Genomic DNA, 288,358 nt, shown 5'->3' on the forward strand with positions numbered 1-288,358 from the left:
AAAAAAAAACTTAGAATGGAACCACCATTTGACCCAGCTATCCCACTCCTTGGTCTATACTCAAAGGATTTATAATCAGCATACTATAATGACACAGCCACACCAATGTTTATAGCAGCTCAGTTCACAATAGCTAAACTGTGGAAGCAACCTAGATGCCCTTCAATAGACGAATGGATAAAGAAACTGTGGTATATACACTCAATGGAATATTACTGAGCTTTAAAAGAGAATAAAAATTATGGCATTTGCAGGTAAATGGATGGAGTTGGAGAATATCATGCTAAGTGAAGTAAGCCAATCTGAAAAAAACAAAGACCAAATAGTCTCCATGATAAGTGGATGCTGATCCATAATGGGGAGGAGAATGGGAAGAATGGAAGAACTTTGATTGGCCAAAGAGGAGGGAGGGGTGGGGAGGGGACATGAGGGTGGGAAAGATGGTGAAATGAGATGGATATCATTACCCTAGGTACATGTATGACTGAACATATGGTGCAACTCTACATCGTATACTACCAGAGAAATAAAAAGCTGTGCTCCATTTATGTACAATGAACCAAAATGCATTCTGCTGTCAGGTGTAACCAATGAGAACACATAAAAATAAATAAATAAATAAATATTTGTGCATAAATGAGTGAATAAGTAAATGAATTGCCAAGATCTTGCAGTGGTATTGGACTGATAAATTGTGTGCTCATGAGGAAGTAATTACAATATTACAAATTCAGGTTACTGATAACATAGTTGGGAAAATCAATATTTTGTAGCTCTACCATCAAGGATGTATAGAAGTGAAAAAAATTAAGGAAGACATTTCAGAATAATAAATGAATGAATGAATTTAGCATCTACAATGTACAAGATATCACATCAGGGCCTGAAAGTATAAGAGTGAATAATATCAACAGTCCTGCCCCTTGTTTACAGTAATTACATGAAGAAAATTGTTGCATTATTACAAAGGAAAATACAGTGTACAATGAGGTTGTATATAAGGTGATATAAGTGAGGGGACCTATATTAGTGTGATATTTAGCCAGGAACTTCCAGAGTGAATTAAAGATATCCAGTTGAATTAACTTCTAGTGTTATCACAATAAATTGCCACAAATTGGTGGCTTGAAACAACATAAATGTTTTCTCTTATAGTTTTGGAATCTGGAAGTCCAAAAATCAAGGTGTTGACAAAGACATATTTTCTCTGAATACACAAGGGGTAAATCTTTCCTGGTCTTTTCCAGCTTTTGATGGCTCCTGGAGTTCCTTGGCTTTTGGGCAGCATTGCTTGCATCTCTGCCTCTATCTTCATATGGACTTCTTCTCCTTCAGGTCTTCTCCTTTTTGTTTGTCTCAAATCTCCCTCTCCTTTCTCTTAGAAGAATACCAGTCTGGATAATCTCAAGATCCTTAATGACATCTGCAAAGATTTCTTCCAAATAAGATCACATGTCACAAGTACTGAGAGTTAAGAACTTGGATGCATTTTTTTTGTCATCCTCTTGCTTTGGCCTTCTGGTTCAGTGTGAGGTTTTTTAACAGGCAGAATAGGCATATTGTAGGGTATCTGGCAAAGCTGACTCAATTTGTGTTTTAAGTATTTGTCCAGAAGAGAATGGAGCTATCCATTGATGCTATTTATTTTCTTTTTTTTTTAAGTTGTAGATGAACAGAATGCCTTTATTTTATTTGTTTATTTTTATGTGTGCTGAGGATCAAACTCAGTGCCTCACACATGCTAGGCAAGCACTCTACCACTGAGCTACAGCCCCAGCCCCAGCCCCTGCTGCCTCTATCTTAAGGGATTATTTCCACTTGTGGGGTAGGTAATTTTTTTTCCCCTAAACACAATCTTGGTTAAGATAACTCTGGTTATTACTTCCTCATGAGCACACCTTATATACAACCTCATTGTACAATCTTGATTAAGATAACCTTTCTCAGGGTCTCTCTTTCCTAAAGGGCCCTACTCACTTTTAGTATATCTCTAGCAGAGTAGGCTCTATTTTATTTTCCTGGGAGGCACTTGCAATTGAATTTGTTGCTTTTGGATAAGAATGTTGAAGGATATGAAAAATATCCATGGGGATCAACAACCCCCAAGGAGAAAGGAGGACAATGGGACCCAGGGGGAGAAGGTACATAATGGGCTCTGGACTGAAGAGTTATGGAAAATAGTTTTACTACAAAATAGCCCTCAAAGAAAAGCAGAGACACAATGGAGGTGAAGGAGGAGAAACTAGTCAAGCATTAAAATTCCAGTAAACCTTTTCCTGATAACAATGGTCCCTGAAGAAAGTAGATGAATGCCAAAACTCTGGGAGACAATAAGTTCCAGAAAAAGAAATACCCATCCCATACAATCTGGACTCCTATCTCTCCAAGTAACAGTAAGTCTCAACTTTTTACATCTACTCTCTTGAGTTAAAAGTTTTAATCTTTATAACTAACCCCTGACAGTCCAAACGGCACACCCACAAGTTCCAATGATGAAATCACCCTAATTGTACCCTATAAAACCAAAAATCCTCTCTGTAATCAATCACCATTTTTGCATCCAGAAATGAGTTCTCACACTGCCTAAGTTTGAGAAGAACAATAAATGGCTTCCCTGAATCTGTTGAGGTCTGCACCCATAATTTTACACTTACATCTTGGTTCCCTGACCAGGAAATGGGTGTAAGGTAAAATTTGCCCTCCCCATTTCCCTAAAACCCATTCCCTTTCCCCACAGTTAAATGGCTGATAAGGCCTGGAGAGTGACTGATGAGATATACAGCACCCCCAAGGATCTCTGAGGTCGGGGGAACCCCCAGCCAAGGCTCATGCAGCTACAGCTGAATCCCCAAACTGACTGTGAAAGGACACTCTCAGAGTCCATGCAAAGTCCAAAGACCACAGCACACACTGGAATCTCATGCAAGAGTTTGCAGCATGAGGCAAACTGACAAGGCTGTCCCTCCGAGGAGAGCAGCCTGCACAGTTCAACCCTTCTAAGAGAGGAAACAGCAAGTCTGAAGTCCCTGCTATAGAAATAACACAAAACTTTTATTCAAGAAATCAAAAGGAGGACTTTCATCTTGGAGAACACTGAACAGGTGCATTTATAACTTCTTACCAAGCTCTTACTTTAAATGAACTTGAAATGTATAGATTCACAAAGGCAAAAGAGGAAAAGAAAAGAGAGAAAAACAAAAAACCACAGAGATAATAAAGGATTAGTGAGGCCACACATTTTTGGAAACTAGTAAGCAGTGGGAGGAGTTTTAATTAAATTTAATAGAGCAGAAAAAGTTGAAACCTATATTCTTATACTGGAGTATTATAAGAAGGAGAAAACTCATTTCCCAGGAGCACTGGAAGCTAAGAGTAAGTGTTGGGGCTGAATGAGATGGTTAGCCAGAAATCTGTATGTAAAACAGATTCCGAGGTCCCATTCTTTGTGTTTCATAGCTAATCACAATCTTTCCTCTAGCGCCTGAAGGACACCAGAGGTTTACACTCAGGAGAAATTGAATTAAGGAAGTGGTACCTTGAGGACATCAGACAGAGTGGAGGGCAGTCAGTCAGTACATATAGAAGGCAGAGTAGGTAAGAATCTTCATTCTGAAAGGCAGAGACCCTCACCCAGATGGTTACCTTTTCCTTTTTGCTTCTCAGAATGGTAGCAACCAAGCTTATATCTTCCAGTCAATGACAAAGGGTACTTCTGCCCTGACCCCTGCCTCTTTTTGTCATGCTGGATATTGAACCAAGGGTCTCATGTATACTAAGCAAGCACTGTACACTGAGCTATACCCCCAAGCCCTGAGAGGGCACTTCTCTAGGGAAACAAAAAGATTCCAAAGGAAAAAATAAAGTTATACTGAAAGGGTGATCAAGGCTTGCCGTCGGAGAAAATGCCTGTTTATTGAGGAACAGCTCTGCATATTTATAGAGCCGGGGGTGGTTTGACAGTTGGCATGGGGTGCTTTTTGATTGGTGGGCAAGGATCAGGTGAGCCAGCAGGGCTAGTCTGATTCATGGGTAAAGATCATGTGAGCCAGCAGGGCTCACCATTGGATGGCAGGACCATGTGAGCCAGCAGGGCTCACCATTGGACGGCTCTTCTTGGGAGATGGAGAAGTTAGTCTTTGGAGCTGGGGTGACTCCCAACATTCCCCCCATTTCCTGCTGAAATGGGGCAGTGTGGGAGAAAGAGAGGAGGGAAGTAAGGAGCCTCCACAGGAAGGCAGAGAAGACAGGTATCAACGAAGGTTCCTTGCCACCACAGATCCATGATGATGTCAGTCCATTTGGCATAGGTCTCGACTGGAGGTATCATCAGTAGCCAGGAGTTGGTAATTCCTGAGGAAAAGCTGGTAAAATCTTGATTAGAAATTTTTTACCCACCTGAGTCTGAATGAACTTTATGATAAAGGGAAGGAACAGGCACAGGGAGTTTTTATAGCCCAAATCTAATGCGGTCTCTGGGTCTGCAAGCTGCCTTGTTGGCACAAGGGGGGTTAAGTGTTCAGCCTTGAGTGGGGGCTTGAGCGTTTGGGCTTGAAGCAAATAGGTGATAAAGAACCAGACAGAGGGTTTGAGAAGCCAGTCATCCTGCAGCTAACTTTGTTTGGCATGACCTGCAGACCAGCCTGTCCTGCACCTAACACTCTCAATTCCACTCTTCATTCCTAGTCCAATCTGGCTCCCTCCCCTCTCTATTAAGGCTGCTCTTCAAATTTTCTCCTAACTGGGTGTACCAGCTTGCTTCTCTCTTTGCCTTTCTCGAAGGCGGCCAAGGGAGGACAGTGGCCCATTGGTACCATATTTCCCTTTAAGAGCAGTCAGCTCTCTCCAGGTCTTATATAAAACACCTCAACTTTAAATACTGTTACTTGGGCTGGAGATGTGGCTCAAGCGGTAGTGCGCTTGCCTGGCGTGCGTGCGGCCCGGTTCGATCCTCAGCACCACATACAAACATAGATGTTGTGTCCGCTGAGGACTAAAAAAATAAATATTTTTTAAAAAAACTCTCTCTCTCTCCCTCTCTCACTCTCACTCTCTCTTTAAAAATAAATAAATAAATAAATACATACTGATACTTGAAATTCTTACGAAACTGGGAGGTAAACAAAACACACATGTTCCTCCTTAGGCCCAAAAAGCAACTGGTAAAGTGCTCTATTATGATCACACGTATTCAGGGGTCACCATGCTCTGGACACCTAAGTGGTTTGTCAGAAGGACAACACACAACAGTCCCACTACCGGTCAGATCCAAGCAAGTAGGGGGTCTGTAAGGAAGAGAAGGGGGTCTGGCTGAAGGGGGCCCTTAGGGTCACTTGCCTTGAATATAGAGCAAAGAGAGGACCCAAGAGGGGCCAGAAATGAGGGGGAGTATTGACAAGAGTACTTAATGACAGGTGACGATCGTTGGCTCTTCTGATGAAGGTATAGGAGTGCTGGGCTTAAGCCTGGAAATATGAATCCATGGGGTGAGTTGGTTATTAGGTAGTTTTGAGTTTGGCCGCTGAGGGTGTGCACATAATTACCTGAGCAGGGCCCTTCCATTTTGGTTCTAGAGGGGGCTTTTCCCCCGGTGGGCAATAGGAAACAAGTTGACCAGGTGTTAAGGAGGTAGGGTTTTGAGAGAGACTGGGGTCAGGAAGGAGCCAGTCTTGATAGCGCCAGAGTTCAGAGCATAGATGGAAGAGGAGGGCAGGGTATAGGTTTCGGAGATGGGTAGTGGTTCTGTAGGCAATCCGGGAGGAACGAGGAGACGGCCATACATGACTTCAAAAGGTGAGAGATTAGAAGGCTTTTTTGGCAGGGCCCTAATGCGCAACAAAGCCAAGGGGAGCACCTTTACCCAGTCCAGGCTTAATTCCATGGTGAGCTTGGTGAGGGTCTCTTTAAGGGACCGATTGGTCCTTTCAACCTTTCCAGAAGCCTGGGGGTGGTAAGGGCAATGGAAATGCCAAGGGAGTGATAGCGTGTGAGCCAGTCCCTGAGTTATCTGCGAGGTGAATTCTGGACCATTGACTGATTGGATAGAAGTGTGCATCCCGAAACGGGGGATTATGTGAGTCAACTACCGTAGAGGCCTGCTTGTTAGAAGTGGGAAAGGCTTGTTTTTTACTCGGGGCATGTTGGTGAAATCAGTCTGCAGCTGGGGTATGACCACGGGCCTGATGAGAAGGAAAAGGTTTAGGTTTTAATGGAGTATTGGTATTGGTTCTCAGGCAGATCTGACAAGCGGAAGTGATCTGTTGTAGGAGGGTCTTATCACATGGGGAAAGGGTGAAAAAGGAGTGAAGGAAAGTAGTGAGACTCTGTGGACTAGAATGGAATAGAGAGTGAAGAAACTGGAAGAGTTGCTGGGGATCTTTGGGCCGATCCCTGGTGGTAATGAAGAGTAGAGGGGAGGAGATAAAGTTTTGTAGGGCTGCTGATCAAGCCGCTTCATCAGCGTTGGAATTCCCCATAGTAGTAAGGGAGGAGTCAGTTTGGTGAGCCTTGCAATGGATTATTCCCAGTTGGGAAGGCAGCCTGAAGGCTCATAGTAGGCCAGATATAAGTGTGGAATTAATGACTGCCGTTCCTCTGGTGGTCAATAGCCCCCTTTCTTTCCAAATAGCTGCGTGGGAGATCAGGATATGAAGATGTATTTGGAATATGTATATAGGGAGAAGGCTTTTCCCTCTGCTAGCTCGCATGCCCTTGTGGCAGCTATGAGTTCAGCTTGTTGGTTGGTGGTATTGGGTGGGAGAGGTTTTGCCTCTGTGATGGATGAGAGGGAAATGACAGCATACCCCACTACTTTAACCCCTTCGTGTATAAAGGAGCTACCATCTGAGAACCAGACGAGGTCCTAGAACCCATTTCTAGGGCAGGGGTCCCTAGAAATGGTGGTAGGGCAGGGTAAAATCCTCTCTAATACCTCCAGGCATTGTGGATGGGATCTTGTGAGTGAGAAGATGGGAGGAGGGAGGCAGGGTTTAATGGAGAGCAGGACAGAAAAGAGATGGAGGGATTTTCAAGGAGAGACAGTAGAGCGCTCGCCTAGCATGTGCAAGACCCTGGGTTTGGATCCTCAGCACCAAATAAAAAAATAAATAAATAAAATAAAGGTATTGTGTCCAACTACAACTAAAAATATTTTAAAAATTATAGAAATATGTAACTATAACTATGATAAATTATGATAACCAGTAGACATGCAGGGCATACAGTAGTGAGGCTGTGATCTATCTGGGTGATACAGAAGATTTTCCTTTCAAGGAAACAAAGCCAATCAGGATACTCATAGCAGAGGTGGAAGAGGCAGGTTGCACATGATGAGAAAGAAGAGTTAAGGAAAAGCCAGATCATGCAAGGCTATGAGGGATGTAATCAGGATGCCATCTTTTTTGTAACAAAAATGGGAAATATTGAATAGTTTTACACTAGAAAGTTGTGAGATCAGATTTCTATTTTTAAAAGATAACTTGATCTCTGTTACTTTAAATAAATATATACATATATGCTCTCAACAAACTAGAAATAGAGGGGAACTTCCTTGATGTTCTTGATATAGAACAATTATACCTGGTAACACACACCTGTAATCCCAGCAACTTGGAGGCTGAGGTAGGAGGATCACAAGTTTGAGGCCAACTCCAGCAATTTAATGAGATCCTGTCTCAAAAAGTAAAAGGAGCTGGGAATGTAGTTCAGTGTAGTTCACCCCTGGGTTCAATCCTCAGTACCAAAATAAATAAATAAATTTATAAAACAAACTAGCTAACATCATATTTAATGATAAGTGTTATAGGCTGAATTGTGTTCCCGCTACCAAATTCATATATTGAAGTTTAATGGCTGATAGTTCTGAATGTAACTATACATGGGATGGATTCTTTAAAGAGATAATTAAGTTAAAACAAGGTCATTAGAGTGGACTCTAATTCAATATGATTGGTGTCATAAGGAGAAGAACTTAGGACACAGATGGCAAGAGAAGGAGGACATATGAAGGCAAAAGGAGAAGGCAGCCACCTGTAAATGAAGGAAAGAAGCCTCAGAAGAAACCAACACAGCTGACACCTTGAGGTCAGACTTCTGGGCTCCAGCTTATGAGATGGTGGATTTCTGTTATTTAAGCCTCCGGTCTGTGGCGCTTTGTTATGGCATGTCTATAAGCTAATACAGTGAGAAACTAAGTGCTTTTCTGCTAAGATCAGGGCCAAGGCAAGGATGTCCCCCTCACCATGCCTATGCAACATCTCACCAAAAGTCCTAGCAAATTCAGTAATCCAAGAAAAGGAACAAAATATATACAGATATGGAAAGAAAAAAAAACTATCTTTGCTTGCAGGTGACAGGATTATATATGTAGAAAATTCCAAATAATCAACAATAACAACAACAACCCCCCCCACACACACACCCCTGGCAATCCTCCTGGAGCTAATAAGTGGTTATAACAAGGTTTCAGGATATAAGGTTAATATACAAAAGTTAATTTCTTTCTTATATACCAGCAATGAATAATTAGAATTTGAAATTTAAATTACAATGTATTTACATTGGCACTAAAAAGTGAAACACTCAGGTATAAATCTAACAAAATATGTACATGGTCTATATGAGAAAAACTACAAAATTCCTGAGAGAAACCAGAGATGCAAATGTCCTATGTACATAGTTAGGAAGATTGCCTCAATATTGTCAAGATGCCACTTCTTTCTCAACTGAATCAATTTCCAACTGTTAATTTATCATTGATTTACAGATTCAAAACAATCCCAGTCAAATCCTAGCTAGTTATTTTATGGATATACAGATATGCTTTTCCATTCATGTAGATTTCATTTAGAAATATCATTATAAACTACTAACAGGGATTGACTCTGGAGTGAGGGGCAGAGCATCTGGGGAGAGACCTGCTTTTATAAATTTTGAATTTTATGCCAGGTGCATATATGTAGATGAAAAAATTAGACTAGAAAAGAATTTATACTAGATCAAACAGATACAGCATAAAAGAGAGATCAAGTCCAGATTTGAACCACAGCTGAATGAAAGTTCATGAGAGAAGGGGGTTTCTCTTTGTGCAGAATATTAAGAGAGGGGGATGGAAAGAGCATTATGGTCAGAAGAGAAATGTACAAGGTACAATGTTGGCTAAGCAGGGTGGATGCTGTTCTGTAAAGCAGGGAAAGTTGCCCAAGTTTTTTTTTTTTTTTTTTTTTTTAAATATTTATTTATTTTTTTAGTTCTCGGTGGACACAACATCTTTGTTTGTATGTGGTGCTGAGGATCGAACCCGGGCCGCACGCATGACAGGCGAGTGCGCTACCGCTTGAGCCACATCCCCAGCCCCTGCCCAAGTTTTATATAGTGGGAAATAATAGTGAGGGCATTATTCTTATTATCCTGTTTTTTTTTTTTTTTTTTTTTTTTGAGGCCTACTCCTTTTTGACCAGACCATCCATTTAGTCATACTTCAAAGGGGTGAATTAGAAAAGTGAGGTGTCTTAGTCTGTTTGAGCTACTATAACAAATACCACAGACTGGATAATTTATGAACAACAGAAATGTATTTCATAGTTCAGGAGGCTAGGATGTACAACATTAAGGGCAAGCAGATTAGTCAACAGATTTTGTGTCTAGTTGAGGGCTCTCTGCTTCCAAGATGGCACCTTGTTGCTGTATCCTCACAGGTTGGAAGGGATAAGGGAGGTTATCAAGAAGAAATGGAGGGCCGACTTGATCAGAAGCTAAGGAGACAGCATATGCACAACCATTGAACAATTGGGAGAGAGGGAGGAAAGGTTATGGAAAAGCAGATGGAGCAACTTTCTCCTTCCTGGCTACCCTCTATACTGATTGCTTTTTTTCCTGGACAAAAGATTGAGGAAGCCAGTGTTCAAATTAAAATTACTTCTCAGTGTTATGAAATAATCTAGGATCTAAAAGTCATTGCATTTTTACATGTAAGCCCAGCTGTAATACAATAATTTGCATTTATATAGCAACATTCATCTAAAGCAGAAATGTGCTTCCCTAGCATTAACTCATTAATCCTTACAATGTCCTTGTGAAGGAGCTGGCCAGCATGATTATCCCCCTTTCACAAATAAGAAAAATGGAACCACTAAGAGGGTAAGTGATTTGGGTGAGAATAGGTTGAGTCTATGTAGGGAATTAATGCTAGTATTAATTCAAGTTTCCTGGAAATGAGTTATAAATGATCTGCTCAACAGAGTTTGGTGTTCAGATTCCTCAAAAATTTTTAGTATATAAATATCTTACTTTGGCTTTATAACCAACAGAATCTGATTATTATTCAGGTTTTATTCACCCTGAAGGATGAAGAACAAAATTTGTGTCATGGGATTTCAAGTCACATACCTCCCTGACTAATAACTTTAAAACCCAGGAATCATAAACTCTATGAAAGAAATTTCAAGAAGAGGGTAATAATAAGAGAAAAAAATCTTGGTTTAAATAGGTTATTAGCAATTTGGTTTTTGTTTTGTTTTGTTTTTAATTTTTTTTAAAAAAAATTTTTAGTTGTAGTTGGACACAATACCTTTATTTTATTTATTTATTTTTATGTGGTGCTAAGGATCCGACCCAGGGGCTCGCACATGCTAGGTGAGTGCTTTGCCACTGAGCCACATCCAGCCCTTGTTTTGGTTTTTAAACTCCCCAATAGCCAACTTTAAAATAAAAATTTGGGCCAACCACAGTGGCACACACCTGTCTCTAGTCCCAGCTATGTGTGAGGCTGGGACAGGATGATCATTTGATCCAGCCTGGGTAATCTCTTTAACTATGTTTCCTTTTTTTTTTTTCCCCTATAATGGGCTATTTGAGAAGCCTGTCTACATGGCTTCCGTTTCTTCTTCTCTCTTAAATTGACTTACTAATATACCTTCTTGTCTCTTATTAACTACTTTGCCTGTTTTTTTTTTCTTTTTAACTTGATTCTCCTTTGCAAAAATCTTTCCAATGACTGTGAGCTTATGTGGGGTTTTATTTCCCTAAATCCAGTGCCCTCAAAATGACTGTCCAACCCTGACAATTTCTGGTCTCATTTATGATTTACCAATATTGCTCTATAGTCCTGAAATTTTATGCTCTTTTCTGACTTCTGAGGTGAAGTGAGGTGAAGTTTTCCTTGGGTTAACAGGTCTTTCATGGGAAAAGACTAGTCTTTGCCTATTATATCTTATAAATGCATCCCTGGAAATATTTATGTATTTCAGACACAACTCACAGAAGCCAGTCTTTTCATTCCTGACCATTGTTGGGCCTAATGGAATAATGATGACAGGATTCTTATTTGAACATGGAGGCAATGGGGATTTGCTTCAAGACATAGAGCATATTTTGGTGTGGCAATTAAATCACATGGACATTTATAAAGATGTGGAGTAAAGTAATTTGGGGTAGCAAGGAGAATTCAAGTCATACCTCTGTTAACTATGTGATTAGTGTCTGGTCACTCTTACGTAACTCTGTTGGGCATGCACATGCTTTCTGATCAGGGCCAGACATTAAGAAGTGTGTGTGTGTGTGTGTGTGTGTGTGTTTCAGTTATATTTGTATAAGATATAGAAAACCCCAAGATAGTGTGGCCTGGGAAGAGGGGGTAAGGAAAAAGGCAACTCATTGATAACATTGATTCTTTCCCATTACATCCTTTCCCGGTGAGAGGACAATCCCTGGGAAGGAACCAAACATCACCCAGTGACAAGACAATCCCTGAGAAAGAGATATTCACCAAACCTAAAATGGCAGTCTCTAGGAGGAAGCCAAAGCATTGACCCTTCCCCAAATAAATACTTTCCCAGTGACAGTACAATGGAACCCTGAAGGGAAAGAGATATGCACTGAACACTGACCCCAGGCCCTCCAGTCTTCCCCAAATGAAAACATTGCCCAGTAAAAAAAAAAAAAAAAAAAAATTTCAAATCTTCACAACCTTTTTCCTGAGTGCCCAAACTGACATGCTCTGTCAATAACTAAGTCACCTCCCAGTGTAGCATATAAAAGCACAGATTCCTCCTTTGGCCAGCGGCTCATTTTCCATCAGGACAGTGTGTCCACCAGATACATGACTCCACTGTTGAATAAAGGCTTTGTTGATCCATGAAGTTTGCACCTAGCTCAGTCATTTTGTGCTGACAATTTGTCTTTGAAGTGTGTTAGCCATCTTGCATTATTATTGCTATTGCTATGTTTAGGAACTCCAAATTCCAAGAGTTCATGCTGAATTTGGCTTGGTGATCTTCCTCTAAGGTAACCAGTGAGAGACAACTTGCTCTTTCACCTATGGAAACAGTCTGAGGAGGTGATGAAGTATGGAGTCAAAGACATAGACTCGACCTATAACTCGTGCTGAATATTCTCATTTTGGCAGTATTTGTTAGCCCATTCTGTTAGCTGTTGGGCCTGGGGGAAGGAAGAGGGAATGGACATGAGGTCTTTTTATCACTTCAGAAAAATAATAGAAATTATTATTTCAGAAAATAAGTGGAAATTACAAGGGTATATTACTCTTCCAAAAATCTTAGCAAAATAAGAAAGGAAAAAGAGTGGTAGCTATAAAGGAATGCAGAGTCAAAAAACTAGCAAGCAAGCAAGCACAGCCCCCACCCCATCCTACTGACATTTTACCAAATAAAGTTAGGATATTTTATTTCTGTCTTCAGTTTCTAAATATTTCCTTTGATTTCCAATTATTGGCAAAAATATCACAGTCTCTATGCTGTATCACACACACAGTCCAAGTGGATTAATGGGGCTGAGTCTGTCCCTTTACTGTAGAAGTGAGAATAAATCCCATGCTAAGGTAAGCAGAGTATTACCCCTAGTCCCAGTAATTGGCTCAGGAATTGACCTGATCCAAGCCAAGCCAATGAAATCAGCTTCAGAATTTTTATGGGAACTATTGGAAGAGAGTTGCTATCTTTCTGATGTGGTTGCTAAGGTGATAGGAGGTTACCTTAGATTAGCTAGAGCTGCAGGTAGTCATTTTTACATCCTCTGGGGGATAACCTGCATAAGAATGAAATTAACATAAAGTACAACCAATATAGACAGAAGTTACAATTAAATTGAATATTTACATCCAGTCTTGTCAAAATAAAAAATTTATTCCTTGACTTTTCTGTTATATGAGCCAGTACATTCTTTTTTTTTGTATAAACAAATTTGAGTTGTATTTTTTGTGCCTGAGAACCAAATAGTTCTGACTAATATTACTTTTTATTGATTAATGGCTTTCTATTTCCATTGATTTGTTTGACTTGTCTCTGTGTTTTTTATATAAGCTCAACCTTTTTTATTGTGATAAAATATACATAACATAAAATTCACCATCCTAGCACTTTTTAAGTGTACAATCTAGTGGCATTAAGTACACTCACAATGTTGTACAACTACCACCATCATCCATTTAGCTCAGCCTTTCTGAAAGGGCAATATCTCAAGTTAAATTTTCTTTTTTATAATCTGCTTCCTAAGAGGTCTAGTCAATTACAGTAATGCTGGATCAAAACCATTACATGAAATTAACCTACAAAAGCAACACTGGTAAGGGCAAAGACATAATCCATCCACAGGTCACAGAGGAGGTATTTCTCCCAGATACATATTGAATAGACACAGTCTTGTTGTACCCTGAATACCTTTTGGTTTAATATTAGTTTTATAGAAGGGCCCAGTACAAGGAATGCCTTATTAAGTAATGAAGCTAGTTTAAGACTCAAAATTAGAGACACAAATGGATGTACAAACACCACTGGATCCCCCCTTGGCAAGTCAAATAAATCACTCCAAGTCCTGCTCCCTATTGTTGAAAATATCAGGAATCCTGGGAACCCCAGGAGTCAAAATAAACACTCGGAGACTAATCAGCTCTCCCAGGAAGGCAAGAATTTTACTTCTACACACAAACAATTTTACTTCTACACAAATTTTACTTCAACAATTTTACTTCTACACACACTACGCACTGCAATCAAAACTGAAAACAGGCACCTGGAGCAGACAGTTTGCTGGGCTTTTTCATCCCTGATGCAAGATCCCTCCCCCAGTTCCTCTTTGGCTGGATACTGTGGGGGTACACAACCTTCCTGAACATCATCTAAGTTTTAGTGTCTACTATTGGGATGTTTAAAGTAATATACCTTTAGTTGTCTTTACCTCCCTTTGTTCTCTTCTGGTGGGAAAGTCCCCTTGGGTTGAGTGCCTTTTGGCATGTGCACAGGTACTGAGAAGTGGAGACTGAGGAAGTACAGATTTAGAAAGGCTAGCAGCCATTGTAGGAAAATCGTAATCAGGCGGTGAGGGGGTTAAAATGGAGTTTGTGACTCAGCAGTAGAATGCTGGCCTAGCAGGTGTGAGGCCCAGGGTTCGGTCCTCAGCACCGCATAAAAATAAGTAAAATAAAGGAATTGTGTTCAACTACAAATAAAAAATAAATATTAAAAAAATGGAGTTTCTCTGGTTTGACAGAAAAGACTGAAAAGTCTTGTTTTCTCTATGATTTGCAGCACTTTCAACCTTCATAGTTCTTAAAAACTATTTTGAAAGCATTTTAAAACTTGGAGTGATGAAGAATACAAGACAGTTAAGTGAATTGTTGGTAGGACACACATAATAGAATGCAATAAGATGGCCTCTTGGAGAATGTGTGAGTCTGGTGGAAGGGCTGGACAGCATTCAGAGAAAGCTGATAAGGATGCTAGCTCAGGTTACACTGGAGACATGAGTGGAGGTTTCCATTTAGAATCCTAAGGGAATTATTGGAGGTGGTACTTTTTTAAAAAATATTTTTTTAGCTGTCAATGGACCTTTATTTTATGTATTTATATGTGGTGCTGAGAATCAAACCCAGTGACTCACACATGCTAGGCAAGTGCTCTACCACTGAGCCACAACCCCAGCCCTGGAGGTGTTGTCTTTAGCTTCCTAATATTTATTATTTATTTAATATTTATTATTTAATATTTATCATTTTATAATTATTATTTAATGTTTAATATTTATTATTATTTTCTTCTTCTTTTGTCCCTCTCCTTGTATTTCTTAACAGGTTTTCCTTCTCATATGTCCCCCTTTTTCTCTCTTCCTTTTCTTTGCCTCAGTCCTGCACTCAGTCCCACAGACAGCAGCAGAACCACTTAAACATGTCCCAAAATATCTTTAGAACTCCAGAATGAATCCATTTCTGGCCAGGAATCACCCTGATTTCCCAAAGAAACTCCATTTGCCCTGTTCTCTTGGCTAACCATGAGGGATTTTAGAAGTCACATTTCCTCTTATGTGCATGAAATTTTTTGTAGATGTTGGGTTATTGTGATTTTAAGAGTTCTGATACTTCAAGTTCTCAAACATCCTCCAATGGAAAATGCACAAGAAATTATAATGGTCCTAGCCAAGAGTTCTTATCAAGAGCAAATATAATGTAAATATAATTTTTTCAAGTCTTATATGAGGAACTGCTTATCAAAGGTAATTCAGAGAAATTTACAATGATTAAAACATTATATTGCTTGCTTCTCTTCATATAACTTGTGATCTTGAGCTTATTGTGTTGAATTTTGATTTACTAATATGTTGTACTTGTTGGGGATTACTACTTGCCTGTGAGAAGAAGTCATTTATCCAGCTGGCCTTAATTCAGTACATCCAACCTTAGAAAATCTATCAGGATGCTTGCTTGTGTCCCATTGGAGATTCTTTCTTTTCAGGAAAAGATTTTAAAGGGTTTTTAGGGAGACAAATGTCTGAGTGTAGACAACTTGGAAATAGATATGAAGCTCACATCTGCAGGAAATTTGACATTAATTACTTTCCTATCTAGGATGCTTTTTTCCAGAGATTGTTCTGCTCACAGAATACCATGTTCTGTCCCAGAAAATATCATGTGATCCATCCTTTCCCAGCACAGCTCATAGGACAAGTTGTAGATAACTAATACTAGATGGATCAATTTGCTTTTTACTTTAGGTAAGTTGGAATTGCAACAACTAGAGTTAGATGATTATGTGTACTTAACTAAAAGATGATTTACAGTCAGGACTGGAGTTGATTTCAGGGAAGAGCAAGTTCATGTTACAACAAAATTATAGGAAACCTATAAAGCTGGTCTTCAAAGACAAAGGGGAGAATGGCATAGCAATACAGGCAAAAAGAGATTAGAGATCATATATTACCCCTTATTGGTTAGGGGAAGTAATGCTAGCTGTTAGAATAGACAAAATCCAGTGGCTTAACTGATACCTGTTAATGTATCAGTTACATAATAGTTTATTTGTAGCTATATATAAGATGCTCTGTGCTGTATAATGTGCAAATTGAGTCCTTTAGACTGCTGGGTGGTATTGTACTTAATCATCCAATGTCCTATGGTCCTTTCCTCTTGCTCTGGCCTCCTCTAGGGGTTCATAATTATATTTTTATACCAATTACTATATTAGTTAAATAGTGCTCTGTAATAGATAAATTGCCAAGCCCAAAATAGTCTTGACAAAATAGTCATTTACTACTGCTCACATAAAGAAATTCGAGATTTAGTTGGAGAAAAGTCATCCATGTGATCATTCTGGGACTAGCATCCTTCTATCTGTGGCTCCACTTTCCCCTCCCATCAAGGATTTGGAATAGAATGCTACCATTAAGTGACCAAATGGGAAAAGAGAAGAGGATTATGTATAGGTGCTTTCTTGTTTTGTTTGTTTTTGTGGTGATAGGAATTGAACCCAGAACCAGGCAAACCCTCTACCATGGAGTCCTCTACTATCCCCAGCCCATGTATAGGTGCTTTTATGGATTAGATTTACAAAAGGGAATGTCATGTCTACTTACATTCCCTGTTAAAGAGTTCAGTCTGGCTGGCGTGGTGGCACTTGACTATAATCTCAGTGGCTCAGGTGGCAGTTAGAGACCAGAGGATTGCCAGCCTCAAAGCCAGCCTCAGCAAAAGCAAGGCCCTAAGCAACTCAGTGAGACTCTGCCTCTCAATAAAATACAAAATAGGGCTGGGGATGTGGCTCAGTGGTTGAGTGCCCCTTAGTTCAATCCCTGGTACTGCCCACCATCCCCTAAACCCCCAATCTCAGTATTTCAGCTCCAGCTAACTACAAGGAGAGACTGAGGAACATAGTTTAGCTGTCTCCCCAGGAGGTAGAGGAAGATGGGCTTGGGAACAACTGGGTGATCTTTATCACAAAACCACTATGATATTTTCTACTTCATTTTCTTTATTTTTCTTGTATAACACCCAAGACTGTAAAATGTACTTCACTTATTTATTTTATTGCCTATTTCTGATGTCAAATTTGCAATCCCCCCTTTTTTTTAATCAAATTCTTTGATTTAAAAAAAGGGGTTTATTCAGCCTGGCATAGTGGTGCCATACTAATGGGATTTGTTGTAATCCTAGCTATTTGAGAGGCTGAGGCAGGGGGATTGCAAATTTGACATCAGTCTTGGCAAGTTAGTGAGACCCTGTCTCAACATAAAATATATATTTTAAAAGGGGCTGCATCATTTAGAATATAGCATAAATGACATTCAGTAAATATTTACTGAATGAATGAATAACACTCAGAACTTTTTCCCCCCATTCCTATGCAGTTCAATCATCTCTGCTTTGTTTCCTGTCTGTGAAAATGGGGCTTCTTCTTGTTGTTTTGTGGAGCATGGGATTAAACTCAGGGCCTTGTGCATGCCAGGCAAGCACTCTACCACTGAGGTATATCCCTAGCCTTTATGTAAATGTTTTTGGTTGCTTGTATCCTTCCCAAATATGTCTTTTTACGTGAGCTAATTCTACTGTGGTTCTTTTTTTTTTTTCTTCTGGCAACTATAAAAACCCTGAATTAAGATAGTATCTGCCTCATGAAATAGACTAGGAGGTGGGAGGAGAATGGCCTGAAGGCTTCAACAAATAAACATTATCTCAAGGATGATTTTACAGCATATTAGGCATTCCTTTTCTGTTTTGTTGTTACAGTATTCCAGCCATGTGTTAGGTTTATTTACTAATATTAAGAGTGATGTATATAAATTTGGAGTAATGGGGCTCAGTGGTAGAGTGCTCACCTAGCATGTGTGAGGCACTGGGTTTGAACCTCAGCACCACATAAAAATAAATAAATAAAATAAATAATTGTGTCCATCTACAACTAAAAAATTTGTTTTTAAATTTGGGGTAATATGACAGAGACTACTAACTGTCCAACAAAATCTATTCTCTCCTTCTATAGTAATAGAATCATGGTCTTCCATAGCTCTACATTTCCCAGCTTCCCTTGCAGTTAAGTATGACCATGTAACTAATGTGTTCCCAGTGGAAAGAGCAAAAATGGTCTGTGCAGCTTTCTCCTCATTTGTTTCTAAGGGTATCCCCAGGTTGAGTAATCCCTTTTTTTTTTCCTACCAGTTGCCTGGAAATGATAAAAACAGAAGCCACACAAGGAGACCACATGTCAGCTCTCAGTTTGAGACCCTGAGGAATCATGTATATAGATTTTCCCCACTAACCTGGAATAACATTCTGTACTATCATGAGCAACAGAAATAAACTTAAAAATGCTATATATTTTTTATTTTTTAAAATTATTATTTTTCCCCACATTTTTTATTGGTGCATTATAGTTGTATATAATGATGGGCTATATTGTTACATATTTGTACATGTACATCATGCACAATATAACAATATAGCTTGGCTAATATCATTCCCTAGCACTTCCCTTCTTTCTCCTCTGTTCTCTGCTTTAGTCACTTTCCTCTACTAATCACCCTTTGCTTTTCATGAGATCGACTGCCCTTTCTTTTCCTTTTTCCTCTCTAGCTTCTGAATATATAAGAAAACACAAGACCCTTAACCTTCTGAGGTTGACTTATTTTGCTTAACATAATGGTCTCTAGTTCCATCCCTTTTTCCTGTGAATGACATAATTCATTTTTCTTTATGACTGATTAAACCCCATTGTGTTTATATACCACATTTTCTTTATCCATTCATCTGTTGATACCTAGGCCAGTTGCATGGTTTGGCTATTGTGAATTGTGCTGCTGTAAACATGGATGTGCATGTATCACTATTGTAAGATGACTTTAATTCTTTAGGATAAATCCTGAGGAGTATAACTGGGTTGCATGGTTGTTTCATGACTTGTCTTTTGAGGAAGCTCCGTACTGATTTCCATATGGGTTGTACTAATTTACAACCATGTCAGCAGTGTAAGTGTTCCTTTTCCTCTGCATCTTTTCCAGCATTTATTATTATTTGCATTCTTTTTTAAAATTTTTATTGTTGGTTTTCAAAACATTACATAGTTCTTGATATATCATATTTCATACTTTGATTCAAGTGGGTTCTGAACTCCCATTTTTACCCCGTATACAGATTGCAGAATCACATCAGTTACACATCCATTGATTTACATATTGCCATACTAGTGTCTGTTGTATTCTGCTGCCTTTCCTATCCTCTATTATCCCCCCTCCCCTCCCCTCCCCTCCCCTCTTCTCTCTCTACCCCCTCTACTGTCATTCATTTCTCCCCCTTGTATTATTTTTCCCTTTCCCCTCACTTCCTCTTGTATGTAATTTTGTATAACCCTGAGGGTCTCCTTCCATTTCCATGCAATTTCCCTTCTCTCTCCCTTTCCCTCCCACCTCTCATCCCTGTTTAATGTTAATCTTCTTCTCATGCTCTTCGTCCCTACTCTGTTCTTAGTTACTCTCCTTATATCAAAGAAGACATTTGGCATTTGTTTTTTAGGGATTGGCTAGCTTCACTTAGCATAATCTGCTCTAATGCCATCCATTTCCCTGTAAATTCTATGATTTTGTCATTTTTTAATGCAGAGTAATACTCCATTGTGTATAAATGCCACATTTTTTTTATCCATTCGTCTGTTGAAGGGCATCTAGGTTGGTTCCACAGTCTTGCTATTGTGAATTGTGCTGCTATGAACATCGATGTAGCAGTGTCCCTGTAGCATGCTCTTTTTAGGTCTTTAGGGAATAGACCGAGAAGGGGAATAGCTGGGTCAAATGGTGGTTCCATTCCCAGCTTTCCAAGAAATCTCCATACTGCTTTCCAAATTGGCTGCACCAATTTGCAGTCCCACTAGCAATGTATAAGTGTACCCTTTTTCCCACATCCTCGCCAGCACTTGTTGTTGTTTGACTTCATAATGGCTGCCAATCTTACTGGAGTGAGATGGTATCTTAGGGTGGTTTTGATTTGCATTTCTCTGACTGCTAGAGATGGTGAGCATTTTTTCATGTACTTGTTGATTGATTGTGTGTCCTCCTCTGAGAAGTGTCTGTTCAGGTCCTTGGCCCATTTGTTGATTGGGTTATTTGTTATCTTATTGTCTAATTTTTTGAGTTCTTTGTATACTCTGGATATTAGGGCTCTATCTGAAGTGTGAGGAGTAAAGATTTGTTCCCAGGATGTAGGCTCCCTATTTACCTCTCTTATTGTTTCTTTTGCTGAGATTCTTGATGACTGCCGTTCTGATTGGTGTGAGATGAAATCTCTGTGTAGTTTAGGTTTGCATTTCTCTAATTGCTAATGACATTGAAACTTTTTTTCATATACTTGTTGGCTATTTGTATTTCTTCTTCTAAGAATTATCTGTTGTATTCATTTGCTCAATTATTAAGTGGGTTATTTGCTTTTTTGGTGTGAAGTTTTTTTAAGTTCTTTATATATTCTAGATATTAATATTCTGTCAGAAAAGCAGCTATTGAAGAGGTTTCCCATTCTGTAGATTCTCTCTTCACTATTCTCATTGTTTCTTGTGCTGGGCAGGAAAAATGCTACATTATTTCTTGATGTCTGGTAACAACAGACTAATGAGAGATACCACAAAAGAGTGTCTTGGAGGTCCAAATCAGAACCATGAGGTCTAATTGGTCCTTTCTCCATTTCTGTGTGTTGATTACAATCGTAATCATTAGGCTGGGTTTGACTGGTGTATGTCTGTAATCCCAGCGATTCAGGAGGCTGAGTCAGGAAGATTGGAAGTTCAAGGCCAGCCTTGGCAGATTAGCAAGACTCTGTCTCAAAATAAAAAACGAGTTGGGATGTAACTCAGTATAGAGTGCTCCTAAGTTAAATACCCATTACCACACATACACACAAATAAATAAATAAAATAAAATCATAGGCATTGGGGTCAAACAACCTGGATTTGAACCCTGATTTTTCCATTTACTGGTTCAAATTTACAAGTAAACTGTGCATCTTATTTTGTCTTTTGTCAGATAACACTTTATCAGCAGGTTATTGTAAGTGTTTAAGAAACCGTTGTGATTACAATGTTTATTCTAAGAATCCCTCCTCCATTACTATCTTTGGGGTACAAAGATTTGGGCTTATAGAAAGTGGACTGCCTATATGCATTAAAATGCACAAATCTTAGGCATGTAGATCAACGAGCTTTGAACAACATATACCTATCATAAACAACACCCCAGTCAAGCTATTGAACATTTTATTCCATCATCCCAGAAAGGGCCTTTATCGCCTTTACAGTAAATTTAATTCCCTGCGGCAACTATAATCCTAATTTCTATCATCGTAACTTAGTTTTGCCTGTTCCAGAATTTTATATAAATGGAATCATACAGTGTCTGGCTTTTTTTTTTCACTCAATTTAATGTTCTGACATTCATCCACACTATTGTGTATCCTGTCAAAAACAAAACTAAGTATGAGACAAAATTAACAAAGGCTGTTTATTAATAAACGTGTGGCAAGGGAAACTATCTAGTTGCCCAGTTGTGTCAGCAGGGTTTTGTAGGTGTTAAAAAGGAAAGCAAGTTTATAGAGCTAAAGGCAGAAATCTTTTTTTTAAATATTTTTAGTTGTAGTTGGACACAACACCTTTATTTTATTTATTTTTATATGGTACTGAGGAACCCAGGGTCTCACACATGCTAGGCAAGCACTCTACCACTGAGCCACAACCCCAACCCCAAGGCAGAAACCTTGACAGTTTTTGATTGGTTAGTTTCTGTTAAAATGGGAGTTTGGAAGTAAGGGAGACTGAACTGATTGTTGTTGAGGTGCATTTGGCAGCCCTTGGTTGACTGCAATGAGGCAAGCAAGGATTTTGAGAATATTTCAATAGAGGAAGGAGTGTTCAATGTAAGGAACAGAGAGTTTTCTGGAGTCAGCCATTTCCTGAAATAAGTGGAGGTCAAATGGAGTGCTATTTTGTGTTGCTTTTTTTGTGGTCAGACTGTTATAATTGTCCTTTGGTGGGATGGTTACTGTGGCAGGCAGTTTCTCACACAGTAGTTTGGTCCTTTTTATTTCTGAATAAAATAAATATAGCATAATATACCATTCCATACTAAACTGCAATTTATTTATCCATTGATGAATCCTCTTGTAAGAAAATTCAATATGCAATTAATAAATTTGTCAAACTATTAAGTTAGGAGGATATTATTCATATTACAAAAGTATTCTTCAATTTAAAGTTTTTCTCCCTAAGGCCCTTGCTGCAGTCTGGCTGGGCACAATCAGGAGCCACTTGTCAAAAGAAACTAACTTTATTTTTAGAACCACACACGCCAAACAAAACAGCCTCTCAGGAAAAACCCTCAGAGCCCCAACTGCCACCACCGGCTTCCCACAAGTCTCTCTCTCCCCCCACAAGCCTCTCTCCACCTCCCACAATCCTCCTGCTCTTGAGGCCAATTGGCTGGGTCACGTGGGCGGAGCCAAAAAAGTCCCCCAATGAGCAGCTCTGTGGTCTGAAAGGGCAGGGAAACAGCCCAATGAGCATCACCGCAGAGGAGCCAATCAGCTAGATGTTGCTGGGGCCGCTGTGAGCCAATCATCAGCTGGCAGCTGGAAGTTTGCTGGCAGCTGGAAGTTTGCTGGGGCCCCTTGGGCTCTGGCTCTCAACAGGCCCTATCTTTAACTAGGAATAATTCTAGCAGCACTTAAATTATAGATTTATTTACAGAAAGTAGATTCACATTTTTTTTCTTTCCTTCTTTATTTGGCAACAATGGGGATAGAACCTATGGCTTTGTACATTCCAGGCAAGTGCTCTACCACTGAACTACATCCCCAGCCCTGTTTATGCTTTTTCAATTTTTAATTAATTTATTTGGTACTGGGGATTAAACCCAGGGGCACTTAACAACTGAGCCACATTCCAACCCTTTTTCATTTTTTATTTTGAGACAGGATCTCACTTAGTTGCTGAGTGCCTTGCTAAGTTTCTGAGGTTGGCTTTGAACTTGTGATCCTCCTGCTCAGCCTCCTAAGTCACTGGTATTACAGGCATGTATATGCTTTTTATAATGTAAAAAATTTATACTTAGGGCTAAGATTGTGACTCAGTGGTAGAGTGTTTGCCTAGCATGCGTGAGGCACTGGGTTTGATCCTCAGCACCACATAAAAATGAAATAAAGGTATTGTGTGACCACCTACAACTAAAAAGTAAATATTTAAAAAAAAATTATACTTATACTTTTTAGGGTTCTAGTCTAAAAGATTCTTGGTAAAATTCCTTTTTATGGCCCCAGAGCTTACTGATATGCATCATGCATTTAGTGATGTTTTTTCATCCTCTCTTGGGGAAAAGAAGTGGAACAATGAAACTGTTAACTAGTTTTCTCAGGAATCCCCAGGATCCAACTGCACTTTTCTTTGGGAAAACAAAACAAAACAAAACAAAACTCACATTATCATCACAAATGAAACATTTATAAAGTTCCCATGAGAAACTGCTGAACAGATGTTAGTATCAATGGTTGTACTAATATTAACATTGTACTAATATTGGAACTAATTTGAATACTAGTAATAGTACTAAGGAATAGAGAGAAACCTATTCATTGACTCCTTCTTAACTGAGGTAACAGAACTATGATTAGATGGCCTCCTTGTTGTTCTTTTCTTCATCAGAATAGTTTAAGAAGGGATCAGAATGCTTTAGCCCTTTGAGGTAGAGGAAACTACGGCATCTAAGAACTACTGTGTTCCTTTTTTAGGTAGAAAGTAGGGGGTGAGAGAGTGCATCTAATTAAACAGATTAGGCTAAAAATGGTGGGATAATACTTGATTATTGTTTAATTTTGTTTTGTAGAGAGTAAATAGGCGTTCAAAAGAATTTTTACTGACCTCTCAGTCTTTTGGCATTTTAAAACTTTTTCTTATAATTTATTTAAAATGAACAAATTAGATGTAACCTCCCTCAAAAGGAGTGATCTCTTATTTTAGCAAATATTTAGCATAATTCCTAATCAGTTTTTCTTATGGATGTCTGTAATAACTCATCACTTTTCCTTAGCAAGTAGAGGAATGATAATTTTGCAAGATTCTATTATCTGCTTACAAGTACTCATGTGATTTGAAATCTTTTTGATTAAATGCCCACACCCTATCTTTCTTCTAAAAATAATAGATCGTTTGGCATTATCATTTTAATATAACAAACACATGCTAGGTGTCAAGGATGTAATAGTGAACCATCAGCAACCTTATCCTGAAAGCAGGTTAAAAATACTGTCAATGAGCAGTTTGTCAAACTGAGATTTTCCTTTTGGGGAAAAGATGCAGAGAAGTGAGAAACAAAGAAAAAGACCTGAAGTGAGATTTCTTTGTCTTTTTTTTTTTCTTTTAAAGCAAAATTTCTTTTTTTTTTTTTAAAAAAACATTTTTTATAGTAGATGGACACAATACCTTTATTTTATTTTTATGTGGTGCTGAGGATCAAACCCAGTGCCTCACATGTGCTAAGCAAGCATTCTACCAAGTGAGCCCCAGCCCTAAGCAAGACTTCTTAAGGAATGGTGTCACCCTTATTGTCTTTCCCTCTATGAGCTTGGAAAGACAGGAAGCTTTGTACTCCAGAGGCGGAAGCTTGGGATTAAAATCATCATCATTTAGAAGGATCCCTAGTCCCTTGCTCTAAAATAGAACATTGTAAGGTGCAACACAAAAAGAATGGCATTCTTTAAGAGAGATGGAAGATGTAGCATGGGTTTTATGGAAGAAATCAATAGACATACAGATCAAAGAGCAAAACAAGTTTGCTTTATCTTTATACAAAAAGTGAATTTTTGTTTTGAAATTATCCTTTCGAGGGAAAAATGGGAAGAAATTTAACCTTGAATATTTTTTAAAGAATGAATGAATTATTTTCAACAGCTTTCTACTGTTTAGTGATGAGGGGTGGGGATGGTTGGGAGCGGGGAAGGACACCAGAGAAAGAGCGTACTAGAGAGAGAGAAAGAAAATCTCAAATGCAAACACTAAACCCCCACACTGACCTGTTTCCACTGCTACCTAATCAGCGGGCCAATAATGTTCAGAACTGGAGTGGATTGCCCCTGAAAGACAAGAGCCATCCCTTGCTGTTTGAGTGACTGTTCATGCTGGCAGCAATTTTCACAGAGAGAGAAAGAAGGGATCAGAATGCTTTAGCCCTTTGAGGTAGAGGAAACTATGGCATTTTCCATTTTCTGTTCCTCTACAATACCAAAAATAATCTGCTGACAAGTTGGGGGTGGGGAAAACTAACAGATGACTGTGTATTTAATTTTTATTTTATTTTATTTTATTTTTTTAACATCAGGTCTCAGCCAGGAGCTTCCTTCCCCCAGTAAGTTCTGATCAGAAACTGGGAGTCAGATAACCATGTTATCTGAGCTCACAACATCCTCTACTCCCCATTTCATGGTGCACAGTACTCCCATACTGGCCACATTTCACTGATTCACAGATGTCCTTTGTTTTACATTTGGTTTTCCTCCAAGGCAGGATATCTTACAATGACTCTTGCACAATTAGCAGTTGTGGAGTAGTTATCAGAGTCTGTACAAGGGCCAATGTGCAATGTACCAGGGATCAAAACTTGTAAAATAGGTGCCAGTGACATGCAAGAAAGCCCCTGAGACACGAGTGGAGCTCTCTTAAGCCCTGGGAACCCAAGGGTTGTGGAGTTGAGATGGAGGGGATGGTAAAAACAACCACTCCAAAATGGGTGTCAAAAGCCAGCTTAAAAGCCCAGCCCCAGTGGCTTCTAGCTTTCATGGATTCTTCTAAGAAATGCTGCATGGCTCACACTCTTCGTGTCATAGAGGACATCAGTGTGTGTGAATCTTCTAAAAAGGAGATTTGGAAGAGAAGGGCTCTAAATGTACAAATGTTTTAGGAATATATTAACCAACTTATTTTTCATCACCAATTTTCCTTCATATGTATTCTCAAGAATATATACAATCCATATTTAATTAAGTCTAAATTCTTTCAACAAGCATAAAAAACTCTAAAGGATAAGAAAGATTTGTATCATCATATAACTTTTTTTCTTTTCTTTTCTTTCTTAGGGGTGCCTGAAACAATGGTGCATTAACTATGATACAATAGCTATTTAGTGTCTAGATTTTTAGGCCACAGGAGAAGGACCAGATGTGCTTCCTTTACCTCTGGATCCTCAGCAGCTCTCACTGAACTGGGACAGAGTAGGCACTAAGTACCTTTCTAATGTAGTGACCTGAAGTAGAGTCCCTGACAGGAAAAGCCAAGGGTAGGACCACATCAAAAAAAAAAGCCAAGGGTAGGACCACAGTGCTCAGGCCAGATGTGGAAATCTGAAAGCCAGCTTGCTGCTTCTGGCATTTGACTCTGTTGGTCTTTCATTTGATAGTAATACCACTCGGCAGTGTTTTCTGGTATTGCTGTGTAAAATTAGAAACCCTGCCCTGACAGCCTCACAAACAGCCTGACCCTTCTCTCCTCCCTCTGCTTACCTCTGCTTTGGCATAGGAACTGGCTATTCTGACTGTATGAGTAAATGGAAGGAAGTGGAAGTGTGTCAGGTCAACTAAATAAATGGTGCTATGTTAGAAGGCTACAGAAACTGTATGTGTAAACCTTTCCTCACTGTGACCAAAATACCTGATTTAAACAACCTAAAGGGGGAAAATTTCATTTTGGCTCATGGTTTCAGTCTGTGGTTGACTGGCTCCATTCTTCTGGGCCTCAGATGAGGCAGAATATCGTGGTGAAAGGAAATAGCAGAGGGAGCTCAGCTCTAGGCAGCTGGAGAGAGACTGAAGGGGAAGGAAGGGACGAGAAATACTGTTTCAGGCAAGTCCCTGTGACCATAACTTCCTCTAACCATAACTCACCTTCTGCAGTTTACACTGCCCTAAACTTTTTAAAAAATGAATTGATTATAGTGAATAATTGTTTTGCATTGAGTAGAATAATGATTTAAGATTTAACAAGTAAGAGACTTGGCTGGCCCAGTGATGATCTGGTGGTGGTTATGAGTATTCACAATGTGTCTGACATTACTCCTTATATTATCTGATTTCACAATATTCTATTGAACTAGGCACATTATTTTTTGTTGTATAATGAGGAAATGAGGCAGGGGTAAATTCTTTATCCAAACTTATACACCATCTATGCAAGCAGAACTGAAATGAGCCTAGGCTGGTAAGCTTCAAAACCCCATGTAAAACATGCTGTAGAAGAGCTCAGCCTAGTTAAAATTTGAATTTTCAAATGCCTAGGAAAATTTGAGACCTAGTGAACATTTGAGTTAGGTAAATTTTGAAAATATTAGACACATGATTATTTTATCATTTCTTATTTTTCGGCAGCCCTGATTGCCTAAACCAAGGGGTTCATGTGCCTGTTGCTGTGGACCGAATGCTTGTGTCCCCTCAACTTCACATGCTGAATTGAATTGCCAATGTGATGGTATTGGAAAGTGAGTCCTTTGGGTGGAGCCCTTACAAATAGGATTAGTTCCCTTGTAGGAGGACATAAAAACGCTAGCTAGCTCTTTTTCCACTGTGTGAGGATGGATGCAATGAAGGGTCAAAAATGGCAACCCAGAAAAGGATTTTCACCACAACTTGACATTGTTGGCAGCCTGATCTTGGATTTCCAGTCTCCATAACTGTAAGAAATTACTTTCTGTTCTTTATAAGCTGCCCAATTTATGGTAGTTTGCTATAGCAGTTTGGATCAAGATACCTATCCTATAACCCAGCAAAGTCCATAAATATCCTGTTGTCACTTTAGGCTTCTGGAGAAAAGTCACTAATGTACCTTGCATTGTCTTTCTCCATGCAAGATGCATGTGAGAATAAGAGAGCAGTTTAATGACAGGGAGAGAAGGCAATCAAAAATCAAAGGAAGGACCCACTTGAATCAAAGTGTGAAATATGATATATCAAGAACTATGTAATGTTTTGAACAACCAACAATAAAAAATTTAAAAAAAAATCAAAGGAAGGTAAGAACAAAGAACTGTGAAGGGACCTATGAAAAATAGAGACAAGAATGATATCACTGCCTGACGCCCTAAGGGAAGCTGACAATTGGCACGATATTTTTCGTGCCTTTTAACACAATGGAAAAAACATGACCTTGTTTTATTTATGAAGCAACTGAATATTCTCACTCTAAAATGAGGTTTCAAGACCCTTGTTTGTATTAGATTAGAGGAAAGCAATCTTTTCATAAGTTTTTAAGTACTCAATGTTTTTAGCCATTCAGATTTTTCTTTGCGAATGTATTAAAACTATTAACTTTCCATGACACCCATGAATTTGCAGAAATGGAGAAATATATCACCCAATTTAAGGTATGAAATATATCCCACTTCCTTTAGTCTTTCTTTTTAATTATCTTTTTCTGAACTTAAATTATATAGCTGTCTATCATAGTGTGCAAATAAAAATTCCTACCGTGACACAATCAAAATAAGATATTTGGGTACATAACTAAATTGCATGTTTATCTTGAATATATCTGATTCATTGCCTTACAAAGGACTTATTTAATTTTTGGATATAAAAAAAGCACTGATTTCATGCTGCTTTGGTGAGCACTGATTCCAAGTACATGAAAAAATGTTCAGAATAGGCCAAAGTATAGACAGAAGATTTGTGGCTCCTTAGGGCTGAGAAGTAAGGAGTTGGGAGAAATGGGGATTGACAGCTCATTGGTAAGGGATGAAAAGTTTCTAAAATAAAATTGTAGCAATGCTGGTGAACCATTCCTTTTTCACTTCCCTTTAAAGCCCAGCAGATTTACACATGGCAGTACCTGTAAGTATTGGCATAGCAAGCTCACACGTTTGCATTCAGTTATAGTGGTGAGACCTGCTATTGTTTATATCTTCTGTTTTGCAAAGTTGGAATGTGGCCAGTGATTTCAAATGCATACACAAAGTGAAACGTTTTCTGGTGTAATTAACAAGTGAGAATGTAAATGACTGGTGCTCTGTATCTAATTTTAGCTCAACCGTCAAATCATCTTTTAAAACTAGGAACTACAACATAAAGAAGGAACTTATATTTAAATAACAATGCTCCATCTGTAGAAAATCAAACCCAATTACAGTAACCCTTTATTTTCTCCATGTCCTCATTTTTGAAAGTCAAGAGGATAATGACTTACCATCTTTTTTTCTCCTGCTTGCAGTTGTGCAATGAATAAGTAAATGCACACACACAAAAAGATACACTAAAGAAGATCACACATGTGAGGGAAAATAACAGTGTGTCTAGCATGTGGTGGGTATGTGATAAATAAATGATACAGTAGTTTCTTAATAAATAGAAGGGGGTTGTTTCCTGCTAAATAGAAAGCAGGCTTCAGCTTGAAGCTTTTCACTAATGCATAATTACTATTTCATTATATGAGCTATTCAGGATATAATTAGTGATTTTCAGTAGTTAGACCTTTGCATATTGAGGTAATGGCTGGAGGACAGAATGTAAAAAGGAGATGATCTATTCTTTGTTAGGATTCTCACTTTGTTAACATTCATGGGTAAAGGAATATTCCATCTATTTGGTGGGTGTTGGTGTTTTTCACCTTTCACTCTGATCTCCTTTGAGAACTGTCAGGAAATTTTTTAAATTTTCACTTTTCTCCTTTGAGATCCACAAATCAAGTTGTAGAAGTAGTGTCCTGGGAGACAAAGACACTTTTCAACTTAGCAACACCGCCTTCAAGCTGATTTGAGAGAGGTGTTGAGGGCCCAGATACCATGCCAAATTGCTTTGACCTGCAATAGTAATGGTACACAGAGAGATTAGAGAATTCAGAGAAAACATGAAGCACAGCAAGCCATTCCTGCAATTTCATTAAATGTCCCCGTAGTGGGAAAGCATCTAACAATACACTCCTCCAGTTAGGAGTAAGGAAAATCCAAATCACCTTTAGGGGAGCCTTGAAGACAGACACAAGGTCAGTAGCCTTCCTAAAATCAGATAATGGTGGCCTTGTTGGATGCATTAGAAGATACGAGCTGACCTCTTTTGGGTGAGACGTATCATTCGTTCATTCACAAATTTTATTCTTCCATTTAGCTTAATAAACTGTGAGTGTTAATTATGTGCCAGACTCTGTGTAGATAGTGGAGATAGAGATGGAGATGCTGAAGTAGAGATGGAGAAGGAGAAAAGAAAATATTGAGTTATTGTTATTTCTAATCATCCCCCACCTCCTAAGAATCAGCAGCCTAGGTTGTTATTGGCCAAAGTTAATAGTGAGAAGGGTCAAAGTTGCAATAAACAGAGAACAAGGAGAAATAGTGGGAATATATCAGAAAAAAAGCTTTATTGGAAAATGAAAAAGAATAGCCTTGGGAAAGGGAAGTAGTGAGGGAGAGAGAAAAGCTTGTATAAACTGAATCTCCTGGAAACTAATTTTAAAGATCCCAGTGAGGGCTTTTGTGATTACTTCTGCAACTGTGAAATTAGAAAAAGAAAGCCTGAGAGGGGAAAAACTGACAAAGAGTTTGAATTAGTGACTCCTTCTTTTTGAATTTTCTTTTTGGTTAAATTTATTTATTTTAATATTTGTTTTTTAGTTATAGTTGGACATAATACCTTTATTTTATTTATTTATATATGATGCTGAGTATCGAACCCAGTGCCTCACACATGCTAGGCAAGCGCTCTACCACTGAGCCATAACCCCAACCCCTTAAATTTATTTTTTAATTGGCAAAAGCATTAAGACAAAGTAAGAGTGTACACAGTAAAAACATCTCTTTCCTAATCTATCACATAGTTCCTCTTCCTTAAGGTACCTATTGTTTTTTGTTTGTCGTTTCAGGGGTATTTTGTGCAATTAAAAGCAAATATAGGGGCTGTGGTTGTGGAGCACTCGCCTAGCACACTTGAGGCACTGGGTTTTATCCTCAGCACCACATAAAAAATAAACAAATAAAGGTATTTTTAGAAAGCAAATATAAATATATAATATTCCCTTTCTTTTTATGCAAAGACATATAGAGGAAAGACATTGAAAATCTTCTGAGATTAGAATTACAATTTTGTGGGAAATGCTTGGTTTGACACTGAATATAATCAGATAAATATTCAAAGTTAGGGGCTGGGGATACTGTAGCTCAGTGGTGGAGCTTACTGAACACATGCAAGGCCCTGGGTTTAATTCCTAGCACAGAAGAGGAAGAGGAGGAGGAGGAGGAGATTTTTTTAAAAAAAATATTCTAATTTGTTAATTTGTTATATATGACAGCAGAAGGGAGGAGATTTTTTAAAATTTATTTTGAGACAGAGTTGCTAAATTGCAAAGGCTGGACTTAAAATTGTAATCCTCTTGCCTTAGCCTCTTGAGTTGCTGGAATTATAGACATGCACCACCCTGCCACCTCCTCTATTGAGTATTAACAAGAAACACAAATCTTTCACACATTGTTGCTACTCTTATTTGTCCACCCACACAACTCTTCCTCAGACCTCCTTGTCCCTGTGTTCTACTCCTTCTTGTTTTCAGCTGTTGACCAAACAGCCCAACCATTTGCCACTGTCTATGAGACTGCATAGTCTTACCTTAGCCCACCTTTCTTTGGCACAAATTAGATGACCAGGCAACAGCAACCAAAGCCCTGTTCATTGGGAAAATTTCTCTTCACACTGGTGGTCAGAGTCTTCTCTGGTCAATAATATGATGTTATCAATACAGTGGACCAAGGTGTTATTCTATAGAATGTCTAGAAAATTAAGTTCCCTCTGGGTTATATTTTGACATACTGTACAATAGTTAACAATACTACTGTGGCAAGACAGTAAATGTATAGTCTGGCCCAAGTGAATCTTTCTCATCTGTCTTACTGATAGAGATGGAAAATAGGGCATGTTACAGCTCATTGGCCACACCACTTCATATACCAGAGGCATTATTAATCAGATCTAACAAAGATACAATACCTGTCACTGCAGGTGCAATTTGGGCTACAATTTGGGATAGTTTTTGTTGCCATATTCCAAGATATAATTTTTGTAGGAGAATTGGAAAGTTAAAGGAATTGGACCATTAATCCCTGTATCCTCCAGGTCTTTAAGAATACAATGAAATCTCTTTCATTCCTCTCTGGGATATAATATAAATCATAATTAATTATAATTATGATTAAAGTCACATCATTGGGGAAGAAGAAGCTACTGCTTTCCCTTTACCATTTTTTATAAAGTATAAAGTTTACCCTACAAACCAAGTAACTAAGGTAGGTATTTTGCCAACTATTAAGTATATGTGATCCAACAATATATTCATACATAAATACATGTACATATTTGCAAGACACAAAAACAAATTAATTATATACAAAATACACAAAGAATGGGATGGGGTTGTGGCTCAGCGGTAGAGCGCTCGCCTTGCACATGCGAGACCCTGGGTTCAATCCTCAGCACCACATAAAAAAAAAATAAGTGAAATAAAGGTGTTGTGTCCAACTGCAACTAAAAAAAATACACAAAGAATGAATTATGTTTTTTATACACTAGGATGGACAATAAGCAATACGAAGTACTGGGGGCTGGGTTGTGAGTCAGCGGTAGAGCATTTGCCTACCTTGTTCGATTGTGAGGCACTGGGTTCGATTCTCAGCACTGCATATAAATAAATAAAATAAAGGTCCATTGAAAACTAAAATATCATTTTTTTTTAAAAAAAGAAAAGGAATATCAAGTACTGGCAAGGACATGGAAGAATTGCTGGTGGAAACATAAAATGAAACAACTACTTTGGAGAGCAATTTGGTAGTTTCTTAAAGAGTTAAACATATACTTTCTATATGATTTAGTCATTTTATTTCCAGATATTTATCTAAGAAAAATGAAAGAAAATGTACATACAATACTTGAACACAATAGTTTTCCTTTTTTTTCTGTGCTGGGGATTAAACCCTGGGCCTCGCATGGGCTCGGCAAAGTGTCTGCCATACCACTGAGCCATATCCCCAGCCTTAGTAACCTTATTTTTATAGTCAAAGACTGGATACAACCTAATTGACCACCAATAGATGAAAAAATGAATGAATTTAGTAAGTTCATACACTGGAATACTATTTAACAATAAGGACTGGATTATTGATGCACATGACAATATAGATGAATTTCAAAAGAATTATGCTGATTAAAAATAGCCACATGAAAAAAGAGTACATAGTTTTTGTATTAACTTTTATATGAAATTCTAGAAAATGCAAACTTACCTATAAGTGAAAAATTGTCCAGTGATTGAGAATGGGAGAGAGTATAAGGATGGTTATCAGAGAGGAAGAAAACTTTTTCAGGGGGTGGATACATTTATTGTTTTGCCTGTAGTAAAAGTTTGGTGGTTATATACATAATCAAAACTTATCACATTGTACACTTAATATAGGTACAGTTTTTTGAATGTTACTTATGTATCAACAAAATAATTAAAACCTGCATGTCTTTTGACTAAGAAACTTCAGTGGGTAATATATGTGTAAAATACATTTATTATAGATAGCATGGTTGACATTGTGAAAGCTGAAAACAATGCAATGTCCATTATAAGAGATTAGTTGAATAAAATTTTGATGTCATCATAAAATGGAGCACTAAAGTCATTAAAAATAATTTCTACAGAGAAAGACTTGTAAGATACTTTAAATATAAATAGTAACTTGTTTGCTGGTGAGGATATAAAATGGTGTGTCGACTGTGAATAATGGTTTGGCAGTCCCTCAAAAAATTTAAACTCTTAGGTATTTACCTAAGAGAACTGAAAATATATGTCCTTGCAAAAACTTGAACATGAATATTCATAGCAGCATTATTCATAGTAACAAAAAAAGTGGAAACAACTCAAATGATAAATGGATAAACAAAAAAATGTATTCATAAAATGGATTATCATTCATTCAGGCATAAAAAGGGATGAAGTACTGGTGCATTCTGGTTAATGTACATTAACCAAGAAACATTATGCTGCATGAAGGAAGCTAGACATAGAAGGCCATATTTTGTATGACTCCATTGATATGAAATGTTCAGAATAGGAAAATCCTAAAGATGGAAAATAAATTAGTGGCTTACATAGTTTGGGGGAAAGGAGGAATTGGGACTAACTACCAATAGGTACAGGGTTTCATTTGGGTGGGATAAAAATATTCTGCATAATGTGGTGATGTTTGTACAACTTAATGAACTTGAGTGTACACTTTCAAATAGTGAATTATATATTATGTGCAGTATGTTTCAATTTTTTTAAAAAGTTATTTAAAAAAAAAACCTGTGGGTAGTAAAAGGTGTAAAGATTTAAAAAGTAATTAGGATATAGAATAAATGGGTGTGATAGAATACTATTTTGTTTAAAAATCATATGCATACATTAATATGTATTCACAGTGAACAGTCTTCCAAATTTATTTACATGCATGTTCATGTAAATAAATGCATATGCATGTAAATAAATTTGGAAGACTGTTCACTGAACTGAGGAGTGAGTAGGAGAAACTGAGGCATGAGATAAGGAGAAACCTTATTTTATAAATAATACATTTTAGTGCTACTTGAATTTATTTATTTATTTTTTAAAAATTTTAATTAATTTTTATATATACAGTGAAATGCATTACAATTCTTATTACATCTACAGAGCACAATTTTTCATATCTCTGGTTGTATACAAAGTATATTCACACCAATTCCTGTCTTCATATATGTATTTGAATTTTTTAAACAAGCATATTTTGTAATGAAGTAAAATTAATGACTTTTAAATGATTTAAGAAATGTATTAAAAGAGTTCACTATTAAATATGTTGCATAGAAAATCTTTTTAAAATCCTTTAAAGTGAAAATCACTATTTTTTATAAAAATTTCTCCGATATAAGGGGGGTGACTCAAAATGGGATAGGGAGGAAGAGCATGAGAAGAAGACTACCATAAATAGGGAAGAGAGGTGGGAGGGAAAAAGAGGGAGAAGGGGAGTTGCACGGAAGATGGAAGGAGAACCTCATTGTTATACGGAATACATATATGATGTTGTAATGAGAAAAAGAAAAAAAAAGTGTGTCACATTAGATTGGATAGAGAGAAAGGATGGGAGAGGAGGGGAGGAGTAGTGAGGATAGGAAGGGCAGCAGAATAGAGTAGACAATATGATTGATGTATGTACATTCCATGTATGTATTATATGTCAAAATGCATTCTACTGTCATGTATGACTAAAATAAATAAATAAATAAATAAATAAATAAATAAAGACAACTAATAGCCAGAGAAAAAAATTTGGGTTTTTGTACATTGAAAGAAATAATTTTTCCCTTAATATATAGGATGTATATAATAGGTAGGAGATATTTGTATACTGATTTTTTAAAATAATAGGCTCAAATATTGTTAATTGAAACAATCTATTTTTCATTTTACAGAAAAATCTGAAGTCTGAATCATAAGTTAACAGTATAGGGCTCATAATATGTCCATCTCAACAATGGGTTCTGGGAATTAAGGATCCACACAAATTCAGGTAAGAAGTTTATTTTTGTTTTTGGTACTAGGGATTAAACTGAGTTCTATCCTCAGTCCTTTTTATTTTTTTATTTTGCAACATGGTCTTGCCAAGTTGCTTAGGGTCACCTGATCCTCCTGTCTCAGATTCCTGAGTTGCTGGGATTATAGGTGTGGGCCACTGCACAGGTAGGACCCAGGTAGGAGTTTGGAATTTTTTAAAACATATTTTTAGTTGTAGATGGACACAATACCTTTATTTTATTTGTATGTGGTGCCGGGGATCAAACCCAGTGCCTCGTGCATGCTAGGCAAGTGGTCTACCACTGAGCCACAACCTCAGCCCCAGGAGTTTGGAATTTTGAGGGAAGAAGGGACATGGTAGGAATAGCTCAACTTTTCTCAAAGAAAAGGTGGTAGAGCATGCAGAGTCCCTAAAAGCTGTACAAATGGGCTTCTAACACAAACACTGTACTATAAGCTCTTGGGAAAGGTTCAGGAAAAGGACATTGATAAATAAGAGGACAATTTAACTTTTTAAGTTTATTTTAGTTGATATATAAAAATATAAAAATTATGCCTATTAAAGGGGTACCATGTAATGTTTCAATACATGTGTACATTGTATAATATTTAGGTTAAACATGTCAATCTTCTCAAACACATATTTCTTTTGGGAAAACTTTCAACAACTGCTTTTGCTGGATTTCTGAAATGTATAGTACATTCTTGTTAACTATGATCACTCTACTGTGAAGTAGCATACCAGAACTCTTGTTCCTATCTAACTGTAACTTAATTCCCGTTGACCAGCTTTCCTCCATTCCCTGGCCTGCACATTCTCCCTGGCCTCTGGTAACTGATACTACTCTCAACTTCTATGAGATCTACTTTTTTAGGTTCTGCATATGAGTGACATCATGTAGCACTTTTCTGTGCCTGGCTTATTTCACTTAATGATTTCCACTTCTATTCATGTTCTTTAAATGATAGGATTTTGTCCTTTTCTTATGGCTGAGTAGTGTTCCATTGTGTTGAGGGGGCATTTTCCTGTGGCAGAGGATGAGGAGGGAAGCTTACTATTTGAATGACACCAACCCTAGGACCTGATATTCAGAAGAGACCATGTTCAATCTTGAATCATTACCCTGTTCAAAAAGAGATGCCAGGGAAGGGGGAAGGAAAAAAAGAGAGAGAGAGAGAGAGAGAGAGAGAGAGAGAGAGATGCAAGTACCTGTGGGATAGACCTTGAAGATATGCTGGTCATTCCTGAGCCTCTGTTCTATGCCCTGTAGCATGTTGGTGGCAGGAAAGGGTGGGCAGGTCAGAGGCTTATCGGCTGTGAAAGTAAAGAGTTTAGTTCACATTAAGCACTGATAAAACCACATGACTGAGAAAGATCACAATCAGACAGAACTGCTGAAATAAGTCTGTTTTAGACAGCTTTTGGGTCACTCTGACCAAAAGACCTGGCAAGAACAATTAAAGGAGGAAAAGTTTATTTCAGCTCATGGTTTCAGAAGTCTCAGTCCACCATCAGATGACTCCCTGCCTCGGGTCTTGAGATGAAGCAGAACCTCATGGTGAAAGAGTATAACAGAGGAAAACAGCTCAGACATGGCAACCAGGAAGCAGGGAGAGCTCCATACACCAGGGACAAAATATAAACCCCAAAGGCATGCCCCCAATGACCTACTACCTATAGCCACACTCTTCCTGCCTGTAGTTATCACTTAGTTAATCCATATCAGTAGATTAATCCACTGATTAGTTTACAGCTATCATAGTCTAACCATTTCATCTCTGAAAATTCTTGCATTAACTCACATGAGTTCTGGGGGGACTCCTCATATGTAAACCATAGCAAAGTGTCTAGTAGGGACTAAGAGGGAAGGTCCACAGCATCCTCAGCTTGAGGTATAGTTAATATGGAAAGTCTGAAATAAGGTTAGTATTAAAGTGGTAGAAAATAGAGCACTCCAAGACCTTAATTTTAATGGGATGATTTTTAAAAGAGAACTCAAAGACTGGGTGCCAGTCACAACAAATGTCATGCTTTGATTATCTAGTAGCATTACAAAATTGCTGAAGCATGTTAACCTAACAAATAGGTCTTTCGAGAAGGTATTTGTGTGGATGGGAGAGGGTCACAAGGCTTGGCACAGCTGACAATTCAATACGATTCCCATGGGAACAGGGACAGAGTCCTGTCTTCTGTTTTTCTGAGCCCTGTAAAGCAGAAGCAAAATCTCTAGATTGTAGATTCCCTGCAACCTGCTTTAACCCAGGGAAAGAGGAGCAGTTGCTCATAATAGAGAAGGTACGAGGCCAATCCTAATCCACAACACATGTATCAGGCCTACTCATCCTACAGTTGATGAGCAACTTATACCAGGAAGGGGAATGGAACTGGTTCCAACTTTTATTGTTTTGGTATTGGGAATTGAATCCAGGGGTACTTAACCACTGAGTTACATTCCCAGCTAAATTGCTGAGGCTGGTTTTGAACTTGCAATCCTCAGATATAACTTTATTTTAAGTCTTTAAAGGCCCCCTGAAACAAGAACAAAAGTATATTTTTTATTTTAGCATTCTTGTTTTCTGGTAGTCATTTTCTCCCCAGTCTTCATTTTTTACCTTGGTTTAGAGTCCATACACATCATCAGACCATCTGTGCTTGTGGATTTGGGCTTCTCTAAAGGGAGACCTAGGACTTGACTCCAGATGAACTATCAGGTACACCTAGAGCCTGTGACACCCCATCAGGATCATGTATGTGTTCATCTTTATCAGACCATGGTACTAGAGTAGTTTCCACTCTGAGTATCTACATCAGGCAAAGGATTCTTGGTCTTGCCCTGATATAAAAGGAAATTGGACACAATTTTGTACAGTTGAACAATCAGCTTGAATATGGCAATGTTAGGCAGATGTTTCACAGCAAACTTTTGTTGACAGGTAAATCATGGATTTGTCTTTGCTAGCACTGCATGGCCGTAGCTTGGTACAATCAGTCCTGAGTGGGGTATGTTCCAAGAGTTGTCTTGGGACTTTTCGTCTCCTGTATTTTTGCTCACTGCCTTCTGTAATTGTTAGCCAGGCAAGCACTTCCTGATTTGCCTGTCCATGTTGAGGCCCTATCTGCCTATTCATGGCGGCTGCAAAAAAAACAGTTAAAGGTCTAAAAGGGCACTGCTCACAAAATGACTGTTATGGGTGCTTCCATTGCTGGTCACTATGGGTGGTGAGGTGAACTGAGCATAAGTGTAGCCTAACATCTTGGTGAATTTGTGGGATCAGGCCAGCTGAGAGCCAATAGCCCAATACTGCAATGCTCCTGGTAGAGATTTCAGTAGATCTTTGTTGTAGCACACAAGGTAGCTTCGTGACCAGATCCATTAAATCTTAAAAACCCAGCTCCAAGTACTTGGCTTGGTTGATCCCTTCTACATATGTTTAGGCAAGATTACCCTTACAATTGCAGACTGTAATGGCTGTACAGAGCTGAGACACAAGGTATAAGTTGTTAGGAAAGTTGCTAGCATGGTGACCACATGAGAAGGCAGAGCTGCCCTCTTTGCCACTCTTAAAAACAAAACAAAAACAACTTTTCTTTTTGAGATGAGGTCTTGTTATGTTTCCCAGGCCATCCTTCAACTTTCTATCCTCCCGTCACAGTTTCCTGAGTAGATGAGATTACCACACTCAGCTTTGCCCACTCTTTTGAGAGCAAAGATAAATGTTCCTCTGTTGGGATCTGTCCAGTTATCATCAGCCAAAATAAGCACGCTGGCAGGGGTTCTTTCCACCCTTATCCCTGGGCAAAGTTTCTGGCATTGGAAATGTGTCCTCATAAGGATCAAGAACTGATGTTTCATAGGTCAGTCCCTTTATGCTTACCCTGCCACCTTACACCATGTGCACAGTGAGTTGGCCCAGCCCTGTTGCTGCCTGAAGGTCTTAATTCTGGCCTGATCCTTAGGTATCAGGTGAGCCAATATGTCTTTCACATTTGTTTAGGAAGCACTGGCATACCAGGCACTCAGAACAAAGGCAGAATGCATTTTTGGTTTCCAAGAGCTGGGAGTCTAGAGTGAGTGAGCCATGGTGGATGACCTCTGGCATCTGGTGAAGAGGGAAGGAGGAGGAAGAACTGTGGTAGAAATGACAACCACACTAACAGGTGGATAGGGTTCTTGAAATATTTTTAAAGTTTGAAAGTATTTTTTTTCAATACAAACCAGACTATTGAGGTTAAGAGAGTCACTAATATTTTAATGTAACTTTTAAAAAAGCTTATTTCTCATGATCTGTTCAGACTCTACTTAAGGGGCTTCTTTTTTTTGAATTATGAGTTATAATCACAATTTGATCTTTATAGATTTAAAATTATCCCCCTCTCAAACTGAGCAAAATAAACACCAACATTTCATCAATAGCTGAGCTTTGCTGTTTTTGATTACAGATGCCTCCATATGATGGCATGGCAGCCATGAGATTTACTTCCCTCTCTCTCAGATCTACTCCTTTAGGAATGATAACTAACTGCTTTGCCCATTTCCATCACTGTGTTCAAACCACCGCCCTGCTTCCCCTGGACTGTTCCCATTGACTTCTCATGGCAGAATACTAAGGCAGGCTAATTTGTGGATGTCACAAGGCTTCTCTGGAGGACAGCTTTGTCTGAGGACTCAGGCCTTGTTGGAACTTCCTTAGAATAAAGCTGATGACTAAGGTCTCCCTTCTCTCCTTTCATAGGAGTCAAATCAGCATTGTCTCAGCTCTCCATTTCCTCTCATCAGTATTTGTCTCAATAAATCTCTTGAACATCTAATTCTATCTTAGCTTTTGCATCTCAGATGACTTAGTAGAATGACTCAAGAAAATAGATGGTAAGGTGATGATTTGGGACTGATCCATTAATCATCCAGTAGGTAAAAGGGATCTCAGCTTGATTATAGATGGGACATAGATTGTCCCTAGGATAAGATAATGAGTTAAATGCAGAAGATTTCATTGATGGTGACCTGGGAAAATGTTCTGGCAGAGAAGAAAGATGTAGATGTGATGTCTGAAGCATTTGAAAGCTATGGAGAGAAAAATGTCTTCAAAGACAGCAGAGTTGGATGACTACTATTAAGTTGAATTGATGCCAGTAGAGAATATTGAGAACAGTTAAAAAATTAGCTCATAGCTAACTGTGTGAGGCTTACAAAGAGTTCCCTCCTCCTCCCCCTCCCCCTCCCCTCCCCTCCCCCTCTCCTCCTCCTCCTCCTCCTCCTCCTCCTCCTCCTCCTCCTCCTCCTCCTTCTTCTTCTTCTTCTTCTTCTTCTTCTTCTTCTTCTTCTTCTTCTTTCTCCTTTCTCTCTCTCTCTCTCTCTCTCTCTCTCTCTCTCTCTCTCTCTCTCTCTGCTAGGGATGGAACTCAGGGCCTTTTGCATGCTAGCAAAACAGTCTACCACTGAGCTACACTCCCAGACACTCCTCTTCTAATCTTTAGGGCTTGCAAAAGTGTCTTATCATTCCTGTTAGGGCTAGCACTTCTATTGTGCAAGAACATGCTGAAGAGGCCTCTCCCTTACAAGGTGACATGTGCTCTTCTCAGTAGCTGCTTTCTTTTCTAGAATCATCTGATCACCAAGGTTCAGTCCCAGCATAACCTGGGTCTGTATATGCTAGGATGGATTAAGAAGAAAGGAGGCTGTATACCAGATGAGTTTCAAGAATTAGTTAGTATATACTGACAGGAGTCAGAGGAGTATTTTGAGAGTGCTTGAATAAGGGATTTGGCATTTACTTTCTTAGAACCTGAGATAGGACAAACCACCACTGTACTTGTGGTGGTTCTTTGAAATCATGAAAAAGCAATGACCAAAAAAACCCTCAGTAAAGTAGAAGTTTCAGAGTTTCCCTCAATAGGAAAGAATTTTGCAACAGGTGTCAATTGCAGTGCAAGCAACAGTGATTAGATGAAGGAATAAAGATGCTGAGGGAAGGGGAGTGGCTCTAGGATGTACCTCACAAGCATTCACTCTCCTGCCATTTCAGTGAAGTTTTCCACGGGCTCAATAGTCAGGAGCATTCTAGGACATCTTCTCCAAAGTACAAGACAAATAGGTGCATCTTGCATCATTACTAGGTAAAAGAAGTTGAACATTTGGGTAAGCCTCCTTTGGGTTTGAATGACACTTTATTCCACAGGTAAGAATATTGCTCTGGCCCATAAACTATGTGATCTAGGTAACTACCAGTTTTGAATAGATCTCAGAGCATGAAAGGGCTCTGTAACATGTACATCAGCCCTGGTATTTGATCCATGTGATCAAACAGACCCTATTGCTTTGGAAGTGTCAGTAAAGGGAAAAGATGAAGTGAGAATGAATGGAGCTTATGGCAAGTTTCAGGGAGAGAATTAGCTCCCCTAATGCAGTCCCTGCGATCCTTGAATAAGGTTATGCCAATCACTGAAGGAATAAACACCTTTCAAGAAATAGCAATTAAAGTGTCTGGTGGAAATATTCTAGACTATGGGTACAGAATTGCCCATTATGACTTGGGTTCTATGGAACTCTTCAAGTCATAAAGTTGAATAGGCCCTGTAATCCATGATCATATCTTGGTACATCCAAGATCAAGACTGAGCAGGACCAGAATCCATGAGTTCAGGGTATGGATAGGCTGCCCAAACTGCCAGCAACCCTCTGTCATCTCATATGGATAGCCATGTGGAAGTTCCCATATGATCAACTGAAGGAAGAAGGAAAATCCTGGGCTTGGTTTATGGATGGAGTAGCTCAGTATATGAGTGCCGGCTGAAAATGGGTAGGATGACCTTGAAAAACAGTACAGAGTGAGAATCTTCTCAATGGGGAGAGGATAAGCACTGCACCAGTATGGAAGTACTGCACCTGGTATGGAAGCACTGAACCACTTTGTATGGAAGAGGTGTCTTGAGATTAAAAAAAAAAAAAATCTCTAGTTCCTGGGTAGTGATTAATGACCTTCCCATCTAGTCAGGAGCCTGAAAGAAAAAGGATGGAAAGATCAAGACAAACAGGTGTGAGGTAGAGGCTTGTGGGTGGACCTATGGGAATGGGTACAAACTGTGAATATTAATATTCATCAAGGAAGAGACACTGAACAACCAAGACACTGAACAGCCAGTGGACATGACTCTTACTGCCATTGGCCATCTCAGAATTAGCATAATGGATATATGAACAGAGTAGACAGGGTAGCAGAGACAATGCATAACTAGGGGATCCACTTCACAGCAAAGGATGTAGATGGTATAGGCCTTCAAACACAAATACTACATTACCTAGAAGCCAGTCTCACAAAATGCAAAAACAATCTGTGGGTCAATAGAAAGAGTAGGAAATATAAGAAATATTTTTATAGCCACCACAAGTTCCAGTTTGCACTGTACAGATCCACATCTCCACCTAATTGACCCACTGACCCAGCCTCTGAGCTCTGAAATCTATCACTGCCTTTACACTGAGGGTGTGCTTCTTTTAGACTGCTCCTCATCAATGACTGTAAGAGGAATACCAAGTAGGCCTGTACCTGCAAGATGCTGGCCTTCTCTAAAGGGCTAGTATGGCTCAAGCACTCCCCATAGGCCTGGCTGAAACTTGCTTAGAACAGCACTTGGTCTAGAAATAACTTCTTTATTCCCTTCTTGCTTTCTTTTCTCCCTCTGTAGCTTCCTTTCTTCTTCACAGGGGCAGAACTGCATCATAGTCTGATGGCACCTCCATTAACCCCTTGTTCATTTTCCCTCTCTAGTATTTCCTTTCATAAATCACTTGCACATCTAATCCCATCTTGGCATCTGTTTCTAAGAGGACCTAGACTAACACAGGTGGCTTGAATATGTGCTGGTGGACATCTAAGATAGAATGGCAAATATGCCAATCTTGCCATGCTAAGTATAGCCAACTGGTAATGGCTGCCAGGAAAATGCTGGGTTAATACTCTAGCGCCATATCTGTTCCATTGTAATGAATGTCATTGTCTGGTGGAAAGGTCCGCCATGAGGGCAAAGGAATAGGGTCTTGGCCTTTCATTAATCACAACTGATGAAATTTCTATCAAGAAGGGTTATGGTCAGAGAGCTATTGTATGTTAAACTCTTTTTGATGATGACTGGCATCCATAATGATAGTACATGGTTAATGATAATGATGGTTAATGATTAATAATGATGGTTATGAAATAATTATGGAATTGTACAATATGATTATATAATCATATGTAATTAATAATAATATTTAATGATGAATGATAATTATGAAATGGTATTATATCATTGAGAATTCTAAAGTGATACTAAATATAAGAAAATTTGTGGCTTAATTATTTAAAAAATAGATTTCACACTGAATCATATGGAATCTAGAGAAAAAGATTGAAAGCATAAGGTTTTGTTAGTGTTTTCATCTCTGGCTTGGGGTGACTGTGCTCTGATGAGCTGAAGTGAATATTCTTCTTTCTTGGCAGGTCTACATCATGAAGCCCATCATAACAGGAGGCTAGTCATGAGTATTACTCATTTCCTTTCTGATTTTATACTTTCCAAGCAACATTCTGATGTTAATCAAGCTTTAGAAGTTGGTTTCCTACTGAAAACAGAATATGCTGACTAGTTTTCTGGTGTTTTTAGTTTTTCTAGTATTATTTTTTCTTCTACAAAGTCATCTTTAAAATTATAAAATAATACATGTTTACCATAAATAAAAATTAACAAGTATAAAATCAAAATTCTAAGTCCACTTCTTACACATAGCTTCTTTCCATAGCTTTGTTTAAGCTTTGTTTAGCTATGTGTAAGAAGCTTCTTACATATAGCTTCTTTCCATAGCTTTGTTTTTTGTTCTTAATTAATTGGTTTCTTCATTGGATATCCAGTACTCAAGATTTTTGTTTTATGATCTTGTTTTAAAAAAGAATCTCTTGTGAATTGTCCAGAATTAATTAGTAAAACTGAGTTTCTAAATACAGAAAACTGAGAGTCAACCCTTTCATTCATTCGTGAGCTAGTCTTTTGTTGCCTTTTATGATAGCCAACAGTATACTTTGCAAGAAGTATAAACATTATTTATCATTCACAGAATATAAGAGACTAGTTTAGGAGAATATGTGTAGTGCTGAGCTCACTGCATTTTATGATTTATTTAGCCCTATGAACTACTACTCACTTTTTTGTATGTGAATTGTATCACTACTTTTTTTCAAGGAGTCTTTTCACATCCACCCACACTCAAGGATAGAGTGAGAAAAATAACTTTAGTCCAAGTGTGAATCACTATGCACCCGCTTCAACAGCTTTTTAAAAAAGAACACAGGAAGACAAAATTGAAATTATATAGATGGGCTATTTTTTGTTTCTTAAGATTATTGTTATATTGGTTGTTTCAAACTCAAAGCAGCTCCTAATGAGAAAAATTAGTTCCCTAAGATGAGTAAGGTTAGTATTTCAGTTTTCATATAATTTATTTTGAAATATTTTACTCAGTAGAGAACACATGGATTTTTTTAAAATGCTTTCCTTACTAGGATTCAGGGAAATCATCTTGAACTTAAGATCCCTAAGGGAAATTATTGTTTTTAAGATCAGAAAAGACAACTTATCAAAATAACATTGATAAAATTATAAAGACAGATAATTGCATAACTTAAAAAACTTAAATCATGGTTTTATAAAGAAAGAGGGATTGAATTATTTGCATAAATGAACCAAAGTTACAGAGTGTACTCATTTAAAGCTGATGAGTTTTAAAAATAATTTCAAAAATCTGATAAAATTAATTTTTTTTTAGTTGTAGATGGACATAATACCTTTTATTGATTTATTTTTATATGGTACTGAGGATCAAACCCAGTGCCTCACACATGCCAGGCACATGGTCTACCACTGAGCCATAATCCAGCCCTGATAAAATTTTTTGAGAATAACTTTTTAGATGGCACAGTCAATATAGTGAACATTAATACAGAAATCTGGTTGATTATGGAGTTAAATTTAGACATCTTTTCCTGTAGATTAAAAAGATTTTCTCCCAAAAGCAACTCATTTACTCTCTCACACTTTCATCAAATTAGAATTTTTATTTCTATTTTATAGCACAGAAATAAAAATTCTCTAAAATATTAATAAACTTACCCACTTTATCTTTTTCATTAAAGAAAATGTGGAATTATTTTGTATTACATTTATTATTCACCAGTTTTCATAAAATGTAATGCTGTAAATGTAGTTACCAAAATATACTGTAGAAATATCTTTGTGAGAAGCTATGGTTTAGTAAATATTGCATTTGTTCAAGATGGTGTCAGGGAAGCAAGCCTACTGTTCATAGGCTTTATTCGCTAATCTTCATTTTCTGATGTTAGAAGTCAGACATGATTTAATAACATTTTGAGGCAAAATTTATGTGCCTTAAAATCTTGTTACAACAAAGAGCCATAGTAGTGTGGCAATGTCCTTTCAGTTATCAGACCCAGTGGGTTAGACTGAAAAGTTTGATCATCTTCTTTTTAAGGTCAATGATTGTTGCTTGAGGAGCTTTGATACATTTGTTTCCATTTTTTCTTTTCTTTTAAAATTTTAATGTTGCCTTCGGGTTAGTCAAGATATCAAGGTCCGAATGCAAATTTGCATACTGCCTTAATACTGAATTTATCTCTGGCTTGGGAGAAACTGCTCTTTGCCCTCATGAAGTTGTTCTTAGTTTCATGTGCCCTACTGCTGTGATTCTTAATATAGATGCTGAAGTTTAGAATCCCATAAAACCATTGCCATGACTATCTATTACACTGACTCATGAAGCCAGTTTGTTCTGGAACATTCCAAATTTATTTTTTGTCCTTATTTTCATACATGAGGAATGAAACTTACTTTATTTTAAAATTGTATCTTATTTTTTTGCTGTGCTGGGAATCAAACCAGGGCATCCTGCATTCTAGGGAGATAACTCTACTACTGAGCTACTCCCCAGCCTCCAAACTTTGTCTTTAAATATGAACCTATGTGAATGGCCTTTTCAGTGTCATCTGAGTTGAAATAAAGGTTTTGAAAGCATACTTGCTTTCATGCAAATGTTATCTTCCAGTTCAACCAGATGACAAATTATTAATAAAGCAATAAATAGACACTCTTTTGTCACATTCTCAACTTACTTAATTCCGTCTTGTAGGACTAGTTTTTATAAGTCTTACCTAAATATGATTTTAGAAGCCAGAGAAACTGGATTTAAATTCCTAAAGATACAACAGATTTGAGGGCACAAATGAAATAACAGAATAAACCCATGGTAAGATCAACATTTAGGGCCCAGTAGAACTCAAATTATTTCTGAAAAATAAGAATCCAGAATAATTACACATATAAACCAGTTTATTAGATTGTCAATGATACTTTGAGACAAATTCAAGTTATTTTATTTTACTTCATATAAACAGAGGAAGGGAGGAAAGTTTTAAACTTCAAGCTTTGTTCAGCATGTGTGCAGTTAGCATCCACAAAAGCACCATTGGATATGGAAGAATTAGCACCACAGAATTTTAGGACCTAACTGTTAACATGCATCACTGAAAAACTTGGAACATGGAAACCAAAGTATTACATGGTATGGTCTATTATAAACAATACAAGGCAATTTATGATTTCTTTTTATACAGTACGATACGATCACAATCAATGAGAACCTTTTAAGTACAATACAAGACAAAAAACACTTTGTACCCTGTTAACACTACAGCAGTTACAGATTTTAAAAAAATGTTTCTTGTAAGAGGCATTGGGTTGAATGATCCCTCCCCCTCAATTTTTAAATTCAGAGTTGTATAGTTACATGATCTCTTGAGAAAGTATTTTCAAATCTACGTGTCTTGTACCTCAATGCTGACAAATGGTGGTTTGAAAATGGAAAGGCTGGATGAATTAAACAAGAAACCAAAAATCTGGAAAGAGTCAAGAAGTACTCCACTGTGGTGGAAGGTTTTCCACATAAGATCAGTTTGAAAATGATGCCAATGGTGTTGATACTTGTCTTCCTTTCCGTGGAGGAATGCCAAGTATAGAAGCCTTGGATTCATGATGAACTTCGGTTCATTTCTTTCACCAAATGTCTTTATTCTGGAGTGTAACATTAGAGATTTTATTCCTTACTCCTCAACTGTTTTTGTAGTATCATTGGGCTGTTCCTTATGCTTGGTTTGACAACAGTGAAAAGGGTTGATATTCTCTCTGGATTTAGGGCAATTTGTGAGCTAAAGAAAAAATATTAATTTAAATTTAGCAAATAGGAAATTTTAAAGGGAGTTCCACTATTTTTACAGTATAAACCCATTATATTATTGAAAACCTTTCTGTTAGAAAGCATGTAACAAACCCTTAATTTTAGTTGTGCCTAGGTCAATTTTGGCATATGAGAAGATACTGTATAAGAAATGTGCAGTAAGAATAGATACAGGTATATTCAGATCTCAATGCATTGATGCCAAGGAAAATATATTTTTACTCACCAAGAGAAGAATATACCTTGAAGCATCTATGCAGACACATGAATCAATCATGTATCTGCCCAACTTCTAATTCTGGAATAGTGATAACAGGGTCATTTAGGAAAAGTACTCAATTACAGTACAGCAGCAATTTTATGTTGTCTATATTTAACAGTGAAACATTTTTGAAAATAGAATCAGTACTATACGGTAAGTTTACAATTCACCATATCTATACTTGTAATACATGCGGTTATTTGTTTTCCAAATTTTTAAAAATCCCACTAGGACCAACATCTTTCAGAACAACAATCTAACATTAAACAAAACTTTCTAAGGAAAATATTTAGCATCACAGATATTTGAGAAAAGTCTGTTATTCAGCATCACAAAATACTCAATCGATCTACATTTAAGATTGTTCATGCCTTGACATTAACACACCTTTGGGTTAATATATCTTATTTTAAAATGAAAACAAACAAACCAAACAACTGACATGGAATTTGTCTTTAGTCTTTCTTTGATAAGGACAGACCTGATAAACTTGACTTCTTTCTATACCATGTAATGATGACTTCATCTAAGGAACTGCATTTACATTTAGTAAAAAACATTTCAAACTAGAGATAGAAAAATGGCTACACAAAGAAAGAATTAAAGATAAGTAACCTTATAGAAAAATGTTTTGATTTTTTAAAATATTTTGTTCTCAAACAAAAAAGAAAGCAAAGTTTGTTCACTTTGAAATATTCTGTTGAAAAACATTCTGAATGAAAAGTTAGCCTATCTTAATAAATGTCAGGAAGATGTTAAGTTTAACTTGAGAGGGTAGAACCCTTTTGAAAAAATATCTTGCTTTTCTTGCTGAACTACATCCATTCTATAAATCTACCCATTTCCTGAAGAAGAAACACCGCACATAGCAGTATATTTATGTGACTGATTTAAATTTGATAATTTACCAGGTATGACTGACTTGAGCAAAGAAGAAACGAAACTGATTTACATTAAAAAATTCAGCTAAAATAAAACTGAGCTGTGATAGGCTAGCTGAATAATTTTGATTGCCCTTATATTTGATCAACATTTCAATTAAGGTAGTAAAAATTTAAAAAAGAAATTTAAAAATAAAAACTGTCCAAAAATTGTTCAATGATAAAGTCTTCAAATTTTACAATATTTTAACTGCAAATGATTGTAGACTAACTTAGACAGTTTTGCCATTATCACATATACTTTTGTTACTCTTAAGTTTTATTTCTGTATTGCTCATTGGCTATATTATGTAACATACTGTTCTGTTAAATTAAAATAGTTTGATTTATTACATTATACTCTAAGTGGCTTTAGAAAAACATATAAATAGGATAAATTTATAAAAGGATAAAGAATATTTTAAGAGATTTTAGACATATTCTATACAGACAAATAGCTAGTTCAAGGTAATAAAGTGCCTTCTTTTCCAGGTAATTAATTTTTCACTAAAATATTTTAAGGCTTATAGCTCTTATATTATTTAATCTTTAAATCCATATAGTAATCTTTAATAACTAGCAGCTTAAAATTATAAATTTAAATTATCAATTCTGAATCCATCTTGTGGGGAAAGGAAAATATGTATAATTTCTAAATGCTGGGACTTTTACATAAGACTCTCATGTTGCTTGTGAACAATCAGGTTTACGTCATAATCTACAGCAGCCAATGTCCCTCAAAAAATTCAACAGAATATTTAATCATATGGCAAATGGGGCCATTATTTTGTTCATTTATTCATATATTCTGTTTTATTTACATTTAAAATGATTGTGCAACCTAAAATGAAAAAGGCCAGAAAAAACTAACAGGGAATTCTTCAGATACAGGCATAATGAATACCTTTTATTGCAACAGACTGTGCATAACCTGTATTGATGCCAACAGTTAATATCGAGCATTTATATTCTTTTTGCTTCTACTATCCATGGGTATATCATAGTAAAATACTGGTATCCTAATAAGAGTGTATCTATATGATATCAATAAGCATACGGAATTCTATTTATTATATATTTAATTATTTCTCTTTGGGGATATATATGTTTTAAGTACATCTGTATACTCAGTTATTTAGACAGGTCCAGATTTTAGGAAAAAATATGACAACATACATATCAACTGCTCAGTAGCTCTTAACCATTAAAACTCAATTAAAATATTTGAATATTCATTTTCGGGAATTTAGCTATTTTGAAAAGATTACTGAAATGAGGTACAAGATTAAATGGCCAGGATACCTAAAATGCTTTTCTGATTGCCACTGGGTTAATTAAAAATGTTCCTTAAGTTAAAGGTTTTGCAGTCAGGATAGAGAAGGTAAGTGAATACTCATTGAAAAGAATGGTTTAAGTTAATGTTCCATATTATTAGAAAAACAGGAATTACCAGTAGGGGAAATGCTAGTCTTAGAATTGGGTTTGGCTTTGAATCTAAAGCCTAGTGAGAGTAATTCCAGGGTTTAAAAAATTAAAGTGGCATAAACCTTTATAATTGCACATTCTTTTACCAAAGTGCCACGTTACCATATATTTATCTAAAATGCACGATTCTATTTTTCAAAATCTAAATACATAAACAGTTTTACCCTTCCCATACTAGTATAGTACAATTTCACAAACTTAGCAGAAATATAACTAGGAAGATGAATTATAAGTTTCTAAAAACGATATAGTTTGTGTGTTAAAGAAAAATAACTGTTAAGAGCCTTTGTCATTATGAAGACTCAAGTCCAAGTATAGACAAAGCATTCCATGAAACTTGAAAACATCATGAGAGCTTGTTTAGGCAAATTTTAATAATACTGTGCCAGGCAACACACAGATGTCATATGTTTAACAGAAAACAAATTGGTTTAGTTATCCTGTTTTTTATCTATTTGACTACATATTATACTTACTCTCTTCAATCACTGAAGCAATAATATTATCTAGAAACCCAAGTTTTGAAAACAGTAGTAAATACTGAGGTTTCTAGCCTTAACTGGTCATTCCTCTGTAGTACAGCAAAAATGTCTGATGAGTGGGTTATTGATTTTCATGCTTCTGTCTCTTTATTCTAAATAGAAGCACTAAGTAGAAGTATACAGAGATAAAATAACGAGGACAAAAGCACAAATATATAAATATAAAGAGACCAAAGCACAAATATACAGAACGAATAAAATAGTAAGTCACTGTATGAAAGTTCTGTGTATGACTGAATTTGGTCAATCAGGAAAAGAGAATTAAAAATGGAGATTTCCTTATCATGTAATAATTGTATGAATATATATTTTTATAAATAAATGGCATGCACATAAATTTAAATTTTGAATGTTTTTGTTATTTCTGAATGTAATTAAATTAAACCAGGGTGTTGTCTCATTATAAACCAAGGTCAAAATTTTATATTGTTCAGGAGAAAGAGAGAATGTAGGGTCATGATTCTCAATGGCAGGTTATTTGGATTCTGTTATAATACAAACTAAACACTGTGGTATATTGCTCCTTTCAATTAGAGTGAAAATGCTGGTGTTGGATATGGTGGTGCATGCCTGTCAATTTCTAGCTACTGGGGAGACTGAGACAGGAAGATCTGGTCAAGAGGATAACATACTTGAAAACCACCATGGGCAATTTAGTGGGACCCTATCTCAAGATAAATAAAAATAAAAAGGTCTGGAGATCTAGCTTAGAGGAACAAGGCTCCTGGTCTCAATCCTCAGAACAACCCTCCCTCCCCATCCCATCCCCTCCCCCCTAAAAAAAAAGAAAGAAAAGGCTAGTAAAAATATAAAAATACTAATTTTTTAAAATTGGGAGTAAATCATAGTCACAGAACATTAATGTCTACCAAAAAAGATTCCTGTCCTTTTCCTCCATTTTGAGAATGTATAAGAATGTATAAGAATGACTGTATAAAAGCTACATCCCTGGCCTGGGGATATAGCTCAGTGGTAGAGTGCTGGCCTGACATTTGCAAGGCCCTGAGTTGGATCTCCAGCACTACAATTTAAAAAAAAAATTTTTTTTTTTCAAAAGAAGAATTTGAGCCAGTTTGCATGGGCCACACCTGTAATCCAGCTGCTTGGGAGCCTGAGGCAGGAAGATTGCAAGTTTGAGGCCACCCTGGACAATTTAGAGATATCATGTCTCAAAATAAGAAATAAAAAGGGCTGGGGGTATACTATCAGTAGTATAGTGTCCCTGGGTTTAATCCCCAGTGGTGGTGGTGATGGAAAGCATCTGAAAAACAAAAACGAATTATATAAACTTGTCTTTTGTCTAAGATGTAGGATGGGATAAAAATGTCCCAGTCTTCTGAGAAAATTAACAAACTTTAAAAATGTAAGTAAAATCAGGGCTGGGGTTGTGGCTCAGTAGTAGAGCACTCACCTAGCAAGTGTGAGGCTCTGGGTTCGATCCTCAGCACCACATACAAATAAATAAATAAAGGTATTATGTTCAACTACAACTAAAAAATAAAAAAAATGTAATTAAAATCAGTAACCATGATAAATCACTGATAACAATTTCCACAAACCCAATATAATGACAGATTTAATCACAGAATGAATATTCACCTATAGAATCTTCTCAGTTTCTGAGTTATAAAAACATAATACCTTGTTGGTAAATAATAGGCTTTGATAGTTTTAGTAATTAAAATTTGTTACATAAATACTGCAAATAAACATTGAAATGCAGAAGATTCTAGAGCGTGTATATATGTGGTGCTAGGGATTGAACCCAGGGCCTCACCCTTTCTACACAAGTGCTGTACCACTGAGCCACATCCTTAGCCCCAGATTTGCAAAAGAAGTTGCTGACATGTGGGAACTTCACAGTATATGAAATATTCCAACTGTATTTAGCACATATAACACCCAAATAATGTAAGACTCTACAATCTTTCTTGCTAATATACCCAGATATTTTCTTGACTTTGCAAAAGCTGGGTAGGCCATTGTGTTTACTTAAAATAAGTTCTCCCTGGTAGCAGTCCTGTAGTGGTGACATGAAAGATTGGACATATATATGAGAACCGTTCCTACTATATTATTTAATCTGGTTTTTTTTTCTAATATTCATCTCTTTTTATAGCACTCTCATTTACAAAATGCCTCACAATACTACAGTAGTTATTTCTCACAGTATACTGATGAGGAAGGCAAAGTTAATAACTTGCCTGTGCAGTGATGAAGCTGCAGGAAACTTGTAGAAGTCTCATGTAGTTTCTCTTCTGTAGGCAATAACCTGGCATTGCTCAATGCTGAGCACAATATATGCTCTTTGAGGCCAAATACTGGATCTCATCTTCTGCTGTAATATCTTGATCTACTGCTTAGCTCACGTGGTATGCACAATAAATATTGCCCATCTCTGACTCCTTGAGAAAAGCTGTGCAGGCCTCCTTTTGCTTCTCCACTACAGTAGGGTAGGTAGCATTATGGTCTTAAATAATAGGGGTAGTATTACTCATTCTTGAGTCTTTATGACACAGCCTACCAATGACACAATTACTCCTAAAACTTTGAATTATTCATCTGTACTTTTGCCAGGCATTTGAGTTAAAAGTTGTGCTGTGTGTATGGTAGATGGTTCTTTTGTAAGCTAATCCAAACATAATAAATCAAGGAAATAATCTTCACAGCTACAATCATCAGCATGAGTATGGAGCATACCAGAAAGAGATGAAAGGATGGTTACACATGTACAGCAATGGGGATCGGAGGACTAGTGGTTCTTCAATTTTTTGGCAATCAGAATAGGAAAGCCAAGACCCTTGAGGAGATAGTGATTTTATTGAACTGGGTGAATGCTGAAAAGGTTGGATGATGACAAGACTTTTCTAGTTTTAAAATTCTTTATTTTGTTGTTCAGTGCTCAAAAGTCTTTCTTAAGAAAACATAATAGTTAAAACCCCAAAGTTTTATGTTTTGAAACTCTAGAGCAACTGCTAAGTATCAAATGTTTCCTTTTTTAATTCCTTTTTTGGTGAATAGTTTATAAAATATTGAATAAATGTATTAAAATTGCATTGATACAGTGTGGACATTTATAATACTTTATATGTCTGCAAAATTAGTATCTGGGAGTTTGTTCCTACTCCCACTACTTTATATAAACTTGTTGCCTTGAGAATAGGTTGGTTTCACTAATGATGTACAATTCATAGTCTCAATTCCCATTTCAGTGAGTGAAATGTGAAATTATTTCTTGTAAAGATTGGTTATGGTTTTAAATTATCAGTGAAAAAATATATAGATTTGATATTAAATGTGGATCTATATATGTAAATAAAAACACTTCTAATTACAACATTTTGATTGAGAAGCAATGAAAATGTAAGTCAGAAACTAGAAAGTAAAAACCAATTTTTTTTTTTTGGTGTTGGGGATTGAACCAGGGACCTTAAACATGCTAAGCACATACTCTACCACTGAGCTACTTCTCTTACCTCCTAAAAACCTATTTTTTATTAGCTAGAACAATAAGTAGATGGGAGGAAGACAGGTGATTTACAATAAACTTTAACTTCTGATCGGCTAGGACTTCCTTTCAAGCAGAGTGCCCTCACTGAGAAATGAGGTTTATAATTCTTTAACTCTAAGATCTCTTTGCCTTTCTTACATTAAGCTGATATCATTTCTCATATTCAAATGGGAACAAGAGCCATATCCTCATTTTTTCATCTGGTAAGAAACATTATTGGCACTTACTTAAAATTAATTACTACAATTAAGATGATGGACTGTTTAGAGAGTTCAACTTACATATACTACTGAAAATAAGGTATCAGTCTTTAGAGTTGGGAACATATATCCTTGAAGCTTAGTGTGTCAGCACTATTGGTTCTCCTCATGAGTTAAATTGTCCTAATGAGGTTTTCATGGTAATTCAAATGTAACTGCCTTTTATAAGAAGTAAAACATAAGTATCTCAATAGAAAAATAATTTGACAAAATATTGCATTCATTCATGTTCAAAACACTAGAAAAACTAGGGTAATAGGAACATACCTCAACATTGTAAAAGCTATATATGCTAAGTCCATTCTAAATAGAAAAAAAGTGAAAGCATTCCCTCTGAAAACCGGAAAAAGACAGGATGCCCTCTTTCACCAATCCTATTCAATATCGTTCTTGAAACCCTAGCCAGAGCAATTAAACAAAAGAAAGAAATTAAAGGGATATGATTAGGAAAAGAAGAGCTCAAACTATCCCTATTTGCCTATGACACGATTCTATATTTAGCAACCCCCAAAACTCCACCAAAAGCTTCTTGAACTCATAAATGAATTCAGCAAAGTAGCAGGATATAAAATTAACACTCATACAGCAATCAATGACAAATCAGCTGAAAGAGAAATCAGGAAAACTATCCCATTCACAATACCTCAAAAACAAAAACAAAGTAAAAAAACTTGGGAATCAATCTAACAAAGTAATAAAAAGACCTCAACAATAAAAACTACAGAACACTAAAGAAAGAAATTGAAGAAGACCTAAGAAAATGGAAAGATGTCTCATGTTCTTGATAGGCAGAATTAAAGTTGTCCAAATGGTAATACTACCAAAAGCACTATACAGATCCAATGCAATTCCCATTAAAATCCCAATGATGTTCTTCATAGAAATAGAAATAACAGTCACAAAATTCATTTGAAAAAATAAGAGGCCCAGAATAGCCAAAACAATAAGTGAGAAAAGTAATGCAGGAGGCATCACAATACCAGACTTTAAATTATACTACAGAACTATAGTAACAAAAATGGCATGGTATTGTCAAAAATAGAATTGAAGACCAATGGAACTGAATAGAAGATAGAGACATAACCATATAAGTATAGTTATCTCCTACTAGACAAAGGTGCCATAAACATACATTGGAGAAAAGATAGCCTCTTTAACAAGTGGTGCTGGAAATCCATATGTAGTAGATTGAAATTGAATCCCTATATCTCATCCCACACAAAACTTAACTCAATGTGGATAAAGGATCTTGGCATTAGATCACAGACACTGCTGCACCTATAAGAAGAAAAAGTAGACCCAACTCTCCACCATGTCGGCTTAGGAACTGACTTCCTCAAGAGCAAGAAATAAAATCAAGAATCAATAAGTGGGATGGTATGAATATGAATACACAACCAGTGTAATTCCACATAAATCTAAAAAGCTTATTCACAGCAAAATAAACAACGAAGAACATGAACAGTGAGATTACAGAATGGGAGACAATCTTTACCACCTGCACCTCAGATACAGCATTAGTCTCTAGGATATACAAAGACTCAAAAAACTTAATACCAAAACCCCCCAAATAACCCAGTCAAAAATGGGAAAAGGAAATTAACAGACACTTCACAGAAGAAATATGAATAGTCAAAAATATATGAAAAAATGTTCAACATCTCTGGTGGTTAGAGAAATGCATATTAAAATTACACTGAGATTCCTTTTCGCTCCAGTCAGAATGGCAATTATCAAGAATACCAAGTCACAATAAATGTTGGCAAGGATGTGGGGGAAAAGATTCAGTCATACATTGCTGGTAGGACTGCAAATTGGTGCACCCACTCTGGAAATCAGCATCCAGATTCCTCAGAAAACTTGGAATGGAACCACCATTTGATCTAGTTATCTCACTCCTCAGTTTATACCCAAAGGACTTAAAATTAGCATACTACAGTGACGCAGCCACATCAATGTTTATAGCAGCTCAATTCACACTAGCCAAGCTATGGAACCAACTGAGGTGCCCTTCAACAAATGAATGGATAAATAAACTGTGGCATGTATACACAATGGGGTATTACTCAGCCATAAAGAAGAATAAAACTATGGCATTTGTCAGGAAATGGATGGAACTGGAGATGATCATGCTAAGTGAAATAAGCCAGTCCCAAAAAATCAAAGCCCAAATGTTCTGATATGTGGTTGCTAACCCATAACAAAGGTAGGGAGAAGTACAGAAGTTTATAGAAGTTCATTGGATTAGACAAAGGGAAATGAAGGGAAAGGAGAGGGGATGGGAATAGGAAAGAGTAGAATGAATCGGACATAACTTTCCTATGTTCATATATGAATACACAAACAGTGTAATTCCACATCATGTTCAACCATAAGAATTGTAATGGGTTAACTCCATGTATGTATAATAAGTCAATATACACCCTACTGTCATGGATATTAAAAAAAGATAGGGCAAATTCTACATTAAAGTAGGTCATATTAAAGAGAAGTGCTTCATGTTAGTTTTTTTTTGAATGATATCAGAATTAAATACAAGCATAGTAAAACAATTTAGAAACCAGAAGGAGGAAAAAATAGTATGAGAGGGCAGAAGGAAAGTAGATGCATAGAGATAGGCAGGAAGTGAAAGAAATGGGAAAACAATGAATAAGAGTTTCAGAGAATTAAAATAATTAGAAACTTTATTAATATCCACTTAATACTCTGGCTGCATTTCTTATTTCATTTGGGTACTTTTCCCATAAAACTAATGTAAGCACTCAAGCACTATATGGCTGTCCTTTTTCTTACTCATGGATTACATGCTATTGAAACCAATACCCATAAAAGCAAGAAAATGGCTGTGTGTATGCTATCAGTCTGTGACAGTGTTCTGAGATGCTTTTGTGTTCCTGTAGAATCTTGAAAGTGGAGATGGTTAAGGATGTGGGTGGACTAGCCAAAGATAGTTCAATCCTCTCCTTTATTTAGTTATGTCAAATTCAGCCATCTCCTTGTTAAGAACAGAATTCTCTTGAAAATGACAATAGAGGGCAAAAATTCACCCTTTACCTCTATTAGAACTCATTTTATAGTATTATGGCTCCCAAGAATCACAGTATACTCTTTGCTTAAATGTATTCCTGCTCCCCTGGACCTCAATGAATCTTTGCATAAAATAGCAAAACTTAGCTATGTATAATTAGGACTTTCAGCAAAACAAAAATGTAACCTGGATGTTGCTCTTTTTGTTATCTACTCTTCTTCCATTTATATAAGCTTTACCAGGAACTTTAGATTAAAGTGAGTTTCTAACAATAAAACTGAACTTATCAGGTCCACATTATGTCATTTTGAAACTGGTATTAAGGTATCACCATATTGATAAACATTGAAAGCATTCTTTCCAGCATGTTTTAATAATAGAGATACTAAAAGAATTAGCTCCTTACCTGGGATTATTTTTCACATTTACTTTCTGAAGTCAAAATAGGAGGACATAAGAATTCTATAGCCATCTCTATTGCTAAAGTGTACCCACCCATGTTTCTATTTTTAGTAGCATAATTTAGAATCTCCCAAAAGAGTGTATCTTATTCATATAACACTAAGGTGGGAGAGTTGTTTGAATGTAGGTGTATTATCACTTAATATTAGAGTGCATTTCTACCCCCTGAATGGTTATTATTAATTTGCTGCCATGATTTTAGCAGTAGTTATGTGTCACTTCAGACACTTCATGAAGATCTGCTTGTTTCTTGCCTGTTTTAAGCAAGTTTCATCAGCAAAAAAAAGAAACTGTTGACTGATGAACTCAACAATATGGATGGTCTCAAACCTACTAGGCATAATGAAACAGACAAAATACGAAAAAAATACATGTTAATTTATGTGAAATTCTAGAATAGGCAGGTATAAGCTGTGGTGATAAAAATCAGATTCGTGGTTGCTTTTGGAAGCTGGGATGGTTTGGGGTCTGTTGATGTTGACTGGGAAGTTAGGTGTTACTTGGGAACTTTCTGGGATGAGAGAGGTATTCTGTGTCTCCATGTTTGTCAAAACTGATTGAATGGTATATTAACATTGGAGCATTTCACTCTATGTAAATTATATCTTAATAAAAATGTTATAAAATATTACAACTAAACACAATATTTTTGCAGAAGCGCCAGAGGATGGTTGGCGTTTTGTTTTTTCATTTCAAACTTCTCCCTTCAAAGTATCTCATAGACAGAAGCATACCCTGGAGTGAAATCCAGGACCTATACTCTACAGGCATTTATATCAAGGATTACTTGTGGAGCAGTAGGACACTACTAGTGTAGAAAGGAAACTAATTTGTCTAAAACTTCTAGGTGGGAATAAAAGAAAATGTTAACTTATACTTCTTGGTACATAATCATGTGTACATGGGATTTCACATTTCAAAACCATTTTGAATTTCAGTGATTGGGACCTAATTTATAATGATTACCTTATCAGTTCAAATGTGAGGGGACATGTGTTTATCAGTTTTAAAGAGGTTACCTTGAAAGGCAAATATCCAATGAATTAGTGTAATCTTATTATAATACTTGATAATCCTAAGTAAGTGAGAAATTGTGTTAGTTTTGAGAAGAATAGGAATATCCTGAACAGAATTTATCCACAAGTGATGCCAAATATGCGTTTGCAAAATTAAAATTGTAATCAAAAGTCAGATAATTATTCTCCAATATATTTTTTTGTAATTTTTCCAAATATACCAAAGATTTAAGCTGTTCCAAGTCCATGTTATACAAAGACATTAGAATATGTAATTTTACTATTCATTATCATTTTCACGTGATACTAGATGAAAAAGTAAACAATTTCCTTGAATAATACCTGACTATGGGACAAAAACAATAAGTACTTGTTGAATAAATAAATGAAGAGTCTTATTTACCTGTAATTGCCATTTCTTACCTCACATAGTGGCTTCTTACCCTAAAAAAATCAGATTTATTAAAAAGTGAAAGTTTAGGTATATGCTTATTTAGAAAACAAAAACAAATAAGTTTTAAAATCCCTAAGCCAGACATTATTATTTTTATTGCTTTGTTAACATAAAAACTGCATAAATTTAAATTGGGGCAATTTAAAAAACAAATTGATACAGGGTAACATGGATCCTCACTATAAAATTTTCCCTTTAAAAACTCAATGACACTAAGGACATTGTTTGCCTCTCTAGGGTGAACAATAAAAACTTATGCAATCAATAGAATGGATAATGATGAGATGTTTCAGTTAACATTTCTGAGAGTTGAGAGGTTTAAAGGTCCAAAAGTACCAAAAGAAAACAGAGTTTCAGTGCAAGAAGATAGAAAAAATACTGTTCAAATATGAAAGCGGAAAAGCTAAGTGTCAAGACTATGGTCTGGGGGGTTGGGGTTGTGGCTCAGTGGTAGAGCACTTGCCTAACGTGTGAGGCACTGGGTTTGACCTCAGCACCACATAAAAAAAATAAATAAACAAAATAAAGGTATTGTGTTCATCCACAACTAAAATAAATAAATAAATAGATAGATAGATAAATAAATAAAAAGATTGTGGTCTGGGGGTTGGGGTTGTGGCTCAGTGGTAGCGCACTTGCCTGCATGTGTGAGGCACTGGGTTCAATTCTCAGCACCGAATATAAATAAATAAAATAAAGGTCTATCAACAACTAAAAAAATATTTAAAAAAAAGACTATGGTCTGTATGATCCTCTTTATGACAGGGCCTAAATTATAATAGTTTCTTACTATCCTGAAACCAAGGGTTAAAGTATGCATTCACTTTCAAAACCTATTTTTTTAAGAGTCAAATGGGTTAAAACATCATCTTATAACAATGTTTTCAATTTAAGAAAAAAAACAGGTGAGAAAACTTTCAGTTGAGAGATGAAAACAAAAATATTCTGATGAAGCCCACATATGTCCACTGATTTTGAAGCTAAGTAGTGAAGAAGCAGACAGTGGGTAATGGAAGAACCATTTAATAATATCTAGTTCATATTCTATAGTGAACACTTAAATGATTTTTGAACACAACATTTTTAGGATTTTCCCCATCTGTTATGAATGAGGATGAAGAAGACTCCTTCAGGAAAAAAAGTTGATGACAGATTTAGACAAGAAAATATCAGGTTGTCAAGTCACTATGGATACCCACACCAATACTAGAAAATAGGTGAATGGAATTCTTTTGGCACTGGGGAAAATGACTCCTAAATCCTGCAAACTGCCTAATAATGATCATCTATTTAAAAATAGAAACAAAGCAGTTATGATTTCCTCCAGGAATAAATGATGGTTTGATATTCCCTAGTCTGTAGCTAGGCCCTGGGTTTGATCCCCAAAACCACAAAAAGAAAAAAGGAAAAAAAAAGCTTTTCTTCTTCAAAAGAATTTGGTTGACCACAGGTCCTATAAGGTCAAGAAGCCTGTTTTGTTTTGTTATTGATACAATTCCACAGGATCTAGAATATTGTCCAGCATATAGCAGGTGATCAATAAGTATAAATTGAGTGCTGTATGAGTACAATTTTGGAACAAAAATGTAAAATTAAGTTAATTGTAAGTGCAAAATTAAGTAAAATGTAGAATTAAGCAAATTGACCTAAATTACACAAATGAGAGAGTTTGGGCTTGAACTTAGAACCGGCGGACCCCAAAATCTGTGCTATTTACTAGTTTATAGTACGCCACAGAGGGCCAGATAATTCTGTAGGGAGATAGTAACTGAAAATACAGTTGAAATTATTGCTATTGCTATTGATTAAGGGGGTGGATGGAGGAAGTAGGTTATAATAATTATTGTTTTATATCTGCCATAGCAAAGGCAAATGTAGAACTTTTATGAAGCTTCTCCTTGATAATCTCAGCATATTGATCTTTTTATATTTACAAATATATAATTTATAAACACATGATAAATCATAACAGATTAGGCTAATCTGTGAGTACAACTTTTAGGGCTTAAAATATTGAATCAGAATAATTCAATCTGCATGCCAGAATTGAGAATTCAGCCTGCTGATTCCCCAGTGATACTACAAAAACATGGCTAACTGGAAAAGCCAGTGAGCAAGGTCATTTATTTAATGAAATTTCCTATTTAAGAGTTTTAATCGCAATGCTGTTAACCCTGTTGAAATGGAAACATTTCTAATATGTGCTATTTTGATTTTCTGCTCTAATAAATACAACATAATGAACATGATTGAATTTGTGTGCATGAATGGGAATATTGTAGTGCTCTAGTCTTCATCAACAACTTTAATTGCCATATAATGATGGAAAGGAAGTTAATGTGGGTTCTTGAGTTAATTTGATAAAAACCTGGAATATTCCTTCCAAATAGTTTTTTGAAAAAGCCTGCTTCCTACTTATTATGTGGTCATTTATCTCTTGCTTATAGGAGTATAGGAAAAAGATTCACGAGTTGAATCCAGAACCTTAAATATGGTAGGCAAGTGCTCTACCACTGAGCTACATCCACAGCCTCACTAGATTATTTTTAATTGATAAACTTCACAAATGAAGTAAATTCTCTGAGTAGTAAAATTTTTTCTGGGCTACTCTGCAATGCAGAGACTAGATACTAAGACAGGAAGAGATCAGGTTCTGAAACACTAGCTAAGGAGGAAAGCTCAGGCAGGGAGATTAAAGCACGTAGGGTCAAAGACTCAAGAATTTAAGGCAGAGGCTGATATGTATATAGTTAAAATCCAGCAAATGATTTATGTACAGACATGTGCACCAATGTAACAAATACTGTGCCTTCTATTAGGGAATGAGCAGTGTGAATTCTGGGCAGAAGTGAGCCTAAAGATGAGATAAAAATAAGAAAATGCCTAGAATACATTTAAAAGAACATTTTAAATTAGCTATAACAACATGCATAATTTTTACCAAACCCTGAAATTTTATTAGGTAGTCAGGTGATTACAACAAATAATTTCACCTGCCAGAGCCTCAGTTTCTTCATCTATGATGTGGGGATAGTGATATGGGACTAAAATAATTTAAATTAGTATTTTCATTGAGATAAAATGAGATAGAATATGTGAAATATGAAAATAATTTTAAATTAGATGTAAATTATTATAATTTAAAGTTTAATATTATTTTTACCTTTAATTTAATTACAAAATATTTCAGGCCAGGCATGGGAGCACATTCCTGTAATCCCAGTGTTTTGGGAGCCTGAGGCAGGAGGATCACAAGTTCAAAGCCATTCTCAGGAACTTAGTGAGACCCTGAGCAACTCAGTGAGACCTTGTCTCGAAATAAACAATACAAAGAGGTAGGGATGTGGCCCAGTGGTTAAGGGCCCCTGGGTTCAATCCCTGGTACAATAAAAAGAAAGAAAGAAACTATTTCATAGTTAATGACTAATTATGAGAAAACTTTTACGACAAATCAATCTTTTGTACCTATAATTCAGGTCTCTACTAATGGTCTTCAGCTCTATAGTGAAAATTATTACAACCGCTGATTTACTAACATAGCCAATGTAGAATGGGGCTTATAATATTTGGCTAAGACATTGGTGAGATAGTCACCATAGTTGAGAACAACACTGATGGAGTTTTGTAAATTCAGCTGTGAAGAAAAAAGGAATCTGAAGCCATGCATGGGGGCACAATCCTGCAATCCCAGTGATTTGGTAGGCTGAGGCAGGATGATTGAGAACCTGTTTTTAAAAAAAAAAGGCTGGGGATGTGGGTCAGTGGTAAAGCACTCTTAGGTTCAATCCCCTATACCCCCACTCCCAAAAAAGTCCTTCATGATGAGCCTGAATGGGGCTATAAAAGTGATGATTATAAAATCATTTCCAAATTAGGCGCTCATTACCACTTGAACACAGAAGGCACATGAGAACATGAGATGAAACAGAAGTGTTATTTTCATCTGAGGACATAAAGAGAGATTTGGAATGGGAAAGACAAAATTATTTTTTGAAATAGTTATCATTGTATTTTTCTAAATCTGCACTATTATACTTTGAGCATTATGACAATATACAGATAATTAATAATATTCAAAGGATAAATTGTTAAAAGGAAAATAAAATGCAGCTTTTTATAATAGATAGCTTCAAACATTCTCATATATACAAACACACTGCCTGGCATGGAGGAAAAGTGGAATATCTGTTGAATGAAAAATATATCAGTTTTATTAGGTTCCAAAGGCTGCTTTTAATCAAATAACTTTGGACATGCCATACTTAAACTTAATAGCAGTGAAATATCTATCTTTTGCAAATAATTGTATGCCTAGTCCTAATGTTCACTGAATGAATAGAAGAACAGCATCACTTATTAAGTAAATGAAACAAACACATTTCTGAAGTAAATTTCAGGATGTGCGGAAACAAAAGACTCCATATTAAACTGTACCTTAGTTTATATTAACTTCAAAACAAAAATGACTAGTACTTCTTATCGGGTTTTTAAATGGTCACTTTTATTTCTATTTGTTCCCACTTAGATTTGTCTGTTGAATACTGTGATTTCAAAGGCAGAATAGGAAGAGGAAAAGGAACCATGGGGATTAAATTAACAGGGATGATTTAAGGAATTAGTCCAGTGTTAGGTATAGAGGGGTATGAAAAGGAGAAAAAAACAGTCTCTGGTTTTAAATTTAAATTCAAGTTAAGAAGATAGGGTTTTCATATGGGAAACTAAATTTAAAAATATATTTAACAAGATTTAGGTTGCATATCTAAATAAATCTTTTGGAACTGATAGAACAGCCAATTTAAAGCTCTTGTATACAAAGTCAAAGGATAAGTCTTACTGACTGTATGTATATCATGCTCAACTAGTCTTTATGTTAGTTCCAAGAGATTGGTGTACACACACACACACACACACATACACACACAAATGGAGTGTAACAAGGAGCTGGATAAATTATAGAAACAGTACACTGAAACTCTGTAAAATGGATATAACTAAATATGAAGGGTGCCAAGAAGGATAGGATGGTTAATAACTGTCAGGTGAAACAAAAATTTGGAGAAAAATGAGAAAAAGCCACATAAAGAAATTGAAGATATCTTAGGGGAAGTTTTGCTGCCTCTAGGGATAACAGAAATTGACAGGTTTCTGAGAAATCAACTATTCTGGGCTAATCTCCTCAACTGACAGATAAGCTAGTCAGGATCCACAGAAGTTCAATGACTTGTCCCAGGATCAGTCCCAAGCACAGATCTGGGGCTTCACAAGGGTAACATAGGGTCCTACAGACCTCCAAACTACACTGCTGCACACTATGAGGTCAAAGGCAAGATGAAAAGGGTTTTCTAAAATTCCATGAATGCTTGAAATCATAACCCAAATAATAAACAACTAAACTTTTGGCTTTATTAATTGTAGTATAAACCTGGTACTTCAGGATTCACACTCAATTTGTAGTTACCTTTAACAAATTTACTAATTTGTCATTTAGAGTTATTAAAAACCAGTTTAAAAATCAAGTTCTGGGTTACCTAAGACTGATATTTTTCCATGTAAAACATTTCTATCAAATAATAGGTAGATTTTATGTAATATATCTCAAATCAGATTCAAATTACCTTAATGGAAGGTACTGCATGAATTATAGCTAGCTTGGTATGTCTTCTTCCTTCCTCCTCCTTCTTTTTATTCTTTTTTAACTAGTGAGGGAGGTGTGTTGCTATGTTGCTCATGTGGGTCTCAAACTTGGGGCTCAAGCTATCCTCTTGCCATGGCCTTCCAAGTGTCTGGGACAACAGATACCTCCCCTGCTACCACCACCACAAAACCTGGCTAAATAACAGCTTGGCCTGTCTTTAAATGTAGTATTTGGATCTTTAAAGGAGTCAAGCCAGATGTGATGGTGCACAGCTGTAATCCCAGTGGATTGGGAGGCTGAGGCAGGAGGATTGCAAGTTCAAAGCCAGTCTCAGCAATTTATCGAGGCTCTAAGAAACTTATTGAAACCCTGTCTCAAAAATAAGTGGGGTGCAGTGGCGCATGCCTATAATCCCAGTGGCTTGGGAGGCTGAGACAGGAGGATCACGAGTTCAAAGCCACCCTCAGCAAAAGTGAGGCACTAAGCAACTCAGTGAAATCCTGTCTCTAAATAAAATACAAAATAGGGCTGAGGATGTGGCTCAGTGGTCAAATGCCTCTGAGTTTATTCCCTGGTATCCACCACCCCAAAATAAATAAAAAATAAAATAGGTTGGAGATGTGGCTCAGTGGTTAATTGCTTCTGAATTTAATCCTTAGTACCAAAAAAAAAAAAAAAAAAAGTCAAACAATCAATGGTGATTAAAAAAACCAAATCACACAGATACTGAATGACCCAAAGACTCTATTAAATACTAGTACTGTTTAATAATCCTTTAAGAACAATAATTCAAACTAACTTTAATTATTATAAACTGTGCAGGCATTCCTCATTCTAAGTAATCAAATATTTTTTTATAAGTGACAAAGTAGGTAAAAATTTATGAAACAAAGGCTCAGAATTTGGGGAAACTTTTCAGGCTGGAATGCACAATATTTTATAAAGTTTCCTATTGGTAAAATATTAGTGCCTACCTTTTGTTAGAGACTAGAAATAGAGGGAAGATTTAAGTTCTGGGTCCTGGCATCATGTGCTCTAATGAGTGAAGGACACTAAATGAATTTCTGTGATTTAAGGGTGATGTGGAGACAATGAAGAAAGATAGTGAGGGGAGCACTGAAAAGAAGAAGAGTAATTGACTAGTATGTCACTGCACCCACAACTTCTACACTAAATCTCTTCAACTTATGGGATTTCCACCCTCTTCCTTACTAAGAAAACATTTCTAATTTTTAAATGAAAATCAAAGGAATAATACAGAATTCTCTTTAAAGTAACCAGCAGTGTTAAAAGAAAAATTTGAGTATTACAAAAATCATGGAAATATTCAAAATAATTCTACTATGGTTCCCTTTGCCTGAAAACTCATAAGATAACATTGATATTATAAGTTATTAAATTCATAAAATGAAGAATCAGTTATTATTATTAAAGGGTCATGATCAACGAGTTTTTGCAGTAGTTCCAAAGTAATTAAGGTCAAGAAAAGGTAGATTTTTTTTCCTGTGGCAAGATGGTATGCAGTATACTCATAATGATAGCATTTTTGGGTATTTAGATGTATATTGCTTGCAGAATTTTAAAATTTATTGATTTCTTTGAAAAATTTTAATAATAAGAAGAAAATGTTTTGAAGAAAAACTTTTGAAAAATAAGTTTAAAATGTTTTTGGTGTTTTTTCTCACTGACAATGATTTTGAAAATAGTATTTGAAACAGTTCATGTGCAGAAAAATATTTTTATTTTATAACTATTTCCTTCCAAATTATGCATCTAATATATCTATTTAAAGCTAAACAGTTTGATTCTGAATTAAGCAAAGATTTTGAAATCATCTAGTGAACACTAATATTGTCAAATTCTAGAAAAATGTCCAGTCTACAGCATAAATTATGTGTTATGGGAAAACTAGAATGTACATAGGAAAAAGTCACAGAAATTCTAGCATTTAAACTTACTTGCTCTGGTAACTCTAATCTCAAACCTTCAACAAACAAATAAATGAGCAAGAAAGTATAAATGTTCATTTGGAGTCCTCCAGATCTCAGGAAAATAGGGGCTTATTTTCCCCTTAAGTCAACAGAAAGCTTTCAGGATAAAATATCCTTCACTTACAATCACAAAGTTTATAAGGATCTTTTATCTGAATATAAGTACAATTGCTTTGTAATTGTAAAAATATTTTTTACCTGTAAGAATTATAACAGTACAGGAGATAAGATTTATATAAGAGTGAAATGACAATAACCAGAAAAACTATTATTGAGAGGATAAGGGTTAAGAAACCATTTTGCATATTTTAAAAAAGGTTGATTATGTTTTGTATTTTTGGCCACAATTAAAAAAAATTAACAGCACTAGAAGTGAGGCATTCAAAAATTGATTAAGGATATTTTTTTACTTCTAATAAATTACAGGTTTATATCTAAAGAAATAAAAATTTTATAATAAAAGATTGAGAAAAATCATTATTTAATATTTAAAGGGTCAACTCATAAAAGACTGAAAGAACAATCACTTGATTCAGGCTGGAGAAATTTCAGAAAGTTTGTGTTGTGAAATAAAGGGAGATGTAACCAGTGGTTATACGGCAAATAAGAACAGTTTGAATTTCAGCTTGAGTTGGGGAGAAACTGGCATTCTCAGTAATCATTAGAAAGCTAGCCAATACAATAGTATAAAATCTTGGGTTAAATACTTGGACTTATGTCTTTAGCCTCTCTAAAGTGAGACATAAACATTGTTAATACAGGAACCTCTTCCCCTCCCCCTGCCAAGGGAAAAAAAAAACAACCACCCATGGTGTCATGGAGACAGTATTAAAACTTAAGCAATTTCAGTTGGAAAAATGATATGTAAGTCAAAGTTCCACATTTATATCAAAATGAGCAAGACAATTAAAATGCCAATTTCTGAACCCCATGTCAGTACCCAACAAATAAGAATCTCTGGTAACAGGGACCAGAACCTACATTTTGTAATGTCTGAGTGTCATTAGACTAAATTTTAAGGCGAGAAAATGCTGTCCTTTTATTAGTTAATGTCATTTAATGGTGAGAACTCATTAGAAGCAAATATAAAGTTTAATGATTAAAGGTATCCTTGATGACATCATCATGGTCATGATTCTTTGATTCTTCAGAGGCATAATAGAGATTCTGTGCTGTATAAAGGAGGGACTGTCAAGTTAAAACAATCTCTGAAGTATTAGAAGAGACACTTTTCTAGGTGGGTCACATGGTAGTTTGCGCTGTTGAGTATAGCAGCTCTTTGGCTAAACTTGAAATTTTTAGAGCTACAACAAGAACTTTAAGAGCTTTAAAGCAGGGATGATAAATATCAAATGTCTGGCATGAATGCTGTTTTCTCTCTCCCTATAGATGCAGAGTTAAATTCTCTACACAGCACTTTAAGACTGCTAATTCACCGTAGTAACAACTATGGTGAAACCAATTTGCCATTACTTCTTCAGGGCAAGAAAGTGGGGACAGGACAAGGCTTTCTTTATACTTTATGTAAAAATCATACAGATAAGGATTAGGTATATAATATTTGAGTGGAGGAGTACAATTTTTATTTAATCATTTGCCCACTTGAAATGTATCACACAAAGGAATGAATGTTGAAAGAAATGACAAGGAAACACAGTGGACATTGTCATGGAAAATTAAATTTTATACTGGATCAGACTACATCCTGGATTTAGATTTTACTGTTACCTTTTTGCCCTTTACAAAGCCTTGGAACTCACAAGGAGAGCATCACATGCATTATTTGCCAAAATAATTAATTTACTTGGAAACTTGTTTGCTAAATATTATAGATGCTTTGACCTTCGAACAGAATTTAATATGGATTTTTATAAATAAAAACTAAGTTTAGGGGTTGAGGTTGTAGCTCAGTGGTAGAGCACTTGCCTGGCATGTGTGAAGAACTGGATTTGATCCTCAGCACCACATAAAAATAAATAAAATAAAGTTATTGTGTGTGTTTACAACTAAAAATTTGTTTTAAAAAACTAAGTTTAACAATATCCAATAATTTGATTTTCCAATCTGTCTTTTTAAACAAACCTATATGCAGAAACTTTTGAAATAGCAACATAAATACTAAATTTATTTCTTCACATAATCCTTTTTTAATATTCATTTTTTTAGTTGTAGTTGGACATAATACCTTTCTTTTCTTTCTTTTTCTTTAATGTGGTGCTGAGGATCGAACTCAGGGCCTTACATGTACTAGGCGAGTGCTCTACCACTGAGCCATAATTCCAACCCCTTCACATAGTCCTTTCTGAAAAAATATTAATAGTGAAAAATTTCTTCAAAAAAAGTAAAAAATTTCAGGGCAAATTGCATGAAGATACTTTTAACTACTTAATTTAATTAGTAAATTTCATGGAAATTTGTAAACAAGTTCTTCTATTATTTTGCACTAACAAGGAGTAGGAAAAAAGGGTTTTTTTTGGCAATGTTTCCATATTAATACTAAAAAATTTGAAATCTTCTTTATTCAAAGTCATAAATTCATAGACCCGAATGCAAAAGTTCCAAGTACTATTCCTAATAAATTCTGAGTCTGAGTTGAAAAAAATATTTGAGGTAGTAACAATTCTTTTTTGAATTATTAATTACCTTATATACCCTATATTAATTTCATACCTAGTCTCTGCCTTAAATAATTCCAGAAACAGGGAAGTCTTATTCTTGAAGCATGCCCTCATGTTGAGCTGAAATTTACTATAAATCTGTATTCTGACACCAACTCAAAATTCTAAAACTTAAAAATTGTAATCTAAATTTATATCATAGCTTCCATGCAAACAGACTAGTGAATTAAAAAAAAAAGTTACAAATGATCCTTTTGAGTTCATGACTATTTCTATGTCAGCAGTTAATCTTTACTTAAGAATGCTTCAGTGTTCTGCAGTACTAATCAGTAGTAACTAGAAGGGTATTAACGAGAGAGAGAGAGAGAGAGAGAGAGAGAGAGAGAGAGAGAGAGAGAGATATCAATGAACTTGGAGAACGACAAATTTGTATGTATTCATATAATATTTCCAAAGGGGTGTGATCCCCTTTTAGAATAAAAGCTATTAAGAGGCTTATATATTTATTATATAGATTTATATATAAAATATGGTTTTATTCATTTTGATTAACACAAATATATAATATCTACAAGGCTGACAAACATATTTTTTAAGCGATATGTTTTCAAAAATATGCTCAATGAATCCTCAGGAGAAATATCTCTAAATTTAAACCAGTGGGTCCAGCTGTTGATCTAAGAAAGTACCATATCTACAGTGTAGTATATAGTTCCTCCATCCTACAAAGGAAGGATATAGGAAGATGGTGAAAATACTATGTGCTTTGAAGCTATATATTTCTCATAACTTGTCTTGAGATAATTAGCATTTTAAGCATTCTTTAAATTTTGTTTACTTGCCCTGAAATAAATTTCAGATTCTATTTTTACACTATTCTAGTAATTTCTGAATCATTTGAGCTATAGATTATGTGTCACAAAATGTAAATGGGCTAAAGTAATTCCAAGGTCTCTTCAAGTTCTAATAGTTAATATTCACTAAACTTGGTTAACAATTCATTTTCCTTTACTAAGATTTACTAAAATCATTCACTTTCCTTTACAAAGATTTATATGCCAAAATTACTTAAATTAAAAATATGCTTGTCTCCATACATTTAAAATGTAAGTTTTTCACGTAAGTTTTCATAATTAAATGCTACCAGATTTTTCTCAAGATAGCTGTAGAAAAGTGAGGGGAAATCAGAAAGTTAAATATGATGAAAGGATGAAAAGGGAAGAAAAACTCTAGTCAATGTATTAAAAAAAAAGTTGCTTAAGATTTGTAAAATTCTCAAGGCAGAATAAGTAACAGAATCTTTTACCAAGATACTACAGTTGTTTTGACTAAAAAATTTTCCTTTTTTGTCTTTTGTAACTCATCAGCCTAGAACAGTGGCTCTTAAAGTATGGTCCTCAGATCAGCAGCATCCACTCTCTAGGGGATGTGTCAGAAATGCAAATTCTTGGTTCTCTCCCCACCCTACCAATCTTACTGAACAGAAACTCTGGAGCTGAGGGCTAGCAATCTATGGTTAAACATACCCTAGAAGTGCTCTTATTCACACTAATGTCCTGTCCTGGAGTAATGCAGAAAAATACATATCTGTAAGTAAAGCAGTTATCCCAGTTTATTTTGGAGTTGAGAAAGAGGAGGAAACTTGGTAATTAAATATGAAAAGGAACAGAATGACATAGGAAGCCATGGCAGGAAGGTTGTGAGAAATCAATAAGATGGCAGGAAAAAGTTGTGTGAAATAAACATAACTCTCAATAATCTTGATAAAATTTATTTCCAATAATTTAACATAGCCATTTGTATCATAGACCCACAACGAATAGTAATTTGTCTCTTCCTTGCCCTTACAAATAAAATTGAAATGATTCATCTGCAGTCTTATCATCTGATCCCTTTTAAAAATGACTGACATTTATTTGGAAGTTGATCAGGATTACAGATTCAATCTGTAAACTATATTAAAGATCAAATAAGTTGTATTTATTAGCAGCAACTTTAAACAGTTGAATAAATTCTTATATAAGCAAATGTCTCTTGGTGAGACAGTCCCGTGCATAGGGAGTAGTTTTGATAAAATAATTCCCAGTAATCTGAGGCAGATTTATTTAGAATGACAATGGGGGGGGGTTTAGATTGTACTTTATTAGAGTTGGGGGGGAATCATTTTCACAGTAAGTCTTAAAAGGCAGCCCGGCTTAACTGAATAAGCATAATCTTTGGCTTCGGTGTTTATTTTGGTTAGAACATATTAGTTCTGAAACAGTGAACCTGTTTCTAAGCCTCTGGAAATTACATAAAAATGGGAGTGATAATGGGGTTGTTATGAGGATTAGAAATAGTAGATAAAAGGGGCCCAGAAATGCCTAGTACAAAGTATTCAATAACACTTATTAACAAATCTTAATTGGTTTTTCTTTTTATTACCCTCTTCTCTTTAAAATGCTCATGATAGCCAGATGCAGTGGCATGTCTGTAATCCCAGCTGCTTGAGAGGTTGAGACCAGTCTTGTTTAAGACCAGTGTTGGCAACTTAGGGAAAGCCTGTTTCAAAACAAAAAATAAAAGAAAGGGAGCTGGGGATCTAACTTATTGGTAAAGCGCCCTGGGTTCAATCCCTATTACAAAAAAAAAAAAAAAAAAAAAAGCAAATCATGGAGCAACTTTTCATTTCCGAAATTACCTGTCAATCATGATAGTAAAAATAATTTTCTGAAGATCAATTGTGTACTGAAAAGTGGGGAATAACTGAACTTCCAATTCCTATCATTCCAAGTGAAATCTGTTTTTTACTTATTCATCTTAAATTATTATATAGAAATATGATAAGAGTGTTGAGATTAGTTAAGTAGCAGGATGTCTTTCTTATATTCTATGGATTTTGAAATTTTGAAAATGAGCTCTGGTCTTTTTAAAAAAAAAATTAAAATATTTTTTTAGTTGTCAATGGACCTTTATTTTTATTTATTTATATGTGGTGCTGAGAATCGAATCCAGTGTCTCACATATGCTAGGTAAGCACTCTACCATGAAGCCACAACACCAGCCCTCCAGTCTTTATTATGTGCCAATTGTTATCTGAGAAAGAAATATGATGAAATGGGGCTCTGGTGGTGGTGAGAGAAATTAAACCACTTTCCAATAGGGTACAGTGTATGGGAGGGAAAAAGAGATTATTAGACTGATGGAAATTTCAGATTCTATATTTACACCTGACTATAGCATGTCATAGCCCATTTGGAGTATATACTAAGCAATAATAGATTTTTTTTCCTACTGGAATTCAAACATTTGGCATAAATCACACTGCTAGTCTGTAGAATCTAGAAATGAAATGCAGTGATGTCTGAAGTAAGTCAGTAAATTATAAAGTTATGTTCTGAATCTAGGTGTCTGAACTTATTCTTTTTTTTAATTGGTTTTTCAAAACATTACAAAGCTCATAACATATCATCTTTCATACATTTGATTCAAGTGGGTTATGAACTCCCATTTTTGCCCCAAATACAAGTTGGTCTGAACTTATTCTTATCCTTACTCCTAAATTGTCTTCTGGTTCTGTAGTTTCAACTAGCTGGGTAGTTTTTGCATTTAGATAACATTCTTTTGGTAAAGTTGTTTGGAATGTTTGACAGGAAGCTGAAGAAAATCTCTGCAAAACAGCAACTGCCAAACTAAACTATTCTTTCATATCCCACTTAGATTTCAAATAGCAGTAAAGAGAAGCAATCAAGAACATAAAATGTATCTGCTATTTTAAGAAGAGGGAAAAGAGAAAAAATAATCTACCTCAGCCAATTCATTCTATAGAATTTGTTGAAAACAGACCAATCAAATTGCTGTTGTCAATACTACTAGCCAAAGATTATTTGTCTTATGGAATATTTCAGTAATGGGATTTTATGTATATACTTGTTTTTGAAATAATAAAAATACATGTGCATATCCATTTCAAATACACTTTGATTACTCTTAAAAACTGTTTGATAAACAAGTAGACACCAAAAAAGAGGTCTGGGGAGAAAGGTGCCATTTTTTTTTTTTTATTACTTTCTACAGACAGTGATGGTAGCATCGTATAGCAGAGGACTGGGGTACCTAAATAAATGCCTCCATCACAAAAACCTGTGTGTTGTTTCTCTTTCTCAATCATCAGCCTTTGTTGTTTTCCCACACTAAACAATTAAGCATTAGAATGTTTAATTTTTGCAAACCCTAGTAGTTACAGGTCCTTCTAAACAGAACGACATTTCACAGATCAGTGTCTTTCCTGTTGTTCTTTGTTAAACATCATTTTAAAGGTATGCTATTCAATATGGTCACAGAAAAAAGGACCAAATGCAGTACTTAATTTTTAGGGACCACCACAATGACAGTTGTAGTTTACTGTTTAGCAGTGTAAATCATGGTTATTTCAGTAACACAGTATTCCAAGAATGAGACTTTGTATAGATAATAAAATACTTCTTTTAAAAAATAAAGTATATGTTAGATTTTTAGTTAGTACACAATAACTTGGTGTTGGGTAAAGAGATCCATAATGTTAAGAACTACATTGCTGTGTTAATCCTTTGGGTATCATCACAGTTTTCAGCTTTATTAGAGTTGCTTTTAATATATAAAGAGAATCTCTTATACTTTCCAATTGTGATATACTTCATCTAATTTTTTTTCACACTCTAATGATTCAGAATTTTAAAAGTTTTAGAGTAAGAGGGATCCTTAGCTTCTAGCCCAATGTTGTTCCTTCTTCATGTAAGGAAACCACCCAACAGAAGTTAAATGACTTACTCAGAGTCAGTCCAATATTGGTGGAATTAGGTCTTACTGCTTTTTCTGAGACTCTCTTTTAAAGGTGAAATAAATATTTAGTTTTGAGAATGACTCTTTTCCTCTCATTTCTGTTAGATTAATATATTATACACAAACAAAATCATCAGCCACTACTTGTTTTTTCTTTTCTATTTGCTCCTTCTGTGTAACAACTTCATCAAATCCATAACAAATAATTCTCATCAAATCCATAACAAATAATAAGTAAAATCCTGAAGAAGAGTATTATCCTGCAGAACTATTTTCCCTAAAAAAAATAAAATGCTAAATATTTCTGAATATAGTAACTTGAAATACTATAGGAATTCTGATTTGAAACAGATTAAAATCAGATTTATACCATTAGTCCAATAAACACAAAAATCAGCAGAAGCCTTTTCCCCTCTTTGAGCAACTCTAACTTTTAGATATTTCTTAGGGTTTATTTTCCTTTTTCTTTACCCTGCTACTTCCTAGATAAATGAAAACTGTGAATAAAACAGCTCTTTCAGAAATTAAGTATAAGAAGCTGAGAAGGTGGACAATTGCTATTCAATCTTAGAAATAAGTAAAAAAATATTAAGGAAGAAACTATATATTCCATTTAAAATGAGTTATTTTCTTCATATAACAAAGTAACTTTGATGCAGCAGCACTAGTTCATTATGCCTTAATTTACTGGTGAATATCACTGGCCTCAAGAATAAGCAATTTTTCACAAGGGATACTTAAAAAAAGATAAAATATGGAAAACATAATTTACCAGAAAACACAAATATGGAAAACTCGTAACTAGGGATGGGGGAATTGGTAACTTTTTTGGCTTAAATTCAAGCAAAATTCATTCTTTTAAAATTTTTTTTGCAGTATAGGGGATTATACCCAGTGCTTTGCTCATGCTAGGTAAGTACTCTATCACTAAGCTACATCCCCAGCCCTTTTTATTTTGAAACAGGGTCTAAGTTGTCCAGGCTGACCTCAAACTTGTTGGTTTCCTGACTCAGCCTCCCCCTTAACCTTCCTGGGATCACACGTGTGTACCACCATGCCTGGCCAAAATTCATTCTCGAAAGTGAATTTACCTTCCTTTTTGACCCCTTCTTTAAATAAGGAGAAATATACAAACACAGCATTTTTAAGTTTAAACAAATAAATGCCTGGATATTTTTTAAGTCAACCCTACAGATTCTGTAAAGGATAATCAATGATTATGATGATCAAGATGAATGAGTTATCCATAATCAAAAGAACAATTCTAAGTGAAATAAGCCAGACTCAAAAAGCCAAGGATCAAGTATTTTCTCTTACATATGGAAACTACAGGGGTGGGGGATAAAAGGGGATCTCAAGAAAATAGAAGGGATATCAACAGAGAAGAGGAAGGGAATTGAGAGGGAGGGAAAAGGGAAGGGCATGGGGAAGTAGTAGAGGGGAAATGAAATATACCAAATTATGATATATTCATGTATGAATATACAAAAAATGAATGCTACACTTTTGTATATAATTATAGTGCACTAATTAAAAATAATAGAAGAGAGATGAGAGTAGTAGATTATGGTGATTAGGGGGAGGAAGGGGAGAGAAAGAAGAGAGATACTAGGGAATGAGATTAATTAAATTATGTTTTGGGCATGTAGGAATATGGCATAATGAATCCCACTATTATGAATAATTATCATGCACCAATAAAAAATAAGAAAAGAAACTCTTATGCATTTAAAGTATGTTTATGAGCATCCTGTCCTCTAATAATACCTTTCTCATTTGATAAACAGAAAATAATGCCATCAATCATGGAAAAATTATTATAAAGGTTAAATCATTGCCTTAAAAATTTCCACCTTATAGTATTTTTATAAAATTTACAGATACCAATCCATTAAAATATTCTTTCTTAATCCACATTAAAAAATTTTTCTAATCGTATTTTTTTTTTTTTTTTGTACTTAGGTGCTTACCACTGAGCCACATCCCCAGGCCTTTTTTATACTTTTGAGACAGGATCTCACTAAGTTGCTTAGGGCCTCACTAAATTGCTGAGACTGGCCTCAAACTTGCATTCCTCCTGCCTTCAGTCTCCTGAGTCACTGGGATTTTAGGTGTGAGCTGCCACATCTGCTGGCTTGTATTTTTTACTCTGGCTACTTTAATTTATAAGATTGAAGGGGTCAAGTATGGGATCTTTAATTTTTCATTTAATATTTTTTTTCATGGTCAATATAAAAGTGATCTTAATATGCATACTTGAGGGTTGGCGGTGTAGTTTAGTGGTATAGCACTTGCCTAGCATGCATGAGGTCCTGGGTATTAGACCCCAGGATAGTAATGGGGTAGGGAAGCCAGATCAAAATAAAATGATATGGCAGGGGGAGGGGTAGTTCAGGAAATTATTAAAGTAATTTTGCTTTTATTTTCAGGTTTAGTAATAATGCTAACTTCATTTTAATACAATTACATTATTAATTTAATATTCTTCCAGCAGAGAATGGAGAAGGTAATTTTAACTCTCAAATTCTCCATTTTTACTCTTTTCCAAATCATCACCTTCTGATCCCAAGGATTTCTGACAGATACTGGGTTCTTCAATTAAAAAAAAAAAAAAATAATGTTTTAAACAATTAGGACCAATGTTATTTCTTTGCATATACTTGGATTTGATGCAGTCATTTATACCCTTCATATTATTATGATAAAGGCTTTATATTAATAATCAAATGATTTCAAAAGTCATAATCTTTCAATATAGTTCTAATACTCATTGGCTCTTACAATGGCAAGGTATTTGGATTAAAAAATAATAGTAACAGGATTAGTAAAAACTGAAAATTACAATTTGTTAAAGCTTTTAATATGAGTGTTTCTCATTATAGAATGTAGTTAACTTAAAATAACACTTGGTTACATCATTTAATATCTTGCTACTCCTAAACTGTGTTACTTTAGGAAAAAAGACCAAAAATTTCTTTTTGAGGAAAGAAAAGGGGGAATATAGAAAGGCAAGATGGTTAAGAATAGGGTAGAGAATATTTGTAAATTTTAAAAATTAAAAAACATATATATATATTTGTATTTTAAGTAATTACCAAAGGAATTTATTCAAAATTTCCTTGACATTCTGTTGGTGTAATAATATAATGTAAATTAAATGACATGTTAACTAGGTCAAGTATGATATTTAAATAAATTTAAATAAAAACAATCCCTTAAATGCCAGATCTAAAGTAATACCACGAGGTATGGGAAAGTATATGTTTTAATTTGTATGTTTAAGAATAATTTATGTATATAAACATTTGTATATGCAGAGTAACTCTAGAAAGATACACAAGAAATTGAATAACATTGGTTACTACTTTTCATTGTCTACCCATCTGTAGCATTTAAATTTTGTACTATATGCATATTTTTCCCTATTACAAAAATATTAGAATCCACTACTAAAATAAATTTAAATGATTTAAAATGTAATGTCAAAGTAAGAACATGGGCTGATATTTTCCATCATACAAGAAAATATACTATTATTTTTCTAAAACCTACCTAACATAAATTTGGGTATATTTTCTTTATGACAGATTTACTGTGATCTAAAACCACAATATTCACTTGATGTTAAATTGGGAAACACATTTTTCCTGTACTTCATTGCTATAGTGTTGTGGACTATGGATTGTCTCAACAGCATGCTAGTATCTTTATTCCCTCTCTCATGGGCTAGCCAACAGCCATCATTTCTCTATGAAAGTCAAGAAATCTTTAAGGAATCTTCAGAAAGATTTTAAGAATCTTATCTGGCAGTGATAAATATCATACCTGCATTATTTTATAGGCATAGAATCAGTGTCAACTTCTCTTTGTTAAATATTCTGCCAAAGGTGTTTGGTATTTTGGTAAAGACGATTTCAAACTAAGTGGTGACTAAGCAAAGCTCTCACATAAAGCTTGGAATAAGATTTCATAGTTTCAATGAAAGACATTTGGAAATAAGCAGGACAAAAATATCTCACACATGAAAAAATTATTTTTAGAAAACCACTCAAAAATTCAAGTTAAATCTTACTCATTTAAATATTAAAATAACTATAAAACAAAATTTAAAGGAATGACAATACATACATCAGCTTTCAATGGTAGCTGCTTATTAAAAATGAGTATCTGAGGGTGTATTTCAATTTCATCCTCTTCAAACTGTGCAGCTGAGATAAATGTTTATTTTACTGAAAATATTTGCAAAATTACAATATAAATACATGATTATATTAAGATAGGATGACTATATATAATGTATTCTTATCTATAGATATAAAATGAATGCAGTAAATATAGCACACTTTTGATGAATTGTTAGTACACAGTGTTTTCAGTAAAGTACATACAACCTATTATTAAGCAACAATTATCTACTTTTCACATGTACATCTTAGGAAGTTTTTAGGAGGGAAAGATACACTAATTCCTCCAGTACCCTTTTTAGTTGGCGAAGGGTTAGTACTTCTGCAAATTTTGATTTGTTGTATTTATTTTAGTAACTTATTAGGCTCTTTGCACTTCTTTAACTTGAAACATTATTTCTTTAGTCTGAGTGTTTAAAAAATACCAGCTAACCCATACTTGTAACTTTAGTATAGAATCACGTTCTTATTATCAGTTACTTGAATCAGAATAAAACAGAATCATTAAAATTTTTTTTAATTTGGAAAAATTCCCAGAATTAACTTTCAGAGTATTATGGAGGGTGTGTCTTCAAATAGATACAGCCTGAACTGCAATACTAATCTGGACTAGAAATAGTCTTTAAGAATACAAATATGAACTCTACTTTAAAATTCTTTGTTAAATGTATTGGGATTTATTTCAAAAGCATCTTCTACCCTTCTCCATTACACTGATATAATGGAAACCTGTTACAACAACAGTTCCAACACAAACATATGCATGCAAGAGATCACCCTACAGATTCTAACTACGTAGTTACTGGAACACATCCCACCTGTCAAGTGGCATAAATGTACATCTTCTATATACAAAAGGTAAAGTGCATTATTAAATTAGTGAACTGACAGATTGTCTGCCTGGACCATATAGCTTTCAAATAGACAAATGTGAAATTCTCTTATTAGAACCAACTTTTTCAAGAGGTTCCAACTAGCTTTTCCACCCTGTCATTTTTTTTTTTTTTTTTTTTGGCCATGCTCTTTAGTGCAAATATGCTTGTGTTTGACTCAAGTTTAAGGGACATGGCAGTTTGGGGCTTTAATAAGGAAAATTATAAAATGTGGCAGAACTTTAATACCTTTATAATACATTGCATCTTTTGCATATAAGCAACAAATTAGTGCTGCTTTCAATTGCTAGGAGCACACTGCCAACAATTATGAGGACCCGTTTCCAAATTTCATACTATTAGCTTATACTATTACAGTTTGAGTCCGTACCACATTATGCTTGGATTATTATGTGCAAACATCATCAGTGTTTTAGCATTATGCAGTGAACAAGTAATTTTGGTTACTAACTTCAATGCTCATTTTTTACTTCAACGTCCAGTTGCCTTAAGAGTTTAATGTCTTCAAGGCAAAGATCCTATTGTTTTGAGGAATACCATGTATACTTGCAGCTCCATTTATGTTACAAATGACAATAAAATATATATTGCACAGATAAGACTAGTAGCTTATTTAATAAGATACATGGCATTACATGTCCTAATACCAGAGTTTTGAACTGGATCATGCTTAATTATGGCTAATGAATTCTTGGGATATTTTAGTATCAAAAATCATAGCATTATTTTCATTTCTCAATGAATATGTTAACTATGAAAAAGTGAAACAAAAGGACTGGTAGAAGCCTTAATGATTCTAAGAGTATATTCAATTGCCGGTATATATCCATCTATCCAATTTGCAGCTTTGAGATGGTAAAAACTTTGAAGTATACATACAAGGCAGAAAATTTGGCTGCTTAACTAATTCCTTACTTAAATAATTAATGCAAAATTAAACTAATAATTTTATATACAATGAATTAAAATATTTAAGTCTGACATAGTATTGTGTATATATACATATATATGTATACGTACACACACATACTCAAATCTTATCAGACCAAAAAAGAAATCATTTAATCCTAATGGATATAAATATTTTTAAAATGAAGGTTTTAAGAGAGAGCATACACTCATAGCAATAGTGATAGGAATAATCAAATTTTGTAATATTCACAGCTCCAGTTTGCCAAAATCTGACAGGTTGATTATTAATAGGCACTATGATGGGCAGCAATAACAATCAGTAGTACAGTAATTCAAGTGCACATCACTCCTTCATAAACGAAAAACTATTTTTTTAGCAAGCCTACAAAGTTATGTTATTTTACAGTTTAAAAATCCTTGCTACTTTTATTGTCTCAACACCCACCATGTGCTATTAACTTTAGTTATTAACATCATCTTCTAACCTTCAGTTGTTCCATAGTGATCCAGATGATCCACAATTATAATAAACTGAGATTCCTCATACTACTTGAGGAAATGTGAAATATAATCTGCAAACCAATACCAGTATATATGTCTGAGTTACTGATCGCTTGTTCTTATGTGACATAAACCAATAAAATTAATTTTCTCAATTCATACCTTAAAGTTTTCTTAGAAACTTAAATGCATTTGCAGACAAAGTCTGAAGGAAAAAACTTAAATAATTTTGAGTTATAGCTTATCAAAGAGCTACATTCTGACCTCAATCCATGCAGCCAGCTCTCATCAATGAGAGCTATATTTGGGGGTTGAAATCAGTGTTCTGGCTCTTAGAACATGATTATATGAACTTACTATGTGGGAGGTGAATAAAGCCAAGATAAAAGACAATTTCATTCAGAATAAAGTGCAGCTTAACAGATGAAATTTCAGTTAATACAGGTTGGGTTGGTACACGTATACACTATATCCACTTGTTTAAAAATTGCTTAGGTGTTGAAAAATTGATGTGGCACTTTCTGGAAAGTAATTTTTAATACAGATAAAGGGATGAGTCTTGTGTAAAGTAAACCTCTTTTAAGTACCTTAAAGAGCACCTTGGAAAATGCCTGAATTTTCCTTTCAAATATGTTTACAACGAATCTAATTTTCAAATAATATTTTCCCAGGAAAAAAAAATTGTATTCTAAAGTCTTTTTAGGAAGAATATTTTTACTTCCCCTTTTGGAATTAAAACACCTGTAAAAGTCTGGTTTATACTGAAAGCTTGATGTGGTTTTAAGGGTGGCAACTGCAAAAGCACTACTAAAGTATATTATTACAGATATAGTTTTATATTAGGTAACTGGTGACCTGAAGTAGTTAAACAAAACTCATAAAATATAATACCTTGAATTCATGACATATTTTAGGGATAAACCTATCACAATCTTCAAACTAGCACGAAATGCTAAAACACCAAAATTTCCATAGCAAAGCCACTGGATGAAGCCTCCCACTCAATTGTAATGTAAATGAAATTCCTGAACTGTTAGAAAATCAATACAACTATATGGTGCAACAAACAGAAGTGAAGATAAGATTTTAACTAGCTTAGGATACCCAATTAAAATGCTCCCATGGCTTTGATATGGCAACTGTAAACTGTAGGGTTACCACAAAATTTGAAAATTATAGAATACTCTAGTTAATTCTTAAGGAATATTAAAGGTTTAATTATCTAATAAGATTTGATCCTTTAATGGTACTGTTCAATATTATTATCCAATGGACAATATATTTCTATTTTTTCTTTTATAAATAAATATAATGATGATACTTGATATAAAGTTTCTGTTTCTGTGGTAACTGTCCTACAGGTAAGCTTAGCAGTTTTTAATAATATAGGAATGGAATACTGTTTTGGAAATTTGTTAAATAGAAATTCACACTTCCATAATAAGTATATGTATCTTTTTTTCAGGATTATGTCATAGTGCAATATAAATCTTAGTTATGATATTTAGAAGGTCAGAATGTCACATTTTGTGCTGATTTGCATACTTCAATAGTCTGGAGCAGTTGAAGCAGCTAAACTATTTAGCTCTGGGAAGGTTAGAATTCCCATAAGAATTATAGTGATCTATGTATAACATAACATGAAAATCAGACTTCTTGAAGTATAAACTACTAGAGGTATTACTAATAACAAAGGGCCAAAAAAGAGGAAAAACTTCTTCAAATGATTATGGATCAGTACTTTTAGCCAATTTATGATTTTAAATTTTGCCTGATGGAGTTCAATTTCACTCTAGTCGAGGCATTCTTGTTCTTCACCACTGGCCCTTCTGCCATCCATTCTCTTTTCTTTATGGCTGTTGCAAATTTTCCTCATCTCTTCTTCATACTTGATAAAATTCTCCCCAAACCTTGTCCAAGCTTTGAATGGAACAGTAATAGTATTACGGTAAGGTGGCCTCACCTCACTTACCTTCAGGAAAATTCCATATTTATTAGAGCCCACATCAAAGTAGAACCTTTTATTGTCCACTCTGAAAGAAGTCCCCTCTGGGAGTTCAAGTGGGTCATCATCTCCACCTCTTCGTTCTTCTATGTCCCCTTCGCCATAGTCTTCAATCAGCTGAACCAAGGCATCACGAAACTCAATCATTCCTTGTGCTGGGAGGACAATAGTCTGTTCTTGGCCCAAACTGTGGCCAAAATAACCTATCATGCCAGTTCCCCGCATCATGGTTTGTCTAATTCTTAGGAAGCGACCCCGCTGATTTTCCTTTAGGTCTAGGTAATATTTCCTATTGTCTCTCTCTATATAGTCTGTTTTGAGGACACTGTGAGTATGCTCTTCAGACCCAACGGAGACTGGCGGGGAGGGTGCTGAGTGCTTCTGCCTCCTCCTGGAACCTTGCTCTTTGCTGTGGCCATGCTCTTGCCTGTGGCCTTTCAGGCCCAGGTGGGCGTAATGCTCGATGAAGTCCCCTAAACAGTCCTTCAGCTCCGCTGCTACAGACAAGGATAGGGTCAGTTTACTCTTTCTGATATTGTCCTGCCGGCCTCTCCCTATCCAGACTTCGGCTATCTTTAGGAACCGGCCCCGGGAGCTTTGCTTCACGTCTAGGTAAAATCTCTTTTTTTGGATGTCCACTCGTTTGGAGGCCAGCTCCTGGATTTCGGTTGTGCCCCCAGCCTGATTAGGGGTGGCTGAAGCAGCGTAGTGGGGGTAGTGAGAGTGTTGGGCCTGGGGATACAGTCTACTCTTGCTTAGGCCAGAGCCCCCTATATTCTTGCCTCCACGGCCGCGGCCGCCGCCGCCTCCCCTCCGCCTGGCTCTTTCCATCTTCAGCTGCAAGTGACAAACAGACACACGGGGTGGGGTGGGGGAGGGGTGTTGAGAACAATCGCAGACGCCCCTCAGCCTGCAGTGCTCCCGCCCGGGACCCTCACATCCGCTAGGAGCCTATGGCTCTGGCCTGTGCCCGACAGTCGTCGTCGTCGGCGGCGACGGCGGCTCCCGGCTCTGCACAGGGTACACAGCATCCCTCCGCCACCCTCGGGCCTCCTATTCCCGCACGCAGCCGGGCCGCCCACCTCAGGCTCCGCAGCCCTGGGGTCCCCAGTCAGCAGGCACTCACATCATCTCTGCCATCATCGCCGCCGCCGATGCCCTTCACGACCGCCGCCGCCGCCGCCAGCTCTCGGCCCCTCTGCTGCAGCCGCCGCAGCCGCCGCCCCCCGCCTCCTCCCCCGCCGCTGCCCGCACTGCCCCCCGCCGGAGCAGCGGGGCAGGGGCATCGCCTGCGGCGCCCACCGCCGCCGCCGCCCCTTCTGCGGCCGCTGCCTCTATTCGGGCACCGGCCCGACACCAGTGGGGAGGGGAGGGAGGGGGCGGGGAGGCTGACGGCGGGGGGCGGGGGGTGGACCCCGCCTCCCCGGTACAGCCAGCTGAAGGGACGAAGGGGTCTGGAGCCGTCCCTCGGGACGCGCCCTGACAGAAGCCCAGCGCGTGGGGATGGAGCGTGCGTGTGAGGTGACTAGACAGGTGTGAAGATGGGAATAAGGATAGGGTGGTAGGAGTGCTCAGACTTCCACGGATTCCGCCGGGATGTAGGACTCTGGCGGCTCACCGGCACCTGCACAGTGACTACACTTCCCGACGTGCTCAGCGGCACCCAACATTTGCGCATGCGTGCCACGGCGCGCCAGCCCCAGCGGAAAGGATTGTGGTGGGAGGGCTACAACGCCGCGCGAGCTCTGTCATTCGGGGGCGGGGCCAGGGAAAAGACGGTCTCCCAGAGCTGATGTGTACAGTGCGCGCCAGTGAAACTCCCTTGTGTACTCTGCAGCGCCGGAGTAAATTTGGTTGATTTGGTGCCTAGCCTGGATGCCCGGGTTACAGGCCTTGGTGTTGTGTCGTTCCACAAAACTTCCAGCTGGAGAATTCCCGTTGAACTGGCTCTTCTCAGGGTAACGTACCCTCGCCACTCCTGCTTCCCTTAGCTTCCCACCCCGGGGGATGCCATTTTAAGCTTTTCCGACGCTTGGAGGTGTTCAGACCTATGGTGCAGGTCCCTGCGCTGTTTGGGAGATTCGTAGAAATGGACTGTCTCTTTTTCCTGTTCCCTCCGGGAAGAGGACCACAGACCGCGGGTAGGCCTTCTCGGAGTTTTATCAGTCTGTAGCTGTGCTTCCACGCCCCTTCCGCCCCCTGCGTGTGTGACTGGTTGTCTATTGGTTGGAACTAGCTTTCATTTCTGATCTTTTGCTATTCCTATAATCGAGACACTCCATGTTTACCGAACAAAAGTCTAGGGAAAAAACCTGGTATCTGTGGTTTAGCAAGTTGTGTTGGGTTTCTTCAGTCTATATTCAGTTTTCTTCTGGTTGGGTCTGACTTGTTCTCTGGATAGATTTGATATGTAAAGATATTACTTCCTGTTAGAGATGGCAATAAAATTTTTAGGGTGTTAGTTTAGACTTCGTATGGTTTACTGACCATATAAAGGATGTTGGAGGTCCAGATGGGTAGGGCAGTTCAGATTTCCCTGACATAGTTGTCTCCATTTATTTAACTTTCCGTGCTGGGGATTGAACCCAGGGTCTCCCACTGAAGTATATCCCCAGCCCTGTTGGTTTTTGCGATGATTGGGAGTCGAACCTAGGACACTGCCCATGCTAGGCAAGTCCTCTACCACTGAGCTGTATCACCAGCCGTCCCTGTGTTAATGCAACAAATACTTAACAGAGATACCAACAATGTATAAAGCAGAAAAATCTCTTTGCTATTAGTGCTTACGTTTTAGTGCAAAGAGATATGCAAAAAGTAAAATGTGTAGTATGCTGGAAGGTGAAAATCCTATGGAGAATAATATAAGAAAGGAATGACGAGTATGGGTGGGATCTGTAATTTTACAATAATTGGTCTGGGAAAAACCTCACTGAGAAGCTAATTGAGTAAAGAGCTGAAAGAATTGAGAGATTGATTACCTTGTGACTATCTTATTTCCTGTGGAATTTTGACCCAGTGGACAAGTGGGGGATAGGACATAGATATAAATGGTTGTGATATTGATAGTTATGGTGATGATGGAAGTCCATAAATATCCAACTCAAATACCTTTAATTGATTTCTGTTTAACTCTGGAAAGTTAGATATTGAATTATATGTGGTTATATTACAACTCATAATTAACCCATAGGCCCTTTATGGATTTGTTTTTATCAAAGTATTGTTGTCGGAGTAGTAAGTAACTTAAACCATCTTTTTCTTTCTGTCTTCCTTTTTTTTCTTAACAGAATCTCACTATGTTGCCTAGGCTGGTCATGAACTCTTGTGCTCAAGTGATCCTCCTATTTTAGGCATGTGCTACTAATGCCTTGTTTTTTAATATCTTTGCTTGTCAGTTCAAAATCCTTCACTAAGGGTTTATTCTAATCCAGCTAGTGTAAAGTTTTTTTCCTGATTTTCTGTGCAGTCTGCTTCTTGGGCTGGTTTTTCCTTTTGGGGTTAATGGACTATTGTGAATAATGCATTCATGAGAAGTCAGGCAGAGAAGCAGGAGTACTCTATGACCTTGTAGTTTCATATCTAGGAACCTTTAGAAATAATAATAATAATAATAATAATAATAATGATGTCTAGAAACCCCCACATATGTACATGGTGTTCATTGAGGATTATTTATGGTAATTTTTTCAAGTATCCTGTCATCAGTAAGGAATAGTTAAATAAGTCATCATAGCTAAAGATAATGGAATTCTTAAAATTAAATTATTTATTCTAATTTGTTATTCATGATGGCAGAATGCAATTCATATTACATATATAGAGCACAAGTTTTCAAGTCACTGATTGTACACAAAGTATTTTCACACCATTCGTGTCTTCATATATGTACTTAGGTTGATGATGTCTAACTCATTCTACAATCATTCCTTCCCCTTTACCCCCTCCTTCCCCTTTGCACTATCTAAAGTTCCATTCCTCCCATGCTCCCCCCTCCCCCCATCACCATTATGAGTCAGCATCCTCATATCAAAGAAAACATTAGGCCTTTGGTTTTGTGGGATTGGCTTGCTTCACTTAGCATTATATTCTCCAACTTCATCCAGTTACCTGCAAATGCCATGATTTTATTCTCTTTTATGCTGAGTAATGTTCCATTGTGTATATATGCCACATTTTTTAATCCATTCATCCACTGAAGGGCATCTAGGTTGGTTCCATAATTTAGCTATTGATATGGCTGTGTCCCTATACTATGCTGTTTTTAAGTCCTTTGGGTATACACCGAGGAGTGGGATAGCTGGGTCAAATGGTGGTTCCGTTCCAAGTTTTCTAAGGAATCTCCATACTGCTTTACATATTGGCTGCACCAATTTGCAGTCCCAACAGCAATGTATGATTGTGCCTTTTCCCCCATATCCTCGCCAACACTTATTATTGTTTGTATTCTTTTTTTTAATATTTATTTTTTAGGTGTAGATGGACACAACACAATGCCTTTATTTTTATGTGGAGCTAAGGATTGAACCCAGGTCCCGCCCGTGCTAGGTGAGTGCTCTACTGCTGAGCCACAATCCCAGCCCTATTGTTTGTATTCTTGATAGCTCCCCTTCTGACTAGAGTGAGATGAAATCTTAGAGTACTCTGTTTATCATAGCTAAAGATAATGGAATTTTATATTGTCTTAAGAGATCAGATTAAGAGGAGGTGTTAGGGCCAGGATGTATGTAGCTCAGTGATAGAAGCCCTGGGTTTTATCCCCAACATGGTTAAAAAAAATTGGTATTAGGTTTTAGGTTTTAGTTATCTTATCCTGTTAACAAACATGCTTTCATTGGAAAAACCAAAGTCAAGCTGACTTTAGCAATAAGAGGTTATTTGTTGGACTGAGGGTGTAGTAGCTCAGTGACAGACTGTTTGCCTACACATGTGAGGCGTTGGGTTTAATCCTTAGCACCACATAAAAAATAAACAAATAAAATAAAGGCATATTGTCCATCTACAACTACTAAAAAACAAATTTAAAAAAGAGGTTATTTGTTGACGTCTTTAATAGATACATCCTGAGGTAGAGTGGCTTTCTGACAATTTTCTGGCCCTGTGCATTGACTTCTATGAAACCACCTTCAGGGTGGTTTCTTGTATAGCTATAATAAGATGGCTAGCTTCATCAAACATATATATATATATATATATATATATATATATATATATATATATATATACACACACATACATACATATACACACACACATATACATCTATATGTATGTATACACACATATACACATACATATATACACATATATACGTATATATATGTGTGTGTGTATATATCTATATATCTATATATCCTTCATATCTAGCAGGAGCAAAAGCATCCTTTCCCTCATTATAGAAGTAGTGTCCTGAGTTATTGTAATTGGGCTATCTTGGAATCAATAATTAAAACCAGGAGATGGATTCCAGAGAACTGAGACTTGGGTTATAGTTTCTTATCTCTGAATTGATTGTATGATGTTGAGAATGGAATTTTCCTGTTGGACTTAAGACAATTAGATTTCACCTCTGGTATTGGTGGTGAGGTCTGTTTCAACCAAAAAGCTTTACTATTACACATGGTGGGGTATGGAATAGATTGCTCTTAAAACATACTGCACACAATGGGCCTGTAACCCTCTTCTTTCCTAGTGTGTATATATATATATTTTTGGTATTGGGGATTGAACCTAGAGCCTCTAGCATGCTAGGCAAATGCCCCACCACTGAATTATTTCCTTGTCCCCTTCTTTTATAGTATTAAGGTAACTAGCCTCTTTTTCCTCCATGCATTCCTGTTTTTATTAAAACCATAAGACATGTATATTCTCAGGATTCTAAGTTGAAAAAGTGTGTTTACACTGCTTATTATTTATAGAGGCCTTTCATATTACTCCTCAGATTGCAAGAAAGATGTAGATGGAGGAGAGAGGGTGGAAAGGGAGAGGGGAAAGAGAGGGTGGGGAGGGAAAGGGAAATAATATGGGGACAGAGAATGGGAATGAGAGAATGAATTTTGTGCATGTTGAGAGAAGCAAATGAACTTTAGAATATTGTACCCCACTCTTAACATATCTGACCTCAGTGCTATTCTGTTCCCTGTAGGGGCCCTTATTAACTGATATGTATCCTCCTGGATTGTTTTTTACATTTACATATACAGTCAGCCCTCTGAATCCATGGGTTATCATCATCATCAGTAGATTCAGCCTATCTTGGATCAAAAATATTCAGAAAAAAATTGTGTCTGTACTGAGCCATTTTTTTCCTGTCATTATTTCCTTAACAATATAGTATAACAACTACGTGGCATTTACATCGTATTAGGTATTATAAGTCATCTAGAGATATAATATATATAGGCTATATTGCAAATACACCACCATTTTATATGGGACTTGAGTATCTACTCATTTTGGTATGTGGGGGGTGGTCCTGGAACTAATCGCCCATAAGTTCTGAGGGGCAACTATACACAGAATTTCATCTTATATTAAAATTTAAATGGTAACTGTTGCTGACAGTTTTTCCCTTTTCACTTAGCACATATCATAGAGAACTTGTTAATACATAGTTCTGTTTTCTTTTACTGTCTGCTTAGTTTGCTATATGTGGATGTGTCATTGTTTAGCTATTAATTTACTAATTGCTTTCAGTATTTTTGCTATTATAAATAGTAATGAGCAACCTTTACTTTTTTGTGTATATATGCCAATATTTCCTAGCGTAGATGTAGTTGCTAATTTGAAGGTTATGCAGATTTAACTTTTGGTGTCTTCTACAAAACATCTCTCAAAATGGTAGGACTAGTTTTTTGCTCTCTTGCAAACACTGTATATGATCAGTTTTTTAAATTTTTGCCAATAATGGGATAGCTAGTTGTGTTGACCCCATTTATTGAACAGTTTGAACAGTGATTAGAATCCTTCCTTTATCCTATGTCAAGATTCCATATTTACCAGATCTATTTCTGGAGATGGTATGGTATGTTGTATTTATTTATTTAGTACGTATTTTTAAGGTATACAATATTAAGTTTTGAAATACGTGGAATGAAATGATTACTAATGGTTAAGCAAACTAATATCCATCAGCTTCTGCAGTTACCTTTTATTTTCTTTATTTGGTAAGAGCATCTAAAATCTACTCACTTCATAAAACTTCAGTGTACTATGTAATGTACATGAAAACTGTAGTTTTCATGTTATATCTTAGATCTTTAGACTTATTTATTTTTTGTAACTAAGTTTGTACCCTTTGACCTTCCTTCTTCTCTTTTCCTTCCTCTCCTTACTCTAGTAGTCAGGGTCTAATGTTTGTTTCTAAGTATTTGAACTTTCTAAAGATTCTATATTTAAGTGAGATCATGCCATGTTTTTCCTTTTGATTCTGACTTATTTCTTACTTATGTTAAATAGTATTCTCCAGGTATATACATATTGTTACAAATGGCAGTATTTCTATCTTATTGAAGTCTGAATAATATTCTATTTTGTGTGTGTGTGTGTGTGTGTGTGTATCACAATTTCTTTATCCATTCATTCCTTGATGGACACTTAGATTACTTCCATACCTTAGCTATTGTGAATAATGCTGCAGAATGTGGAAGCTGAGATATCTCTATGAAGTGCTGATTTTTTTGGGGGGGAGTAGGCACTAGGATTGAACCCAGTGGTGCTTAACCATTGAACCACATCCCCAGCCCTTTTTATATTTTATTTAGAGAAAGGGTCTCACTGAATTGCTTAGTTCCTCACTAAGATGCTGAGGCTGGTTTTGACTTTGCGATTCTCCTGCCTTAGCCTCCTGTGCTGCTGGGTCATCGTGGTTTTGATTTGCATTTCCCTGATGATTACTGATGCTGAGCACCTTTTCATATACTGTTTGGTCATTTTTGTATCTGATTTGGAAAAATCTATATTCCAAGTTCTTTGCCCATTTTTAAATTGTTATTTGCTTGTGAGTTTATGAGTTTCTAATATATTTTGGATACTAATTATTTATTATATATATGATTTGAAAAATTTTTTTCATTCTCTAGGCTTTCTTTTTATTTTGTTGATTGTTGCCTTGCTATTCAGAAGCCTTTTAACTTGATGTAGTCTTACTTGTTTATTTTTACTTTTATTGCCTGAACTTTTGATGTGATATTCAAAACATTGTGGCCAAGACCAGTTATCAAGGAACTTTTCTTTTTTTTCTTTTAGTTTTAGGTCTTTAATCCATTTTGTGTTGATTTTTATGTATGGTATAATATAAGCATTCAGTTTATTATTTGTGTTTGTGTGGTGGTAGGGGTTGAACCCAGGGTCTTAAACGTGCAAGGCAGGTGCCCTACCTCCTATGTCCCCAGCCCTAGGTTTATTCTTTTGGATGTGGATATCTACTTTCTTTCTTTCTTTTTTTTTTTTTTTTAATATTTATTTATTTATTTTTTGTAGCTGTACACAATAACTTTTATTTATTTTTATGTGGTGCTGAGGATCAAACCCAGGGCCTTGCACATGCGAGGCGAGTGCTCTACCACTGAGCCATAACCCAGCCCCATGGATATCTACTTTCTAAGTACCATTTCTTTATTTATTTAACTTTTTTTTTTTTTAATTGTTGTACTAGGAATTGAACCCAGGGCTTCAAACATGCTAGAGAAGCTAGAGAAGTGCTCTACCACTGAGCTGCACTCCCCAGCCCTTTATTCATTTTATTTTGAGACAAGGCCTTGCCCAGGCTGGCCTTGAACTTTCGGTCCTCCTCCCTCAGGATTCTAAGTAACTGGAATTGCAGGTGTTTACCACTAGGCCTAGCTCCCAACATTTATTGAAGAGGTTATTGAAGTGTCTTCTTGGAAACCTTTTTCAAAATTAATTTACTGTGTATGCTTTAGTTTATTTCTGACTTCTCTGTTGTGTTCCATTGGTCTTTGTGTCTGTTTTTATGCTAATGCCATACTGTTTTTATCACTATAGCTTAGTAATATAATTTGAAATCAGGAAGTTGAGATACCTCCAGCTTCATTTTTCCTTCTCTTTTTAATTTTCTGGGAATGTAGCTCAGTGGTAGGGGGTTTGCCTACCATGTGTGAGGCTCTGGCTTCTATCCCCAGCTTGGGGTGGGAAAGAATGTTTTGATTCTTTCAAAGCTTTTGTTCCATACCAATTTTGGAATTGATTTTTTTTTTTTTTTTTTTAAATTCTGTGAGAAATGCCACTGGGATTTAAAAAAAAATACTTATTTTTTAAAAATGTAGTTGGACACAATACCTTTGTTTTATTTATTTATTTTTATGTGGTACTGAGGATCAAACCCAGGGCCTCACACGCGCTAGGTGAGTGCTCTACCACTGAGCCACAACCACAGCCCTGCCACTGGGATTTTGACAGGAATTGTGTTCACTTTGTATATCTCTTTAGGTTTTAACAATATTCATTCTCCTAATTCATGAACATGTGGTATCTTTTTTGGATCATCTTCAGTTTCTTTCATCATTATTTTATATTTTATAGTTTCATTTTGCAGGTTATTTGCTTACTTGATTAAATTTATTAAGTTCCTGAGTATGTTATGCTTTTTGATGTATCAAAAAACATCACAAATGATATGTTTTTCTCTTTTTGATAGAAGATTTTTGGTGTAAGGAAATACAACTGATTTTTTTGTGTATTGATTTTGTATTCTACTTAACTGAATTCATTTATTAGTTCTTTCTTTTTTAAAAATATTTACTTTTTAGTTTTTTTTTTTTAAGGTGGACACAATATCTTTATTTTATTTTTATGTGGTGCTGAGGATCGAACCCAGAGCCTCATGCATGCCAGGCAATTGCGCTACCACTTGAGCCACATCCCCAACCCTTAGTTCTTTTTTTTAATGGAGTCTTTAGGATTTTCTACATAAAGAATTGACTCAATATGTTTTGTTCCATTGATTTATTTCTCTATTTTTACATCAGTTCTACTATTTTGATTACTGTAGTTATGTAGCATTTCATATTTGATAGTGTTTTCCCTTATTTGTGTTATTTTTCAAAAAAAAATTACTTCTCTTGAGCTTTTTCTCTGTGAGCTTTTTCGTTTTTTTTTTTTTTGTTTGTTTGTTTTTGTTTTTGTTTGTTTTGTGGTGCTGAGATGTAGTGAAGTATAGGTTTTTTTGTCTCATTAAGAGTGAGACCCAAGGACAGAATTTAGTTTTTAAACAGGAAGAGCTCTCACAAAGGAGGGGTTCCAAATGAGTTGCCCTTCCCTGTGAACTTTAATATAAACTATGTGGTTCTGTGAAAAAATCCTGCTGACAATTTTTTTCTTGGTATTATTTGTTTTGTATTTGGAATTGCACCCAGGGACACTTAATCACTGAACCATCCTCAGTCCTTTTAAATATTTTTATTTTGAGACATTGTCTCATGAAGTTGTTTAGAACCTCCTAAATTGCTGAAGCTGCCCTTGAATTTGTGATCCTCCTGCCTCAATCTCCTGAGTCACTGGGATTACAGGTAAGTGCCATCCCCTGGCCTTGGTATTACTTTTTGAGTCTATTGATTTAATTAGTATAGTTACAGTTCCTAATCTAGCCATCTAGGAAATCTTTGTCTTTTCTGGTCATTTACGTTTTTTGGTACTAGGGATTAAATGCAAGAGGCACTTTGCCACTGAGCTGTATTCCTAGTCTTTAAGTTTTATTTTGAGACGGTCTCAGCAAATTGCTGAGAACCATGCTAAATTGCTGAGGCTGGTCTTGAACCTGTGGTGCTCCTCCCTCGAACTCCTGAGTCTCTGGGTTATAGGCACACAATATCATGTTCAGCCTCCAGTCCTTTTTAGATGTCAGTAGTTGTCTTTAAAATTTTCTAGTTGTCTTTAAAATGGCCCTTATATTTTTTGTTGTTTATTCTAGGTAGGTGGTCATTTTTTTGCTGTTATTGATTTTAGGTATAAATTTTGGATATAATTTGTGTAATTTAGATTTGGATATATTTGAATTTGATTTTGTGTATATATAGAAACTGCTTAATTTGCATATGAATGAAATTTGGTCACCTGTTAAATGAATAGGTAGAATTACCTTAAAGAGGTACTGGGGAATTTTTAAAATTTTTATTTTAGGAGACTTTAGTTCTTTGATAAAAGTTAAGGTGATCTTCCCCTTTGGCAAAATGCTTTTTTTTTTTTAAAAATTTGATTTTTATTTTTATTTATTTTTTTTTTTTATTTTATTTTTTTTTATTGTTGGTTGTTCAAAACATTACATAGTTCTTGATATATCATCTTTCACACTTTGCTTCAAGTGAGTTATGAACTCCCATTTTTAGCCCATATACAGATTGCAGAATCACATCAATTACACATCCATTGATTTACATATTGCCATACTTGTGACTGTCATGTTCTGCTACCTTTCCTATCCTCTACTATCCCCCCTCCCCTCCCCTCCCCACCCTTCTTCTCTCTCTACCCCCCCTATTGACCTTCATTTCTCCCCCTTGTATTATTTTTCCCTTTCCCCTCATTTCCTCTTGTATGTTCTTTTGTATAACCCTGAGGGTCTCCTTCCATTTCCATGCAATTTCCCTTTTCTCTCCCTTTCCCTCCCACCTCTCATCTCTGTTTAATGTTAATCTTCTTCTCATGCTCTTCGTCCCTACTCTGTTCTTAGTTACTCTCCTTATATCAAAGGAGACATTTGGCATTTGCTTTTTAGGGATTGGCTAGCTTCACTTAGCATAATCTGCTCTAGTGCCATCCATTTCCCTGCAAATTCTATGATTTTGTCATTTTTTAATGCAGAGTAATACTCCATTGTGTATAAATGCCACATTTTTTTAATCCATTCGTCTATTGAAGGGCATCTGGGTTGGTTCCAAAGTCTTGCTATTGTGAATTGAGCTGCTATGAACATCGATGTAGCAGTGTCCCTGTAGCATGCTCTTTTTAGGTCTTTAGGGAATAGACCAAGAAGGGGAATAGCTGGGTCAAATGGTGGCTCCATTCCCAGCTTTCCAAGAAATCTCCATACTGCTTTCCAAATTGGCTGCACCAATTTGCAGTCCCACCAGCAATGTACAAGTGTACCCTTTTCCCCACATCCTCGCCAGCACTTGTTGTTGTTTGACTTCATGATGGCTGCCAATCTTACTGGAGTGAGATGGTATCTTAGGGTGGTTTTGATTTGCATTTCTCTGACTGCTAGAGATGGTGAGCAAAATGCTTAATATGAGGAAAGATTAAGACAGAAGATACTTTTTGGACAATTTCTTCATGGAGAAATAAGAAATTAGGATGATTTCATATTCTTTTCTTTATGCCTTTGTTTCTGTCTGATTCTAGTGTTCTTGTCTCTGCATTCTTATAATCCCTTCTCCAGTTAGTTTTGTAGGTTAGCTATCAAGAGGATAGCAGAAATTCATCTTCTCTTTAGCTCTCTTTGAAGCTCAGATGCTGGAGGTATGGGACTTTCCTAGTCTGTAGTAGGAATAATAGAAGCCATCAGAAAAAATACCTCCTCCTGTAAATTTTGATGTGAAGCATGAGAAATCACCTCTTGATACCAGATCTCTCTCTCTCTCTCTCTCTCTCTCTCTCTCTCTTTTTGGCAGAGGATGGTGGTGGGGTATCAGGGATTGAACTCAGGGACACTCGACCACAGAGCTACATTCCCAGCCCTATTTTGTATTTTTGGTCTCACTGAGTTGTTTAGTGCCTCGCTTTTGCTGAGGCTGGCTTGAACTTGTGATCCTTCTGCCTTAGCCTCCCTGGCTACTATGATATAGATATGAGGCAGTACCCGTCCCACCCAGATCTATTTTTGCTGTTAATTCATAAACCAGAATCACTGAACTACAGGGGAATGGTAATTGGTCTGGAAAAAGAACTTTTTTCCTTGTAGGAGGTACACAAAAGGGCTGGGGTTGTGGCTCAGGGGTAAAGTGCTCCTGGGTTCAATCCCTGGTACCAAAACCAACCAACCAAAAAACAAAAAAATTACCAAATTGTGTTCCTGGTTTATGGGCAGTGTGGCTGGCTTTTCACTATGTTATAGCAGAGAGACAGAAGCTTTTATCTTTTCTCCTGTGCTACCATTTTAGTGGCATTTCATTTCATTCGTCCCATTTACACTTTATTTCACTTGGCTTTATTAATACAGAATTGTGCTTTAGATAATATTTGACATTTATGAAAATTTGTTAGGTACCTAGAAGAGCTAAATATCTCAAAACATCCTACTACTTTTTATAATTACTATAGCTGACTCAATGCTAATAGATAGCTTTATTTAGTTTTTCTGATTGACTTGCTTGAGTTTTTTTTTTTAATATTTTATTTTTTAGTTTTCGGCAGACACAACATCTTTGTTTATATGTGGTGCTGAGGATCGAACCCGGGCCGCAAGCACGCTAGGCGAGCACGCTACCGCTTGAGCCACATCCCCAGCCCTTGCTTGAGTTTTTGGGAGAGAAGTTAAGATTATCAGAAATATAATAATAGATTGATCAAAAAGTCTTTTTAAAGGATTTAATGAAGAACTTTGTTAGAGATTCTTTAGTTTATCGCCATCTATCCTAGTTGGCGACCTAATGCTGGGTTCACAAGATCTGACTATTCCAGTAACTTAAGAAAACAACAGAGAAAGCACGCACACACACAGAAGTACCTTTTCAATAATCTGGGGACAGCTCTGGGACCTTACGGGTCTGTGGAAAAAGAGAGAGCCACTGGAATTCTTTATACTTATATAGGGGACATACAAGGGGAGGTTCCATGGAACATTCTATCCCAAAAAGGGCAAAGGGGTAGGATTACAAAGGAATAGGTAAGTGTAACTCAACCCCCCTCAGGTGATGCCTATACCTGGAGCCACGCCTTGTTATCTGAGCTGGGGTAATGCCCAAGTTACTATGTGCCAGACTGTAGGCAGTAATTGTTCAGAACCTGGTGCATCAGGACTTAAAGGCGTGTTCATCCAGGGCAGCTCCCAACATTAGTTCATCTATTTTCTTCCATCCTTTCTTATTTTTGGAATAAGTTCATAGAAAATTAAAAAAGGAATTCTTTTTTCTAAAAATATTTTTAATTGTAGATGGACATAATACCTTTATTTTATTTTTAAGTGGTGCTAGGATTCTACAAGTGCCTCATTACATGTGAGGCAGGCACTTAACCACTGCGCTACAACCCCAGCCCCTAAAAAGGAATTAAAAACAATTTTTTTCCCAGCTATCATTGGACATAATATCTTTGCTTAATTGTTTATGTGGTGCTGCGAATTGAACCCAGTGCCTCACACATGCTAGGCAAGTGCTCTACTGCAGAGTCACAACCCCAACCCTAAAAAGGAATTCTTAAAAGCAGTAGAGGGGACTGAGGTTGTGGCTCAGTGGTAGAGCCCTCGCCTAGTGCGTGGGAAACCCTGAGTTTGATCCTCAGCACCACATATAAATAAACAGAATAAAAGTATTGTGTCCACTTAAAAAGCAATACAAGACACAGGCTGGGGAATATAGCTCAGTTGATAGAGTGCTTGCCTCACATGCACAAGGCCCTGGGTTCCATCCCTGAACCACACACACAAAAAAGCAATACAGGACAATACCTTGTAAACAATTCCTTTTACAATAAAGATATAAATGATATACACATTAAGATGTGTAGGTATGTATATGCGTGTGTATAGACATATATAAAGTAGTTGCTAGTATATTGTTAAGTATGTATAATATGCGTGGTTACATTTTCTGAAAATAATATAATAAATTAAAAGAAATCAGATCCAGCTTTTTTTTAAATGGGTACTGGGGATTGAACCCAGGGACACTTTTGTTTTGAGACAGAGTCTCATTAAGTTGTTTAGGGCCTCGCTAATTTGCTGAGGTTTGTAATCCTTCTGCTTTATCCTCTGGAGTTGGGATTACAGGCATGCTCTACCATGCCCAACCCAGGCCCAGACTTTTTAAAATTCATTGCATCATTGATTAAATTTGAAAGTTTTTTTTGACTGGAAGTTGCCTCTCAATAAGAATAATATAATTATGTAGGTGAAATCCAAACCGTCTTAACCAAAAATAGGACATTGATAATAAAATTGAATTGCTAAAATATTTAGGTTGCTTTGATTTTATAAGCTTTCTGTGTTAGATTATTTTAAAATGCTTATTAATCTGGTCTTATAACTTTATTAGTTACTTATTTTTTTTTTTTAGATGGACACAGTATCTTTATTTATTTTTATGTGGTGCTGAGGATTGAACCCAGTGCCTTACAGGTGCAAAGCAACCGCTCTACCACTGAGCTACAGCCCCAGCCCACTTTATCAGTTATTGAAGTTTCTTTTTCTGCATTTCTTTCTACCCATATCAAAAGCTGGGTGAGTACATGAATATTAGGTTATAGTTGGAAATTCCTAAATACGTTTTGTGAAGTATAGTTAAACAGAAAGTACATTAATGTTTAAATTCATTACTCCTTGAGTCAGGCCTGATGGGTAACAATGAAGTATTGTATTGGATAAATGAATGTATTTTTCTCTTTTCAGCTTGAATTTATCATTTAAAAGAACCTCTACTTGTTAAGCACTTAAATGGTTAATTAACTGTTAATTTATATACCTTGTCTAATTTGTGTGGTTTGTATCTATTTGTACCCGCAGATTCACAGATTTTTGATCCCTCTTAAGGGATTCCAGTATACTATAGGGGATGTGGTATAATAATGGTAAAGACCTATCAGTACTCCTACCAGTATTCCAACTCATAACTACAGTTTGAAAAATGTGACATCATGTTTATCATTGCTTATCTTCACATTAGCCCCATAGTCAACAAGATAAGTAACATAAATATATAAAAATAACATTATCATAAGTAAAGTATTATAGTAATGGGAATATAACCCCATTTTCCAGATGAGGAAAATTTAGAAAAGCAAAGTGACTTACTCAAGTGGATGCTAAGTGATCAAGTGTCAAACATCATTTTCAAAAAAATTTAAAGACAGATTTAGTTTTTGTACTTAGGATTGAATCTGGGGGTGCTTAACCATTATCCACATCCCCAATTTGTTTTTGTTTTTATTCTTATTTTGAGACAGGGTCTCACTAAGTGGCTTGGGCCCTCACTAAGTTGCTGAGGCTGGCTTTGAACTTGCCATCATCCTGCCTCAGCCTCTCAAGCTGCTGGGATTATAAGCATGCACCACTGTGCCTGCCTATGACACATTCTTATACAAATATAGATAGAACACATTGTAGGATTCATTTTATTAATGAGGGAACTGGCAGCATGATAAAGTTGTTTCAAAGAGCAACAAAAATTATATGGATATTGGAGAAAGAAGTTTAGAATGAGTTTGCTAGTAAAACTAACCTTTGAGGTTATCTTTTCTACTGGATAGAATTCAGCTACATCTTTATTAGACAAAAACTTATGAGTTAAAATGAAACATATTGTCTGAATAATCAGTACATAACCAATTAAAAAATATTTTCTAATGAAATGATCTTTGGATGGCCTTGTGCTCTTAAGACATCGAAAGGAAATATAGTCTGTTTTACTTCTGAGTTTTCTGACACAAGCAGCACTGGGGCCTGGGTTTTCTGATTCCCAGTCCAGATTTCATTCTACTCTGCTTTTCTGCTTCTTTTTAGTATGATTTGTAATAATAGAGCAATCTACTAATTTTTGCAAAGTCAGCTAGCTATTCTTTGTTATTAATTTCCCTTTGTGCATAGTGGTGGTAATTCAACTTTGTTCCTTAGAAAATCACTGTGAAACTTAATGAATGTTTGTAAAATTTGCATAAATGCCAAAGTGAGAAATTGAAATTATAGATTAAGTATTGTGACTTCTGTCTTATGTTAGCAAATTTCAGAGTAGTTGTAAACATTCTTACCTTATGATTACGAAATCAGTACTTATAAAACCGTTTATTCCAAATATGTAAAGTTAGCCTTACATATTTGGAACCAAGTAGAATGGAACCATTTAAGGTAATAAGTGAAAAATTTGTCCACATGAAAAAATAAAACTGTGTATCAGAATTAAGCATTGAGTTATTTATTTAATTTTGTTCTGGACTTGAAATGGTCATCTAGATTGTGCCATTTAACTCTAACAGTGGCTTTTTAATTTTTTTTTAATTTTAATGCTTTTAAAAAGAGAGTGGGGTACCTTATTCAGATTAGCCTGCAAGCAATTAGGCAAGCCAGTTACCATGGTAGTAGTAGGTATTAATTTCCTTACCTTAGTTAAAGGTTTAATAACCAAAGAAATGTCTAAGCTCATCCACTGAAACCCAACTTTTCTTTTGAGACTGGCATTAAGTATGTCCATTCTCTAGAAGTTGACTCTAAGTACAAAAATGTGTTTTTGAGATGAATCTACTCTGTCAGAGTGAGTTAGAGTGTGGTTTAAAAACTAATGAAAAAACTTCTCTCAGCTAATTTGTAATGTGATTGGTCTTAATGTTTCAAAATTTGGTCTAACTTAAATCTGAAAAAAAATATGAAATATTAGTAGTGTGATTTCCATTGACATAAACTAGAAATAACTTGTCCTACTATCACATTGCTGTCAAATTGAATCACTTAAGATGATTTTTCCAAGACATAATTCATAATTTCAACAGATAACCCCTCAATATTTAATTGGCTAATATCAGCCCTGTACAAAAGGTCTACTCATTTAGTTATCATGAAGCATGTTTTGCAATTAATTTATCAGAAAGTCTTTACCAAGAAGTTGCTTTCTTATTAGATATTTTATGGATTGTTACAGAGTTAAAAACTAGCTATAGTACACTATTAATAACACTATCATTGGACTGTTTCCTTCTATTCTTTGAGCATGTGGTCTATGTTATACACTAGGAATTGGAAACTGGACACTGGGCCACATTTGACCTGATGCTTGTTTTTGTGCTCATTTTGCTAAAATTTTAAGTGGTTGAAAAAGACAACAAAAGAAGAATAATATTTTTTAAAATTGGTATAAATTTAGCTTTCAATGTTCATAAAGTTTATTGTTATAATTGTGCTTATTTGACTGAATGTTTTTGATGGCTTTTGTGTTTTAATTTATTCTAATTAGTTACACAGGACAGTAGAATGCATTTTGATATATTGTACGCAAATGGAGCACAACTTCTCATTCTTCTGGCTCTACATAGTACAGACTCATTCCAGTAGTGTAATCATACATGTATATAGGGTAATAAAGTCTGTCACATTCTACCATCCTTCCCATCCCCACAGCCCCACCCCTCTTCTCATACCCCTCTACACAAACCAAAGTTACTTCATTCTTCCCTATCTCCCCTGTCCCACTGGATTAGCATCTGCTTATCAGAGAAAACATTTGGCTTTGGTTTTCTGGGATAAGCTTACTTTGCTTAGCATGATATTCTCTAGTTCCATTCATTCACCTGCAAATGCCATAATTTCATTCTATATATATATATATATATATATATATATATATATATATATATATATTTGTAGTTGTACACAATAACTTTATTTATTTATTTTTATGTGGTGCTGAGGATCGAACTCAGGGCTTGCATGTGCGAGGTGAGTGCTCTATGGCTGAGCCATAACCCCAGCCCCAATTTCATTCTTTTAAGGCTGAGTAATATTCCATTGTGTATATGTACCACATTTTCTTTATCCATTCATTCTTTAGAAGGGTATCTAAGTTGGTTTCATAGTTTAGCTATTGTGAATTGAGCTGCTATAAACATTGATGTGGCTGTGTCACTCTAGTATGCTGACTTTTAAGTCATTTTGGTATAAGCTGAGGAGTGGGATAGCTGGGTCAAATGGTGGTTCCATTCCAATTTTTTTTGAGGAATCTCCATATGGCTTTTCATAGTTATTGCACCAGTTTGCAATGTATGACTGTACCTTTTCCCCCCATATCCTTATCAACATTTGTTATTACTTGTATTCTTGATAATTACCATTCTGACTAGAGTGAGATGAAATCTTATAGAGTAGTTTTGATTTGCATTTCTCTAATTACTAGAGATCTTGAACTTTTTTCATGTACTTGTTGATTGATCATACATCTTCTTCTGTCAAGTGTCTGTTCAGCTTGTTAGCTCATTTATTGATTGGGTTGTTTGATTTTTGGTGTTAAGTTTTTTGAGTTCTTTATATATCCTGGAGATTAGTGCTCTATCTGATGTGGGTGTGGCAAAAATTTGCTTCTCAAATGTAGGCTCTCTTTTTATGTTACTAATTGTTTCCTTTGCTGAGAAGAAGCTTTTTAGTTTGAATCCATCTCATTTATTGATTCTTGATTTTATTTCTTGTACTTTAGGAGTTTTGTTAAGGAAGTCAAGTCCTAAGCCAACACGATAAAGATTTGGGCCTACTTTTTCTTCTGTTAGGTGCAGGGTCTCTGGTCTAGTGTCTAAGTCTTTGATCCATTTTGAGTTGATTTTTGTGCAGGATGAGAGAGAGAGAGAGAGGTTTTATTTCATTTTGCTACATATGGATTTCCAGTTTTCCCAGTACCATTTGTTGAAGAGGCTATCTTTTCTCCAGTGTATGTTTTTGGGTTTGTCTTTGTGTCTTCTATTTTGTTCCATTAGTCTACGTGTTTATTTTGGTGCCAATACTATGCCATATTTGTTACTATTGCTGTGTAGTATAGTTTAATGTCTGGTATTGTGATGCCTCCTGCTTCACTCTTCTTGCCGAGGATTTCTTTGGCTATTCTGGGTCTCTTATTTTCCCAAATGAATTTCATGATTGCTTTTTCTAGTTCTATAAGAATGTCATTGAGATTTTAAGAGGAATTGCATTAAATATGTATAAGGCTTTTGTGTTATAATGGCAGACTTGAGTAGTTGTGACAAAAGTCCAGCTGGCTCACAAATCCTAGAATATTTATTGTCTGGCCCTTTAGAGAAAAAAGTTTGCTAATTCTTGTTCTTTAATATGAAAAATAGTCCGAGAAGGGCAATAGCTGGGTCAAATGGTGGTTCCATTCCCAGCTTTCCCAGGAATCTCCATACTGCTTTCCAAATTGGCTGCACCAATTTGCAGTCCCACCAGCAATGTACAAGTGTACCCTTTTCCTTGAAGACCTTAAAAGAGCGTACTATAGGGATACTGCTACATCGATGTTCATAGCAGCACAATTCATAATAGCTAGACTGTAGAACCAACTTAGATGCCCTTCAATAGATGAATGGATTAAAAAATGTGGCATTTATACACAATGGAGTATTACTCAGCACTAAAAAATGACAAAATCATGGAATTTGCAGGGAAATGGATGGCATTAGAGCAGATTATGCTAAGTGAAGCTAGCCAATCCCTAAAAAACAAATGCCAAATGTCTTCTTTGATATAAGGAGAGTAACTAAGAACAGAGTAGGGAGGAAGAGCATGAGAAGAAGACTAACATTAAACAGGGACGAGAGGTGGGAGGGAAAGGGAGAGAGAAAGGAAATTGCATGGAAATGGAAGGAGACCCTCATGGTTATACAAAATTACATACAAGAGGAAGTGAGGGGGAAAGGGAAAAAAAAAACAAGGGGGAGAAATGAATTACAGTAGATGGGGTAGAGAGAGAAGATGGGAGGGGAGGGGAAAGGGGGATAGTAGAGGATAGGAAAGGCAACAGAATACAACAGACACTAGTATGGCAATATGTAAATCAGTGGATGTGTAACCGATGTGATTCTGCAATCTGTATACGGGATAAAAATGGGAGTTCATAACCCACTTGAATCAAAGTGTGAAATATGATATGTCAAGAGCTTTGTAATGTTTTGAACAACCAATAAAATAAAAAAAATAATGTGAAAAATAATTGTAGCCTTGATTGTTCATTTTATAAACCTTTTCCTCTTTTATTGGCATCCACCTTTTTTGGCCCCCTAATTAATAAAGGGAATGCATGTTCTATATTATAGAAGTTTGGAATATATAAGAAAGTACAGAGCAGAAACTTAAACACCATCTACAATTACTAAGATAACTAATAATATTTTGGTATACATTGTTCCACACTGTGTCTCTCTTTCTCTCATGCACATACATAAAATTAGAAAACTGTTTTTGAAGACTGCATTTTTTGTGTTTTATGGATGTACTGTAATTTTTTTATATAACTGTAATAATTGATTAAAGTCACTATGAGATTGAGCATAAGAAGCTAGTTAATAGGTTGCACAGTTAACATATTCCTGATGGCATACTATTTTCCAAATCAACTCTTTTTTTCTTGCTTGTATGAAACACTATGATAACGGATTAGTGAGAAGATTGTTTAATCAAAAAGGTGTTCATTTCAGACATGCATCCATAATTATTGATAGGGTCCTCAGAAGACTATAAAATCCTTAAAAAAAAAATCTGGAAGACATTATTTTCTTGGCAAAGAAGTTCTGAAACTAACTGGGGATGAACTCTTCAATGTAATAAATGAATACCTTAAAAACATACAAGATATGGTGCGGGGGCTGTGGCTCAGCGATAGAATGCTCACCTGGCATGTGCGAGGCTTTGGGTTCGATCCTCAGCACCACATAAAAATAAATAAATAAATAAACAAATAAATAAAGATATTGTGTCCAACTACAACTAAAAAAATATTTTAAAAAAACCCTACAAGATACATGAAACAGATAGGAAGTTACAAAGGTTTTTCATTAAGTTCTATCTAAAAATACATTACAAGTAATAAGTTGTCTATTCACAGAGATGTGATTATATATTAAACTTACCTTTATTTTATTTTTCAACATTTTCAATTGGCATATTATAGCTATAAACACTGATGGGATTTATTGTTGCATATTTATCCATGTACACAGTATAACAATATAATTTGGCTAATATCATTCTCCAGTACTTCCACACTCTCTCTGTCTCATACCTCTGGGTCCTTTTCCTGTAACTGATCTCCCTTCGATTTTTAGGAAGTCTGCTCACATCTTTGTTGTCCTTTTTCCTCTCTAGCTGAGCATATGATAGAAAACATATAACCCTTAACCTTCTAAGGTTGACTTATTTTGCTTAACATGATGCTCTCTAGTTCCATCCATTTTTCTGCAGATGACAATTTCATTTTTCTTTATGGAAGAATAAAACTTCATTATGTTTTTATATCACAGTTTCTTTATCTATTTATCTGTTGATGATACATAGGCTGATTATATATGTCATCATGATTCAGTTTGGGCAGATCATATGTTTCTAGAAATTTGTTGGTGTCATTGAGATTTTCTATTTTACTGGAGTGTAAATGTTCAAAATAGTTTCTGATTGCTAGAAATGATGAGCATTTTTTCATATGTCTTTTGATTGATTGTATATCCTCTTCTGAGAAATGTCTGTTCAGGTTCTTGGCCCATTTGTTGATTGGGTTATTTATTTATTTATTTTTTGGTGCTTAGTTTTTAGAGATTAGTGCTCTATCTGATGTGTGAGGGGTAAAAATTTGCTCCCAGGATGTAGGCTCTCTGTTCACCTCACAGATTGTTTCTTTTGCTGTGAAGAAGCTTTTTAGTTTGATTCCATCCCATTTATTGATTCTTCGTTTTAATTCTTGTGCTATAGGAGTCTTATTAAGGAAGTTGAAGCCTAATCCCACATGATGAAGATTAGGGCCTACCTTTTCTTCTATTAGACTAAAAGAGAAATGCAAGTCAAAACTACTCTAAGACATCATCTCACTCCAGTCAGAATGGCAGCTATTATGAAGACAAACAACAATAAGTGTTGGCAAGGATTTGGGAAAAAAGGTACCCTCATACATTGCTGGTGGGACTGCAAATTGGTGGAGCCAATCTGGAAAGTAGTATAGAGATTCCTTGGAAAACTGGGAATGGAACCACTGTTTTGATCCAGCTATCCCACTTGTCAGATTATACCCAAAGGACTTAAAAACAGCATATTACAGGGACACAACCACATCAATATTTATAGCAGCACAATTCACAATAGCTAAACTGTGGAATAGATGCCCTTCAGTAGATAAATGGTAAAAAAAAGTGGCATATATACATAATGCAATATTACTCAAATGCAAATTATGGCATTTGCAGGTAAATGGATGAAGTTGGAGAAGATAATGCTAAGTGAAGTTAGCCAATCCCTAAAAAACAAACGGTGAATGTTTTCTCTGTTATAAGGAGGCTGACTCATAGTGGGTAGGGAAGGGGGAGCATGGGATGAATAGAGGAACTCTAGATAGGGCAGAGGGGTGGGAGGGGAAGAGAGGGGGCAGGGAGTTAGCAAGGAGGGTGGAATGTGATGGACATCATTATCCAGAGTACATGTATGAAGACACAAATTGGTGTGAACATACTTTATATACAACCAGAGATATGAAAAATTGTGCTGTATATGTGTAATAAGAATTGTAATGCATTCTGCTGTCATTTATTTTTTAAAAATCAATTAAAAATTAAATAAATTAATAAACAAAAAATAGTTTCTAATTATCTTCTGTATTTTAATAGTATCTGTTGTGATGTTTCCTCTTTCATCATGAATTTTTATAATTTGAGTTTTCTCTCCTTTTGGTTAGGGTGGCTAAGGGTTTTTCAATTTTATTTATTTTTTTCAAAGAACCAGCTTTTTGTTTTGTCAATTTTTTTCAATTGTTTCTTTTGTATATTTGATGTCCCGTAAGCCTGTTATATTGATTTTCCAATTCATTCTTCAGGTTTGGGAAATTTTCTGATATTATTTCATTGAAAAGATGTGCATTCCTTTGATTTGAATTTCTGTGCCTTCCTCTATCCCAATAAATCTTAAATTGTTCTTTTCATGCTATCCCATAATTCTTGGGTGTTTTGTTCATGGTTTCTGTGTGGTCAACATTATTTTCAAGATTATGTTTTGTCTTCATTGTCTGAGGTTCTGTCCTCCAAGTGATATAGTCTGTTGGTGATGCTTTCTACTGAATTTTTAATTTGGTTTACTGTTAACTTCATTTCAAGGATTTATGTTTGGTTATTTTTCAGAATCTCTCTTTCTTGAAGTAATCTTTTGTTACCTGTATTTGTTCTCTTATCTTTTTATTGGAGTGATTATTTGTTGCCTGTATTTGCTCTCTTATCTCACTCTTTACTTTGCAGGTCATTTTATTTATGTACATTTCGAACTCCTTCTGACATTTCTACTGTGCTATCAATGGATTCTATTATTGTATCATCTTGGTTTGTTTGGGGCACTTTCTTCTCTTGTCTTTTCATGCTTTCTGTGTGTCTTCTCCTCTAGTAGTGCAGATCCAAGGTGTTACAGTTTCTACCTTATAATCTTATAGTGCCCCTGCAAGTTTCTAATGTCTTGCCTTTAAGGGGGAGATCAATATTAATAGCACCCAAGGCAAACAGTATACCTCCTTAAACCAAATAGTTACTGTTTAGATGATTACAGTTTTGTCACAATAAACAGAAATGGTGTGTTCAGTTATTATCTGCAATATAAACAGGAGATTTGCAAAGGGTTCTAAAGTTTCTACTAGTGGACAAAGAAGTGGGGTGTGTGTGTGTGGGATGTGATATTTATGAGTTAGGATGTGAGAATATAGAGGTATTAGATCATAGGAAGGGTGAAAGAGGAATCAAAAGAAGTTGGCTGTTAACAGGAGAAAGAGAGAAAGATGTGACCCCATGCAAGGCTCTTTCCTACCTCTGTAACAAGATGGTGGCTATTAGCATACCTAGCAGGGGTACTTCTGGTGTAACCAAGCCTGAAGGGACCTTGTTGATGATCTTTTGGGTCCTGGCTGTTGTCCCTAAATAGAAGCAGCCACGTCCCTAGATGGTAGTGGTGCTAGCATTAAATCTGTAAGTACCTTGGTGTTGGGCTTCCAGTCCCTGGCTGGTGTCCCAAGTGGAAGCTGTACCACTAAAGATGGTGGTGGCGGCCGCATAGGTAACCCGAGATGGTGGTGGAGGTAGTCTAAGATGGAGGTGACCACTTTCAGAGATGAGGCTGAAAGGGGCCCTGCAATGGCCTTGGGTGGCCTGCTCGGAGATGCAGTGCTGTGGTGTCTGGTTCAGTGGTGGGCAGCTGCCACCAGGCCCTGTCCGTTGTCCCAAGATTGAGGCTACTATATGGGGAAGGCTATGGTGATGGCTGCAGTGTTCCAAGATGGAGGCAGGCCTGGGTGGCTATGTGTTGGTAAATGGGGAGCTACAGGATGGTCCTCTGCACTGGTCGGCAGTCTTTTGTGCAGGTAGGTGGTCCTGTCATGGTCCTGCATGGGCTGCATGTGGGTCATTGGTCCTCACGTCCCCAGATTTCTTAGTCTCTACAGCAGTCTGACTGTCCAGTATTGAATTTTGGTGAAATACCTCTTTTACCCACCTTGCAGAGAAACAGTGTACCACCGCTTGAATCCCAAGCCACAGAGTGACTAGGAATGCATCCTTCCTCTAGCCCGCCATCTTGAATCCCCCTTGCCTTTAGTTTTGAGTTCTTCATTAAGTGATGTAATAAAAATAGTGGGCCTAGTGAAATTGAAGCTCCTACATAACCCCTTCTTCAGCTTCAGGTGAAGAATGCAATTAACTATTTCATTACTGAAATGTGTTGACAACACAAAGGAAGGTTTTAAGCTAAGAACAAATCATAAATTATTCCTCATTAATGTTTCTTACTTTGTAGATTTATTGAAGTAGTTATTGGCTCCAAAAAATGGGACATTAACTAACATTATGAGTACTTAAATTATTAAATCAAAAATGCAGTGATCCTATGGAAAACTTATTAATCGGTACTGACAGTTTATGAATTCAGAGCAAAAATTCAGCTTTAGAAAAGTGAAGTAGAAGTGATGTTTAATTAGTGTTATTTGAATCCCAAAGAAGACTTAATAGTACTAATAGAGCAAAGTCAATGTGTATATGAGACAAAGTTTTATTATTTTGAAACATTTGGTATAAAAATTCAATTGAATTAAAACATCAGAAGAAATTAGAATATTTCTTACAGAAAAAGAATGTATTAGATTTAAAGAATTTTTTTCTGGAGAGTAATTTAAGGAGATTAAGTTGCTGGAATACTGATTAATGGTGAAAATAGAGATTTTGGTCTGTTGAGGCAAAAGCTTCTCTTTTGCCATTTGCTGCCACTTGTGCTTTTTTGGTGATGGTTGCTATGTAGATTTTGAAGAAAATAGCATCTTGTTCAGAAGTGAAGTGTAGCGTAAAACCTAATATAGTTGAACATTTATGATGGGAAAGGGATGAATTTGCTAAGTCAGAAAAAGTAGAAAAAAGGAATCTGAAGAAAATAAGATGAATACTAGTTTAGTCCAAGTACAGTAAAAAGGGAAAAGTCATGCTGCCTATGAACAAGATTAATTTCCCTGCTGAAAGACAAATCTGTTTAAATTGGGCTATTAAAAATGGAAAACTAAAAATAAACAGTAGCAAAAATATTTGAAAGCCTTAAAAATAGTGATAAAGGTTGAAAAGTTGTAGATAGTAGTAAATGGATAGGCAAAAAGATTTCAGGACACCAGTAAAGTCCAAAACAAATCAAAATATAATTTATTTCAAAGGTGTATATAAAGTATTTTAATGACAAAATATGAAGCATTAAGAAATGTTAAAAGACATGATTTTGGAAAATGATGGGTCAAAGTTGCTCATATGTAACAGCATTAGCAACTAAACATGCATACAAAATTCTTTTTATTGTGAGATTTTGATCCCTTTCAACAATAACCTTTGTTTGATGAAGAATTTAAATCCTCATGTATATTAAAAGATTTCCTATTGCAAATTATTCTACAACTTTAATTTTCTGTGTTTTTTATGCCCCAAGATCTAAGTAAGCTTGACAAAAATGTTGGATTTGTAAACAAATTTACTTTTCAAATTCTTTACCTGGAAATATCTAGATCAAATTTTGTGTGTAAAAGAGGCTGGTTTATATTAGATATAAATTAGATAATTCAAATTAAAATGATGTTAGTCTTATACTTAGTCATAGGTAAGAGTTTTTAAGATTTATTTTTGTTTTGAGAGTGTAAATGAGTTACTCAAAATATCAAGATTATTGATTGTTCTTATAGTGTTTGCATTATTTTCTGAAACCTAGTTTACTTGTCATTTTGCCAGTGATCTACTCGTTTTTTTTTTTAAGAGAGGGAGAGAGAGAATTTTTTAATATTTATTTTTTAATTTTCGGCAGACACAACATCTTTGTTTGTATGTGGTGCTGAGGATCGAACCGGGCCACACGCATGCCAGGCGAGGGCGCTACCGCTTGAGCCACGTCCCCAGCCCCAGTGATCTACTCTTGAGTATAGCAGAAACTAGTTTTCCAGCCTTATAAGCATATATATGAAGATTAAGAAGAGATCATATATATACAATTTGGGATAAACTTGACTTCTTCAAGGGTTTTGAATTTGTGAAAGTAGGATCTTATCAACCACTAACATTTGTAAAATGCTTTACGGTGTACAAAGCATATATATTTTGCACATTTTATGCTACTGCTTATTGTGAATATGGTAACATCAAGAGTTGAGTTGTCTGTTCTGATTCAGTGAATCATAGATCTTACCAATCCCAAACTTTCCTAAGAATGTTGTTTTTTTTGAAGGAGTCTCAAATAGTGAGAAACAGATTTGAAAAATGTCCCTTTCTTCTGTATTAGGAGATGTCATGGTTTTGAATTAACAGAGAAGTTTTGAGTATTATGTGTAAAATCATTGCCCAAAGGCAGTTTTTTTTTGAATTCTGATTTTATATTCTCATAATTACACAGCTTTTTTCATTACCCTTCGTTTTCCAGTTATATATTTAGAATCTGTAATTCCAGCCTTATTTACAATAAGCAGTTTAGATGGTTGAGCTCTTCCTTGCTAATCACATTTTCTAAATGGGGACTCCTTAGTTTTCTTCTAATAAATACTCTTAACAGGTTAAAAGTACCATTTGACTTGAGGTGATTATCATGTTTACTAGGACCCCTGGTTGAGCTCTTTTTATTCTTCCTCCTCTTTCTTTATAAGCCTGAGTTACAAGCCTGTAGTTAATTCTTTCCATCCCAATGCATAAGAGTGATGGATTTTGTTTTGTGTGGAAAATTTAAATTTGGTAAAGTAATTGTTTTAAGTTGTTTTGTTCCATACATTGTCAGTATTCTCAGTTTTTAGTTCATACTTTGGGAAAGGGTCAATTAGGGCTAGGGATTGTGTTACTAAATAGTCTCAAATATAACAGGCTATCCCTAAATTCTAAGTAGTTATTGATTGTTTAATATCATGTTTCATCATGAGAATTTTTAGGAGTATGTTTAAAACTACTACCCCTTTATTAGAAAGTGGAGTTAATATGAAGTAAAGTTGCGATTTGTTGCTGAGAACATAAGCCTTCTTCAGTTTATTGTAAGTCACATCAGGGTATGGATCCATTAGCAAAAAGAACATGTTATGGTTCTCTTTTTTCTCATTCACAGCTCTTCTTTTTTATTTTTGGTATCAGGGATTGAACCCCTGGTGCTTAAACACTGAGCCACATTCCCAGCTCTTTTTAAATTTTTTATTTTGAGACTGGGTCTCCCTTAAGTCTTTGTTAAATTGCTGAGGCTGGCTTTGAGTTTGCAGGCTCCTCATCCCCTGGGATTACAAGGTGTAGTGCCCTGCTTCATCACTGTTTACTTTAACCATACTTAAGTTTTGTTTACATTGTAGAGAGCCCTCAAAACTAGTAACACATTTAAAAAAAATTCTCTAAGAATCTCTTAGTTTTAGGGTAACGTACACTTTCTAGGAAAGGACATTAAAAAAAAAAAAAAAAAAAAAACAACCTTAATATAGAAGAGCTGTTCTGTGTTTTAAAAGGAAGATTTTCAAGTATACTTGTGAATAAATCTAATGGTCTGGCTTAATTTACTTTGACTGTAGATAATAATTGTACAGAAAATTAAAGATAATTTTTTTTTGTTATTGTTGTTGTACTGGGGATTGAACTCAGGGACACTCTACTACTGTTTACATCCCCAATCCATTTTATTTTTTATTTTGAGACAGGGTTTCAGTAAGTTGCCAAAGCTGGTCTCCAATTTGAGATTCTCCTGTCTCAGCCTCCTTAGTCTCTTGGATTTTAGGCATTGTGCCACAGCATCTGGCTGAAAAAATTTTAATATTTCATATACCCAAGAATTCTCTTTGTTAATGATGTAAACGTTATTTGAAAGGATTAAAGTCATAGAATCATAGAATTTTGAAATTGCCAGAACTTTAGAACTCAAAATGACCCACTTGCTTTAAAAGAAAGAGATACTTAATGTATAGTTAATAGAAACTATTATATTTATATATTATACTTGGGCCTAGATGTGATAATTTAATTATGTACGTTCAGTTTTATCTCATTGACAGGACTCTTTCTTGAGTTTTCTTTCAAGGATTTGCATTTATTCACCAAGTCATTGTTTTTTTTTTTTCTTTTTGCAACTAGGGATTTTAAAAATGAATGAAAAAGAGCTGGAAACAAACCCACAGCAGCGGAAATTTCCTAAATGGATGACAGTGCAGAATAAAAAATGTGCTGTAGAAGAAAGAAAGGTATATTATTTATTGATTATTCTTTCAGATGGGGAATTTAATTTAAATTTGGCTGTAGAATGAGTCAACCCTCACTTGTAAACTTCAGGTAATTATTTAGGTTAGTGTTTCTGATGTGTGAATGAACCAGCATCTAGTTCTAGAATGGGTGAATAGTAATAAATTTTGGGTTTACAAATGAGAACTTCTTGGGTTTTACAAAATGAGAACTTTGCTGTATATTCCCCCTTTATGTCAGTTTACATTGTTGGCCTTAGTAGTTTATTTGAATGCAGATAATTTAGAAACACTAACACTGGTGAATTTTGGGGGGAAAGCAGTTTAAGACCTTCTAGAATTAAGTTCTGACAACCAGTTATCAGCATTTTTAAAAAATATTTTTTAGTTGTAGATTGACAAAATACCTTTATTTATTTATATATATGTGGTGCTGAGGATCGAACCCAGTGTCTCACTTATGCTGGGCGAGTGTTCTACCACTCAGTGGACTTTATTATTTTGGTGAACATTTATTATTTAATATGAACTTTACTTGTATTTGTGTTGAATTTTATTTTTCTCAAGGCATGTATTCTGAAGAGTGTTTTTGAAGATGACCTTCCCTTCTTAGAATTCACAGGATCTATTATATATAGCTATGAAGCTAGTGATTGCTCTTTCCTGTCAGAAGATATTTGGTAAGAGATTTGAATTTCATTGATTTTTGCATCCTTAGAAGATAATAACTATTTAGTTAATATTTGTGAGTATAGTGAGTTTTATAGTTGAGATGTGTTCCAGAGGAAATTAATTCTACAATATAGAGTATTAGTAAGTTCTAGTCTACTTTTTAAATAAAAATAAAATCATTATGAAAATTAAATTTGTAATATCTGTTCATTCATAAGCAATTTAGAAAAAAGGCAAAAATTATTCAACCTCTAAATGTTGAGTAATATAATATAAAACCTTATTTAAAATATCAACATAGTAATATTGAATAATGGCTATGATTGGTTCTCTTATTTGCTTAGTGACAGTATCACCAAGTGGTCCTTAAAAAGAACATTAGAAATGACTGCTGGTACTGTTAATAGTTGCTGTAACAAAATTATCACAGGCTGGGTAAATTATAAAATTATTTCTCACAGTTTTGAAGGCTGAGAAGTCAAAAATCCTGGCACTGGCATTTTGTAGGGGCCTCTGTACTGTGTCATAAGATGGTAGAAGAACAAGTGAACAGAGAAAGGAAAAGAGCATAAGGAGCTAAACTTAAATCAAATCTGCTCTCTTGATAACCTATCCATTCATGTGATAACATTATCAATCCATTCAGGAGGGCAGAGTACTCTTATTAGCCACCTCTACTAACATTGTTGCACTGAGGTTTAAATTTCCATATGAGTTTTGGAGGTGATATTTATTTATTTATTTATTTTAAATTTTTATTGTTGGTTGTTCAAAACATTACATAGTTCTTGACATATCATATTTCACACTTTGATTCAAGTGGGTTATGAACTCCCATTTTTACCCCGTATACAGATTGCAGAATCACATCGGTTACACATCCACTGATTTACATATTGCCATACTAGTGTCTGTTGTATTCTGTTGCCTTTCCTATCCTCTACTATCCCCCTTTCCCCTCCCCTCCCATCTTCTCTCTCTACCCCATCTACTGTAATTCATTTCTCCCCCTTGTTTTTTTTTCCCTTTCCCCTCACTTCCTCTTGTATGTAATTTTGTATAACCATGAGGGTCTCCTTCCATTTCCATGCAATTTCCTTTCTCTCTCCCTTTCCCTCCCACCTCTCGTCCCTGTTTAATGTTAGTCTTCTTCTCATGCTCTTCCTCCCTACTCTGTTCTTAGTTACTCTCCTTATATCAAAGAAGACATTTGGCATTTGTTTTTTAGGGATTGGCTAGCTTCACTTAGCATAATCTGCTCTAAAGCCATCCATTTCCCTGCAAATTCCATGATTTTGTCATTTTTTAATGCAGAGTAATACTCCATTGTGTATAAATGCCACATTTTTTAATCCATTCATCTATTGAAGGGCATCTAGGTTGGTTCCACAGTCTTGCTATTGTGAATTGTGCTGCTATGAACATCGATGTAGCAGTGTCTGGAGGTGATATTTAAACCAAAGCAAATTGGAACTGTAATCTTTCAGTCTAAACCTCTTGAAACATTTTATAAGCAGAAGTAGTAAGGAAGTAAATCAGATCTGCTTTCTTTTTCTTTTTTTTAATTGTGCATCATAATTTTACATAATAATGGATTCATCCTGCCATATTTGCACATGCACCTAATTTGCTCAGTCTCCTTTTCTATCTTCCTTTTCCCTTCCTTTTTTCTTCCATCTTCTTTGAAGTTGTTACACCTGTCTTTTTAAAAAAACAAAAAAAACAAAAAAAACCCAAACAAACCTGTTACATGTTGGGTTAAAAAAAAGAAATAAATTAAGCTATTTATTAATGTTCTGGTGATAGATGTAATCTAGAAATAGTATTCAGTTGTCCTCACTTCCACTCCAGTCCTTTGGGTTTTATTGTATTGAATTAAATTAGACTCACAGAGAGGGTAAATTCTTTATATATTAACTTCACTAGCTACCTTTGATATAGCTATAGTATATCATATCTAAAATCAAAACATATAAATGATTTGAAGAATTAGGGTGTTGATGAATTGTATTTGCTTTATAAGAGACAGGCAGAATTTTTTTTTTTTTTTATCCCCTGTTCTGTGGTCACTTTTAAGATTTATACCATCTATCAAACTAAAAAGCTTCTTCACAGCAAAGGAAACAATCAAGAATGTGAAGAAAGCCTATAGAATGGGAGAAAATCTTTGCCACCTGTGCCTCAGACAGAGCATTAATCTCCAGTATATATAAAAGAACTCAATGTGGCTGAGGTTGTGTCTCAGTGGTAGAGCGCTTGCCTAGCATATGTGAGGCCCTGGGTTCGATTCTCAGCACCACATACGAGTAAACAAAATTAAAATCCATTGGTAACTAAAAAAAAAAACTCAAAAAACTTTAACACCAAAAAACTCAGATAACCCAATTAATAAATGAGCAAAGGACCTGAACAAGCACTTCACAGAAGAAATATGATCTGTCAACAAGTGTATGAAAAAGTGTTCAACATCTCTAGCAGTTAGAGAAATACAAATTAAAATTATACTGAGATTCCATCTTACTCCAGTCAGAATGGCAATTATCAAGTATACCAATTAACAATAAATGTTGGTGAGGGTGTGGGGGAAAATATTCAGTTACGCATTGTTGGTGGGATTGCAAATTGGTGTAGCTGCTCTGGAAATCAGTATCCAGATTCCTCAGAAAAACTTGGAATGGAACCACCATTTGACCTAGTTTTCCCACTCTTTGGCATATACCCAAAGGACTTAAAATCAGCATACTACAATGATGCAGCCACCTCAATGATTATAGCAGCTCAATTCACAATAGTTAAACTTTGGAACCAATCTAGGTTCCCTTCAACAGATGAATAGATAACGAAACTGTGGCATATACATACAATGGAATACTACTCAGCCATAAAAAGAAATGAAATTATGACATTTGCTGGTAAATAGATGGAGTTAGAGACTATCATGTTAAGTGAAATAAGGCAATCCCAAAAAACCAAAGTTGGTGTGTTCTCTCTGATACGTGGATGCTAACTCACAATAAGGGGTGTGGGTAGGGAAGAATGGAAGTACATTGGATTAGACAAGGGAAATGAATGGAAGGGTGTGGGGAATGGGAATAGGAAAGATAATAGAATGAATCAGACATTACTCTCCTATGTGCACATATGAATATAATGACCAATGTAATTCTACATCAGGTACAACCAGAAGAGTGGGAAGTTGTACTCTATATATGTATAACATGTCAAAATACATTCTACTGTCATGTATAGCTAATGAGAACAAATAATAAATATAGTTGTTAAAAAAAAAAAGATTTATACCATTACAGGTTTCCCCCAATTTATGATGTGTCTTTGTATAGTGTGGTTTGTATTTATCCTGCTTTGGATTCATTGAGTTTTTGTTTGTTTGTTTGTTTGTTTTTTGGGGGGGGGGAATTTGTGGGTTTATTGCTTTTATCATACTTGAAAATTTGCTTCAAATATTTTTTCCTTGCATCCTGATACACAAGTTAGAGTGCTTAATTCTGTTTCTATTTTCTCTTTTGATTTTTTCCTCTTTGTGCTTCATTTTGAATAGTTTCTTTTGCTTTCTTTTAAGTTCACGACTTTTTTCTTCTGTAGTATCTCATCTGTTTATCTCATAAATTTTTTATTGTGGTTATATTTTTCATTTCAAGAAATTCCATTTAAAAATATATATCTACCATTTTGGGTCTCATATTCATGCCTTTAAAATATTCTTGAACATAATTTACTTGTCTCAATTTCATTATTTTAGGCCTTTTTTTTCCCTTCTTTTATTGAGTTGTTGTTCTCCTGGTTATGACAACATTTTCCTGTTCTCATGACTTCTAATTTTTTTTTTTGATTAGGCATTGTGATTTTTATCTTGTTTGATTTTGTTGTCTTTCAAAGAAAGGAGTTTTGATTGTCAGATAGTTAAGTAACTTAAAGATCAACTTTATATTTTAAGTTATATTTTTAAGCCCTTAACTCTTATGGGTACTTTAAGCCATTTAAAGGTGTGATTCTTTTGGAATCTTTTAACTCTTAATACCTAGGAATTATTCAATTTATAGTCTACTAGTAGTTCTTTGCTTAGACTCATAGAATTTCAGTCTGTGCATGCTTGTCTTAGTATTTTACAAAGTCTCAAGGATAGCCTAGGAAGACTTATGGAGCTCTTTTCCTGCCTAATGCCCTTCTCTCCAAAAATATGCCTTACAACTTCCAATTGATTTAGTTTCTGAGTTTAGTGTTATTTAATCAATTCACAAGGTACATCACTTTTACTAATAATCTGTAACACTCAAGTCACACATTCTACTTCACATAATGATATACATAGGTTAAAGTAAAGCTAAGAAAGGGTTAAGACAGCCAAGGAAGCCACAGGGTTTCAAGGAGGCAGTGCCAAGAGAAAGATAGGATACAGATACAAAATTGTTATGTGGTCAGATAAGGGAACCAGTTTAGGAGAGTTGAGTCAGGGTACAGTTTATAGTGCCCTTTGAGATAACATCTGTTATGAGCTCAGTGGTCAGCATTTCCTCGATAGTTTTTATACTACTTTAGTGTTTTATATTCTCAAATATATATTATTTTGTCCATTTGAAAACATTTAAAAATGTTGTCAAACTGTATGTATACTATGTATTTGTATTTTTTCAGTCAACATTATGTTTTTGAGGGCTTTTCATATTGATCTGTGTAGTTCCATTTTGACTTTTATATGATGTTTATATGATATTTCATTGTTTTAGTATGCTACAATATGTGCATTCTCTGATCGACAGAACTTTAGTTTCCAATTTTTTGCCAGTAGGAACAATGTTGCAATTAACATACTTAAACATGTTTGTCTCTTTGTATATGTGTAAGAATTTCATATATTTGTAACAAAAAATTCCCAAGTCATAGTGTTTATACATTTTCAATTAGAAACTGTGAAAGTTTTTTTCCAAAAGAATTTTACCAATTTATATTTTCATCAGTATCAGTAATGAGCAGTCTCACACATATTTGTTTGTCTTAGCATTTGATACTGTGAACCTTTAAATTTTGCCAATTGGATACATGTGAAAGAGTGTAGAGAAAATTGGTATCTTCATATAGTTATTTAGGTTTATTGGCCATTTGAATTTCCTTTTGGGAATTGACTATTGCTGTTTTCCTACATTCTTCTGCTGGATTATTTATCTTATATGTCTTTTCATTCCCTCCATCCCTCCTTCTTTCCCAGAGGTGTTTTACTGCTGAACTACACCAGCACCTTTTATTTTTTGTTTTGAGACAACCTTTCATAAGTTGCTTAGGGTGTTACTAAGTTACTGAGGCTGGATTCCAATTTGTGATCCTCCTGTTTCAGCCTTCTGAATTGCTGGGATATAGGGTGTGCCACCATGCCTGGCTTCTTAATAATATTTTGAGGAACTTTTAATATTTTCTGGTTATTATCAGTTTTATGTATCACAGCTATCTTCTCCCATTATATGGTTTGTCTTTTAGATTTTGTTTGTCATTTAGTTTTAAAATGATGTCTTTAGTTCTGCAATTGTTTAAAATTTTAATGCAATTAACTTACACTATTCTTCCGGTCAAAACCCCCCACCCCCCAGCATGAATCTGTCTGATGGAGATGTGATAGGATTTGATATGGAATGGCCGCCAGTATACAGTAAAGGGAAACTAAGCAGAGTTGCACTAATTCAATTGTGCGTGTCTGAAAGCAAATGTTACTTGTTTCACATTTCATCAATGGCAGGTTGGTTATCTCTTTTTCTTTGTTTCATTTTTATATTGCTGATAATTGTAATATGTTAACTTTATCCCTGTAAAATTAAACTCTTTCATTACCTGGTACTTCTTTCATCATCTTACATTTATTTAACTATTTAGTTTCCATCTGATTCACTCATATTCATGTTTAATTTTCATAGCACCCTGTGAAGCATTGATATTTTTTCTGTTTTAAAGAAGAGAGAAATTAACTTTTGAGGATCTGGATGGAACTTTAGAGGATCTGGATGACCAGTAATACACTGTTGGTTCTAGCAGAGTACTCACACTCATTTTTTCTTACCATTTATTAATCAGGAGTTTTTGATTTAGGCAAGAAAAGAAATACTTGAGGTGAATGTGTTTCCGAATTTAAACTTAACATAAGCAATTTAAAAAATACAAATGGCATGTGTAAGAAATAGAGAATAAATCCATTATACTTAACAGAACTTATGGAAATAACAAAATGTTATAGTTTTTCCCCAGGGATTAAAAATGTTGCTTGAAAATAAAGCAATTAAAAAAGCAGGTGTAGGAATTGAAGGAGATCAGTGGAAACTTCTACGTGACTTTGACATCAAATTGAAGAGTTTTGTGGAGTTGACAGATGTTGCCAATGAAAAGGTAGAAATAACAAGTGTATTATTTTCATAAACAAGGCGATACTGTGGTTTTTCTCTGTGGATGGTATCTTGTTTTTTAAAAAAAATAATTTAAGCTATGTACTGTTTTGTATGAGTACAAAGGTTCTGAGTGAATGTACCATAATGAACCCTTCAATTTTAATCCATCATTTTGGCAGTACTTAGTTTCTTTAGGTTTCCTGTCTTTCTTATCCCCAATTCTTGGTATTGTTTGACTTTATTTTCTATTGCAAATTTAAATATTTATTTTAAGTTTTTTTATAAAGTATTTGTACCAATAACTTTTTTTTAAAGAGAGAATATAAAGTAGCTATTGTGATATAATTCTCTGAGTGGAAGTTTGACCATTAATTCCACTTCCTATATTTCACATATTTTATTAATGAAGTCATTAAATTCTCATATATGGCTGGGCCGTGGAAAGCATACTAAACTATTGGGCTTTTCCCCCCATGAACAATACTTGTAAAGTCCAAGAATTTTAATACCTACATTGGCAAAATTCCAGAGTTAAATTCTTATACTGTAGACTACAAATGAGATTTTTAGTGACAGAAAATTTACTGAGGGTTGTTTATTTGTGGCCTGGTCATGTGGTGGTATTCAGGAATATCTGATAATAGAAGAAAGTAATTTTTGCTATGTTGCTTTCTTATTACTTCTAGCTGAAATGTATAGAGACCTGGAGCCTCAATGGTCTGGTTAAACATCTCTTAGGTAAACAGCTTCTGAAAGACAAATCAATCCGCTGTAGCAATTGGAGTAATTTTCCTCTCACTGAGGACCAGAAACTATATGCAGCCACTGATGCTTATGTACGTACTTAAAGATTTTTAGGTTGTTACGTATTTTTTAAACCTTAGCATAAATTACTTTAGAATAACTTTATTGTGGAAGAGGCATAAACTCTACCAAGATAATTAATATCAGTTTGGCAGCAAGAAATGCTTTCATGAATTGAAACTTAAGTCTTGATATTAATTAGCAAGTATCAGTCAAAACATTGCTCAGTACTAGTTATTTTCATTGTCATGAAGCCAAAATAATGTGTAATTTGTATATAGAAAAAATGTGAAACTTGCTGAAATCATGAAAGACTAATAAGCTCAGGCTTGGAACGCACAAATGGTATTGATGATGTATTCAATAATTGCTTATAGCAATTCAGAATAAGAATAGTTGCAAGACATTTTCTATATTGAAACTGGCCTTATTTCTTATTTTTAAACTGTGGCAAAAATTTAGAAAAATTGCCTCCAAATTTAACTTGCTGCTTCTGTTAGATATATTTTTATTAGTACAAGTTTATATATAGTCAAATCTCAGCTTATCTTTACAGATAGCATTATTTGTATATATGTATTTAATATGAGGAATATATTTTGTTCCACAGTTAATTTCTTTTTCCCTAATTCATAATTTCATTTGTTGATGAATTTATTGTTTCCCATTTTGCATCTATTTTTAGGAATGTAAGCTTAATTTGTAACCAGAAAAATAATTTGTTTTTTCTTGGTAGGGTAATAGGGTGATACTTTTCCTTTAAAAAAAATTAAAAAACTTTTCAAACTATCAAAAGTTCTGTAGCACCTTCATTTGTGAAAAATCATTTAACTTGACTATTCCTGTTAACCATGCTTAGAAGGAGAACTGCTCATACACTAACATTCTCAGCTGATTTATTGAAATGGAAGGAAGTAGATATCTGTAATCAAAGCAGATTCTCTCACTATAATGTATTTTGTTAAATTGTATTTATAAGTCATATGATACCTGCTCATATATTGAGTGTTTATAAACGAAAACATATTTTAAGGCTGAGGCAGGTTACTTTCTCCATTCTTACAAATGGAATGGTGATTAAATGAAGATATTTGTGTACCATAGTAGGTTAAATTCAGTATTCTGGGTGCTTTGGAAATCATACTTTTGGATTTATCTAAAGCTGAGATGTATACCTTTATTTTGGTTATCTTTAACCTGCACCTATTTTTCTGTTTTCCTGTAGGCTGGTCTCATTATTTATCGAAAATTAGAAATTTTGGATAGTGCTATGCACATGTTTGCTCCAAATAAAGGTATGTTATGATCTAAAAAGATAAAAGGTGAATTTTCTTTTTTTTTGTGAGATTTATTTAAAAAAACCCCCAATATTCAGATATTTGTAAAAGTATTTTTCAATATTAGAACTTCTCAAATGTCTGAGCAGTGTTGATGTGAAGGTGAGATTTATCAAGATCAAAGATTAGAGTTTTAGGTATGTTACTTGTGGTAGAGCAGCATTTATCACTTTTGTAGCATTACTACAAAACAAAATTTTTTGGAATTTTGTTGGAAATTTGTTGGAATTGGGGCTTGTAGGTTTGATAATATCACCAAAGCAAAAAACTTTCCTCCAGGCTAGAGATTATGCATCCTTGCTATAACTATTTAAAATGCTTTATATGTATAATGCTTTAAAATGTTTAAGATGCTTTATATTTTTCTAGTTTAAATTGTCATATTCTTTCTGCTGTGTTTCTTCACTCAACTTCAGTGCCCTTGTTAGATGTTGTGATGGATCAGTGACTGCATAAAGAGTTATGTGGAGTGGATGAGCATGCTTTTGTGTTATGTAGACCAGAGGTGGAATCCCAGTCGTGTGACCTGGGGTATATCTCTTTCCCTATGTTTGGAATGTGGATAATAGTACAATATCTATCTATATGCAGCTGTAGAGAGAGTTTTTAATACAGCTTGAGCTTCTCTAATCTGAAATATGGAAGGCTTTGAAATCCAGAACTTTTTGAGTGTCAACATGATGAACATATTTTGAGGTATTCAATAATATTTCCTAGAGAAAGTGATGTTTTAGGCAAGACCTTAAATATGAGCAGGCATTAGCTACCTGAAGAGAAAGGGAAAAGTGTTGTAGACCCAGGAAAGGCCAGATGCAGAGTGTTAGAGATCAGAGATATGATGCTGGTTGTGAGCAATTGAAATATATTGAGTCTAATGGGGTAATATAGGAGAAGCAGAAAAGGGAAAGAAGACAGGCTGTGTTAAGAAGTTCACGTTTCCTCCCAAGAGCAATTGAAGATTTTAAACACAGGAGTGAAAAAACATTATATTTCAAAACAAAACAGATCAAAACAAAATTTGAACTATAGAGTACAAAGTGTAGGAGGGCAAAAGTCAAAGTGTGAATTCCCTTTGGGAGACTATGATAGTAAACCCAAATAAGAAGTAATGTTAACTTACCAGTTCTTTGTATTGAGTGATGTGGCTATGTCAAACTACATGTAGTAGATTGGTATTATCAACAGAATTTGAGATATGGATGAGAGGCCATGATTTTTTTTTATCCATTCATCCACTGAAGGGCATCTGGGTTAGCTCAGAGACCATTTTAATAGTCCAGATAACAGATGATAATTGTTTGGATTAGGCTAGTAGCAAAGAGAGGTGGTGAGAAGTGGTGGATTCTGTAGATTTTTGAATATTTAGTGAAGTATTTGTAGATGAATTCTAAGAGTCAAGACTGAAAGAACAATCAAGATATTTTGGTTGAATCAGTTGAAAAATGGAAAGGTCAGTTATAGTGGAAGAATTTGAGAAGAACAAATTTTGGTGAAAAACATTTAGATTTCAATGTCGGACTTGATAAATTTTAAATGGCTTTGATACTTATATGATATTTTAGTTGGAAATGCAATTTTGGAGTTCAGGGAAAAGGTTGAGGTTGGAGATGTAACTTATGAAACTGGATGAGAATAGGGAATGAATGAGGGCTGAGGCTGTGGCTCAGTGGCAGAGCACTTGCCTAGCATGTGTGAGGCACTTGGTTTGATCCTTAGCACCACATAAAAATAAACAAATAAAATAAATGAATTTTGTTCATCTACATCTATGATTTTTTTTAAGGGAATTAATGAAATAAAGAAGAGAAGAGGTATTGACATCAAAGGGCACTCCAACACTTAGGTGAGGAAGATAAGAGCAGCAAAGAGGACCGAGAAGGGGAATTAATGAAGCAGGAAGTATCAGATTGTGGTGTTCAGGGGCCAGGTGAAACTGTTTTAAGTAGGAGGAAGTTTTCAGCTGTTTTAAATTTCTGAGTTTGAGCGAGATGAGGATTCAGGGTTAACAATTAGGTTTAGTAAAGTAGAGGCCATTAGTAACATTTCCAGAGGCAGCTTTACTTTACTGATAGGGGTGAAAGATTAGTTGGAGTTAGTTTAGACGAAAATTGAGAAATTTGAGACAGTGAGTGTGGACAATTCTTTTAAGGGTATTTGTTGTAAATGAAAATAAAGATATGAATACAGATCAATATGTGGTTTGGAGAGTAGGAGGATAAAGTAGTCCTCTTATTGTTTCTATTTTCTTAGTGAAATTAGAGGTGAAACTATTTCTTGAGTAAAAGGAAGGATAAGCGGGTGTTGGAGGCTCAAAGAGAAAGGAAAAGTTGTCAAATAGTCATCTTTCCAGTGGGAACTATAGATCTGTGCCAGGAATTTAAAGTGAACTGAGTGATTCTCTTTGTGTTTTATTTTCATCTATATTCTTCTGCTTGGGTGTAGGTAAAAAAGCTGGATTTCATTAGAATAGGGGTTTTGCCAAATAAGTACCATTGAGGAGGAGAGCAAAGATGTTGAGAGTCTATGTATCAGATGAATGACTACTAAAATGGGAGTAAGAAAAGAAAGACAATGGAGTGGGACTAGGAGAATAATGAAAAAGGTGGTAGGTTCAATAGATTTGGTTCTGAAAGTGTCAAATAATTGTATGGAAAGAAAGTCATGCTGGTGCTCATGGGGAATACTTATAATTGAATTTTTTCTTCTTTTTTATATTTTTTAATTGATGTGTACTTGGACTATTGAAGTGATGATTTTATTGGCAATTACAAGGTCAAAGATATATTTAAGGGAATAGGTGGCTGAAGTCAGCTGAAGAAAAATTATTGGAAATGGAGATGTCAAGGAATGGAAAAGGCCACATTTTTGGATGGACCATGTCTGTGAATGCTGAAATCACAAGGAATGATCACAGGAATAATTGTAGAGGGAAAGATAGTTAATGAACAAGGTGTTAAAATCAACACGTAAAGGCATGTGATTTTGAGATGACAAGAGAATTGTAGCAATCAGGAATAACAGGTTTTATGGCCCAATGTCAGATGCTTTAGAGCTAGACTTTTTAAAGGACAAGGGAAGTTGTGATGAAAAAATGCTAAGAAAGGAAAGGTTTGGGGAAAGGAGAACAGATTTTGTGCTGTTGATGGAAAATGAGATATAATGAAATTGATAATTTGGAAAATGATTACTGATTAGAAAGTCTTGCATTTGATTTTGGTTTTGACTGGTAATGAGGGCAATGAAGAATGACTGTTAGAAGAGATTATATTTACCAAACTGTATCAGCCCTCATGTTACTGTATTGATTTCTAATTTAGAAATAGTGCAGATGAGTGAAGCAAAGTGATATGATTTGGAGATGAATAGTCTTTTTTGTTGGAATTCAGTTTAAGGAAAGAATATACAAATCTGAGCCCTAATACTAGTTAATGAAGTAGCTGAATAAATATTTCTGTTTTGTAGTTTGAAAATGAATATTGATTTTTATTTTTCCCTAGAGGAGAAAATCTCACCTGGTGAAGTAAAGAAACAGTTGACTTCAATCTCTGAGGAGATGATGTATTTGGCTAAGCATTTTCCTGACAGTTGCAGAAAATTGGAAAATTCACAGAGGTTAAATATGTTTTTATCAATTACATTTATTCTCATTCCTATATATGAAGAATTGACTGTTCATAAAGGTGGATTTATATATAGATTCGTACATCCAGACGTCTAAGGATTTTCTGTCTTCTTTATAGGCTATTTTATGAACAAATTATGTTTTTGAAATTACTTTCGTATTTTTGTTAAAGCAAAATAAAATAAGCACATATTAAGGAAAATACTTGATGCAAAGTTGTCTTTCTGGTTATGAGCATCTTTCATTTAATTATAATTTGATCACTTGAAATCTTTAAATAAAATAGGTTATCATCTGGTTATTATTTAAGACTCTTATCTAGTTGGCAGACTATTAAAATAGAGGGTATACAAAGTTTAAAAATTGTTTTATGGTGAAACCACTAAATAACTTGAGATACTTGGATTGAATGTTCTACACAGATTAATAGACCTTAGACTCCAGGTGCTATGTAGCTAAATCTTTTTGGAACCAAACCTTGCTTTGGTCTTAATTGCTGAATGACTTTTTTCTTAAGTCTTTAAAAGCAGGAATGTTCTTGAATAGTGAACAATGTAATAATGTATTTTGTGGGCAAAGATATTTGTTAGAAATGTGAAGCGGTTAGCTGAAATAGAAAATATTTGACTCTGGGAAAGTTCAGTGTTAATGTATTCTTTTTTGGATAAGATTTGTGATAGGTTTTGATTAAGAGATTAAAGAATGTAGCATAGAAATTCAAATTTCTAAGTCATTTTTTCCCTTACGAAGAAGTTGTTTTGGTGGTTTTTAGGTAACTGAGAATTTTGAAAAAATATAACTTTTAAATGGGTAAAAGGTACTAGTAAATCCATTTCTTTGTCATTTTTACATTTTTCTATAAAATTAGAAAAATCTTCTTTTATCTGATTTTTATATACCTTTCAGATTTTTGTACTGGCAGTGAAAATATCTACTTAAGATAAATTGCATATGTTTAATGCTTTTCTTCGTAACACCAAAGCTAAATAGATTTTCTTGAAACTTAACAATGAGAAATATTGGGTCTCATAAAATTTTAGTGTCAAAACAATAACTAATCAAATCTCTTATTTCATGTTCTTTGTTATACATCTTCAGTAAAACATAACTTATTCAGATTATACTTCAGAACTAGGAGGGAGCAAAAAAGGCCTTTTAGTAGCCAAAATACCTGCCATAAGCATGCAGTTGGACTCACTTTCTGCATTTCCAGTGGAGTGAATAGGCTGCATTCAGAGTACATTTGCTTTTTGTTTATAGATTGAGTCTGACAGGCTTGGATTTCTAGTTAAAATGACAGTGATATGAATAAAGAATGATATGTGCATGACAGCAGCTAGAACTGATAGCTAGTAGTCTATGAAGGAGTAGCCAAATTTTAATAAATTTGAAATAAAACTCTTAAAGAAGTTTGAAGTTTATTGCATAAGGGAACATATGTTTCAGTAGAACCTGGAAGTTCACTGAATATAGTATTGCAGAGTTATTGATTTAAATTTAATACATTATTTGTTTTATTGTTGTTGTATTTGATATTCTGCTGGATGCCAAGACTGTCCACAGGCAACTAATGCATGATAACAATCCCAAGAAAGAAGGGTGTATATTATGTCCTATTAAAGAAGGCAGAATGGCCTTTGGTATTTGTTAGAGTAAATATTAAATTACTTTGTATGAAATATTTTTGAGATTAGTGCAGGATAAATGAGCCAATCTTGTTGGTTGATCTGTGCCACTTTTGCTATATTTATATTACAGCATCCTGTACATTTAATAATTAAGCTGTATCACGTAACTGTTCCTACTAAATTACTTATAGACAGTTCTTCAATTTGGATAGCTGTGTATAATGCTAAATATTCTTCTCTCTCTCTCTCTCTCTATATATATATATATATATATATATACACACACACACACACACACACACATATATATATATATATATATTAGTTGTTGATGGACCTTTATTTTATTTATTTATATGTGGTGCTGAGAATCGAACCCAGTGCCTCATACATGCTAGGCATACGCGTTACCACTGAGCCACAACTGCAGACCTAAATATTTTTTATAGTTGTATATAATGCTAAATATTCTTTATAAGATTTAGAGAATTTTATAATTTTAAAATCAATGTTTTGGGGCTGGGGTTGTGCCTCAGAGGTAGAGCGCTCACCTAGCATGTGCAAGGCCTTGGGTTCGATCCTCAGCCCTACATAAAAATAAATAAAATAAAGGTATTGTGTCCAACTACAACTAAAAAATAAATATTAAAAAATGTTTTTAGTTTTTGGATTTAATTTTGCTGTTGATTTTGTTTGTGTTAATGTAGAGTTTGCTTAGAAGCTTAGGCCCACTTTGAAGTGCTATTAATGATACAATTTTCAGTATAGAAATAATTCCTGGTGGGAAATTTTTCTTCTATATTTCAAAGGATATGTGTACAGTTTTGATAATTTTGAAGATGCAAAAAGTATCATTTTTAAATTGTAGCATAAGCACTATTATGATTTGCATTTGGGACTAGTAATTAATTGATCAGTGAGTTGAAAAAGTTAGCTATAAAAAGAGATCATAAAAGTTTGCTTTTAACTTAACATATTAATATATTTGTTCCCAATTTTTTGGTATGTACCAAGGGTTTTTTGTTTGTTCTTGTTGTTTGTTTTTAATTATAGGCCTGCTGTTTGTAGTTCTTCAGGGTCTTTCTTGTTCAGACTATACTCAAAATATATTATCTACATTTTCTCATTTCAGTTTCTTTAAAATGGAGAGAAAAATTAAGATGCTTGAAGCCATCTGAGTGCACAGTCCTAGGAATTTTCCTTCAGATTTTAATTTTTGACTATAGTTTATCAAATAACTTTTTTCTTTTTAAAAGAAATTTGCTAGGTCTTTCGATGTGTTCAACCCAGAATTTAATGAAATAGTTTTTCTTTTATGTGGTCATGTATCATTGACTTACTTTATAGTTAATTGAATTAGTTACCGTGCCCCCCCTCCAAATAAGTAAAGCTGGCATAAATAAGTTGATTATCAAACACTGTTTACTCTTAGCATACAAGTCAGTTGTTAGATGCAAAAGTACCTTGCTGTGCTAGAGAGTGCCTACTACCTATCCTTACATGGGCACGAGGGACTAGGGGATGAAAAGCAACTTTATCCAGTGGGTTTTCTAGCAGGTCAGTTCAAAAGCTTTAAAGCTTGCTAGTATAGTTAATGCAATTGAATTGAATAATCTTTCTTTAAAAATTTTTTAGGGTTTCTATAATTTTGAAGAATATTTCAGAAAATCTATGTTCACTGAAGAAGATTATATTTGGTTCTTCTAACACCGAGACTGAACTGAGCCCCAGCAGTAACTTTGACTTATTATCATTGGAAGAATCAACTGTTGGTAGACATCAACAGAAACAAATTAGAGAACATAAAATTTTAACTAAAGATGAGCCATGGGATATAACACTTGATAATTTAGTTAAACATGATGGAAAAGATGTACTTGGAAATGAAGTAAAGCAAGAAGATGGATTTAAAGATGGAATAGAAGACAATAAATTGAAAGAAAATACGGAAAGAACTTGTTTGATGTCATTAGATATTACAGATCAAGAACTTGAAATTTTGGAACAACAGGCTCAGGAAGAATCTCCTCTTAATGATGTTTCTTACCTTTCTGCTGAGGTACTAAATAAGGAGGAAACACTTTGTTTATTAATTAGTAGGGATTGTCTTTTTTTTTTTTAAATGGACACATAGTAAATATTTTACACTTTATGAAACATACAGATACTCACTTCTTCCATAGAGACAATTCTGTAGTGTGACCCTAGCCACAGACAAATGTAAACAAACATGCCTTCTGTTTTTTAATAAAACTTTACATATAAACAGTGGGCTGTATTTGGTTTGTGAGCCACAGCTGTTGCCCTGGACTTAGTATAATAAATAGCACTGTATAGTGGAAAAAATTTATAGTATCAATAGACATTTGTTGTAATTTTCTATTTTATAATTTCTTATGCTTTTTTTCTTTTTTGTATAATAAGTATCTGTTTTTTGTGTATTCTTTACATATCTTCTAGTGTTTACTCTTCTAAACTTGACTTTTAGGTAGTTTTTATTTCATACAAAGTTTGTTTACCTGCTAGGTAAAGTTTTTAGTAAATACCTCATGTTTTTGCTTGACATGTCTTACTATCATCTTTAAAAGTCAGGTACTTGGGGCTGGGGTTGTGGCTCAGCAGTTGATTGCTTGCCTCACACTTGCGAGACCCTGGGTTCGATCCTCAGCACCAAATAAAAATACATAAGTAAAATGTTTCCCCCCCCTTAATTTCTCATTTGTTTTTATTAGTTAAGAAGTCCATATTCTCTGGAATTTTATACATTTTTTGTAATAAGATTTTAGATTTTGAAAGCTTGCTAATAGGATTATGGCCTCATTTTTCTAATGGAAATGAAATTGGAGAAATTCTCTGCTTTGATCACTATATTAATAATCATTTTTATTATGTAGATATATTTTATTTTAAAATTGCTTTTCAGCAATCATTTGTGCAGAAAGCAGTTTCTTCCTTTGGGAAATACCATTTTTTGCTAGCATCTGTATTACTCTTTAATTTTCTAGACATTTATTTTTAGATATATACTTTAAAGTGATATTTTTCGTATATAGAATTATGATAATATTTCTTGACTATTTTTAAACCAGTTATAATTTTTATTGTATAATTATTAGCATTTTTTCTTATTCATTCATACATTCATTCAAGTTTTTCAATTATTTATTCAAGACCTTATTTAAAAAGTAAAAGAGGGCTGGGGTTTTGGCTCAATGGTAGAGCACTTACCTAGTGCATGTGAGGCAGTGGGTTCAGTCCCCAGCACCACATTTTAAAAAGTAAAAGAATTTTTATCTCCTAGTAAAATACTTCCTTTAAAGACCTTTTTTTTTTTTTAAAGCTTAAAACTGGCAGGTCAATTAAGGCTATACTTATCCCACTTCTAGCTTAAATATGCATTTTGGAGGCAGATTCTCTGTCTTCCTTCCTCCCTTCCTCCCTCCCTCCCTCCCTCTCTCCCTCTTTCTTTCTTTCTTTTCTTTTCTTTTCTTTCTTTTTATTCTTTTCTTTCTTTCTTTTCATTCTTTTCTTTCTTTCCTTCCTTCCTTCCTTCCTTCCTTCCTTCCTTCCTTCCTTCCTTCCTTCTTTCCTTCCCTCCCCCCCCCCCCCCCCCCCCCCCCCTCTCTCTCTCTTTCTTTCTTTGGATTGAACTCAGGGCCACTCAACCACTGAGCCACATCTCCAGCCCTATTTTGTATTTTATTTACAGACAAGTTCTCAAGGAGTTGCTTAATGCCTTGTTTTTGCTGAGGCTGGCTTTGAAATCACAATCCTCCTGCCGCAGCCTCCTGAGCTGCTGGGATTACAGGTGTGCACAAGTGCACCAGGCTTTTTAAAATTTCTTTTGTGAGTTTTTTATCACTTGATGTACTGGGATTGCCAAATTATTATAAAGATTCCTCATATTCAAACTTCAGCAGCAGACCAAGTAAATAACAGGACACCTTTTCAAACATATATAGATTTTCTTGGAAAATTGCTGATTTATTTAGAGATACCACAGTCATAGTGTATTAGCTTTCATATCCTTTTTTTAAAAATATTTTACTTTTTAGTTGTAGTTGGACACAATACCTTTATTTTATTTATTTTTATGTGGTGCAGAGGATCCAACCCAGGGTCTTGCACGTGCTAGGTGAGCGCTCTACCGCTGAGCTACAACCCCAGCCCCAGATTTTGTATCTTTTTAAAAAAATCAGTAGATTTAATAAAAGAATAATTACTGTTCTTGGCTTATATGGTTTTTTAGCCCTGTGAAGAGTTTCTTGTACTTAAAATGTTTGGGAAACACAGTTTGATGTTGTTTAACCACAGTTGAACTTTGTACTCTTATTTAGAGCAGGAATTTTATGTATGTTTATCTAACTTGTCTATCTTGCTGTATTTCTTTTTTTCCTTTTATTTATTTATCCTTCTTCCTCTCCCTTTATTTTAGATATTTATTTTTTTAGTTGTAGTTGGATACAATACCTGTATTTTGTTTACACTTTTTTATGTGGTGCTGAGATTCGAACCCAAGGCAAGGCCTTGCACGTGCTAGGCAAGTGTTCTACCACTGAGTCACAACCCCAGCCCACCTTCTCCCCTTTTTAATACATTTGTTGAATAGAGAAGAGGAAGATATCTACAGTTATCTAGCATATGGAAATTTTATTTTGTAGGAAAGAGGATATAGAATTGATTATACTGGAAATTAATGTTTGAAATACTTTCTTTTAAAGCATTTGTCTCCCAATGATAATGAAAAAGATTCATCTTGCTTAATTGAAAGTGATGAAGATTTAGAAATGGAGATGCTTAAGGTATGTTTAAAATTTTGGAAAAGTTACCTATTCTTTCCAAAGGACACTTAATTAAGTAAACTATTACCTGATTCTAAACCAGTTTCCACAGTAATGAAGTTGCTACCAATTATGTAACATTCTAAGTACAAGAAACTCTTCACAGGACTAAAAAACTATACAAGCCAAGAACAGATTTAGTGTTTTTCAATTCATACTTCTGTGTATGTTTATATGGTCTATAAATAAAGTCCTTTAGTTAAAATTATAAAAAATAATAATAAATGGAAGTTTTAATGGTTTCATGAAATCTTCCATATCACTTCTTTGTAAAAAGTTTCATAGATGAAATAATTTTGAAATAGATAATCCTAATATTGTGGAACCAGAATAAAGCCAAATAATTTTTTTCACATACATAATATTCTTTCCTAAAATTATTTCCATCTTGTTTTTTGTTTCAATAATTGCAAAAACATTTTCATTGTTTGCTTATGGTTTAAATCTTATCCTTATTCAGTAAGAATGACTGACATATGATATGGAGAAACTTATTACAAAAATAGCATTGGAATCTATATTTATCAATTTGGAATTGCAAACATTTAAATACAAGAAAGAAAAAAATGTTTAAAATTATCCAGATTCAAAATTTATGATAGATTTCCCCAGGGGCAGTTTATTCTATGCTATTAATGAACCTTGTTTATGCTGGATGTATTCCATCTTTGGCCTTGTGCCTTGGAAACCATTCTTAAGCACATATTTATAGAGAAGCACACATGTTCTTTTGTGGTATTGCTTGCACATCTGCCAGCTTTGAACAAAATCGTAGGCTCTGTTAATAATACTTCTTTGTGCTTGATGAAAAAGATTTGATACTGTCAGTGGTTTTGCTTTTAAATTTTCTTTTAAACTTTCAGTCTTTAGAAAATCTAAATAGTGGCATGGTAGAACCAATTCATTCTAAATGCTTAGAAATGGAAAGAAATCTGAGACTTTCTACTGAAGAAGATGATGATGATAAAAATGAAGCTATTGAAGAGGAAGAAGAAGATGAGGGTAAGCACTGAAGTGTGTTTTATTTAACTCTCTTGATCCGCACCACTGTCTTTAATTTAGAGTACATGTGTTCTGGAGGTCAGGGACTTTGTGACATATAATTATTAGTTCCTTTAAACTTGCTATGAAATTCCTTAGTGCTCTTGTCTCCATAAAGCGGAGTCTTACTATTTATAAAAATGTGTAATAGAAGTGTTGTGTCATTCAGTGGATGTGGTGAATTATATATTCACTTTTTTCATACTGAATTATATATTTTATCTGGATCTTAATGATGGTCAAAATCATTTGCCAATTACTTATATTAAAGATCATTGTTAGTGACATGTATGGATATGTAGCATTATTCTTCAGGATCTTATTATTTAAATAAGTAGGACAATAAAAAGGAACAAAATGGACTTATTTTTAGACAGTATGTTAACAAAGAATTTATTAAATGAACTTTCTGTGTAAGTGCAAATAAGCATATTATGGAAAGTTTGGGTTATTCTCATAAAGTAGCACTCTTACTAAACTCAGACTTCATCATTGACAAATGAAAATTTTAAAGCCATTTTATAGGTGGAAAGTATATATGAATATGTTGATAGATGTTTTCCTCTTTGTTTTCTTACAATTTGTCCAAATATGTTTGGTTTTCTCTCTACAGTTGTTAAAGTTGAGAAGTAAAATAATTAATTTGTTTAGTAAAAAATTATCTTGATTTTTTTGTTTTGACCTTTCTTGGTCTCACATGAACCTTTAAGCCAAATAATAAACAGTGGAAATCACTTGGGTAGAACTAACATAACTTCATTGTACTGTGCAGTTAGAATTTTAATCAGATAGATACATAAATTTACCTAAAAATCGGTTTTAGATAACTAAATTAGATGTAGGTAACTAAATTCAGGTAATAGATTGAGTTTTAAAATTAAGATTTTATTTTATCTGTAGACTTCACTTATGACACTGGTATAATTTCTGATTACCATTAATTAGTTATATTATAAATTATGGATTGTTATATTGCTTATTATGGTGGATTCTAGATGTTAGATCTTAAAAACTTAGCTGATTTCCAAAACATTAGTTTTTTGCAGTGCTGGTAAAGTCTGAACCACAACAAAATTTTAATACTTTAGTAAAATCAAGGTATTTACCTGAAGTCATTACTTATACTCTGAGAACAAAATTAAGTTGGAATTAAAACAGTAACCTCTGAAACCTACCACTATATTTATTCTTTAAAAAAAGCCAATGAAATAAACTCCTTCCTCCTCTTATTTAGTGTATTTCTATTTGAACAGAAATGCCTATTTTGTTTTATTTTAAGATCTTTTATTGCCAGAACCCAATGAAAAGCATATTGTTTGCCTCAAGACCTACTTTGGCCACAACAATTTTAAACCGTGAGTATAATTTCAGTTAATAAAATAAAATACTTAGTGTTTTCTTCACAAAGAACAAAAAGGTAAATAACCCATTTTTTAACAGTAGCATACAACTTCTTTGTAATCATGCATGCCACACTGTATTTCTTATGTGTGACTATAAAATTATTTCTGAAAATTTTTTTTATCAGTAAGGAAAAATGATTTTCATTTTAATTGAATGCTTCTGTTTAGAAATATTAAAAAATGAATTTTTATTTAATGCTGATTTTTTTTCCATTAAGTATCTATGTGCTTTTTTTTGTGCATCATATTTTCCATAGTATGCTAAGAAGTTCATAAGGCAATAGTTGAAAGAATAGTGGTAATTTTATCTGTTTTAATATACTCAAATGTATTCACATTTAACAGGCACATATATACATAAAAAGGATGAATAAAAATGAGAAGAACAAGAAGTAAATTTGAATAAAACTGTTAAGAATGTAGACTGTTTTCCAGCTTTTCGAACTTGCAGAAGAATATATTGAAGCATTTTTTCTGTTTTAAGATATTTTTATTTAAATATATCCTACATACAGAAAAATATACATATGATACAGATCAATGAATTTTGATGAACTGAGCACTCTGTGTAACCAGCACTTAGATAAGAATAGGTCATTATCAGCATAGCAGAAGATCACCTTTCCAATTGATTTTACCTTGACATTTTATTAAGAAAAATTTCTAAGATACAATAAATTGAAAGGATTACTACTACTACTACTGCTGTGGACTTGGGCTTATTCACCACCTACATTCTATTATTAACACTTTATTTTACTTGTTTTATCACATCCATTTATACATATCTCTATCCATCCATTACTACAGTTTTTGGTATAAAATTTGCATATTAGGAAGAGTACAAACCTTAAATGTATGTTTGCAAATCTCAAGTGTACACACACACATCTATATAACCTAAGTCTTCATCAAGATATAGAACATTATCACCACAAAGTTCTGTTATTTTTTTTTTCATTTTTTAAAATTTTAATTTGTTATATATGACTCCAGAATGCATTACAATTTCTATTACACATATAGAGCACAATTTTTCATATCTCTGATTGTACACAAAGTACAGTCAAACCATTCGTGTCTTCATACATGTACTTAGGGTAATGATGTCCATCTCATTCCACTGTGTTTCCTATTGCCATTTCCCCTCTCTTCACCTCCCTCCCCCTTTCCCCTGTGTCTTATCATCTAATCCTCCCATGCCGTGCCCCCCACCACCATTATGAATCAGCAGCCTTAAATCAGAGAAAACATTTGGCATTGTTTTTTGGGATTAGCTAACTTTACTTAGCATTGTATTCTCCATCTCCATCCATTTACCTGCAAATGCCATGATTTTATTCTCTTTTATTGCTGAATAATATTCCATTGTGTACATGTATCACATTTTCTTTATCCATTCATTTACTGAAGGGCATCTAGGTTGGTTCCACAGGTTAGCTATTGTGAATTGTGCTGCTATAAACATCGATGTTGGCTGTGTCCCTGTAGTATGCTGTTTTTAAGTCCTTTGGGTATTGACTGAGGAGAAGGATAGCTGGGTCAAATGGTGGTTCCATTTCATGTTTTCCAAGGATTCTCCATACTGCTTTCCATATTGGCTGCACCAATTTGCAGTCCCACCAGCAGTGTATGAGTGTGCCTCCCCCCCCCACATCCTCGCCAACACTTATTTGTATTCTTAATAGTTGCCATTCTAACTAAGTGAGATGAAATCTTAGAGTAGTTTTGATTTGCATTTCTCTATTTCCTATGGATGTTGAACACTTTTTCGTATATTTGTTGACTGATTGTATGTCTTCTTCTGAGAGGTGTCTGTTCAGTTCCTTGGCCCATTTATTGTTTGGGTTATTTGTTTTTTTGAGTTGATTTTTGAGTTCTTTATATATCCTAGAGATTAGAGCTCTATCTGGTGTGTGAGGGGTAAAAAATAACTCCTATTTTGTAAGCTCTCTATTCACCTCACTGTTTCTTTTGCGGAGAAGAAGCTTTTTAGTTTGAATTCATCCCATTTATTGATTCTTGATATAGGATTCTTAGTAAGGAGGTTGGGGCCTAATCCAACATGATGGAGATTTGGGTCTACTTTTTCTAATAGATGCAGTATCTTTAGTTTAATTCCTAGGTCTCTGGGAATTAAACTTTGAGTTGAATTTTGTGCATGTGAGAGATAGGGCTAATTTTGTGCATGGTGAGAGAGAGATAATTTCATTTTGTCGCCTATGGATTTCCAGTTTTCCCAGCACCATTTGTTGAAGAGATTATCTTTTCTCCAATGTACATTTTTGGTGCTTTTGCCTAATATACGATAATTGTAATTATGTGGGTTAGTCTCTGTGTCCTCTATTCTGTACCATTGGTCTACAAGTCTGTTTTGGTGCCAATACCATGTTGTTTTTGTTACTATTTCTCTGTATATAGTAGTATAGTTTAATGTCTGGCATAGTGATGCTACTTGCTTCATTCTTCTTGCTAAGGATGCTTTAGCTATTCTGGTTTTTCCAGATGAATTTTATAACTGGTTTTTCTATCTATGAGGAATGTCAATGGGATTTTGATTGGAATTGTATTAAATCTGTATAATGCTTTTGGTAGTGTGGTCATTTTGACAATATTAAGTCTGCCTATCCAAGAACAAGGTAGATCTTTTCATCTTCTAAGGTCTTTTAAAATTTCTTCCTTTAGCATTCTGTAGTTATCATTGTAGGCATCTTTCACCTCTTTCATTAAGTTGATTCCCAAGTATTTTATTTTATTTTGGCTGTTGTAAATGGGTAGTTTTCCTTGTTTCCCTTTCAGAGGATTTGTCACTAACATACAGAAATTCCTTTGATTTATGGGTATTGATTTTGTATCCTGTTACTTTGCTGAAGTCATTTATTAGTTCTAGAAGTTTTCTGGTGAAATTTTTTGGGTCTTCTATGTATAGAGTCATATTGTTGGCAGATAGTGCTAAGTTGAGTTCTTTTATATCTGTCCGTATCTCTTTAATTTCTTTTTTCTTTCTGATTGCTCTGGTTAGAGTTTCAAGAACTATGTTAAATAGAAGTGGTGAAAGAGGGCATCCCTGTCTTGTTCCAGTTTTTAGAGGGAATGCTTTCAATTTTTCTCCATTTAGAATGATATTGGCCTGGGGCTTAGTGTAGATAGCTTTTATGATGTTGAGATATGTTCCTGTTATCCTTAGTTTTTCTAGTGTTTTGAACATGAAGGGGTGCTGTAATTTGTTGAATGCTTTTTCTGCATCTATTGAGATGATCATATGATTCTTATCTTTTAAGTTTATTGATGTGATGAATTACGTTTATTGATTTGCACATGTTGAACCAAACTTGCATCCCTGGGATGAACCCCACTTGATTGTGGTGTACTATCTTTTTGATATGTTTTTGTATTTGATTTGTCAGAATTTTATTGAGAATTTTTGCATTTATGTTTATTAGAGATTGGTCTGAAGTTTTTTTTTTATGTGTTTTTGGAATCAGGGTGATATTGGCTTCATAGAATGATTTTGGAAGTGCTCCCTCTTTTTCTATTTTCTGAAATAAATTGAGGAGTATTGGTATTAGTTCTACTTTAAAGGTCTTGAGGAACTTGGCTGTGTATCCATCTGGTCTTGGGCTTTTGGTTGGTAGGCTTCTGATGGTGTCTTGTATTTCATTGCTTGAAACTGATCTGTTTAAATTGTGTATATCATCCTGATTTAATTTGGGCAAATCATATGACTAGAAATTTGTCGATGCCTTCAATATTGTGTATTTTATTGGAGTACAAGTTTTCAAAAATAATCTCTAATTATCTTTTGTATTTTTGTAGTGTCTGTTGTGATATTTCCTTTTTCATCACGTATGTTAGTGATTTGAGTTTTCTCTTTCCTTCTCCTCGTTAGCATGGCTAAGGGTTTGTCAGTTTTATTTATTTTTTCAAAGAACCAACTTTTTATTTTGTTAATTTTTTCAGTTTCAATTTCATTGATTTCTGCTCTAATTTTATTTATTTTTTCTCTGTAGCTTGTAATTCAAGGCTCTAATTTTAATTATTTCCTGTCTTCTACTGCTTTTAATGTTTATTTGTTCTTCTTTTTCTAGGGCTTTGAGATGTAATGTTAAGTCATTTATTTGTTGACTTTTTCTTTGTTTAAGGAATGAACTCCAGGCAGTGAGGTTTCCTCTTAGAACTGCCTTTGTAGTGTCCCAGAGATTTTGATGTTGTATCTGTGTTCTCATTGACCTCTAAGAATTTTTTAATCTCCTCCTTGATGTCTTTTGCAACCCATTATTCATTCAGTAGCATATTATTTAATCTCCAGGTGTTGGAATAGCTTTTATTTTTTAATTTATCATTAATTTTAATTTCATTACATTATGATCTGATAGAATGCAGGGTAGTATCTTGACTTTTTTTTTATATTTGCTAAGAGTTCCTTTGTGGCATAATATATGGTCTCAAAGTTCTTTCATTTTAAACCTAAACATTTCTTTTGTTTAAAGCATTGTTCTTTTGAATATCTAGTATAAAGCTTGAAATTCATTTTATGTTTTGTATATATGTAACAACATTTAATACATATACCAAATGGAAACTCCTAGTTTTTCAGTCAACCTGAATGGGAAGTTGATCAAATGAAGTTCTTTGTTTTAAAGTTCTAGGTTATGAACATATTTGTACATGAAGCTCAAAAGTATAAAAGAAATTTTTTTAACAGAAGTAAAAAGATTAAATAGGTTTTAACTTTATCCATTTAGTGTCATCTTATTAATAAAATAGCTTTATGCTTTTTACCTTCAAGGGTTCAGTGGAAAGTTATTCATTCTGTATTGGAAGAAAGAAGAGATAATGTTGTTGTCATGGCAACTGGTAAGTTATACTAAGCAAGTAACCTGTCTTTTGAAAAATACAACTTGAAGATTTAAAAATGTTTAATTTCTCATTAAATTCTCAAAATACAAGTAGAATTGCTATAAAATATGTAAGACTTGATATAGGGGATGAATGCACAAATTTATGCATGAATTATCTTTGAGGAAGATGAAATGTTAATATGATCATTCAGCTATGCAAGTGCCTTTTAAGAAGAAGATTAAAATATCAAGGATTAATTTTTTTTCTATGAGTATATTTTTTTTTAATTTCAAGGATATGGAAAAAGTTTGTGTTTCCAGTACCCACCTGTTTATATAGGCAAGATTGGCATTGTCATTTCACCTCTTATTTCTTTGATGGAAGACCAAGTGCTCCAGCTGGAGTAAGTAATGTTTGCATTGCCACATCTTTCCCTCTTCTTTTATTCTATGAGTGAAACATCTGATGTATCATGTATGTTAAAATTTAGTTCACACTAATGCTTTTCTAAAAGTAAATGACACTTTGGAGGAAGGGCTTATCTTTTTTTTTTTTTTTAAGGCTCCACCACCACTGTGCTATATGTCCAACCTTGATTTTCTGTATTGAGTTCTCTGTAATTCAAGGCTATCAGGTGGCCTTGCGAAAATTTTCTGAAAAAGCATTATTATATTATACCAGTTTATATTGACTGTTTCAAAATTCCCTTCTAGTTCTGTTACCCATATTCTTTTTTTTAAAATAATAGTATGTTTTTATTGAATTTTCAAATCTGCTTGTTGATGCTATTGATATTTGGATTCTATTCAGAAAATAAAATCCAGGATGGATAAGCTAATTCTGGAAGATTACTGATGTGGGCACTTATCCATTTGGAACACCACCTATTTTTATTTTTTTATTTATTTTATTTTCTTTTTTCTTTTTTATTGATTTAAAAAATGACAGTGGAATGCATTACAATTCTTATTACACATATATATCACAATTTTTCATATCTCTGTATATAAGATATGTTGACACCTAATTCGTGTCTTCATATATGTATTTTGGATAATGATGTCTATCACATTCCACCATCCTTGCTAATCCCCTGCCCCCTCCATATTCTTGTTTTAAAAAATATTTATTTCTTTTAGTTGTATACAATACCTTTGTTTTTATTTATTTTTATGTGGTGCTGAGGATTGAACCCAGGGACTTGCACCCGCTAGGCGAGCGTTCTACCTCTGAGTCACAACCCCAGCTCTGTTACTCATATTCTTTAGCTTGGTATGAAGTATATATGTAAAAGTGTGTTTTTTAATCTGTGAAAACCTTTCCAACTTCTTCAACCTGAGCTTTCAATCTTTTTTTAAAGATTCTCTTTAACAACTACTTTCTGATATAGCCCTTGAAAAAATTTATCAAGTTAGTGAGATATAAAATGAGAATTTCTTTTTGGTTTTTAAGTTTTAAAAAGCTCAATATGTCTCTTTTTCCACATTTTTATTGATGCATTGTATTTGTCATAATGATGAGATTTGTTACATATTTGTACACGCACACAAAATAACAATATGATTTGCCCAATATCACTCCGTAGCACTTCTCCCCTCACTCTTCTCCTCCCAACCCCGTCCTTTTCCCCTACTGATCTTTATTCTGATTTCATGAGATCTGCCCCCACCTTTCTTTTCCTTTTTCTTCTGTAGTTTCTACATTTGAAAGAAAACATATGACCCTTGACATAATGGTCTTTAGTTCTATTCATTTTCCTGCAAATGACATAAGTTCATTTTTCTTTATGGTTTAATGAAACTCCATTTGTATGTATGCCACATTTTCTTTATCTATTCATCTATTGATGGGCACCTAGGCTGGTTCCACAATTTGGCTACTGTGAATTGCCTGCTATAAACACAGGTATGTTTATATCACTGTAGTATGATGACTTTAATTCCTAAAGAATTAAATGCTGAGGAGTAGTATAGCTGGGTCATATGGTGATTCCATGCCTAGTCTTTTGAGGAGCCTCCATTCTGATTTCCATAGTGTTTGTATTAATTTAGTTCACCACAAAAAGTGAGATTTCAAAGACAAGGAGTAACACATTATCATGTTTTTTTATTCCTTCTCAATTAAGAATGATGTAAATATTTGTACTATAGACATTGCTCTAGAATATTGCTCTTTCTTCTCATAGAATGTCCAAAGTTCCAACCTGTTTTCTTGGATCAGCACAATCAAAAAATGTTCTCGAAGATATTAAATTGTGAGTAATTTATATGATTTCTGATCATGTGGTCAGTTGTCTATGTGGGAGAATTTTGTACACACAAAAAATTTACTGAATCCATGAATAAAATGGCCATGATTTTAAACATGCTTTCTTTTTATAGTTTATTTGAGAATTATTAATTTTAAAATCTTCAGAACTTAAGATATCTATTATTTTTAGTTCTTAGATTAGCATTGAATTATAAAATTTTGATTTTGAAAGAGAATTCGGAGAATATCTAGATTTGTTTCATTTTATAGATGAGAAAATTGAGGCCCAGAGGTAAATCATTTCCCAAAAACCACTCAATGAATTTGTGGCTGAGAAGGGACTATTCTGGGTCTCTTGTCCCACCATTTCTATCATGATTCATTTCTAAGAAGAATATCATTTCAGATATGCACAAAAACGTGCATGTATTTTTAATATATGTATATATGAATTTACATATGTATATTTACTGAGTAACCCAAACCCCATCAAGATAATTGAATATTACTGTTATTTCGAAAGATTTCTTCATGTCCCTTCCTAGTCTGTCCTTCCAATCTTATATCCTGAGGCAAAGCACTGTTCTAATTTTCCCTACCACAGTTTAAATTTGTCTTCTTTGAGTTTCATGTAATTGGAATCAGACAATATGAACTCTTTTGTGTAAGATTTTTTTTCATTCAGCATAATCTTCTTGTGATTTCCTTTATGTTGTTGCATGTGGAAATAGTGTTTGTTTAAAATTTCTGAGTTATATTTCATTATATAAAAAAGTTTGTTTTTACATTTCTTCATTGATGGATATCTAAGCTATTTCTGGTTTTGGGCTATGAATAATAAAGCTAATTAAAACATTATTATAATAGTCATTTGTGAGCATCTGTTTTGTTTTTAAAAACATATTTATTCCTTTTATTGAGATATAATTTATATATAATAATTTTTACCTATTGAAAAATATATAACTAAATAAGTTTTGATGTATACATATACCTAGAAAAATCATCATCATAGTCCATATAATGAACATATCCATTACATGCAAAGTTTACTCGTACCGTACCTTTCTTCCTGTCTCTGCCTTTCCCACCCTAGTCATCAAGTAACTGTTGATCTACTGTCACTATTAACTAGTTTGCGTTTTCTAAAATTGTATTTAAACAGAATCATCCAGGTATTATATGCTCTTTTTTGTCTGGTTTAAATAATAGAGCATATTTGTTTTGAGATTTGTTTATGCATTAACATTTATTAATAGCTAATTACAATCAAGTAGATTACATTATATGGATATATTGTAGTTTGTCCAGTCACCTGTTGATAGATATTTGTATTGTTTCCATTTTTGAGCTATTACAAATAAAGCTTATGAACTTTTGTACATCAGTCTTTGTTTGAACATAAAATGTTTTCATTTTATTGGTATATACCAAGGAATGAACTGATGGGATGAAGGGGTAGATATATATTTAAACTTTCTTTTTTCTAATTGAGATTAAGTTCATATAACATAAAATTTAGCCATTTTAACCATTGTTAAAGTCTGGTAGCTTTTAGTGTTAATATCTCTTTCCAGAACATTTTAGCACCCCCAATGGTACTGACACACTGATTATGTAGTCCCTTCCAATTGTCTCCTTTTCTACTTCATTCCAATTACTAATCTACTTTGTGTCTCTATTTAATTTGCCTGTTCTGGACATTTTGTATAGTGAACTCATAGAGTTTTGTGGTCTTTTGTACCTGGCTTTTTTAATTTAGTTTAATATTTTCAGTACTTCATTTCTTTTTATGTCTAAATAATATTCTATTGTATACGCGTTCCACATTTTGTTTATCCATTCATCACTGATGGCCATTGGGTTGTTTCTGCTTTTTGGCTGTAACTATTAATGGTGCTATGAACATTTATTTACAATTTTTTTTAGAGAGAGAGAGAGAGAGAGAGAGAGAATTTTTTTAATATTTATTTTTTAGTTTTCAGCGGTCACAACATCTTTATTTTATTTGTATGTGGTGCTGAGGATCAAACCCAGTGCCACGCACATGGCGAGCGTGATACTGCTTGAGCCACATCCCCAGCCCATTTGCAAATTTTTGTATGAAAGTGTGTTTTTAAGTATTTCGTGTATATGCTTAGGAGTGGATCTGGAATATATGGTAAATCTATGTTTAACTTTTTAAGAAACTGTCAACCTTTTTGAGATTGGTATACCATTTTATATTCCCACCAGCAGTTTGAGAGGTCCAGCCTCCTATCCTTACTATTTCTTGATGTTACAGTCTTTAATTTTAGCTATTTTAATTGGATCTCATTGTGTTTTCAATTTGATTTTCCCTAATGACTAATTATGCATTCTTTCATATCTACCTGTATGTCTTCTTAGGGAAAACATCTAATCATTCTTTTTGCCCATTCTTATTTTATTGGTGCATTATAATTATACATATTGGAGGAATCCATTGTTATATATTCATTTACACAACATAATTTAGTCAATTTTATTTTTTCATTCTGCTTTTCTTATTGAGTTTTGATAGTCACTTATATATTCTGTATTCAGATCCTTTATTATCCTACATTTTGTTTATATTTTGCACACATATACCCCTAGTTTATGACTTTTCTTCATTGTCTTCACAGTTCTTTTGAATAGCTGCAATTTTACATTTTGATGAAGTCCAGTTTGTCAATTTAGTCTTTTTATGGAATTTACTTTTAGTGTTTCATCCAAGAAATCTTTGCTTAGTCTAGGTCACAAAGATTTTATGTTTCTCCTAAAAGTTTTATAGTTTTAAATTTCACATATAGATGTGTGATCTATATTTTAGTAATTTTTGAATATTGTATGAAGTATTGATTGCAGTTTATTTTTCACACAAGTATATCCAATTGTTCTAGTCTACTTCTTGAAAAGACTATCCTTTCTTTACTAATTGACTTTGCATCTGCGTCAAAAATAGGTTGAGTACATACATGTGGGTCTGTTGCTGCTCTATTCTTTGTTTTGTAAATCTATTTTGTCTTGATGAGTGTTTAGATTACTTCATTACATTGAAGTCAGGTTGTGCAAGTCCCTCCAGTTTTTTTTTAAAGAGAGAGAGAGAGAGAAGAGAGAGAGGGAGGGAGAGAGAATTTTAATATTTATTTTTTAGTTTTCGGCGGATACAACATCTTTGTATGTGGTGCTGAGGATCAAACCCAGGCCTAACGCATGCCAGGCGAGTGCGCTACCGCTTGAGCCACAACCCCAGCCCCAGTCCCTCCAGTTTTGTTCTTTTCTTTCAAAGTTTTTTTGGGTATTCTGGGTTCTTTATATTTCCCTAAGTATTTCTTTTTTTTTTTAATTTTTTATTGTTGGCTGTTCAAAACATTACATAGTTCTTGATATATCATATTTCACACTTTGATTCAAGTGGGTTATGAGCTCCCATTTTTACCCCATATACAGATTGCAGAATCACATCAGTTATACATCCATTGATTTACATATTGCCATACTAGTGTCTGTTGTGTTCTGCTGCCTTTCCTATCCTCTACTATCCCCCCTCCCCTCCCCTCCCCTCCCCTCTTCTCTCTCTGCCCCCTCTACTGACATTCATTTGTCCCCCTTGTATTATTTTTCCCTTTCCCCTCACTTCCTCTTGTATGTACTTTTGTATAACTCTGAGGGTCTCCTTCCATTTCCATGCAATTTCCCTTCTCTCTCCCTTTCCCTCCCACCTCTCATCCCTGTTTAATGTTAATCTTCTTCTCATGCTCTTCGACCCTACTCTGTTCTTAGTTACTCTCCTTATATCAAAGAAGACATTTGGCATTTGTTTTTTAGGGATTGGCTAGCTTCACTTAGCATAATCTGCTCTAATGCCATCCATTTCCCTGCAAATTCTATGATTTTGTCATTTTTTAATGCAGAGTAATACTCCATTGTGTATAATGCCACATTTTTTTTATCCATTCATCTATTGAAGGGCATCTAGGTTGGTTCCACAGTCTTGCTATTGTGAATTGTGCTGCTATGAACATCGATGTAGCAGTGTCCCTGTAGCATGCTCTTTTTAGGTCTTTAGGGAATAGACCGAGAAGGGGAATAGCTGGGTCAAATGGTGGCTCCATTCCCAGCTTTCCAAGAAATCTCCATACTGCTTTCCAAATTGGCCACACCAATTTGAAGTCCCACCAGCAATGTACAAGTGTACCCTTTTCCCCACATCCTCGCCAGCACTTGTTGTTGTTTGACTTCATAATGGCTGCCAATCTAACCGGAGTGAGATGGTATCTTAGGGTGGTTTTGATTTGCATTTCTCTGACTGCTAGAGATGGTGAGCATTTTTTCATGTACTTGCTGATTGATTGTATGTCCTCCTCTGAGAAGTGTCTGTTCAGGTCCTTGGCCCATTTGTTGATTGGGTTGTTTGTTATTTTATTGTATAATTTTTTGAGTTCTTTGTATACTCTGGATATTAGGGCTCTATCTGAAGTGTGAGGAGTAAAGATTTGTTCCCAGGATGTAGGCTCTCTATTTACCTCTCTTATTGTTTCTTTTGCTGAGAAAAAACTTTTTAGTTTGAGTAAGTCCCATTTGTTGATTCTTGTTATTAACTTTTGTGCTATGGGTGTCCTATTGAGGAATTTGGAGCCTGACCCCACAGTATGTAGATCGTAGCCAACTTTTTCAATATCTTCAAAAAAAAATAAAATACTTGGGAATCAACCTAACAAAAGAGATGAAAGACTTATACAATGAAAACTACAGAACCCTAAAGAGAGAAATAGAAGAAGATCTTAGAAGATGGAAAAATATACCCTGTTCATGGATAGGCAGAACTAACATCATCAAAATGGCGATATTACCAAAAGTTCTCTATAGGTTTAATGCAATGCCAATCAAAATCCCAACGGCATTTCTTGTAGAAATAGAGAAAGCAATCATGAAATTCATATGGAAAAATAAACGACACAGAATAGCAAAAACAATGCTAAGCAGGAAGTGTGAATCAGGCGGTATAGCGATACCAAACTTCAAACTATACTACAGAGCAATAGTAACAAAAACAGCATGGTACTGGTACCAAAACAGGCGGGTGGACCAATGGTACAGAATAGAGGACACAGAAACCAATCCACAAAACTACAACTATCTTATATTTGATAAAGGGACTAAAAGCATGCAATGGAGGAAGGATAGCATCTTCAACAAATGGTGCTGGGAAAACTGGAAATCCATATGCAACAAAATGAAACTGAATCCCTTTCTCTTGCCATGCACAAAAGTTAATTCAAAATGGATCAAGGAGCTTGATATCAAATCAGAGACACGCCGTCCCTAAGTATTTCAACATCACCTTTTCAACCAAAATACCTGCTGGGATTTTTGTGTTTTATTTTACCTTGAATCTAGGGATCTAAAGAATTAGCTATCTTGATAATTATTTTTACTGTTTTATACTGAAAAAACTGGGGCAAACTAAAGCTAACCTGCTAAAGATCACTCAGTTTGTAAGAAATAGAACTGCAGGGGCTGAGATTGTGGCTCAGTGGTAGAGCACCTGCCATGCATGTGTGAGACACTGGGTTTGATCCTCAGTGCCACCTAAAAATAAATAAATAAATAAAATAAAGATGTTGTGTCTACCTACAACTAAAAAATAAAAAATTAAAAAAAAAAGAAATAGAACTACAATTCAAACCTGGGCAGTATGATATTAGAGCTTGTTACTTCTATTGTGTCTTATGCTAATTAAAATACTATATTAATTTCATGAAAGTAAAGACATTTGTTGTGTTCCTAATGAAAGTGCAATGCCTAGCCTGGAATAGACACTCAAATACTTGTTGGATGAATGAATTAAATATTGTAAAGTTATTTTTATGTAGAATAAGTTTTATTTTATTTAAGTCCATCTCTGGCTTCTTTTGCTAGACTGGGGAAAACATTCTAGAAATGTTTTGCTTAAGACCTAGCCTTCATTACAAACATAGTCTTATTATGATTCTTTCTGCCTAGAAAAAGAAATTAATTGCAACGAGTGTAAGCAAATATTGAGTTTTATATTAGGGATAATGTCTCATATGGATCCAGCTAAAAAGAAATTAGCCAGCCCCACTTAGGACGACTATAATTTGGTATGGAAAATACAGAAGGGCTTTCTTTTTATTTGCATATGTATCCTCATCATTTTTCTTTCTGAAGAGCTTAAGTATTCTCAACTTGTCTTGTTACAAAATAGAAAATGACTGCTCTGCAACTCTCTTCTTTTTACAATTGCAGTGACTAGTTATTTCTTTCCTTTTTGGGTGGGAGAGGGTACTAGGGATTGAACTCAAGGGCACTTGGCCACTGAGCCACATCCCCAGCCCTATTTATATTTTATTTAGAGACAGGGTTTCACTGAATTGCTTAGTGCCTCGATTTTGCTGAGGCTAACTTTGAATTTGCAATCCTCCTGCCTCGGCCTCCTGAGCCGCTGGTATTACGTACCGGTGTGTGCTACCTCACTTGGCTGGTTGTTTCTTGATCAGAACTCCAGATTCCAAGATAGAAACCTTTTGGCTTGGCTTTGATACAGTGTCTTTCCAATGCCCAATAAGGTTTAGACAAGAAAGCATAATACGTAGAGTAAACATGAGAGAAGGGGGTGGTATGTGGCTGGGATTACATTGTGAAAAGTTTATTAAGGCTTGATCATTTAATTGAAACACTTTAATTTTGGGACTCGAATGCTGGAAATCAGGATCTGGCTTTTAATGTCATCTTAGTGCTAAATAGTCTGTGATAAGAGTTTTGACACATTTTATTTTGATACGTTGAATAGAAATCAAAGAATTAATGTATATCATATATCCCCACATGAATAGCATTCATGTAGTTTTTCATAAGTGGCATAATATAGTGTTAAAAATCTATTAGGTATTTTGATTTCAAGTATAACTTATTGAGGTGGTTAGTTTCTTTATTGTATGTTTCATTTTCTGGTTTTTATTTATTTGTTTGTTTGTTTGTTTATAGAGGCAAATATCAGATTGTATACATGACTCCAGAATTCTGTTTAGGTAATTTGGACCTACTCCGGCAACTTGAGGCAAATATTGGTAAGTGACAAATAGATCTTTGTAAATACTTCCTGAATTGTTACCCATTGAAGTTAAACCTGTGGGTACTGGATTTCAAATATTTCCTCCAAGGAATCTCTGATTCTCTAACTTGGTGTTTTTCTTGTCTTATCTCTTAGAACATTGTAATTCTTTTTGCCATAGAAATTGGGTCCCTGTTTTATAACTGTCTGTTTAATGTATCTGTTTTGCTTTTCCAAGAGACTACAAACTTTTTGAGTGAAAAATACCATTCTTGTTTGTTTATATTCCCTGAGTGTGTTGCTTGAAATGTTACTGAAATGTACCATTGAATGAATGTTGAATACTAGATTCTATGAAATTATGATTTACCTTTTTTCACATTCTGATCTAACAGGCCTAGGATGGGGCCTGGCACCTCTAGGTGTTCATAGGTGATTTTTATGAGTAGCCAAAGTTGGAAACCACCTTTAATTATAAATGAGTATGACTGATTACAGAACAACTAAACCTAAAACCTTGATATTCTAAGTCAGAGCTCATTTACTAGGAAATGTAAATATAGAATTAATCAAAATCTGATGCCATTTTTTGTTTTATACTTAAAACTTTTGTAGGCTGCGGTTGTAGCTTAGTGGTAGAGTGCTTGCTTAGCAAGTGTGAGGCACTGGGTTTCAATCTTTAGCACCACATAAAAATAAATAAATAGAATAAAGGAATTATGTCCATCTACAGATTAAAAAATATTTTAAAAAATTGTTTTTGCCTGGGTGCAGTGATGCATGCCTGTAATCCCAGGGGCTCAGGAGGCTGAAGCAGAAGGATTGCAAGCAAGTTCAAGGCCAACCTCAACAACTTATCGAGGCCCTAAGCAACTTAGAGAAGCCTTGTCTCAAAATAAAAAAAAAAAAATAACAACGTCTGTGGATATAGCTTAGTTGTAAAGAGCTCCCGAGTTAAAGCCACAGTACCAAAACAAATAAACAAACATAAATAAAATAAAAATAAATAAAATTTTTATTTGTTGTTTTTTTGATGATGAGGCTCAGCCACCTGTGAGTTGTGTCATGGCTTCTATTGCAAATGATTATATTTCAAATTTTCAATTGAACTAAAGTTTTCCCAGATTGTATGATCTATTTGAATAATTATTTATTGAAATAATTCCAAATAGGTTAGGTTTATAATATCACAACTGTCAGTTAATATCACATATAGGGAAAGTAACAGTTTTCTAGCAATATAATGAAAACAAAGTTGTATGTGATAAAACCAAGAATGAGAGTAGATATTAATATTTGAGTTAAATATATTACCAAAGAGTATACCCATCATCTGTTAAGCTCCCTTATTGGTATATTCTATTTTTGCCTTTAATGTGAGTTTGAAATGTCTCCTTTTAGGTTGTATGAAATTTCTTGTTAATATTTCACTTTGGGTTAAACTTAGCTACTTCATATGTTTTTTGGTTTTATTGCAGAAGTTAGTATCTGTGTCCATAGTGGTCTGAATATTTTTGTTCCACTTTAATATTTGTTTTATTTCTGTGATACTGTTACAATGAATTAATAGTTTAATTATTTAATTATTTAAGTAAATATTTATTTAATTAAGAGTTGTAAATTCCTAGTTTTTGTAATGTATAAATTATGAACCCTCATTCATTAGAGTAGAGCATAGAACATTTTGCTTATGAAGGATGAAAATGGTTTTTTTGAGTGACTCAGTGTTGAATTAAAAGGGACAAATTAAATGAGTTTTTTTTTTTTTTTTGAAATATTTTCCTTTGGCTTTTGTTTGTAGGAAATTGTGAAATGCTTGCAAAAAAGAACATACTCAGTGTGTTATATATACAGTAATCTGACATTTAGCTAATCAGATTTATCAGTTTTAGGTAAATGTTAAATTATGTAAGTAGTCTAAATTTATAACAGAAATAGCAAGTATGCTTGTGTGTGGAGAATCCTTACCAACCATACTTGTAAATTGTTTTTTAACTTTGGAAATAAGGCTTAAAAGGCCAGTATGCCAAAATGAAATATGTCTAGGACCTGGCAAGACACTTGAACTTGTACATTTAAAGTGTATTTTAGCTGCGTGTGGTGGTTCATGCCTGTAGTCCCAGTGACTCAGGAGGCCAAGGCAGAAGGATTGTGAGTTCAAAGCTAGCCATAGCAACTTAGTGAGACCCTGTCTCTAAGTAAAATATAAAACAGTTGGGGATGTAGTTAAGCATCCCTGGGTTCAATCCCTGGCACCAAAAACATCAAAAATAAAATAAAGTGTATGTTGATAAAGTTTGCCTAAACTGATTGTAATGTACAAGGTTCAACTTCACTATAAGCTACTTTATCAATACTGCAACTAAAACTTTTAAAATACAGGAGGACATCGTCTTTGTTTTAAGCTATTTAAAGTCTGGTTGATTTAGTTTCTAAAGCCAAAATAAGTATAGTGGTAACACTGAAAATTTCCCAGTTAGTAACCAGAGAATTTTTTTGCATATATTTTTTTTTTTTTTTTTGGCACCAGGGATTGAACTTAGGGGCACTCAACCACTGAGCCATATCCCCAGCCCTATTTTGTATTTTATTTAGAGACAGAGTCTCACTGAGTTGCTTAGCACCATGCCATTGCTGAGGCTGTCTTTGAACTCGCGATCCTCCTGCCTCAGCCTCTGTAGCTGCTGGGATTACAGGTGTGAGCCACCATCCCCACTCTTTTTAATTTTTTTTAATTATTTATTATTTTTAGATATGCATGACGGTATATTTTGACATTATGCATACATGGAGTATAACTTATTCTAATTAGGATCCCATTCTTGTGGTTGTAGATGATGTTGAGTTTCACTGGTGGTGTATTTATATATGAATATAGGCAAGTTATGTTCAATTAGTAACCAAAGAATTTGCTAATCAACCTACTTTGCTTATTTGCTTTCTTTTTCCTTCATGCTCTGTTCGGATTATCATAGCTAGTACAATCTCAACGAATTGCCATTGTTTATTTTTATGTCCATTTCCTTTTTTAGAATTGTGAACTCTTTGAGATCAGTGTTTCTTGTTAATATTTCACTTTTTTATTCCTAGAAAAGGATTTAGATTAAAATGACCATATAATAACTAAAATAACAACAGTTTTTTTTTTAATTAAACTCTTTTTTTCTTGCATCAGGCCCTATTTTAGCCTCTTATGTTAATGATTTTATTTAATCTTTAGAGTTATAAGAAATGTTAGGTACTATAACTATCCACAGTTTACTCGTAAGGAAACCAAGACTTGAAAAGCTTGAGTAACTTATTCAAGGAAATACACATGGTAAGTGGTGGATCCACATTTTACATCTATGCAGTCTGATTCCAGAGCACATATTTTTAATCACCACCCTGGCAGAACATTATTAGTACTCCCATAAAGGGAAGTTAAATTTGTCTTTAACTTGAAAATTGAGGGCAAAACCAATATTAGTCATTACTTTAAAATGTCTGAAGACATTTTATTGGATGGTTTTGCAGTGACATGTAATACTACACACTATCAACTCTGTTTTAGTGTATGTCTATAGTGTGGGAAGAGTAGAGAGAATGCTGGGAGGCAGGGGGGCTACCAAATTATATTTCTTCTTACCTGCTTTGTATGTAATGAGATTTAGTTCTTCCCATACCCTTTTACATTAGACAATGTGGATTTCATCTTGTTTTCTATGACGTATTAGAGGAACTTTCTGCAATATGATATGTGATCAATTTTGGATACTGATGCACTTAATCTCAGTGGAAATATACTCTTTCTGTTTCTTTTGAAAGCTAATCCATGAGATAAGATTTAAGGTGTTGCCACAGAAAAATAGAACAGGCCACTTTTAAAAAACATTGCTGTGAGATGGTTCGTAAGTGATAGTTTTTGGATAAAAAAATAAGTCATTCATTTTCCCAAGGAATAACAATAAAAGCTGAAATTTAATAAATATGTTATTTGTATTAATGCATACTTTTTCTTTCTTTTTTTTTATCCTAATGCCTTTAAAATTTTTTTTTGTAGTTGTAAATGGACAATACCTTTATTTTATTTGTTTACTTTTATGTGGTGCTAAGGATCGAACCTAGTGCCTTACGCGTGCTAGGCAAGCGCTCTGCCGCTGAGCTACTGCCCCAGCCCTATCCTAATGCCTTTTATCCATATTTCTTTCCTTCTCCTTTTTCTAATAGTGTTTTTTTTTTAATGTTATCTGGTACTATTTATACTTATGTTTTCGTATGAAACAAATATTTTGATTTGGGTTATTTTGGGTTTTTGGGGGTAATATTTATATAGTCTTAAGTGAAAAAAATGATGTTGATTTAGATGAATTTTTTTTCTTTTTGAACTTTTATTTTTCTCATTTTTATTTTTTTTGTTTTGTTTTGTAGGTATCACACTTATTGCTGTGGATGAGGCTCATTGTATTTCTGAGTGGGGGCATGATTTTAGAAGTTCATTCAGGATGTTGAGCTCTCTAAAGGCAACACTCCCAATGGTAAGCTTTGCCAACTCTAATGTTTTTTAATGACATTTTCACCAAGTGGAGCATTCAGATCTGGGGAATGGCCAAAAAGCTGCAGACTTCTTTATTAAAGGGCAAACGGATGATGTAATCAGGGGAAAGATTTTAAAAAATTCTAACTTTGGCTTCTTTATAAGGTTGGTCTATAATATATGGAGAAATACCATAGAATAAGGCTTGGCAAACCTTTTCTGAAAGAATCAGATAATAGTTACAGTAGTCCCCTCTTATTGATAGGGTATATGTTCCAAGAGCCCCAGTGATATAATACCCGAAGCAGCATATAGTACTAAACTCTATGTATTTATAAATTAGGCACAGTAGGAGATTAACAAACATAACTAATAGTAAAAGAGAATAATTATAACAGTATTCTGTAATAAAATTGCCAGTACTAGTACTCTCGCTTTCTGGAGCAGTAACTAAGTAATATAAGTGGTATTTGAATATAAGCACTGCCATATAATTTTTATTTTTAATTTTTTATTAAAGCATCATAATAATACATAGTAATTACGTTCATTTTGACAAAATCATACATGCAAGGAATTCGATTTCAAGCTTCATCCCCTTCTTTTCCAATCCTCCTCCTTCCCTGATTTTCTCTCCTCTACTCTATGAAATTTCCTTTCTTCTATATATACATAAATGTGAAATTCTCTTTGGTATATTGATATATGAATATAACATGATTTTGTTAGATTCATCCCATTTATCTTCTTCTTTCCCTTTCTCCCTCCATCTTATTCTTTTAACTCCATTGCTATTCCCTAGGTCTTTGTGATACCTGATCCCCTCCCCGACTGCCTTCTTTCCCTTATTTTGTTTTAGTTTTTGCGTATGAGAAAACATTTGACCTTTGATATTCTGAGTCTGGCTTATTTCAATTAGCATGATTTTTTTCTCCTTTCCATCTGTTTACTGGCAAATGCCATTATTTCATTCCTCTTGATGGCTGAGTAAAACTCCATTGCAAGTATTGCCATATCTTGACTATTAGTCTCATAACCAAGATAGCTACTAAATGACAAACCAGCAATAGCATATACAGTATCGATGTACTGGACAATTCACTTCCTAGGGAAAATGGAGCTGATTAGAATGATTTTATCACATTGCTCAGAATGGCATATAATTTAAAACTTACAAATTATTTAATTCTGGAATTTTCCATTTAATATTTTTGGGCCATGGATAACTGAAACCACAGACAGCCACACTGCAGATAATAGGAGTAGTATGTATGTGTCACATGTTGCTCTCTTTCTCTCTTGTTTTAAATACCCTTTTAAAAATGTAGAACTACAGTATATTCTTCACTATGGGCAAAACCAGGCTGTGGGCCATATTGTCCTATAGGCCATAGTTGTAGACTGTTGCTTTAGAAACATGGTTAGATTACCATGCTTCTCAGTGATGTTTCACTTGTAAGTTCTTTTGTGATAGGATGTAGTAAAGTATAGTTATCCCTCTTGTATCACATTAGAAATCTGGAAATTCAAGTATTCTAATGGTATTTTTTAAAAGAAACTTTTAAGGGGCTGGAGTTGTGGCTCACTGGTAGAGCACTTGCCTAGCATGTATGAGGCATGGGGTTTGATTCTCAGCACTGCATATAAATAAGTAAAGATCCATTAACAACTAAAAAATATTTTTAAAAAGGAAAAGCTTTTAGAACTGGAATTCCACTTTATTCCCTTTCATAGAAAACTGTAGAAAACCACATTTTTAAAAAATTTTTTTACATGAGTGTTCTACATGAAGGGCATGTGTTACATGAATGGCTTGAAAACACAGTATTGACCTTATTTTCTATTTTGAAAACCTAAAGATCACAGGAAGTTGTAAAACAAAAATATGTAAGGAGATCCTGTGTACTTTCACCCAATTTCCCCAGTAATTGCATGACTGTAGTATAATATCAAAACTAGGAGTATGACACTATATAATACCAGAGTTTATTCATATTTCATTATTTTTGTAAGTTCTCATTTGTGTATATATGTGTGGAGTATTTTACAGCATTTTTTCTCAAATAGATTTTGAGTTACTACCATTGCAATCAAGATATAGAATTGTTTTCGTTCCCGCAAGGCTTCCTGGTACTGTCCTTTATAACTACACCCACAGTCCTCTTCACCCCAAACTTCAGTTCCTGCTAATAATTCTCTAATCTTGTTATTTGAAAAATGTTGTATAAATGGAATCACAGTTTATTGCATTTTGCAATTTTTTCTCATTCTCTTGATATCTATCCAAATTATCATATATTTCAAAAGTTTGTTCCTATTTATGGCTACACAGTATTCCATAGTATAGACATATCAAAATTTGTCCGACCATTTACCTATATTAAAGAACTTTTGGGTTATTTTTCAGTTTTGGGCTATTATGAATAAATTTACTATGAATATTTGTGTGTACCTTAAAGGTCCTTCATTAAGCCAGTGGTTAAACAACCAGTGAACATAAGTTGTTATTTTTCTGAGGTAAATGCCCGCAGAGTAGTTGCTGGATCCTTTGGTAAGTGCACGTTTTGTTAAGGAACTGCCTTACTGTTTTCCAGAGTGGCTGTATCATTTTCACTTTCCACCAGCAATGCATGAGAGATGCAGTTTCTTCTCATCCTTGCCACCTTTTGGTGTTAACACTATTTTTTAAATTTTAGCCATTTTGATAGATATGGAATGATATCTTGTGTTTTAAATTTGTATTTGTCTAATGGTGAATGATTTTGAGATTTTTGTGTAAGTTGCCTCTTTGAAGAAATACCTGATTTAATTGGATTATGTTTAAATTTTTTTTCTGTCAAGTATTAGGAGTTTTAAAAATAAATAAATATATATATCTGTATGTGTATATATACATATAACATACGTGTGTGATATTATGTTATATATATATATATTATGTTATATATATATATATACACACACACACACACACACACACACACACACACACACACACATATATAGTAGATCTGAGTCCTTGGTTAGATATGTGGTTTGCAAATACTTCCTTTCAGTTTTAGCTTATCTTTTCATCATTTTCACAGTGTCTAAAAGAGCAAGCATTTAAAATTTTGGTGAAATCCAGTTTATCAATTTTTTCACTTAGGGACTAGGCTCTGCACCTAGCCATAGATGGTAAAGATTTTCTTATATAGTTGTTTTTCCTTAACTTTATAGTTTTATTTTTTACATTTAGGTCTGTGATCCATTTTGAGTTCAATTATATAGGTGTGAAGTTTAGGTTGAGGTTCATTGTTTTCCCTTATAATGCTCCAGACCATTTGTTGAAAAGGCTGTCCTTCTTCTGTTGAATATCTTTATACTGTTTCTTGAAACAGTTCTTGTCACAGAACAGCATACTATCCTGGTTTTCTTCCTTGGTTTTGCCTTAGTCTCCTTTGTTTCTTCTCATCTCTTTATCCTTTTAATGTTGGCAAGCTTGAAACCTTAGTCCTTGGACTTATTCTTTTGTACTCAAATTCCTTATCATCTTATCTAACAGATAGGGCTTTTTCTTTTTGCAGTACTAGGAATTGAACCTGGGACTGCTGTAGGCTAGGCATGTACTCTAACAGAGTTTATATTCCCCAGCCCTTTTCTCCCCCCATCCCCCATGCCTCCTGCCCCATGCTAGGCATTGAACCCAGGGTTGTTCTACCATTGAGATACATTCCCAGCCCTTTCTATTTTTCTGTTTTTAAATAGAGTCTTGCTTAGTTGTCAAGGTTGGCCTTGAACTTGAAATCCTTTTGCCTCAGCCTCCTGAATCTCAGGGATTATAGTCACGCACCCCACCATGCCTGGCTCAACATATAGTTTTAATACTATCTATATCCTGAGAACCTTCAGGTTTATATTACAGCCTTGGACTAATATTAGCAATATGTGAGTGATTCAGTTTCTCTGCCTCCATGCCAGCACTTGGTATTATCATTATTTTTTGTTACATTTTATAGAATATAAATATAATATTCCAAAGAATATTTATAGAATATGTATATATGTGTATATACTTGTGTGTATGTGGTATACATACACATATAAACACTCATGTAGATATATAGTTACCTTCTGAAGATTTTTCTACTTAGATGTCTAATAGGTATCTCAAACTGTTTCAGAATGACTTCTTGATAGTCTCACCACTCTAGACCTTCCCTTCCCAAGAATCTCCAAAATCTTATTTAATAACAGCTTCATCCTTCTGGTGTTGAGGTCAAAATTTTTAGAATTTCATTCAACTCTACTCTTTGTCTCACTCTCTACAATATATTTAAACAGTAAGGAAATCTTGTGAGGTCTTTAGGATCTAATCAGGTGATCCCTGCCATTTCCCTGGTACAAATCTCCAGCTTTCACCTGCACTGTTACAGTAATCTCCTGCTTTCACTTTTCCCCTTCTCCTATCTATTTAAGTACAGCATTTGAACTAATACTTTTTAAATATGTCTGATATATTCCCCTCCAAACCCTCTGGTAGTGGCATGCAGACATTGATACCATGTCTTACTGAGTCTTATTATCTAGTCTTCCAGTTTTGCTTTGACCTTATCCTGTCCTAAATGCCTCTTCATTCACTTCATTCCAGCCACTCCACCTTCCTAGGGCTTTACATATACAGTCATACATACATTACTGGATAAGGGTCTGAGGAGGTCCCCTTTTAGACAGAAGGAATCGCAGTTTGGCCCTGGCAGGTTCTTGACTTATGCCACAGAAAGGAAGGAAATTTCAGGATATATCAAAAGAGGCACAAAGGAAATAGACTGAGGTGTAATAATTACAATAACCAAAGGTAGGCTGGGTGTGGTGGCACATGCTTATAATCCCAGCAACTCAGGAGGCTGAGATAGTAGGATCACAAGTTTCAGGCCAGCTTTGGCAACTTAGTGACACCCTGTCTCAAAATAAAAAATGAAAGGGCTGGCGTTGGGGGTGTGCTCAGTGGTAAATGCCCTGAGTTCAAGTCCTAGTACCAAAAAGAAAAAAGAAAAGAAGAGGCACAAAGGAAACTTTGTAAATACAGAACACTGGAAGTGCGTGTGTAGGTGGTTTGGCATCAGCCTGGTGAGTTTCTTCTATCCTGCCTCACTTCTGCATCTGAGCTTTGCCTCTCATATTCCTTCTTCCTGAATACTTTTCACCCAGTTGATTTATGCTCCCTTATTTCTGTCAGATATTCACTGAAATATTGCCATCTCATTTAGGTCTCTTGGGCTACCATATTTGAAATATCACATTAATCCTCCTTCCCCAACATTAAATCATCCTCAGATATCTTTGCTATTTTTAGAAATAGCGTTTATCTCTATTATTATCTCTATTTTTTTAAAATTCCTATATTTTGTCTGTTTTCTGTGAGCACCTACCAGAATATTTTTTTTTTTTTGTGAGGAGGGATTTTTGATTGGTGAAAAAATCTGTAACAGTACCTGGATCATGGTAGATGCTCAATAAATAATTGGGTGATTGAATGAATGAATTCTGATCAGAAAGCTGATAATCAGTAATCTCCTACACAGATAGCTGTGAAAGAGTTGTGTAATAAATAGTTACACCAAAGGACTCTGCTAATTTCTATAGTAAATTATTTGGAAGAGGCATAAAACATAGTTTCTGCTTTCAGATAGTAAAAGAATTTAGATTCATACCTATAAAAATAAAATCAGTACTAGCATGCATGAGACTTTGAGTTTGACGCAGCATCATCACACACACACACACACATACACACATATACCCACACACAAATGAATAATACCTAACAATATAAAGTATGTGGACTGGTACAAATAATACAGAAAGATTAATAGTGATAGTGTTAATAGTACATGTAATAGATAGAGAAGGGATTTGATGGTGAAATCCCATAGGCACAGTGCCCTAGAGAACTTATTTTCATTAATTTAGAATGGTTTAAAGCAACCTTTTGGAAACTAGGAAGATTGCTTTCTGTAATCTTTTCCTAGGCCTTTGATACTAGAAGGATTGTTTAAAAGGAGTTTTAAATATTTTATGTAGTTCTTAAACACTTTTCAGGTGGAATTAAATCTTTTATTATGTCTAGCTATTGACGTCACTGTATCATTTTCATTTCTTGGGATGATTTTAAATATTGCATGTTCCTTCTGTTGAACCTCTGGGACAGGGTGTTTGTCAAGCAGTGGCTGAGAAAATGTTGTTCTCTTGGTGTTTTCAAGAATCCTCTTTATTAGCTAATTGGTGAGAAATGCCACCTGGTGGTTGTAGCCCAATCATTTTTCTCATTGTTCTTGGTGCTGTTTTTTTAATTCCAGTGTCACTAGGACACCTGTTATAAACCTGGAATTCTTATTGTATTATTTCAGTAAGTCTAAAAAATAGCAAAAATATCACTAAACCATTTGGCACAAAGATTTCTATTTGGAAGTAATTATTAAAGGGAGCCTTGAGAAAGAGCAGCCAGGCATAAAACTCTACAGAAGTCTTAAAATTCTGTAACATTAATGGGGGAACTGTGAAATCCATGAGACATATTGGTCCTTTGTGTTACTTTCTTCCTAGTACCTATTGGAAAAAAGATAAGCATGCAGCAGACACTCAGTAACCATTTGAAATGAAGGAATAAATTCTCTGTGTATTATAGAAGATAGAGTTAAAATAAACATGACCCAAATTTAGAAGCAAATGGAATAGTTATAGTTTTCTAAATCTTTGGGTGTTGTACTATGGAAATATATGCTAAATATCTTTTTAGATTTATAAAATCACACGATTATTTTATATTTTGTTGCTTGTTTTGGCAAAAATTGATGCCTGCAACCTAGACTTAATAAACTCAAATAATTAATTTTAAGACTTAGTAATTTATTACAACTAGGTGGCAGTTGCTAGTTGCTATCTGTCCAGTTTGCTTCTGAAAATTTAAGGGTTCAAATTTTTAATTATTCTGTGACTACAAATATAAACTGAGAGTAGCCCAGTAAAATGAGCATGTATGATCACCCTTCTCATAACCTGCCTGTATATTATTTTTTAGTTTGCTTATAAATTATGTGTGGTACCTGGGGTTGAACCCATGGCCTCACTCATGCTAGGCAAGTACTCTACCACTGAGCTACATCCCCAACCTTCTTTGTAAAATCGTAGCATCATAAAGTACCCAAAACAGAATTCTAAGAATAGGTTCTATTTACTTTTGAAGTGAATCTTTATTGTTTCTTTAATTTTATTATGTTACTTTATTTTCTAGTTGCAGGAGCAGCATTCCCTTTTTTAATAACTTCATTTTTCATGTGATGCTGAGAATTGAATCCAGTGCCTCATGTGTGCTAGGCAAGCACTCTGCACTGAGCCACAACCCCAGCCCAGAAGCAACATTCTTAACTGTGACTTTTAGAATGTTGGAGGCAAAAGAGTAACTATTTATATTATAATCATTTTCACTGTTAGCCGGTCACTGGAATTGGGAATTTCTAAGCAAATGGGAATTTTTAAATTTCAGGGGTCTAACAGCCCACTTTGCCAAGGCCAGTGGCAAATCTGGGACTACTACCCATATCTGTGAAATTTCCATACAGAAACCTTTTTAATTGTTGCAGTAACAATGGTGGTTACAGTTGAAAACTTTTGAGTGTTCTATGCTGTCCTGTATATTTGGCATTTTACATATTTTGTCTCATTTAATGCTCATAAGAACTCGATGATACTGGTTCTGTTATTGTAGCCATTTTTTATAGGACAAAACCAAAGCTTAGAGAGATAAACACACAGCTAAAGATAGACATTAAACCCAAGTAGTTGATTCCAAGCCAGGTTTGTTTCACTGCTGTGCTGCTCTTTTGTCTGATGTTTCCATTAACTTTTTGGAGATGTGACATTTAATTTCCATATTTTCGTAAATGCATTTTATGTCTACTGATACATTATCTCTCTTAGAAACATATCCAGCCCCCCGCTCTCTTTTTTTTAATGGTTCCCTTCCCTCCCCTTTTATTTTTATTTATTTATTTATTTATTTTTATGTGGTACTGAGGATTGAACATAGGGCCTCATGCATGCGAGGCAAGTGCTCTACCACTGAACTATAATCCCAGCCCTAACCCTCTCTTCTTATGAGCTATATCCTAAAACACTTCCCTTTTTAATCTGCATATGCAGAGAAGCAAGTATTTATTAATGTATTTACAAATAAGTTGATAGAAGCACTTAAGGGAAATGCTTTATTGTAAGGGTGAGAATGTGTATGTCCTAGTAATTTCTATTTTTAAAAAAATATTTTACTTAGACATTGATGGACCTTTATTTTATTCATTCATTTATATGCGGTGCTGAGAGTCAAACACAGTGCCTCACACATGATAGGCAAACACTCTATCACTCAGCCACAACCCCAGCCTACAACTTCTTTTTTTTTTTTTTTTTTTTTTAATTTTTTTTTTATTGGTTGTTCAAAACATTATAAAGCTCTTGACATATCATATTTCATACATTAGATTCAAGTTGGTTATGAACTCCCAATTTTACCCCAAATACAGATTGCAGAATCACATCGGTTACACATCCACATTTTTTACATAATGCCCTATTAGTAACTGTTGTATTCTGCTACCTTTCCTATCCTCTACCATCCCCCCTCCCTCCCCTCCCATCTTCTCTCTCTACCCCATCCACTGTAATTCATATCTCTCCTTGTTTATTTTCCCATTCCCCTCACAACCTCTTATATGTAATTTTGTATAACAATGAGGGTCTCCCTCCATTACCATGCAATTTCCCTTTTCTCTCCCTTTCCATCCCACCTCATGTATCTGTTTAATGTTAATCTTTTCTTCCTGCTCTTCCTCCCTGCTCTGTTCTTAGTTGCTCTCATTATATCAAAGAAGACATTTGGTATTTGTTTTTTAGGGATTGGCTAGCTTCACTAAGCATAATCTGTTCTAGTGCCATCCATTTCCCTGCAAATTCTATGATTTTGTCATTTTTTAGTGCTGCGTAATACTCCATGGTGTATAAATGCCACATTTTTTTTATCTATTCATCTATTGAAGGGCATCTGGGTTGGTTCCACAGTCTAGCAATTGTGAATTGTGCTGCTATGAACATCGATGTAGCAGTATCCCTGTAGTACGCTCTTTTAAGGTCTTCAGGGAAAAGTCCAAGAAGGGCAATAGCTGGGTCAAATGGTGGTTCCATTCCCAGCTTTCCCAGGAGTCTCCATACTGTTTTCCAGATTGGCCGCACCAGTTTGCAGTCCCACCAGCAATGTACAAGAGTACCCTTTTCCCCACATCCTCTCCAGCACTTGTTGTTGTTTGACTTCCTAATGGCTGCCAATCTTACTGGAGTGAGATGGTATCTTAGGGTGGTTTTGATTTGCATTTCTCTGACTGCTAGAGATGGTGAGCATTTTTTCATGTACTTGTTGATTGATTATATGTCCTCCTCTGAGAAGTGTCTGTTCAGGTCTTTGGCCCATTTGTTGATTGGGTTATTTGTTTTCTTATTGTTTAATTTTTTGAGTTCTTTGTATACTCTGGATATTAGGGCTCTATCTGAAGTGTGAGGAGTAAAAATTTGTTCCCATGATGTAGGCTCCCTATTTACCTCTTTTATTGTTTCTCTTGCTGAGAGAAAACTTTTCAGTTTAAGTAAGTCCCATTTGTTGATTTTTGTTATCAACTTTTGTGCTATGGGTGTCCTATTAAGGAATTTGGAGCCCGACCCTACAATATGTAGATCGGAGCCAACTTTTTCTTCTATCAGACGCAGAGTCTCTGATTTGATATCTAGCTCCTTGATCCACTTTGAGTTAACTTTTGTGCATGGCGAGAGGAGGGGATTCAGTTTCATTTTGTTGCATATGGATTTCCAGTTTTCCCAGCACCATTTGTTGAAGATGCTATCCTCCCTCCATTGCATGCTTTTAGCTCCTTTATCAAATATAAGATAGTTGTAGCTTTGTGGATTAGTCTCTGTGTCCTCTATTCTGTACCATTGGTCCACCCTCCTGTTTTGGTACCAGTACCATGCTGTTTTTGTTACTATTGCTCTGTAATATAGTTTTAAGTCTGGTATCGCTATACCGCCTGATTCACACTTCCTGCTTAGAATTGCTTTTGCTATTCTGGGTCTTTTATTTTTCCATATGAATTTCATGATTGCTTTATCCATTTCTACAAGAAATGCCGTTGGGATTTTGATTGGCATTGCATTAAACCTATAGAGAACTTTTGGTAATATCGCCATTTTGATGATGTTAGTTCTGCCTATCCATGAACAGGGTATATTTTTCCATCTTCTAAGATCTTCTTCTACTTCTCTTTTTAGGGTTTTGTAGTTTTCATTATATAAATCTTTCACCTCTCTTGTTAGGTTGATTCCCAAGTATTTTATTTTTTTTGAGGATATTGTGAATGGAGTGTTTTTCCTCATTTCCGTTTCAGAAGTTTTGTCGCTGATATACAGAAATGCCTTTGATTTATGCGTGTTGATTTTATATCCTGCCACTTTGCTGAATTCATTTATTAGTTCTAGTAGTTTTTTTGTAGACCCTTTTGGGTCTTCTAGGTATAGAATCATGTCATCTGCAAATAGTGATAATTTAAGTTCTTCCTTTCCTATTTTTATGCCTTTAATTTCTTTCGTCTGTCTAATTGCTCTGGCCAGTGTTTCGAGAACTATATTGAATAGAAGTGGTGATAGAGGGCATCCCTGTCTTGTTCCAGATTTTAGGGGGAATGCCTTCAATTTTTCTCCATTGAGAATGATGCTAGCCTGAGGCTTAGCATAGATAGCTTTTACAATGTCGAGGTAAGTTCCTGTTATCCCTAGTTTTTCTAATGTTTTGAACATAAAGGGATGCTGTACTTTGTCGAATGCTTTTTCTGCGTCTATTGAGATGATCATATGGTTCTTATTTTTAAGTCTATTGATGTGGTGAATAACATTTATTGATTTCCGTATATTGAACCATCCTTGCATCCCAGGGATGAATCCAACTTGATCATGGTGCACAATTTTTTTGATGTGCCTTTGTATCCGGTTCGCCAGAATTTTATTGAGGATTTTTGCATCTATGTTCATCAGAGATATTGGTCTGTAGTTTTCTTTCTTTGAGGTGTCTTTGTCTGGTTTCGGAATCAGGGTGATGTTGGCCTCATAGAATGAATTTGGCAGAGCTCCTTCTTTTTCTATTTCCTGAAATAACTTGAAAAGTATTGGTATTAATTCTTCCTTAAAGGTTTTGTAAAACTCCGCTGTATACCCATCCGGTCCTGGGCTTTTCTTGGTTGGAAGTCTTTTGATTGCTTCTTCTATTTCATCTATTGTTATTGGTCTGTTTAAGTTGTGAGTATCCTCCTGACTCAGTCTGGGCAAATCATATGACTTAAGGAATTTATCAATGTCTTCACTATCTTCTATTTTATTGGAATATAGGTTTTCAAAATAATTTCTAATTGTCTTCTGTATTTCTGTAGTGTCTGTTGTGATATTGCCTTTTTCATCCCGTATGTTAGTGATTTGAGTTCTCTCTCTTCTTCTCTTCGTTAGCATGGCTAAGGGTCTGTCGATCTTATTTATTTTTTCAAAGAACCAACTTTTAGTTTTGTTAATTTTTTCAATAGTTTCTTTTGTTTCAATTTCATTGATTTCCGCTCTGATTTTAATTATTTCTTGCCTTCTGCTACATTTGCTGTTGTTTTGCTCTTCCTTTTCTAGGGCTTTGAGATGAAGTGTGAGCTCATTTATTTGTTGGTTTTTCCTTTTTTTGAGGAATGACCTCCAAGCGATGAATTTCCCTCTTAAAACTGCTTTCATTGTGTCCCATAGATTCCGATATGTTGTGTCTGTATTTTCATTTATCTCTAAGAATTTTTTGATTTCTTCCTTTATGTCTTCTGTAACCCATTGATCATTCAGTAACATATTGTTCATTTTCCATGTGATGTAGGATTTTTCCTTCCGTCTTTTATCATTGATTTCCAGTTTCATTCCATTATGATCAGATAAAATGCATGGTATTATCTCCACCCCTGTATATTTACTGAGGGTTGCCCTATGGCATAATATATGGTCTATTTTTGAGGAGGATCCATGTGCTGCTGAGAAAAAAGTATATCCACTTGATGATGGTTGATATATTCTATATATGTCAGTTAAGTCTAGGTTGTTGATTGTGATATTGAGTTCTATAGTTTCTTTATTCAGCTTTTGTTTGGAGGATCTGTCCAATTGTGAGAGAGGTGTGTTGAAGTCACCCATAATTATTGTGTTGTGGTCTATTTGATTCTTGAACTTGAGGAGAATTTGTTTTATGAACGTCGCAGCACCATTATTTGGTGCATAAATATTGATAATTGTTATGTCTTGTTGGTAAATGGTTCCTTTTAACAGTATATAATGTCCTTCCTTATCCCTTTTGATTAATTTAGTCTTGAAGTCAATTTTATTCGATATGAGGATGGCCACCCCTGCTTGCTTACGAGGACCGTGTGCATGGTATATTTTTTCCCAACCTTTCACCTTCAGCCTGTGTATGTCTTTTCCAATCAGATGTGTCTCCTGGAGGCAGCATATTGTTGGATTTGTTTTTTTAATCCATGTTACCAGCCTATGTCGCTTTATTGGAGAGTTTAAGCCATTAATGTTTAGAGTTACTATTGATATATGGTTTGTACTTCCAGCCATGTTTGATTATTTATCTTCTTTTTTTTTTTTTTTTTAATTTAGTTTGTTTCTCCATGGTTAGCTTTCCCCCCGCCCTCTGTCTTTATAGAGGCACTTCCCACTGATGGTTTTGGTTATTGTTTTTCATTTCTTCCTCGTGTAGTGTTTTGCTCAAGATGCTTTGCAATGCTGGTTTTCTGGCTGCAAATTCTTTTAGCTTTTGTTTATCATGAAAGATTTTTATTTCGTTATCGTACCTGAAGCTTAATTTTGCTGGATACAGAATTCTTGGTTGGCATCCATTGTCTTTCAGTGTTTGAAATACGTTGTTCCAGGATCTTCTCGCTTTCAGCGTCTGTGATGAAAAATCCGTTGTTAACCTTATTGGTTTACCCCTGAATGTAATCTGCCTCCTTTCTCTTGTAGCTTTTAGTATTTTCTCTTTGTTCTGTATATTGGATATCTTCATAACAATGTGTCTTGGCGTTGGTCTACTGTGATTTTGTGTGCTCGGTGTCCTGTATGCATCTACAATTTGTATATCCGTTTCCTTTTTTATTTCTGGAAAGTTTTCTGTAATTATTTCTTTCAGCAGGTTACTCATTCCCTTGGTTTGAATCTCTGTACCTTCTTCTATCCCGATGACTCGTAGGTTTGGTTTCTTTATGTTATCCCATATCTCTTGGATGTTTTTCTCGTGGTTTTTAACCAGCCTTTCTGAGTTGGCTAGGCTCTTTTCAAGATGATATATTTTGTCTTCATTATCTGATGTTCTGGCTTCTACTTGCTCCACTCTGTTAGTGATACTCTCAATTGAGTTTTTAATTTGGTTTATCGTTTCCTTCATTTCTAGAATTATTGTTTGGTTTTTTTTTATAATCTCAATCTCCTGATAAAGATGCTTAACTTCTTCTTTTATCTGTCTATGTAATTCATTTTCAAAGTGTTCTTTCACTGTTTGGATTTGCTGTCTCGTATCTTCTTTAAGGTTCCATTCCATCTGTCTAAGGTATTCCTTGAGTTCTTTATATGACCATTTTTCTGCTGACTCTAGGTCCTCCTGAATATTTAGGCTGTCCTTCATTGTTTGTACTCCTTTTCTTCCTTGCTTTTTTATGCTGCTCATGTTACTTCTTGTTCTGTTTGACTGCTGAGTTACTGTTTACTCTTATAGATTTATTTGATGCTTGAGAGGAAAGATATTAGAAGGGAAGGGAAGAAGTCACTAAAGAGAATGAGAGTAGGCAGGTAGAATTCAAGGAAGGGGGAATAAGAAGATTGAAAAGAAATGAAAAGACAAAAGAAACAAGAATAACAAAGATTAGATAATAAAGAAAGAAAGAAAAGACGGAAAAAAAAATTTTAACAAAAATAATAGTGATAATAAAAAATGAAAATTAAAATTAAAAAAAAATAATAATAAAATAAAAAAAATTAAAAAAAATAGAAACATTGAAAAAAAATGAAAGAACAACAAAAAATAAAAATTGAAAATGAAAGAAAAAGAAGAAAGAAAAAAAAAAGAAAAAGAAAAGAAAAAAAAATGATAATAATAATAATAATAAATGCAGTCCTAGAGTTCTATTAACTTCTCTTCCAGTAGGTGGAGCTGTGCCCACTGGGCCAAGCTTCTCCTGTCAATAGGTGGGAACCATTCACTGTGCAGCAGCTCTTTCTCCTAGACTGGGCGGGTCTCCAATCCTGAGTGTCTAGGGCCTTGTCTTGTGTTTCCTCAAGCCAGGCCGTGCTCACCTGTGGCGCTCACCACAATACTGTCTACACGCCAGGTCTGCTGCTCCTGGGAGCCCTGTTTTCATGAACACCTGGGCTCACTCTCCCTGTTTGCCTCCCTCAGACCCTAAGTTTGTAGAGCTTGGGGCTGAGATCCCCCAGCGAATTTGCTTGCCCTCCTGTAGCCACGCCCCCGGTAGCTGGTGCAAGAGACCTCAGTTGTCAGCACTGGTGGGAGCGGTAGCCGGGAGTTCCGCGCCGCGAGTCCTGCGCCACTCCTGGTTCCCTCGGTCTGGTTATTGCGTTCACAGGAGAGCTGGGAGTGGCCCTTAAGGTTTCCCCCGCTGTGTGGAGAGAGATGGCTAGGGGATTACACACCTGTCGCGCTGGTTTCACTGCAGTTATCTCCTCCGCCCATGACGCCATTTCTCTGCCATGGTGATATCCCATGCAAATGGTGACCGTTTGTTCCCTTTGCCGGATGACCAATGCAACGGGTGGGTCCTGACTGTCTCTCCCAATCCCCGTTTCAGTCCTGTGGCCACTGCCTATGAAGGCTCGGTTGGCTTTTACCTCTGTAAGTTCCTAAGGGCCGGCCAATTATTTCAGCGGGATCGTTAGTGCTGAGTCACATGAAGCAGGCGAACCGGAGCTTAATTGCCTCCGATTCGGGCTCTGTGTGTGTGTTCTGAGGGGCCCAGCCTGTACACCCCAGATCCACGTCAGCTCAGCATTGCCTAGTGATCCTGAGCAAACAGCATTTAGACAGTTTACGGCTCCCTATGCCCTCACAGTTGAAGATGTCAGAGACTTGATCTCTCTGCGCCTGCCACCATGTTACATCTCCTCAGTAATATTCATGTTGCCCTTACAGCTTCCTGGTATAAGCAAGTTCTTGGGATTATACAAACTGCTGCTTCTGTTTCCAGTCCAGATTTCTAGAAATGAAACTCTGGGCCGCGCTGACGAGCGTCCGCGCTTGTCTGCGACCGTAGCAGAGCCGCCCTGGCAAGCGTCCGCGCTTGTCTGCGCCCGTAGCAGAGCCGCCCTGGCCTCCGCAGCTCTTCAGCCCGGTGCCAGGCCCCAGGGGCCCAAGCGGCTGCCGCCGCGGCTCTCCGTCCCCCTCCTCCGGAGCACGGGTCCCCTGGCAGGGGGGTGCAGAACGACCCCAGAGCAGGCTCTGCCCGAAGGTGCAGCGGCGAACAGGCCACAGAGACGCTCGAGGCTGCAGTCCAGCCTTCGGAGGACAGGGCTCGGTACGCAGCCCAGCTGCAACCTCTAGGTGCGGCTGCCGGACAGTGTATACGGAGCCATCAAGACAGCAAGCAGAAAGCAAATGGCGGCTCCCGCGGAGTGGATTTTCGGCACAGAAACCACAGCCCCGCCAGCAATCCCAATCCACAAACTCTCCCTGTATAAAAAATATTCAAAAAAAAAAAAAAAAAAGGCGGGGCGCACTGAGCTTTCTTTGCCTCGGGTACTTACAATCCACTGCTGATTGCACATTCAGCTTCTCCGCCCGGAGCGAAGCGAAAGAGGAAGCAGATGGGAGCAAAGCGCCCGCGGCTCTGAGCAGCCAAGCGTCTCTTTTTCGATTTCTTTGTTCTTCCTGCTCCTTGGCAAAGTGGTCCACTACAGATTAACGGTGAAAGGAGCTTTAACAGACTGTGCGAAATCTCTATTAAAGCTGCTGCTTTGAGCACCACGCTCAGCACTTCAGCAACCCCCGTACGCAGCGGCCATCTTCCCTCCCACCTCCCAGCCTACAACTTCTAATTTTTCAACTTCCCTATACTCAGCCATATATTTGTTAATACAGAAATGTATCTGTATTAAGGCTTGGTTAGAGAAATTAACTTCTTTAAATTAGCCCATTTATCTCTACTTCCTTATGGAGGCATTCAAAATTCAGAGAAGAGTCTGATTGGAAGCCAGACATCAATTAAATTAGTTTTGGGGTTAAGTTTTTAAAAAGTTTTACAGAATTTATTTATTTTATTGGTTGTTCAAAACATTACAAAGCTCTTGACATATCATACATTAGATTCAAGTGGGGTTATGAACTCCCATTTTTACCCCAAATACAGATTGCAGAATCACATTGGTTACACATCCACATTTTTACATAATGCCATATTAGTAACTGTTGTATTCTGCTACCTTTCCTATCCTCTACTATCCCCCCTCCCCTCCCCTCCCATCTTCTCTCTCTACCCCATCTACTGTAATTCATTTCTCTCCTTGTTTTTTTCCCATTCCCCTCACAACCTCTTATATGTAATTTTGTGTAACAATGAGGGTCTCCTTCCATTTCCATGCGATTTCCCTTTTCTTTCCCTTTCCCTCCCACCTCATGTCTCTGTTTAATGTTAATCTTTTCCTCCTGCTCTTCCTCCCTGCTCTGTTCTTAGTTGCTCTCATTATATCAAAGAAGACATTTGGCATTTGTTTTTTAGGGATTGGCTAGCTTCACTTAGCATAATCTGCTCTAATGCCATCCATTTCCCTGCAAATTCCATGATTTTGTCATTTTTTAGTGCTGCGTAATACTCCATGGTGTATAAATGCCACATTTTTTTTATCCATTCGTCTATTGAAGGGCATCTGGGTTGGTTCCACAGTCTAGCTATTGTGAATCGTGCTGCTATGAACATCGATGTGGCAGTATCCCTGTAGTACGCTCTTTTAAGGTCTTCAGGGAAAAGTCCAAGAAGGGCAATAGCTGGGTCAAATGGTGGTTCCATTCCCAGCTTTCCAAGGAATCTCCATACTGCTTTCCAAACTGGCCGCACCAATTTGCAGTCCCACCAGCAATGTACAAGAGTACCCTTTTCCCCACATCCTCTCCAGCACTTGTTGTTGTTTGACTTCATAATGGCTGCCAATCTTACTGGAGTGAGATGGTATCTTAGGGTGGTTTTGATTTGCATTTCTCTGACTGCTAGAGATGGTGAGCATTTTTTCATGTACTTGCTGATTGATTGTATGACCTCCTCTGAGAAGTGTCTGTTCAGGTCCTTGGCCCGTTTGTTGATTGGGTTATTTGTTATCTTATTGTTTAATTTTTTGAGTTCTTTGTATACTGTGGATATTAGGGCTGTATCTGAAGTGTGAGGAATAAAAATTTGTTCCCATGATGTAGGCTCCCTATTTACCTCTCTTATTGTTTCTCTTGCTGAGAAAAAACTTTTTAGTTTGAGTAAGTCCCATTTGTTGATTCTTGTTATTAACTCTTGTGCTATGAGTGTCCTATTAAGAAATTTGGAGCCTGACCCCACAAAGATCAGAGCCAACTTTTTCTTCTATCAGATGCAGAGTCTCTGATTTGATATCAAGCTCCTTGATCCATTTTGAGTTAACATTTGTGCATGGTGAGAGAAGGGGATTAAGTTTCATTTTGTTGCATATGGATTTCCAGTTTTCCCAGCACCATTTGTTGAAGATGCAATCCTTCCTCCATTGCATGCTTTTAGCCCCTTTATCAAATATAAGATAGTTGTAACTTTGTGGATTAGTCTCTGTGTCCTCTATTCTGTACCATTGGTCCACCCGCCTGTTTTGGTACCAGTACCATGCTGTTTTTGTTACTATTGTTCTGTAGTATAGTTTGAAATCTGGTATCACTATGCTGTTTGATTCAGACTTCCTGCTTAGAGTTGCTTTTGCTATTCTGGGTCTTTTACTTTTCCATATGAATTTCATGATTGCTTTATCTATTTCTACAAGAAATGCCGTTGGGATTTTGATTGGCATTGCATTAAACCTATAGAGAACTTTTGGTAATATCGCCATTTTGATGATGTTAGTTCTGCCTATCCATGAACAGTATATTTTTCCATCTTCTAAGATCTTCTTCTACTTCTCTTTTAAGGGTTTTGTAGTTTTCATTGTATAAATCTTTCACCTCTTGTGTTAGGTTGATTCCCAAGTATTTTATTTTTTTTTGAGGATATTGTGAATGGGGTGGTTGTCCTCATTTCCGTTTCAGAAGTTTTGTCGCTGATATACACAAATGCCTTTGATTTATGCGTGTTGATTTTATATCCTGCCACTTTGCTGAATTCATTTATTAGTTCTAGTAGTTTTTTTATAGACCCTTTTGGGTCTTCTAGGTATAGAATCATGTCACCTGCAAATAGTGATAATTTAAGTTCTTCTTTTCCTATTTTTATGCCGTTAATTTCTTTTGTCTGTGTAATTGCTCTGGCCAGTGTTTCGAGAACTATATTGAATAGAAGTGGTGAGAGAGGGCATCCCTGTCTTGTTCCAGATTTTAGAGGTAATGCCTTCAGTTTTTCTCCATTCAGAATGATGCTAGCCTGAGGCTTAGCATAGACAGCTTTTACAATGTTGAGGTAAGTTCCTGTTACCCCTAGTTTTTCTAATGTTTTGAACATAAAGGGATGCTGTACTTTGTCGAATGCTTTTTCTGCGTCTATTGAGATGATCATATGGTTCTTATCTTTGAGTCTATTGATGTGGTGAATAACATTTATTGATTTCCGTATATTGAACCATCCTTGCATTCCAAGGATAAATCCTACTTGATCATGGTGCACAATTTTTTTAATGTGTTTTTGTATCCGATTTGCCAGAATTTTATTGAGGATTGTTGCATCTAGGTTCATTAGAGATATTGGTCTGTAGTTTTCTTTCTTTGAGGTGTCTTTGTCTGGTTTTGGAATCAGGGTGATGTTGGCCTCATAGAATGAATTTGGAAGAACTCCCTCTTTTTCTATTTCCTGAAATAACTTGAAAAGTATTGGTTTTAATTCTTCTTTAAAGGTTTTGTAAAACTCCGCTGTATACCCATCCGGTCCTGGGCTTTTCTTGGTTGGTAGTCTTTTGATTGCTTCTTCTATTTCATCCATTGATATTGGTCTGTTCAAATTGTGTGTATCCTCCTGACTCAGTCTGGGCAAATCATATGACTTAAGAAATTTATTGATGTCTTCACTATCTTCTATTTTATTGGAATATAGGTTTTCAAAATAATTTCTAATTGTCTTCTGTATTTCTGTAGCATCTGTTGTGATATTGCCTTTTTCATCCCGTATGTTAGTAATTTGAGTTCTCTCTCTTCTTCTCTTCGTTAGCATGGCTAAGGGTCTGTTGATCTTATTTATTGTTTCGAAGAACCAACTTTTAGTTTTGTCATTTTTTCAATAGTTTCTTTTGTTTCAATTTCTTTGATTTCCGCTCTGATTTTAATTATTTCTTGCCTTCTGCTACATTTGCTGTTATTTTGCTCTTCCTTTTCTAGGGTTTTGAGATGAAGTGTGAGCTCATTTATTTGTTGGTTTCTTCTTTTTTTGAGGAATGACCTCCAGGCGATGAATTTCCCTCTTAAAACTGCTTTCATTGTGTCCCATAGATTCCGATATAGTGTGTCTGTATTTTCATTTATCTCTAAGAATTTTTGGATTTCCTCCTTTATGTCTTCTGTAACCCATTGATCATTCAGTAACATATTGTTCATTTTCCATGTGATGTAGGGTTTTTCCTTCCTTCTTTTATCATTGATTTCCAGTTTCATTCCATTATGATCAGGTAAAATGCATGGTATTATCTCCGCCCCTTTATATTTACTGAGGGTTGCCCTATGGCATAATATATGGTCTATTTATGAGAAGGATCCATGTGCTACTGAGAAAAAAGTGTATCCACTTGATGATGGTTGTTATATTCTATATATGTCACTTAAGTCTAGGTTATTGATTGTGATATTGAGTTCTATAGTTTCTTTATTCAACTTTTGTTTGGAGGATCTGTCCAATGGTGAGAGAGGTGTGTTGAAGTCACCCATAATTATTTTGTTGTGGTTTATTTGATTCTTGAACTTGAGGAGAGTTTGTTTTATGAACGTTGCAGCACCCTTATTTTGGGCATATATATTGATAATTGTTATGTCTTGTTGGTGAATGGTTCCTTTCAATAGTATATAATGTCCTTCCTTATCCCTTTTGATTAACTTAGTCTTGAAGTCGATTTTATTCGATATGAGGATGGCTATTCCTGCTTGCTTACGAGGACCGTGTGCCTGGTGTATTTTTTCCCAACCTTTCACCTTCAGCCTGTGTATGTCTTTTCCAATCAGATTTGTCTCCTGGAGGCAGCATATTGTTGGATTTTTTTTTTTTAATCCATGTTACCAGCCTATGTCACTTTATTGGAGAGTTTAAGCCATTAACGTTTAGAGTTACTATTGATATATGGTTTGTACTTCCAGCCATGTTTGATTATTTATCTTTTTTTTTTAATTTAGTTTGTTTCTCCATGATTAGCTTTCCCCCCTCCCTCTGTCTTTACTGAGGCACTTCCCACTGTTGGTTTTGGTTATTGTTTTTCATTTCTTCCTCGTGTAGTGTTTTGCTCAAGATGCTTTGCAGTGCTGGTTTTCTGGCTGCAAATTCTTTTAGCTTTTGTTTATCGTGAAAGATTTTTATTTCGTTGTCGTACCTGAAGCTTAATTTTGCTGGATACAGAATTCTTGGTTGGCATCCATTGTCTTTCAGTGTTTGAAGTTTGAAATACGTTGTTCCAGGATCTTCTCACTTTCAGCGTCTGTGATGAAAACTCCATTGTTAACCTTGTTGGTTTACCCCTGAATGTAATCTGCCTCCTTTCTCTTGTAGCTTTTAATATTTTCTCTTTGTTCTGTATATTGGATATCTTCATAACAATGTGTCTTGGCGTTGGTCTACTGTGATTTTGTATGCTCGGTGTCCTGTATGCATCGACAATTTGTATATCCATTTCCTTTTTTATTTCTGGAAAGTTTTCTATAATTATTTCATTCAGCAGATTACTCATTCCCTTGGTTTGAACCTCTTTACCTTCCTTTATCCCGATGACTCTTAAGTTTGGTTTTTTTATGTTATCCCATATCTCTTGGATGTTTTTCTCGTGATTTTTTACCAGCCTTTCTGAGTTGGCTAGATTCTTTTCAAGATGATATATTTTTGTCTTCATTATCTGACGTTCTGGCTTCTACTTGCTCCACTCTGTTAGTGATACTCTCATTTGAGTTTTTAATTTGGTTTATAGCTTCCTGCATTTCTAGAATTATTGTTTGATTTTTTAAATAATCTCTATCTCCTGATAAAGATGCCTATTTGCTTCTTTTATCTGTTTATGTAATTCATTTTCAATGTGTTCTTTCACTGTTTGGATTTGCTGTCTCATATCCTCTTTAAGATTCCATTCCATCTGTGTAAGGTATTCCTTGAGTTCTTTATTTGGCCATTTTTCTGATGCCTCTAGGTCCTCCTGAATATTTAGGCTGTCCTGCATTGTTTGTACTCCTTTTCTTCCTTGCTTTTTCATGCTGCTCATGTTACTTCTTGTTCTGTTTGACTGTTGAGTTACTGTTTACTCGTATAAATTTATTTGATGCTTGAGAGGAAAGGTATTAGACGGGAAGGAAAGAAGTCACTAAAGAGAATTAGAGTAAGCAGGTAGAATTCAAGGAAGGGGGAATAAGGAAATTGAAAAGAAATGAAAAGACAAAAGAAAAAAATAGGAAATAAAAAAAGAAAAATAATCAAAAAAGATTAAAATTAAAAAAATAATAAAAAAAATTTTAAAAAATTTAAAAAATAAAAAAAAATGAAAATGAAAAAAAAACCCAAAAAAATTAATAAATGCAGTCTTAGAGTTTGATTAACTTCTCTTCCAGTAGGTGGAGATGTGCCCACCGGGCCAGGATTCTCCTCTCAATACGCGGGAACCAATCACTGTGCAGCAGCTCCTCCTCCCAGACTGGGCGGGTCTCCAGTCCTCAGTGCCTAGGACCTTCTCTTGTGTCTAGTCACTTCTCTACTTTTCCTTAAGCCAGGCCCTGCTCACCGGTGACGCTCACCACAATACTGGCTACACACTAGTTCTGCTGCTCCCAGGAGCCCTATTTTCTTGAACGACTGGGCACACTCTCCCCATTTGCCATTCCCTCAGACCCGACGTTTGTGGAGCTTGGGGCTGAGAACCCTCAGCGAAATTTTGCTTGTCCTCCGGTAGCCACGCCCCTGGTAGCTGGTGCAAGAGACCTCAGTTGTCAGCACTGGTGGGAGTGGTAGCCGCGGGTCCCGCGCCACTCCTGATTCCCTTGGTCTGACTATCGCGCTCACAGGAGAGCTGGGAGGAGCCCTTAAGGTTTCCCCGCTGTGTGGAGAGGAAGGGCTAAGGGATTACACACCTGTCACCGCCGGTTTCAATGAAGTTATCTCCTCTGCCGCATTCTGATGATGTCAGTTCTCTGCCATGGTGGTATTCCATGCAAATGGCGACAGATTGTTCCCTTTGCTGGGTGACCAATGCAACGGGTGGGTCCTGACTGGCTCTCCCAAACCCCGTCTCAATCCTGTGGCCACTGCCTATGAAGGCTCGGTTGGTATTAACCTCCGCAGGTTCAGAAGGGCCCATCAGTTGTTTCAGTGGGATCGTTTAGTGCTGAGTCACAGCGGTTTGTCTGCGAGGCGCAGGCGAATGGCAGCTTGAATTCAGGCGATCCGGGTTCGGTGTGTGTTCTGAGAGGTCCAGACTGTTCGCCCCAGATCCACATAAGCTCAGCATTGCCTAGTGATCCTGAGCAAATAGCATTTAGATGGTTTACGACTCCCTATGCCTGCGCAGCTGAAGATGTCAGAGACTTGATCTCTCCGTGCCCGCTGCCATGTTGGATCTCCTCAGTTTTACAGAATTTAAGGATAGAGAATATAAAAATGATACAATTAATTGGTCATGTTGGGTTTTTTTTTCATTCATAAAACCTCCCAAGATGAGATAGTTTTTAATTCAGTAAATCTATATTAATTGCAAATGTAACAAAAAAGTTTGTAATTTGTATCTTGTTTTAATTTTGAGTCAGACTCTACATACACTTTTTTTTTGAATTGATAAATTGTATGTAAATTTTTACATACAAAAGGTAATTATTTAAGCTGGTTTGTGAGATAGCTACAGCATATCCAACAAAAAAAAGCATTTTATTGCGACATTGTTTCCTCTGTCTGTAATAAGCCAAAACGTATTTTTAGGAAAATTGTATTCTGGTAATGGAACAGCTAATTATTTAGGAACAACCTTAAGATGTAACCCATTTTTTTCCTGATTATGAAATATAGCATAATTGAGTATGATTCCCTTTTATAATAGGAACAAAAATATGAAGTGTAGTTTTATGGGAGGTATTTTGTTATCGTGCCTTTGAATTTCTGGAAGATTGTATGTTTTTCCTCATGCCTGCTATGTTCCTTTTTGGTTGATTATATAATTCAGAGTCTTTGCTAGACTGAAAATAGAGTATGGTTTCATTGCTTTAGGAAGCAATTAATAATACACATTTAATATTATATATACCATGCCATTGATTCACTTTAGTAAGACTGGGAAGAGTTTATCCAGGTCATGGGAAGCTTTGCTTTTAGATATGAAAAGCTGTTAACTGATATATTTCACTAGAGACAAAAAAACAAAACACTAAAACACCAATCTGCCAAAGAAAAACCACAGAAAACACCTCATTGCTTTATACAGTTAGATTTTCCAAAAAAAAAAAAAAAAAAAAAAAAGTAAGTAATGCACCCTTACTTATATGGGTACTATTATAGATGTAATAGTTCAAAATAATAACTGGAAAGATAGCGAGCTAATAAATACATTTAATTTAATAAGACAAAGTAAATTGTATTTAGTGCTTATAAATGATTTCTGCTTTTTTTTAAGAAGTAATGTTATGTTTAGAAGACTGAAAACAGTTAAGTAGCTTCTTTTTCTTTTATTAAAAAGTATAATTTTAAGGTATTTTTGACAGTGTACCTCCTGTAACACTCTTTTTGTAAGAAGGCAGTAGAAATATTTAGAATTAGTGAACATTTTTTAAAAATCATGTTTTTTCACTCAGGTTCCAATCATTGCCCTCACTGCAACTGCAAGTTCTTCAATCCGGGAAGACATTGTACGTTGCTTAAAACTGAACAATCCTCAGATTACCTGTACTAGTTTTGATCGACCAAATCTATATTTAGAAGTTGGACGGAAAACAGGGAACATTCTTCAAGATCTAAAGCCATTTCTTGTTAAAAAGACAAGGTAAGGATTTAATGGTTGATGGATTTTTGTAGCTATTTCTTTTTTTATAGAAAAATTTATTTATTTTTTTACTATTTCTTTCTAATACATGTTTGACTTATTTCAGGTTTTACCTAGCTGTGGTTCAAGTTAAGTGTGGTATTACATAATCAGTTCAGTAACTTGAGAAAAAGTATATTTTTGAAGTTAGGGACCAATTCTTCTGTTATTTTTATTCCCTGTTGATGCTTGAATAGGAATATTTGTAATCTTTATCATTCTCTTTGCCTTTTTGGGTGGGGGTAACATTTTTTTCCTCAATTTTTTAAAAATTTTTTTATTAGTTGCTCAAAACATTACAATGATCTTGACATATCATACATTTGATTCAAATGGGGTATGTAATCTTAATCTTATTTTTCCACGTGTATAGATTGCAGGATCACATTGGTTATACAGCCACATTTATACATAGGGCCATACTAGTGTCTATTGTATTGTGCTGCCCTTCCTATCCCCCCCCTCCCCCCCTTCCCCTCTTCTCTTTCTACCCAATCTACTGTGACGTTTTTTTCTCTTTTTTCTTCCCCCTCACACCATCTTATATGTAATTTTGCATAACAATGAGGGTCTCCTATCATCTTCCATGCAATTCCCCTTCTCTCTCCCATTCCCACGCACCTCTTGTCCCTATTTAATGGTAATCTTCTTCTCATGCTCTTCCTCCCTGCTCTGTTTTGAGTGGCCCCCCTTATATCAAAGAAGACATTCTGCATTTGTTTTTTAGGGATTGGCTAGCTTCACTTAGCAAAATCTGCTCTAATGCCATCCATTTCCCTGCAAATGCCATGATTTTGTTTTTTAGTGCTGAGTAAGATTCCATTGTGTATAAATGCCACATTTTTTTTTTATCCATTCATCTATTGAAGCGCATATGGGTTGGTTCCACAGTCTAGCTATTGTGAATTGTGCTGCTATGAACATTGATGTAGCTGTGTCCCTGTTGTATGCTCTTTTTAGTTAGGTCTTTTTGGTATAGTCCGAGAAGAGGAATACCTGTGTCAAATGGTGGTTCCATTCCCAACTTTCCAAGGAATCTCCATATTGTTTTCCAAATTGGCTGAACCAATTTGCAGTCCCACCAGCAATGTACAAGTGTACCCTTTTCCCCACATCCTTGCCAGCACTTGTTATTGTTTGACTTCATAATGGCTGCCATTCTTAATGGAGTGAGATTTCTGATTGCTAGAGATGGTGAGCATTTTTTTTGTGTATTTGTTGATTGATTGTATATCCTCCTCTGAGAAGTGTCTGTTCAGATCCTTGGCCCATTTGTTGATTGGGTTATTTGTTTTCTTGTTGTTTAATTTTTTGAGTTCTTTGTATACTCTGGAGATTAGAGCTCTATCTGAAGTGTGAGGGGTAAAGATTTGTTCCCAGGATGTAGGCTCCCTATTTACCTCTCTTATTGTTTCTCTTGCTGAGAAAAAACTTTTTAGTTTGAGTGAGTCCCATTTGTTGATTCTTGTTTTTAACTTTTGTGCTATGAGTGTCCTATTAAGGAATTTGTAGCCCGACCCCACGAGATGGAGATTAGGGCCAACTTTTTCTTCTATTAGATGCAAAGTTTCTGGTTTGATTCCTAGCTCCTTGATCCATTTTGAGTTAACTTTTGTGCAGGGTGAGAGAAAGGAATTCAATTTCATTTTGTTGCATGTGGATTTCCAGTTCTCCCAGCACCATTTGTTGAAGATGCTATCCTTTCTCCATTGCATGCTTTTGGCATCTTTGTCTAATATGCGGTAGTTGTAATTTTGTGGGTTGGTCTCTGTGTCCTCTATTCTGTACCATTGGTCTACCTGCCTGTTTTGGTACCAGCACCATGCTGTTTTTCTTACTATTGCTCTGTAGTATAGTTTAAAATCTGGTATCGCTATACCGCCCGTTTCACTCTTCCTGTTTAGAATTGCTTTTGCTATTCTGGGTCTTTTATTTTTCCAGATGAATTTCATGATTGCTTTTTGTATTTCTGCGAGGAATGCCGTTGGGATTTTGATTGGCATTGCATTAAACCTATAGAATACTTTTGGTAATATGGCCATTTCAATGATATTAGTTCTGCCTATCCATGAACAAGGTATATCTTTCCACCTTCTAAGGTCTTCTTCTATTTCTCTCTTTAGGGTTCTGTAGTTTTCGTTGTATAGGTCCTTCACCTCTTTTGTTAGTATTTGTTTTTTTTTGTTGGTGGGGCGCCAGGGATTGAACTTAGGGGCACTTGACCACTGAGCCACATCCCCAGGCCTGTTTTGTGTTTTATTTAAAGACAGGGTCTCACTGAGTTGCATAGGGCCTCTCTAAATTGCTGAGGCTTGGCTTTGCACTCAGGATTCTCCTCTCTCAGTCTCCAGAGCTCCTGGAATTATAGGCAAACACCACCATGTGGGCTTCTCTGTGTTTTGACACTGTTGGTCTCCATGTCTTATGCAAATGTTTCTTTCTGTTTTTTTTATGTTAATTCTTCTAATTGATGTCTTTGTTACTTTATATCCCAGACTGAATATCTCCTAACAGATCTGTCTCCTCCTCTTGCTCATTGTTGCACTCTGCACATAACTTTCATATTCATCTTCTGAAAGCACACCTCTTAAATCTTGGAGCACCTTTCTGGAATTCTATTCTAGGGAATGAAGATCAGACTCCTTTGCTTAATATTGGAAGCAATATGTCAATATTTAATATGGAATTTTTTTCTAAAAACAGATCAAGAAATATTCTATACCCATTTTCAGTCTTCAGATCAATGGTTTTTTATTTCCATTTTCTTCTCTTTGATTCTGCCATTTGTCAGTATTTACATTTTTTCTATTTATTGATTGAAAATGTTTCTTAAAATAGCCTTATTTTGTTTTTATATTCACATTATATATTTTTTTAAACATTTTTTTAAGTTGTAGATGGAGATAATATCTTTATTTATTTATTTTTATGTGGTGCTGAGGATCAAACCCAGGGCCTCACACGCACACAACGGCATCCTACCACTGAACCGCAGTCCCAGCTCTCACATTATATTTATTTAGATAATTAGATGAACCTCTTTTGCCTATTTCATTTAATGGTTAGGCAAATAAGGGCTGCTTTTTGTTTTTACTCTCAGGAAATTGTTATGAAGACATAACAGTTTTTAGTAAGTTACTTGGCAGTAAATTCCTTTTGTAAAAGGAATTTTTAGGCTTGATTTGTTAAGTTCAAATTTTTACATATTGTCTGTATCTTTTTAAATTTTAATACTTAATATCATTTTGAATAATACGGATGCATTTGTAAGTTGAAAATGGCTCATTTTTCAGTCCCATTCTCTATGTATATTTACTATTGATATTTTGATGTTTAGCTACATAGACTTCTTTGACTCTATTACTATGCAGATGTGCACCCCTATTTTTTTGTTGTTAAGTTTATAAAGAAGTAATTTCATACCATATCCATTTCTCCTTTCATTTAAAGTATCTTTCCATATATTTTATTTTATTAAATTAGGGCCTTAATGTGTAGAATATACTATCCAGATTTTGGTGAGCAGTTTTTTCTTCTTTGAAAATGTGTTTTTTATAATAAGATTTTTGTGAACTAAAAAAAAAAAAAAGTTTAGCCTTTCTCACTCCTTTAAGATGTTTACTATCAAAACTTGTGTAGAGTAGGTTATTAATATTATTAATATTACCTGATTTTTCTGTTTAATTTTCAGTAGCCTCTGCCATAGTCCTTCCTAATGATTTTATAAGCATTTAATTTTTAAAAAACATTTATTTTTTATAGTTATAGGTGGACACAATATCTTCATTTTTATTTTTATGTGGTACTGAGGATCGAACCCAGTGCATCATGTATTGTAGGCAAGTGGTCTACCTGAGCCACAACCCCAGCCCCAAACATTTAATTTTTAAAAATGTTTGTTTAGGAGGACTGGGGTTGTGGCTCAGTGGTAAACCACTTGCCTAGCATGTGTGAGACTCTGGGTTCAATCCCGGCACCATATCAAATGAAATAAAGGTATTGTGTCCCTGTACATCTAAAAAAATAAAAGATATACATGACAGTAGAGTGCAGTTTGACATATTAAAAAGTTTTTTTAGTATTCCATTATAAGAATATACATAATGATGAACATTTAGAGTATTTTTCACTATCATAGGTTTACTCTGAATATTTGTATAGTCTTTTGGCAGATAAGTATTTTTATAAAATAAATTCCCCAAATTCAAATTGGAGCCAGACAAGGTGGCACATTTCTGTAACCCCAACCACATGGGAGGCTGAGGCAGGAAGATAAGCAAGTTTGAGGCCAGACTTGGCAACTTAATAAGACCTTTCCTCAAAATGAAAATTTAAAAAAGGAAAGGAGGGCTGGGTTGTGGCTCAAGTGGTAGCGCGCTCGCCTGGCATGCGTGCGACCCGGGTTCGATCCTCAGCACCACATACAAACAAAGATGTTGTGCCCGCCAAAAAACTAAAAAATAATTTTTAAAAAATTCTCTCTCTCTCTCTCTCTCTCTCTTAAAAAAAAAAAAAAAGGGAAGGAGATGTAGTACAATGGTAAAGTACCCCTGGGTTCTATCCTTAGTACCCAGAAAACAAACAAACTTTAAATTGAAATTACATCAAAGGGTATATGAATTTAAAATTAAATCAAATTACTATTTTTGTAATTATAGATGGACAGATGCCTTTTGTTTGTTTGTTTATTTTATGCAATGCTAAGGATTGAACTCAGTGCCTCATACATGCTAGGCAAGCACTCTGCCACTGAGGTACAGTCTCAGCCCTAAAGTAACTTTTCATGAATCTAAAATAGTTGTCTGTCTATAATAATTAAGTCAGCATAAATGAATACCTTTAAGTAGAAGAATACATTGAGGTATTAAATGTTTTATGGAAATCATTGTTTACACTCTTAATAAGTAAGCACAAATTTCTACAATAGACATTGAAACAGTTTTTCCTTAAACTTTGATGGTCTCAAGATTGTTAGTAATTACTTCTTTGAACCATAAAAGTAATCTTGCAATATTCCAAAAAGGTCTTTTTTTTTTTTAGTAAATAAGCTCAACTCTATGAACATAAAAGAATAAGAATTTTTATACATATTTCTATATAAATATTCACTTCTACAAAAATTAAGACTAATTGTTTCTCTGTTGTGTTACATTCCTAGAATATTTGCATCAATAGTTGATACATTTGTATCATGACTTCTGCTAGGACAAACTTACTTGTTTCATATTTTAACTTTGATTTGAACCAAAACTAAGTCAAAAGTTTTTGGAGCTCACTACAACTTATTTCACATGTGATTCTCCATAATGTTTTAGATTTTCATGCAGTGAAATATGTCATTGTTTTTTAATATGCTTTTAGTCTTTTGTTTAATAGAAAGGAAATGTTAAATGAGATAAAACCCAAACTGGTCTGAAATATTCTTCCCCCGCCCCCTTCTTTCTCTCACTATGTTTGTTCTTTTTTTTCCCTCTTTTCCTTCTAGTTCTGATTGGGAATTTGAAGGTCCAACTATCATCTATTGTCCTTCTAGAAAAATGACAGAACAAGTTACTGCTGAACTTAAGAAACTGAAGTTAGCCTGTGGAACATACCATGCAGGCATGAGTTTTAACATAAGGAAAGATGTTCATCATAGGTTCATGAGAGATGAAATTCAGGTGTGAGAATCAATTGTCATTACTCTCTGTGCTCCTTAGAGAAAATAGATATTTCTCAAATTATATCATATCTTTATTAAATACTTTTTGGTATTAAATATAATATAGCTCCTCTGGTTAAGGAAATCAGTCTATATGTAATGTGAAAGGTAAGTGTATGAAAAAACTGTTGCAGATTATTAAGTATAAAAAGCCGTCTGAGATAGGTTTTGTTATGTGAGTTGACTATCCAGGAAGGTGCAATTTGAATAGAGTTTGAAAATGTGAATAGAAGTTTGTAGGCTGGTAGGTGATGAGAGCAGAAGAATTGGTTATAGAATTCCAGGAAGAAGGACTAACGTGTGATGTGAGAGTGTTTGCAGGGCTCAGCAAATTATGAGTGGTTTGGAATGACTGGAGGGAAAGAGCAAGGGATAGGAATGGCAAAAACTATGGATAAAGAGGCAGTGAGGAACTGTTAAAAGACTCCTAAGAAAAAGATTAAATGGATTTGTTGGCCAGGTTTATGGATGGCTTTAAAACTTGTAGGAAAGAGATATACTGGGCTTGGTGCTAGATTCCTGTAATTTTTCCTGATTACTTTAACCTTAGAATTTTTCATTTAAATGAGCTTTTATCTAATAGGTAAGATAGATTAAATAATAATTCTAGTTGGAGTTGGCATGAGGGAGAAGGGAGACCTGAACCTCCCAGGCTGTAAGACAGCCTCTGTAGGTGTTTTGTAATCCTTAGCATGCCACAGAAAAGAGTTTGAAAATTAACATGATGAACTCTTCTGTGTTTTTGAGCAGAATGATATTATCATAAAAATAGACTGGTAGCATTTAATAGGATTAATTTTAAGGGCAGAACTGAAGAAGGGAAGGGTAATGATGAAGTTATTATGAGATGGTGCCACTGAGACTCCTGTCATGATTGGCTTGGTTCAGTAGGCAACCTAGAGAATATCTGGGAGAATTTAAATTCAAGTCACATGAGTTGGTTTCGTTCAACAACTTAATGATGTCAGCATCATATCCACCTGATTACTGTAAGCCAATATAATAGTTCTTCCTCTCAAGAAATGAACTTGCATCAGCCCTGGAGTTTTCTATCAAGCCCTCCCTATGAGAGATAGTTGTTATCCACCTCAAACTAGAATTGTTCAAACATCTTAACACTTAAGTATAGTTCATATGTACTGTCTATAAAGTTCACTGTGTGTAGGTTTGCTGTAATGCATATCTGCCCCAAAGTATCTATTCTCTTCTTTCCCCTTCTTTCCACAGATGGAAACAGCTGTCATAACTGGACAGAGATTTTATGCAAATTTGTGTTTTTTATTATCTCAGTGGCTTGAAAATTGTCTGATAAAATTTATTAGCTGCCTACTAAATCTTAGCAATCAGTCTTCAAGCCTTTAACTGACCAATGGTTTATTCTTTGTTCAGGTGTTCATTTAATTTAATAATTATTCATTTAGACTAAAATATCTCCCCAAAATATGAGAGAGTACAAACTTTATCCATGTTATTTTGTGATGGTTAATTTCATTGGATGCATCTGATTTTCCTACCAATACACAGCTCCTTTAAATATTAATATTTTGAAATATGGCTTAAAAATCCTTATAGCAATCTTTTAGCTTACACCTGATCTCTAGAAGGGTGTATGTATATATGTGATACTATATTTTCCCTTTCTATGGTGGTATGTCACAAATATTTATACATATTATGAAGATTAATAAGTTAGTATTGATTATTTTACTCTAGTCTAACATCAAGTTTTGTTTTATCTAACAGCTGGTCCAGATAGTCCTTTGTCATTAATTGTTTAGAAGTTCCACATTTGTATTGAAAGTTCTCAAATCACTTTTTCAAGTGATGAAAATATATTTTATCTTCTATATGGAAGAGGCTAGTGCTTTTGCAGTTGATTACTTGTCATTGATATTTATTTAGTGCTTAACGAATGAATGAATATCCTGAATTCTAAATATTCACTTTTCCTGTAATTCTTTTTACAATTGACTTATACCTTAGTGCAGGGCTAAAGTCTAGCTGATATCTTCAACTCTTAATAGCTTAGATTGATTGATGCTTAGAATCTTAATATTTTTAGAAAAATAGACTTTTATTTGTGATTATTATAGCCATATCTAACTATATTTTTATAATTTTAGAAAAATAGACTTTTATTTGTGATTTTTATAATCATATCTAATTATATTTGCATGTAGATTTGCCTTTTAATCTAGCCATTCATTCTTATATTTAATCCTGACTTTTTGTTGTATATCCATTTGTATTTTCACTTGTCCTTTAATGATACCTTAAATTCTCTTTCTTTCTGGAATGAGGCTGCAAATCACTTATTTGATAAAATATATTTATTTATACTTGAAAGTTTATAGGGATATTTTAAAAATAAAGCCTATGGAATTGGTTGATCTCTTCTAAAAATAATATGATTAAAAGTAGAATCATTATTGTGTTGCTTATTAACCCTTAAATATAGAAAAATTGCCTAGTCTTTGTCCAAAGCTTTAACTTATTATTGATTATTATTATTATTGGTGTATTTATTTTTCTCTCACCCTTCTCATCATCCTTTAACTAGTTCAGTAGTTTTCTTCTTTCCTTTTATCCTTTTTATTCTCCTGTCCTATCTTAGCTTACCTATTTTCTTTAAAATGGACTTTATCAGTTATATGTACAACTCCGCAAGTAGCCCCTCATGCCTCTTCACTTCTTTTTCCTACTCTCAACTCTTTTAGCTGAGCCTTTAGGTGTTTAAAACTATTTTTTTTGCCATGATTTGCCTCTATTGCTACTACTTAATTTTTTTATATGTTTTAGGCATTATCTATTGACTCCCCACTGTGAAGGATGAAAGTTTAGATCTTTTTCACATCCTTTAGTGTCCTTTTCCTCTCCCTTTCCATTTTATGCATTTCTAACCCCATTTTCTCAATTTACTTATTTCTTTCTTTTTCTTTCGTTTTTAAGTTTTTTAAAAAAATTATATATGACAGTGGAATGCATTACAATTCATATTACACATATAGGGGACATTTTCTCATAACTCTGATTGTATACAAAGTATATTCACACCAATTCCTGTCTTCATACATGTACTTTGGATAATGATGTCCATCACATTTCAACATCATTTGTAACCCCATGCCCCCTCCCTTCTCCTCCCATCCCTCTACCCTATCTAGAGTTTATCTGTTCCTCCCATGCTCCCCCTCCCTACCCACCTATGGTGTAGGGGCTTCCTTTCTTATATAGAAAATATATTCAGCATTTGATTTTTTGGGATTGGCTAACTTCACTTAGCATTATCTTCTCCAGCTCCATCCATTTATTTGCAAATACCATGATTTTATTCTTTTATTGCTGAGTATAATATTCCATTGTGTATATATGCCACATTTTTTTAATCCATTCATCTACTGAAGAGCATCTAGGTTGGTTCCACAGTTTAGCTATTGTGAATTGTGCTGCTATAAACATTGATGTGGCTGTGTCCCTGTAGCATGCTGTTTTTTAAATCCTTTGGGTATAGACCGAGGAGTGGAATAGCTGGGTCAAATGGTGGTTCTATTTGCAGTTTTCCAAGGAATCTCCATACTGCTTTCCATATTGGCTGCACCAATTTATAGTCCCACCAATAATGTATGAATGTACCTTTTTCCCCACATCCTCACCAATTTTCTTACATTTTTTTTTTTTTTTTAAAGACAAGGTCTCCCTTCTTAGCAAAAGAAACATTCAATAAGGTGAACAGAGAGCCTACATTTTGGCAGCAAATTTTTGTTACACACATGTCAGAGCACTAATCTCCAGGATATATAAAGAACTCAAAAAACTTAACACCAAAAAAAAACAAACAACCCAATCAATAAATGGGCTAAGGAGCTGAACAATCACTTCTCAGAAGATATGAATTTGATCAACAAATATATGAAAAAATGTTCAACATCTCTAGTAATTAGAGAAATGCAAATCAAAACTACTCTAAGATTTCATCTCATGCCAGTCAGAATGTCAGTTATTAAGAATACAAACAACAGTAAGTGTTGACGAGGATGATAGATGCAGGTAGATGGATGGAGTTGAAGAATATTATGCTAAGAGAAGTAAGCCAATCCCAAAAAACCAAAGACCAAATGTTCTCTCTGATAGGTGGATGCTGATCCATAATGGGGAGCTGGGAGGCATGGGGAAAATGGAGGGAACTTTGATTGGGCAAAGGAGAGGGAGGGTAGGGAGGGTGCATGGGGGCAGGAAAGACAGTGGAATGAGATGGACATCATTACACTAGGTACATGTATGACTGCACATATGGTGTGATGCTACATCGTGTACAACCATAGAAATGTAAAATTGTGCTGCAATTGTGTACAATGAATCAAAGTGCATTCTGCTGTCTTATATACCTAATTTAAATACATAAATAATAATAATAATAAAAGACGAGGTCTCCCTGTATTGCTGATCTTGAGTTCAGGCTGATCTTGAACTCCTGTGCTCAAGTAATCCTCCTCAGCTTCATGAGTAGCTGAGATTATAGGCATTATTTCTATCATAATTTTATTTCATTGTACAAGATTTACACAATTACTCTGTAAAGGTTTTTTTTTTTTTTTTTTTTTAATCTTTAAGCAATGCAGTCATGTAGTTTATTACGGTTACTTGTCTCTCTCTCTCTCTCTCTTTTTTTTTTTTTTTGGAGTGGGGATTGACCCCAGAGGTGCTTAGCTACTGAGCTGAGTCTCCAGCCCTTTTTGTATTTTTTATTTTGAATTATATTAAATTTTACTAAATTTATTAGTAAAGTTGGTTACAGCCTTGCTAAGTTGCTGAGGCTGCTTTTGAATTTGTGATCCTCTTGCCTCAGACTCCTGAACAGATAGGATTACAGGGGTGAGCCACCATGCCCAGCTCTTTTTGTATTCTTTTTTGTTGTTGTTCTTACATGACAGTAGAATGCATGTATAAGTCATACTTAAATGAAGTATAACTTCTCATTCTTGTAGTTGTACCTGATGTAGAATTATACTGGTTGTGTAATCATATATGTATATAGGGTCATAATGTCCTATTCATTCATTCCTTTCTGTCTAGTACAGAGTACCTCTATTCTTCCCTAGCCCCCCACCCCCTTATTGTGGATTAGCATCCACATATCAGAGAAAACATTTGGCCTTTGATTCTTTGGGATTGGCTTATTTCACTTATCATGATAGTCTCTAGCCCCATCCATTTACTGGTATTCTTATTGTTAATACATGTTAAGATTTCTTAGCATATACATGCATATTAGGTATTCTGTCATTTCCTCTTAAGGATATAGAGAAAATTAAGGATGAAGTGAAAATTATGTTTCACTTCACCATCTTTAATGAGACGTTTTTCTGTCTTAGAATCATGTTAGGATAAGATACTTTGCTATGTAGTAAGATACTTGAATACTTCATAATATAAACATTTCATTTAATACAATAAATATTTTTAAGACCCTCTTTTGTGTCTCACACTCACAGATGTTCAGAGAACCCACTTATTTTATGCTTTTTATAGAGAATGAACAGCAATCCCATTTTATAGTTACCAATCTTTAATAAGTAAATTGGGCAGATACTCTTTTATTCTATAGGTGATTTGTTGAAATTATATTAAATTTAGTTTTATGCCAGATATTTTAATGATTGAATTATTGTTAAAGTTTTAATTCTGTTAAATATGTTTGTCAAACTATGTTATTTATTCTCAGTGTGTCATCGCTACTATAGCTTTTGGAATGGGCATTAATAAAGCTGACATTCGCAGAGTCATTCATTATGGTGCTCCTAAAGAAATGGAATCATATTATCAGGAAATTGGTAGAGCTGGCCGTGATGGACTTCAAAGTTCTTGTCATATACTCTGGGCTCCAGCAGACTTTAACTTAAATAGGTAAAAACTATTGTTTTCACCTTGCATATTTCTTTCTTTCCAAGAAAATATTTGAAGCAGGGTCTAAAATTTCAAGTAATTTGCAGGTATATTTAAAGTAAAAAAAACAAGATTAGGTAGAGAGAAGTGAGGGGAGGGGAGGAGAGGGGGGGAATGGAAGGACAGTAGCATAAAGTAGACATTATTATTGTTGTGGGTATATACGTGACTGCATGACCAATGTAATTCTGCAACCTGTACACTCAGAAAAATGAGAAATTATATCCCATCTAATTCAAATGTATGATATGTCAATATCATTGTACTGTCATGGGTAACTAAGTAAAACAAATTAAAAAAAAAAATAAAACACCCAAATCAACCAACAAATGAAAGCAAAAATCCAAAACAGACAACATCTATGAAGAACATTGATGATAAATGTTGCCACATAGAGGAGATGACCTAATTTTAGCCATTCCTGAGTGTGAGGAATTACCTAAATAAGTTTTATACTTAGGCATATAACATAGATCTTACAGAATACTTTCCTACTGTTGTACATCAAGTGAATAGTATTTTTTCCTCCTCATGTCTTCTCATGTTGTAATATGTCTTCAGCCATAGTTACCTTAGAGTCTGTTTGTTTATTCTTTCATATATGTATGGAGCATAATTCAGAAATCAGTTTCATTCTGTAGTTCCTTTTCCTTTCCCTCCTCCCTCCCCTTCATTTGCCTTCTTCTGTTTATTCTTGGAAAGGTATACAAAGCTATTCGGGAGATTTTTATCATTTGATATTGATACTTATAAAATTTATTCACAGAAGACTAGACATAAACAGGGTGAGCTTAGTTGCACTGGCTTTTTAGAAGATAATGTGTTTTAATACTATTTAACAATTTTTTAAAAATATATTCTTAGTTGTAGTTGGACACAATATCTTCATTTATTTTTATGTGGTGCTGAGGATCGAACAGAATGAACAGAAATCCCATTTTATAGTTACCAAGTGCGAGGCAGGCGCTCTACCACTGAGCCACAGCTCCAGCCCGATTTAACAATTTTTAATAAATTCAGTATTATAGAAGAAAATCAATTATACTTGTTTGAGGAAGAAATTTATTTCTTATACTTTATTGGTGTTCCTGCATACCCCAATATACAAAGTTAGTTTTGGAGGATCAAGAAATTCTCTGAAGACTTAATAGGGATAAAGACTCCTACTGGTAATGAGCCTCTTTTGGTATTCTTTATATAAATGCATTCAGTTTCTTAGAAAATAAATTAAAATAATGCATAGACTTACCTGGGAAAAGGTAAAAATTTGTGTATAATAAAAGATTTGCTGGAAATCAAAAAGTTTGTGACATATAAATCAAAATGAAGAACTAGCATGTATAGTAATTTTTCAAAGGCAGCTTAAGAATTGTTACTTGGACATAGGTAGAATTCTTTTTCTTTTTTTGATACCAGGGATTGAACTCAGGCCACTAAACCACACCCCCAGCCCTATTTTGAATTTTATTTAGAGAAAGGTTTCACTGAGTTGCTTAGTGCCTTGCTTTTGCTGAGGCTAGCTTTGAACTCTGAATCCTCCTGCCTCAGCCTCCCTAGCCTCTGGGATTATAGGTATGCGCCACCATGCCCGGCACCGGTAGAATTCTTTTGAAAGCAATTTTTATAAAAATTACAAAAGTGCTTCCCTCCTTTGGGGGCATTGATTGTGAAGAAATATAAGAGAACTTTCTAGGATGATTAGAAATATTCTTTATCCTAATATGAGTGTGAGTTTTGTAGGTTGTGAAAATAAGCAGTAATAAATAATAGTTTCACGTATCCCTGTGAAATTTTGAATTGACAGGAACTGCCTTACTGAGATACGTAATGAAAAGTTTCGATTATACAAATTAAAGATGATGGCAAAAATGGAAAAATATCTTCATTCCAGGAGATGTAGACGACAGTATGTATTGTTTATTTTATTTTATTTTTTTTGTACTCTTGATTGAACCCAGGGATACTCTACCACTGAGCTGTATCCCCAGTTCTTTTTATTTTTTGTTTTGAGATAGGATCTTGCTGCTTTGTCCAGTCTGGCTTAGAACTTGTATTCTTCCTGCCTCAGCCTATTGAGTAGCTGGGATTATGGGCATGTACCACCATGCTCAGCTGTATTACTTATTTTATATCAATTAGTAGCCTGGGTTTATGAAAACTCAGGCTATTTCTCTTTTAAGAAAAACATTTGCTAAATAATTAGAATTATTTTGAAAGAATATTTTGTTGATGTTATGGTATGCTCAGTTTTAAAGGCAGCTTTCTTTGTGCCTGAGTAAACTAAACTCAAATAATGAGGTTCCAAGCAAATAATTAATGGTGATTTTATCTATTTTTAGCAATGAAGTTAACGTGTGTGTATTTATTTATTTAATTTAAAATTTTCTCTTCGATAGAATGATCTTGTCTCATTTTGAGGACAAACAACTAAGAAAGGCCTCCATGGGTATTATGGGAACTGAAAAATGCTGTGATAATTGCAGATTCAGGTACAGATTTCTTCTTGATGAACATTCTAAAATTTCTCTCTTTTTTTAGGTCATATTTAATTGAATTTTTGTTGAATGTATATTTTAGTTTTTTTAAACTAAATGAATTTATTTAAAAATTAAAAAGCAAACAATTTAGAGTATTTTACTTTATGTAATAGATAAAACAATAGAAGGGTAGACCTAAACCTAAACATAATCAATTGTTAAATGTAAATTGTCTAAAAATATCATTTAAAGGTGTAAATTCTCAGGATTGATTTAAAAATGTGACCCTATCTTATATGCTGTAAGAAATCCACTGCAAGTATATTTATATAGGTAGGTTAACAAAAGAATGAAACATAGTGTACCATGAAAACACAGGTCAAAAGAAAGCTGAAGTTGCTGTTTTAATGTTGGGCAGTGGACACTTTGGAACAAAAAATACTAGCAGGAATAAAAGAGGACATTGCATGATGTAAAAGGATCAGCTCATTCATTTATTAGACTTGATTCTCCAGAGAAATAGGATGAATGGTTTTATATTAAAGGGGGAAGGATGAAAGGAATTATGTGGAGTTGGTTATAAGGAATTGGCTTACACAGTTGTGGGGGTTGGCAAGTTAAGCAGTCTGGAAACATGGGCAAGAGTTGATGTTGCTGTCTTGAAGTGGAATTCTTTCTTCAGCTACATTTTTTGCTCTTAACATTTTCAACTGATTGGACGAGACTTACCCACATTATTGATGGTAACTTCCTTTAATTAAAGCCAGCTGATTATGAATATTAATCACAGCTACAAAATATTTTCACAGCAACCTCTAGATTAGTATCTGACCAAACAACTGAGTACCTCAGACTAGCCAAGTTACACGTAAAATCAACTATCCCAACCAAGAAGACATCCTAAATGTTTATATACTCAAAGAAAGAACCTAAAAGACCTGAAAGGAGAATAGAGAATCCACAATTATAGTTGGTGACTTTAACATCTTCTCTCAGTAATCAATAGAAGTAGTAGAACAAAAAAATCACTAAGGGGATAAGAATAAAAAGAACTGTCAACAACCTGGATCTAATTAGTTTTTAAAAGAACACTTCATCCAACAGCAACAGAGTACACATTCTTTTTAAGGGAAGATGGAATGTTACAAACATGAATCATACTCTGGGTCATAAAACAAAATTTTAACAAATTTGGAAGTAATCTATTTGGATAAAGTATGTGTTTTGACTATACTGGAATTAAACTAGAAAGTTGTAACAGAATGATATGAGGAAAGTCTCTAAACCCTTGGAAATTAAATAGCACACTTCTAAACTATTAATCAGAGAGAAAGTCTCAAGTGAAATAAGAAAATATTTTTAACTGAATGGAATAAAAATACAAAAATGTTTAGTATACAGCTATGCTAGGAAGGAAATTTATAGCATTAAATATTAAAAAAGGAGAGAGGTTTCAGACCAATTAAGCTTCCAACATAAGAAACAAGCAAATCAAAGCAAAATAAAGCAAATGGAAGTGGAAGGAAGGAAATAATATAGATAAGAGCCTAAATTAGTGAAATAGAAAACAGAAAAAAGAGTAGTAAAAAACAGTGAATGCAAAAGGTCATTATTTGTTAAGGTCAACAAAATTGATAAAAACTTCTAGCAAGACTGACAGAAGAAAGAGAAATAGATTTATTAATAGCAGGCATGGGAGAGGGAATTTTGCTACAAATCCAGTAGACATTAATAAGGATAAGAATAAAACACTATGAACAACTTATATATAAATTCACTAATGTAGATGAAATTACTTAATTTAATTACTTAATAATCTCAAACTAACCATACTCAGCCACAATGAAATAGGTGAACTTGAATGGTCCCCCAAGCATTAGAGGAAGTGAATTCCTTATTAACAGCCTCCGAAAATAAAATTTCTAGCCCTGAAGGCTTCAGTGACAAAATCTGGCCAACATTTGAAGAAGAAATAACACCAGTTCTACAATATGGTTCCATTTATATGATATTCTCTGAAACTTGTATTTAAACTGTAGGGATGAAGAGAAGATCAGCGGTTGCCAGAGGTTAGTGAGAATGAGAAGGTATACAAAACGGTAGCACAAACGAGTATTTTGAGTGATAGATTTGTTTTGTGTCCTGAGTATGGTGAGGATTAGGTGAATCTATATATGTGGATCTATGATGTGTTAAAATTTGTAGAACTTTACACAAATATGACTAATGTAACTCTTTATTGATTGAAAAATTAAAACAAATGATACACCTGCTTGAGTTAGCCATATACTTTTGTGTGGTAGATACATTATTATAAAACACAAGGTATGCTATTAGGATTGGAGATGTTCTCTGCATAATGATAAATAGTTCCTTCACCAAGAGAACATTGTTTTCTGTCTCAAAAAACAAACAAGGTAAAACAAAACAGAAAACTCATTCCCATAAAGCACAGATTGAGGGAACTCAAAGAAATAAACAAATCTGCCCTCAAAGTGGAAAAGTTTGATATAATTTTTTAGTTATTGGTAGGTTAAATAATTTAAAAAAATTAGCAAGTTATAGGAAATTTGGTCACTATAGTACAAATTTGATTTATTAGGCACCTAGTAATAGAAAACTTATCAAGCAGCTAGAGAAGTGGATGTAAATTACTTTATTTACTTCATGATCCCCCTAACAAATGATCAGTATTTGTATCCCACACTGGGCTAATGTCAGAATACAGGTAACTTGGACTGAAATAATTAACCTTTCAGCCCACCTAGAATATGTTTGCAGCATATTAGTTGGGAAAAACTGAATGAGAGTCTATACTTCTCATGTATACATGGAGTATTTATAAATATTGACTACAAGAGCAGGGGTTGGCAATATGATCTTTGGGCCATATCCACTTCACTTACTGCCTGTTTTTCTGTAAATAAAATTTTGGTGGAACTTTGCCATGCCCTTCTGTTTATGATGACTGCTTGAGTTAAGTAGTTATCTACAAAACCAATTGTGGTCCACAAGGCCTGATGTATTTGTTATCTGGCCTTTTATGGAAAATGTTTTCTGACCCCTTTACTAAATTATAGTTTATCTCAGCATTTTTCAATGAATTGGTATCTAATTCACCACATATTCTGATAATATATTAAAATCTGATAGTAAACTAAAAGATAAATAAAAAATTCGTATGCATCCGGAAATCTAAAATAATACTTTTAAATAACTTTAAGAAAAATCAAACTGGAAATTAAAATATTTTTAGAATTTAGTGATAATTATATTAAAAACCAATAAATGCAATACAGGTAGTTCTTTATGAGAATTTGATAGCTTTAGTTACTCTTATTAGTAGAGTAAATTAACCAGGTAATCATCCTACTAAAGATGTTAGAATAGAAGAATAAACCTAAACATAGTTTTTCCCCTTCCCTCCAAACATTATTTTATCTGGAATATTGAATGCATTCTTATTGCTATGAAAGTTATCAGTTGAATTAGGTGGTTGATTTTTCCCTAAGGATTTTTTTGTTGCTGTTCTTGACCTAAAAAAAAATCAAATTTATATTAATAAAAATTTCATATCAAGTTGAAGAATGATTTATGAATTTACCTTATGTACACTTAAATGAAGAGTTTATATCTTTCTGTCATAATTTATAGTTTAAACTATAAGTTAGAGTTTAAACTAACAGTTTATTGGATAGGAGATTTTCTTTTTAAGTTAAAATTTTCTTTTGTAATAACCCCATTTTTTCCCAACAAAACCTAACACAAAAGTCCAATGTTCATATATAATCCATCAAGTAGAACTGTCGTACTTTCTTGAACTTCTTAGTCTTCTTCCATCTAAGGTCTGGGCCACTTGCCATGAAACTTGGCTTCTTAGGACACTAGAGGGGAACCATTAGCATAACATTCTGGGATGCTGTATTATAGTTTATTTGTCATGTTTGAGATACTTCACATGCTCTTGGCTATATAAATTTTGTATCTTCTACAGCAGTTGACACATTTGAGATATTTTTTACTTGGCTAATTTGCACATTAAATCTTTTTTTATTGCTTAAGGTATGTATTTTGTTTATGCTGTCTTAATAATTAATATTTTTATTCAGATTGAATCATCGTGATTCTAATAATGACTCAGATGATACATCACAGGACTTTGGTCCACAAGCATTCCAGTTGTTATCTGCTGTGGGCATCTTAGAGGAAAAGTTTGGAATTGGGGTTCCAATTTTATTTCTCCGAGGATCTGTAAGTATATGTGAATGACCTTCTTAGTTCTTTTTTTGCTCCTGTTATGGTTTCTTTAAAGATTTATTGTGTTGTGATTATAGCTTTGACTTTAGGTGAATTATTAGAAATGAAGAAAATCAACATTAATTTACATTTAAACCCTGCAATTCACTACTTCTGACAGAACATATATGTGTCACATCTATTGTTGTTTGATGTTCCAAGCTTATGTTCATCTTTGCGTCTCAGTCTGAAGTATTATATTAGTTTATTACATTGTTGGGGTAAATCCCTAGACTGATCTTTCTTAGGATAATTAAGGCATGTTAACTTTCATTATCAAGGCGCTGGTGGAACAAAGTTGGATTTTTTTGGTACCCAGGAAAGAATTTTAAAATGAGCAAAACTGTAGTTTTGAGGATAATTTTGTAAATGTCTTAGTTCATAACAATATTTGGCAACATATTTTTTTTCCTCTTCTGTTTCCTACCAGAAGTATAAAATACCAAGAAAAAAATTTGACTTTACTTTTGTTTTGTAAAATAAAATATGATTTTATTCCTGATAAAACAAAATTAAGTGTTCTATGTTGATACTAGTTGACTAAACTAAGAGGGGAAAATAGGACACTTTACAGTTACATACATTTATTTTAAATATTCTTTAAAATTCTTATTTTGTATGTAGAATTTATAAAACCATTTTTTTTCAAAGAATTTTAATTTTTTTTTAAAGAGAGAAAGAGAGAGAGAGAGAATTTTTTAATATTTATTTTTTAGTTCTCGGCGGACACAATATCTTTGTTGGTATGTGGTGCTGAGGATGGAACCCTGGCCGCACGCATGCCAGGCGAGCGCGGTACCGCTTGAGCCACATCCCCAGCCCAATAAAACCATTTTAGATAAGCATTTATTTGTTAAATAGTCAAATGCTCATGTGAATATTTTTTAGTTTTTATTTTGTTTAGAAAGGAACCTGTTAACTTAGTTAAGAAATATTTTTAATAGTTGAAAACATATTAACTTTTCATTTACTGATATTTTAATATTCTGAATGGTGTTTACATTTTTATTTTTAAATCACAAGTTTGATCAGAAATTTAATAGTGCAAGTGTCACCTAAGGAACTTTGTTTTAATTCCTATGAGTGATACTATATTTTTTATTTAAAAAACAAAAAAACAAATTGCATGGGACAGCTTAAATATAATTGAGATCTATAATTTTTTTAATTTTTATCACCTTTAACACCTTTGTACCCCAGCTGAATGTATAACTTATAAACATTATCCTTGTTTTAATTTGGTATAATCCAGTAGTATCCAGTATCAACAAATAAGTTTAAGTGGGCTCATAGACTAACTTGAACTGGTCACAAGAGGGATCAGATTTCACCTATTATTTGAAAACCAACTCAGACCTTTTATACTGACAGTGTCTTTTGGGAGTCCTCAAATTAAGAAGTTTATCCTTTGTGAAATTTTATACTACCCTTGCTAGATAAAAGTGTAAAACTTTTTAAAAAGTACCACTTAATGAAAATTTAGAGACACTAACTGCAGTGAAAATAAGGTAAGTTCCCTATCTTACCCCCCCCCCCCATTTCAGTGATCTTGCTATCTACTGGGATATTATTTTAAAAATTATAATTTTAATACCTTTGGGAATTGTTCTCCTTAACCAATTTAGGATACATTAATATCTTTGTAGATAATTTTGATCTGTAAAATGATGTGTTTTAAACAGAGAAATTTTTAGAGTTTTTAAAAGAAATAATGTTATGTGTGCAAATATATAACAAATGCAATTTCAGCAATACATGATGTTGTTCATCTACACAAGATTTTCCTAAATAGCATAAACATTTATGCAGCTTATTCACAAGTTTGTAAGTGGAGTTTAAAATTTTGTTTTAAGATCATGTTTTATTAGAAATTAAATCATGATAGTATTGCCTAAGGAACTTTGTTTTAAATTGTTCACCATCTAAAAAATTTTACACCCCCTGTGTGAATATGGACAAGATATACAGTGGCCTTAATTTTATAGATTAGAAAATGGAAACACAGTCATTAATCTGTATAGGAAAGATTAAGTGAAACATCTTTTCTGATCATATTATTAACATGCTAAACCTTATCATTGCCCCAGCATTGTATAGTGCTTTTCATAAAAGATGATTTTACCTAGACAGCCATTGGAACTATTGGTAAGTTTTAATCAAACTCTGATTTTCAAAGTACCTAACAGGAAAGGACTGCCCATTGATTTTCTAGACAACCAATTTCATCTGATTAAAATATATTCCTAGAGATGATTATGGTTACTTTATCCTTTGATTTTATTTTACACGGAATTAACAGCTCAAAATGATTTTCTGAAGCCCTAATGTGGTAATCATGAACCTCTTTTGCTTGTAGGAACTGAGAAAGAGTCTGTGTATTTGTGTGTGTGTGTCTGTGTGAGAGAGATTTAATAGAAGCTCTGGACATGTTTTGTACTCTTAAGAACTTAGAATTCAACGCTTCTTGAGTTGAAGTTTATAGCTATTTTTCCACTAGTTATTAAACATCTATTTTTGTGTTAGGCACTATATTGTATTTTGTAGGGGATCCAAAGTTGAATTAGATGAGGCTTATCATCTAGTGTAGAAAATATTACTTGGATGTAAGTATAATATAGTTTAGAAAGAGGTAAAGGATATATGAACCGATAGGAACTATTATTGAAGTCCTAGAGAGAGTATTCTTAGGGGAATTAGAAGTGTTTGTGAAGATTTAATTGGAGCTTTCTGTTTTATGGGGGATACAGTAGATTTCTGAGAGGTATAGTTGATTTGGACATTTGGAGAAAGAATGAAGGAAGAAGGATGGAGGAAAATGCTTTTCCCAGCAGAAAGAATTACTACAAAAAGCAGTTGTGAATTTTAAAGAAGTTAATTTGGAAAAGTGGCAAAATTTTAGTCTTTTGTTTTTCTCTGTCAGATACTAGGTCAGAAAACTGTTTATCAAAAACTCATATGTCAAGTAGTGTAATTTGACTAGTCAGTTAGTTCTCTTTATTGCAACTGTTACTCATCAGTTAGATTTCCACATTCCAAGAGTTTAAGTTTTGTTGACCCTGTTTTTCTAACCTGATTTTTAAAGGAAAATAATGAGATGAAAATTTCCTTTTTAAGACTTCATCCCATAGAAGTATAGACTCTTAGTGCCAAAACTTGGCAAAAAGACTGGCCCTATCGTTTTATTTTATTCTAGTTGAAACAGAGTTTTTAAATGATCTGGTCTAGGCCATACTGTTACTTTGTGCCAGTAGCAGGATGGACAAATAGCTTTCCTAACAGTGCCTTTGTGTTTATTATGCTATTAAATGCACTTCTAAATTTGTATTTTTAAATCGAATTATCTAGAGATACTAAAATGAAGATTTGTTATTGGTTGACGAGTGATATGTGTATAAAATTGTGCCCTCTATAAAAATCAATACCCAAAGCCCTATATTCTCTTCATAGCAGCTTTCCCATTCCAGGCAGTTTGACTCTTGACAGTAGATAACCTGGAAAATTAAATTAACTGAAACATTAAAGCAATTAATGGAGGATGTTTTTCTTGGAGTGAGAAATCATCAAACATTTGTTGTTGAAAATTCTTACTGCAGTTTCCTTTAATTCTGTTTTTTTTTTTTTTTTTTTTTAAGTTACTTGGTTCCATTTGGGTTTCTAGTTGAAAAGGGAATATATGATTTCTTTAAAACAAAAATGCTCTTTATCAAAGAGCAAAGATACTTCATTCTCTGCATGATTATTACCATGGAAACAAGACAGTGAAAATTTATTCACATAAAACTCAGTATTCACAATGATTCTTAATCATAAAGGGAAGAGACAGTTACTCCTGACTAGTTAGAAAAAGCTTTATTGCTTCATACTAGTAGATGTACACAGATTCACTTCAGGTTTTTTTTCTGCTTAGGAAAGGAAAATGTATCAGTAATTTTTAGTGTCTAAGAGAACTAGAAAGTGCTAGTTAGGCAACTTAATACCTTTTGGTGTTACTAGTTTATAAGCAGTAGAATATTCTACTACAAAGGTGAGCCCCATAGCAGATGTACAAGACTATTAGCAAATGTTCCAGAGGAAACTAATACTGTTAGATTAGGGAATTCAGGTTCAGTTAAAGGGTCTGCTGTTAACTAGTAAAAAGAAAGTTAATATTACTGAGACAGGAGTTGTCCTACTTACTCACTTCACCTGTATAATATTCCCAAGACATAGAAACTATTATTATACTTGCATATCAAGTCAGGCCTAGAAGCATAGTTGAATAACTTGCCAGAGCAGTGACCTAAACCCAGGTAAAGTAGCTTAAAAACCTACCTAGTATATTGGTTGTGTATGTGGGTGTATGTATGCATGCAGAGTACATGTAAAACTAATAAAAAATTGGTACTAGTTGTATTGGAGGCCTATGTTCTATCCTAGTTGTAGTACAAAGACACTGTGGGATGTGACATAACATGTTTGAGCCTCTGATTATTTGTTAGAGTATAAGTAAGAAAATGACTTAAGATAGATCAAACAGATTCAGCTTTCCTTTCAGTTGTTAAATTCTATGATATTTTCTTTTATGTCACTTATTTTTTGAAATAAATTTTATGTGTATATTTTTAAGGTAAACAGCACGATGTTTGGAGGGTACATAAGTATAATAAAATGGTTCCTGGAGTGAAGCAACATAGTATATCCATTATTTCAACATAGTTACCAATTTTTTATTTATTTGTTTGCTTGTTTCTGTGGCAAGAGCACCTATTCATTTAACAGGAATCCCAATTATAGTACTGTTTTATTAACTATAGTTCTCATGTTATACATAAGGTCGTTAGATTTGTTCATCATATGTAGTTGATGTTTAATTTTTAAACATTCTATTCAAATCAACCAAAGTGAGAGTTAGCATAGGCAAAGATTGTGGGTAAGAAAAAGGTGTCGTGTCATACCTAGTTTATATTTCTCTAAATCTTGTTCTAATAACATTTTCATAAATATAATCATCATGCTTCTAAAATTCATTACTTTGTTTATTTTAATAAACCTTCTATTTTTATTTTGAAAATTTAATAGAGAGCAACTATAGACTGTTAACTACTCCTGGCGGAAGCCTTTATTTATATTCCAGTATCTAGGCACTGATGTCTCGGTCTCTGGTGGGAATTTAGTCTCCTTTACTTCATTTCATCCTAGCTTCTTTTTTTGAGGGATATACCTTACTTAGGCTATTTTTGGAAATCTGTGCCTTAGAAACAGTAGTAAATGACGTAAATGTGTTAATATACCTGTTTTGGAATTCACATTTTTTTTAAGGTTTTATTTATTTATTTTTATTGGTTGTTCAAAACATTACAAAGCTCTTGACATATCATATTTCATACATTATATTCAAGTTGGTTATGAACTCCCAATTTTACCCCAAATACAGATTGCAGAATCACATCGGTTACACATCCACATTTTTACATAATGCCCTATTAGTAACTGTTGTATTCTGCTACCTTTCCTATCCTCTATTATCCCCCCTCCCCTCCCCTCCCATCTTCTCTCTCTACCCCATCTACTGTAATTCATTTCTCTCCTTGATTATTTTCCCATTCCCCTCACAACCTCTTATATGTAATTTTGTATAACAATGAGGGTCTCCCTCCATTACCATGCAATTTCCCTTTTCTCTCCCTTTCCCTCCCACCTCATGTCACTGTTTAATGTTAATCTTTTCTTCCTGCTCTTCCTCCCTGCTCTGTTCTTAGTTGCTCTCATTATATCAAAGAAGACATTTGGTATTTGGTTTTTAAGGATTGGCTAGCTTCACTAAGCATAATCTGCTCTAGTGCCATCCATGTCCCTGCAAATTCCATGATTTTGTCATTTTTTAGTGCTGCGCAATACTCCATGGTGTATAAATGCCACATTTTTTTTATCCATTCATCTATTGAAGGGCATCTGGGTTGGTTCCACAGTCTTGCTATTGTGAATTGTGCTGCTATGAACATCGATGTGGCAGTATCCCTGTAGTACGCTCTTTTAAGGTCTTCAGGGAATAGTCCGAGAAGGGCAATAGCTGGGTCAAATGGTGGTTCCATTCCCAGCTTTCCCAGGAATCTCCATACTGCTTTCCAAATTGGCCGCACCAGTTTGCAGTCCCACTAGCAGTGTGCAAGAGTACCCTTTTCCCCACATCCTCTCCAGCACTTGTTGTTGTTTGACTTCATAATGGCTGCCAATCTTACTGGAGTGAGATGGTATCTTAGCATGGTTTTAATTTGCATTTCTCTGACTGCTAGAGATGGTGAGCATTTTTTCATGTACTTGTTGATTGATTGTATGTCCTCCTCTGAGAAGTGTCTGTTCAGGTCCTTGGCCCATTTGTTGATTGGGTTATTTGTTCTCTTATTGTCTAATTTTTTGAGTTCTTTGTATACTGTGGATATTAGGGCTGTATCTGAAGTGTGAGGAATAAAAATTTGTTCCCATGATGTAGGCTCCCTATTTACCTCTCTTATTGTTTCTCTTGCTGAGAAAAAACTTTTCAGTTTAAGTAAGTCCCATTTGTTGATTCTTGTTGTTAACTCTTGTGCTATGGGTGTCCTATTAAGGAATTTGGAGCCCGACCCCACAATATGTAGATCGGAGCCAACTTTTTCTTCTATCAGACGCAGAGTCTCTGATTTGATATCTAGCTCCTTGATCCACTTTGAGTTAACTTTTGTGCATGGCGAGAGGAGGGGATTCAGTTTCATTTTGTTGCATATGGATTTCCAGTTTTCCCAACACCATTTGTTGAAGATGGTATCCTTCCTCCATTGAGTTCTATAGTTTCTTTATTCAACTTTTGTTTGGAGGATCTGTCCAATGGTGAGAGAGGTGTGTTGAAGTCACCCATAATTATTGTGTTGTGGTCTATTTGATTCTTGAACTTGAGGAGAGTTTGTTTTATGAACATTGCAGCACCATTATTTGGTGTATAAATATTGATAATTGTTATGTCTTGTTGGTGAATGGTTCCTTTTAACAGTATATAATGTCCTTCCTTATCCCTTTTGATTAACTTAGTCTTGAAGTCGATTTTATTCGATATGAGGATGGCTATTCCTGCTTGCTTACGAGGACCGTGTGCCTGGTGTATTTTTTCCCAACCTTTCACCTTCAGCCTGTGTATGTCTTTTCCAATCAGATTTGTCTCCTGGAGGCAGCATATTGTTGGATTTTTTTTTTAATCCATGTTACCAGCCTATGTCACTTTATTGGAGAGTTTAAGCCATTAACGTTTAGAGTTACTATTGATATATGGTTTGTACTTCCAGCCATGTTTGATTATTTATCTTTTTTTTTTTAATTTAGTTTGTTTCTCCATGATTAGCTTTCCCCCCTCCCTCTGTCTTTACTGAGGCACTTCCCACTGTTGGTTTTGGTTATTGTTTTTCATTTCTTCCTCGTGTAGTGTTTTGCTCAAGATGCTTTGCAGTGCTGGTTTTCTGGCTGCAAATTCTTTTAGCTTTTGTTTATCGTGAAAGATTTTTATTTCGTTGTCGTACCTGAAGCTTAATTTTGCTGGATACAGAATTCTTGGTTGGCATCCATTGTCTTTCAGTGTTTGAAGTTTGAAATACGTTGTTCCAGGATCTTCTCGCTTTCAGCGTCTGTGATGAAAACTCCATTGTTAACCTTGTTGGTTTACCCCTGAATGTAATCTGCCTCCTTTCTCTTGTAGCTTTTAATATTTTCTCTTTGTTCTGTATATTGGATATCTTCATAACAATGTGTCTTGGCGTTGGTCTACTGTGATTTTGTATGCTCGGTGTCCTGTATGCATCTACAATTTGTATATCCTTTTCCTTTTTTATTTCTGGAACGTTTTCTGTAATTATTTCATTCAGCAGTTACTCATTCCCTTGGATTGAATCTCTGTACCTTCCTCTATCCCGATGACTCTTAAGTTTGGTTTTTTTATGTTATCCCATATCTCTTGGATGTTTTTCTCTTGATTTTTTACCAGCCTTTCTGAGTTGGCTAGACTCTTTTCAAGATGATATATTTTGTCTTCATTATCTGACGTTCTGGCTTCTACTTGCTCCACTGTGTTAGTGATACTCTCATTTGAGTTTTTAATTTGGTTTATCGTTTCCTTCATTTCTAGAATTATTGTTTGATTTTTTTAATTATCTCTATCTCCTGATAAAGATGCTTAACTTCTTCTTTTATCTGTTTATGTAATTCATTTTCAATGTGTTCTTTCTTTCACTGTTTGGATTTGCTGTCTCGTATCCTCTTTAAGGTTCCATTCCATCTGTCTAAGGTATTCCTTGAGTTCTTTATATGACCATTTTTCTGCTGACTCTAGGTCCTCCTGAATATTTAGGCTGTCCTTCATTGTTTGTACTCCTTTTCTTCCTTGCTTTTTTATGCTGCTCATGTTACTTCTTGTTCTGTTTGACTGTTGAGTTACTGTTTACTCTTATAAATTTATTTGATGCTTGGGAGGAAAGATATTAGAAGGGAAGGGAAGAAATCACTAAAGAGAATGAGAGTAGGCAGGTAGAATTCAAGGAAGGGGGAATAAGAAAATTGAAAAGAAGTGAAAAGACAAAAGAAAAAAAATAGAAAATAAAGAATGAAAGAAAAAAAAATTTTAAAAAATTAATAATGATAATAAAAAAATGAAAATGAAAATATAAAAAATAATAATAATAATAAAATAAAAGAATTAAAAAAATTAAAAACATTAAAAAAAGATAAAGAACAACAACAACAAAAAATGAAAATGAAAGAAAAAGAAAAAAAAAATAATAAATGCCGTCATAGAGTTCGATTAACTTCTCTTCCAGTAGGTGGAGCTGTGCCCACTGGGCCAAGCTTCTCCTCTCAATAGGTGGGAACCATTCACTGTGCAGCAGCTCTTTCTCCCAGACTGGGCGGGTCTCCAATCCTGAGTGCCTAGAGCCTTCTCTTGTGTTTCCTCAAGCCAGGCCCTGCTCACCTGTGACGCTCACCACAATACTGGCTACACGCCAGGTCTGCTGCTCCTGGGAGCCCTGTTTTCATGAACGCCTGGGTACACTCTCTCTGTTTGCCTCCCTCAGACCCTAAGTTTGTAGAGCTTGGGGCTGAGAACCCCCAGCGAATTTTCTTGCCCTCCGGTAGCCATGCCCCCAGTAGCTGGTGCAAGAGACCTCAGTTGTCAGCACTGGTGGGAGCGGTAGCTGGGAGTTCTGCTCCGCGAGTCCCACGCCACTCCTGATTCCCTTGGTCTGGCTATCGCGCTTACAGGAGAGCTGGGAGGGGCCCTTAAGGTTTCCCCGCTGTGTGGAGAGAGATGGCTAGGGGATTACACACCTGTCGCGCTGGTTTCAATGAAGTTATCTCCTCCGCCCGTGACGTCAGTTCTCTGCCATGGTGGTATCCTGTGCAAATGGTGACCGTTCGTTCCCTTTGCCGGGTGACCAATGCAACAGGTGGGTCCTGACTGTCTTTCCCAAGCCCCGTTTCAATCCTGTGGCCACTGCCTATGAAGGCTCGGTTGGCTTTTACCTCTGTAAGTTCAGACGGGCCGACCAGTTATTTCAGCGGGATCGTTAGTGCTGAGTCACGAGAAGCAGGCGAACTTGAATGCAGCCGATCTGGGCTCAGTGTGTGTGTTCTGAGGGGCCCAGACTGTTTGCCCCAGATCCACGTCAGCTCAGCATTGCCTAGTGATCCTGAGCAAACAGCATTTAGACAATTTACGAGTCCCTATGCCCACACAGCTGAAGAAGTCAGAGACTTGATCTCTCCTCGCCCGCCGCCATGTTGAAAAACCTGGAATTCACATTTTTAGCATTACAAAATAATAAACCTATAACCATTATGTTCTCATTAGTTGAATAAAGCTAGTATATTTTTAATAGAGTCTTACAGTTCCCTGAGTTATGTCTATTGTGGCTCATCCTGCATATTCTTTTAATTTTGACCTCTGGATTTGTATATACATTGGTTGTTAAACCTTCGTAGATGAAATGTTTAATTATCTTCCCAATTCTAAAATTTTAGACTGCATTTTTATATTAAGTATTATTTTATATTAAGTGTTCAGAATATAATCACCTCTTCACATATTGAAGGGATGAATGTTTTTATAACATAAATACAACCTAAAATACAGTACTTATATTAGAAAGCTAATGATCATTTTAATTAATTTAAACAGAAAGGATATTAAGTGACTTAGGAAATTATTGACAAGGTTACTTTGCAAAGCAGTCTGTCAAAGGAGCAGCTGCCTCTTCTGTGATCAGGAAGCTCTCAACTTGGGAAGCTATCACTGACACGTTATCCTGAATTGCACTGAATTGGAAGCCATAGCACTCAGGAGGGTTCTATTTTTGCTGAGAACCACATTGAGGTTGCTATAATCTGTGTCAACAAAGTAAATGCCTCTTGATACTTACAAAGCTAATAGTTGTTTGCTGGGTTCCTTGTTAATGTTCATTAAAAAATATGTTATCTACAAAACTAGTAGAGGAGTAGCCTTTACCTCACATTTTGCTTTTGCATACCATGCAAATATGTTTGCATACCATGCAAACATCTGATGAGCAGAACTTAAGTCATATCCAGAACCCTGACCGAAAGAGTTTCAGAAATCGTGTTTGTGACTTCCCAGATTGTACAGTAGAAGTTGACTGAGGTTAGGATGACCCTTGAATTATTATCTGCTATATTTACCTCAACTATATTAGACAGGAATAGTTGATTATAAAACCTTCTGTTCATATATTACCATATACATTTGAACTAGTATTTAAATGTGTAGGATGAAAGAAAGAGGCAGTACAAGGGTGATGTGAATGGAAGAGTACTTTGTAGGGAGTGTAGAGTCCTCTCTCTGAAAGGATAAGCGAATTGCATGACAGACTAAATTTCTCAGTGTTTCTTGAACTTGATGGCTATGAAGGGTCTCCCATAGGAATTCTCTCATCACTTAGGGAAAAATATCTCAAAAATCATCAACTGTTTAGCATGTTTTCCTTGGTATATCTCAGTGAAGCAAATAAATCATAAAGGAGTGAATAAACTTTGTAGTGTATAATGAAGAAACACACAGTAAAAGCAGCCATGCATGGAAGCCATGAATTGTTACAGGACTATCATGTCACATTGTCTTTTAACATCCATGGTTCTAGACTTGAGCTGTAGATCGTGATCATCTTTTTAAACAATAATGTATGTTATTCAAAGGTCTAAAGAGCAGAGATTGACAATTCCAAACATGTATTTAAACCTATGCATTGGGAAGTGCATCTGAGTTATATGTGAAAATTTCTGTGATTATTTAAAATATAAAAGGAACACATACTATGTATGAGTTGGGTACAGAACAAGCAGGATGGATATAAAAATTTTATAGGGGGCTGGGGTGGTAGCTCAGTGGTAGAGTGCTTGCCTAGCACATGTGAGGCCCTAGGTTTGATCCTCAATACTACATAAAGATAAATAAAATAAAGATATTGTGCCCATCACAACTAAAAAAATTTTTTTTAATTTTATAGGTTGTTAAAGTTGGATTTTTTGGTTAAATCCAAAGAATCAATGGATGGGTTTGTTTTTTAATTTATTCCATTTAGTTGGATAAGCATTTTTAGATATTAATTTTATTCCTGATTTCAGAGTTCTCAGCGTATTGCAAATAAATATCGTAGTCACAGTTTTTTTGGCACTGGTAAGGATCAAACAGAGAATTGGTGGAAGGCCTTATCCCGTCACCTCATAACTGAAGGATTCTTGGTAGAAGTTCCTGGGCATAACAAATTTGCAAAGATTTGCACCCTTACAAAAAAGGTAAACAGTATAGAAGTCTACCTGTTTGACTTAATTTTTCTCAACTATGCATTAAGATTCTTTTTTTATTTCAATAGGGTAGAAATTGGCTTGATAGATCCAATGCAGAATCTCCTCAGAGTCTTATGCTTCAAGCTGATGAAGAGTTGTGTCCAAGGAAGTTTCTTCGGCCAAGGTTCATTTTTCAGTTTTTTTTTTTTCTGTTAACTTATGGGTTTTTGGTGGTGTTGCTGTTTCAGTGATTTTAGGTACCACTCAAGTAAAATGAATTGCCTGTCTGTTTTTGCATATCTACTTTAGTCAATTTGGAAGAAAGGGAGTCCCTGGGAAAAGATAAATCACAGAACTTTCTTGGTTGATGGGAAGTAGTTGACCATTAGAAAACTTCTTTTCCATTGATTAAGTAGCATTGACATGAATGCTGAAGAATTCATATACTGCATTTTCTTCTCATGTGTAGAAGATGGGAAGGGAATACACTTATTGCCTACTTTTTAATACCTTTACATATTATTGATTGTGTATCAGTTTTTTCTTTCAAACGTCTTCCTTTTCTGGGAAAAGAAATTACATTTAAAAGTCATCGGGTCATTTAAAAAGGATAATATAATGTCATCTGCTTTTCTGAGAGAGTAGGGGTATGATAGATAATTGCATTTTCACATTTGAGATAATTTAATTTTATTTTTCAGTTCTAAAACTGTATCTTCAGGCACCGAACCGCATTCTTCTAATCAAATACCAATTGAATTAACTGCAGAGAAGGTTTGTTTTAAAGAGGTGGTTCTTAATTTATTTTATTTTTTAATTGTTGCAACTCTTGTTTTAAAACATTATGTTAATTCTGCTTTACATAAAGAGGAAAATGGCACATATAACAAGTCATAAATTGAAAAGAGAAATGATATGAATAGAGTAAAATGCAATATATGATTTCTGGAGCTATTAGAAGAATTAGAAGTATTTGAGGAAAAAAAACTTACTTTGATTCTTTTAAGCCTATTTGATAACTAATTTAGCTTAGTTTTTACATATTTATAATGCTTACGGTTGATGGAAAAATAAGCCTACTTCCTAAATAGTCTCATTAAAGCTACATTACTCACTTCACAAGCACAAACACACATACAGGCACCATCCACATTTTCTTGCTTTGTTGGGATCTTAGACAGCTATTGTAGATTAGGAACTCACCCACAGGTGGACATTAGCTAATTAGAATGTGGAAACGGGACATACAGGTGAATTAAACTTTGTAGTATACTTTTTCTGCTTTATTAAAATATGTGGAATGTAATTGAATCAGTTTCGTGTCTTGGGCTCTTACTGTACTTTAGAATATTCTTTTGATCACTTATGAGTTTTGGATTAGTGGGACATTGGGTTGTATTTTTGTGTTTTATTTTTTTGGTACTGGGGATTGAACCTAGGACCTTGAGCAGTTAGGTAAGTACTCTACTACTGAGCTATATACCTTGCCTTTTTATTTTGAGATGGGTCCTCACTAAGTTGCTGGCCTTGACCTTGGGCTTACAGGTGTGTGCCATAGCCCCCAGCTATTGAGTTGTATTTTTAATTGCCTTTTGAATTTTAAAAGTTGATAGTTCAAGAGCTTATTTTCAGTTGATTTATTTGATGACTTGGTTATCTGAGGAGAGATTGTCATTGTGAGATTTTGTACCCTTTTTTCTTTGTATTTAAGTGTTTTTTGAAACTTGTGATTTTTAAATGGTCCTTTATGTGTTTAAAAGCAGTCTAACTTGGAGAGGACGTGTTCTTCCAAAGCACTTGCTAACATTTCTTCTGGGAGTAACATTCCTAAAAAAAGGTACAGAGTTCCAAATATTTATTTCCTATACTTATATTATCATTATTACTTTCCTTTCTTTCCTGAAGATAAAGGACTGTTAGATGTTGGCTTTTTCATTGACAAAAGGAGGTTAAAGCATAAGTTTCCAGTACTACAATTATTAGAGTAGATCCTGTTAGGTCCATGGCAGCGACTTGGTGGCGACTTAATGGCAACTTAGAACAAAGCAGCCCATGCCTGAAAAGAACATCAATCAGATGCCACCGGAAATGCCTGTCAATCAGCCAGATCTCCTGACTAACACCTGTCAATCAGCAGGACCCCCTGGCCAATCCTAGAGTTCAGCCAACTCCCCTGACCAACTCCAAGGGGGCAAAGGGACCCTAGAAACACCTTTTCCTGTCCCAAGCCCTTCCCTTCTTGCTGTAAGCCCCATAAAAGTCCAGTCCAGTGCGAGCTTCCACATGGTTTCTCCTCAGACCCTTCCCCTGTCCCCTCTGTGGGTCTGATCGAGTTCCACCCGGGAGTGATATCTCAATAAAGCCTGTTCAGCCGCCCTTTTAAATCTGCCTCCTTTGGTAGCTGCCTGCCTTGTCTGATCTGACAGGTCCATACAATGATAGTATTAATTTAATAGCTAACATTTCATGGGTATTATTGTTTGCCAGGTTCTATGTTAAATGCTAAGCACTTCATATGTAACACTTCATCTTACAACAGTCTGTGAGTTAGTACTCCCTATTATTTATCTCCATCTTATAGTTGAAGATACCAAGGGTTAAGAAGTTAACTAACTTGTTGAAGAACATATAGCAAATGGCAGAGATGACTTTTAAATCTATATGTGTATACAACTAGCCTTAACCACTGTTATTACATTTGTGTGAAATATACCCACTTCATTTTCAAAAAAAGGAATTTATGGCAACATAAAATGATAAACACATATAGAGTTGGGAGAGAATAAAGATAATATACTTGAACATTTAGGCTTACTATTTGATTTACTGATTAATGAAAGAGTGAGAAGAGTACAAATTCCAGAGTTTCTGAAGAAGGAAAATTTGAAAATCATGTCATGTCAGGGCCTGTGTTATACATACACAGTTTAAATGGACTATGTTTACATTCATATCAGGTCAAAGTATATTAATGTGATCTAGGATTGTTATGCATTTTCTAATGTTTTGCTCACTTTGATAATACTACTTTGGAGCTAATAAAATGTTTATCATAATATCAGTTTTCTACCCCAATCAATTCCTTTTTGTTTGAATGTGTGAAATGTAATTACCATTGTTTTATATGAACAGAAAGGTTAAGGGGTGTAAAAAACAACATGTCCATTAAATATCCTGAAGCATTTTTTCATTTAAATATTTACTTTTTTTTTTGCTAGGCTTCTTAGTTCCAGGTGCTATTTTAGGTTTTGGAATTCAGTGGAGAATAATGGAGACATAGTCACCAGCCCCCCACAGAGCTAATACTGTAATGGGATATACAGGGAAGGGAACATAAAACTACAATCCAGAAAATAATATTTTGGAAACAATAGAGGCTTAATCAGGGCTTCCCAGAAGTGATACTTGAAGCTTCAGTGGAAGTCAGTCAAGTGATATGAGGGAAAGTGTTCCAAGTAGAGGAATTGTTCACATGTAAAAAGCTGAAAGCAAATGAAGGTCTATGCTCAGCAATATGGCTAGAGATTACCTATCAGTAGAGTGGTAAAATTGAATATAGAAAATTAAATAGAGTCCAGAGTATCCAGTTTCTTCTAAGCACTTGACTAGATCATAAAGGCAGTTAGGAACCTAAGGAAGTGTTTTAAGTAGAACAGTAATGTGGTCAAAGCTCTACTTCTGAACGAGAGTTGACAGACTTTTCTATAGAAGAAAGATAGTAAATACTTTAGTCATTGAAGGCCCAAACCTCTGTGACAGCTGCTCTACTTTACTTTTGTAGCCTCAAAGCAGCCACAGATAATATATGAAGGAATGAGTGTGACCATGTTCCTACTAAATCTTATTTATTAAATTAAAGTTTATATAATTTAGCATGTCACAGAATGATCTTTTTTTAAAAATCCATTTCAAAGTATAAAAGACTTAGCTAAGTCCTGACCAAAAAAAAAAAAAAAAAGCTGGAGTTGGCCTGTAGACCATTGTGTGCCAACCCTTTATTAATCTGTTTGTTGTGGAGAGAATAGAGGAGTTTAGAGTTGTTGTAGAGACACAAATAAGGAGGTGATTGCAGAGGAATTTGCAAGAGGTGATAGTAGCATAGATGAGAGAAATGGCAGTGGGCATGGGGAGAAAGAGACTTGTGAGATATTTAGACTTCTAAGAACTTTTTTCCTTCAGTGCTGGGGATTGAACTCAGGGTATCACACACATGAGGCAAGCGCTCTACCACTAAGCTTCACCCTTGTCCTAGAGATAGAATTGTTAGTATTCGGTGATTGAAAAAGATAGATGGGTTAATACTGAGTTTGGGATACCTGTGGAATTGCCTAGAAATGAATTTAAATATAAGGATTTAGTGTACAGAAGTACATAGGATACTTTTATTTTCGTCAAATAATACATATGAAAAGTCAATTGATACTTCGAGGTCTGTAATAAAGTATGCACTTTCTAATGCTTTGCTCACTTTGCTCACCCTCCCTAAGCCTACTTAGCTGTATTCAATCTTCCATCTGATTTCTCTGGTACTTAATCTTTATATTTCTAAATGACATGCTTAGATACTAGTTTATGACTTACCAATTATAGAAATTTTTTATTGAATTGCTGTCATAGTAGGTTGCCTTCTTTCAATCCTCCCAACATAATTATAAGTTTTGGTCATATTAATAATTTATTTTTATATTGTTATAACCACAAAAATATTCTATACTAAAGCCAAACTCTGTTGATATGGCCACCACTACCTTTATTGTTCTTGATGTTAATAATTGTCTCCTCCTTTATTTTTAACACTTCCCATCTAGTGAACATTGAATATTAGTTGTCAAATTTTTAATTGATGAGAATTCTGGTTCTCTTTTTGTTTAATATATAACTGTGTTTTCTTGTTTCATAGATACAGTATCTTTATTAATCTCTTTGATGATATTCATTATAGTTACTTTGAAACATTCTTCTGTGAACTTGTAATGATGTTCAGAGACATCACATTCTTTTTTTTGTTAAAATTTTTCTGCATATACTTCTGCCTCAGGGATATTACCAGGATTTGGCCAGTATACATAATAATAAAATTTCCTTTGTGAAATAGTTTAAAAATCATTTTTCAAATGGCATTGTAGTATAAAGATTCTATAATTCTAATATAAATGTTAATATGTAATTTAAAGCAGATTTATCATTTTCTTGATTAACCTGATAGTACTAGTTCTTTGAACTGTAGTTATCTTTCTTCAGGGTCCAGTCTATTTATTGTAGTGATAGGATTTGTTAATACTTAATTTGATAATTGTGAAAATGAAATTCTTTACATTATAGTTTCTGAGTTCTTATAACAGAGAAATCTATAAACATCTCTTAAATATCAAGTATGCTCTCCCTTTTGTCCCCCAAAGCAGGAATTTATTTAAATGTGACACCTCTTATGTAGACTATTCTGTACAATTTCATTTTTATAACTTTTCCTGTTTCCAATTAGTTTATCAATGAGAAATGTCTCTTGTAGAATATCTAGTTTGCTGCCTAGCACCTTTCATACCATGTTTCCTCATTAGGTATAGTTTTTCCCTCTTGAAGAGTCCAAAACAAAACAAAATTACTTCTTCTTCTTCTTTTTTTTTTTTTTTTGTTTTTTTTGTTACTGGGTATTGAACTTGGTTGCTTTACCACTGAGCCATATCCCTAGCCCTTTTTATTTTTTATTTTTGGACAGGGTGTCAGTAGCTTAGGGTCTTGCTAAGTTGCTGAGACTGGACTCAAACTTGCAGTCCTCCTGCCTCAGCCTCCTGAGTTGCTGGGATTACAAGTATGTACCACCACATCTAGCTACTTCTTTTGCTTTATGCTTATTCATTTCATTTTGAAGAAAGTTCTGAATAATATTATGTTTTCCATCAATTGAAAATCAGCGATTTTACATCAAGAATCATAGATTGTATTTGTATTAGTTAAGAAAAAAATGTTCTCTTTAGTATGGATATGCAGTATTTTCTTTCAAAACATTTGTTTGAGGAGGAGGATAGGACAGATACTTTTCTTAAGTACATCAATTTTATAAAGAACTCAAATTACAGTTTTAACTGTATGATTATACTGACTGTATTTGTTCTGAAATATTTAAAATCTAACTGTTGCCACTTAAATAATAATTGCCCTCCTGGCATTGTTAAGAATAAATATTTGTACTGAGTTGGAATGATATTCTCATTTTTATGGGCAAAATAAAATTAGGAGAAAGAAAAGACTTTATTATTTATTTATTTTTTAATATTTTAGTATCATGGTGCATTCATCAGAAAAATCTTACAGTTTCTCAGATCCTGTTCTTTTGGCCCAAGAGCAAGAGACTCAGGTAAGGTTTTTGTGAAAAGGGGTAATTAATTTATGAGAGGGGAGTTAGTATTCTGTGCATGCTTAAAAATCTGCTACCAGTTTATTAAAAATTGTTCTTTAGCTAAGAATCTGAGATAGAGTTCAGTTTATTTTCATCTTAAGGGAAAATGTAGTATCTGAAGCTCTAAATGTAACAACTGAATTTTTCTAAGTACATTAAAAAATTGTGAGTTCTTTTCTCTTTTGTTGTTGTTCAGATTATGTTATATCGCAAATTGGTAGAAGCTAGACAGAGACATGCCAATATAATGGATGTACCTCCAGCTATTTTGGCAACAAATAAGATATTGTTGGATATGGCCAAAATGAGGTAAGCTGTTTGTTTACATTCTGATTTATTTCCTCTGACATAATAGATTTGTAAAATATATCATTAAGTAATAAGCTGACCAGGGATTCAGCTATCAGATTTGTGAGCTAACGCCCAAATCTCCCATGTTGCTATGCAGATCTCTTTGCTAAGCTTTAGTTCCACGTTTCTGCATGAGTTGAGAACCAATTATGTATAGCAATCAGATTCAGTATATATAAAATCCAACTCATTGTTCATTTACCTTCCATGTACATATTTTATCCAAATGCCAATACTCCTCTCTCTGAATCCCTCATTTTTAGTGGTACTATCATGTTTCTAATCACACGTTTAAAACTTGATATTGTTTCCACTCCTTAACATATATCTTGTCTCTTATTCAGTTAGTGTTCATTGGAATGTTTTGGTATTTATCTATATATGCCTTCCTGCCTATTCAACCCCATATTAGTACTTATTATAATAGCCTTTTAAGTGGTCACTCTTCAGTTTATCTCTCCATGGGAAACCATCTTAACTTCTTTTTTTTTTTTTTTAAGAGAGAGAGAATTTTTTTTTAATATATATATATATATATATATTTTTTTTTTTTCGGCAGACACAACATCTTTGTTTGTATGTGGTGCTGAGAATCGAACCCGGGCCGCACGCATGCCAGGCGAGCGCGCTACCGCTTGAGCCACATCCCCAGCCCCCCATCTTAACTTCTTTAGCCTAGAAATCAAGCCCCTCCATTATGGACTTAAACCTGCTTTTTTTCATCTAAGTCACAGAATTCAGAATGATATATCTTACCTGGATTGTCTACCATTTATTGAAGATTCCTTTTCAACTTATATATATTTATTTACAGTCTTGCTTTTGCCTTGTATTTCCTTGATTCCTTAAAACTCTTCTTAAATCCTTCAAGATCTAGTTTTATTACTGTTTACTTCATGAAACCTCCTATTGTGTTACTCAGCAAAATAATTCCTCTATCTTGAATTCATAAAGGACTTTTAGATGAATTCTAAACATGCTTTAATGGCACTTTCACAGAATGCCTTATTAATTTTTATAATTAATGGGAGACATATATCGTCTAGATTTTAGTCTCTGTGGATAGAGATATTTGTTCCTATTCTCTATGTGTCTTTCACAGTACTAAGCACAATGCCTAATAAAGACTAGGCATTTAATAAATATTTAGAAGAAATTATTCCCAAAGAATAGTTGCTGGGTAATTGTATTCATTTTTATACTTCCTTCCAAAAATGTGTTTGTTGCTAATTTTCATTCATTCATCTTTTTAAACTTCATTTAAAAATTGTCACTAAATTTCATTCAATAGATGTAACTCTAGCGCAGAATTTTCTAATGACATTACAGTGCTTTATATTTTACAATAATATTTTGTTGAAAATATTTACCTGTATTCTAAGTCAACACTTTAATATTTGGAGAAGATATTTAAGGAAAAGGAGTTATCATTAGCTTGGCAGATTTTTAGAAGATCTTTTACAGTCTTTTGGATATTGGACACAATAAGAAATAAGAACTGAAAGCCTAGTTAGCAGATTTTTGTTATAGGTAAACATCTTTAAAAAATAGTTTTAGTTGTAGATGTACACAGTGCCTTTACTTTGTTTGTTTGTTTATTTGGTACTGAGGCCCGAACCCAGTGCCTGTCATGTGCTAGGCAAGCACTCTATCATTGAAGTACAACCCCAGCCATAGATAAGCATTTTGTAGAAAAAAAATGATTGAAACAGTCTTAAAAAAAGAGAGTTTTTAAGGCTCTTAATTGTCCTCAGGTAGTACCTCCTAGTTTTTGTTTTTGCAATAATAATAATATAAATAATAGTGCAAGATAAAATGTTAGCCTGCTTCTTTCTGGCAGTGACCTGTTTACTAGATAGTACAGCTACTATGCTTTAGTGGTGATAGAGGTAGTGGTGGTTTTATTCATGAATTGTTAAAACAGCAAATCTGTAAGTGGAGGAAAGCAAAGAAATAAATTTATAAAGTTTTTGCCTGCTTGTATAGTAATTTGTATTTTATTTTTTAAAGAAATGTACATTTATTAAATATCACTATGAAGCTGAACATCAACTGTATTGCTGGAGTGATGCTGTTTCAGTGGTTTATTGACTTTTTTTTTTTTTAAATGATAGACCAACGACAGTTGAAAATGTAAAACAGATTGATGGTGTTTCTGAAGGCAAAGCTACTGTGTTAGCTCCTCTGTTGGAAGTCATCAAACAGTTCTGCATAGAAAATAGTATTCAGGTAAAATACTATTGGAACTATTAGAAAAGAACCTTTCTTTGACCATTTCAAAAGCAACATTTTAGCCTTTTATTTGCATTTTCATACTGGACACTTATAAAATGGATTCAGATTGTTTTTATAGTAAATAGTTATAAAAATTTGTTAGTTACTTGTTAAAAGATGATAGTAAAGCGATTGTCTGGGAGGCTTTTGTTTCTATTTCATTGGTAGGCTTTATTTTGAAATTTGACTAAGTCCTGTATTTTAGGTTGATAAATTTGCTTCCTAGTATAAACACTTATAATTCCCAAAGTGCAACTGCTTTGACACATCAGACTTTTAAGGTTGCAAGAATGAGGACTGAAACCCCACACTAAACCATGGCAAAATGCCACAGCATGGGGACCAGTCTAAGAAGCTTGCAAAGCTTTCCTAGAAAACACCTATTCTGTCTTGATGTGTTCTTTCTACAAACTCCAAAATGCAGCCATTCTGAAACTTTAAAGTGTAAATAGAAAGATATAACACCTTGGCCCATTTTATTTAGACCTATTATATGCTTAGAACATTAAATCCCCACCCTACAGGTTATTTGTTTACAATTCTCTTTAATGTTAATGTGAAAGTATAGCTCTGAAATTTGTTATGAAATGCCCTCAAGAGTTTGGAAAACATGCAGGATAATTCAAATTCTAAAATTAGGCATTGTACATATAATAAGGAAAAGTCAGACATTTATATTTCTTGCCAATTGGTAGACCAAAACTTACATAACAATTTTTTTAAGTTGAATTATCTTAATGACAGAATATGGAAACAAAAAGTAAATGGCTTTCCCAAAGAAAACTCATATTCTTCCTCATGTATCTAAACAAAATTTAATAAACCATAATGATAAAAAACATTGCCAAAACGATACCAGTGTTACTCATCAGGAAACAAGGCTCTTTAAATTATTAAACTAGTTTGTTACAAATTTTGTTACGACTATAGTAGGCTGTTTTGTGTGTGATTAAGAAAATAGTTGTCTATATCTTTAAGATATTCCAGTATTTCTATATTAGTTTTATTTTTACTCTGTTTTTTCCTTTTAAACATCTTTTAAGGAACCATATTTGAGATTTTACATAATGTTTAAAGGTTAGAGTTCTGGTTAGTCTATATTTTTATAAATTAATTATGTGTGTGTGTGTGTGTGTGCATGTGTGTGTGTACACACACACATATTTGTGATTGTGGTTACCTGTTGAATATTGATTTTGTTTATTCATTATTCAGTATTCACTTCCAAAGGATTAGGGATATAGGAACAGAGTGGTTCACATTGTAGTTCCTTTTCTTATTAACTAAAGAGAAGACTAATAAAGTTTGTTATTACAAATATAAAATTTATGTCCTCTAGTATTACTTTTCCTTTTAAAATCAATATGTGAAAAATCCAACTTCTTTTTGAGCTCCCCATAAGAATTCTTTGGTTGACTTCTCTTATTTTTTCCTAATGGGAAATGATTATATATTGATATTATTATATCTGTCATTGATGTTATTATTCATTACTTGTGCTACATTTACAATTATGTAGACAGACCTCTTTTCAAATATAATACCTCAAGAAGAACAGAAGAAAAGTCTGGAAGTTAAAAATAAAAAATGCTCACTCTCACAGTCTGTGGCCTGCACATATTCTTTATTCCAAGAAAAGAAAATGTCTTTGGTAAGTATTACTTTTATGTTACAGATAATTTTTTAGTTTATTTAAACTTGTGTTTTATTAGCTTTTGTATATTAGAGCTGGGAGTTTTGACCAATTTCTTCTAACTGCACAAGAAGTCTTATTTTTAATTTTAAAACAATGACATTTCCTCTGTTAAGCCTATCCCTGTCTAGGAGCAACAGCAAAACTGGTTTGACAGTGATTTTTTTCAAAGAGATTATATGCATTATAAGTAAACACATTTATAGCTCAGGGATACTGCAGCAGCAATATTTTAAAACTAATCTTTTAAATGAAACTAATAATTTAAAAAGCTATTATATGTACTGTTAAGAAAAAAAAATCTCCTAGAGAAGAGGGTGTAGCTCAGTGGTAGAGTACATGCATGATTAGCATGTGTGAGGCCCTTGGTTCAACCCCCAGAAACCATATACACAGAAAAACAAAAAAAGAAAAAGAAACAAGGAAGAAACAGTGTTCAAGATACATTAAGTTTAAAAAATGGACATGCAGAATGGTGTTTAAAAAAAAAAGAAAAAACTATATATACACACACACATATACATAAATGTATATATTCCTGCTTTTATATTCATATCTCCTTGTATGTGTTAAAAATGTGTACAGTTATCTCTGAAAGTATATTCAAAAACTGGAAATAAAAAAATTAAAAAAAAACCTTATTTTTACTCTATCTTCTTGCATTTTTTTTAAAACTAAACAGATGTTCTTTGGGACAGATTTAATTACTGTAAAGAAATAGCCATTCTTAATGTTTTTTCATTGTTCTTATATAAATCCTTAAGGCTTCTGAGGTTTTATTTGTTTTGATGGGTATACAATATGAAGAGATAGAATAGGGATAGAATGAGGCTTCTAGCTGAGTTTAGTTGATTTGAATTCCTGTTCTCTCTGACATTAAATTGATTTGGAACATATTATGGGATCCAATGCCAGCTTTTCATATCCACTGTGCCTCAATCCACTAAACTGCATTATGCATCTTTACTTAACTCAGGGTCCACTGTAAATACAAATAAATTGTTCATAGCTTATCTTACTAACTTAACGGTCTAATTAGATAGGTTTCTCAATTAAAAGTATAAAAGTTATTACCTGAGAAACCGAATAATTCTATTGTACTATTTTTGTAACAAAATACATGTTAAATAGAAATTTTAAGTTGAATTCTTATGTAATTAATAATTTACACATACATGTTAAATATGCCTGTATATCCATGATTTGGCCATATATATATATGGTAGAAATGGATATAGTTATTAAGGAAATCTGGTACAGTCTCCAGATTTTTCTGAATAAAGTGCATTCTAATAGTCATAATATGAGGTTTCATATGTTATATTACACATTCATACTTTAAGATATGAACAGTGGTATATCTTCATTTATGTCTTTTGGGGTTTGGTAGTATTTTATTGTGTGATATGATGGTTAATTATTTGTACCTCCCTAGAGTCTGAGAGGGTCTTGCCAGTTAACCACCAAATTAAAGATGCCTAACAACTAATTAATCAGGAGCAATAATACAATTAGTTTGAGGTAATTTGATGCCTAGTATCAAATAACCGTATCAAATAACCATGATATTATGCACACATGGTGCCCACTTTTTAGTAAAAAAGGTAGACATTTAATGAAAGTAATTTAATACTACTTTTGAAAGTAGCACCTTAAATGGACTGTTCTGTAAAAGTATCGATAGTCACAAAGATAGTCTACAAATTTAGACTTTAGAAATACATGAGGAGTATTATGAAATGTTAGAGTTGAATGACTAAGCTTTCTGAATGTTGTGAAAAGAATATTTCACCTAATACATATCTTAATATATTTGGAGTCACATTTGTTTTAAAAACTTTATAAATATGAAATACTATCCTAAATTTAATGTAATTCATGCTAAATTCAATAGTAGGATAGTGCTGACAGCCCTTGTTAAAATTATAACTATTATTTTGTGAATAGAGCCAATTTAAAACACCTGTTAAAGTCTTTGCATGAGCCTTTTACGGAACACATCTAAACCTTATGTTATCACTAAGCATTTTAAGATTTGTTTCCTTGGAAATTGATGTAACTAAAGCACCATCTATTATTTCAAGTATGTAGAATATTACAGTACAATTTTCTGTATTTCCAGTAGGTTATGACCACTATTAGATTTACATGGAATGGCTTCCCTCTGCCACTAATAGTTTTCTAAAGTGAATAATTACGTATGAAGATTGAATTTTTGGCTAAAGTTAGGTGATTTTGTTTTAATCAATATAATGATTATAAAAAGTAGATCCTGTGGAAGTCTGTAGTACTTTTAAAGAAATAAAATGAAAAATTTAAGTGAAAGTGTAGTCCATTATTTATTTCTCATTGCACGTGTACTTTCTGAAGGTTTTAGGTATTTTCTTACCCTGAGGTATAGTGAAAACTTGAAAAAAAATACTTTTTTTCTCCTACTGTTTGTCTATAGATTAGCATAGCTGAGAAGAGGATTCTGCCTCTCACAGCAATTGGCATGCACTTAGCCCAAGCAGTGAAAGCTGGCTACCCCCTGGATATGGAGAGAGCAGGCCTGACTCCAGAGGTTCAGAAGATTATTGTTGATGTTATCCGAAACCCTCCCGTCAACTCAGGTGATAAACATGGCCTTTCTTTGCAGCCTTAATGACTTGAGTCACTGTACCCAGATGAAGTAAACAAGCAATCTGTTAATACTTTTCACTTTAACAGAATTGACCCTTTATGATATTGTAAAAGCCTAACTTTTGTAATGCTTCTTATTGTTTTAGAAAAACAAATTTTCTTCCTAGTATCATTCAGAGAAAAGTATACTGGGAAATTCTTTTTTCCTTCCCACTTTAGATAACAACTTCCCCAGCGCCCCAAAAGTGCACTTTACCCTTTTCTAATTTCTACCTCATTACTTGCAAAAAAATACTTCTCCACATTCTTTCCCAACAGCTTGTTGACAGCTTGTTTTCCCCTAAACCTTTCTGATTCCTTTTTTGACTTGAGTAATCTCTCTAATCAACAAAATGGTTGTGACATGGGATGGGTAGGTCAAGTTTTGTAGCTCCTGTAGGAGGATTTGCAAAATCTCAACTGTGCTCATAGAAGTAGAGCCTCTTTACTTGCCCTGCAAAAAAATTATAAGGAATGATCCATTGTTTACAGAAGTAAAGTTGTGGGATATTAGAGGATTTCTCCCTTAAATGTATATATATATAAACTTGGTTTGTTATAATTCAGTGAATCTGATAATTTTTTCCAAACTATTAAGATAGAACAAACATAAGGCCTTATCTCCAAAACCACATGAATAATTATGTTTTATGACCTCAAATTCTTTCCCACATGGAAGCAACTATAATGTTCTCCCGAAGAATTTGAAAATAAGGGAAATAAGATCACTCTCTAAAAGCAGTTAATAGTATTTAATTGACCAGAGCAAAAATAATCAAGTCATCTTAAAAGGCAGCATTATTTCTAGGATAAAGCAAGACTTGACTGAAGGTGTAAAGAACAAACACTTTCATCGCTTCCATTGACCCACTGTGGAAGCCCAGAAACAGGAGAGAAGGGCATGTTCTGGTGGAGCTCATCTAAGATCCAGAGATGAGGAGTGGTGGCCATCGAGCCTTCAACTAGTGAGCCTGTTGATAATATTATATCAAGAGCATGTCTGATACTCTTAATAAGTAATTCAGCTTCTATGTCACTTTCTAGCTTTCTGGTTATAATTTTCTCTATCTATAGGGAAAGCATGCTCTAGTCATGCTTATTTAAGTATCTATTTGATAATTATATATTAATTGTAAGTTAATAAATTGGAATTTTTGTGAACTTGGTCAGTGTGAATCTGATAAGGGTTAAATTTGGTTTCTAACTTTGAAAGCCCGAGGGCCAAATCCTATACAATAAAATATTCAAGGTAATTTAGCTGTGGATTATCTTCTGAGAAAGCTAGCCAGCTCTCCTGGTCACATTCCAATCTTTATAACATCAGCAGCTATTTTGCTGGTAATTAAGGTTGAGGGAGGAAGATAGTAATTACTTTAAGGGATTGGATTAAGGTGGTAAAATCTGTTTCTTCATTGCAAAAAGACACTGTTTTAGGAAAAGTCAGACTCAAATGCTTTCTTGATTTTAATACTCTGAAATTATTTTTTCATTATAAATGTGTTATCAGGACTCAGAAAACAATGTCTTTTGATAAAATTTTCAGTAGTAGGCAACATTCTCTAAGTTTGTATATTTTTCCTTTTTTAAGAAAAAATATTGACAATCATGTTTGCTGTTATTTGACTACCTTCCTTAAATCCTTAAGATTGCCTTCCTTAAATCCAGATGGTTTTACCTAGTCAATAAGAGCAAAGGTTCAGGCAACAGATATATTCTCAGATCTTCTGTCTACCATTTCATGGTTATGTGAACATTGATAGATTACCCAATCTCCCTGAGCCTCAGTTGCCTCATCTTTATAATAGGGAGGGATAATATTGCTTGTCTTACACAGAAATAAATTAGATAAAACAGAAAACCCTGGCACATGATAAATAGTAAGTGGTGATGCTAAAAGATTATAACTGAAGAAGTAGATGGTAAGATCTCACAACATCTTAAAAATACCCTTTAAATCTGATTCATTTTATACTTTATCCTTTTTAATAGCTAATTCAGAATATATGAAGTTGATAAATATGGATATAAAAAGGAAGATTTTAGAAACTACAGTCATCTCTCAGTGTTTGCAGGATATTGGTTTCAGACCCCTCTCTCCCCTGCATAAATCCAAAAATGTGGGCTGAAGTCTCCTATATTAAATGGTTTAGTATTTGCATGTAATCTACATAATGCTTCTGTATACTTTAAAACATCTCTAGATTACTTACCATAAATACGTACTATAATGTAAATGCTATATAAACAGTTACTACCCTGTATTGTTTAAGAAATAAGGGTAAAAAGTAAACCCAGGACATGGAATACAGGGATGCAGAACCCACAGATATCAATAGCCAAGTGTATTTTACAGAAACATACACCTTTAATAATTCTGGAAGAACATAATGTATTTTGTGTGTGTGTGTTTGTCCTAAAGAATTCTTGGGCAGGAGGATCACAAGTTCAAAGCCAATTTCAGCAACTTGGTAAGACTCTGTTTCAAAATAAAGAATAAAAAGGGCTGGGGATGTGACTCAGTGGTTAAGTGTCCCTGGGTTCAATTCCTGGTACCAAAAAAAAAGAAGAAAAGAAGAAGAATTTTTGGGCAATATTCTTCAGTGACATAAGATGAATGTTCTAATCTCAGTTTATTATTGGCAGCGGGAAATGATAAAGGAAAATTTAAGATTATATTTATTCAGTCAAATATTGACAACATCTATTTTATTTGTCTATGATGAAGAATTGAGTTGCTGGTGATTTCATTTCTAAATCATATAGTCATAAAGTTATGGAACTTTATATTTGGAAAAGAAATTGGGAACATTAAATTTTTTCTTTCCCACTCACATCCTGTTTTTAGAGACAGAAAAGTGAGACTTGTAGAGTTGCAAAATTGTTTTAATATCATATCTAAGGTTAGAGCAAGTTTTTCTTTTTATTAAACCATGTTTAAGTTGTATTGCCAGTTAACTTAAAAGAAGGAAATATGCAATTTATAAGTCTTATATAGGATTCAGGTTTATAAATTTCTAACTTGATAAGTAAAATAAATTAGCTTGATAATGTTTTGTTTAATAACTTCTATATCTTTAAGTATTGTTTACAATATCTAGTATCCATTATGTTAAGTTTAGCAATTTCAGTTTCTGATGTTAGATAACTTTTTAAATTAAACAATATTGAAATCAATATGTAAGCATGAAACATTCTTATAATTGAACAGCTTGATTTCAAATATTAGGGAGATGAGAAAAGTATTTTGCAATAATTAATGACAAAAACATTAATAAAATATTTGTCTTTACCATTATATGCAGAGTATAGCATTAAATAAATTTCTATTTGGAGATAAATATCAAATTAAATTGAAAAGAGTAGCGGAGAGTTTTTGACTTATTAAGCACATATTTTAGCTTTGTGTCAATATATGTGTGCAGGTTGCATACGTAATATTAAAAAAGTATATTTTTTGGCCTACTTTCCTTCCAGAGCCAAAATGGAGAAAGTTAAGAAGGTTGTGATAACCATAAATTCTGACTTTTATTTGTTTTGATAGTATATTTATAGTCTGTAAGATACCATGAATTGATGTGAGACTTTGCTTTTAGATTCTTATTTTTCTTTGATAAAATACTATTTGTTCTCCTACTGGAGAAAACATAATTAAGTTATAAATGATAAGAAATAAAGATATACTTGCTATGTTAATGACATATTATTTTTGTCTTTTTAAAAATAAATTTTAAAATTTTGTTATATATCAGTAGCATTACAATTCATATTACACATATATATTACACATATAGAGATAATTTTTCTTATCTCGGATTGTACACAAAGTACAGTCATACCATTCGTGCTTTCATACATTGCACCATCTTGCCTACCCCTGTGCCCCCTCCCTTCCTTTCCTTCCCTTTTGTTCTATCTAGAGTTCATCTAATCCTCCCATGCTCCCCAGCAACTCCATTATGATCAGCATCCTTATATCAGAGAAAACATTTGGCATTTGGTTTTTGGGGATTGGCTAACTTCATTTAGCATTATCTTCTCCAACTCCATCCATTTACCTGCAAAGGCCATGATTTTATTCTCTTTTAATGCTGAATAGTATTCCATTGTGTATATATACCACATTTTCTTTATCCATTCATCTACTGAAAGGCATCTAGGTTGGCTCTACAGTTTAGCTATTGTGAATTGTGCTTCTGTAAATATTGATGTGGCTGTGCCCCTGTAGTATGATGTTTTTAAGTCCTTTGGGTATAGACTAAGGAGTGGGATAGCTGGATCAAAACACTGGTTCCATTTCCAATTTTCCAAGGATTCTCCATACTGCTTTCCATATTGGCTGCACAAATTTGGGTGCCTTTTCTCCCACGTCCTCACCAATACTTATTGTTTGTATTCTTAATAGCTGCCCTTCTGACTGAAGTGAGATAAAATCTTAGTTTTGATTGGCATTTCTCTAATTTTTAGAGATGTTGAACATTTTTTCATATATTTGTTGACTGATTGTATATCATCTTCAGAGATGTGTCTGTTCAGTTCCTTGGCACATTTATTGATAGGGTTATTGTTTTTTGTTTGTTTGTTTGTTTGTTTTTTGGAGTCTTATTAAGGAAATTGGGGCCTAATCTGACATGATGGAGATTTGGGCCTACTTTTTCTTCTAATAGGCGCACTGTCTCTGGTTTAATTCCTAGGTCCTTGATCCATTTTGAGTTGAATTTTGTGCATGGTGAGAGATAGGGATTTAATTTCATTTTGTTGCATATGGATTTCCAGGTTTCCCAGCACCATTTGTGAAGAGACTGTCTTTTCTCCAATGTATGTTTTTGGCACCTTTGTCTAATATAAGATAACTGTAATTATGTGGGTTTGTCTCTGTGTCCTCTATTCTGTACCATTAATCTACAGGTCTATTTTGGTGCCAATGCCATGCTGTTTTTGTTACTGTTGCTCTGTAATATAGTTTAAGGTCTGATATAGTGAAGCCACCTACTTCCCTTTCTTACTAAGGATTGCTTTAGCTATTCTGGGTCTCTTATTTTTCCAGATGAATTTTATGACTTCTTTTTTTAGCATTATGACAATGATATGATTCTATACCTAGAAGTCCCAAAAAATTCTATCAGAAAACTTCTAGAACTTGTGAATGAATTCAGCAAAGTAGCAGGATATAAAAATCAACATCTATATATCAAAGGCATTTCTGTATATCAGTGACAAATTCTCTGAAAGGGAAAGGAGGAAAACTACCCCATTTATGATAGCCTCAAAAAAAAAAAAAAATTCTTGGGAATCAACTTAATGAAAGAGGTGAAAGACCTCTACATGAAAACTACAGAATGCTAAAGAAAGAAATTAAAGAAGACCTTAGAAGATGGAAAGATCTACCTTGTTCTTGGAAAGGCAGAATTAATATTGTCAAAATGACCATACTGCCAAAAGCACTATACAGATTTAATGCAATTCTAATCATCTTATTTAACTGCAGCTTTATCATGTAATTGTGTTTTAATGAAAAAGTTTAATTGAAATTTAAATTTGGCACCATCCTGAAGTGAGAAATTTTCTATATTTTATGTAACATAGTCTTTACCTAAAAATTAAGTACTGGTGTATTAAAATATTATTTTGAAACACCCTTATTTGCTACATAGATTTGGCCAGCAATAACTCTTATGGAAGTCTATTTCTTTTAAATCTTCTGTATTTATATAATCTTAACCTTTTTATTGAGTTGATTCTGACTGTATTTAATAACTAATTAAGAAAGGTATTTAGTGAGATGCACAGATAATATTTTGAATAATTCCTTTCTCCCATTTTTGTGTACTTGTAACTGGAAAATAAAAGGTGGCTTCCACGGGACGTGCCATAAAAGTAGGGGTAACATGGTCTCTTTTAAAGCACTGAAGGAGGGCTGGGAATGTAGCTCAGTTGGTAGAGTGCTTGCCTCGGTTGCAAGAGGCCTTGGGTTCAATCCCTAGCACCATACACACAAACACAAATACTTAAATCACTGAAGGAGTACAGCTAGTATTATTATTTAGTTCTTCAGTAGATATTTATTTACTTGGAAAGTTGGACCAGAATAAGATGGATCCTTAAAGCTAGATGTCACTTATTTGCATATGTATAATGAAGGATGACTTTAAAATAGAAATATAAAAGGTACTTAAAGAAATGTGTAAAAAATATGAATTTTCTACTTATACCTAAAATTTTATTAACTTTATGTATTTCTTAAATCACTAACAGAGGTTAAACACCAGAAGCAATGGTTTATATATTGTAATTTTATGAAAAAGAAGACATTATAATATTAGAAATTAATTGATTCAAAATACCTTTTTAATTTCTTTTTAAATGACTCAATTAGCCTATATGACATTATGGTAGTTCAAGATTGTATGGATTTTAAGAAAATTGGTTTGCAAATATTTCATTTATAGCATGAGGAAATTAAGGATGGGTGGGGCATGGTGGTACATGCCTGTAATCCCTGTGGTTCTGGAGGCTGAGGCAGGAGGATAGGTTCACAACCAGCCTCAGCTACAGTGAGGTGCTAAGCAACTCAGTGAGACCCTGTCTCTAAATAAAATAGAAAAATAGGTCCGGGGATGTGGCTTAGTGGTTGAGTGCGTATGAGTTCAATCTTTTCAATGTGCAAAAAAGGAAAAAAAAAAAAAGAAATTAAGGATGTATTTGATTTTTAGATACCCACAGAAGAAAATATAGTACATTATAGTTGTATTAATTGATTAGGTTGTGTGACAATTTATACTTTTCTAGAGCAGCACTATTCAATAGAAATATGATATTAGCCACCAATTTAATTTACTTAATATACTAAAATTTTATTATTTCAACATTTAATCAATATAAAATTACTAATGATATTTCTTTTTCTGTAATAAACCTTTGAAATCAGATATTTTACATTTATAGCATATCTTCTGATGCTAAAGTTTAAGTAGAAATACTTTAGGTATATTTAGATTTCATAAAATTTACATCTTAACAAGTAGATTGGCATAATCAAATTGCTCCAAAATGCTTAAGTTTTCCAATAAAAGAATCAAATATCAGTTTTAAATTTAATTTTAAATTAATTAGAGTAAGTTATATTTAAGAATTCATTTTTTATTCATACCAGCCACATTTCACTTGCTCCATAGCAACATGTAGGTTATTAGTTACTGTCTCAAAACAGTTTGGCCATATACATCAAAATATAAAAGGTGTCTAACCCTTGAACTATCAATCTGTCTCCTAGGAATCTATAAGTATGGAAAGATATACATAATATGATATTCATCATAACGCTGGTTTTAAAAAAACAGAGAAGACAAAGGGAACTCAAAAAGTAAATTCTGACATACACATAGAACTAAACATTCTTTAGTCATAAAAAAATGAAGTAATAAAATTTGTGAGGTTTCCATGGTATATTAGAATTGGATGATGATCAAGGAACAAATAAAATTTTAGTTTGGTTGGTAGATATGGCAACTAGAGGCGATTTTCCTTTTCTAAGACTATGCTTAGTACCAGTCTTAAAAACTTTAAAAATACTTAGATAACCCAGTGTCCTAATTTTAATGAGCTTCTTAACTTTCTTTCTGCCTTTTTTTTTAATCAAAGTGGAGTGTATGGGAGAAGGCCTGGAATAGCGAGCTAAGATCTTTGGAAGAAAAAAGATGTAAATCTGAAAACTGTAATAATATGAAACCATTTTTTCAGGGTGGGCATTAAAAAACGACTTGGTTTCTGACTACTAAATTGAATTGTTAGAATGTTTGATGTGTTTTATAAGTCACATGAATATGAGTGAGTAGATTCTATGCTGCTTATTTTTGTTATGTTCTAGAGCATGTAGATGAATATGATGTTGAAGGAAGTGCTTGAAACATGCCTAGTGGTTTGTTTGTAAAAGATTGCAACATAATTTGTAGAAGGTGTGTAGAAGACCCAATCTGAATTAGTTCTGTTGGATACAAAAAATTCAAAGTTCCTTGATTTTGAATATGCATCATATGTTTCCCAGAAAGCTCATCTAGTTAATAAGCATTTTGAACAATTGATGTGTTTTGTTATGCTATAATACCCATTGAAAGGATTCTTTTTGTTAGTATATTACAAATATGATTAGCTCCTATTTTAAGAATAAATTATTTTTAAGATATATTAATTTGTAATGGATATTTGTAATTCAAAGCAGTTTCCTGTAGGAACATTTCTCTAAATGCTTGGATTGATTCTCAGGGAGGTCTACAAAAGGTAGTGTGAAACATAAATTTATTCAGAGTCAAAAGTACTGACCTATATTGGAGCCAGGTGGATTGAGGGGATGCAGGAGTGAGGGGGACTTGTTTGTAGTCCATTATCATTTTTGTAGGGCTATAAGCATGTGAAAGAGGAAATTTTTCTTGGGTAATCTTCCTCCTTCCTTTATGTAAAATATTTCACTGTATCCAGCTCATAGGTTTTTCTAAAGTATTCTGCACAATTTGTTTTAAAATTGTTTTTTTCATCTTTTACAGATATGAATAAAATTAAACTAATTAGAATGTTAGTTCCAGAAAACATCGACACATATCTTATCCACATGGCAACTGAGATCCTTGAAAATAATCATGACAGCAGACCGTTATTCCAGCCTTCGTGTGATTCCAACAAAAAGAGATGTTTTCCCAACTCTGAAGAGACCTGTTTAAGTTCTAAGAGAAACAAGGAAGAAGTAAGCACCAGTACTAAGGTGTTAATTATATGTAGAATTTTCATAGAGAGCTTATTCAGTTTGCATGTTCTAATACTAGAATTATCTGTACTTTTTTTTATTAACTCAGTATAAATATAATATTGGGGTTCGTTTAGACATAATTATACAAGCATGGAATATAATCTGCTCCAATTTAGTCTCCAGTACTTCCCCTTTCCTGCCCCTTCCTCCCTTTATGGGTTCCCCTCCTTCCTCCCTCTATTCCCTTTCCTCAGCTCTACTGATTGTTCTTCTGTTTACTTATGGTTTTTTAAAATTAGTCAATTATGGATATACATAAAAAGTGAAATTAACTTTGGTTCATTCATGTATGTGCATAGGAAAGTTTGGTCAGCTCCTCCCTCCCTCTCAATCCCCTTCCTCCACTGATCTCCCTTCTATTTAGTTGATTATATATTATATCAGCTTAATTTGTAGCAGTTTGACCTTATATCTGGGAAATTGTTTTTTTATTTCAGTGGTGTAGGTAATGGATTTAAGCATATGGCAATTTATATAGTTAATGAAAAAAAAAGAAAACAAATTCTATTATAAATATCCCCCAAGCTTATTTATATATCATTTTGTCATTCATCATGCTGTTACTATTACATTGAATATGTGGGATACCGGGATTATTTTGTTCACAGTTCTGAGCATATCATAAAGTGTTTTATGCATGATGAGAGAAATTTACAAATTTAGTATTATTTTAGGTAGTATATTGTATTAAAATCAAATGCTTTGAAAATTATTGCTTGATGTGTTATATGAGATAAAAAAGTGATCAGAGTTCATTTATTCCTCCCATGTTCCCCTTCCCTACCCCACTATGAGTCAGTCATCTTATATCAGAGAAAACATTCTGCATTTGTTTCTTTTGGGGATTGGTAAGAAGAATTATAATGTATTCTACTGTCATTTATTTTTAACAAATCAATAAAAAAATGATCAGAGAATAATTATTCTTTGACAAGGTGACTCTTAAATGATTGCATAAATTATACAATTTGACCTTCAGTGTCTTCCAGGTCTAAAATTATATGAGTCCAAGATAAAAGTTGTTGAACATTTAATAATACACTAAAAAATTATTTTAGTTCCTAGATGATAAATTTAGTGTAATAGTAGGTTATTAATACTTAAATTACAAGATTAGGGACTACAATTTAATTCTAAGGTAATCTTTATAGGATTTCAAACAAACTCCTACTTTTCTCAAAACCTTATAAATAGGGTAACTGGTCTTTTGAAATTCAATACTTAGGCTTATGTATAGTCATGTCCTAGATAACCTAATGAGATTTAATTAGTTGAATAGTTATAAAAGGAACATTAAATATATTTTGGGTGGAGTTAATGAAATTTATCTTCTATGCCCAACCTTTCATTTTTGTAATCTATACTAGGTTCATTTATTAAGTGCTTAAGACTCTCTTATTTTTCCCCAACTTCTAATTGTCAGTATAGGAAAAGATGTAACTTATTTTTTCTTGTTACTTTACCTTTACAGTAAAGTATCATTTTAACCACACATTAGCAATTTTGTTTTTTTCCCACTGAAATAGCAACAGATGCCAACAGAGAGTGGAGACAGATTTTGGGAGATGGGTGGGAGGAAGTCATACTAAGCCTATTGGATCCTAAAGGTATGCCTAATTAAGCCTTTTTTCCCCACTTAGGAGAATAAGGGTATTGAGGCAGGCAGTGGGAGTAGATTAAGAGGTGAGGGAGCCATCAAAGCATCTTTTGTCAGCCTCCATGTATAGAAAGGTGCTCTGATTAATGTAGTCTCTTGGAGGCCTCCTTTCAGAGCCTTTTGTGTTTTAAAGTTCATCTTCTTTATTGACCTGGATTATATTCCTTCTTCTGTTCCATTTTATCATTGAGGCTTTTGATAAAGAATGTAATTATAATGAATTATTTTTATTAGTTGATGCATAGTTATTATTATGTCTGTTTTATTTACTGTTACATCAGAAGCTTGATCTAGTCTTAATGGAGGAATTCTATGTCTTGATAATGGTAGTTTTGATTTAAGATACATGGGAATACAGTGGGTTCTTTGAATATGTAGTTTTTTATTCTGGAATATTTTCTTGAATTATGGCTTTAAATTTTTTTTGTTTAATTCAAGAAAGTTTTCTTAAATTATATTTTCAGTATTTTGTTCCATTGCTTTGTATTTCTTCTTTAGGGACTTCTATCTATATGTTATGGTCTTCCTTACCTACCTTCAATATTGGTTGCATTTTATGAATACTTCTTATTTCTCTTTACAATTTTATTTAACTATTTACAATTTTATTTAACTTATTTCTCTTTACAATTTTATTTAACCTTCTATTTCTTTTTGGACATAATATTTATTTCTGTTTTCTGCATAATTTAGTAGTCATTAAATTCTTTCTTTCTCTTCCATTATTTTTTTCCCCTGAGTTTTTCTTTCAATTTTTTAGTTTTCTGATTTTGATTTATGCTGTTTTTCATGTTTTGAATAATTTTATTAGTGTTTTTCAGCTCATTTTCAAAGGTTGCTATTTTACTCTGTTTCTAAGCAGGTCTGATGTCTGAGATGTGATCTTGATTCTTTTCTGTTGCTCTTTTTAATGTGAAATTAGTTTTCCTGCACTTTAAAAGAAGGCATGGTCAGGATTTCTTTTTCAATTTCACATAATTCTAATGTCGTTTTAATATTCAAATATGAGATATATAGGGCTTTCTTTTCCATTTGTTTCTGTTGTACATGATCTACTTGATTTTGATAACCCTAGCACTTTTTCTTGAATGTGGGGCCTTCTCCTAGAAGATAGCCTTGAGTGGTCACAGATTCATCAAAGCTTTAGCCACTTAGCCACTTCAGACACCAGTGGGAACTCTTCACATTCACATGCTAATTGGGTTGGACAAAAGCCCTCCAATTTTAAGATGCTGTTTTCACATTACTCTATCATGCTTTCTATTGGTGTTTTTTTTTTTTTTTTTTTTTTTTTGTACCAGGAATTGAACCAACCAGGGCACTTAACCACTAAACCACAAAGCTACAGCCCCAGCCTTTTTTTTTTTTTTTTTTTTGAAACAGGTTCTCACTCAATTGCTGAGGCTCATGTTGAATGCATGATCCTCCTGCCTCAGCCCCCTGAGCTGCTGGGATTATAGGCATGTACCACCATGTCCACCCCAGTGGACTGTTTTGGGGTTCTCCTGTTTACAGACACCTCACTATTTGTTTTTGCTTTTTCTCATACAGATGTTTATTGTGTTGATCTTTTTTTTAAAAAAAAAAAATGTTATTTTTATTGTTGTACTGAGAGGATTGGACTCAGGTTTGCTTAACCACTGAACCACATCCCCAGACCACCCTTTTTAAAAATTTTGAGACAGAGCCTCACTAATTTGCTGAGGCTGTCCTTGAACTTGTGATCTCCCTGCCTCAGACTCCTGAGTTGCTGAGATTACAGGTGTGCATCACCTTGCCTGGTGGCTATATTGGTGTTAATGGCTGTTGGTTGTCTGTCTTTACCTGCTTAATAGTTTGACTTTTTTCTAGATACCTCCAAGCTAAATTTCCCATGCTCTCGAGTGCCATTCATATATGAAGTCAAACTGCTTGTGGATTAATATATAATGCATAACATTTATTGTTTTCATTTGCTGTAAAACTAAAGATGACCTAAAAAAATGTTGAACTCAAAAAGAAAAAGATGGATTTTTGGTTTTGCTATCTGTTTTAATACTGGTATTTAGAAATATTAAAAACTTTGCTGCTGCATACTACCATCTTTCCAATACCTTTTCCTTTATCATTTTTTCTTTTTATTTTTCTTGACTACATAAGAGAAAGTTTTCTTTTAAGCTTGCTTTTTTTCCCATACTTTTTTTTATTGGTCACTGTAGTTGTATATAATGTTGGGATTTGTTGTTATATATTCCTACAGGCACACAGTAAAACTATATAATTTGGCTAGTATCATTCCCCAGCATTTCCCCAGCATATGACCCTTAACCTGAATTTGGTTTATTTCATTTAACATTATGTTCTCAGGTTTCATCTGTTTTCCTGCAAATGACATAATTTCATTAAAAATAATGTGTTTACACCACATTATTTTAATCTACTCATCTGTGATGTGTACCTGGGCTGGTTCCATAGTTTGGGTATTGTGAATTGTGCTGCTGTAAACATGGGTATGCATGTATCACTATATTATGATGACTTTTCCAGTCTTTTGAGGAACCTCCATACTGGTTTCTATAGTGGTTGTACTAATTTAGAGTTCTACCGACAGCATAAAAGTGTTCCTTTTTCTCCACATCCTCTTTAGTATTTATTATTGTTAGTTTTCTTGCTGACTGCCATTCTGATGAGATGAAATCTCAGTGTGGTTTTGATTTGCATTTCCCTAATTGCTAATGATGTTGAACAGTTTTTCATGTATTTATTGGCCATTTGTAATTCTTCTTTTGAGAAATGTCTGTTTAGTTCACTTGTTCATTTATTAGTTCAGTTACTTGTTTTTGGTGTCAAGTCTTTTGAGTTCTTTATATATTGTGGATATTACTCCTCTGTCAGAAGAGTAGCTAGCAAAGATTTTCTCCCATTCTGTAGGTTCCATTTTTATATTCTTAATTGTTTCCTTTGCTGTGCAGAAGCTTTTTAATTTGATGCCATCCCATTAATTAACTCTTGGAAGCATTTCCTGAGCTTCCAGAAAGTTGTTGCCTGTGCCTATATGTTGAAGTATTGACCCTATATTTTCTTCTAGGAGTTTTATAGTTTCTGGTCTAATTCCTAGATCTTTGATCCACTTTGAATTTGTGTGTGTGTGTGTGTGTGTGTGTGTATGCATGTGTGCGCTCAGAGTGAAAGATAAGGGGCTAGTTTCATTCTTGTACATATGGATATTCAATTGTCCCAGTATCATTTGTTAAAAAAGGCTGTCTTGGACAGGGGATGTGGCTCAAGCGGTAACGCATTCGCCTGGGGTGCTGGGTTCAATCCTCAGCACCACATAAAAATAAAGATGTTGTGTCCACCGAAAACTAAAAAATAAATATTAAAAAATTCTCTCTCTCTCTCTCTCTAAAAAAAAAAAAAAAAAAAAAAAAAGGCTGTCTTCTTTCCAATGTATGTTTTTGGCACTTTTGTCAAAGATCAGATGACAGGCATTTTTGTGGATCTGTCTCTGTGTCTTCTATTCTATTGGTCTTCATTTCTTTTTTTATGCCAGCACCATGAAATTTTTGTTACTGTAGCTTTGTGGTATAATTTGAAGTCTTGTTTTGCAATGCTCCCAGCATTGCTTTTTTTGGCTTAGAATTGCTTTGGCTATTCTGGGTCTTTTATTCTTCCAAATGAATTTTAGGACTGTGTTTTCTAGTTCTTTGAAGACTGTCATTGGAATTGCATTGACTCTCTGTATATTGCTTTTGGTAATATGGCCATTTTAACAATATTAAATTTGCCTACCCATGAACATGGGGAGGTCTTTCATCTTCCTTTATCTTCTTCACTTCCTTCTTCAGTGTATAGTATTCATTATAGAGGTCATAGTATTCATTATAGAGGTCTTTTATCTCTGGTTATATTTATTCCTAGGTATTTATTTTTTTAAATTCAGATGTATATTTCATAACCAGAAACTTTATAAAACACGTTTACAAAATGTATTTGTATGCTTGCTTATAAACATCTCAGGAGGATACTGAAGATTATAAGCCTCTTGAAGGTGGGAAGCAAGCTGCCTTTATTACATTATCCACAGCACCTAGTTCTTAGCACATTTTTTTTTTTTTGAGGCAATTGTGAGATTTTTTTTTTCCTGATTTCTTTCTCAGCAGACTTATTATTGTTATATAAGAAAGCTGTTGATTTTTTTGTGTTGACTTTGTAACCTGCTACTTTGCTGAATATGCTAGAATTTCTAGTACTATATTAAATAGGAGTGGTAAGAGTGGACATCTTATTCCATATTTTAAAGGAATGTTTCCACTTTCCCCCCATTCTCTATGATATTGGCTTTGGGGTTTTTGTAGACAGCCTTTATGATGTTAGGTTTCTTCTATCGCTAGTTTCTTAAGTGTTTTTATCATGAATAGATGGTGAATTTTGTTAGAAAACTTTCTCTGCATCTATTGTGATGACCAAGTGTTTTTGACCTTAATTCTAATTGATGTGATAAATTACTTTTATTGATTTGTATATTTTAAACTGTCCTTCATCCCTGATGTAAAATGAACTTGGTATAATATACAATCTTCTTAATATGTTGTTGAATATGATTTTCTAATATTTCATTAAATACTTTTGCATCAAAGTTCACAGGGATATTGGTCTATTGTTTTCATTGATGTGTCCTTATCTGATTTTGTTCTACTTTCTTAGGAATAGATTTTTTTTTTAACTAAGAGAATAGTGTATGACATAACTATTTTATATTCTGTAAAATTTTTAAAGGTTGTTGGAATGCATTCTGACAATTTTTCAATGAAAGACAGAGATCACAGACATCCAATAAAACCAACTTCCTGGAGTCAGCCATCTAACTATCCAGAAAAAGAAGATTTATTTTTAGATTCTCACTCACAGGTAAAATTGATTTATGAAAATAGTTTTCATGACAAATATGTCAGGCTTGATAACTAATATGTTTAGAATTTTCTTAGTTATAGATGAAATTAAATGTGAATATAACTTATTTCTCTTTACTTAAATATGTGTAGGCATATAATCAGCAAATGAGTTAATGTTTTCTATTACAACTTAATGGCAATGGTGATAGAATTTGGAACATCAAATAGTGGTAAATAGCCCCATAAAATTCCTTTTTATGATGGCTGGGAATTTTATTGTTCTACTGGTAAAGGAAATAGACACCTGGAGAGCAGTGTTTCTAATAAATGACTTATACCTCATAATTAAGGTCTCTTCAGATACTGATTGTTGAGACAGAAGACACAGTGAATAAGCATTTCCCCCTCTTTTCTCAATGAAATAAGATCATTGTTATAATTATAAATACTGACAAATGCTATAGAAATATTGTAGGAAAAAATAATATTAGTAAGTACCAAGAATAAGTCAAGATGTGTTTTGATATTTTGCACATTTTCATTTAACTCCAGATACTTCAGTGATGTTATATATACTATGATTACCCTTTTCTGTGGAAGAAATTTAAATAACATGCATGAGTCATACATATTGCATGTGTCTCAGTTGGAATTTAAACCAAGGACATTTTTTCTTTTTCTTTAAACAGTACTGAGGATTGGACCTAGGGAGTGTTCTACCACTTGTCCACACCCTCAGCCTCTTATTTTTTTATTTGAGATTTGGTCTCACTAAGTTGCCCAGGCTGGCATTGAACTTGTGATCCTTCTTTCTCAAACCTTCCTCAGTAGCTGGGATTACAGGATGGCACTAACAGCTTTTTAAAATATAAAGTTTCATAGTGTATTGCCTGTGATTGTTTGCTTTTTTTCTTATCCTCAACTATTTTAACATAAATAGTTTTTAAACATAACAGTAAAACATAGCTAGCAGTTGATAAACAATATATAAATAAACCATCAGTTTTTAAAATAAATTATATTATAGCTATACCTTAGGGTAACAGATGTTTTGTAACTTGAATAAAGCTACCTTCTCATAAAGCCTTCAAATACTTCCAGTCACTGTTAACTCTGCTTGATTCCAAGGCATACTCATGTTAGAATGATTTCTCTGTTATATTATTCTGAAGTTCTAGTACTCAAACTGAATGCTCAGATTAATGCTATTATAGAGTTAGGGAATTCTTGCCTACTTAAAAAAAAATTTTTTTTTCATGTATGGATGGTATGGTACACAAACCCATCCTGTGTATTCTTTTTTCCAGGGACTTTTAACCTATAGTTAAGAGGCTTTTAGTGATTGAGTTGCTAAAATTGTGTGCAGTGTTGCACCTGTGTTCATTTATCTTTTTCTTTTTTTTTTTTTTTTCTGGGAAGGGGATTTGTAGTTGTCAGCAGAGTCTCAAAGGACTCTGAGATTTAAAAAAATATTAGTTTTCATTTATTCATTGACTATTTCATGAGTGTCTGCTGTGTCTTGATCACTCTGCAAGGTGCTGATAATAACTGGATCACTCTTCTAGTCTATCTGCCATTGTGGACATTAGAAGTTATGTTCTTTTTCAAATGCCTAATGTATGTGTGTCTGCATACATGACTGTATGCCTTTCTCAGAAAATTAAAAATTCACCATTTTGGTTAACCCAAAGCAGATTCACTATGGGATTAAAATAATGTCCAAATTCTTCCTTTACTACATTAGTGCCTAGACTTGAGTGTCTAAGAACAGATGATGGGATAGCAAGTAATTGCCTAAAGAAATGATAATGATTTCTTTTTTTATTCACTTTTTGACCCATAAATTTCTATGGATGTCACTATTTGGTTTGGTTGGTTTTGTGTGGGGAGGAAAGGTGGTTGTATATCCAGGAACCTGTGTTACTTTTTTGCAAATGCTATATATTTTCAGTAATAGAGATTTTTTTTTTTTTTTTTTTTTTTTTGTATTTTCTTTTTGTTTCCTATAGGCTGCATCATCAGAAGCCTCAAAAAGAAAATTACCTGAGTGGTTTGCCAAAAGAAGTGAAACATCAGCTGCCACCAGCAACAAATCAATGACCAAAACAATAAAGAAAGGTCTTTTTAGTTAAGTTGGCAATTACTAGAATGACCTTGTGTGTCTTACTGTTTTATAAGAGGAAAGAGCTATATTTTATTTTTGAAAAGGGTTAGGAGTAATAGTTTAGCTAAAAAATTATTCTAATCCCAAAGTAAAACTCACCTGTATATTGAAGGACTGGCATCTTAGTTTTTCACAGTTCAGATAAAGTATTTCAGTCTTCTCTCAATCTAAGTGAATATATCATAAAATAGAATATTAAATTTTCTTTCAGATTGATTTTGGAAATGTGTTGTGTCTTTTTAATTTTTTTATAATAATATATTTGTAAATTGTAATGTGATGATTTGATATATATAACAGATTAATAGTTGTATAGTGATTATGTGATATAAAATCTTTTTATTTTACCAAAAATCTGTCTTGCAAGTGTAAGGAAGCATAGTTATTTCACAAATTGTCTTACTGTCTTTCAAAGAAGCTTTTGTGTATGCATTGTAGATGGTATTAGTTGACCAGACCAGTGAAAATGAAACAGTATTTTGGAAAACATGTAAGTGGGGAAAAAGAAAGTTAAAAGAATTCCATTTGTATTAGGCAGCTATTGCACTTTGTATTTTCTAGCTTCTGATATTTTTCAAATAATAAAACAATGTCCTTCATGTTAAATATTATAAAGATATATACATATATAACTTTCATTTACTTAATTACTCCAAATACCTTTTTATTTGAGAATTTCAGCATTTGATTCTAATGTCTCTTATGTAGTACAAATAAATATCTGAAGCTCAAACTCTGACAGAGTTTGGTAAACCATGATTATATGTCTTTAAGCAGTTCATCATATAGTTTATAAATACATTCCAGAACCTTGATTGCCTCCCATCCCCACTGTACTAGGAATTAAACCTAGGGGCATTCTACCATTGAGCTCTATCCCTAGCCCTTTTTATTTTTTATTTTGAAATGAGGTCTCACTAAGTTGCCTAGAATGGCCTTGAATCTGCAATCCTTCTTTTTCAGTCTCCTGAGAGCTGGGGTTACAGGTGTGCACCATTAAACCTGGCTGATTGACTTTTTTGTTAATAAAAATAATCATTTTTTTTAATTGGTTGTTCAAAACATTACAAAGCTCATGACATATCATCTTCCATACATTTGATTCAAGTGGGTTATGAACTCCCATTTTTTACCCCAAATACAAGTTGCAGAATCACATCGGTTACACATCCACATTTTTACATAATACCATATTAGTGACTGTTGTATTCTGCTACCTTTCCTATCCCCTACTATTCCCCCCTCCCCTTCCCTCTCATCTTCCCTCTCTACCCCATCTGCTGTTGTTTAATTCTCTCCCTTGTTTTTTTTTTTTCCCCTTTCCCCTCACAAACTCTTATATGTAATTTTGTGTAACAATGAGGGTCTCCTTCCATTTCCATAGTTTCCCTTCTCTCTCCCTTTCTCTCCCCCCACTCGTCTCTGTTTAACGTTAATCTTTTCCTCATGATCTTCTTCCCTGTTCTGATCTTAGTTGCTCTCTTTATATCAAAGAAGACATTTGACATTTGTTTTTTAAGGATTGGCTAGCTTCACTTAGCATAATCTGCTCTAGTGCCATCCATTTCCCTGCAAAATCCATGATTTTGTCATTTTTTAGTGCTGCATAATATTCCATTGTGTATAAATACCACAGTTTTTTAATCCATTCATCTATTGAAGGGCATCTGGGTTGATTCCAAAGTCTAGCTATTGTGAATTGTGCTGCCATGATCATTGATGTGGCAGTATCCCTATAGTATGCTCTTTTAAGGTCCTCAGGGAATAGACCGAGAAGGGCAATAGCTGGGTCAAATGGTGGTTCCATTCCCAGCTTTCCTAGGAATCTCCATACTGCTTTCCATATTGGCTGCACCAGTTTGCAGTTCCACCAGCAATGTACAAGTGTACCCTTTTCCCCACATCCTCGCCAGCACTTGTTGTTGCTTGACTTCATAATGGCTGCCAATCTTACTGGAGTGAGATGGTATCTTAGGGTGGTTTTGATTTGCATTTCTCTGACTGCTAGAGATGGTGAGCATTTTTTCATGTACTTATTGATAGATTGTATGTCCTCCTCTGAGAAGTGTCTGTTCAGGTCCTTCGCCCATTTGTTGATAGGGTTGTTTGTTATCTTGTTGTTTAATTTTTTGAGTTCTTTGTATATTCTGGATATTAGGGCTCTATCTGAAGTGTGAGGAGTAAAGATTTGTTCCCAGGGTGTAGGTTCCTTATTTACCTCTCTTATTGTTTCTCTTGCTGAGAAAAAACTTTTTAGTTTGAGTAAGTCCCATTTGTTGATTCTAGTTATTAACTTTTGTGCTATAGGCGTCCTATTAAGGAATTTGGAGCCCGACCCCACAATGTGTAGATCGGAGCCAACTTTTTCTTCTATCAGGTGCAGAGTCTCTGATTTGATATCTAGGTCCTTGATCCATTTTGAATTTACTTTTGTGCATGGCGAGAGAAAGGGGTTCAGCTTCATTTTGTTGCATATGGATTTCCAGTTTTCCCAGCACCATTTGTTGAAGATGCTATCCTTTCTCCATTGCATGCTTTTAGCGCCTTTATCAAATATAAGAAAGTTGTAATTTTGTGGATTGGTCTCTGTGTCCTCTATTCTGTACCATTGATCCACCTGCCTGTTTTGGTACCAGTACCATGCTGTTTTTGTTACTATTGCTCTGTAGTACAGTTTGAAATCTGGTATCGCTATACCTCCCGATTCACACTTCCTGCTTAGAATTGCTTTTGCTATTCTGGGTCTTTTGTTTTTCCATATGAATTTCATGATAGCTGTATCTATTTCTACCAGAAATGCCGTTGGGATTTTGATTGGCATTGCGTTGAACCTGTAGAGAACTTTGGGTAATATCGCCATTTTGATGATGTTGGTTCTGCCTATCCATGAACAGGGTACATTTTTCCATCTTCTAAGATCTTCTTCTATCTCTCTCTTTAGGGTTCTGTAGTTTTCATTGTATAAATCTTTCACCTCTTTTGTTAGGTTGATTCCCAAGTATTTTATTTTTTTTTGAGGATATTGTGAATGGGGTGGTTTTCCTCATTTCCATTTCAGAAGTTTTGTTACTGATATACAGGAATGCCTTTGATTTATGCGTGTTGATTTTATATCCTGCCACTTTGCTGAATTCATTTATTAGTTCTAGTAGTTTCTTTGTAGACCTTTTTGGGTCTTCTAAGTATAGGATCATATCGTCCGCAAATAGTGATATTTTAAGTTCTTCTTTTCCTATTTTTATGCCTTTAATTTCTTTTGTCTGTCTAATTTCTCTGGCTAGTATTTCAAGGACTAAATTAAATAGAAGTGGTGAGAGAGGGCATCCCTGTCTTGTTCCAGATTTTAGCGGGAATGCCTTCAGTTTTTCTCCATTTAGAATGATGCTAGCCTGAGGCTTAGCATATATAGCTTTTACAATGTTGAGCTAAGTTCCTGTTATCCCCAGTTTTTCTAGTGTTTTGAACATAAAAGGATGCTGTACTTTGTCGAATGCTTTTTCTGCATCTATCGAGACGATCATATGGTTCTTATATTTAAGTCTATTGATGTGGTGAATAATATTTATTGATTTCCATATATTGAACCAACCTTGCATCCCAGGGATGAATCCTACTTGATCATGGTGCACAATTTTTTTGATATGCTTTTATATTCGATTCGCCAGGATTTTATTGAGAATTTTTGCATCTATGTTCATTAGAGATATTGATCTGTAGTTTTCTTTCTTTGAAGTGTCTTTGTCTGGTTTCGGGATCAGGGTGATGTTGGCCTCATAGAATGAATTTGGAAGAGCTCCTTCTTTTTCTATTTCTTGAAATAGCTTGAAAAGTATTGGTATTAATTCTTCTTTGAAGGTTTTGTAAAACTCCGCTGTCTACCCATCTGGTCCAGGGCTTTTTTTGGTTGGTAGTCTTTTGATGGCTTCTTCTATTTCTTCCTTTGTTATTGGTCTGTTTAAATTGTGTGTGTCTTCCTGACTCAATCTGGGCAGCTCATATGACTTAAGAAATTTATCGATGTCTTCACTAACTTCTATTTTATTAGAATATAGGGTTTCAAAATACTTTCTAATTATCTTCTGTATTTCTGTAGTGTCTGTTGTGATATTGCCTTTTTCGTCCCGTATGTTAGTGATTTGAGTTTTCTCTCTTCTTCTCTTTGTTAGCATGGCTAAGGGTCTGTCGATCTTAATTATTTTTTCAAAGAATCAACTTTTAGTTTTATCAATTTTTTCAATGGTTTTTTTTGTTTCAATTTCGTTGATTTCCGCTCTGATTTTAATTATTTCTTGTCTTCTGCTATATTTGCTGTTGTTTTGCTCTTCCTTTTCTAGGGTTTTGAGATGTAGTGTGAGTTCGTTTATTTGTTGGTTTTTTCTTTTTTTGAGGAATGAACTCCAGGAAATGAATTTCCCTCTTAAAACTGCCTTCATTGTGTCCCATAGATTCCGGTATGTTGTGTCTGAATTGTCGTTTATCTCTAAGAATTTTTTGATTTCCTCCTTTATGTCTTCTGTAACCCATTGATCATTCAGTAACATATTGTTTATTTTCCATGTGATGCAGGATTTTTCCTTCCTTCTTTTTTCATTGATTTCCAGTTTCATCCCATTATGATCAGATATGGTGCATGGTATTATCTCCACTCCTTTATATTTACTAAGAGTTGCCCTATGGCATAATATATGATCTATCTTTGAGTACGATCCATGTGCTGCTGAGAAGAACGTGTATCCACTTGATGATGGTTGATATATTCTATATATGTCGGTTAAGTCTAGGTTATTGATTGTGTCATTGAGTTCTATAGTTTCTTTATTCAGCTGTTGTCTGGAGGATCTGTCTAATGGTGAGAGCGGTGTGTTGAAGTCACCCATAATTATTGTGTTGTGGTCAATTTGACTCTTGAACTTGAGGAGAGTTTGTTTTATGAACGTTGCTGCACCATTATTTGGTGCATATAAATTGATAATTGTTATGTCTTGTTGGTGAATAGTTCCTTTTAACAAGATATAGTGTCCTTCTTTATCCCTTTTGATTAACTTAGGTTTGAAGTTGATTTTATTCGATATGAGTATGGCCACTCCTGCTTGCTTCCGAGGGCCATGTGAGTGGTATGATTTTTCCCAACCTTTCACCTTCAGCCTGTGTATGTCTTTTCCTATCATATGAGTCTCCTGAAGGCAGCATATTGTTGGATTTGTTTTTTTGATCCAGGTTACCAGCCTGTGTCTCTTGATTGGTGAGTTTAGTCCATTAACATTTAAGGTTACAATTGAAATATGATTTGTACTTCCAGTCATGTTTATTTATTTATTTATTTTAGTTTGGCTAGTTTTTACTTTTTGGTTGTTTTCCTCCCCCTTTACTGAGATACCTCCCGCTGTTGGTTTTGTGCACTGTTTTTCCATTCCTCTTCTTGTAGAATTTTGCCCAAAATGCTTTGCAGTGCTGGTTTTATGGCTGCGAAATCTTTTAGCTTTTGTTTATCGTGAAAGATTTTTATTTCATTGTCAAATCTGAAGCTTAATTTTGCTGGATACAGTATTCTTGGTTGGAATCCATTATTTTTCAGCGTTTGAAATACATTGTTCTAGGATCTTCTCGCTTTCAAAGTCTGTGATGAAAAATCAGCCGTTAACCTAATTGGTTTACCCCTGAATGTAATCTGCCTCCTTTCCCTCGTAGCTTTTAATATTCTCTCCTTGTTCTGTATGTTGGCTATCTTCATAATTATATGTCTTGGAGTTGGCCTATTACAGTTTTGGATGTTTGGGGTCCTGTAGGCTTCCAGGATTTGGCAATCCATTCCACCTTTCATCTCTGGGAAGTTTTCTAGGATTATTTCATTCAATAGGTTGTCCATTCCTTTGGCTTGAATCTCTGTGCCTTCTTCTATCCCAATGACTCTCAAATTTGGTTTTTTGATGAGATCCCATATCTCTTGGATAGATTGCTCGTGAGATTTAAGCATCTTTTCAGTATTGACTATATTCTTTTCAAGTTGATAAACTTTGTCTTCATTATCTGATGTTCTGACTTCTACTTGATCTAGTCTATTTGTAATATTCTCGTTAGCATTTTTAATCTGGTTTATGGTTTCTTGCATTTCTAAAATCACTCTTTGGTTTTTTTTTAAGATCTCTATCTCCTGGTAAAGCTCGTTCTTTGCAGTTTGAATTTGTTTGTTTAGTTGGTTTTCAAAATATACTTTCAATTCTTGGATTTGCTGTCTCATGTCTTCTCTAAAATTCCGTTCCATCTGAGTTAGGTATGCCTTGATTTCTTTCCCTGTCCATGTTTCTGATGCTTCTAGGTCCTCCTGTAGATTTAAGTTGTCCTGCATTATCTGTACTCCTTTTTTCCCTGTTTTTTTCATGTTGTTCACATTACTTTCCAGCTCTGTTTGACTGCTTTGTAACTGCTTTCTCCTATACATTTGTTTTGGCTTTGTTTATATCTGTTGTTTCTCCTTTGTGGTGGGAGATTATGCCTATAGATGTTGGGCTTTATTGTACTTTAGAGCTGATTCATTCAATTTATAAAGGGCTTCCGGATTTTGTATGCATATAGTGATTTGTTTTTTGTTCTTAGGACTTTATGTTGGGTGCTATGAAGGTATAAGGGTTAGTATGTCTTGGCTACTTTAGAAGATTGCTCTACTGAAGGGGGATGCTAACCGTCAATTGGATCAGGGTGTTGGTAGTAGCTAGGTATTTATTTAGACAGCCTCGAAACATTCACCTGTTTGCATTTAGACAGTTACACGAAATGGAGGACGTAATGCTTGGGATGGAAGTTGGGGGGAAGGGGAAGGAAGGTGCTCTTGAAAAGAAAGAAGGAGGGGGAGTTAGATAGCATAGAGGAGAATGGAAAGAACAATAAAACTTGGAAGGGGAGAGAAAGAGGGAAAAAGGGAGAGAAAAAATAAAATAAAATAAGAAATAAAATTAGGTCTTAGAGATCCATTTTCTTCTCTTCCCGTAGGCAAAGCTGTGCCCTCCGGGCTGAGATTTGCCCTCAATGTGTCAACAGCAATCCCTGTAAGGCGGCTCCTGGGAGTCTCTCAATCCTGTTGGTCCAGAGCCGTTTCACTTCTACAGCCCCTCCTCCCCTTCCTCCTGCCAGCCAGCCAGGTCCTGTGCACCGGAGGAGGTTCTCCAAGGATTTGGTTACACTTTCAGCCCCTCTGGGTGCTCTATTTCCCTAATGACTGAGCACTCTCTCTGTCATTCATCTAAGCCCCAGTGCTGTGGAGCTGTGTTCTGGGAGTCAATAGTTTAATTTTTCCGGACCCCTTTGGTGGGCACACCTTCGGAGTCTGGCGGCTAAGACCATTGGTGTCGCCACTGGTGGTAATGGGAGTTGGGGGTTGAGGATCCCATATGCTTCCCTCAGCCCCTACAATCACGACCACTCCGCTGGCAGTAGGAGGAGTTGGGGGTCTGGAGTGTCCTCTGTTTCCCTCCGCCCTTACTGTCACGCCCTCTCAGTTGGCGGTTGGGGGAGTTGGGGGTGGGGAGTCTTCTCTGCTTCCCTCCGCCCCTACAGTCACGCCCACGTCACTGGCAGTATTGGGAGTTGGGGGTCGAGAGTCCTTTGGCCCTTACAGTCACGCCCATGGAGAGATTTTGAAGTTTCCCGGTTGTTTGTATCTGATGCGGGTGGGAGTCACACACCTGCTAAAGTAGATTCCACTGGGAAGGAATCTCTTTGGCCGAACTTTGGTGACTTCCCCTCTCTGCAATGGCGGGCCCCTGCCTCCTTGCTGGAGTGTCCGAAGGGAGGGGTGGAACTGGCTTGTCTCTGGTCTGACCCAATCTCTGGTTTTAGTTCCCAGTTCGCTATTTCATAAAGGCTTGGTTAGATTTCCTTCACGTCGTCTGGGGGGGGGGGGGATCGTTTGCCGGGTGGGCGGGGCCGTTCGCAGTGGGGGTGGGGCCGTTAGCAGAGCTGGGAGGGCACAGGCCATCTGCCGGGCGGGGACCCTTCTCCCTGCGCAGGGCCGCTGGGGGCCGCCTGCAGAGCCTGGGGCGCTGGCCGCGGGCGGGGCGCCAGCAGAGCCCGGAGGGCTGGGGGCCCGTTTGCCGGCTGGGTGGGGCCGTTTGCAGAGCCAGGCGGGCAGGGGGCAGTTAGCCGTGCGGGCGGGGCGTTAGCAGAGCCGGGAGGGCACAGGCCGTCTGCCGGGCCAGGTGGGGACCCTTCTCGCTGCGCAGGCCGCCGGGGGCCGCCTGCAGAGCCGAGCCTGCGCTGGCCGGGGGCGGGACCGCCAACAGAGCCGGGAGGGCGGGGGGGGGGGGGGGCCGTTTGCCAGGTGGGCGGGGCCATTAGCAGAGCCAGGAGGGCGCAGGCCGTTTGCCAGGCCAGGCGGGGACCCTTCTCGCTGCGCCGGCCGCCGGGGGCCGCTTGTAGAACCCGGTAGGCAGCGGCCTCGTGGCTAAGAGCCGGGCGGGTGGGGTGGCCGATCACAGAGCGAGTGGGGCCGCCAGGAATGCCAGGATGGCGGGGGCCGTCTGCCGGGCCAGGCGGGGACCCTTCTCGCTGCCCCGGGCCGCTGGGGGCGGCTTGCAGAGCCAGTTGGGCGGTGGCTGCTGGATTGGACCTCTGCGCCCGTGTGGCCGGCCAAGATTCACTTGTCTGGGGCCAACTGTCACCTCTAATATAACTTACTACTTCCTGGCAGGTCTCCTTTCAGCGGAATTTTGCTAGAAGTTCCTCAGTAGGTAGAATGTAGCTGTTTTAATGGGTGTTTCTGATCCGGTTAATGTGGAGATACTGAAAGTGCTGCTTCCTTGCCGGCCGCCATGTTGGATCTAAATAATCATTTTTAATAAAGAAGAAATATTTGTTTATTATAGAAGAATTACCAAAGTCCAGAAAGTAGAAAAAAGAAGATAATAAAAATCACCCTTAATTCTACTGATAGGAAATCATAGTTATCTCCCTTTGTATATCTTGCTAGACCTTCTCATATTTACTTGTTTCCTTAATTGGTTATATATAATAATACATAAAAGAATTTTAATTGTAAAACACTCAAACTATAAATAAAAAGTAAAAGTCCCCTGTGTTGTCATTTTATCACATCCCAGTGCCAGAAGGGAACACCTATTAAATATGTCATACATAGTTTTCTAGATATTTCTTGTACATTTCCATGCGTTTACGTTCTATGTGATGAAATGTCAAGTACACATAAAACATTCTTGCTGCATGCCAAAGTGTGATGATCATCTCTAGAAATTTGATTTTGTTTGATTATTTGAGTTGTGAATTGAATTGGCTACTTTGTTTCATGCAATATAATTTTCACCAAAACAAACAAACAAAAAGACCGACAGAAAACTTGGTTATTCAGCAACAATTTCTCAAGGTTAAATGATGTCAGCTTCTCACTTCACCAGTGATAATATTTGAAATTTCTAGTAAAATTTATAATTTTGGAAAATTTGTATCCTTTACCAAAAACTTGCCACTTGCCTTAACTTAAAGATTTATCTAATGAGATAGATAATAATTTTAAAATATGACTCTTGATATTAAAGATTTTATATATGTTTAGAAGATTTGCATAACTCAATGAATCAGTATTTTCTGGATGATTAATTCATGGTGTTACATAATCATGCATGAATAAAAGATCTGTTGGATCTCAGGTATCTTAAACTACAACTATCTTAAATTATAACTTATTCAGTTTTGGTATAATTTCAAAACTGTCTACCATTATCTGAAAAAGCTGTAAAATTCCTCTGTTTTCCAGCTGTATACTTGTGTCAAGTTCAATTTGCCAGAACAGCATGTCAAAATAGATTAAATGCAGAAACAGATCTGAGAATCCAGCCACTTCTGTTAAACTATGTCATAAGATTTCCAAAAATGAAACAATGCCATTCTTGTCACTATTTTTTTAAAAATACGATTTTTAAAAAAAAAATCATATTTATCTTAGCATGTAATGATTTAATATTTTTAAACAAATTAATAAATATTTTTAAATCTTCCTATGTTTGACTTCTTAAATGGTAATGATAGCTATAAACCACATTAACAAAGACTCTTTGGGATCCTCAATAAATTTTAAATCTTTTTTAAAAGGGATACTTTTGATCTCAGAGGTTGAAAACTGTTGATATAATATTTTATTATATGTGTATACAATGAATTATTTAACTGACTTCTTATTGTTGAACACTGAAGTTACTTCCATTTTTTTGTTTGTTTGTTTTGCTATTTTAAACAGCAGTGCTTTGAACATTCTTGAAACAAAATAGGTATAGTCTGGTGCCAAAAACCTATCCAAAGGGAGAATACATCTGATTTTCTTTTCTTTGTTAGATTTTATACCTTTGCAGCGTAATTTCTCTTTTCTCATTACCTGTGGTTCTGTTTTCTGTCTGGGTTGATTCTAAGGAGGATCAGTCCAACCTGGATGTGGGATTGGCACCTATGGCCGTAGCTAAGCCAGTCCCTGGTAACAGCATTTGAATCTGGAGTAGCTTCATGGCCTGAGCTGTTAAAATTAGAGTGAATGTTAGTATTTTTTGTCAAAATGCTAGAGCAAATATGTTCTCTTTTCCCCTGGTACTAGTTAGGAAGAAATTTGGGGGGCAGTTTTAGGAACATGAACAATCATCCTTTAGTGAGGCTGGCACTGAGATAGGCAGTTCAGAAATATGGGAAAAAATTAGGTTATTGGTGATGTTGCTGAGCTACTAGTTCATTTACCCTACTTTGAATATTTCAGATAAGTGGGACATTAATTCTTCTTTATATTAAACCTGTTTGAAGGAGGGTTTTTTAAAATATTTTTATTCTTTTCAGTTATACATAACAGTAGAATGTATTTTGACATATTATACATACATGGAGTATAATTTCCAATTTTTGTGGTTGTACATGATATGGAGTCACACTGGTTGTGTGTGTATGCATATATGAACATAGGTAAGTTATGTCCAGTTCATTCTACTGTCTTTCCTGTTACCCCCCATCCCTTCATTCCTGTTTATCTAATCCAGTGAATTTCTATTCCTCCTGTCCACCCCCCACCTCGTTTACTATGAATTAGCATCCACATATCGGAGAGAACATTGGACCTTTGGTTTTTGGGATTGGCTTATTTAGCAAGGTAGTCTCTAGTTCCATCCATTTGCCAGCAAATGCCATAATTTTATTTTTCTTTAAGGCTGAGTAATATTCCATTGTGTATAGGTATCACATTTTCTTCATTCATTCTTCTGTTGAAGGGCATTTAGGTTGGTTCCAAACCATAGGTAACATGAGTTGAACTCCTAAAACATTGATGTGAGTATACTGATTTTAAGTTATTTGGGTATATGCCAAAGAGTGGGGTAACTGGGTCAAATGGTGGTTCCATTCCAACCCAGTGGTAGATAGGCAGCCACATAAGAATATTTTTCTCATGATACATATCTGTGTTAGTTTGTTACAAAATAACTCAAATATACATTTTACTTGTTTGGTGTGTATTTCAAACTGTGGAACTTTACAAAAGTAGATGAGGAAAAGAAAAAAATGATTTTTATTAAGTGTTTGTGTCAACCTTCCAAAGTGGTGTTAAATTTATGAAATTGCAAACAAAATGAAACCAAAAACTTCCAAACCACAACAACGTCAAAAAGCAATTTGGTGAATGCTGTAATTATTAAAAGTGCCTGTCAAAGTCATGCATGGGCTTTTCAGGGGGGAAAGTTTTCACTTCTCTCCTAAGCATTTTGCAAAATAAAGTAAAATACAACTTTATGTAATAGAATTTCACAAACTTCAAATTCAACACTTCAAAAATATTGCTTTTACTTTCTGTAACTCAGAAATCTCTATTTTAAACCCTAATTCTTCTTGATAACAGACAACAAAAATCTTAGTTTCCCCCTCCCCAAGAGGCTTGATTGCCTCAAGGTTTTCTTTCCTCCTTCTTTCCATGAGTGAAAGGGAAGCTTTTAACAGAGCCCTGTAGGCCCTTAGGGTTTCTGTCCTCAGTACCTCTCTGACTCCTACTATCTTGCTGTTAGGCTATCTCCCTGTCCCAATCTTTGCTTCAGCCACACTGGACTCTGTACTGTTCCTGAAGGCAAATACATTATGTCTTAGGGTGTTTATATTGTCTGTTTTTTCCTCTTGGAAGGTACTTCCATTAAATGACTGGAAGGTGTAGGTCGGTGAAAGAGAACTTGCCGAGAGCATACTCAGGGCCATGGGTTCCATCCCCAGCACAGCAGAAAACAAAATAGAACTATACTCCAACTAACCTCCTTTAAATTTCAGTACCCTGTCCCTCTCTATTACCTGTTCCAGTTCTTCCCACAGTACATCCCCTTCCAATATACTGAAAATTTACTTATTATGTTTATGATCTCCCTGGATAGAACATAAGCTCAATGGGGACAGGGATTGTTGTCTGCTTTGTTCACAGCTGTGTACCTAACACCTAGGAAAGAGGGTGGCAGAAACTTAGGAAGTATTTGTTCAATAAATAAATATGTGGGAGCATCCAGATGCCACAGGATTCTGGTCAAAGCTCCGTTAGCTGGGGAGGCATATGGATCCCTAGTCATCTCTACTTTCCACACAGGTCCTTGATCTCAGTTCTGTAAGATGCCTGGTTATATCTGGTTTCCAATCAAATGAATCACAAAACTTCCCTTTATAACTTTGCCTTTGGACCCCAGAGTAGCTGCACACACAATCAAGTCTTCAGCTCTGCCATCTATTAGCAAATTACTTACACACACCAAGCCTCTTTTAAACACTTTGTAATACAATGTAGAGATGTTGCTGGTCTTAGACACAATGTATGTAGACTGTTTAATAATGGTTAGCACCCATAGTTGGTGTTCATTCTTGTAGCCATAGAAACATCTAACAGGAAAGACACAGTGATCAGGAGTGCAGACAGGTCACCTATCTCCCATACATTCCTTGGTGGGCAGTTCTTTGTGAGATCACAGTGGTCCTGTGAATGCCTCTTACTGTGCTTGATTAGAAATCTCAGGTGTCAGCAACTCAAACTGGATATCTCTTTCAAGGGCAGATTCTGACTGTCATTATCCAAGTTGACAGAGCCACAAGTAAATATTCAACAGATAATTTACTGAGTAACGTAACTACTATGTGCCAGACACTTTTCTAGGTTCTGGGGATACAGTAGTGAATAAAAGAAAATGTGTATTTTGTCATCCCTTAGATGGTGATAATGTGGTAGGAGAAGTGGGGAAGGAGGCAAGAGTATTTCACATTGGATGCTGAGAATGTGAGTTGAGCTCTGGAATTAGCCTGAGTTGAACAGCTTGTAACTATAACCTTGAGCAAATCATTCTACTACAAGCCTTTTTTATTAAAATCATTTTGTAGAAGAGGAAACAGGCTTAGAGTATTTGGGAGTTGAACGAAGTGAAGCATTTAGCACAATCTTTATTGGACTATGAATAATAAACGTTAGCTATTTTCATCCTTTCTCTAGGAAAGCTATAGAGGAAGCCGTGTTATAATCAGAAGTTTGCCTAGTGGTTTGGTATAAAAAAGGGGAGTTATAATTTTGATACTTAGTGATACCAGACAAGGTTTCTTTATTCTTTTTTCTTTCTTTTTTTTTTTTTTTTTGGTGTATGTGTGTGTGTGTGTGTGTAAAATAGTTCATATGTGAATTTCATCTCAATATGAATAAACAAATGGTAAGGGACATATGCGGAAAGAGATATATCTACCACCAAAAATAAATAAGTAAGATATTTAAAAACTATTTTTCAAGGGAGAGCTAGGGAGGGAAGTGGCTAATTTTAGGACTCCTACCCATTCCTAAGAAGCCACACTTCTATATAGCTCCACATCCTGGATTCTAAATACTTACCACAAGCAATACAATTCTAGAATTATCTGGTATTTTCCCTTTCTGGCAATTTCACCTTAAATTGGGGTCTGTGGGTTCAAGGGCCATATTTATGAACCAAAATTTAGGACACATACTCTGATTAAGTACCAAGTATATTCCCAGAGACAATGACTGCACCAAAAATTCCAGGATATCTGGCTGTTGAAATTACAACCTTCTCAACAAATGCAAGGGATTATAAGAATCAGTCACAGAGATTTTATATATGGAAATATTAACAGCAAAACTGAATTTGATAAACAGTTCATTTTCAAATAAACCAAGCAGCTGAAACAGGCTTCAGTGCTGCCTACAGTTGCAGGTGTTGAAAGTCTCCTGCTCCCAGGAGCAGTGGGCCTTTTTTGTGTACCGGATTTATCTTGGCTCCTACTTCTACTTCTGTGACACCATCCTTCAAAATGCCCACTGTGCCAGCTAGAATGTGTGTCTGAGCGTCGCCCTCTGCCATCCCTATTCTGTCTTCTGCCTTCTTTCTGCTTGAGGGCTTGTGCTCATTCTTAGATTTCTCCTTCTTGGGATCCCTCTCTGCGCCCTCTGCCCTACCACAGCAGGAAATCCTGACCTCAGGGAGCAAGGGTGGTGCTTCTGTCCCTCTAGATTTGGATTTATGAACCTTCTTTGAGTTCTTGCTGCTGTGCTTCTTAGGAGCAGAGTCATTCTTTTCTTTTATTGTCTTGTTTCCAAGCAACGAAGAAGAGGATGGCTGCTCTTCTCTTTGTCTTTCTCCTTCCCCCCTCCTCCCCCGCTCTGCTTTTTTGTGTGTTTGTCATCTTTAGAACCCTTATATGAACTCAATGAGGGAGTTTTAGTCCCACAGCCCTTCTCCTGGAGTTCTTTGGTCACATCACCCACTTTTTCTGAGTTCTTAGGAGCCTCCTAGTTAGACACGTGATCCACACGAATAGTTCTTCCTTTTATCTTGATCCCATTAAAATTGTCAAATGCCAGAACTGTGCTCCTCTGTTCTACAGAGCCCTTTGGATTTCCTAGTCTTCTTGTCTAGCACAAGATTAATGTTAGCAATCCCCCATATTGTGAGAACACACAAATGATGTCCCCTTCAGTCAATTCATAAGGAAGCCCTCCCAGAAAGATCAGGCACTGTCTTTGTACTCAAGCGTGCCAGGACACCTTATCTGCCACCCCAAGCTGGACCTCTCTTTGTTCAGCTTGTTGATCAGCTTCACTTTAAAGAGTTCATCTTCACAAGGGCAAGCTTCACCAAGGCTTCTTGATGTACAAAAGCAATGCTTACTTTTCACTTAACAAAGAATACAAAGGGATGGGCATTCCAGAAACTTTTTTAAGAAAATAATCGGAATAGTCAAATATTTGCACGAAATATTCTGGTTTGTGAATTGGCTATTTATTAAATCACAGTTTTTATTTCTCAAGGGCTTACTATAGTTGTTTAAAAATAGGGGTATTTAAGCTGGGAACGGATTGCTGAATCGCAGGGAGAAAAAAGCATTTTCTGTAACTTACAGAAAATGAGACTCGGCAAGCCCTCCAGGCCCCATTGTTTTGGGTCCCAGTAGGGACAGTTTATTATTTTTATTTAAAAACTTGAATTTCATACTCTGTAAACAATAAGAAATTATGTTTTGTACCCCCCCCCCTCCGTCCCCATTCCCCCCCCCCCTTTTTTTTTCTATTTATCTATCTTCCTTTTGCTTCTTTGGCTCATGATTTTCACTCTGGGGGGAAAAAAGCAACATTTTACTTCACTGGTTCAAGATCACCATCTACTGGTCACATCTGGCAATTTCAGGTTATATGGTTCATCCTAAAAATCAAAGACCATCTTTTGGTTTTGTATGGATTTGGTCAATTCACTTATTAAAGCAGTTTTCTAGGTGGAAAATAATGTGAAGACCAGGAGGGTAAGTGGAGCAGAGTGCTTCTTATGCCAATGGGACAATGGGAAACTCAAGACTAAACCTCTAACATTGTTAGATAGTTCAAACCTGACTGGCATAAAGAAAGTGGATCCGCACTCCAAAGTAAGCTGGGTGTCCTATCTACGCAGATAGGGTCAACAAGGTCCTTTCCGACAAACACAAAAGTCCCCCAAATCTCAATAGCATGGGGGTTAATGATGAGGTGGGAGGTCACTCAGGAACTTAGGGCAGCTTCTGGAAAGCAAACTGTCACCTGGCCTGCAGGAACAGGGCAGGCTTCTGGAGATGATGTTTAGATGGCCTGGGGAGTGCAAACAAGGAACAAGCAGGTGGAGAGCAGAAGGGTATGACAGATGCAGGGAACAACCGAGCCAGGACACAGAAGTGTATGCGAGGGAGTGATGAGATGTTGGGTTTTGCTAGAGAGTAGACAAGAGATGCGGGGCGATATCAGACTGGGAATCAGCAAGCAGTCCTCCTGAGTGCTGAATCAGGAGCCTTCGACTCTGGCCTTCCAGCAACTCACCAACATACTCATTTTCTTTTCCCCTTATTGCTTCTTCTTCCTTGGCTGGACTTTAGGTCCACCTTTAGCCGGTGGACAAAATTCAGTTCAATAAAGATCGCAGATCTGGTAGGGGTAAACCAGGAGAGGCAGGAATGTATCGCTTGCGCCCCCTGGTGGCAATTTTAGGATTGTGATCCTTTATCTTCTTCAAAGGCCCAGCGGAAGGAGAGCTGCTGCTTAAAACCAAGAGGATTTCTTGTCAGTGAGTGAAAGTGTGATTGTAATTATAGGAAGATACAGAAAGATTAATATTTGTCTGGGACTGTGGATAGAATTAGTATCACCTTACTTTTGAGTAGTGGCTCCTTTTCCCTCTTGAGCAAATTGCTCTCCTTGATAACCACAGGCCTGGGATAGCACTGAATCATTCAAATCCATCCTGTTGGAGGATTTCCCAGTTTGTGAGTGTTGTGTATACTTATATTTGCATATGTATTCATTCTCCACACCCCATTTCTCCAGGCTTTTGGGAAATCAAATTCTTAGATACTCATCTCTCTTTTGTTTAAAGAACTCTAACTCTGCTGACTCGATTGTGGTGTCCATATTCAGGAAGAAAATTTGAACGAGATGAGGATCATTTATTGATTTGTGGGGAAGAAAAGAGTGAGTGCTTTCTGTTCTAGAGATAGCCTCAGATTGTCAATAATTTATTTTGTTTTCAAGAATAACAGAAATTTAAAGTAGTGTGCAATTAAGGGCAATGTTTTTTGCTTACAAAGCTTTTTTTGCATTAACAGAGACATGTCTAGGATTGTAAAGCTTTAAAAATCTCATGTAGCTGATGGGTCCAGATTTGCAGGGAAAGAGAGGGCTGTTAACTCTCAACCCATTTTTGTCATCATAGAGAAGCTGAAATCTATTTATTTACTTGTAAAGCTGAAGGGATTTGAATTTAACTGACCACCAGTCCCTTTGGGCAGGGCATAATTGGATTTACTTCTCTGTTCTCATTTGGAAATCTTCCTTTGACTTGTAGTGAGAAAATTCTGGGACTCCCCACAGTCCAGAGAGGGGCTTCTTAAACTTTCCTTCCTCTTACCCCATCCTGTCAGAGAGAACTCAGCCTCACAGACAGAATGACAGCAATCCTTCATCCTCACTTACTGAGTCTCACAATTATTTCTAGTCTCCAAATCTTGTGCCTTAAAGAAAGAATTATACTTCTGTAGAGAGCATCTCTGAAACAAAGGGTAAGCACCCTATTACTTAGATAAAACCTACCATCAGGCCACCTGTCCTCCAGTTTGATAGCCACAGTGCCAGGATAACCCTGAGTTATGGGCTGACTTGTGTACCTCCCAAAATCAGGTGTGGAAGTCTTAACCCTAAGAGCCTCAGAATTTAATGGTAGGGCCTTTAAAGAAGTAATTAAGTTACATTGAGGTCACTAGGAAGGTTCTAGACTGGTGTTCTTAGAAGAAGAGGAGATCAGGACATAGCCACAGAGGAAAGGCCATGTGGGGACATAGGAGAAGGCAGCCACATATGCAAGCCAAAGAGAGAGGCCCCAGAAGAAAGTAACCCTGTCAATACCTTCATCTTGGGCTTCCAGCCTCTAGAAATATGAGGAAATAATTTCTGTTGCTTAAGACACCCAGTCTGTGGTATTTTATTATGGCATCCCTAGCAGACTAATGTGCCCTGAGTTTCTCATTGTTCAAATTCATCCCATAAAATGGATTAAACAGCCTCTATCTAAGCAATGTTTTCCATTAACACCCTCGTTCTGTGGAGTGCAGAGATTCTCCATTTTGAGAATTCTAACCTGGACTAATTTCTTCCCTGTTTAGATCTTATTTGGTAGATGCTGAGCTCACCCTTCCTAATGGAAAGGAATGTAGGAGAACAAGCCAGGGGTAAGCTCCTTGATGTTGGCCAATATCCTGTGTGCATTTTAAAGGCTGTAAGAACCTCTTGGCCCAAAATGCAAGGTCTTTAGCAATATACCATCAATTTTTCTTATACAAACTTAAAAGCAAAGTTGTAAATGTAGTGTAAAAAATAAGAAACACAATTAGAAAAATAAATTCCTATTCTGTACCTACTCTCAATTAACCATTGTTTCAATTAGGAGTTTCTTGTTTTGAAAGCAACTTTAAATACATTTGGACGTACTCTTATGACCACATCATTTTTAATGGTCACACAGCATTCTATTTCATGATGTACCATGCTTTTTTCAATTAGTCTCCTATTTTTCATTGTTATAAATAATGCTGCAATGGACATCATTTTAAATATTTTTTAAAAGTGAAAAATTTTTTGATATGAATAGATTTGTATGGTCAAAATTCCCCATTTAGAGAATATGTGTGAATATTTTCCAATTGTCCAAAGTATCCAAAGTGTTCTTGTCTGTAACCTTTCCAACATTGCCTACTTTCAATCTTTTGCCCTTTTGTCAATCTGACGGGTAAAAAATTGTCACTTATTATTGTATAATGATTTGAATTTCTTTTATTATTTATGAAGATTAAACATTAATCGTACAGATTTATTGGTAATTTGTATTTTTCTTTATTAAAAGTTAGGTATTTTAAAAACATTACAAAACTATAAAAGCTGCTTTATGAGTTAAAGATACTGGCTCAGTCATGTTTATCTCTCAGTTATGTCAGTCTGACATTTACATTTTAATTGGATTCATGATTTCTTCACAAACAAAAAATAAATGTATTACAAAAATTTATGAAGTGCTATTTAAAATTATGTCCGTCTAGAATTTATATTGGAATAAGTTGTGAAGTATACAGTATTTAAGGTCTCTGGATTTTCTAATAATTATCCAGTTACCCCAGGACCAATTATTGAACACTATTTTTTTTTTTGGTATTGGGGATTGAACCCCCAGGAGTGCTTAAACATTGAATTACATCCCTACCCCCACCCCCCCGCCTTTTTTAAATGTTGAGACAGGGTCTCACTATGATAATCAAGCCAAAGTGACTCCATTTTGTTTAGTAACTCCATTTTGTAAAACAGCCATGCCAAATAGAAAGGTCATGATTGGGGCAAGTTGTTTTTCCTTTTGTTGTAGAAACCCTCAAGAGCATGGAAATATCTAATGGGGCTCTGTTTCTGTAACTGGGGTGAATGGGCTAATTGTGATTGGCTAAGCTTCCTGTCGCCTGACTGCAATCTCCTGCTTCTGTAACTTGGCTTGCTTGCATTGGCTAAACCCCCAAATGTCCCTTTTGTGGTTTTCAAGCTTAAAAGGAAGGCCCTTACAATTATTCGAGGCGGATCCAGAACAGACTTTATGCTCCCAGTCAGTTGCTGTGAGGTATGCTTCAATAAAGGCTTGATTCGATTGTACGTGAGTGGTCTGGAAGTCATTTTATGAAACCTGGGACGGTGCTTAAACTATAACATCACTAAGTTTCTGAGGCCTCACTAAGTTGCTGAGGGTGGCCTTGAACTTTCAATCCTCTTGTTTCAGCCTCCCAAACCACTGGGATTATAGGTGTGCACCCATAGTCCCTAACTCAGTTATTGAACACTAATACAGGGGGAAGAAAAACTATGTTTATGGTATTACCTTCTAAACTATTCTAAAATTGGGTCTCTTTTGGACTTTCTATTATATTCTGTCAGATCCTGAGTCAGTACTATGCTGTTTTAAATATTGCAGCTCTGTAATATATATCAATGTCTGTAAAGCAATCCTCCTAATTTTCAAAAAATTCCTGGATATTCTCCTATAATTGGTTCATCTAAATGAATTTAGAATTATTTTGTAAAATTCCAACAAGTTTTTTTTTACTTGGATTGCATTAATGTTATAGATTAATTTGGGAGAAAAATCATCTAACATAATTAAAATTTTTCTATAGGGAACATAGCTTATTTCTTGTTATTCTTCATTTTTAAAAATGTCTCTTAGTAAAGCTTTGCAGTTTCCTTAATCTAGGTCTCATGTATATCTCAAGTTTATCCCTGGGTAGTTTTTGTTTTCCTGTTTGTGTCATTATGAATGGGGACCTTTCCCTTTACATTTTTTAATTGGCTAGTTATGATAGTAATAAAATTATATATTTGTTGAGCAATAACTGTTATATATAAAATTTTCATTGATTCTATAGGATTTTACAGGGAGACTCTCATATCATATGCCAAACATGGTATTGATATATATTGCTGTGTACTATGTATATCTCTTAATTCTTCTTTTCTAATTGTACTGAATAGAACTTTCAGAACAATGTTGAATAATTGTGGTGAAATCAAATATGCTCATCTTGTTTCTAGCAATAATTTCATTTCACTACCTATTATATTTAATAGTAACTTCTGATAAATATTTGCTTACATTTCCAGGAAGTTTCCTTCTATTTGTAACATATTCAGTTTCTAATTTTTTCCCAGAATGGATGTTGGATTTTATCAGATGTCCTTACTGATACATATCTAATATCTTTTATATCTTTGGTTTGTGAATATGATAAGTTATCTACATAGATTTTCCTAATATTATATACTTTTTTTTTCAGTGTTTTTCTGGTAGTGATAAATTATTTATTTAAGTTGGAACCAGATTTAATAGTCTCATATTTTATTTTGTATTATATTTTTAGGAATGATTCACTTGTTTTCTTCTTTCCTTCTCTCCTTCATAGGTTTCAGTATATGGCTATCCCAATTCCATTAAAAATTGAGACATTTTCTGGTGGGGGTTTGGGCTTAGCGGCAGAGTGCTCACCTAGGACATGCAAGGTCCTGGGTTTGATCCTTAGCGCCACATAAAAATAAATCAATAAAATAAAGGTATTGTGCCCAACTACAACTAAAAAATAAAAATATTTTTAAAAATGAGACATTTTCTTCTTTGTGTATGTTTCTTACTTTTCTATTTGGTTTATTTTCCAAATAGTTTAATTTCTTCTAGAGCTGAATGTGGTAATGTATATCTGCATAGAAATTATTAATTTGATCAAAATAATCTTATTTATCATAACAATGTCTCACTTATTGTAAAAACCACACAATGATATTGTTTTGTAGTTGAAATTTTTTACTTTTTATCTGTTATTTGATTCCATTCTTTGTTTTTATATTTTCATTTTCTCCTTTTCGGTCTTGGTTAGACTTGCCAACAGTTTGTGTCTCTTATAGATCTTCTCAAGGGACAGTCTTAATATTTGCTTGTCAATCTTTTTTTTAATTTCATAATTAGTTAATTTTACTTTTTAATAAGTAATTCTCACTTCCTGCTTTCATTTATTTTTTTCTAGTTTCTTCAATTAGTTGATTTTTTTTTTGTAAAAATGTAATTTTAAAAATATTTAAAGCTCAAAATCATTTTCTTTTCTGGGTATTTGGGGATTATTTTTCTGTGCTTTGCTATGTATTGTTATTATTGTGATCGATGTAGATAGTATTACAGTTCTTGCTTTTTCTTACATCCAAGGATTTATAAGAAGACTGCTTTTTAAATTTGCAAGGGATTTGATTTTTAAAAGTGCCAGACTTTTTTATTTTTATTGTGTCTGGCAGATGCTGCTATTTGCATATCAGATATCCATCTCTTCCATTTTTCTCTAGTCACTGAACTCAGATTTTGTTGATTGCAGCAAACTATGCAGCATAATTGCTCAATTTTCTACTCACCTTTTTTTAAAAAAAATTATTTATTTATTTATTTTTTTGCCATTGGTGTTTATTCTTCTTTTTTTAAAATTTTTATTGTTGGTTGTTCAAAACATTACATAGTTCTTGACATATCATATTTCACAGTTTGATTTAAGTGCATTATGAACCCCCATTTTTACCCCGTATACAGATTGCAGAATCACATCGGTTACACATCCACTGAGTTACATATTGCCATACTAGTGTCTGTTGTATTCTGCTGCCTCTCCTATCCTCTACTATCCCCCCTCCCTTCCCCTCCCCTCCCATCTTCTCTCTCTACCCCATCTACTGTAATTCATTTCTCCCCCTTGTTTTTTTTTCCCTTTCCCCTCACTTCCTCTTGTATGTAATTTTGTATAACCATGAGGGTCTCCTTCCATTTCCATGCAATTTCCCTTTTCTCTCCCTTTCCCTCCCACCTCTCGTCCCTGTTTAATGTTAGTCTTCTTCTCATGCTCTTCCTCCCTAATCTGTTCTTAGTTACTCTCCTTATATCAGAGAAGACATTTGGCATTTGTTTTATTAGGGATTGGCTAGCTTCACTTAGCATAATCTGCTCTAACGCCATCCATTTCCCTGCAAATTCCATGATTTTGTCATTTTTTAGTGCTGAGTAATACTCCATTGTGTATAAATGCCACATTTTTAAAATCCATTCATCTATTGAAGGGCATCTAGGTTGGTTCCACAGTCTTGCTATTGTGAATTGTGCTGCTATGAACATCGATGTAGCAGTGTCCCTGTAGTATGCTCTTTTTAGGTCTTTAGGAAATAGACCGAGAAGGGGAATAGCTGGGTCAAATGGTGGTTCCATTCCCAGCTTTCCAAGAAATCTCCATACTGCTTTCCAAATTGGCCACACCAATTTGAAGTCCCACCAGCAATGTACAAGTGTACCCTTTTCCCCACATCCTCGCCAGCACTTGTTGTTTGACTTCATAATGGCTGCCAATCTTACTGGAGTGAGATGGTATCTTAGGGTGGTTTTGATTTGCATTTCTCTGACTGCTAGAGATGGTGAGCATTTTTTCATGTACTTGTTGATTGATTGTATGTCCTCCTCTGAGAAGTGACTGTTCAGGTCCTTGGCCCATTTGTTGATTGGGTTATTTGTTTTCTTATTGTTTAATTTTTTGAGTTCTTTGTATACTCTGGATATTAGGGCTCTATCTGAAGTGTGAGGAGTAAAAATTTGTTCCCAGGATGTAGGCTCCCTATTTACCTCTCTTATTGTTTCTTTTGCTGAGAAAAAACTTTTTAGTTTGAGTAAGTCCCATTTGTTGATCCTAGTTATTAACTCTTGTGCTATGGGTGTCCTGTTTAGGAATTTGGAGCCCGACCCCACAATATGTAGATCGGAGCCAACTTTTTCTTCTATCAGACGCCATGTCTCTGATTTGATATCAAGCTCCTTGATCCATTTTGAGTTAACTTTTGTGCATGGCGAGAGAAAGGGATTCAGATTCATTTTGTTGCATATGGATTTCCAGTTTTCCCAGCACCATTTGTTGAAGATGCTATCCTTCCTCCATTGCATGCTTTTAGCTCCTTTATCAAATATAAGATAGTTGTAGTTTTGTGGATTGGTTTCTGTGTCCTCTATTCTGTACCATTGGTCCACCCGCCTGTTTTGGTACCAGTACCATGCTGTTTTTGTTACTATTGCTCTGTAGTATAGTTTGAAGTCTGGTATCGCTATACCGCCTGATTCACACTTCCTGCTTAGCATTGTTTTTGCTATTCTGGGTCTTTTATTTTTCCATATGAATTTCATGATTGCTTTATCTATTTCTACAAGAAATGCCGTTGGGATTTTGATTGGCATTGCATTAAACCTATAGAGAACTTTTGGTAATATCGCCATTTTGATGATGTTAGTTCTGTATATCCATGAACAGGGTATATTTTTCCATCTTCTAAGATCTTCTTCTATTTCTCTCTTTAGGGTTTTGTAGTTTTCATTGTATAAATCTTTTACCTCTTTTGTTAGGTTGATTCCCAAGTATTTTATTTTTTTTTGAGGATATTGTGAATGGAGTGGTTGTTCTCATTTCCATTTCAGAAGATTTGTTGCTGATATACAGGAATGCCTTTGATTTATGCGTGTTGATTTTATATCCTGCCACTTTGCTAAATTCATTTATTAGCTCTAATAGTTTCTTTGTAGACCCTTTTGGGTCTGCTAGGTATCGAATCATGTCACCTGCAAACAGTGATAATTTAAGTTCTTCTTTTCCTATTTTTATGCCTTTAATTTCTTTCGTCTGTCTAATTGCTCTGGCCAGTGTTTCGAGAACTATGTTGAACAGAAGTGGTAAGAGAGGGCATCCCTGTCTTGTTCCTTATTTTAGAGGGAATGCCTTCAATTTTTCCTTCGTTCAGAAGGGATGCTAGCCTGAGGCTTAGCATAGATAGCTTTTACAATATTGAGGTATGTTCCTGTTATCCCTAGTTTTTCTAGAGTTTTGAACATAAAGGGATGCTGTACTGCCGCAGTCTGGCTGGGCACAATTCAGGAGCCACTTGTCAAAAAAAAAACGAACTTTATTTTTAGAACCACACATGCCAAACAAAACAGCTCCTCAGGAAAAACCCTCAGAGCCCAACTGCCACCACCGGCTTCCCACAAGCCTCTCCTTTATTGTATTGGTGCTGATATACCTTGTTCTTGTTTTTCTAATCTTTTTCCTTTCCTAAAACCTTGTCTAGTCATAATAGTGGGTGCATTTTGGTTGATGTTATTTGTTAATGTCAAACCTAATTGATCTAGGACATCTCGTCCCCATAAATTTACGGGAAGATGATCCAATACATATGGCTGTATAGTTCCTTCACATCCTTCAGGATCCTTCCAATCTAATACCATTGCACTTCTATGGGGATTAGTCGCCACTCCTAGGCCTCGAAGAGTTTGAGTGGCTTGTTGTAATGGTCAATGTTTTGGCAATTCTTGACGAGACATGATGCTAAGGTCTGCACCTGTATCCAGTAGCCCATTAAATTCATGTCCTTGAATATTTAGTTTCAGCATGGGGTGAGAATCTAAATTTAAAGAAAGCATAGCCCAATCTACACCTGTGGAGCCTAATCCCTTGGAACCTCTTTCTACAGTACGACTGGAAAATTTATCATGTAGGCTGGGTATTATTAGTAACTGTGCTATTCTATCTCCTGGTGAAATTACTGATATACCCTTTGGAGAACTGGCTATAATTTTTATTTCACCTTCATAATCGGGATCAATTACCCCAGGACTTATCATAAGTCCTTTTAGAGTAGAAAAGCTGCGTCCCAATAATAAGCCTACTGTTCCTTTGGGAAGAGGTCCTTTTACCCCTGTGGGAATGATTTGAACTCCCATCTCTGGAGTTAGTACTGCTCTGGCGGAGACGCAGATGTCCAACCCTGCGCTCCCTCTGGTTTGTCTGATGAGGGATCTGATGGACAATCTGTCCTGGGCACTACCCTGATGGGGTTGCTGGGTTCCTCCAGTGCTCCATATATTTGTGGTTTTGGGCCCCGGAGCATTGGGCCCCCTTCTCCATTTTTTGGCAGTGGAGCCCGATGCCTTTCTCCACGATATCGTGGATAAACACCTGGTCCTTGATCATTTTTTGATAATGGAGTACCCTCTATGGTGGTTTGAGAACGGCATTCATTAGCCCAATGTCTCCCTCTACGGCATCGTGGGCAAATACCTGGTATTCTACTCCTTTGATACCTAGTTTTGTTAAACCCTCCTCCTATGGGGCAATTCCTTTTAAAATGTCCTGTTTGTTCACAATTGTAGCATGTTCTTGGCCTGGCATCTAAAGCCTGTTTTACTGCAGCTGCCACGACTTGCTCTTGTTCATTAATGTCTCTACATAATTTAATATATGTGTTTAAATCTTCATGTTTCCATGGTCTAATGATCAGGTAAGATGCATGATATTATCTCCACACCTTTATAATGTCTAAGAGTTGCCCTGTGACATAATATATGATCTATTTTTGAGAAGGATCCACGTGCTGCTGAGAAAAAAGTGTAACTGCTTGATGTTGGGTGGTATATTCTATATATGTCAATTAAGTCCAGGTTATTAATTGTATTATTGAGTTCTATAGTTTCTTTATTCAACTTTTGTTTGGAAGATCTGTCCAGTGGTGAGAGAGGTGTGTTGAAGTCTCCCATAATTATTGTATGGTGGTCTATTAGACTCTCGAACTTGAGAAGAGTTTGTTTGATGAACATAGTTGCACCATTGTTTGGGGCGTATATATTTATGATTGTTATGTCTTGTTGGTGTATGGTTCCCTTGAGCAGTATGTAGTGTCCCTCTTTATCCCTTTTGATTAACTTTGGCTTGAAATCTATTTTATTTGATATGAGTATGGACACTCCTGCTTGTTTCCGAAGTCCATATGAGTGGTACGATTTTTCCCAACCTTTCACTTTCAGTCTATGTATGTCTTTTCCTATCAAATGCATCTCCTATAGGCAGCATATTGTTGGATCTTTTTTTTTTTTTTTTGATCCATTCTTCTAGCCTGTGTCTCTTAATTGGTGAGTTTAAGCCATTAACATTTAGGGTTATTATTGAGATATGGATTGTTCTTCCAGCCATATTTGTTTATTTATGTTACTTAACATGGTTTGTTTTTCCTCCTTGATTATTTTTTCCCTTTACTGTACTACCTCCCACTGTTGGTTTTCATTGTTATTTTCCATTTCCTCTTCCTGTAATGTTTTGCTGAGGATGTTTTGAAGAGATGGTTTTCTAGCTGCAAATTCTTTTAACTTTTGTTTATCAAGGAAGGCTTTAATTTCATCTTCCATTCTGAAGCTTAATTTCGCTGGATACACAATTCTTGGTTGGAACCCATTTTCTTTCAGCGTTTGAAATATGTTGTTCCAGGATCTTCTAGCTTTCAGAGTGTGTGTTGAAAGATCAGCTGTTATCCTGATTGGCTTACCCCTAAATGTAATCTGCTTCCTTTCTCTTGTAGCTTTTAAAATTCTCTCCTTATTCTGTATGTTGGGCATCTTCATTATAATGTGTCTAGGTGTGGATCTCTTATGATTTTGCACATTCGGTGTCCTGTAGGCTTCTAGGATTTGGGATTCTGTCTCATTCTTCAAGTCTGGGAAGTTTTCTCGTATTATTTCGTTGAACAGATTGCTCATTCCTTTGGTTTGGACCTCTATACCTTCCTGTATCCCAATGACTCTTAAGTTTGGTCTCTTTATGTTATCCCATATTTCTTGGATGTTCTGCTCATGGTTTCTTAACAGTCTAGCTGAGCTGTCTATGTTCTTTTCAAGTTGAAATACTTTGTCTTCATTGTCTGATGTTCTATCTTCTAAGTGTTCTACTCTGCTGGTAGTATTCTCATTTGAGTTTTTAATTTGGTTTATTGCTTCCTGCATTTCTAGGATTTCTGTTTGTTTGTTTTTTATAACCTCTATCTCCCTGTATCGTTGATCTTTTGCTTCTTGGATTTGTTTATGTAATTCATTGTCGAAGTGATCTTTCATTGTCTGATTTTGCTGTCTAATGTCTTCCTTGAGACTCCAAATCATCTGAAGCATGTATATCCTGAATTCTTTATCTGACATTCCATCTGCTGCAGATATTACCTCTTCTAAAGTTGAGTTGACCTGCATTGCTTGTGGTCCTTTCTTTCCTTGTCTTTTCATACTGCTTGTGTTTCTTTCTGCTTGGTGAAACTGTTGTGTTATTGAATTCCCCCCCTATATATTTATATTGCTCTTGTATAGTTGCAAAGTCTCCCTTGCAGGAGCGGGCGGCGGCTGTGCTCCTCCTCCAATTGGGGTGATCTATCACGCTGGCGGGCCGCTGGGCCCCTTCTCCGGGTCGCGTGGTCTGCCTACCTTGCGGGCAACGTCTGGGCCCGTCCTCCAATAGGGGTGATCTGTCTACCACGCTGGTGGGCCGCTGGGCCTGTTCTTCAGGTTGCACGTCTGCCTACCTTGCAGGCGCAGACGGCGGCTGTGCCCCTCCTCCAATTGGGGTGGTCTTTCAACTAGGCTGGCAGGCCGCTGGGACCCTTCTGCGGGACACGCGGTCTGCCTACCTTTCAGGCGGAAGCTGGGCTCTTCCTCCAATTGGGGTGATGTGTCTACCATGCCGGCGGGCCGCTGTGCCTATTCTCCCAGTCGGTCGCAGGTCTGCCTACCTTGCAGGAGCAGGCGGCGGCTCAGCCCCTCCTGCAATTGGGGTGATGTGTCTACCACGCCGGTGGGCCGCTGGGCCTGTTCTGCCGGTTGGTCGCAGGTCTGCCTCTCTACTCACCTGTAGATAGTCCTGGCATGGGGCATGGTTCTGACCAGCAAGATGTAAACACAAGTCCCTGGAGTCAGAGTCCTTTTCTGAATAGAAAGGCAAAAGCTTTCCAAAAAAAGCTCATTACTTCTTTGCCCTTTCTTCTCCATCCTTGCTAAATTCCCTGAATGCAAATGTGATGCAAATGTTATGTCAGAGGTACAGGAAAAGTCAAGGGTAAAGACTAACAGGCTAGGGATGGCAAAGCAGAAAGAGGGAAAGGAACTACATGACTTCTAATTATGTGGGCTTATGAATACCTCCCCTGCTAATACCTATGCTTCCTGCTACTTGCAGCTGAATGAATTTCTAATGGGCACATTACCCTGTACCTGGAAAATGTGGCTTGCCAGAAGTCTACTTTCCCTTACCAATTATGATATGCTAATTGCTATAGTGGGTAGGCTACTCCATGTAAATCACACTGGTCCTGTTTTCTTTGTTTATGGATGAACATGGAGCTAAGCTATGACCACTCAGACAATGATGGAAGTCAGATGGCTTGAGGATGCTTCTGGTTAAGATTTTTTTGCTCCAAAAAGAGGATTGGAATGGAAAAGTCCTTCATTATAGTGCTCCCATGACAAGGGAGCAAAAGAGAGGCTGGTGCAGTCCTTACATCCCCTTCAAAGGCACACCTCCAATAACCTAAAGATCTCTTACTAGGCCCCACCTTTTAAAGGTTCCATCATCTCTCAATAGCACCAAGCTAAGAGCCAAACCTTTAACATGTAGTCTTTTGGGGTATATTCCAGACCCAAATTATAGCACCTTGTTAGCTTAATCTTACAGGTAAATTTGCCTGTAGTTTCCAATGTTAGAATTTGCAATTCAGAGATTCAAGTATCACCTGTCTTTTTTTTGTGGTTTTATTTTGTCACTTTTATTTCTAATGGACTGTGAGAAACTTCAAAACAGCTGTAGCTCAAGGCAGTACAACAGCCCACAACTTCACAGCTGAGCCAAGCTGCTTTCGATGTTTATTGTGGCAGAAAAGATCAGCAGAGGCTCTGTCTATGGCTCTAACTGCCTGACCACCCTCATTGTGAACCTTCCATGGCAACACCCTAGCTGGCATATTATGTGAGGTGGGAACAAGGCCTTTCCCTTTTGTACCCACATTTAGTTTTCTGAAGTTGATTGTAGGTTCAAACTTTGTGTTCTCCATACCGTCAGTTAAGTTACTGGCCTCTCTGAATTGGAGAAAGTTGTTTTTGCTTGATTTGGATCTGTTGGCAGAAGCTCAGGTCACAATCAGACATAAAGCCGGGAACTTTGTTGTGGTGTCAAATATTTTCCAGACATTATTATTTTTCTTCTTTTCACTTCTCAGGGCTTGGTTTTTGCTTTTCTATAGAGCTGTGCAAAGATTTGGTCTTCATTCTCTGACTCTTTAATCCTCACACTGTTGCACTGGGTTTTATCTACTCCCTTCTTTAAAGTTCTTATTTGGATAATGCCTTATTCTCCCTCAAGAAACTGAATCCACAGGAAGAAATCTTCTGTCTTAGTACCTGCCTGAGTACATCTTGCATCTCCATGAACTTCCTGGAAAAGATGATGTTTGTCTCTACACAAGGTTTTAGTCAGAAGAATGGGCTGGAGTTCAGGGAAGGTGAACGTGGTTCAATTCTAGGGTAGTATTCAAGTCAGCAGAACTGCCAAACCATCAACTACTCGTCTGTCTAAAAGGCAATTTTTAATAAATAATAGTTTAGGTAAAGAAAATACTCTGGCTCTGCCTTTAGAAATAATGGACCCATTATTGTGCTGAAGTGTATTGGGCTATTTCTTGCTCTTTATTAGTGCTGGGTCATTTATCTAGGTCTCATGAGGTTTAGTGTCTGCTTTGTTTTTTAACTCACATTCTATTTGTGTGTGTGTGTGTGTGGCACCAGGGATTAAACTCAGGGCACTTAATGAGTAAGCCACATCCCTAGCTTTTTTGAAAAATAATTTAAAAAAATTAAGTTGCTTAGGGCTTTGCTAAGTTGCTGAGGCTGGCTTCAAACTTATGATTTTTCTGCCTCAGTCTCCTGAATTGCTGGGATTACACAGGCAACTGCCACCACACCTTGCAAGTATGTTCTTTTTATAATCTTTGGAAGGTGGAAAGTTTTTTGAATTTGATTCAAATTCACCCCTTCACGTGGTATATCATAGATGTCAATTGCTTACAACCCTCTCCTGCCTTCTGATAAACCTAGCCTAATTCTCTCTTAAGATTGGTAGCCATCTCGCCACATGTTGGGGACCACAAATCAAGTCAAGATGGTGCCTGGCAGTTTGCCAGGAGGAGTGGTTTGTGAAGCAACACCACCGAGCCATTAAGATGGTGGGGATTCCTTATTGGCTGACTGCTGTATCTGGATGATGCTAATTGAGTCAAGCTGTGTGTAATCAGTTAGGTATATATACCTCTGCTGCTCCGCAATAAAGGGGCTCCTGCTACCTTGGGTGCCCACTACCTTGAGTTCCCTCTCAGTTACCGCTTCAACCTTCAAGTTGCTTGTCATCTCCCGGTTATTTTGCCCAGCCAGACTGCGGCAGCCACAAAGGCATGAAAGGTTCATTTCATCTTTACTATAAATCACTGTGATTTCTAAACTTGCTTGGAATGCCTGCCCATGCCTTGAACTCACCCATGCCAGGCTTTCCCTGACCAGATAACAACCCTTTCCAAAACTTTAGTGGAGCCTCATAAATTCTGGCTCTCCCTGGCCAGATAATGACCCTCTCTGAAGCTCTAATGGCACCTTAATAAATTCTGACATCGGGACCAGCTAAAATATTAACTAACCTTTGTGTTATGCTTGTCAAAATTTGTTATCTGGCAAGACTTGCCAACTAAACATTCATTTTAACTTTTTCAATTGTAATTTAAAATTTTCTGCTCATTATTTCTATTTCTCTTGAATGCAATATTAAATATAAAAAAATTTGTTATCTGTAAGTTATCAAGACACCTTCCTTTTGTGAAACTTTCTGTGCTATAAAGCTGTACTCCTAGAGAGCTGCTGGGCTGTCTTCTGTTCCCGAGTTTTTCGGGAGAATCAGCCTGGGCCAGTCGGAATTATAAGCTTGCTTTAATTTGATTTCAATTGGAGTAAGTAGTCTTTTCTTTGCATTATGGTCTAACACCTTCCCACAGTAATCTTGCCATTGTTGAATTATTTTGTCTGAACACATCCTAGAAAAGTTAAGAAGTCTTCCCATGATTTTTTTCACCTGAAACTAATCCCAGGTTCTTATGATGTACCTGGCTTTTGTATCAAGACATGAATCTGGGACTGGGGTTGTGGCTCAGTGACAGAGCACTTGCCTTGCACAGGTGAGATTCTGGGTTTGATCCTCAGCACCAAATAAATAAATAAATAAATGTATTTAAAAAAAATAACTGTGGTGCAAAACTATAAAATTAAAAAAAAAAAACATGAATCTTCTGTTCACCTTCCCCCAACTCCTGTCACACATATCAGTTTGAATGAAGAAGTTATTATAACTCAAAGTAATTTACTTAGACAAAAAGAATCCAAGAGCCTCCTAGAATTACCTGAAGATTTCATCAGGGAGGTGAGTATTCATGTGTAGGACTTTATGTTGCAGGCCCCCACAATGAGTAATCCATCTCCTGGATATTCTTGTTCTTCCCAAAAGTCTGTTTAGGCTACCACATCTCTAAGGGAGTGTCTGTTCCCAGCTTTAAGGATTCTCTTTCCTCATCTACCCTAATTTCTCCTGGGAACTTCAGTTTCTTTCCCCTAAAGCAAAGGAGACCCTCCTCTTCTCCTTGACCTAGACAATAACAAGGCCCATGGAGCGAACTCACCTTATAACTTAAGGCTTATCTACACATTTTCCTAAAAGGAATGTCAGTGTTCCACTTCAGAGGAATTCAATTAATAGAATGACCCCAATCTCTTTAGTCTTGACCCATAGCCCATCTTAGTGTTAGCTGGAATGGAGAGCATATTGTAGTGCTTTATTTCTTCCTACTTTTCCAGACGTCTCGGAATTGATGTTTAGCCCCTGTGACCCTTCATACAACCCTATGACTCAGAATTTGCAGGGATATATAATTTTGTTCCCTCTGAGGAATTCAACTCCCTATTCCCTGAAATGGTTGGGCCTTTCTTCAGTTTGATTCTAGTTATACTTATCTTGTAGCATTTTTTAGAAGTTTCTGAATTCTAGTAAATACCATATTAAGTTCCAGAGTTGGCAAAGATTCTACAATATTTTTATATTTGAGATAAGAGTTAAGTAAGTAGGCTTCTGATGCCATCTTGAAGTCAATGTCTTTGGCTTAATCCCCCCTCCCCCATTCATTTTTCTTCACAAACTCTCTGTCACCCAGACTGGTTAGCTCTGTTATCAGGAGCTCACACTGCACTGCTCTAGGTTGTTTGGATGCTGTCTAAATTCTGCTATTCTTTAGATTAGGTGGGAGTGGAGGGGAGGAGATGGGGGGGATAGGAAGGATAGTAGAATGAAACAGACATTATTATTACTGTATGTGTGTGTGTGTGTGTGTGTGTGTATATATATATATATACATCTGCATGACCAATGTGATTCTGCAACCTGTACACTCAGAAAAATTAGAAATTATATCCCATCTGATTCAAATGTATGGTATGTCAAGGTCATTGTACTGTCATGTGTAACTAATTAAAACAAATAAAAAAATATAAAAAAAGGAAAAAAAATTCTGCTATTCTTTACAAGCCAACTCAAATTCTTCCTCTTCTGTGAAAACCTTCCAAAGTCTTCTATCTCAACAAAATAAGACATAGGGTTCTTCAAACTATCAGTACAATTTTGAACATTGTTGTGAGCATCTTTACTTTTTTCTGATTGAACAGCTCTTTGGCAGTCAACCAAGGACTGCTATATAGGTTCCTTCTATTGTTATTTACCCAACACATGTTTTAACTTTGTTTCTGTACCTACCTTTTCTTTTGAGTGAAGGAATCACTTTTGTATGTTTCATGGTATTCATTAAATACTGATTTTGTATTTTTGATTTATTTAGCAATAGTTTCTAAGTGTTCATTAGAAAAGGTCAATAGTAGTAAAATAAATATTATACTTTGATTTAAGGTCATAGTTATTCTTTGGGTTGAAAGGGGAATATAATCATTATACCTGTAATAGTTATATCTAATAATGTGGGTTTAGGGAAATTAATTCTATATAGATTCATCACAGCCCAGAACTACTTATATTTCTTCTTAACTTCCAACAACAGCCATTCTCTTTCAGGATCTCCAAGTCAATATCAAATGGCAAGGTGATGGTTGCAGTGGAGGGTTTGGAGAAGGATTGCAGAAACCATGCCAACAATAGAGTTCTGGAGGGATTAATGGCAGTTGGGATTATTGACGAGGGACAAAGGAGCTAAAACAAAGCTGAAGTTCTTAGTTCCAGATGACCACCAATTCCCAGAAATGCCCTGAGTTTCCACTATAATTTTCTAATTAATTAGATTAACTCTAACTAAAAAATCATATGATCAGATTATTGTATCCTGATTAATTAATCTTGCTCTATGCCTTGGCAAATCTCCATAATCCATACACCAGTTTCAACCTGTTGATTAATGAATAAGCCTGCTCACAGTTCTGTCAAGTGAGCAGATATTGATTTATCAATAATAATGTGCTACTGGCCTTTTAAAAAATATTTATTTTTTTTTAGTTGTAGTTGGACACAATTATTTTACTTATTTCTTTTTACGTGGTGCTGAGGATGAACCCAGGACCTCCCACATGTTGGGCGAGCATTCTACTGTTGAGCCCTGTGTTACTGGCCTTCAATGATATCAAAAGGGCAACTAATTTCTCAAGAGTATGCTAATTAAATAAGAAACAATAAATAAAATTGCCCTGAATTTAGAGATACGTGATTGTAGAAACTATCAATTAGCCTGCATCCAAAAGTTCATTTTTTTGTGAAGAATAGCTCACTGATTTAATTTTGATAGCTCTAACCCTGAACTTTTGGCAAAATAAGCAAACAAACAAAAACTCAACCCAAATATATGCAGAAACCACTAGTTTTCTGGGCATTTTCTTAGCCAGATAGATATATTTTCTGGGGTGAGAAGTAGAAGTCAAGTCATAATTATTATTTTTGCCATGGGCCAGTGCTTTCTGGATGTGTTCATATGTATGTGTTTAATTATATTTTTATATGAATTCCTGTCTATCTAACTCTTGAAACAAAGCAAAGCATGAAGAGCAAATGACCCAGTCAGTTTCATTTCTTGAATAATGACTTGTACCTTCATAATAATTTCTTAAGCCCCAAGGAAACCAACCTTTTTATAAGAAAAGGTCTAACCCTGATTTTATATGTATTTTTTCTTTGTTTTTCATCTCACCTCATTTTACATTTCTTTTTTCTCTCTTTTGCCCTTTTCCTCTATTCATAACTGAAGCTAATGATTCTATCATCTTTCTTCACCCATTCAGTTGTTTATCTTTTCAGTGGGCATTCTAATAAAGAATTCAGTGTTCACCAAAATCCAGTTCCCAACAAAGACATACAAAGTTTTGATTAGTGCAATAAGGTAAATGATTAGCAGCCATTATGTAAAATTTATTTGTAATAAATATTAATTTTAACAATTGTGTAGTCATAACACATTGACTTTCCTTCATTGTGACCAGAGTAACAGAATATTTAGAATTTAAATGTGCTTAGGTTAGATAAATAGGAATTGAACTACTGGTCAAAACTAGGAATGGGTAATATCTCTCAGAACAATGCTATGAAAAAAACTATGAAAAATATAAAATTTTAATTATAAGAAAATTGTAGGTTCAAATTCAGTTGTAAGAAATAATACATAATGATACTCTGTACCCTTTATCTAGTTTCACTGAGTGTTAACATTTTGCAGATATAACACCTAGGGTATTGACATTGATATAATCCAGATACAGATGTCTTCATCACCACAAAGAAGCTTGGTGTCATTCTCTTATAACCACACCCGCTCCTCCATCCCCTCCCCATTTCTGATCTCCGGAAACAACTAATCTGTTCTTCATTTCTATAACATTGTCATTTTAAGAATGGTATCTAAATGGAATCATACAATTTGTCATCTTTTGAGATGGGCTCTTTGACTCTGCATAATTCTCTGGAGATGGATTCAAGTTATTGCATGTATCAATAGCTCATTCTTTTTCTTGCTGTCTAGTTTTCCATAGTATACAGGTGGCATAGTTTTACTGTGTACTTGCTGAGAATATTTGTGTTGCTTCCAGGTTTCAGTAATTATGATTAAAGCTGCTGTGAATTTCTGTGTACAGGTTTTTGTGGGAATATATTTTTCATTTCTTTGAGATAAGTAAATGCCTGAGAATGCAAAAGTGGTTGAATGCTTAGTTTAGAAACTGCCAACCTATTTTCCAGAGTGGTTATACTATTTTATAGTCCTACCAGCAATGTATAAGGATTGTTTCTCCACTTTCTTTTTTATTATTATTATTAGTTGTTCAAAACATTACAAAGCTCTTGACATATCATATTTCATACATTTGATTCAAGTGGGTTGTGAACTCCCATTTTTACCCCTTATACAGATTGCAGAATCACATCGGTTACACATCCACATTTTAACATACTGCCATACTAATGTCTGTTGTATTCTGCTGCCTTTCCTATCCTCTACTATCCCCCCTCCCCTCCCCTACCCTCCCATCTTCTCTCTCTACCCCATCTACTGTAATTCATTTCTCTCCCTTTTTTCCCTTTCCCCTCACTTCCTCTTAAATGTAATTTTGTATAACAATGAGGATCTCCTTCCATTTCCATGCAATTTCCCTTCTCTCTCCCTTTCCCTCCCACCTCTCTTCCCTGTTTAATGTTAATCTTCTTCTCATGTTCTTCCTCCCTGCTCTGTTCTTAGCTGCTCTCCTTATATCAAAGAAGACATTTGGCATTTGTTTTTTAGGGATTGGCTAGCTTCACTTAGCATAATCTACTCTAATGCCATCCATTTCCCTGCAAATGCCATGATTTTGTCATTTTTTAGTGCTGAGTAATACTCCATTGTGTATAAATGCCACATTTTTTTTATCCATTCATCTATTGAAGGGCATCTAGGTTGGTTCCACAGTCTAGCTATTGTGAATAGTGCTGCTATGAACATTGATGTAGCAGTATCCTTATAGTACGCTCTTTTAAGGTCTTTAGGGAATAGTCCGAGAAGGGCAATAGCTGGGTCAGATGGTGGCTCCATTCCCAGCTTTCCAAGGAATCTCGATACTGCTTTCCAAATTGGCCACACCAATTTGAAGTCCCACCAGCAATGTACAAGTGTACCCTTTTCCCACATCCTCGCCAGCACTTGTTGTTGTTTGACTTCATAATGGCTGCCAATCTTACTGGAGTGAGATGGTATCTTAGAGTGGTTTTGATTTGCATTTCTCTGACTGCTAGAGATGGTGAGCATTTTTTCATGTACTTGTTGATTGATTGTATGTCCTCCTCTGAGAAGTGTCTGTTCAGGTCCTTGGCCCATTTGTTGATTGGGTTATTTGTTTTCTTATTGTTTAATTTTTTGAGTTCTTGTATGCTCTGGATATTAGGGCTCTATCTGAAGTGTGAGGAGTAAAAATTTGTTCCCAGGATGTAGGCTCCCTATTTACCTCTCTTATTGTTTCTCTTGCTGAGAAAAAACTTTTTAGTTTGAGTAAGTCCCATTTGTTGATTCTTGTTTTTAACTCTTGTGCTATGGGTGTCCTATTAAGGAATTTGGAACCCGACCCCACAATATGTAGATCGGAGCCAACTTTTTCTTCTATCAGACGCAGAGTCTCTGTTTTGATATCAAGCTCCTTGATCCATTTTGAGTTAACTTTTGTGCATGGCGAGAGAAAGGGATTCAGATTCATTTTGTTGCATATGGATTTCCAGTTTCCCCAGCACCATTTGTTGAAGATGCTATCCTTCCTCCATTGCATGCTTTTAGCTCCTTTGTCAAATATTAGATAGTTGTAATTTTGTGGATTGGTTTCTGTGTCCTCTATTCTGTACCATTGGTCCACCCGCCTGTTTTGGTACTAGTACCATGCTGTTTTTGTTATTATTGCTCTGTAGTATAGTTTGAAGTCTGGTATCGCTATACCACCTGCTTAACTCTTCCTGCTTAGAATTGCTTTTGCTATTCTAGGTCTTTTATTTTTCCATATGAATTTCATGATTGCTTTATCTATTTCTACAAGAAATGGCATTGGGATTTTGATTGGCATTGCATTAAACCTATAGAGAACTTTTGGTAAAATCGCCCTTTTGATGATGTTAGTTCTGTGTATCCATGAACAGGGTATATTTTTCCATCTTCTAAGATCTTCTTCTATTTCTCTCTTTAGGGTTCTGTAGTTTCTATTGTATAAATGTTAGTTTGATTCCCAAGTATTTTATTTTTTTGAGGATATTGTGAATGGGGTGGTTGTCCTCATTTCCATTTCAGAAGATTTGTCGCTGATATACAGGAATGCCTTTGATTTATGCGTGTTGATTTTATATCCTGCCACTTTGCTGAATTCATTTATTAGCTCTAGTAGTTTCTTTGTAGACCCTTTTGGGTCTGCTAGGTATCGAATCATGTCACCTGCAAATAGTGATAATTTAAGTTCTTTTTTTCCTATTTTTATGCCTTTAATTTCTTTCGTCTGTCTAATTGCTCTGGCCAGTATTTCAACAACTATATTGAATAGAAGTGGTGAGAGAGAGCATCCCTGTCTTGTTCCAGATTTTAGAGGGAATGTCTTCAATTTTTCTCCATTTAGAATGATGCTAGCCTGAGGCTTAGCATAGATAGCTTTTACAATGTTGAGGTAAGTTCCTGTTATCCCTAGTTTTTCTAGTGTTTTGAACATAAAGGGATGCTATACTTTGTTGAATGCTTTTTCTGTGTCTATCAAGATGATCATATGGTTCTTATCTTTAAGTCTGTTGATGTGGTGAATAACATTTATTGATTTCCATATATTGAACCAGCCTTGAATCCCAGGGATGAATCCTACTTGATCATGGTGCACAATTTTTTTGATATGTTTTTATATCGATTTGCCAGAATTTTATTGAGGATTTTTGCATCTAGGTTCATTAGAGATATTGGTCTGTAGTTTTCTTTCTTTGAAGTGTCTTTGTCTGGTTTCGGGATCAGGGTGATATTGGCCTCATAGAATGAATTTGGAAGAACTCCCTTTTTTTCTATTTCCTGAAATAACTTGAAAAGTATCAGTGTTAATTCTTCTTTAAAGGTTTTGTAAAACTCTATCTGGTCCTGGGCTTTTCTTGGTTGGTAGTCTTTTGATGGCTTCTTCTATTTGCTCATTGTTATTGGTCTGTTTAAATTGTGTGTACCCTCCTGACTCAATCTGGGAAAATTATATGACTTAAGAAATTTATCGATGTCTTCACTATCTTCTATTTTATTAGAATATAGGGTTTCAAAAGAATTTCCAATTATGTTCTGTATTTCTGTAGTGTCTGTTGTGATATTGCCTTTTTCATCCCGTATGTTAGTAATTTGAGTTCTTTCTCTCCTTCTCTTCATTAGCATGGCTAAGGGTCTGTAGATCTTATTTATTTTTTCAAAGAACCAACTTTTAGTTTTGTCAATTTTTTCAGTAGTTTCTTTTGTTTCAATTTCGTTGATTTCCGCTCTGATTTTAATTATTTCTTGCCTTCTGCTACATTTGCTGTTGTTTTGCTCTTCCTTTTCTAGGGTTTTGAGATGAAGTGTGAGCTCATTTATTTATTGGTTTTTTCTTTTTTTGAGGAATGAACTCCAGGCAATGAATTTCCCTCTTAAAACTGCTTTCATTGTGTCCCATAGATTCCGATATGTTGTGTCTGTATTTTCATTTATCTCTAAGAATTTTTTGATTTCCTTGTTTATGTCTTCTGTAACTGATTGATCATTCGGTAACATATTGTTCATTTTCCAGGTGATGCAGGATTTTTCCTTCCTTCTTTTATCATTAATTTCCAGTTTCATTCCATTATGATCAGATAAGATGCATGGTATTATCTCCACACCTTTATATTTACTAAGAGTTGCCCTATGGCATAATATATGGTCTATCTTTGAGAAGGATCCATGTGCTGCTGAGAAGAACGTGTATCCACTTGATGATTGTTGATATATTCTATATATGTCAGTTAAGTCTAGGTTATTGATTGTGTTATTGAGTTCTATAGTTTCTTTACTCAACTTTTGTTTGGAGGATCTGTCCAATGGTGAGAGAGGTGTGTTGAAGTCACCCATAATTATTTTGTTGTGGTCTATTTGATTCTTGAACTTGAGGAGAGTTTGTTTTATGAATGTTGCAGCACCATTATTTGGTGCATACATATTGATAATTGTTATGTCTTGTTGGTGAATGGTTCCTTTTGACAGTATATAGTGTCCTTCTTTATCCCTTTTGATTAACTAAGGTTTGAAATTGATTTTATTGGATATGATTTTTCCCAACCTTTCACCTTCAGCCTGTGTATGTGTTTTCTTATCATATGAGTCTCCTGAAGGCAGCATATTGTTTGATCTGTTTTTTTTTTTTTTATCCAGGTTACTAGCCTATGTCGCTTAATTGGTGAGTTTAAGCCATTAACGTTTAGGGTTACTATGATATATGATTTGTACTTCCAGTCATGTTTGTTTGTTTGTTTGTTTATTTATTTATTTATTTTAATTTGACTTGTTTTTCCTCTTTGATTATTTTTCCCCCCCCTTTACTGAGTTATCTCCCACTGTTGGTTTTGGGTGCTGTTTTTCATTTCCTCTTCTTGTAGTGTTTTGCTCAAAATGCTTTGCAGTGCTGGTTTTCTGGCTGCGAATTCTTTTAACTTTTGTTTATCGTGAAATATTTTAATTTCATTGTCAAACCTGAAGCTTAATTTTGCTGGATACAATATTCTTGGTTGGAATCCATTATTTTTCAGCGTTTGAAATACCTTGTTCCAGGATCTTCTCGCTTTCAACATCTATGATGAAAAATCAGCCATTAACCTAATTGGTTTACTCCTGAATGTAATCTGCCTCCTTTCTCTTGTAGCTTTTAATATTCTCTCCTTGTTCTGTATGTTGGATATCTTCATAATAATGTGTCTTGGAATTGGTCTATTATGGTTTTGTATGTTTGGGGTCCTGTAGGCTTCCAGGATTTGGCAATCCGTTCCATCTTTCATGTCTGGAAAGTTTTCTAAAATTATTTCATTCAATAGATTGCTCATTCCTTTGGTTTGGACCTCTATACCTTCCTCTATCCCAATGACTCTTAAGTTTACTTTTTGTTATGACATCCCATGTCTCTTGGATGTTTTGCTCATGGTTTCTTACCAGCCTTTCTGCATTGACTATATTCTTTTCGAGTTGATATACTTTGTCTTCATTGTCTGATGTTATGACTTCTATTTGATATAGTCTACTTATAATATTCTCATTTGAGTTTTTGATTTTGTTTATGGTTTCCTACATTTCTAGGATTACTGTTTGATTTTTTTTTTAAATCTCTATCTCTTGAGAGAGTTGATTTTTTGCTTCTTGAATCTGTTTATGTAATTCATTTTCAAAGTATTCTTTCATTGTTTGGACTTGCTGTGTAATGACTTCTTTAAGATTCCATTCCATTTGAGTCAGGTATGCCTTGAGTTCTTTCTCTGTCCATTTTTCTGATGCCTCTAGGTTCTTCTGTAAATTTAAGTTGTCCTGCATTGTTTGTAATCCTTTTTTCCCTTGTTTTTTCATGGTGTTCATGTTACTTTCCAATTCTTTGACTGCTTGTTTTCTCCTATAAATTTGTTTGGTTTTGTATATCTCTGTGGTCTCTCCTTTGTGGTGGGAGACTATGTCTAGAGATGTTGGGCTTTATTGTAATTTAAAGCAGATTCATTCATTTCATAAAAGGCTTAAAGATTCTGTAGGCATATATTGATCTGTTGTTTGGTCTTAGGACTTTATGTTTAGGTTGGGTGCTATGATGGTATGAAGGTTAGTATGTCTTGGCTACTTTGGAAGATTGCTCTACTGAAGGGGGATATTAACAGGCAGGTGAATGGATCAGGGTATTTCGTAGTAGCTAGGGTCTTAGGAGCACTATAGACAGCCTCGGAACAGTCACCTATTTGCATTTAGAAAATTACACGTAATGAAAGTCTTAATGCTTGGGATGAAAGTTAGGTGTAAGGGGAAGGAACAAGTCCTTATAGAGAAAGAGGGAGAGAAAAATAGGTAGAATAAAGGAGAATGGAAAGAACAATAAAAATTGAAAAGGGAAAAGAGTTCTATTTTCTTCTCTTTCAGTAGGTGGAGCTGTGCCCTCCAAGCCGAGCTTCTGCCCTCTATATGCCGGAAGCAATCCCTGTAAAGCGGCTCCTCTTCCCCTACTGGGCGTCTCTCCAATCCTGTTAGTCCAGAGCCATTTCTCTTCTCTGGCCCCTCCCCCCTTCCTCAGCCAGCCAGCCAGGCCCGGCTCACCAGAGGCATTCTCCACAGATCTAGTTATACTTGCAGCCCCCTGAGTGCCCTGTTCTCCCGAACGACTGAGCACTCTCTCTGTTTGCCATTCACCCAGACCCCAAGGTTGTGGAATGGGTGATCTGGGAACTGTCAGCTTATTTTGCCTGGACCCCTTCAGTGGACACACTCCCGGGAGCTGGTGGCTAAGGCCTTGGGTGTCGACGCTGGTGGTAGGGGAAGTTGGAGGTCAGGAGTCCCCTCTGCTTCCCTCGGCCCCTACAGTCACACCCACGGAGCTCTGGGGAGAGATTTTTGAGATTTCCCAGCTGTATGCATCTGGTGGGGATGGGAGTCACACACCTGTTGAAGCCGATTTTGCTGGGAAGGGATCCTGTCTGCCGAACTCTGGTGACGTCAGCTCTCTGCTATGGTGGGCTCCAGACTGCTTGCCGGGGTGTCCGATGGGAGGGGTAGGTCTGGCCTGTCTCTGGTCTGTCCCGGTCTCGGTCTCAGTTCTCGGTCCGCTGTTTCATGGAGGCTTGGTTAGCAACCACTTCAAAGTGTCCAACTCTTCTCTACACCGCTCACGGTCCCTGGCAGTGCTGAAAAGCCTCCATCTGTGGCTGGTCGCCAAACAGCTGGCCAGCACCTCCACGCGCAGGGTGGCCGAGATTCACCGGTACCAGGGCAAGCTGTCACCTTCAATAATCCCAAATCCCCCGCCTAGGTCTCACTTCAGTGGAATTTTGCTGGGAGTTTCTCAGGAGGCAGAATCCAAATGCTCTGATGTGTCTCTCTGTCCGTGTGGCTGAGGAGGTAATGGAAGCGCTGCCTCCCCGCCCGCCACCATGTTGAGTCCTCCCCCGTTTCTCCACTTTCTCATCAGCATTTGTTTTCCTTAATTTGTTTTTATTTTAGCTGCCCTGATAGATGTGCATTGCCATGCCATTGTGGTTTTAACTTTTAGTTCTCTAATGCTAATGACATAGAACATTTTTCATGCACTTAATTACCCTTCATATATGTATCTCCATAGGTAAAATGTTTCTTCATATCTTTTGCCCATTCTCTAATATGACTTTTAAAATTATTGAGTTTAGAGAGTTCTTATTATATTGTACACACTAGTACTTTGTTGGATACGTAGTTTGTACATATTTTCTCCCAATGCATAGCTTGCTTTTTCATATATGTTAAGGTTTAAATCTTCATTTTATTGTTTGTTTTCGATTTATTTCTCCTGTTTCTCCTTCCTTTGTCCTCTTTTTCTGTGTGTTATTTGAACAGTTTTTAGGGTACTATCTGGATTTATTCATAACATTTTGGGGGACCTCTTTTTGATAGCTTTCTTAGTGGTTACTGTAGGTGGAACTATCTAACTGCAAAGTGTCTCATTTGGCTGATATCAGTGTTTTCTCAATTCAAGTGAAGAGTAGAAAATTTACCTGTGTTTAGGTTTCTTTACCTTCCTTTTGTTAAAATGTATTTGTTAAGCATTTCCTCTATATTCACTGACCTCATACCAGATAGATTTATAAGTTTTGCTTCAGTTATCAAATATGATTTAAGAAACTCATTAGAAGTAGGATAGCCTATTGTTCTTATTCATTTTTTCTTTCTTTTTTTTTAACTTGCTTTGATTTTCCTTCTTTTTTGAGGTTTCTGTTATCAGAGAACATTCTTTGTGTGTAGGGTACTGTCTAGAACTTTCTTTAGTTTCTTTTTTTTTTTTTTCCTGGTGGCACTGAGGATTGAACCCAGGTCCTTATACACACTAAGCAAATGTTCTACCATTGAACTACGTCCCAGAACTTTAAAAAAAAAATTATACATTTTATTTATTTTCCCACTGTTTTTATTGATGGGTACCCAACACTTAAGAATTTTTAAAAAAGTTTTTGGTACCAGGGATTGAACCCATGGGTGTTTAACCACTGAACCACATCTTCAGCCCTTTTTATTTTTTTAATTTGGCAACAGGGCCTTGCTAAGTTGCTGAGGCTGGCTTTGAACTTGTGATCCTCCTGCCTCAGCCTTCCTTGCTGTTGGGATTTCAGGTGTGTGCCACCAAACCTGGTTTTTTGTTTTTTTTTTAGAAAGTATCTTGCTAATTTGCCCAGGCTGAACTCAAATTTACTCTCTTTCTGTCTCAGCCTCCTGGGTAGCTGGGCTATCAGGCGTGGGCTACTGCACCTGCTTTCTTCAGCCATGTTTTAGGAGTGGATTTGATGGCAACAAATTCTTAGTTTTTCTCCACCTGAGAATGTCTTTATTTCTTTTTTCTTTCTGATGCAGGGGTTTGAACCCAGACCTTGTACTTGTGCTCTACCACTGAGCCAGCTGCAGCTTCCCTTAATTCTTGTATTATCTCTATTACTGTGTATAAACTTTGTGAGTGATGGTTCTGTTTTTCTTTAGGTACAGGTACTTGAAAAATGTCAAGCCACTTTTTCCTGTCTTTTGTGGTTTAGGAAGAGAAATCTACTTCCATTCAAATAAATATAAACATCTGACTGTTTTTCAGGACTTTGATGTTAGTTTTAAAACATTTAGTTATGATGTATCTTGGTGTGATATTTTGGGGGGGGGTACCCGACTGGTTGTTCACTTAGATGTTTTTTTTCTTTTTTTAAATTTAATTCCATGTATGTATACCCTTATTTTATTTATTTATTTTTATGTGGTGCTGAGGATTAAACACAGTGCCTCACATGTGCTAGGTGAACACTCTACCACTGAGCCACAACCTCAGCCCTTCACTCAGCTTTTTTAATTGATAGGCTTATTTCTTCTACCACGTTTCAAATACTTTTTCATTTAAACTTTATTCCTTTGCCTTTATTTCTACATTGTATTCTAAGAGAAAAAGCAAATCACCAGAAAGGGGAAGATCATCCTGGCCCCTGCTGCTCTCCCTGCATTGAGAAAATGTGGTATTTGTCAGTCTATGTCTGACTTACTTCACCCCAACCCCAGTGTTTAATGCAAGGAGGCAATGGAACAAAGTCCAAGAAATTCTGAGGGAAGAAATTCTTTAAAAATTATTTTAATTGACACATAATAATTGTACATATTTACAGGGCACCACGTGGTATTTCCATACATGTATGCAATGTATAATGAACAGATTAGGGTATTGTCATATCCATCACCTCAATTTGTCATTTGTGTTGGGAATATTAAAAATCCTCTATACTAGTTATTTTGAAATTTACAATTAATTGTTGTTAACCACAGTTATCCTGCTGTGCTATAGAACACTAGAAGTTATTCCTCCTATTGAGCTGCACCCTTGTACCTATAAATCAACCTCTCTCCATTCCTGCCTCCTCCCCCTACCCAGCCTCTGGTAACCACTATTCTACTCTCTAATTCTGTGATATCAACTTTTTTTAGCTTCTATGTATGATTGAGAACATGTGGTATTTGTCAGTCTATGTCTGACATACTTCACTTGTGTGTCTTCCATTCCCATCCATGTTGCTACAAGTGACAGGATTACATTTACAGCTGAATAATACTCCATTTGTGTGTGTGTGTGTGTGTGTGAGTGTGTGTGTGATATTTCTTTATCCATTCATCCACTGATGGACACCTAGGTTGGTTCCATATCTTGGCTAGTGCAAATCTCTTCCACATTATTTCACTGGTTTGGATATAGACCCAGTAGTAGGATTGTTGGATCATATGATAGTTCTATTTCTAATATTTTGAGGAACCTCCATTAATTTTTTCATAATGGTTGTACTAATTTACATTATGAGGGAGGAAATTCTGAGCCAAGAATATTATACCCAAATAAAGCTGTATTTAACTGGCATATATCAGCTAATATAAGTGCATTCAAGTAATACAATATCCATGTGATTCTTTTTAACCAATTAACCTAGAAAAATAAGAGTTGAATAAAAATAAAGAATAGAGAAACTCTAATAACATAATTTGGACGTGCATCAAATCCATTTAAATATGAATTTCAGGCTAACCTCCCTCCCACTGCAAATCATGTTTAGATAATACAAAGTAAATGAAAAATGTAAACTAATAGTGAAGAAAACTACAGGAGTCTGGAGAGAGGTTTGAGAAGACATGTTCTTTCAAAGCAGTTGGTTTCTTAATTCTGTCTAAAATTGAAACATGGCAGGGGAAAAAAAAACCCTAATGACAGAAAATTCAATTTTCCTCAATTTTTTAAAAAAAATCCTTTGAGAGCCATTTAAGAAATAATATCTTGGGCTGGGTTGTGGCTCAGTGGTGGAGTGCTCGCCTAGCACCTGCAAGGCCCTGTGTTCAATCCTTAGTACCACATACAATAAATAAAAGTATTGTGTCTAACTACAACTAAAAAAGAAATATATAAAAAGGAAATAATATCTTGTGAAGAAAAAACATTAATTTGATGTTCACAATTCCAGTTTATTTCCCTTCTGTTAAATTCAAGTGAAATTAAATTCCATGTATTGTATATAAATGATATTATCACATTTAAGTAAATATCATTTATTCTATCTATCCATTTATCATTGGTCTATATACTCATCCATAGATGGGCCATATGCAGGCAAATGCACCCTTTGGAGGAGGGAGATATAGGGTGTCCTTTTCTCACTCCAGCTTGTGAGGGCATGGAAGAGGGCAAGGGACAATTGGATAGTTTAGAGATATGTTCACCACAGCTGGGAGACTCCAAAGACTGAGGTCTGACAATAACATAGGAATTTCAGAGGTGAAAGGGACTAATTGGCCACTTCAGTGGCAGAGCAAGAAAGAGTGCCTTCTGTGCTGGGGGCGGTCTGCTGTCCGAGATTCTGTCAGAGAAAGGGATGTGGAAGGTTTCCTGTAGACACATTTCGGAGAGAGACCTGGTGTGGGGGTCTTCTTCAGGCATGTTGTGTAGGAATTGACTGACATGAGAGAAGATGCCAAGGGGTTTCATGGGGTCATGGAAATTTCATTAAGAACCCATGGAAAGTACCATCACAATCCATGGTACACAGCCAGATCTATCTGGGAATTCTTGTCTTACTTGCTCACTCATTGGCACCGGCTTTGACCCTGGAGGGGTGTCTTAGTCTATTTATAACAGAAAACCTGACACTGGTTAACACATTTTTCCTAAAAAAGAGATTCATTTGGGTCACCATTGTGGTGGCTGAAAAGTCCAAGCAATGTGGTGTTAACATTTGGTGAGGGGTCCCCAGCTGCATTACGACTTGGCAGATGGCATCACATAGTGGGGGCATGGGGACAGTGGGGGTAGGGGTGGAAGAGAGAGAGAGGGTGGGGGGGATAGAGAGATTTTACATGGTAAGAGAGGAAGCAAGAGATTGGGGAGGAGCCAGGCAGTTTCATTAAGACCAGTCCACTCCTGTTAACTCTCTTCATCACTCTTGTTAATCTCTTCCTGAGGATGGTCATGACCCAGTCACCTTCCACTAGGCCCCACCTCTTAAAGGTCCTACCACCCTGAAGTATCAAGCCTCCAGCAGGTGAACTTCTGGGGGACAAATCATAGAAAGGAGTCTGAAATTGTGGCTTCCCAGTGGGGGAGGAAGTAAGCTCACAGAGAGTAGAGAGTAGAAGAATCATACATCATTCTTTGCCCCACTTCTGAACTGAAGCCAACAAAAGTAAAAGGGTGGAGAAAAGAGAGGACGCAGTTAAATCCTGGAATGTTACCGGTTATGTGAGACTAGAAATTTTAATTTTTAAATTGAGGTGGTTTTTTTTTGGGGACTAAAGATGATGGAAGGGTCTTCTAGAAATTCAGAGAAATCAAGTGTATCTGTACCAGCCATTTGCTAGCTGTGGATGCCCAGTAGCTTCTCACTTTTGTACCTTTGCTCATACTGCTGTCTTTCTAGAATGCTGTCCCTTCAAGCCTTGGTTCCAACGTCCTCTCCATCATGAAGCCTTTGTGGATCTACTCAAGTAGAAACTTTTACTGACTCCTCTAACCTGCCTAGGCTCCTTATAGTATTGGCTGAGCATAACACAAACCCTACCAACAGACTTCCACTCAAGTCTATTGTAAGCATACCACAAATAATTGATTAAGATAAAAGCATGCTTCCATGTTAGTCTGCCTGTGCTCATAGGAAAAGTAGAGCAATATCATTTCAAAACCTGATGGAAAAGAAAATTAAATTCTTAGCCCAAGGGCCTAAAATCATGAACTGCCATCTTTGTCAACCCAGCAAGGGTCTACACCTCTATGATATGGCATTTAGGAAACAGGAGCACAGCTGAAGTGATGATTCTTTATTTATCCTTCCTGCCTGTGACAGTTGGCATGCATCAATATTTCCCCGCTTTTTCTGTGGGACTCTGCTCTCTTTGTGATATGTAGTTCATTTTATTCAGAAAGCCCCTTCCTGCCAAGTGATGTCTGCCATGGGATATATAATACCGCACGAAATGGAAAAAGTTATAGAAATAGACCATATAAAATTTCAGGTTGAGGTGGAGAAGTTGCTACACTAAAGATATCATGACTGTGAAGTCCCAGAGTCCCAGAATGTTGATGGACCTGGTATTTTTCTTTCTATATTATTTTATGGTGGCCAGGAACTAGAGCTACCTAAATGAACCTGGTTTTTTTTTTTTTTTTTTATGTCTATGGCAATAGCCATGTACTATCATCTATTTTTTTTTTTTTTGGTACCAGGGATTGAACTCAGGGGCACTCAACCACTGAGTCACATCCCTAGCCCTATTTTGTATTTTATTTAGAGATAGAGTCTCACTGAGTTGCTTAGTGCCTCATGGTTGCTGAGGCTGGCTTTGAACTCAGGATCCTTCTGTCTCAGCCTCCCTAGCACTTGGGATTACAGGCGTGCACCACTGCGCCCAGCGAGTCTAGGTTTTTTTAAAAGCTAAACTCCAATCAATAAAACCAAGAGGAAAAAATAATCCAGTTGCGTAAAACAAGAGTTAAATGTTTCTTCTATACTTCATAACATCCTTCCAATGAGGGAATGGTTCAGGTCATTTGAGTTTAGTTAAATTAGTGTAAGAATGACATATTAGAGATTAATATGGGGATTAACTGTACTGTAAATTTTAAAAAAGTAAGTTTTCCGTGCCTTTCTTAGCCTATAAAGCCTTAGGTCTCTGAGTTAGCAAGAATCCAGGACAATCTGAATATTTTGCTAGAAAACCTGTGAAAAGAATAGAAAAATACAAATCTAAAAGTCATATACTTTTGGAATGAATGTATCCTTATAATTCCAAAGGGACTGTTCAATGTAAAAAATAGAAGGATTTTCTATTAGAATAGCTAGAAAATCTAAGAGATGTATTTGTCAGGCTGTG

General features: G+C 35.3%; 2 protein-coding genes and 2 pseudogenes across 14 annotated transcripts; 1 reads left to right on the forward strand and 3 right to left on the reverse strand.

Moving 5' to 3' along the window:
• Positions 1-6,079: 6,079 nt before the first annotated feature.
• LOC124098474 (citrate synthase, mitochondrial-like) lies at positions 6,080-39,938 on the reverse strand (annotated as a pseudogene).
• Positions 39,939-47,196: 7,258 nt separating this feature from the next.
• On the reverse strand, positions 47,197-84,831 carry Purg (purine rich element binding protein G). Of its 2 annotated transcripts, XM_046453313.1 has the most exons (3): positions 84,724-84,831; positions 83,565-84,434; positions 47,197-48,089 (listed from the first exon to the last, which is right to left on the reverse strand). In XM_046453313.1, the coding sequence occupies exons 2-3, from the start codon at positions 84,426-84,428 to the stop codon at positions 47,985-47,987; spliced, it is 969 nt and encodes a 322-aa protein (XP_046309269.1). In that variant the 5' UTR covers positions 84,429-84,434; positions 84,724-84,831; the 3' UTR covers positions 47,197-47,984. The 2 variants fall into 2 exon arrangements, with proteins under 2 accessions (XP_046309269.1, XP_046309268.1); XM_046453312.2 differs by having other exon boundaries at positions 47,197-84,434.
• Positions 84,832-85,337: 506 nt separating this feature from the next.
• On the forward strand, positions 85,338-239,979 carry Wrn (WRN RecQ like helicase). 12 transcript variants are annotated; one of them, XM_058582310.1, is made up of 37 exons: positions 85,338-85,738; positions 88,068-88,142; positions 98,825-98,988; positions 113,070-113,176; positions 113,741-113,853; positions 119,446-119,591; positions 120,084-120,232; positions 120,918-121,067; positions 122,261-122,330; positions 125,870-125,984; positions 129,258-129,681; positions 132,344-132,424; positions 133,327-133,465; positions 134,784-134,859; positions 139,697-139,764; positions 140,044-140,152; positions 141,935-142,003; positions 149,011-149,093; positions 153,488-153,594; positions 177,916-178,103; positions 183,628-183,802; positions 189,566-189,747; positions 191,591-191,692; positions 192,183-192,275; positions 196,373-196,514; positions 208,191-208,361; positions 208,439-208,536; positions 209,054-209,141; positions 210,113-210,189; positions 214,632-214,707; positions 214,946-215,058; positions 217,215-217,329; positions 218,894-219,025; positions 221,517-221,679; positions 230,266-230,480; positions 236,941-237,072; positions 239,066-239,979. In XM_058582310.1, exons 4-37 carry the CDS (start codon positions 113,081-113,083, stop codon positions 239,186-239,188), a joined length of 4,380 nt encoding a protein of 1,459 aa, XP_058438293.1. In that variant the 5' UTR covers positions 85,338-85,738; positions 88,068-88,142; positions 98,825-98,988; positions 113,070-113,080; the 3' UTR covers positions 239,189-239,979. The 12 variants fall into 12 exon arrangements, with proteins under 12 accessions (XP_058438293.1, XP_058438294.1, XP_058438292.1 ...); XM_058582311.1 differs by lacking the exon at positions 98,825-98,988; XM_058582309.1 differs by lacking the exon at positions 98,825-98,988 and having other exon boundaries at positions 85,338-85,555.
• A 7,706-nt stretch (positions 239,980-247,685) lies between these two features.
• Positions 247,686-267,365, reverse strand: LOC124098475 (RNA-binding motif protein, X-linked 2-like; annotated as a pseudogene).
• Positions 267,366-288,358: the final 20,993 nt, after the last annotated feature.

Source organism: Marmota monax, unplaced genomic scaffold (genome assembly GCF_021218885.2).
Source record: "Marmota monax isolate L192 unplaced genomic scaffold, Marmota_monax_Labrador192_F-V1.1 WCK01_AAM20220418_F8-fsc00117, whole genome shotgun sequence".
NCBI classification, from domain to species: domain Eukaryota; kingdom Metazoa; phylum Chordata; class Mammalia; order Rodentia; family Sciuridae; genus Marmota; species Marmota monax.

Bases quoted from the DNA above. Each gene is read 5' to 3' on its own strand.
- Purg (XM_046453312.2), bottom strand. From the start codon at position 84,428: ATGGAAAGAGCCAGGCGGAGGGGAGGCGGCGGCGGCCGCGGCCGTGGA.
- Wrn (XM_058582302.1), top strand. From the start codon at position 106,277: ATGCAAGTCAAAACTACTCTAAGACATCATCTCACTCCAGTCAGAATG. The intron at 142,004-149,010 runs GTGAGTAATTTA...GTTTGTTTATAG, and splicing joins GTTCTCGAAGATATTAAATT to AGGCAAATATCAGATTGTAT. The intron at 217,330-218,893 runs GTAAAATACTAT...ACAATTATGTAG, and splicing joins GCATAGAAAATAGTATTCAG to ACAGACCTCTTTTCAAATAT.